Consider the following 281778-nt stretch of genomic DNA (forward strand, 5'->3'; position numbering starts at 1 on the left):
AACAAAAGGGTGAGAGAAAAGGGAGGTGCTATTCTAGAGAGGCTGAACAGGGAAGGCCTCTCTGAGGTGGCATTTAAGCCGAGACCAGAGTGAGGGAGCAAGTCATATGGATCCAGGGGCAGGAACAGGATGGGCAGGGGGGGATGGCTCGTGCAAAGGCCCTGAGGCAGTATGTGCACCTTGTGTCTGAGGAATGCGGAGGAGGCCAGCGGGTGAGGGGGAGAGTGAGAGGAGATCAGATAAGCAGCCCCAGGCAGGTCAGATCAGGCAGGCCCTGGAGACTGTGAGGAGGTCTTTGGATTATATTCCTAGTGGGGTGGGAAGCCATTGGACAGTTTGGATCAGTAATTTAACACGATCTAATTAACATTTTAAAAGGCTTTCTCTGGCCATTGTGTGGAGAATAGGCTACAGGTAGAGTAGGTGGAAGCAGAGGTAATTAGGAGGCTACTATGACATCCAGACAGGAGAGGAGAGGAGAGCAGCAGTGAAAGTGGCCAGGCGCTGCAGGGCTCTGGGTCTGTCTTGAAGGGAAGGCCTATAGGATTTGCCGGGGGACTGGATGCTGGGTGTGAGAGAGAGGTGTTGAGGACGATTTTAAAGATTCAGGCCTCAGCAACTACAGAGTCGGGAAGTCTGCACACAGGGAGTATCTCCCACCCTGGGGCTGGGTGAGGGGAGAGGGGAGGCCAGAGGTCGGGAAGATGAGGAGGGTACAAGGGAGGCCCAGAAAGAGCAGCCCGAGAAGGAGGCGGGAAGGGGTGTGGGGCGCGGGCGGGGGTGGGGAGAGCAGAGCGCCATCTACAGGCAGAGCGAGGAGTGATCATGGGCATCAGATGCTCCTAGTCAGTCAGGCAAGAAAACTGAGCCTTGGACCTGGCAGCCCAGGTCATCAGTGACCTTGGCAAAGGGACTCCTAACTCCTGATGGGGCAGTGAGGAACAAGCCCGAGGAGTGGGAGGACGGGAGACAGGGACCCCGAACAGCCCCTGTTGCCGAAATATCGGCTTCCCTGTGCACCAAGGCCGAACAGAAGTACGGAGACAGGGATTTTGGAGGAAGAGAGAGATGGCTTTATTTTCTGCCAGGCAGAAGGGAAGACACAGCAGGCTAGTGCCTCAAGAATTGTGCCCTCCCTCCTTGGGAATCAGGGAAGATTCTATATGTGGGGCTTGCAGTGCGGGGTATAAGATAAGGATCAAAGTAATGAAGGTCTTGTATTCTTCTTTTCATTATTTCAAAGCAGTCATGGATGGCATCAGGCCGCCTGGTAACTGGGGTCTGGCACTCTGGTAACTGCATCTGTTTGCCTCTGGTTTATCAGCCGGTGATCCTGTTTCTGAAACGCAGAAACTATAGGGGGTGATTTGTTACCAGTGGTGTACAGAATATGAGTGCCGGTGGTGGGGGCGGTAATAAGGTTAGGGAGTGAGAGGCATGGGATGTAAATCACATAAGAGTTAGGGGTGATGGGTGCCGAATGTAAATAAATTACGTAGTGTCTGGGAGGTTAGCTTTATAAAGTACAAATCTAGTTAACTACCAATTAGTGACAGTTAAACCAAGGAGTGATTAACTCTTTCAGTTTAGGTTTTGTTTCTTCTCTAGCCTGTTCGCTGTTTCCTTTGTTTTCCCTGCTCTCAGAAGAAAGAAAACTCTCACTTCTATTTACATTGCAACACCCCCTTTTGAAGACTTTCGCTGTAAGGGGAGCAGAGACATGGTGTGGCAGCCAGAGGGGATTTAGAACCAGGGAGCTATTACTGCAAACCACCTGGTGGAGTAGGGGAACTGATGATGCAGGAGAGGGGGCGCAGCAGGAGGAAGCCCTGGAGAAGGCGGGAGGGACCTTGGGCCAGGGCAGGAGCGGGGGAGGGTGCTGGTCTCCGTGGGCAGGAGGCCGAGGCTGGAGTCAGGTCGGCAGGGAGTTCACGCCGCCTCCTCACGCTCATCTCTCCGTCGTCGTCTGCTTCCCCTCTCGGTTCTGAGCTGGGACCTGAGTCCATCTGTCCCACGCCCGTCCCGCTCGGGACCCCCACCAGCGCCCAGGTCCCGAGGCCCCTGCCCTGCCGGAGCCTCCGTGGGCGCCTTGGCTCTGTACCCGTCTAGCCCACCTCAGCCTCGCCCTCTCCTGGCGTTTCCTCTCACTGGCCGGCTTGTACCCCTCATCCGGGAAGTAACGTGCAGACTGCGTTTCTGGGACAACTTCCGGTACCTGACTGGACTCTAACCCTTGGAAGACGGGCACTGGTTCCATCTTCCAGGCCCGGAGAGCCTGGGTGGCCACACTGCTGGGTCCCAGAGCCTCCCTCTGTTAGGTGACCTGGCCGCAGGACTTGGGGAGCCAGGGACAGCCTGCCCCACCTGGCCATCCACTCCTCCGGGGCTGTGTCCTGCAGGCAGGGGGCGGGGTGGGGGGAACGCAAGCTCCCACTTCTGGGCACTTCTGGGCACTGGCGTGCAGGCCTCTGTCCCGGGAGCGCGTGAAGAGCCAGGCATCCAAGAAGCAGGAGCTCTGACCATCACCTCTAAGGTTAAGGGCGGGCAGGAAAGCGAGCCTGACGATGGACCCCAGCTCACCCCCTCCACCTGGGCCTCAGACTTCACCAACTTTCGGAAACTGTGGCATGACGTCAGCCTAGCAGCGGGAGAGAAGCCGAATTCTAATCTCCAGTTGGAAGAGTGGAAGCTGCCGACGATGTGTCATTGCCTTGGGAGGTGGGATCTGGGGACGGCAAGTGCCTGAGAAAAATGGGGTTTCAGAGTGGGAACGGTGTGACTTCTGTTCCTGACCTCGGCTTGCCTCACACAGGGCAACACACCTTCACGCCTCTGTTTCTATCATCAAGCAAATAGGAATCTGCTTCTTTCCAGCCAGCTCCCAGTTGATTTTTTTTTCCTTTTTGGCTGCACCGCGCGGCTTGCGGGATCCCAGTTCCCCGACCAGGGATCAAACCCGGGGCCCCCGCGTGGGAGTGCAGAGTCCTAACCACTGGACCTCCAGGGAAGTCCCCTCAGTTGATTTTGAGTGAAGTGGCCGCGGCGTGAAGTGGGGACGAGGCTGGACAGATCTTGTGTCACAATGAGAGGCGCAGAAGCCTAAGGATTGCTCGTTGGTAAGAAATCACCAGTTTATTGAATGAAAAATCCAACATCCTCTTAGTCCCTCCCACCCCGCCCCTCTCTCCGGCTGAGTGAGCAGCACAGCCCCAGGGATGCTCTGGACAGCAGGGCTGAGCCGGGGGAAGGGCTGGAGGAGTTTGGGGGAGGTATGGAGAATGAGAAAAACGCTTTTCAAAATGAAGTTCTGTGCAAAAACTTCTAGAAGGGGTGAGAGGGCCACGGCAAAGCTCCGGAGGCGCTGGCGGGCTGGGAGGGTTGCAGCTGGAGCTCCACCCACGCGCTCTGCGTCTCCGCGAGAAGGCCAAGGCCGATGGTGCGGGCTGAGGGGTTCAGGCCCCCGAGGCCGTGGAGAGAGGGAGGCTTGGCTAGGAGGATGGGGCCTGCCCAGGCCAGGGGTCCAGGTGAGGAGGGGAGGACAGACTGGGTAAAGGAGACGGATGGACACAGGGAGCAGGGAGCCGAAGGGACCGGGGCCACAGACGACACGTTGGACGGGGCTGCCTCCCATCTCTCCGGGTCCAGAGTTGCAGGCAGAGGCGGAGGTGTGCTGGGGGCGTGGGGGAGGAGGCTGGGGAGGAGAGCCACCAACAGGGGGAGACCCAAGGACAGGGACCAGCGCCCAGGTGAGTCACACGGAACCACCGAGAGACTGGCTGTGCGGACAACCAAAGAACCGCTCAGGGACACACGTGGCACCTACAGGGCACCTGGGCGCGGTGAACCCTCGCATGGGCGAGACCACGGAGCCCTCTCCACCCCAGAAACCCACGCGTGGCCTCAGAAATGCTGTCCTGGGGTGAGTGGGCAGGAGGGGTCGTGCCCCATCACCCCACAGCAGTGGGAAGTGGCCTTGGCTCTGGGCCCCACTAGAGGGGGGCCGGCTGAGTGGCATCTGGCAGCTGAGCTTTAGAAAACGAGATCCTGGGGGAGATGGGGGAGGCTGGACCCCCTGCTGTGGGCCAGGACCCTGGGTTTCCTGTTTCCGGGAAGGGAACTGGTGCCACGTGGAGAAAGAGGTTGGAAGTCAGGCGAAGGAAGGCCCGGAGGACTCAGTTCCAGGGACCAGGGTTGGCCGCCAAAAGGCAAAATCAACATGCCTTGGGCCTGGAACGGAGGGAGAGGAGGAAAAGGAGAGAGGGAGGGTGGGGGCTGCCCACGGATGGGACCCAGCATGGCAGGGGGAGGGGGGGTGGGGAGCAGCGTCCCCGGTGGCAGTGTCCTTCAGGACCGGGCCAGGGAGATGCAGGCCCCGGGGCCAGGAAAGGGGACGCTGGGCCTGGGCCTGCTGGCCTCCCCCTGCCTGCAGGCGGTGAGGCTGGTGGCAGTGCCAGGAGGGAGAGGAGCCAGGAGACGGTGCCCTCAGGTGGCCTTGCTGCCACTGAACAGCCCCACTGGAAAGTGCTTGACGTGGGTGGGCCACTGGGCTGCCAGCTGGAAGAACTTGATGTCACTCCACTCGACTCCATCGATAGACACTGGGGGTGACAGGGGAGGCAAGGGGGTGACCGGGGCTGCTAAGGCCATCTTCCCAGGGTGGCTGCGGAGGGCCACGGCCCCCCTGCCCCCCTCCTCCCCCACCCATCCCCCACCCACACCTCTCAGCATGGTCTGCTGCTGCTTGGCAGAGCAGATGAGGCGGCTGATGCCTTCGATGACCTGGCTCTTAGAATCCACCTCCTTTTCTCGAGGCTTCTTGCTCAGGAAGATGGTGGGAACTGGAAAGCAAGCAGGAACCGCCTTGTCACAGCCCCTGAAAAGCGGCCACCACACTCCCCCGTCCACTGCCCTCTCCCCCCAAGGGAAGGGAGGTGAACGGCAGACAGCCGACTCTTCCTCCCCTGCTCCCTGGCTCCGGGCTACGTATCAGGGTCTGCAAGCTCCTGCTCCTCTCCCTGGGCCTCGATATATTCACTGAATAACGAGGACCCAGGGCCAGATGGTCTCCGAGTCCCTTCCAGCTCGAACATTCCGGCAGCCTGTGGGGGAGGGGGTCTGCTGCCCTGTCGGGTGCCTCCTTCCCACCAGCTCGCGCGCCTGCGTGGGGAGGCCGTGCGGCAGGGTTTGTGTGAGCTCAGCCCCGGGACGCCCTAGGCAGGTCTCTGGGTGCCCCGGCAGCTTCTGGCTGCGGGTCTGGCAAGGCCCTGCCCGCCCTCCGGGGGAGCTCTTCCAGAGAGGCATGAAAGGAAAGGCCCAGCTGCTTTGGATGTGCCCAGAGGAGGAAGGCGGGGCCCGGCAGTGAAGGAAGCCCCTTTCTGACGGCTGGGGGGCTGCGAGCGCCCCAGAGTCACCCTGCCAGCTTCTGCAGGCGCAGAGCCAGCTGTGTGGCTTCCCAACGGGGACCGACATTAGCGAGTGACGTCCCCACGGTGGCCTGGTCGTGGCGGTTCCTGCCTCACTTTCCCAGCGCACGGGACCCACTCCCCCGCCACTGCTGGTGCTGAAGCCACCCTCTCCTCTGGGCTGGGCTCCGTTCCCCTGAATTTTTTTTTTTTTTGCGGTACGCGGGCCTCTCACTGTTGTGGCCTCTCCCGTTGCGAAGCACAGGCTCCGGACGCGCAGGCTCAGCGGCCATGGCTCACGGGCCCAGCCGCTCCGCAGCATGTGGGATCCTCCTGGACCGGGGCACGAACCCGTGTCCCCTGCATCGGCAGGCGGACTCTCAACCACTGCGCCACCAGGGAAGCCCCACCCCCGAATTCTTAAAAACAGCCGTGCGGTTTGCTCACGAAGGCTTGGGTGGCCTCCAGGGTTGGGTGCGAGTGCTCCGCTCCGTGGGGCTGCGGCAGGGGGACATGTCCTCCCCTGTCACACCATCCATCCCGGAGGGCGGTGGCCAGAAAGTCTCCCTTCTTGACGGCAGCACAAACTGCCTCAGCCCCTAAGGTGCCGATGCTCTGCAGGTAGGGACCAGTGACTCCCTGGGGACCGAGGTCTCCTCTGTGACAGAAGGAATGGCCTCGTCCCACAAGGTGAGGCGGGACCCCCGCGGGACCCCAGGCTGGATCATATGATACGTGTGCTGCCTTTGTCCTCGTCCACAGTCTCCCAGAAGCACATCCTGTCCCAGCCCCCGAGACAGACGGGGAGGTCTGGTGGCCCTGATGGCCTGTGGCCTCACATGTCACTTACCTTTCTTGTTCTTCTCTTTGGTGACCACGGTCATTGCCATGGTGCCGGAAAGCTGGGCCTCCCCACCGTGGGGCAGGCGGGAAACCTGCACCGAGCGGAAGACGCTCTTGAGGGTGTTCTTGGAGCTGGCGTCCCTCTTGTCACCTTCCCTCCTCCGCTCCCCAGGGTGGCCCAGCCAGTAGTCCACCTGGAGGCCAATCACATCCCCATACGGGCTGCTGGGGCTCCTGGAGAAGGGGCGATGCCGGAGAGCGGGCTCAGTTCCTGACCACAGGGCAGACGGGGTGGAGAGGGCCCCGCCAGGGTCTGGGAGGGGCCGGGGGGAGGCACCCACTAAGTGGCTCCGGGTTCCCTCCAGCCTCACAGCACTGGCTGGTGTGGGAGTGGAGAATCAGGCTGATCTGAGGACACAGCCACGAGAGGGTGAAGACCCGAGTCCGCACGAGGTAAGCGAATAAAAAGTCACACGGGAACGAGGGAAGCAGAGAGGAAGGAAGCTTTACGAAGGGAGAAAGTGCACACACACATACACAAGGCCACACACACACACACGCACACCCCCCCACGAGCAGAGCCGGGGCAGAACCCCCCCAAGCGTGGGAGAGATTAAGTGGGACAGGGGCGGGAGCACCATGGCAGCTCCGGAGCAGCCCCGGGAGAGCTGACGGATGCCGACCTGTGGCTTTCTCCCGTTTATGGCACTTCTAGCTCAGGGATAATTTTAGCTCCAAGGGGAAAAAGAGCTGATGTTTTCTTGAAAGGAGGCGCCAGACACAATAGGTGCAGGCTACAAAAGTCATCTGACGTTTCTTTCTGCCTGGATTCAGTGGTTCCATTAAAAAACCAGCTTAAACTGGATGGGAAAGGAGGTCGGGGTAAGGCTGGCCCCCAGGCACCCAGGAAGCCTGGACCGTGAGGTCACGATGTGACCTGCAGTGGGATTTCCTCCTTTTCACGCACTTCGGCAAGTCAGCGGCAGACCCTCGATGGGAAGCGAAGGGGCAAGACAGGGCGAGGGAGGGTGAGGGCTGGGGTCTGGGCTCCACCCGGAGAACACTTCGTATTCTGTCACTGGGGGTTCTGGAAAAGCCACTGGCCAGGGCCTACCCTCTCTGCTCCATGTGGACCATCACCAGAAGACCAGGAAGGTGAGGGTAGAAGAAAGGGAACGGGGAGGAAGAAGGAGCGGGGGCTCCTCTCAGCCGTTTCCCACCTCGAAGGCTGTTCCCTGAGCCCCGCTGTGGGACTGCCCTCCCGCCTACCCCCGCCCTGGTCAGCTCCCGGAGGCCTCCCTGCCGGCCTGATCTAAACTTTGGATAGTTTACATCCTAAAGAAATTCTCGTCTCCCTTCATAGCCACCCCTCCCTAACTGTTCACAGCACTCTCTCTGTGGCTTTGGCGCTGCTGGGGCCCAGGAGCCTGGGCTCTGGAACAGGGTCCTGCCCATGTCATTGGCCGCGGCAGCCTTTCAGTGATGGACAGACTGAGCGCCTGGAAGGAGGCCGCACCTCCACGTGCCAGGCACTAATGCACGCTCTTATCTCCGCCTCCCAGCAAGACTGATGTGGCTATTTCACCTTTACTTTCACGGAGTTGAAATGAGGCTTAGTAACTTGCCCAAGTGACAAAGATTCTTTGCTTGACCAAACTTTAGTCAGGCTCCTGCACCTCTTCCCGGGCCCACCTGTGCACTTCCTTGGAAAATCCAGTTCTGGCAAGAAGCCCCCGGCCCGCATTTCTGGTCACCCTGGATCTCTGATCGGGCTCCGCACCCTCCACCTTCCCTCAGGAGTGTCGCCAGCAAGGCTCCTGTCAGGTCCGTTTAGCCAGAATCAGACCCCTCCTCACTCCCGATGTTCCTCCTGGTGATTTTCCATCTGCTGCCCCCACGCTGCTCCTGGACTGTAAACCCAGCTGCTCAAGGGTGTGGAGTCAAGTCCCATCCCTCTCTCACTGCAAAATCCCCTCGAGGTGGTCCCGATGCCTATGGCGACTGTTCCCAAAGTGGAGAAAGTCTCTCTTGCTTTAACAAGTGTCACTGAGTGATCTGTTCTTTCACACAAGCTAACACAGTGGACGTAACACAAACCACAAACTGTGACTCAAATCCGGTTGTGTGTGACGCCCACGCCCACACTCCCTCTACCACACTGGGCAGTCCTACAACGAGACACATGCACAGCACTTTACAGGCTACCAAGGGCCTCTCTGCCCTTTGTCTCACTCGACCTTATACCTGTGAGGCAGACAGGACAGACGGGAGCCTACATTTACAGAGCTGTGTGATGACCTGCTTGGCCAGTGACCTAGCTCCCCTGCTCTCGTTCCGTCCCCCCGCCACCGTCCAAGCTCAGTGTCACTGTCCTACATGCTGTGGCAACAGGGAAATCAGTCGGGCTGCTGCCCCGATGGAGGGACGTGGCAGGAAAGACAGGAACCGGCAACAGGCTTACCCCATGACGGCCAGGGCGCTGCTCATGGACGGGGAGGAAGGAGGGGTGGCCATGGCGTCTCGGCTCAGGCCTGAGCTGGAGGGTGGCGACGTGGAGGGCACAGTAAGGCTGACCACGGGTGAGTCATCACCATCGCCTGCCAGCGGGACAGACAGACACAGTTGGGCGGGGGAAACCGTCCTGACCCAGCTGCAGCCTGCTCCCAGCTCCGCCCCGGCCACTGCCTCGCCCCGAGGCTCGAGCTCTGCCTTGGCCTGGGACCCCCTGAGTCTTCGCCCTCTGGCCTGTTCGAATAGGAAGGAGACGGCAAGGCACCACCCTCACCCTGTAGAGGCCAAGGGGCCCCAGGCTCACCTGTAGTGGAAGGAGAGTCTTCGACCAGACCCACCTTCACCACCTGGGAGGGAGAAGAGATGCCGCATTAGATCCTCCTACCAAAGCCGGATGCACTCTGATCAGCTGGAACCAGCGGCCGCCACTGCACACTGTTGGATCGTAGGCTTTAAAACTCTTTGCCAATCCCAAGCAGCCCGGATAGTTAAGAGATATGAAAAAACCCAGTTGCAAACAATAAGTCAGGGGCACAGGAGACCTGCAGCTCTTCTCTGGGGATGTAGGCAAGGCCACCTGCAGGGTGGGAAGCACTTTCGTATCCTGATTTCATTTCTTCTAAGACCACTTGAGCAGGAGGCCGTCGTCTCATGTCAGAGAGAGGGGAGGACTGGGAGAAAGCCTCAGCCTCAGGGTGCGGCGGGGGCTTGGGGGGGTGGTGGCGCGTGTGCTGCACCAGGCCCAGCGAACATGCTGGAACACGCTGACATGCTGGGAGCAGGCCCCTCCTTTCCAGACTTCCTGGAATCTGGAGGAACACCAATGAGGAGGGGGTCCCCAGCACCGCCGTTCCCTCCCCGCAAGGCAATGGTGGGGTCCATTTCCGCTCCCCAGAGAATTTTAGATTCCTCTAAGAGAATTCTGGGAAGGACAGAGGGGGCCCTCCAGTGGCCAGCCAGGGGCACAGCTAGAGACAGACCATGAAGGTCAGGGCTGGGGCCTGAGGTGACAGGTGAATCCCAGCACCCGGCAGAGGCACAGCAGGGCGGGGAGGTCACGGAAGCTGGGCCCCGGGGACGGCAGGGAGCAGGGGTCACACGTGGATCAGAGCACAATGCTGCCATTCACTGAAATTTGTTCCCGATCCTCTACACATCCTGATTTTAATTCCCAGAAAGTAACACATCGATACTCTGAACTTCTGGACACGACTCCTCTCCCCTCGCTCCTCTGGCATTGCACGAGGCTGCCAGCTCCTTTGTTTGTTTTAATTTTTTTTTTTTTTTTGCAGTACGCGGGCCTCTCCCGTTGCGGAGCACAGGCTCCGGACGCGCAGGCTCAGCGGCCATGGCTCACGGGCCCAGCCGCTCTGCGGCATGTGGGATCCTCCTGGACTGGGGCACGAACCCGTGTCCCCTGCATCGGCAGGCGGACTCTCAACCAGTGCGCCACCAGGGAAGCCCTGTTTGAATTTTTAATTTTTTCTATCCCTCTGTCTTGCTGTGAGGCTGGAGTAGGCAGTGACCCCCAGCTCCATGAAGATCCCACAGCTTCACAAAGATGTGGGTCAGACTGCCAGCCTCGGCTACAGGCCACGGCCCCGGGCCTCCGGCGGGGCTGTGGGAGCAGCCCCAGTGGCTAATGATGGGGACTGACTGGACCAGGCAGACAGGAGGCTTTACAGAGGATCTCCCCAGGATCAGGCCTCTCCCAAGATCTCTCGAGATGCCCAGGATCTGGGACGAACAGAGAACAGGGACAGTGAGAGCTGGGCCCCTCACCCGCACACGCCCCATCTCCCCTAGAAGCTGGGAGGATCCTCAGGGAGACTGTAGGAAAAGATACCAGCTGGTTTGGAAGAGAAACTCAATCGTCTCGCAAATGGGAATCAGAGTTCTCAGCCACGCGTCTGTGTCGTGCTTCGGCCCCGGGAGGGCACCGGCTCTGTCCCCTCTGGTCTCCCTCTCTTGGTCGGTCTCTGCCTTGTGGCCTAGCTACTGCCAAATGCAGCAAAGGCCGGTACCACCTGACACCAGAGACACCCAAGAGGTTTTCCTTTTATGTTCAAGATCCGCTCGTGTAGAGACTGCCTTGACTAAGCAGGAGGAAAGAGCCTCTTCCGCTTGGTGTCCACCCGACTCTGAAGGCTACCGAATATCATCTATCATTATCCCCGAGGCAGCTTTCTTTTCCCTGGAGCCTGTAGAACCAACGCCCTGGACATCACTCCCTAGGCCACGGCACCAAGTTCAGCGCCTGGTGTAATCAACACGAGACACCCGTGGTGAGCTGGGGATGGCCCCTGATCGGGAAAGGACACTGAAAGGAACAGCTCGGTGCCTGTCCCAGCCCGGGGCTCCCTCACCTCGGCACTGCTGACACTCGGGGCTGGATCACTCTCTGTCGGGGGCCTGTCCTGTGCCCTGCAGGATGGTTAGCACGTCCCTGGGCTCCACCCATGAGATGCCGGTACCACCCCCGTCCCCAGCTGTGACAGCCAAACTTGTCTCCAGACCAGACACTGCCAGATGTCCCCTGGGGGCAAAATCGCCTCCGGATGGGAACTGCTGCCTAGATGAGTCCTGTGTGTGTGTGTGTGTGTGTGTGTGCGCGCGCACACGTGCACACGTGTGCATGCGCACGCACAGGACAGGAAGGCCAGGAGAATGGGTGGGTGGGGTATGGAGAACAGGGGAGTTGTACTCACGCCAATGAAGGGGATAAACTTCTGATACGAGTCTTCATCAGGGCTGTTGGGAGAGACAGGAAAGCTTTACAGTTGGGGGGTGAGACTTCGTGCAGAGATGGGGACACAAGCCTTCCATGTTTTACTGTGGCTTTAAGGGAGTCCAGACACTACATAACATCTTCCCATGGCGCCTCAAGATGGCGCGAGGAGCCACCAAATGGAGGCAAAAGCTCCGATTCTGCACACTCTACCACTTCTCCCGTGTCTGTACTGAGGGGCGCCCACACGGGTGGAGGCCCGGGCAAGGAAGGGAACGCCTTGGGGGAAGGCAGTAAAAAACACTCTCATGTCCTCTTGAGTTCTCACCAAGGGAAATGGGGTGGGGAGAAGGAAGGTATGACAAAGCGAAGGAGCCCTAAGGTTTATCCGGCCCCACCCGACCCCTCGGTCAACTTACAACTTGTGCCTGCAGGTCAGCATGGCTTCCGCCACGGGCAGCTGGTGTGTCACGCCCGCGCCGCTGACGTACTGCATCACCCGCCCGACCACGTCCAGGTGCTCTGCAGAGAAGCCAAGAGACAAATGCCGACATTTCAGCAGGCGAGCCCGAAAACCCTCTCCGAGAGCCCCCTTCCTGAGTCCCACCAGAAGACCCCAGGAGTTGAGGCAGAGAAAGGGCTCTAAAGACCCGCTGGCTTGAACCTAAGGAATCATGGGGCAAAGAGCCGTCCTCCTATCCGATCTGCGTGCCGTCCTCCCCAGCCTGCCCCTCCCAGGCTCGGCTCGCCCCCGCCTCCATCTCTGCTTGCAGTGACCTTGGAACCACGGCAGCAGCCTGCCCTCCCCGTCCAACGTCTGCCCGGCACCCCCTGCAAGGCCTGTGGGAGCACTGACCACCTCCCGGCCCCGCAGAGCCCAAGCTCGCGCCCATCCCTGCCACCTCTCTGTCTTTCAGGAGCGTTATTCATATTCCCTGCCACCCTCACGGCCCTCATTTCCAGCTGTGCAGAGCAAATGGCAGAGACTAAACACATCCAGAGTGGAAGGGCTGCGCTTAATAGGCCTCCTTTTAATAAGTACTGAAAAAAATGAATACGCCACAGGGAGGAGAAGCAGCACGCCCCCCGCCCCTGGCTCTCCAGAAATCAGGCCACATTCTGTCTCGGTCCCTTACGAGGGGCCGTTACCTGACACCGGGGGCTCTGAGCGGTTGAACAGATCTCTCCAGCCAGAATCAAGGAAGGTACTGCTATACCTACTGTCAACGGAGCCCAAGTACTTGGCCACCGGGTGAGAACCTGGTAGGTCGAAACCAGACAAGGAAAGCTGGTGAGGGGGTGAATAATGACCCAGGCTTCGGTCTCCCTGCCCGTCACTTCCTGGGACCCAGCGCCACCACCCCGCTTCAGGAGTGGGCCCTCCTGAGCCTTTACCGAGGGGAATGATGAGAAAGCGCATGTAGCCCAGCCAGTCGGAGGTCTTGCTGGCCAGCGACTTGACGAAGAAGCGGAGAATGGAGCTCAGGTAGCTCTGGCCGCCCACCGCTGCCACCTTCACCGGCCTCGGCATGGAGGAGTTGCAGTTGCAGCTGGGAAGCAAGAGGAGAGACACGGCCAGGTCAGGTGGGCCTGCATCCTGCTCAGAGGAAGGCCCCAAGCTCAGACTCCACTTGATCTCAACAGCCCACAGGAAAAAAACAAACCAATGAACAAAATAATACAGAGAGAGGCAATAAACCACAGCGCTTTTGCAAAAAGAGAAAAACCCAGGATCAGAGAGGGCAGGGAACTGTCTAGAAGGAAGGCAGAATTGGCCGAGGCTCACGGGGAGACGACTCGGCAGCGCCCTGGGGCTGGCGGTGGGCACGAGCACAGACACCCGGGAACGCCCGCAGCTCTTTCCCACGGAGGGAAGGCCCCGACTCTGGGTAGTCGGAGGGACGGGAGTAAAAGGTCTTGTAAAACCCTGGGCTCTCTCTGCCCGGCCTTCTTCGTCATGGGCTTAAGAAGAGGACGAGGCAACTCAAGGTGTGGCAGGGGACCAGGCGGGGAGGCAGGCGGGCAGGAAGGTGACATTTTCACCCCAACCCTCTGGGGCCAGCCGGGGCATCAGAGCACCGCGGTCTGACGCTGCCCAACCAGGTACCAATTGCGAATTCTTGGCCTGATGAGGCCGGGAGGTTCTCTCACTGCTTAGAAATCAGGGTGGGAGGATGAGGTCAGAGGGAACCCCAAAGGGCAGGAGAAGAGCCGAGCCCTTACTAGCGCTGGATACGGGTGAGCAGGGCAGACAGCACGGCCTGGACCTCCACCGTGGAGCAGGTGCACACGACGGGCTTCCGCTGGTCCTGGAGCAGCTCTGCCACGTACTGTGTGCGGTGGGGGAGGGGAAGGAGCAGGGACACAGGTGAGGCCACGCAGCAGGGGCACTGCCTCCCCACAGGCCAAGAGGGCGGCGAGGCCCAGACCGAGCTGCAGGGCCCCATCCTCTGTCGTTCAGACCACAGCCAGGCAAAGGTCGGGCTTCTGGCAGCCAGCGAGGAGACGGCAGGGCCGGACCCCACGTAGATGGGCTCACGCGGAAATGTGGGAAGACCTAGGGCTTGTTAGGTTCTAACGCGGCCTCTGTCGCCCACACGCGAGGCGGCCCCGGGACCTGACCGGGTGGACGCCGGGAGAGGGAGGGACAGGGGCTGCTGTTGCTCTGCCCCCGCCGAGCGGCCTTCGTGGAGACCAGGGCGCCTCTGGCGTCTCACAGCACTTGGTGCTCCTCGAGGCACCTCCCTTCCGGTATGCTGCCTGAGACACAGGGCCAGGAAGGCAGGCACGACAGGCGATACTGCTGTTTTTTGAAAGCTGAGGAAACCGAGGTACAGAAAATTGGTGATTTAAGCCCCACAGGTGGGAAGACGACAGGACTGGGTCTAGAGTCCAGAACTGTGGGCTAAGTTCAGGGCAGGGGGGTGCCTGAGAAAGGGGGGTGATTTCCTATTTCCCCACACCTTGCCTTTCAAATCTGTCTCTCGCTCCCCAGAATCTCTCCTCCACAGCCCTGCGACCTTCGATGCTTTACCTGGCCCTGCCAATCAGTGGTGCTCACAAGGATGACGTTTTCTGGGAGGGCTGCATCCGACACCAGGATCTGATTCAGTTGGTCATATACCACCTTTCTTGGAATCTACAAGGACACAAGCGTCTGTTGGGCAGTCCCCAGGGAGCTTGAGGGGAGGGCTGAGAATTCCTGGGGCAGGGGTACTCAGAGAACAGCTACCAGGGACTTGTGTGGGAGACCCGGGATCCCACCGGCCCCGGGGAGCATAAGGGGAAGGAGGGGGATCAAGAACAGGCAAAGCGAGGCCTCAGAACACAGGCTGGGGCGCCAGGAGCACAGCTGGCCATCCTGCCAGAGCAGGAAGGGCCCCGAAGGGCAATGAAGCAGGGCAGCGGGAGGGGAGGAGGAAGACGACAGCAAGCAGGTGCTCACAGGATGGAAAACGAGGGCAGCGACGGGGAGAGAACTAATGAGAGCAGCAAGGAGGCTGTGTGGGGGGCGCCCTGGCACAGGGAACAAAGGTATTTCAGGAACAGTGATTAACTAGAAGGACAACACCTCGCCCCAGGCACCGGGCTATTCTAGTCCCGGGTTCATTTTCAGCTATAAGAGCGTCAGCTCAGGAAGCCACATGGACACAAACTTCCCTTCCAATGATATGTATCGGGGAAATGAACAGGCCTGCCATTGACCCCAGGAGAGCAGGAGGTCTGTCGGGGGAGAATCCTTCCCCCGGAGACTGACCGTCAGAGGGAACAGGACTCCCGAGGGCCAGTTCCTTCTGCGCCTGCCCCAGCCTCTCTTAGGTCTTTCAATCAAAACATTTTTTTTTTCCCCTCTCACTGTTGTGGTCTCTCCCGTTGCGGAGCACAGGCTCCGGATGCACAGGCTCAGCGGCCATGGCTCACGGGCCCAGCCGCTCCGCAGCATGTGGGATCCTCCCGGACCGGGGCACGAACCCGCGTCCCCTACATCGGCAGGCGGACGCTCAACCACTGCGCCACCAGGGAAGCCCAATCAAAACATTTAAATACTGTTGACGTGCCAGCTTGAAACCACTGTAATTGGCCCACAGCAGCACTAAGGGTATCAGAGCTCAGAGCAGACGTCCCGTGAGAGCCGAGGGCTGCTGTCCCTAGAACCGCGGTCCCCGCACAGTCTCCACTAAGGTCTGATGGGGGCAGAACAAGCCAGAGTCTCCTGCTCCGTCCCCCGCTCCCCACCAACTCCTCAGCAGTGGCAAATAACAAGCATGCTAGACTTCCCCCTTTAGGTCTGTCTTCGAGACTTTATTCAGAGCCGTTCAAAGTACTCCCCGCTCCTCTTCACCCGACCGCCCGAGGAGACAACGGAGACAACGGAACAGAGACCAAGGTCCAGGGGCGCCCGACAGGCGGGGGTACCTGCGTGCTGTGGCCCAGGTCCGGGGACCGCTCGCTGTCGGAGCTGTTGGTTCTCTCGCTCAGGGGCTTGGAGAGCTGCCGCTCCTTCAGGGGAGTGCTCCTCTTCTGCCGGGGGGTGTGCACGCCGTCCACTTTGCTGCCACAGACGTGGAAGGAGGCGGTTAGACAGCCCCCTGACCCAGAGCCACGGCCTGCCCCCTCCTCCTGAGGCCCCTCCTGCTGGGCTTCCCTCGTTCTACCCGATGCTTTAGGAGCGTCTTCAAACCCTGAGTACCTGGGAGAGGCAGAGCCCTGGAGGTCCGTTTTACTGGACTTCATCGGAGTTTTGACTTTCTCTGGCACAACCAGACTTGCGCTCATGTCTCCAAACATGTCCTGGTCAGTGATTTCCTGCCACGGAGGAAAGGAAGCAGTGAGGGTTACTTCCCCTCGGTGATCATGGGAGCCTCATGGTTCCTGCCAGGGCCCATGACCGTCATGAGAAAGTCAGTCCCTTGCTCTCTTTTCCGGGAAGCACAGGGTTCTACAACTCCTACCCCACCCGACGAGGACACCATGACTGTTTAATTTAGCTGAGTGCACCCGCTGTACCGCGCACCATCTCCTGCTATTCAATCTGTACCCTACATTTATGAACTGACAGCCCACAAACCTGGGCTGATGATCTAGCTTCTCTAGGTGGGAAGGAGAGTGTTTCACTCAGGAAGTGACATGACTGGAACTTCATTAAAAAAAATTTTTTTTTATTTATTTATTTTTGGCTGCGTTGGGTCTTTGGTGCTGCGTGCGGGCTTTCTCTAGTTGTGGCGAGTGGGGGCTACTCTTTGCTGCGGTATGCGGGCTTCTCATTGTGGTGGCTTCTCTTGTTGTGGAGCAGGGGCTCTAGGCGCACGGGCTTCAGTAGTTGTGGCTTGCGGGCTCAGTAGCTGTGGCACACGGGGCTTAGTTGCTCCGCGGCGTGTGGGATCTTCCCGGACCGGGGCTCGAACCTGTGTCCCTTGCATTGGCAGGTGGATTTTCAACCACTGCGCCACCAGGGAAGCCCCTAGAACTTCATTTTGAAACGACCGCTGTGCAGTATGGGCCAAAGTGGAAGACAGGTTACTCGGATTACGGGTGAACTACAGTAATGTCGAATCCAACCTAAGGCCTTGTCAGACACCAGATCCTTAATGCAGCATTATTTACTATAGGAAACATAAGCCTGAAACAATTCCTCCTCGGACTCCATTCAGCTAGCAGCTCCCACTGTGAGGCGGATGCGCAGCACACCCCCAGATGGTATTTGGTCAAGTTCTCTGTTCCCTCCCATCTGCTGGGCCTGGCCTCCAGTCCCACCGGCTGAACTGTGGCAGAACCTGCGGGCCCAGCTCAGATGCCCTCCCCCCAGGTGGATGGCTCTGTCCTTCCCGGGCCCCACAGAGCCTCTGCGCCAGGTGTGCCCCGGCTGGCTTTCCTCCCGGAGGTGGATCCATGGTGTTCTCATCTTTTAACCTTCAGTGCTCAACACGTGTATGTGTGTGGAATTTCAACCTGTGTGTAATTAAATTGGGCACCCCAGCCGATCCGTCCCATGCACCCCTGAGCAGCTCCAACATCTCTTAGCGGAAGGAGCTGACTAGTAATCACTTGGAGACTTAATGCTGTGGGCTGTCTGGCCATTGTAAAAGCAACCTGGAGGAAGGGATGGTTTTTCGGGGGAAGATACTGGTCATCGTATCTGAGAAGTAAACGAGGGTGACAGATAGTGAGAAATTATCGAAATTAGCGCTTGATCAGATCTAACTAAAGGGCAGAATGGGGACATTTCTAGTTTGCTAGTTTGGGGAAGAGCGTTATATTCCACGGGTAAGGATTCTGGGAGGAAGGGCACGCAGTACATTCACAAGTCCACAGAGTTAGGCCAAAGTTTCAGGGCAATCATCAGGATCTTTTTGCCTTTATTTCTAAAGGTACCAGAGACTATTTTAAACAGCTGGAACAGGAGCCCGAACCATACATACCAGAGTGTCTGTTTCAGTCAAGCTGTCATCTTGATTTTTAATCCAAGCAGATTTGACTTTTTCTAAAGCAGCCAATTCCATCTGCAAAAGTTATAATAATTAGTCATCATCAATCCAGATAACCACCACTCTAACTTGTTTTCTAGGTCCCTTGGAAGCTCAAAATAATTTCACTTAATCTGATGACCTCACAAAATCTTTGGGACTTTCATCTTACAAGGAGCATATTTTTGTGAAAACTGGGCTTCAGAAAGGTCAGTTATTTTGTGATCATTAAATTAATAACACAGCGAGATGCGGAACCCAGAAATTCTGACTCTCACAAGATGTCACCAGGAAAGAGAAGCTCAACATTCAGATGGCATGGCTGTGGGATGCGTCAGTCTTAACCCTGGATTCGGTAAACACCCTTGCCCAGGAGGGGCACACAGGGCCTCTTCTGCTGTCAGAGTTGCTAAGAAGAAAGGGGAATCTCAGAGTTCACGTCTTTGATTTCGAGACTAAAGACATCCATGGTAGCCAAATGCTTTTTGCTTGGTAGAAATATCTGGAAAACCCTCAAACAGAATATACTAAGCCATTTAGGTGTGAAATAATTCTCCCTTTGTCCCCAACTTTTATTAGCATTTCTCATAAATATTAAAAATGTACTTTGCAGATACAGATACATAACCAGATTTCTCACACTTGCTAATGCTGCTTCTGGCTGTGCAGACACCAATGTCAAAATCATAAGCAGTTGCGGGTTGTGGGTCTTAGCTATGGGGAAGGTCCTGGCCTCAGTGGGTCTCTGGTTCTTGTGGGGAACCAAGGAATCAGAAAGGATCAAGGATATCCCACCTCCTCCCAATGACCCAAAGCCTTTTCTCTGAGTAAATAACAGAGTACAGAGAAATGGCCCAATAAGCTCAAGGGGCCACTCAGCAAACTAATGAACAAGGACCACAAAAGTAGGCCCACGTCATACGCTAAACCAGGGTTTCTCCACGTGGGCACCGCCGACATCTGGGGCGGGTCTTTCTTTGCTCAGGGGCATCTTGTGCAGGATTTGAGCTGCATCCCTGCCTCCACCCACTAGATGCCAGGAGCAGCCCCTTATCCCCCTTCACCCCCGCTGTGAGAAACAGAAATGTCTCTAGTCCTTGCCAAATGTCCCTTGGGAGGCAAAATCACCCTTGGTTGAGGACGACTGCTCTGAGCCGTCTGCAAAACTAACCTAACACACTTTATCCAGACCCTGTGACCCCTGAGGGGGAGACGGTTTGGCTCAGAGCCACGCACAGCAGGTTGCCTCCAGATGGCACCGCTAGCTCATTTACACGTTGTCTGTATGAATAACCGGTGTTAACAGAGTCCACACTCCCAGAGAACTCTTCATCAGACTTAAGACTGAAGACGGTTTCACTCAATTTGGGATCTCAGCATGACAAATGAATTAAACACGTTTTAAAGAGGAGGAATCGGGGCGATAACACCATCCTACTGGAAGGCTCTCAGGCAGCAGCCCTGTGGTCCAGCCCTCCGACAGCAGAGCGGTGTTTCACGGCACAGCGCTGTGCTGAGATGTGCTGAGCGCTCTAAGGTGGACTCGGGGTGGGGCACCTGCGGGCTGTGCACTGACTCTTCTGGATGTTTTAGTCAGTCCCACCGGGAGCAAACTCCCGACTCTCCCAGTTCTTCTTCCTGCTTCTATAAATACTTTAGGCTTTTCTCACCCCAGCAGCGCAGTAGCTGTGTTGCCTAACTGTGTGGCTCCGAGGCAGATGTGGCGGTGCAAGGCGCTGTGCCTGGGGGCGACGCTGGCTGCTGCTGCAGGGGGTGCACGTGCTTGTGTGTGTGTGCGCGCACGTGGAGGGGGCAGAGTGCGGTGGCACTTTAGGCTCGCAAGTTTACGAAGTACTGGTCCCTAGCACCATTAGTTACAGTGCTGTGGAATTAGCAACTTTTAGCAGCAGGCAGTCCTGGCGGAAAGTCTCCATCTCTTGGCCGCCCCTACTGAAGCGCTGTCGGGACCTGCTGTTATCAGCCCCAAGAACCAAATTATGTTGCTACTGTGTGCACAAGTCTTGGGAAAACTCAACAGCTGTAATAATTTGTATCAGCAGAAATTCCTTCTGGTTCTAGTGATAAAACTGAACCCTCTGAAATTTGGGGAACAAAAAGGAAGGTTAAGAAAAATAAATGCATAGCAATGCTAGGAAATCAGGGAAGAGAGGACAAAAGCTGGGCAGCATGTGCATGCCTGCCCGTGGATGCACCATCCCCGTATGTTTTCCCTAATACGTTTAGAAGTTCTCTGTGTAAGAGCTCAGCCTCGCTCTGTAGTTTCCAAAGTGTCTTTCATACTAAAGGATTCCAAAGTTCCACACCCACATCAAGACATATGGGGCTCTTCAAAATAGAAATATCGCAGAGAACCAGCAAAGTCTGAAATCTGGCCCAGGGAACCAGAATTTGAAGAACTCACTAAAAAGACATCTAGATTCTATCAATTTCAGGAGTCCAGAGCTGGAATGGCTCTCAGGGTCTATAATAACAACGGCAAAGCAGCTTACATTTACTGATGCTTCCCATGCCGTAAATCAATCCAACCATCAATCAAGCGCCATGCTGGAGGCTTTAGCTGCCTTTTCCCACTGGATCTTCACACTGCCTTGTAAGGCATGTCCTTTTTACATGCAATTTGTAGATGAGAACACGAAGTCTGGGTAACTGCCCAGATCACACAGTCAGTGCAGTGCAGTGCAGTGGAGTCAAGATTCAAACCCAGAAGTCTGACTCCAGAGCATGTGCTCTCAAACCAGCCCTACCCTGCCCCAAAGAAATGTTTGGCTTGAACAGGGATCCTTAGGCCATCACACTGTAAAGACTGATACTCCATTGACTTTTGAGCTAACTGGGCTCCTGGGCCAACACCTTTACTTCACAAGTAAGGCACCTGAGGCCCAGAGCATCAAGGTGATTTTTCTCTTTAAATTTTATAAGCCATGCAGCTGAGACTAAATGTAGAACCTACAAATTCTATCAACCCAGAAACAGCTTCATTAGTAGAAAGTAGTTTCTCTTACTGATTTAGTAACGACGATCCCTAAAATTTATTGAGCGGTCACCTTATGTTAGGTGTCACGCTTAGCATTTCTGGGGCATTAATCTCATTTAAAATTTGATTGCATTGTGTTACAGTAGGGCCCTTGTTTTGCATTCCTAGGACACCGTAAGACAGTCCTCCCCTGGCCAGGTCCCAGGTTTCTCTCTAGAAGAGTCATCCCTTATATTTATACTCGCTATGGAATCGGGCTCCAGTGGCCAATGATCTGTCCACGTGGACAGTGATGATTCAGCAGGGCCATCCAGCAGCCCCCTTGTGAGAAAGAGCAGCCCCAAGCCACATCCTGAGCAGAACTAGTCAAGTAAGGCCTCCTCAGCCCCAGATCATAGGAACCTGGGCTGGAAAGGCTGAGAGTGCCCGGTGTGCAAGTGGCGGGCCTGAGGTTTCTCTGGGGAGGGATTCTCGGTGGGGGCTGCCATTTCCCATCCCACATTTACTCGCTAAGGCCACGTGGTGCCGCTGTTCTAGGGCCGGATCACCCTGCTGCGCCTTCAGCAGGGAGAGGGATTACGTGGACGACAGCGCCACCTGGTGGCAGCAGGCAGTCCATGCGCTTCCGCAGACACCTGGGACCGGCGGCAGGCAGCCCTTCCATAGACAGTGCTTTCTTTTCAGGGGATGGAGAGCCTCACAGGCCTCAGGTCGTTTCCTCACAATTAATACCTACGCGCAGGGTGAGTTCTGTATTCCCTCTGTTAAAGCGGCAAGAGCAGGAGGACTTAAAGGATTCAGTTTTTTTGATCTACAGAGAAGACACTGGGCTTTCAAAGCAAACCGAAAACTGCACTAAAATCAGGCACGTCATCCTGCCTTTGGTCATAAACAAGGGGGAGGGCAGCTTCCTAGGGCCCGAGGCAGGTACAGCATCAACCCGGGCCTCTGCCCCTGCTCCACTGCTGGGGAGAGCCTTCCCAAAGAGCGACAGAGCGTGGTCCTGGGGTGATGCGGGGCTCTGGGGTGTGCAGTAGACAGCTCCTTTTCCCTCTGGCTTGCCAGGCTAAATGGAAACCAGCCCACCGAGTTCTAAATTCTTTGACGGCACTGCCCACTTTCTGAACAAAACCCATGTAATTTCTCCTGGACAGACCTTGGGGCCTTCCTGCCCCTTTGCATCCACCCTCTCCCCAGCCTGGATGCAGAATCGCCACCACTGGCCGGGTGCCACACTCCCAGCTACCACATGACGGGCGTTGAGGAAGAGGTCTTGAGGCACTGCGTGTTCCGGGAGGGAAGGCGCCAGGTCATGGCGGGAACAGACCATAAAGAACACCCGCCTGGCCACAGCAATATCCTCAGAGCACTAGAGCCCAGCAGGACTGAGATGACAACTGAGGCTGAAACAAGATGAGATGGCCCGCAGGTCCCAAATGAGCCAGGAGCAGAGGGCCCAGTGTTAAGCCCTGACTCTCCCCTCGTCCCACTCCCGCACCCCACAGCCATTGGTCTTGCTCACAGGGCTGGTGGTGTCTTTGCCGAGGCTGCCCTTGCTGTTGAGGCTGCCAATCTCCGTCTGTGAGCTGGACTGCGACATCCCCTCAAAGAAGGGCCTGTGGCAAAGAAGCACAGCCAGGGTCAGTGGCCGCCAGGGCCCAGAACAGCAGCTCACAGCCAGCCAGGCAGAGCTGGTGTTCAAGAAAGATCGACAACCCGGGCTTCGAGGATGCAGGCGAGGAAGGACACAGCCGAGGCTGGACCAGTAGGGACCTGGACCGAAGGACTTCAGGAGAGTCCTATCGGGGCTTTTGTCGGTTAGAGGCTAAAGCAGCGAGCTTTATCCAGACGGCAGGCGGTTCAGAAGGGGTGAGGAACCGAGATTCCCGGGTAATGGTGTGGGGTGGGGGGTGAGGGAGGGGAGTCTAGGAGATTGCCATGGCCTAGAGAGACAGTGTGACAGAGGGGGTGCGGGCCTCACTTGAGCTTGGGCTTTGGCGTGCTGAGGATGCTCTCTGTCTCCTCCATCTCGGGACCACTGTCGCTGGGATTGTACATCTCCAGACTGTCATACAGCTCGTCCAAGTCTTCTTCCACTTCTCGTATCTGTTCTCGGGATACGTGTTCCAGCCCAAAGCCCACCTGTGGGAGAAAACAAAACCTTGGAGTCTGGGGCTACCCCTATTAACGACATGGCAGACAGGAAACTCCTTCCTCCTGGGCAGGCCCCACTGGCGTCCCTACGCAGTCCCCTGAAGGGACGTGCCATAGTTTCACGCTCATCAGGGTGGTCTTGGTGTCCTTTCTGTGATTTGATCCTGAGAGCAGGGACGTGGTGAGGCCACCGTCCCCTCTCAGAGCCTCCCTAGTGCTCCCCACGCCGGGTACCGGCGTCAGGAAGAAGAGTGGGGCTGAGACGGTACTTCTCCCGAGGAACAGGCGCAGGGAAACCCAGACGCCTGGGGCCCTGGCGGGCTCGTGCTGGCCTCCTCTAGAGCCCGCAGGGGACAAATCTCCATCCCTGTCTCAGTCCACTGAGAAGAGAGCCCATGAAAACTGGCTCCAGGCCTGCCAGAGCCCAGGGAAGGCACTGCTTCTCTCAGCGGCCAGTTCCTGACGCTGTGGAGGAGGCTCCCACCTCACAGGCTGCTTCTCACGATGTTCCCCTCGGGGCAGGAGGGAAAACTGAACAATAGCAACTGGATATGTGCTGGACACCCCACACCCGAAAGCTGGGCAGAAGCATGTGCCCCTGCTTCGAGTACCATGGAACCTTGGGTGCTACATGTAAATCTTTCCTTCTCTTTTCAAGTAGCGGAAAGCCCTCCTTTAGCTACCCCCTCACATGGGGTTCCTGGAATCTGGACTCCAGATTGTGCGCCAGGAACAAGGGTGAAACTCCGGGAATTCTACTCACCATCCAGCTCGGGAGTAAGGGGTCGTACCTCGTCTGAAACTTTAAACCGCTTCAGGAGGGCCACAAACTTCTGTTTGATGTTAGGTTGCTGTAGGGACAAAGCCACAGTAGTCCTCAGCCAGCAGCCCCCTGTGGACGGCGATCACTTCCAGTCGGCAGAGTGATCGAGGGCCCGCCTTGGTGAAGAACCGGGGCCACACCCCCAGCCCAGTAACTGCCCATGGTCACCTCCCGCTCATCCCTTTCTCTAGAACTTCAGAACCACGGTGAGAGCCACCTGTATACACACCGGTTCCTCAAACTCGACGTTTCCAAAACGGAGCTCACCCTCTGCTCTGTGCATTCCCCCTCCTGGTCACCCAGGCACCGAGGAGTCACCGAATCTGAACCCGGAGTCTCCCCTGACCCCCAGCCCAGGGCTGCTGACTCCTACCCTCTTGTCCACCCAAACCCCACCGCTTCCGTCCGGCCTCCTTCCTCACTCCTCTCTGGGGCCACCAACCGCCCTCAACTAGCTCCTCCCACCCCACTTCCAGTCTCATTCCCTCCAGAGTCCACTGTGACTGTTCCACATGCAGATCTCACCTTGTCACTCCCCAGATGAAAGGCCTTCACTGGCCCCAGAGCCTCAAGAACTTGGGTGTCACCCTGTGTCTGCTGAGGGCTGGCTCTGCCTGACCCTGGCCTCACCCACCACCCAACTCCTCACACCCCACTTAGGTGGGAACTAATGGCTGACGACTTGGCACCCCTCTGGGCCATTTACATGGTAACTTCTGCCTTGACTAAACATCGTCCCCAGATCCGCTTGGCACAGTTCTGTTTACTCTTAGAAAACCCATCTCCTGGCATCTTGCCCACGAAGCTGTCCTGCTCAGAGCCGGTCACTTTCCCCCTAGGGCCATCGCTGCCCCTGATGCAGAGCTCGTCTGGCGCCTGCCCTACGGGTTTACGGTCACTTGTGTAGACGGGTCTGTGTCACTGGACACTGTGAGCTCCCTGACGGCATGGGCCGGGCCTTCCTTATCTCTATGTGTCCAACCCCAGGCACAGCGACTAGCTTGTGGCCCTCGGCACCTCCTGACTGGATGACAGACTCACTGCCTGGGGATGGGGGAGACTAACTTGTAGGTGAGACTGAGCTGGGACTTCAAGAAAGGGCGGGGCTCCCCAAGGTGGAAGGGCACCCACAGCAGAGGAGGAGCGGGAGCCACAGTGACCAAGACGCAGAAGACGGTTCAGAGAACGCCGAGTCAATTAACATGTCTAGAACAAAGTGCTCTTGGTAGAGAGAGAAGGATTCATGTGCACGGGAGACAGGAATGAAAGGACAATTACTCTGGAAATCTGATTGGAAAGTGCCTGCAGTTAACACAAAAAATAATAACACCTTTCGGGGAGTGGGCGTCAAAGGAGCACTGAGCTCTGGTCGTATAACCGGTGAAGCTACGGAGGCGACCACAGGAAGAGGCGATTTATACAGCTCCAGGGGGCACCTTTGGGAAGAAAACGGGGCCTCTTTGTGGTTACAGCACAGGAAAAAGAAAAACTTAGCAGGAGGAGCCACAACAGAGAGCGACCTCCAGCCTCTGCCTGATATCAGAGCACAGTGGGGGCTGGAGGCCAGGATGGGCCTTACCCGGCCTAGGAGCAACTATCGAGGATTAGAAGCCTGAGGACCATGAAACAGTTCAAACGCGCTCTAGTCATCATCCAGTGGGGGAATCAAGGCCTCAGCCTTGAGGATTTATCATACATTGAAGCCCAGGGATACCCAAGGATGCCTGGTGAGAGGACAGTGTGTTTCGCAGTGGACCAGGCTCAGATACGACATGTTCGGAAGGTCTGGCCTCCACTTATTTCACTCCTGAAGGTGACGGGAATCTCTGCTCTCGGGGTCCCTGGGCTGCTCTGTGCTAGAGAGAATGAGGATGCCTCTGGGGACAAATGAAACTGTGAACTTCTCTTCCAAAAAGCTCCTGGCACTTTTGACTCCCCCGCACTCTGGCACGGGAACCCCAGAAGAGGTCAAAGTTAACCTAGAAATTCAGGTATTAAGCATCTCAGTCCAGGACTCTAATTTCACCAAAAGTAGTGACCCCTGAGGAGTTCGCGTGCAGGAGACGCAATCCAAAGGCCTCTGGTCTCTTAAGGTTCTGGATCCATTAAGGCAGGCACTGTATCAAGCCCACAGTTCCAAGCACTAGCCTACTATTTCTGGGTAAGTTCAACAAATGATTCCAAATGGAGATGCTCCTAGAGAGGACTGGACTTGTCTATGCAGTGGACAGTACGAAACCTGAAGTAATCACCTGGAGAAGGGAGGGAGGGTATCTGAGGGGTTCTGCTCCCCAAGGAAGCATCTGTTCCAAAGTCTACAACGTTTCTCAACCTTTCTTCTATCCTAAGATAACCTGAAGAATATAACACGCTCCTATCAGTAACGCCGGTTCTCTGCAACAGTGATGCTTAATTAGCTGGTGGTGGAGGTGGAGGTACCGAGGGGTGTATCACAGCCTTGAGGGCATGGCCCTGTGCAGATGTTAAAAAGCCCCCAGGGGGCTTCCCTGGTGGCACAGTGGTTGAGAGTCCGCCTGCCGATGCAGGGGACACGGGTTCGTGCCCCGGTCTGGGAAGATCCCACATGCTGTGGAGCGGCTGGGCCCGTGAGCCATGGCCGCGGAGGCTGTGCTCCGCAACGGGAGAGGCCACAACAGTGAGAGGCCTGCGTACAGCAAAAAAAAAAAAAAAAAAAAGCCCCCAGGAAGTCTGAATCCACCACTCCCATCCTACCCCCAGATTGAAAATCTCTGCTAAAACATTCCCCGGACCTTGGAGGCTCACCCTTGTGATGGCAGACGTTGAGGTTAGTTTCCTCCGGGTCTTCTTTACTTTCCGAAGATCCTCATCTTCATAGAACAGGTCCTAAGTGGGTAGGGGGATGGAATGAGGTTGGGAAACCCTAGGAGGGTCTGTAACTGCTTCTCGGCCGCTTTATTGAGGGGCTGTGGAAAGTTACCTGCCCGTGTAGTGGATCATCACTGCCTTCCTGTTCTGATGAGAAACTCTCCTCCTCTTCCTCAGAATAATTGTCAATATCAGGAGAACGGTCTGGAAACAGACACCTTAATAAGATGACCTCGCAGGGGGAAGATCTGGTCTAAGAGGCTCTGGCTGGCTGGAACCATGCTCTCCTCAAGTGGAAACGCAGCTGGGGTGGAGGAGAGCGCCCCGACCCCCCCTTTCATTTCCAGGGAGCTCTCAGCCCCTCTTTCCTAGCAACGTGTTAGGCTGTCCTGGGATAGAGATCAGCTGATGGGGAGGGCTTCCCACCACCGCACACGTCCTACCAGACAGCTTGGATTTGATTCCTTCGTGGTCAATGGGCTGGCTGGACAGGGAGTAGATCTTTATTTCTGCCACAGGCACGGAGACATCCTTCACGTTGCTGTGCAGGCCAAGTACCAGGGCGCCTTCGTTCGGGTGCTGCATCACCTATGAGCACGGGGCGGCCACGGACACACCTCGCTATGGACAGTGCCGCAGGGCAGCCCGTTTTCACAAATCCCAACGGACAGGCGAGCCACTGGGAACGGCGTTCTGCTAACACATTTTCTTTTTCACTATCTTCCAGATTCACGCCTACTGTTCTCCTATTGCCTGTCTCACTTTACCTTTTTTTTTTTTTTTTTCCTTTTTGGCTGTGCCACGCGGCTTGTGAGATCTTAGTTCCTCCGCCAGGGATTGAACCAGGGCCCACGCAGTGAAAGTGCGGAGTCCCAACCACTGGACCGCCAGGGAAGTCCCCAGTCTCACTTTAAAACTACTTCCAGAAGTGTCAGCCACGGGTCGGGCCACGTGCTTAGAGATAAAAATCAAGGCCTGAGATTGAAAATGACTGCTTATCTCTAGGACTGCATTTTAGTTTAGGTCTTTCACAGAGAGACTAGCTCTCAAGGCTGCATGAGGCCGGCCTGCAGACCGTGGCCACCTGTACCAGGCCACCTGTGCCTGGCAATAAGGGCTTGACACAGCTGGCAAAACGTGCCATCCACAAACTTCACTCCCCGCAGGCCCTCTTTCTGATACAAAACATGAAGAGGAGAGAAACATGGGCTGGGACTATCTCATCTTTTACTATGGCCACAAAATTTTTCTTACTTAATGTTCTAAAATACAGAAATAGGTTTTAAAATTGATTTGTGGCCCCTTTCCTCTTCCCCTTGGTCAGGGCTGAGAAGATTCACCAGGCACAAATGAGCAAACATACTGAGAAGGGAATTAAAAACATGAAAAGGAGAAAGGCTAGAGGAACCCCAAAGGTGCTGATTGGAACTGACTGGAATGTGAGCTCATGATCAGATAGATACAGATGTGGAAATAGACATGATATGTATGTATATACATGTGCATATGCATATGTATACATGTATTTCCTAGCCCCGTCTGCTGAGAGGGAGGAGAAGCAATGATACCCCAATTGGGAAAATGAGCACCTCTAGCATCTAGATCTTGGTTTCTAAATACCATTCTTTGCTAAAAGGAACCAGGGCTCTTTGGAGGATCAGTTCATCCTGAGGCTGGGTCAGGGAAAATACATGATGAGCCTGTAATATTTTGTACCAGAAAGTAAAGAAGCATGTAAAGAACGATGAGGCATATAAAAAAGGATATAGGAATCAGCTTGAAGAGGCTCTTACTGGCCAAATTCGAGATAATTTGAGCAACAAAATAAATAATGATAGTAGCAGACTAAACCCTGCTGAATTAAACAGGAATCCACAGATCCATAACTGACACAAAGAAATGAATCAATCAGTAAATGGGGAAGAAGGGAAAGCTGTATCTTACAGCAGACGGCCAACTAATAAATAGAGAAGGAACGGTGGGATTGGAAATTCACTGTCTGGCAAACATCAAAGTAATGACTGATTCCGGCAAGAATCATTAATAGAGGCTAAAACTACTTGGTGAAGATATGAGGGGAAAAGAGACTGTTATATAGTCTCAAAATATCTCCTCCCCATAAAATGTTTTTTTTTCATTGGTAAGAACAAAATATGTATTAATTAACTTTATACTGGAAATCCTGGCACACACCATCTTAAATTAACCAAGCGATAAGAGTTAGCCTCACCAGTAACGGAACAAATCAACACTGAGTGCTGCGTGCATTACTGCTGCAGTAATTCTGCCAAAAGCGCAGAAGCTGAATGTAAATCTTCAGAAAACATCAGACAAATCTGAACTGAGGCACATTCAATAAAGAGCCTGGGGCTTCCCTGGTGGCGCAGTGGTTGAGAGTCCGCCTGCCGATGCACGGGTTCGTGCCCCGGTCTGGGAAGATCCCACATGCCACGGAGCAGCTGGGCCTGTAAGCCATGGCCGCTGAGCCTGCGCGTCCGGAGCCTGTGCTCCCCAACGGGAGAGGCCACAACAGTGGGAGGCCCACGTACCGCAAAAAAAAAAAAAAAAAAAAAGAGCCTGTACTCTTAAAAAATGTCAAGGGCATGAAAGACAAAGAAAATCCAAGGGACTGCAGGTCGAGGGAGACAAATGAGACAAGAGCTAAGTGCAGCCCATAATCCCAGATGAAACCCTGGGCCTGCAAAGGACATCCCTGAGTCGCTTGGCATGACCTGGGTGGGGACTGCGGGTTAGAGGGCAACCCTGTGTCGGTGCTCATGTCCTGATCTTCATGGTAGACCCAGTACGTATTAACTATGTGTGATGGGGCACCAGCTTACTTTTGGTGGTTCAGAAAAGAAAACAACTGCGTAACGTGTATGTAGGAGACAATAATAAGGCAGATGTGTTAACACTGATGAATCTGAGTGAAGGGTAGATGGGAATTCTTTATACTATTCTTACAACTTTTCTCTAAGTTTGACATTTTTTTAAAAGTTAAAGAAAAAACTTTTCATGAGGGAGAAAGTTCTCGATAAAAAGAAGTGCGTCCTGAATTTCCAATAAAAGAATTAATTTGTAACACAGAACACCCAAAACACCCAAACAGCAGGCTGGGAAAATCACTGGCTGGGCTGGTGTCTCTCGTAGGCTCCGAAAGGCTGACTGTCCAGAGGCCGCCCTCTCTCACCTCTGCCATGTTGATGAGCCCCACGGCCAGGGTCTTATAGCCCAGGATGGTCCGGTTCTTGTAACGCTTTCTCCTCTGCAACATGATCTGCAGCTTGTTGGCATCTCGCTTCAGGAAATGAGGGTACTGCCGAGCACAAAACAGAGCCGAGCACAGTTAATCAGCAACTGGGTCCTCGGTGGGTCTTGGTGCTGCGAGAGGACGTGCCACCTTCCTGTGCTTCACTGGCTCCCAGCTGCACGAGGGGGTGATGGAGCGAGGGGAGCGCCTGGCTTCCACTCCGCAGCGGGGTGGTCCACACACGCTCAGAAAACAGCCTCCTCCCTTGCCAGATAATCGGGTGTCCGTGCACTGCAACCTGGGGTACTGGCATTATGTGGAGAGACAGACATACTGGGACGGATAAGGAGGAGAAGGGAAGGGATGGAGGTTGCAGTATGGGGGCAAAACAAGACTGAAGCATCCGCCTCTGCTGGGGGGCATGGCGTGGATTACCAAGGAGAGGAGACGGGGCCGAGTGCGGTGGGATGGTGGGGTTAACAGCTCTGTCTGAGGAAAAGGGGAAGAAGAATGAGAGGCAAAGCATTACACACAGGATGGATAAACAACAAGGTCCCCCCGTAGAGCACAGGGAACTATATTCAATAGCCTGTGATAAACCATGATGGAAAAGAATATGAAAAAGAATGCATACACACACACACACACATATATATATATGTATAACTGAATCACTTTGCTGTACAGGAGAAATTAACACATTTTATTTTATTTTTTAGTGCTTTTCATTTATTTATTTATTTACTTCACATCTTTATTGGAGTATAAATGCTTTACAATGTTGTGTTAGTTTCTGCTGTACAACAAAGTGAATCAGCTATACATATACATATATCCCCATATCCCCTCCCTCTTGAGCCTCCCTCCCACCCTCCCTATCCCATCCCTCTAGGTCGTCACAAAGCACCGAGCTGATCTCCTTGTGCTATGCAGCAGCTTAACACAACATTTTAAATCAACTATACTGCAATTTAAAAAAACAGGGTTTCCCTGGTGGCGCAGTGGTTGAGAGTCTGCCTGCCGATGCAGGGGACACGGGTTCGTGCCCCGGTCTGGGAAGATCCCACGTGCCGCGGAGCGGCTGGGCCCATGAGCCACGGCCGCTGAGCCTGCGCATCCGGAGCCTGTGCTCCGCAACGGGAGAGGCCACAACAGTGAGAGGCCCGCGTACCGCAAAAACAAAAACAAAAAACCAAAGAACGATTTGTGGTGTACTTTTCAGCAGCCCATCTGGGTCTTGGCGCCCTTGCTGTGGCTGTCTGGGTGATCTCTCTGGTCCTCCAGGCCGGCCACAGAAGCTCTAGGTGACTTTAAATCACTGGGCTATGGCTGTTCTCAGATAAAACAGTCTCCAGATTAGAGGACTGTTCGGGATTGGGCTAGACATGGCATATTAATGACCTACGACTGAGCAGGTTCCCACCTGCAGGGAGAAGGTTAACTGGAGCTCCGTTTCCACCAACCCACTGGCTGGAAGGATGATCTCGTTGGAGCGAAGAATCCTTTTTGAACCCTGAAACCAAGAAAAAATAGGTCAAAGCTGTATCACCAAAAATCAGACCAAAAGAAATACTGTTTGCACACAACATCTAAACTCTACAAAGATTCTTACCAGTTCAAGTATTCCACCAGTCTTTTTGTTGTACTTGATCAAAATCAAGCCACTACCACAGATATGATTTTACATGTATTATGCTGTCCGTTTGCAAAGGGTTTTCACATGAAATGATTTGTTATTGCATCTCCCACCGCGCCTGAGGGAGAGGCAGCGGCGTCGCACCCCGAGGCGTGGCAGTTCTCCCCACGCACCTCAGCCGCCCTCCTCCCATCTGACACTTCGGCCTCCCATCTGACACTGGGCATTTCCACATGCTGTTTTCTCTTCTTGGATATTCTTTCATGCTTCTGTACACAGCTAACCAACTCACCTTCCCAGTCTCAGTTGGATATAATTTTTTTTCCAGGGACTCTTCCTTTTAGCGCGGCTCCCCCCACCCCCGCTTCCCGTGCCGTGCTCCCCGGCACTCCCGCTCCGCCAAACCTAACGCTGGGTTAAACACCATAGTGTTTTTAGCTCTTAAAAATAAAGTTGGGCTTCCCTGGTGGCACAGTGGTTGAGAGTCCGCCTTCCGATGCAGGGGACACGGGTTCGTGCCCCAGTCCGGGAAGATCCCACATGCCACAGAGCGGCTGGGCCTGTGAGCCATGGCCGCTGAGCCTGCGCGTCCTGAGCCTGTGCTCTGCAACGGGAGAGGCCTCAACAGTGAGGGGCCCGCGTTCAGCAAAAAAAAAAAATAATAAAGTTGGGTTAAACTGTTCCTCAATGTAAAAAGAGATCAGCAGGAGAGCCTGAGGAATGCCCGTATATTTATAAAAATTACTTTAGGGCTTCCCTGGTGGCGCAGTGGTTGAGAGTCCGCCTGCCGATGCAGGGGACACGGGTTTGTGCCCCGGTCCGGGAGGATCCCACAGGCCGCGGAGCGGCTGGGCCCGTGAGCCATGGCCGCTGAGCCTGCGCGTCTGGAGCCTGTGCTCCGCAACGGGAGAGGCCACAGCAGTGAGAGGCCCGCGTACCGCAAAAAAAAAAAAAAAGACTACTTAAAAAAAATTGAGTTTAACACAGTGAAGTGCCCCGATCTCCAGTATACAGATCGATGAGTTAGTAAATGTATATACCCGTGTAACCCACATCTCTATCAAGATGTAGAGCATTGGTATTACTATGGAAAAATCCCTTGTGATGCCTCCCAGTCAATCCTGCACTCCTGTCTCAGAGGAAAGCACTGTTCTGAGTTCTTTCACCATAGGTCAGTTTTTCCTGTTCTAAAATTCCATATAAATGGAATCATACAGTGTGTACTATTCTGGTCGGGCTTCTTTTGTCCAACATTTATAATGTGTCTGAGGTTCGTACAGGTTGTTGAGTGTATCGAAAGCTTGTTCCTTTTTACTGCTGAGCAGAATTCTGTCCCATGAATGTACACGTGTGATTTCCGTTCACCTGTCACTTAACACTTCACATTTGGGGTGTTTCTAGTTTGGGACTATTATGGCTAAAGCTGCCATTCTTGTACAAGTCATCCACACAAGTGGATGTGTCTTCTTTTTCTTGGGCGGACACCTAGGAGAGGAATGGCTGGGTCTTAGGGTAGACACATATGTAGCTTCATGAGAAACCGCCAGACTGATTTCCAAAGTGTTAGTACCACTTTCCACCTGCAGCTGCATCTGGCGTGGTCTGTCCTGGACGCATGGATTCTACTGGCCACGTGCAGAGAGGTCCATCACTGTGGCTGCAATTTGCATCTCCCTGAGGACTCAGCCCATGCAGTGCCTTCTCAGCTGTTTATTGGTTAGCTGTAAATCTCCATTTATGACATGACTGATCAAACTTCTTTGTTTTGTTTATCTTGTTATTCGCACATAAATTTTTTATTTATACAAGAAATTGTCAGATATATGCACCGTAAATATTTTCTTGCCTATTCATTTTCTTAATAGTATCTTTTGATGAAGTATTTAATTCTGATCTGGTCAACTTTATTATTTTTTTTTCTTTTATGGTTAATGCATTCTGGGTCTTAGCTAAGAAATCTTTCCCTATTCCAAGTAATGAAGTTATTCTGCCGTATTAGAGTAGATATTCCACTCTGTTTTCCTTTAGGAATGAAAAAAATTTAGTTTTAACTTTTAGGTTTCTTATCCATTTCTAATTTTTGCTTTTATGAAATACAGATTTTGTATAATGAAGGAAGGAAAATCTCCTAAGTGTAGTATTACCCAATGCTTTTAACATTAGAATAGCATTATATTATGCCAGTGAAAAATAAGAAAGGAAGCTCTGCCTCATGCATTAGATAATGCTTTTTGTAACCTCTATTACGAACAAGAGTCTTGGCAAAGTTTTCACCTGAATTTATATAGGCTCTTAGGATTTAAGAAGTCTCTGGACAATGAGTCTCAGAAATGCTGAGAATCGAAAATGTGGTTTATATATAGTAGTGGTTTTCAACCAAGGGTAGGAGACATTTGGCAAAATTTAGAGACATTTTTGATTGTTACAGCTGGGGTATGTGCGTGCGTGCGTGCGTGATATTTCTAGAGCGTAGAGGCCGGGGCTGCTGCCGACCGGCCTACGAGGCACAGCACAGCCCCACAGCACTGCTGAGAAACCCTGCACAGCTGAAACATGCTCCGCCCTGAGGACACTGCTTCCTGGGCTGACTGCTGGGCTTGGGGGTGGGGCAGGGTCCTCCTTGTTCCTTGTCAGCAGCTCCAGAACATTCTCCCTTCCACCTCCCCCAAACTCCCGCTTTGAGTGGATGCCCCTAGTCTAGCCTCTCTTCCTGGCTGTGGCTCTTGTCTGTACCTGCCAGCATCCCTGCTCATTTCTTGACTTTAGCTCCTCACGCCCTGTTCTTTCCCCAGCACTACTCCCGCTGTAACTCTTCATGATTTCTTTTTTTTTTTTTAACGATAATATAACTTACTGATGAAAGCATCCTTGTCTAAATTTCTTTATTTCTTTATTTTTTGGCTGCATTGGGTCTTCGTTGCTGCGCATGGGCTTTCTCTAGTTATGGTGAGCGGGGGCTACTCTTCATTGCGGTGCGTGGGCTTCTCATTGCGGTGGTTTCTCTTGTTGCGGAGCATGGGCTCTAGGCACGCGGACTTCAGTAGTTGTGGTACGTGGGCTCAGTAGTTGTGGCTCACGGGCTCTAGAGCACAGGCTCAGTAGTTGTGGCGCACGGGCTTAGTTGCTCCGTGCCATGTGGGATCTTCCTGGACCAGGGCTCGAACCCGTGTCCCCTGCATTGGCAGGTGGATTCTTAACCACTGCGCCACCAGGGAAGTCCCTCTTCGTGATTTCGACACGTGTGCTTTCCAATGTCCTGGCCCCTAAACCCCGTGGTTTCCCTCTCCCAGTGGTCTTGTCCTCACCCTTGTCTGAGCCCCTCACCCACGTGGTCACACTCTGGGCCTTATGGCTACTGATAATGACGACCAAAGCCTCATCTCAGTGTCATGCACCCCACTCTCTGATCTCCACTTCCCAACTTTCCAGCTCATTCTCGCTTGTTTGTCAACAGCAATAATCCCTTGAACCCACCAGGCGTGTGATCCACTGATCCCCCCACCATGTTTCACTCCTCATGCCCTCGGTCCCCTCTTTCCTCCTCACTCGGCTTAAATGCTCCCGTCAGTCTGGACGAGCGGTCCCTGCACACGCCCTAGCGCCTCTGCCCACTGCTGTTCTCTGCACTCACTTGGTCCATTACAACCCTGTACAAATCCAGCTGCCCCAGCCGAACATGCCTGGAGAGAATCATACAATCTGCTAACTGTTCTGACTTTGACTTCATGACCCCAAACGTGATGTGGGCCTGCAGGGCTGCCCGGCGATCACTGCATTTTCCCAAGTCCGGGCACCAGCCCCTTCACTCCACGAGATGACCTCCCGTTCTTCTTCACACCCCAATGCCTCCTCACCCCTTCCCTCACTCTAAGCGAATAACCTTGATTCCTACCTTGCCGAGAAAATGGAAGCGATAAGAAAAGAACGCCCACCACACTTAGCTCCTTGCCCAGTCTGTATGCCCACAGCTTCCTCCCCTCCGGTTACACGGACGGGCTCCCGGCCCCCACCCGATGTCAGCCGCTCCATCCCTCCATCCCTGCTCACGGACTCAGGGAGGCTCTTCTAACCATTCTCTCCTCTCCTATACAATCAACTTCCGTCTCTCTTCTGGATCATTTCCATTAGCAAACAGGCTAATGTTTTTTCTCTCATTAAAAAAAATATCCCCTCTTGTCTCCCTACGTGCCCTGCCGGCTGCACCCCACATCTCACCTCCCCTTTATAGCAAACTCCTCAAGAGCTGTCTACTTTTTTTTTTTTTTTGCGGTACGGGGGCCTCTCACTGTTGTGGCCTCTCCCGTTGCGGAGCACAGGCTCCGGACGCGCAGGCTCAGCGGCCATGGCTCACGGGCCCAGCCGCTCTGCGGCATGTGGGATCTTCCCGGACCGGGGCACGAACCCGTGTCCCCTGCATCAGCAGGTGGACTCTCAACCACTGCGCCACCAGGGAAGCCCAAGAGCTGTCTACTTTTGCTCTTGAAGACTTCTCTCATTGTCTCGTAACTCCGCCACGACTTCCACTGACAGGGTCTCCGATAACCTCCATGAGGAGGACTCCTCTTTGTTTGCCTCCAGCAGCTCTCCCTTCATGTGGCCTCCTGGACACCTCACTCTCCTGGATTTCCTCTCACCCTCAGTTGCTCTTTCCTGGTCTCCGTGTCAGGTCCTTCCTCTCCTCCGTGACATCCTAGTCTTGGGGAGCCTGTGGCCTCAGTCCTTAGACCTGTTCTCTTCTCTGTAACGGCTCCCTCCGCTCCTGGGCAGCTCATCCACCTTATGGTCTCAGATACGCTGATGATTTCCCAAACTGTTTCTCTCCCCCAGACCTCTCTCCTGAACTCTAAACTCACATATTCAACTGTCTATTCACTGTCTCCCCTCGCATGTGTAACAGCCGCCTCAAATACCATGTGATAGGCTGAATTTTGGATATTTCCCCCCAAACCTGCCTTCCCCAGTCTTCCCCATCTCACTTAATGGCGTTTCCACCCTTCTAGTCCCTGAGGCCAAAGCTCTGGTGCTGCCCTCATCTCCTGCCAGAATCACTGTCAGAGCCTCTTAGCTGGGCTTCTTGATTCCTCTTTCCCACCTACAGTCTGTCTTCTATAGCCAGAACGACCCCATCACCTCCCTGTTCAAAACCCTCCAATTCACACAGAATGAAAGCCAGAGACCTTGCCATTACTGCGCACACGCTTCCCCCTACCTGTCTGACCTCATCTCCTCCTCCTCACACTCCCCTCCAGCCTGACTGCCGCCCCACCGCCTCTCTGCCCTGCCAGACTTAAACCTGCCAGCACGTTCCTGCCTCAGGGCCTTGCCTTGGTTTCTCCCTCTGCCTGCAGTGTTCTTCCTCCCGATATTTGCACAGCTTCCTCCCTCACCTCCTTCAAAGTCTTTGAATGAAAGTCATCTTCTCAGTGAGGCCACTCCTGACCACCACATACGATGTGTAACTTCCTCCACCCCAGGGCATGGCATGCTCCATCCTCTTCACCGTATTTAATTGATTTGACATCCCCCCCGCCACCCCACCCCCTGCTGGGACATATCACCTTCCAACAGCAGCGGCCCTCACTGTTTGAACTCTCACTATCCAGATATATGCTATAAATACCTGTAAACATTTCTGTCCCAAACGCATTATCTGAATTGCAAACTTGTGAACGTGAACTTGCGCATGCGGGTAACAGGATGTAGCTGCAGTGCAGCCACAGGATCATGGCCAGCTCATGCGCTTTTGAAGCATGGCACAGTACTGTTCTCATCTTTGCCAACCTTCTCCAAAGATTTAGCCCTTCATGGGTCCCAGTATTTGCTTCTTCCAGGTGCCAGGCACTACCAACTTGAGTCCAATTTCAAAATTACCTTTTTAAAAATTAATTAATTAATTAATTAATGTTTATCGTCTCTTTCCTTCCACTACAATGATTAATCTTAAACTTTTCAGTCTCAAGATCTTTTTAGACTCTTAAAAATTATTGAGGACCCCAAATAGCTCTTGTTTATGTACATGTATCTTTCAATACTTACCACACTAAGAATTTAAACTGAGATATTAAAAATATGTATTAATTCATTTAAAAATAACTGTGATGAACCTATTGTGTGTTTACATAAAAATATTTTTTATGAAAAATATCTTCTCTAAAGCAAAAACAGTTTATTAAGAAGAGGGCATCGTTTTTTAATGTATATAACAGCTTTATTAGAATATAATTCAAATACTACACAATCTGCCCATTTAAAGTGTGCAATTCCATGGCTTTTAGTACATTCAGAGTTGTGCAACCAGGAACACAATCAATTTTACAACATTTTCACCACCCAAAAAAGGAACCCCGTACTCATTAGCTGTCTGTCGCTCTGCCAACCTTCCCATCCCTCTAGCCCTAGGCAGCCTCTAATTTAACTTTCTGACTCTATGGATTTGTCTATACTGGACATTTCATAAAATGGAATCATATAATATGTGGTCTTTTGTGACTGGCTTCTTTCATTTAGTATGTTTTCAAGGTTCATCAATATTGTAGCATGAATGTACTTTATTCTTTCTTTAAAAAAAATTAATTAATTAGGTTGCGTTGGGTCTTAGTTGCAGCATGTGAGCTCCTTAGTTGTGGCAGGCAGGCTCCTTAGTTGCGGATCACAGCCTCCTTAGTTGTGGCATGAGAACTCTTAGTTGCTGCATGCGTGTGGGATCTAGTTCCCGGACCAGGGATTGAACCCAGGCCCCCTGCACTGGGAGCAAGGAGTCTTAACCACTGCGCCACCAGGGAAGTCCCTGTACTTTATTCTTTTTTATTGCCAAGTAATACTCCATTGTATGGATATATCACATTTTATTTATTCTTTCATCAATTAATGGGCTTGGGTTGTTTCCACTTTTCAGCCATTATGCTGCCATGAACATTTGTGTGCAAAGTTTTGTGTGGACATGTTTTCATCTCACTTGGGTAACATTTAGGAGTGGAACTGCTAGGTCATATGGTAACTCTGTGTTTAACCTTTTGAGGAACTGCCAGACTGTTTTCCACAGTGTCTGCACCACTGTACACACCTAACAGCTGTGTATGAGGCAGATGGTATACTTTTACACTTTTGTGAATCTCTTTGACATCTGGCTTAATAAAAGACAACCAGGTTCTCATATCCATTTCTGTAACCAATCTGTTAACAAAATATTGTTTTGGTTGAGTATATTAAAAAAATCCAGACTGAGAGAGATACGAAGTTAGAAAAAGGAAGAACATTTTAACAGCCTTTTCAAATAATGGTGGACTATTTTTCTTTGATAGTATACCAAAACTCTACAAGTGGTAGTCTCTTAAAGGTTAGTCGCAAAGTAGAGCCTGAAACCATATCAATAAGGTTTTATAGTCTGTTATATATTAAAATCCAGTCAATTAACAGAAAAAGGATATCACTGGAAAAACTGGGAAATTTGAATAAAGTCTGTAATTTAGTTAATAGCGTTGTACCAATGATAATTTCTTAGTTTTGATGAATGCCATGGTTAAGAAAGATGTTAACACTGGGAGAAGCTGCGTGAGGGGTATATGGGAACTCTATGTACTACTCTTGCACCTCTTCTGTAACTTTAAATTTATTTCTAAACAAAAATTAAAAAATAAAATCCAATCCATTGACCTGTTTTGTTCTTTGAATGGATCTTTACCCAGCACAATTTTGTGACCTCATGCATTGGTCATTTGGAAAATACTGGTTCACTGAGTTACGCGAATCTTTCAAATGTTACTCATTACACAATATAAAAAATCACGACAGTTACTATCACCACAGACCTTTTTAGGAAAGTCTTTAAGAACTGGGAAGCTGGGACTTCCTGCTGGCGCAGTGGTTAAGAATCCGCCTGCCAGTGCAGGGGACACGGGTTCGAGCCCTGGTCCGGGGAGATCCCACATGCCTCAGAGTAACTAAGCCCATGAGCCACAACTACTGAGCCTGCGCTCTAGAGCCTGTGAGCCACAGCTCCTGAGCCCACGTGCCACAACTACTGAAGCCCATGTGCCTAAAGCCCGTGCTGTGCAACAAGAGAAGCTACCACAATGAGAAGCCCGTGCACTGCAACGAAGAGTAGCCCCTGCTCACTGCAACTAGAGAAAGCCCGCGCAGCCATGAAGACCCAATGCCGCCATAAATAAACAAACAAACAAATAAATAAATAAAAAGAACTGGGAAGCTGTTAAGCTTACAGTGACAAAGACAAGTTTTCCAAAATTCTGGTTTTCACTTGAAAGCTCAAATGTCATTTATTATTGGCCTAAAATATTCTCAGTTGTTTCCCTCAAAGTGGGAAACCGTTCATTTTCTGAACGGGCTTACTCTATTCATTTTCAAGAAAGTATCTTCCAAATACCTGAGTCTGAATAACCAGTTTGTCTGTAAGCCCCTCTTTCAAGTACAAATGGTGTTCCATGAAAAAGCAGCTACGTCAATGCACAGCTCAGTTGTATGAGGACTTGTCCTCGAGACAACGGTAGCCTCCTCTGTGAAGCAGGAGCGCTGTACGTGCATTTCCGTCTCATCACACAGACTATTAAAAAGATGTATATTCCAAGGTTGAGACAAAATAAATTAACAGTTTTTACTGCTTCTCCAAGGACATTCTTAAGCAAAACTGGCTTTTCATCTCTTCCTTCTGGTTTGCGATGGTAGGCAATACAATGACTACTGACCTTCTGGTGCAGCTGCCCTGACTTGCACTAAGGGCCAGCCAGCCATTTTTACCAGCCATTGCTCTTGTAACTTCAATGCAAATGTCAACGTGGTGAAAAGGGCAAGTAAAGCCACAGTATTATCATGAAAACAGTTTGGATCTTACGTATCCCCTGAGAGGGTCTTAGGGAGCCCAGGCTCTGCAGACCTCATTTTGAGAACTGCTGCTCTATCAGCACGTAAAGGGCCTTAAAGGCAAGGGTTTGGGTGCGTTTTGTTCGCTGCTGAATCCCCTGTGCCTAGAACACTTGGCCTATAACAGGTGCTCAATAAATATTTATTAGATAAATGTGTAAATGAATAAATAAGTGACTGGATAAAGGGATGTGATAACATCTGTAATTATTTTCAGCTGCTTGGAAGTCAAGCAATAAAAAATTTAGGATATTTGTAGCTTTTGGATATAATTTAAAATTTTACAGAATGCTAAATATTTAATCAGGAAGTAAAAGGCATTATTTCTTTTGGCAAAGGCATTTAACTGCAGGGATGCAAAAGCAGCAAGGAACTTTCAAAACTGTACCAACAGTGTTTGCACTGGAAAGCAACTGCTTTTAGCTATGCAAATAACTCCCGAAAACTGGAACACTGCCCGTGACCTAGAAACAGGTGCGAAATCGGGAAAGGAGGAAAAGACACCGCAAGTTTCCACTCGCCCATCATGGTCCCACACTTGTTTTTTCAACCCACAGTGTCTGGAAACGTTTCACAGAATCGAGAGGAATTATGCACAAAGATGAACAGGGAGCCTGAATATAAGGGACACACAGGAAATCATAAGGAGTAATTAAAGAGTTTCAAGTTTTGAGGACTAAATTAACATAATGTATTTATCTCAGAAAGAGAACTGAGGACCTCAGTGTATGGTTCACATACTGCTGAAATGCTACAGACGTGGGTTTTAGTGAAGCCAAGAAACTGCTGCACAACAAACAGGTGAGCCAGTAATCAAAAGTTCTGGTTAGTAGTGAGTTTCCTTACAGCTCACTATTTTTCCATGAAATAGAACTCAGTAAATACACCATTCTTAAGCTGAAGGCTTCCATCGTTTAATGGTTCCAGAGGCATTTCAGACTCTCAGTAAGCTTTAGGGATCGTCATTAAAAGGGACTGATCAGTTAAGGAAGCCCTGGTGTCGGAGTTTAATGTCTACATACGTTACTGGCTCTCTGGTTTCTAGTCCCACTTCTGCCACCTGGTATCACCTGGCAACAGGTAAATTCCTTGACCTTTCTGGAGTTCAGTTTCTCCTGAAACTGAAATTCCGAATGCTTAGAATATGAATGTTTGTGAAATGGGTCCCTTGGAGATACTGAGGTAATTTCAAGGAATTAAATGTGGGGATGACTCAGAAGACAAAACACCCCAGTAAATTTTAAACTGTCAAGTCTGAAGTAATAACCTACAAGTTTCTTCCACCCTATAGAAAACTGCCAAAGCTGCTTCCCCAGCCCGTATACCTCCTTATACCCAGAAATCCCAGGAATAAGACCAAAACCTACACAAGCCACCTTAGTAACTTCTGAATTTCTAGCCACCCTAGTAACTTCTGAATTTCTAGATCCAGAAGCATGAACTTCTGGATCTTCATGCTAATCCTGTTAGACAGGCAGGGCAGGGAGAGCCACTTTTATCCTTCAGACAAAGAAACTAAGGTTTAAAGCGACTGAGTGCTTTAACTAAGATGCAGAACTGGACCCAGTAGGTCGCATGAGCTCAATCGTCTTCCCACTATTGCACCTGCTTTGCTGAGTGAAGGACGAGAGAGCTGCATCTCTGAAGCTCCCTACCAGCATCTCTGAAGCCCCGACAGTGGGCACAAGGTTATCTAGCTTCCTTGGGTTCTGAACAAACAATCCTGTTCAACTCACCTGTAGCTTCACAGCGATGACCACTGAGTTAAGGTCTTTGTCCATTTCTTTTAGCATGACAAGTTTCTTCAGGGTCAAGCTGAACAGCCTAGAAAAATTTCGAGAAAGAAGATCGAGTCAAATGTAAGGAACTTATGAGAAAAGTGACAGACAATCTGTTGAGGAAATGCTGCTTTACCTAAAGGAAGAATGTTAGAATGCTGTTTACTGTGTCTACCATCAGTAAGACAGCAGTGTAGCATCCCTCTTATTTAACTTTTGTACTTGGTTAAGTGTCAAAAAGGTACATTATTCCATGAATGTCTGTGGATGTCCCTTTATCTCCAGCCAAAACCAAGATGCCTTTTCACTCATAATATGTGGGAGCAGTTTCTGGGAGTGGGGAGTAGACCAGGGAGGGGGCATCAGCGTTTATTTTGCTTGCCCAGCTTCAGTTCCACCTTATGTCTAAGCATACCTGAAACATTTACAGATGTAAATCTGTAGCAACAAAGAGAAAATCCACACAAACAAAACAGAAACCATTTGGCAGGAAATGCTTTAAATGACCACAATTTCGATTTCAGCCAAACTTTGCTTCAAACATGCAGAAAATCTTCAGTGCCACAATGAGGAAATTCCCCTTAATTAAAAGCAATGGGACTGTGCCTCACTCTGGAGTCTTGGCATCTCTAATGTGACTCGACCTTGGCCTCCCAAGGCAGGGCTACCCTGGACTTCTAGGAGGAGCCGGGAGGGAAACTGCAGATGATGCCTTTCTGCTTCTGGTTTGAGTGGTTCAAGTCCTTAAAACATCCTTTTCCGTGGTGAGGTTCTGGAGGATGGCAAGTTGTAGGTGGGATGCTGCCGACCCGAGTCAGGTCCTGAGACCCCGACTCGGTCTGGGGCTCATTTTCCCCGTTTCGCATCGGTCTCACCTCTGGGCCTCCTCCTTACTCTCTAAGCTCCAGTCGCCTCGAATTCATTTCTGCTCCTCGTGTGCCCACTCTCTCACCTCTGGGCCTTCTTCCAAAGGGCAGGGCCCAGTACAGCTGCTCGGCAAATATTTGTTAATGAAGTTTAACACTTTCTTAAAACAGCCTCTAGCTAAAACCAGGTGAACAAGAATACATGTTGAAGAAATTCAAGTAATTCATGAAAAAAGGGGGACAAATCCAGATCAACAGAACTGAATTCTAATTTTGAATTCACCTCACCCCAAACACTTGCTAAGATCTGCTAACACGAAGCAAATAAAACTCTTTCTTTCCTTTTTTTTTTTTTTTTTTTTTTGCGGTACGCGGGCCTCTCACTGTTGTGGCCTCTCCCATTGCGGAGCACAGGCTCCGGACACGCAGGCTCAGCGGCCATGGCTCATGGGCCCAGCCGCTCCACGGCATGTGGGATCTTCCCGGACCAGGGCACGAACCCGTGTCCCCTGCATCGGCAGGCGGACTCTCAACCACTGCGCCACCAGGGAAGCCCTGTTTTACATTTTAATAGGATTCTTTTAGCTGTTCTATTAGGACAGAATGGAGGGACGCAAAGGGAAAAGGGGAAAAGGGGAAAAGGTTGAGAGTTAGAAAGCAACTGCAGTAGTGCAAGCAACAGACGGCAGAGGTTTGGAGGGTAGGGGCAGTGGAGGTGGTTTGAATTCTGGATATATTGTTGAAGATACAAGCTTTTGGGCCTGAACATCTGGAAAGATGGGGTTATCATTAACTGAGATGGGGAAAACTCTGGGCAAAGCAGGTTTTGGGAGTTTAAGATTGAGAGTTCAATTTTGGACATTTTAAATTTGAGATGTCTAGTAGAGATGTTGAGCAGAGAGTTAAGATACACAAGTCTGCCTGTGGGCTGGGAACATCAAGACGGAAGTGCGGCATAAAGATGGAATTTAAAATCATGAGGATGAGTGAGTACACAGAGAAGAGGACCAGGATTGAGCCCAAGAGTATTTCAACATTAAGACAGAGAGATGAAGAGGATGAACTAGCAAAGGATATGAAGAAGAATTAACCAGTGAGGCAGGGGGAATATCAAATGAATGCGATATTCTAGAAGCCAAGAGGGAATGGTCAGCTGTATCACTTGCTGCTGATGGGTCAAGAGGGGCACTGAAAACTGATCACTGAATTTAGCGATATGGAAGCCACTGAGGACCTTAACAAGGGCGGTTTCACTGGAAGAGTGAAAACGAAAGCCTAACTGGAATAAATTTAAGAGTATGGGAGGAAAGGAACTGGGAGACAGCAAATCTGTTTCAATCTTAGCTCTATCCCCGTATCCTGACTGTAAACTTCCTGTCTAACAAAAATATAGTGCAAGCCACATTTGTAATTTAAATTTCTCCTGATAGCCATATTTTTAACAAAGTAAAAACAAAGGTGAAATTAACTTTAGTCATATATTTTATTTAACTCAATATATCCAAAATATTATAAACAATATATTAAAATTATCAATATATGTAAAAAGAATAATATACCTCGACCAAGTAGGTTTTATCTCAGGAATGCAGGGCTTCCCTGGTGGCACAGTGGTTAAGACTCTGCGCTCCCAATGCAGGGGGCCTGGGTTTGATCCCTGGTCAGGGAACTAGATCCCACATGCATGCCGCAACTAAGAGTTTGCATGCTGTAACTAAGGAGCCCACCTGCTGCAACTAAGACTCAGTGCAACCAAATAAATCAAGAAAAAAAAAAAGGTATGTAAGATTGGAATTTATTTTCAGATGATGTGATTATCTATATAGAAAATTTGATGTAATTTTCAAAAAATATTAGAATAATAAGTGAGTTTAGAAAAGTTGCAGGAAACAAGATCAATATAATCAATATACAAAAATCAATGGTATTTCTATATACTAGCAACAAATAATTAGAAATTGAAACTTGAAAAAATACAATTTACAACTGCATCCAAAAAAATGACATATACAGGGATAAATCTGACAAATAACGTACAAGACCTACACACTGAAAATTATAAAACATTGTTGAGAGAAATTAAAGACCTAAATAGAGAGACATACATTTTTTGAGTTGGATACCCATATTAAAAAAATGGAATTTCAATTCATACCTTAAATTGTCTACAGAAATTAATTCAAAATGGACTACAAATCTAAATGTAAAACATAAAATTATAAAACTTCTAAGGAAAAAACACAGGAAAAATATTTGGAACCTTGGGTTAGGCAAAGATTCCTTAGACATGACACCAAAGAACAATCCCTAAAAGAAAAAAATGAGAAAATTGTAAAAAAATTTAAAAATAAATTAAAAAATAAAAAAATAATTAAAAAATGAGAAAAGTGGACTTTGTCAAAATGAATTTGAAAGATGCTATTAAGAGAATGAAAAGACAAGCCATAGAGTTGGATAAAATACTTGCAAATCACCTTAACAGATTTGTGTCTAGAATACGTAGAGAATTCTCAAATTTTGATGTTAGGAAAACAAACATCCCAGTGAAAAAAATGGGCACATGTTTTGATCAAACACTTCACCAAAGAAGGTATACAGAAGGCAAGACATATGAAGAGATGCTCAACCTTACCAGTCATTAGGAAAATGCAAATTACAAACACAATGAGAGACCACGACCTTCCTGCTTGAAAATCTAAATTTAAAAGACTGGTCATTACTCACTGTTGGTGAGGATGTAGAGCAACTGAAACTCACACTGTGGACCGTAATGTAAAATGTACAGTCACTCTGGAAAACAGTTCAGCAGTTTCTTAAAAAGTTATACTGACACCTGCCATATGATCCAGTCATTCCACTCCTGTGTATTTACCCAAGAGAAAAGGAAATATATATTCCCATACAAAGAACTGTACCTGGATGTTCACAGCAGCTTTATTTGAAATAGCCCCAAACTAGAAACAACCTAAATGTCCAACAACAGATAAATGGATAAACAAACTGGTATATCCATACAATGGAATATTACTTAACAATAAAAAGGGATGAACTACTGATGCACATGACACGAATGAACTCAAAATAATTCTGAGTGAAAGAAGCCAAAAAAGAGGTACAAAGTATTCTAGAAAATGCAAAGCTTTAGTGACAGAAGGCAGACCTGTGGTTACCTTAGGATGGGGACGGGGTGGTGGTGTACAGAAAAGCATTAACTAGCAGGCCCAAGAAAAGGCCTGCTTACAGGATGGGCCCTTGCCTGACACCTGGTATTTGGATATTGGGAGGGCTTCCAGAACTGGTTAAGAGTGGCTCTCTGTTCCTGAACTGTTTTTTACAAATGATGTGGTTTATGCTGAATACATGTTGCCCTCTGGGAGTCTGGAATTTTGGTATGTGCTAGGAAGAGGGTACCCAACTAGCCAGCCCCCAGTAAGAATCTGGGCAGTACGTCTCTAAGGAGTTTCCCTGGTAAGAACATTTCATATGCGTTATCACAATCCAGTGCTGGAAGAATTATGTCCTGTGTGCCTCCAATGGGGAAGGACTCTTGGAATCTTGCACCTGGTTTCCTCTAGACTTTATTCATGCACTTTCCCCCCTGACTTGGCTTTTGTATCCTGTAACTGAAATAAATCATAGCTGTGACTACAACTATATACTGAATCCTGTGAGTTCTCCTAAGAATCCTCAAACCTGGACTTCCCTGGTGCCGCAATGGTTAAGAATCCGCCTGCCAATGCAGGGGATACGGGTTCAAGCCCTGGTCCGGGAAGATCCCACATGCCGTGGAGCAACTAAGCCCGTGCGCCACAACTACTGAGCCTGTGCTCTAGAGTCCGCGAGCCACAACTACCGAAGCCCCCATGCCTAGAGCCCGTGCTCCGCAACAACAGAAACCACCACAATGAGAAGCCCGCGCACCGCAACGAAGAGTAGCCCCCACTCGCCGCAACTAGAGAAAGCCTGTGCACAGCAACAAAGACCCAATGCAGCCAAAAATTTTAATTAATTAAAAAAAAAAAAAGAATCAGTGATCTTGGGGACCCCTGACATAGAGGGGGCGGGAGGAGCAATTACAAAGGGTACATTTGGAGTGATGGATATGTTCATGATCTTCATTGTGGTGATGGTTTCAGTGTATTTGTGTCAAAAGTTGTCAAATTATACACTTTAAATACGTGCAGTTTACTGTATATCAAGTATACTTCAATAAAGCTGTTTTTAAATTTTATTTATATTTTATTTATTTATTTTTGCCTGCATTGGGCTTTCGTTGCTGTGCACGGGCTTTCCCTAGTTGCGGTGAGCGGGGGCTACTCTTTATTGTGGCGTGCGGGCTTCTCCTTGCAGTGGCTTCTCTTGTTGCTGAGCACGGGCACTAGGTGCGCAGGCTCAGTAGTTGTGGCTCGCGGGCTCTAAAGCGCAGGCTCAGTAGTTGTGGTGCACGGGCTTATTTGCTCCGCGGCATGTGGGATCTTCCTGGATCAGTGATTGAAACCGTGTCCCCTGCATTGGCAGGAGGATTCTTTTTTTTTTTTGCGGTATGCGGGCCTCTCACTGTTGTGGCCTCTCCCGTTGCGGAGCACAGGCTCCGGACGCGCAGGCTCAGTGGCCATGGCCCACGGGCCCAGCCGCTCTGCAGCATGCGGGATCCCCCCAGACCGGGGCATGAACCCGTGTCCCCTGCATTGGCAGGCGGACTCTCAACCACTGCGCCACCAGGGAAGCCCGGCAGGAGGATTCTTAACCACTGCACCACCAGGGAAGTCCAAAGCTGTTTTGTTTTAAAAGGAAGGTTCTACCCAGTGTGCTAGAGTCTGCTAACTGCCTACCCAACATCTATCTTCCCCTTCCTACTTAATAACAGAGCACCAGTTTTTAGCTGAGCATGTTGCTTCCTGAAATAAAAGACCATGCTTTCCAGCTTCCTTTGCAGCTAGGTGAGAACACGTGACTGAAATCTGGCCAATGTGTAAGTGGATGTATTAGGTAGGACATGTGGGAAGATTTTTTTTTAAGGGAGCTCACTCACGTGACAGGACCCTTTTTTGTCCTTTCTCCTTCTTCTGGTCTGTGATGCAGGCTGATGGCCTGAGCTCCGGCAGCTAACTTGGACCATGAGGAAACTGTGATAATTCAATTCATGTGTCAGGAACGTCAGTTAGAAAGAGAGGAGCCAGGATCCCTGACGACACCATGGGAGCTGCTCTATCAGCCCTGGACTGTTCACCTCTGGATTTTTTATTTTTTATATGAGAAAGCAATAAGCCGCTATCTTATATAAATCTTTTCTTATTTTTTGTTATATGCAGGTAAACCTATTCTTTTTTTTAAATTAATTAATTTATTTTGGCTGCGTTGGGTCTTTGTTGCTGTGTGCGGGCTTTCTCTAATTGCGGCAAGTGGGCTTCTCTTGCTGCGGAGCACAGGCTCCAGGCACACGGGCTTCAGTAGTTGTGGCATGCAGGCTCAGTAGTTGTGACTCGTAGGCTCTAGAGTGCAGGCTCAGTAGTTGTGGCACACGGGCTTAGCTGCTCCGCGGCATGTGGGATCTTCCCGGACCAGGGCTCGAACACGTGTCCCCTGCATTGGCAGGCGGATTCTTAACCACTGCACCACCAGGGAAGTCCCAGTAAACCTATTATTAATATATGGGAATAGATTCCCAAGATGTTAGGACTTTAGTCACCAGCTCCCAGATACTTTTAAGAAAACCAGCTGAATTATTCCTAGAGTCCATTTTAATGGGTGATGCCCTATGAGGAAATCCCGACTCCCATCCTTATGGAAGGAAAGGAAGATTTCTCAAAAGTTGAAGGAAAAAAAAGATTCTTTCCATGATCCCTAAAAGAACCAAATCCCTCGTCTTCTGCACTTCAGAGAGCTAACTAGGAAACTCCACAGTACAGAGGGTTGGAAGCAGGTCCCACAGCACCACTTAGAAATATGGGAGCTGAATGAAGACCCCTCTGTACCCCACCCTCCTACCCACCTCCTCATCTGGGGGTTAGGTGGGAGGGCAGTTCTAGATAAAAATCCTTAATCAAAGGGGGTTTCAAATCGAAGGTATGGCTGGGGTTCCCCAGCTAGTCCACCTCCGGAACGTCAGTGAAAAGCCAGACAGAGAAAGGCACGCCTCTAGGTACTAGAACTCAAAGAAATCAATGGTTTAAAGTAAAACAATATCACAAGGATGGCTGGAATCCAAAGGACTTATAAAGGAGGATCCTGGGTTATTCAGCTCAAAGATAATCTTGCTCTCTGCAAAGGAATTTTGAAAATATATTGATAACAGGACTTGTTTACTGTCATTTTTAAAGACTCCACTGGAAATCTTAGTTAAGTCCCTTATTAAACATCAAATCATGGCCCCCTGATTACTCAAGGTGGTCCTTCCTTCTGCATCTTGATCTTTTCCTGATCCCACCCCTTATTTCCTCGTTAGGTAACCCTGGTGACCCCTTTGCCTCAGTTTTCTCACATAAAATGAAGAAAACCCTTTCTACTTAATAACACTGTGATCCGGATTAACTGAGAGACTGAAAGGCAGCACAGGGCCTGGCATATGGTGAGATGCAGTAAATGCTACACTTGGACCCATCAGCATTACCATCGTCATCATCATCATCACTCTTACTTGTTTACTGTTTAAGCCTGTGTTTGGTTAGCTCTTCTATGGGATCAACTTCCTTCCAATAAGAACAGTGAGGCAACTGCCCTTGTAAAGAGGAGGGAGCTCCTGGTCTCCACCCTCATCCCCTGCACTGAGCCATTTCTCTCCCACTTCACTGGCACTCGAGCCCTCGTGGAGAACATCCTCACTGCGATCACCCACCCGAAGGATGAAGTCAGAGGAACACTGACGGCATCTAGAATTGGGTTAAAGACTTTCTCTTTGCCCAGCAAGATCTCCAGCAACCATTTACTGTACATCTTCTCTCAACTTCAGCTCTATGCTAGAAGATGTGAGGTACACAGAAACATGAGGCATAATCTCTGCTTTTGAGCAGTTTGTGAGAGGATGGGAATTAAGTATATTGAACAATTTGTCAACAAATGTAACAGTGCATACATAATACAAGTACTAAATTACATAAAAGAAGATCACGAGTAATTGAGCTGTGCCTTCAGTGAGGACATATTATTTGAGCCCAAGTAAATTCTCTCAAGAAATTGTTTTCTTTAGATCCTATTAGATTAAATCTGAAAGAATAAAAATAAAGCTTGATAACTAGGTAGAAAATGGAAAAAAAATATAATAAGGATCTTTTGAAACCTTCTAAATTATTCTAGTTTGTGTTTTGCTGTAAGATAAAAGAGAAACAGTCTTAAGTGCTACCTACAAATGATCTCCAATCTGCACTTAACAGTTGTTTCAAACTTATCCCCAAGCAAACCAGAACTAGAGGGGCTCACCAGGAGAGAAACAGTCTCATATTCCATCCCCGGCCCCCATCCCCATTCTGATAGGGTATCAGTGAACAATGAAGTGGCCATATTTTAGACAGAAAAGGGGGAAGAAAGGAGAAACAAAGATCTGGATGAAATAAAAAACTGAAGAGCTAGTCTCTGAACCAAACCGACAGTCCTCTTGGGACCAGAGCAGATAAATGCTGGACCAGAAGCCAAGTGACCTGGATCATTCTTTTGTCCCAACAAGAAATGGCTGTGTCACGTGAGCAAGTCTCGCTTTTCTCCCCTGCAGTTCTTTAATCCTAAAATGGGAAGAGTGAGCTCTGCCTTCCCCCTACAACAGCATTTATCAGGATAAAGTGCAAATCAATAGAAAAAAATTATGGGAAAGGCTTTTCTTTGTGACAGTAACTCCATTTCTAAAACTGTCTCCATTTTAACAGGGCGCCTGTAGAAGTCTGCATGAGCTTCAATAACAATAACGTGAAAGGTAAATTTCTGAGCAGTGTATTTTACTGCTTACAAAGTTACTTGACTATGTAGATATTGAAATTATTACTTCACGTGAAATAGCGTCATTTTCACTGTGAAACAATTAACTAAGGCATTTTTATTTTAAAATGAGTAGCCCTAAAGCAGATTTTTAAAAAGTAAAGCGACTGGGGCTTCCCTGGTGGCGCAGTGGTTGAGAGTCCGCCTGCCGATGCAGGGACGCGGGTTCGTGCCCCGGTCCGGGAGGATCCCGCATGCCGCGGAGCGGCTGGGCCCGTGAGCCACGGCCGCTGAGCCTGCGCGTCTGGAGCCTGTGCTCCGCAATGGGAGAGGCCACAACAGTGAGAGACCCGCGTACCGCAAAAAAAAAAAAAAGTAAAGCGACTAAATTATCATCCGGAAAGGCACAACTTGGAAGCGATGGGCTGAATGAGATGCAGAGGAGAGTGGATTTTCCAGTGAATGGATAAGAGGAGAAAAGATTTCCTGTTTTTAACTGTCTCGCAAGAAATCAGATGGCACTAGGCATTGTTCAAATGGAGAAACACCAGAGAATGAGAAAAACTTAGACCCAAACAAGAAACAGAACCCAGGAAGATGCTTAGACACGTTTTATTCCCCAGCCATCAGATGTGACTCTACGAAGCAGAGGAATGTAAGGTTATGAATAAATCCCTAATTTTCAGCTACTCAGCATATGTTTATCTTTGGAGTATAAATGCCAATCACTTGCACATACCAACAAGATTTATAACATTTTCCCCTCTTTCTACAAAGTTCTTGATGATAGTCTTCTGGATAGGAAAACAGGCCTCGAATGTGTGGGGAGGTGTGGAGGGGGCTTGCCTATTAAAATCAGACAGGAAAATTTTCAGGTCTGCAGCCCCTTAGTAAGACAGAGAGACTGAAGTGTACGTTCTCTCATCTATAAAATAGAACTGCCGTGTGAACTAGCAAATGGGAAAGCACCTAGCACAGAGCCTGGCACATCAGAAGCGCTCAAAAGGGGTACATGCCGTCAGCATCGGACAAGTCCTAGTCACTTAAATTACTGTCCCTCATTGTGACAACCCCTTAATCCATGTGTTTCAGTGATAGAGGTAGAGGGCATGTGTGGGAAGGACAAAAACAAACAAATAAAAACCCTCTAGGGTGCAGCCAAAAATAACAGGGGCAAGAACCAATAAAATATATGAAAACAAAAATATATCATATCCAAGGAGACTCCCAAGGCACGCATGGTTGAATATCAGGAACTTAGAAATACATGTTATCACATTAATAAGCTTAAAAAATACAATGATTTTATTAGATGCTGAAAAGGGATTTGATCAAATTCAACATGCATTCCTAATTTAAAAAGACCCTTGGGAAAAGAACAATAGAAAAATACCTCCTTAACATGAACTTTAAACATATATACTTTCCATATAGTCAGCATCAGGATTGAAGGTGAGAGAGCAGAGCATTCCTTCTGAAGACAGTAACAACATATAGGCCTGTCTCTGCTACTTATATAAAACTGGTCTTAAAAGCTGGCTGAGGGGCTTCCCTGGTGGTGCAGTGGTTGAGAGTCTGCCTGCCGATGCAGGGGATACGGGTTCGTGCCCTGGTCTGGGAAGATCCCACATGCCGCGGAGTGGCTGGGCCCGTGAGCCATGGCTGCTGAGCCTGCGTGTCCGGAGCCTGTGCTCCGCAATGGGAGAGGCCACAACAGTGAGAGGCCCGCGTACCGCAAAAAAAAAAAAAAAAAAAAAGCTGGCTGAAGAAGTAATTAGAAATAAATGATATAGAAGTAAGGAGGAGACAAAACTATCCCATCTGCAGGTGTGTGACTGTGTACTAGAACTCAAGAGAATCAACCAAAAAGCTAGCGGAGTCATTAAGAAAATATCAAAATAAATATATAAAAATCAAACGTTTGCTTAATGCGGATGCTAACCAATAATTAAATATAATTGGAGGAACTTCCCTGGTGGCATAGAATGCAGGGGACACGGGTTCCATCCCTGATCCGGGAAGATCCCACATGCCGCGGAGCAACTGGGCCCGTGCGCCACAACTACTGAGCCCATGTGCCTATTTCCCGTGCTCTGCAATGAGAAGCCACCGCAATGAGAAGCCTGTGCACTGCAACGAAGAGTAGCCCCGGCTAGCTGCAACTAGAGAAAGCCTGGGGCAGCAACGAAGACCCAATGCAGCCAAAAATAAGTTAATTAATCAAAAATAATAATAAATATAATTGGAAAGTAGGTAGAGATGCTTGCTGCAGTATTCAAGGAGGAAATGATTTCCTAATTAACTTCAAAATGCTTCAGAAAAAAATAAATAGGACAAAAATTTTAAAATTGCTCAAGGTAGGAGATTAATATATATGGGGCTGCACTAAACTCCTCTCTCTTCTTTTCTGTAGGTTTTTTAAATTTCATAGTAACAAAAAGAAAGAAAGAAAGAAAGAAATGAAGAAAAGAAAAATGCCAAGAAACTTCTTGGGACAAAGAATAATGAAGGGAGCTTGATCCAATAGGATATTAACATGTATTCTAAAGCCAAAGTAATGAAAATTCCTTGGTATTGAGAAAAGAATAAACAAAGAGATCAATGGAAGAGAACAGAGTCCAAAATTAGACCCAAGTATAAATAGGAATTTACTGTATGCAAGAAATAGATGAATTACTCAATTAATAAATAGTACTGGAAAACTGGCTAGCTATCTGAACAAAAACAGTGACGGATCCCTATCTTATTCCTTACACCAAAGTAAATTTCAGCTGGATTAAAGATTTAAATAGAAAAAAGAAAGAAAGCCGTAAAAGTAGCAGAAGAAAATATGGACAATTAAAAAACTAATCTTCTGGTGGGGAAAGGCTTTCTAAGCATCACACCGAATCAGACCCATAAAGGAACTGACTGATACACATAAAAATAAAAAACTTCTATATAGCAAAATCAATAATAAAAAAGAAATCTGAATGTACCAAAAAAGATTTAAAGATTTTAATAACTACAATGAAAAATATTTGTGATATGATAAAATGTCAAATCCTTAATATGCAAAGAGTTATTACAAATCAACAGAAAAAACAAATACCTCAAAATAAAAATTGGCAAAGAATATTAACAGGCAATTCACAAAGGAAGAAAAAGGAGTGGTGGAAAAAACATAAACAGATATTTAATTTTACTACTAATCAGATAAATACAAATATCAACCATACTGAAAAAATGAGAGTGACAAGACCCAGGGTTGTGAGAATATGGGAAAAAGGCACTCTAATGTACCGCTGGCAGGAATGAAACCTATTAGCAATTTTCAGTTTTTAGAGAGCAGTTTCATAATAAGTATTAAAATTTTAATATGCATACCTTTTGAAAGTATAATCCCATTTTTAGAAATTTATATAAGAAGATAAATAGAGCAGTAAACATAGGGAACCGAATAATAAATATTATATTTATATAAAAAGCAATGTATAGTTACTATAAGGGATGATGTAGATCTATACATATTAAATTGAGAAAACGTAATATAATAATTATGGTATAATTCCATTTTTGTTAAATCTCTCACATTTAGTTTTCACACAAATGGAAGATTGTTCAAACAAATTCTGACAGTGGTCATTGCTGGGCAGTGGGATTCTACCTTATTCTTATTTTCTTCTTTAAGTTTTTTGGTATTGGTTACATTTTTAAAATATCTATTTTTCTTACCAAAAAATATATTTATATTTTAGGAGAAAGATTTTTTAATAGTGATAATTATTAAAACTAGGTGACAGGTACATGGGGGATCACCATACTATTTTTCCTAGTTTTGAAAATCCATAAATTAAAAAATAAACAATTTGAGTAAAAGAAACAGGCTGAACAGAAATCAGAGGGCCATACAACAGGCACATGAAAAGATGCTCAACATCGCTAATCATCAGGGAAATGCAAATCAAAACCACAATGAGATATCACCTCACACCTGTCAGAATGACCATCAACAAAAAGAACACAAATAAAAATGGTGAGGATGTGGAGGGAAGTGAACCCTCGTGCACTGCTGGTGGGGATGTAAATTGGTGCAGCCACTGTGGAAAACAGAATGGAAGTTTCTCAAAAAACTAAAAATAGAACTACCATAGGACCCAGCAATTCCACTCCTGGGTATATATCCAAAAAACCCCCAAAATACTAACTTGAAAAGATACATGCATCCCAATATTCATAACAGCATTATTTACAATTGCCAAGATACGGAAGCAACCTAAGTGTCCAACAACAGATGAATGGAAAAGATGCGGTATATATATATATATATATATATATATATATATATATATATACACACACACACACACACACACACACACACACAATAGAATACTACTCAGCCATAAAAAAGAGTGAAACTTTTGCCGTCTGCAGCAACATGGATGGACTTGGAGTGTACTATGCTAAGTGAAATAAGCCAGACAGAGAAAAACAAATACCATATGATATCACTTATATGTGGCATCTAAAATATACGACAAACTAGTGAATATAACAAAAAAGAAGCAGATTCACAGATACAGAGAACAAACTAGTGGTTACCAGTGGGGAGAGGAGAGGGGTGGGGGCAATATAGGGGTAGGGGATTAAGAGGTACAAACAATTAGGTATGAAATAAGCTACAAGCATATATTGTACAACATGGGGAATATAGCTAGTATTTTACAACAACTGTACATGGAGTATAACCTTTAAAAATTGTGAATCACCATATTGTACACCCGTAACTTATATAACATTGTACATTAACTATACTTCAATAAAAAAGAAATCAGAGGGCTATAATCAATCACTAAAAGGTACTTATTTAAAAAGTATCGGGACTCCCCTGGTGATGCAGTGGTTAAGAATCCGCCTGCCAATGCAGGGGACACAGGTTCGAGCCCTGGTCAGGGAAGATCCCACATGCCGCGGAGCAACTAAGCCTGTGTGCCACAACTACTGAGCCTGTGCTCTAGAGCCCGCGAGCCACAACTACTGAGCCCGCGTGCCGCAACTACTGAAGCCCGCACACCTAGAGCCCGTGCTCCACAACAAGAGAAGCCACCGCAATAAGAAACCCATGCACCGCAACGAAGAGTAGCCCCTGCTCGCCACAACTAGAGAAAGCCCACGTGCAGCAACAGACCCAAAGCAGCCAAAAATAAATAAAATAAAATAAATAATTTTAAAGATTAAAAAAAAAAGTATCTATGGCTTAAATGAGGAAAAAAAATCTATAAAACTAATTCTAAGCCCACTCATATAAGGGTAAAGATTAAACAAAGTAGATTAGAATCCCAGAACACTGGTACTGAATACACTATTTCCATTTTACAGGCTCAAAGAGATGAGACATAAAAAATAGAAACCTCTTCAGCCAAATACATTCCCTCCAATTAGAATGGGTATAGATGCTAAATGCTGAATATTATATCAAACCAAAACAAATACATGTTCTCCCCTGCAAAAGTGCGACGTTTAACGGCTACTTAAAGAAATCAAGGAGAAGCCTAAACCATGTTTTAAATCTCAAATATTTCCCTCACATGTTAAAATTATTGCTCAAATAAAAATATGTAATGAGAATGGTCAATTTGACTCCGTAATGAGTATTTTAACAAAAAACATTTTATCTCACTTTACAAGGAAGAATGAAACTTGAATTACAGCTGAAAAATACTAGATAGGCACTTAACAGGAAAGGAAAGCAGATAGCTAATAAACATATAAAAAGATGCCCAAACCAATCAGTAATAAGGAAAATTCAGATCAAACCACAGGGAGATACTATTTCACTTCCACTGGAGGAGCAAAAATTATAAATCTGACAACATCAGGTGATGTGATTACGGTGATCAGAACAATTAAACACTGCTGGTGGGAGGGCAGCTTGGTCTATCCACTTTTGCAAAGAGTTTGGCTTTACAAAGCAAAGGCAGAGAACACACACACCCTGGGGCTCAGTCTGTGAACACACCCTAGGGCAGTAGTTCTCTAAGTATGGTCTGGAACCCTCAGAATCCTTTCAAGAGGTATGCAAGGCCAAAACTATTTTCAAAATAATTCCAAGACGTTATTTCCTCTTTCACTCTCATTCTCTCCCAAATATGCAGTGTTTTCCACTCATGTGTGACACTGTAACAAATCGAATGCAGAAGCAGACAGGAGAAGTCAGTGGTTTTCTATTAAGACAGTAAAGAGATTTGAAAAAAATGTAAAACCATGCCATATTTCTCATTAATTTTGTGGTTTTGGAAACCACAGTTTTTCTTTCAGAAAAATGTTAATTTTTATTTTATTATTTTAATTTTAAAATCATTGTTTTTTAAAAAAGTTAATAAGTAAACATTTTAAACATTTCTATTCTAATTTGTAGTACAGTGAATATTAATAGATATAACCCACCAGGAGACATGCACAAAAATGTCTTTAGTATGACTATTTGCGACTCCCCCCTGCAAAAACCCCAAACAAAAAAAGATCAAACAAAAAACTCATTAACACCACAAATGTCTATCAACATACATGCATACACAGTAATACAATGGAATACTACTTACACATCCATGGAAATGAATGAATTACAGATATACACAACAGTAAGAAAACAGAATACACCCAATGTGAATCTATGTACATAAAGCTCAAAACACAACACTAAATAATACACTGTTTAGGAAGACAAATATTCAAGCGAATGATAAAAACAGTTACGTACTGAGGATAGCAGTTACCTCTGAAGGGGAGGGAAAAGGATGAGAAAAAAGAGGGATATATAAGGAACTCGGTGACTAAATTCTTTTTCTTAAATTGGGTAGTAGGTTCTTGGGTGTTTGTTGTAAAGTGATTCTTTATATATTTATATAGTATACCTCTTCTAAATATTCTTAAATATCTACTCAATATTTAGTAAAATACTCAATATCTAATAAGAACAACTAGAGATCACACTGGTTCGAGACTCTGGAAAAGATGAGGCAGATCTAAAGACTAAAAATGGAGAGTAAATTCACTAAATTTTTCTTAAGCATCCGCCATGTACTACTATGATAATTTTTGAGGGAATACAAAATACACAAAATCCCCACCCTTAAGAAGTTCACAGGAAGAGAGGCTGGACTTCCACTTCATAGAAGAATGGAGAAGCTGCAGCAGATCAGCACTCCTGCCAAGAAAAATGAAAAAAGCTGGCTAAAATACAGGAACGGTCTACTTTAAAGTAGTAGAGGGCTCCCCTGGTGGCAGAGTGGTTAAGAATCCGCCTGCCAATGCAGGGGACACAGGTTCCAGCCCTGGTCCGGGAAGATCCCACATGCCACGGAGCAACTAAGCCCGTGTGCCACAACTACTGAGCCTGCATGCCACAACTACTGAAGCCCACGTGCCTAGAGCCTGTGCTCTGCAACAAGAGAAGCCACCGCAATGAGAAGCCCGCGCACCGCAGCGAAGAGTAGCCCCCACTCACCGCAACTAGAGAAAGCCCGCGCGCAGCAACAAAGACCCAACGCAGCCATAAATAAGTAAATAAAATAAATTTATTTTAAAAAAAGTAATAGGGAGAAAACCTTTAACAAATAAAAAAATAAAGTAGTAGAGAGTTTCTGGAGGGGCCAAGAGAAGAGAATCTTGAGAAGAGAGCTGACTTTTGCAGTAAATTACAGATTCTGAATATGGGCAGGAGGCAGAGAATCTGGGCTTTGTGTCAGATACGAGCAAAATGGTGGCTTCATGCACACTGCCAGTTTTTCTCTGAGGATGTTTGCTGAATACTGATAGTGTATGAGGCAGTAAAAACCTAAGCAAAAATCTCCTGAAAAGCAGTTTTGTTAGACTAAGAATGTGGTCTCTAGGGAAGAGGGTCCTGAGAACACATGAGGTCTCAGTGGGAAACCCAGGAGGGCTGGGGGGAACCAGAGGTTAGAAAGTCTGAGCCTCACCAGAACTGCAAATTCAACTTCCATCTAGCACAGCCTCTGACTAGATTAAGGTGATCAGCCAAGCAGAGGGAAAAGTGAGCCCTGACTGGAGGAAAATATCATCATCTGGAGCTCCTACATTTTTTTTTTTTATATACAATGCCTGGCATTACTAAACATGGCAAAAGACAGGACCATACAATTGAAAACTAAGGGGGGAAAAAAAAGACTGATATAGAGACCCAAAGATGACCCAGATGTTAGGAGTTAGCTGGAAAGCACCTAAAAATAACAATAATTAATCTGGTTTAAAAAACAAACAGGAACAACAAAAAAAGAAAACACAAACAGGAGAAAAGATGAAAAAAGGAGACGAAAAGATGGAAAATTTTACCAGAGAATTGGAGACCTATACATAAGGACCTATACAGAGACAACTTATCAGTTACATATTTCCTCCAATCATTAGACTTGTATATTCAACTGCTTTCTGGCTGGCAGTTAGTTCTACTTGGAAGTATCAATGGTATCTCAAATTCAACACGTTCAAAACCAAACTTTCCAAAGTAAACTTTGTCCTTTTCACTGTTCACAATCCATTCTATTAAGCAAACAAGAAACCTAGGAGTAACCTACGACAGACGGCTCTCTCTCCCTTGCCTTCATATCCAAACCATTATCAAGTGTTGTCAACGATACCTCCGAAAGGGCTTTCAAATCCATTTCTTTCTATTATCACCAATCCCAACCTAGTCTAAGACTCCATAACCTACTTCTGCAACAGCCTCCTAACCAATCTACCTACACTCTTGTTTCCCTTCAATTTGTTCTTTACCTTGTGGTTAGAGATCTTTTTGAACCAGCAGCCTGATCATGTCTGGTACCCCTCAGCCTCAGTTAATATGTCTCCAAGCTAGGCTCAGTGAGGACAGTGACAACATCTATTTTAGCTATTTTATCTGACCACAGCAATCCAAGCACCTAACAGAGTGTCCAGCACACAGTAGGCACTCAGTGAAAATACTGTTGAACAAGTAAACATACTTTCTACAATTGTGCCCTTGAAAAATGAGTGGGAATTTCTATACAGACTACTTGATTATTCATGAACCCATTTCACCAAGCAGTGTCAATTCCAGGCAAACAAGAAAATAGGATAAGTAAAGTCTCTTAGTGGCTGACTTTAGAATAAAGAACACATTAATTGGTCTTAGGTTAAAGGTGCCACAGTCAGACATAAGTATCGGGTTCTTTTATTCTAGATGAGTTGGTACCAGTGCAAAAAGGGTTAAAAACATTTTTTAGAAAACTGTCAGGTGGAAACTCTGGTTTTTTTCCACTCCACTTTAAATTCACGGAGATTAGGCACTAAATGGGAGCTGACATTTGCCTCTGGTTAGTAATATTCTCTAACAAGCACACACCATGGCCTCTGGCCATTAGAATTGATGGAGAGTTTGTAACATGGAAAACAGATCTGACGAAATTATACAAAATGTCATCAGTGTGACAATGAAATGGTAAATATGAAATAAAAGAAAACAGAAAAGTTAGATCTGAAATATAATGAACATCTAGGAGAAATAGAGAAATTAGGGGAGGGACATTATTCAAAGAGATAATAGCAAGGAATTCTCCAGAATTTTCCAAAGCCACCCATCCTCAGATTTGGAAAGTCCAACAAATCCGAAGGAGGGTAAATAAAAATGAATCCACACTCAGACATATTACTGTAAATCTGCAGAACACACCAAAGACAAGAAGACTTAAAAGCTCCTGTAGAAAAAAAGACAAATAAGAAACAATCAGACTGACAACTGACTTAAAAAAAATCAGTTTTATTGAGGTTTAATTTACATGTTACATAGTTCACCTATTTTAAGCCCACAATTCAATGATTTTTAGTAAATTTACCAGATGGTGCAGCCACAATACAGTTTTAGAATGTTTCCATCAACAAAATGATCCCTTGCTGCCCATTTACATTCAATCCCTGTTCCCCACCACCCCAAGAAACCAATCCATTCTCAGTCTCTACAGATTTGTCTTTTCTGGACATTTCATATAAATGGAAATACACAATATGTGTCTGGCTTCTATAAAGCTGTACATAAAGGATATACACCTAGCATAATGATTTTGAGGTTTATCCATTTGTTGCATGTATCAATATTTTATTTATTCATTTTTTATTACCGAATAATCATCTATTATAAATATGATACATATATATATTTGGGTTGTTTACACTTTTTAGTTACTATGAATAACAATGTTACGAACATCCACGTATCAGTCTTTGTGTGGACCCATGTTTTCATTTCTCTTGGGTATATACTACCAGTGGAATTGCTGGGTCATATGGTAATTTTATATTTAGCTTTTTTTTTTTTTTTTTTTTTTTGCGGTATGCGGGCCTCTCACTGTTGGGGCCTCTCCCGTTGCGGAACATAGGCTCCGGACGCGCAGGCTCAGCGGCCATGACTCACGGGCCAAGCCGCTCCGCGGCATGTGGGATCTTCCCGGACCGGGGCACGAACCCCTGCCCCCTGCATCCGCAGGCGGATGTTCAACCACTGCGCCATCAGGGAAGCCCTATATTTAGCTTTTTAAGAAACTGCCAAACTATTTTCCGAAGTGGCTGTGCCATTATACATTCCCACCAGCAACGTATGAAGTTCCTGTTTCTCCACATGCTCACAAACATTCATTTTAATTAAATGTTAATTAAAACATTTTCAGATAACAAAACCTGAGAGTTTACTACCAAGAATTTATGAGAGTTTATGTGTATTACTTTTATCTACTGCTAAATAACAATACAAATGACTATAAATAACACACATTTATTATCTCACACTCTCTGTGTGTTAGAAATTCAGAAGCAGCTGAGCTGAGTGGTCCTGGCTCAAGGTCTCTCAGGAGGTTTCAGTCAGGATGTTGGCCGAGGCTGCAATCATCCTGACCAGGACGGCAGGGTCTGTTTTCTTTCCAGGTGGTTCACTCACAAGTACTGGCTGTCGGTTGACAAGTGGCCTCAGTTCCTCTCCCAGGGCTGATTGATAACCTCTGGACATGGGAGCTGGCTTCCTCGCAGAGTGAGTGGTCCAAGAAAGAGCAAGGCAAAGGTGCAACGTATTTTATGTCCTAGCCTCAGACGTCACACTCCATCATTTCCACGATATCCTAATGGTTACACAGGTCAGCCTTGTTCAGTGTGGGAGGGATACTAAGTGTGAATCCCAGAGAGGGTGAATCACTGGGGCGCCTTAGAGGCTGGCTTGAGCATTAATATGCCTTCTTAAGGCTATACTATAAAAATAAGAAAATGGTCCTAGAAGATCAAGGTCAAGGATAGAAAAAGAAATGATGGACAAAGAAAATCATAAAAATGTGGGTATATTTAAACAAACTGCTAATATGAAACAAGAATGACTATGTCTAATTTACCCACAGTAAATATTATAGCATGCATGGTAAGAGGAACTGCCTGAAGTCAGAGAATGTTTTTAAGGTCCCTGAATTGTTTCAGAGGAAAATGGAAACTAACTAACTTAAACTCTTAGGTATTCACTTTCAAACTTTGAGAGCAATCATCAAGAAACTGAAAATTGAATGCCTATCTTTCAAATTGGTAGTTTAAATGGAATGTGAGAGGAAAAAAACCCAACTTAACCAATTCAAAGGAAACAGAGGAAAAAGGTTAAAAAAAGGAAACACTGGAAAAAGAATCATAATAGAAATCAGAAATATTCAGAAAATATTCAGAACCAAAAATTAACTAAAACATTGTATATCAAAACTTTGTTATGCCACTAAAGAGGTTCTTAGAGGAAATTTTATCTTATTGCTGTTTTTTAGAGGAAACAACAGTCTTAAGTGGCTATATTAGAAAAGAAGAAATGTTGAAATAAATGAATTAAGCAGCCAGTAAGAAGAAAAAAAAAAAAAAAGCAAACCAACCAACCAAACAACAACAAAAAAAAACAGCCAAATAAACCCAAAAAATCTCAAAGTAAGAAAATGATGAGGATAAAGCAAATTTCATAAAATAGAAAATAAATATATATGACTTAGTAGACTAATAAAATTTAGAAACCTACAATTGTTTTTTTTTTTTTTTTTTTTTTTTTGCGGTACGCGGGCGTCTCACTGTTGTGGCCTCTCCCGTTGTGGAGCACAGGCTCCGGATGCGCAGGCTCAGCGGCCATGGCTCACGGGCCCAGCCGCTCCGCGGCATATGGGATCCTCCCAGACCGGGGCACAAACCCGTATCCCCTGCATCGGCAGGCGGACTCTCAACCACTGCGCCACCAGGGAGGCCCTGGAATTGTTTTTTAAACGGACATACTCCAGACAAAGCAGAGATTTACTACAGTATGCCACAAAACACTTTTATTCAAATAAAGTTGAAAACTTAGATGAAAAAGGCAGATTCCTAAAAAATACAATGTAACAGAAATGACTAAGGAAGCTAGAGAAAAGCTGAATGGCTGTATAACCATTAAAGGCATTGAGCAGTAATTTAAACTCTTCTGAAAAAGAAAACACCAGGTCCAGATAATTTTTAGAGGCAAATTCTATCAAATATTCAAGGAAGAGATAATATTAAGTTTACACACATTTTTCCAGAGGATCAAGAAGAGGAAACACTTTCCAATCCATTTCATAAGATTTACATATCCTTAGTACCCAAGAAAGTAAAATTAAAGGCCAATCTCATTTACGATCAAAAATGCAAAATTTCAAAACAAAATATTAGCAAACTAAACCTAACAATGTATTAAAAAATGCATCATGACCCATTTGTACAGGAATGCAAGGATGCCTTAACATTAGAAAACCTAATGCAACTTTCCATTAACAGATGCAAGGACAAGATATATGATCATAAAGGACAAAATATATGATTATATCAATATGATCATATCATATTAAGCATTTGGGAAAGTAAACGTCCATTCATGATAAATGCTCTTAGCAACCTTGGAATAGAAAAATCTTCCTTGACATAAAGGGTATATACCAAAAATCTACAGCAAAAATCTTAATGGTAAAGCATTAGAACCTTCTCTTTAAAACCAAGAATAACACACAGTGTCCACCATTCCCACTTCCATTCAAGGTTATGTTGTCATGACCCTAGCCAGCCCAGGGAGAAAACCAAAAAACACATAAAAATACATGGATTAAAATGGAAAAAACAGGGGCCCCCCTGGTGGTGCAGTGGTTAAGAATCCACATGCTAATGCAGGGGACATGGGTTTGAGCCCTGGTCCGGGAAGATCCAACATTCCGTGGAGCAGCTAAGCCCGTGCGCCACAACTACTGAGCCTGCTCCCTAGAGCCCGTGAGCCACAACTACTGAACCTGCGTGCCACAACTACTGAAGCCTGCGTGCCTAGAGCCCGTGCTCTGCAACAAGAGAAGCCACTGCAAAGAGAAGCCCATGTACCGCAATGAAGAGTAGCCCCCGCTTGCTGCAACTAGAGAAGGCCCAGGTGCAGCAATGAAGACCCAATGCAGTCAAAGATAAACAAACAAACAAACAAATAAACAACTAAATAAATATTTTAAAAAAATTTTTAATGGAAGAAACAAAACTCATTATTTGCAGGTTGATATGATTTGGGAAATCCAGAAGATTTCTCATTATTAGGATTGATGAGAGTTTAACCAGGTTGCTAGATTTCTGAAAATCAGTTGCATTTCTAAACACCAGCAACAAAGAAATAAAACGTAATTTTTAAAAAGATACTATTTGCAGGGCTTCCCTGGTGGCGCAGTGGTTGAGAGTCCACCTGCCGATGCACGGGACACGGGTTCGTGCCCCGGTGCGGGAAGATCCCACATGCCGCGGAGAGGCTGGGCCCGTGAGCCATGGCCACTGAGCCTGCACATCCGGAGCCTGTGCTCCGCAACGGGAGAGGCCACAACAGTGAGAGGCCCATGTACCGCACACACAAAAAAAAAAAAGATACTATTTGCAAAGCAACAAAAATTAGACATCTGAGATAAAACAGAGTAATAGCAAAAGCTAACAACTGAGCTAATAGCTGAGCATTGTGTCTCCTTATGAAATAGAAACTCTTATTAGCCCTGTTTTACAGAGGAGGAAACTGAGGCACAGATAGGTTGATTTATCCAAGATCACACAATTAGTAAGCAGCCACGTGAAGGGTTAAACCCAGGCAGTATGGTCCTGGAGCCTTTGTTCTTAGCACCCCTCCAAGCTGCCTCCCTCTCTGCAAGATGGGCAAGGCCTCTACGTAGTTGTAGGCTACGTTGACCATGCACAAATATTGTTGTGAGATATTAAACAAGTAAAAGAGATGCCATGTTCATGTATAAGGGAAACTCCACTATCAAGATCTCAATTCACCCTCCAAACTGTTATACAAAATTAATATGACACTGATCAAAATTCCAATAGGATTTTCCATAGATGCTAATTCTAAAATTTAAAAGGAAGAGGACCAAAAAAAACAACAACACTCTTGAAGAAGAGAAATGAGGTGGGTAAATTAGCCTATCAGATATCCAGGTTTATTGTAAAGCAGTATTAGTTGAGGTAGTATGGTATTAGTGAAGGAACAGAAAGGTAGACCAATGGAACAGACCAGAGTGCCCAGAAACAATTTCACAATTGTACAGAAATTTGATAGAAGAAAAAGGCAGTATTTCAATAATTGGGAAAAGAAAAAACTATGAAATGGAAAAAAAAATCAGATCCACACCTCACACCATATATAAAAATAATCTCCAAGTGGATTAAATACTTAAATGTGAAACACGAAATTGTAGGAGAAATATGAGACAATATCTTTCATACTCTGAAGGACGGATTTCTCAAACAAGACACTGAAAACATTGAGAAATTCAATTATAGTAAAATTAGGAATTTCTGTTCATCAGGAGATACCATAAAGAGAGTTAAAACACAAATCATGAACTTGGAGAAGATATCTGAGATTCATAATACTGAAAAAGGGTCTAGAATATATAGAACTCCTATAGTTCAAAATTATCATTTTACGCTCACAAAATAGGCAAAACTCAATGTGGGTGAAGATGTGAGGCGACAGGAATTCATATGCTGCTAGTGGGAGTTTCAACTGGTACAATCACTCAGGAAACTATCGGGTATCATCTTATGAAGCCAAACATGAGTGAAACCCATGATCTAGCACTTTCACTCCTGGAGAAACTCCTGCCCTGTGTACCAGGAGCCACGTCACTGGCTATGTGACCTTGGGTAAGCCACTTCATCTTCCTATGCCCCTGTTTCCTCATCTGTAAAATGAGGATTATAATACCAACTCACAGAGTTGTTGTCAGGATTCATATACATAAAAGCACTGAGAAAAGTGCCTGGCCCATCATAAGTTCGCTATAAGCTAGCTGGGCTTTGGGTGGATGGACTGTGGTACTGTTTACTGAGATGAGGGAGTTGGGGGGAAGTTTTAGGGTGAATAGGGCAGAAAAGTCAGGACATTCTTAAGTTTGAGATAGCTTGAATATCCAAGTGGAAACAATAACTAGACAGCTGGCTATATGAGTCTTGAGCTCAAGGGAAAAATTAGGCTAGAGATATGGATTTAGGAGTCCTGGCATAAAGATGATATATAAAGCAATGGGAATGGCTGAGATCTTCCAGAGGAATGTTCAAATAAGAAAGAAGGTCAAGGATGGAATCCTTGGCGTTCCGACGCATAAAAGTCTGGCAAGGAGAAAGGTCCAGTAAAGGGGACAGAGAAGCTGCCAGTGAAGTAGGAAAACGATGTGCCTGCATGAACCTAGGGAAGAAAGCGCTTAAGAAGATGTGTCAAACGCTGCTGAGAAGCAGAGTAAGCTGAGGAGAGAAAACTAATCACTGGATTTAGCAAAATGGAGAATACTGGTGACCACATCAGTCATTGCAGTGGAGTAGTAAAAACAAAAGCTTGAAGTATCCCTTCTCCTGAGAACTATAAGCAGTTGTAGATGGAGGTGAGGATGGAGGAGAAAATTTTGAGCTGGAGAAAGAGCAACATGGTACAGAAGGAGGAACTTGGTCTCCATACTGACCAGTGTGTGAGTCTAACAATTCACATTTTCTAGCATTCAGCTGCTTGGGAAAATGTTGGGACCAAGTGGTCTCATCTAAGGTCCCCTGTGGTTCTCAAGAGTTCCCCTGGAAAAAGAGAAAATAAGTTTTATCTGAGAATGTGGGGAAGAGAGGTGACTGGAGACCTGAAATGGAATAAGTCAATCAAATAGAAAAGATTTATTTTAAAGTAGCTCTGGTTTCACTCTAGAATTATATACAGGAAAAATGATATAGCACACAAGTGCCCAGAAAGTTTCAGTTGTGTCCTGCCATATCATTATCCCAGGATCATTGTACTATTTTTGAAATCACACAGATGAGGAGCTGATCTGAATTTCCTCTGTAATAAGCCTTGACCAATAAAGTGAATAACACACAAGAAAGAAATCTTTAACTCTGTAAAGTTCAAAAGAAGCACAGTAACAGCAGGAGGCTGAAACCAGAGATCCCTGCTCTTATCCCCAGTTATGGAGGTGTCACAGCCATTCAGATGCTGCAGCTTCACACGATCTGAAGAGCCAGGAAGGAAACACCCAACTGCTAGCGTGGCTCCTTCCCTTTCTCATGTGCCTTCTCTTTCCTTTATTCCCCTCTCCCAACATTCAGCCTCTGACAGATTCTTACAATGTTTAAACAAACAAAATAAGAAAACTGTGTAATCTGGATTCAAGGTGGCTTTCTCTACAGAGATAATTAACATTTTAAAAAGTAGGTCATGTTGGGGGCTGAAACAGCTTGCCATTTTACCTTCAAATATATATATATTTTAAATACTGTATAACCAGCTGGCTTCTTTTTTTCCAGAGATAATTCCATCTTTCTCTAATCTCTCTTATCTATCCCACCTCAAGGCAGGACCCACATTTGGCTCCAGAAACAAACAGCTGCTCTTAGAGGTGAGGTAACAGGAAAATCCTTAGGCATTCTTGATAAAGGACTTCACAGAGAGGAACTACCATTATCTTAGAGTTTGAAACCATAGAGCTTCAAATAAGAATATTCCACATGTCATAGTTTTCTATTCACAGAGCTACCACCTTGAAAAGAATGCTGGCATTTGAATGAGCATAATAACTGAAGCACACATTTTAGACCTAAGATCAGAATTTAGCTTTGGATCAGAAATGCTAGAAGCAATAAACTAAAAAATAAATAAGCCTGGTCTCAAAGCAATTACAAATGTTGAGTGGGACTGAGATACTGGGATAAGAAGACAATCAGGTCAGACTTTACCAACAACTATTTTCAAAGGAAGAACTGTAATCAATTTTCTGTATTAATAAGAAATAAAATTAAGTTGTGAGTATCTTTTTTTAGTACTTTTTAAATTATTCTCTAATGGCAAATTTAATGGCTATGCTTATGTTTACCTGATTCAGTCTCTCCTCTCTCTCTCCAATTCTACAAATAAAAAGGGTCATTTTACATAGAGAACAGATTTGTGGTTGCCAAGGGGTGTGGGGGTGGTTGAATTGGGAGTCTGGGATTAGCAGATGCAAACTGTTATATAGAGAATGGATAAACAACATGGTCCTACTGTACAGCAGAGGGAACTATAATCGATATCCTGTGATAAATCATAATGGAAAAGAACATGAAAAAGAATGTGTATACATATATGTATAACAATCACTTTGCCATACAGTAGGAATTAACACAACATTGTAAATCAACTATACTTCAATAAAGTAATTTTTTTTTAAAAGGGTCATTTTGGGACTTCCCTGGTGGTACAGTGGTTAAGACTCTGCGCTCCCAATGTAGGGGGCCCAGGTTTGATCCCTGGTCAGGGAACTAGATCCCACATGCATGCCACAACTAAGAGTTTTCATGCCACAACTAAGGAGCTGGTGGGCTGCAACTAAGGAGTCTGTGAGCCGCAACTAAGGAGCCTGGCTGCCGCAACTAAGACCCGGCACAACCAAATAAATAAATAAATAAATAAATAAATAAAAATGGGTCGGGCTTCCCTTGTGGCGCAGTGGTTGAGAGTCCGCCTGCCGATGCAGGGGACACGGGTTCGTGCCCCGGTCCGGGAAGATCCCACATGCCACAGAGCGGCTAGGCCCGTGAGGCATGGCCACTGAGCCTGCGCGTCCGGAGCCTGACGTGAGAGGCCACAACAGTGAGAGGCCCGTGTACCACAAAAAAATAAAAAATAAAAAATAAAATAAAAATGGGTCATTTGATAATGCCTTTCAGGATTGTTTACATCTAAAATGATATATTTGACTCCTCCCATCCCAAATTTACTCCCTGTAAAATTTTAAGATACAAAAGATGCACAAGTCTTAGAAAATGTACTTTTGTGTGTTTGCATAAAATAATTTTCCCTGACAACTTCCAATATGTCTTACTTTCATTTGTGATTGTATTACTTTCCTAGGGCTGACATAAATTACCACAAACTTGATGACTTAAAACAACAGAAATCTATTCTCTCATAGTTCTAACATCCAGAAGTCCAAAATCAAGGTGTCAGTGGAGCTGCATTGCCTCTGAAGTCTAGGGGAGAATCCTTCCTTACCTCTTACAGCTCCTGGTGGCTGCTGGCAGTCTCTGGCATGCCTTGGCTTGTAGACACATCACTTCAATCTCTGCCTCTTGTCTTCACATAACCTTCTCCCTTGTGTCTGTCTCTCCTGTTTCTGTGTCTCAAATCTCCCTCTCCTTTCTAAGGAGACCAGTTATCAGACTAAGGGTCTACCCTAAATTTAGGATGATCTAATCTTGAGATCCTTAATTACAGCTGCAAGACCCTCTCTCCAAATAAGGCCACATTCACGGGTACTGGGGGTTAGCACACTGATGTATCTTTTCCGGGGGCCACCATTCAACGCACGACATAGACCACTATCCATCTGGCTGAGCTCCAAAAATAAAGCATGTTTGCCTCTCATGCTACTTGTCATATTCTGCCAAGAATCCAACCTGACTTGGGAAAAGCTATTATTGATAGGAAGTCAAGAGCGAATCCCTTGATACTGTGAATACTCACTTCCTAAGTTATCTATTTTTAAGAATCACCTTTTTTCTTAAATTTATTTATTTTTGGCTGCGTTGGGTCTTCATTGCTGCACCCGGACTTTCTCTAGTTGTGGGGAGTGGGGGCCACTCTTCGCTGCGGTGCACGAGCCCCCCACTGCGGTGGCTTCTCCTGCTGTGGAGCATGGGCTCTAGGCGTGCGGGCCTCAGTAGTTGCGGCACACGGGCTCAGTAGTTGTGGCTCACGGGCTCCAGAGCGCAGGCTCAGCAGCTGCGGCGCATGGGCTCAGCTGCTCCGCAGCACGTGGGATCCTCCCGGACCAGGGCTCGAACCCGTGTCCCCCGCAATGGCAGGCGGAATCCCAACCACTGCACCACCAGGGAAGTCCCAGTTATCTATTTTTAAATCCAAATAAGTGTTCTCCTGTGGAAAGAAAATGTAGCCTATCGAATCTCCACTTTCTTATCTGGCTGAGCTTTCAAGTGGGAATTTATTCATTGGCCTAGTGAAATTAGATTAATAGGATCATTTTATTATCACTACTACCCACAGTATAGACATTCCTATTTATCTTTTTTTTCTTTTAACTTTTTATTTTTGAAAATTCGGTCACATAGCTTTTTTTTGAATTTTTGAATTTTATGTTTTTATACAGCAAGTTCTTATTAGTCATCCATTTTATACACATCAGTGTATACATGTCAATTCCAATCTCCCAATTCAACACACCCCCCCCCACCCGCAGCTGCTTTCTGGCCTTGGTGTCCATACGTTTGTTCTCTACATCTGTGTCTCAATTTCTGCCCTGCAAACTGGTTCATCTGTACCATTTTTCTAGGTTCCACATATATGCGTTAATATACGATATTTTTCTCTTTCTGACTTACTTCACTCTGTATGACAGTCTCTAGATTCATCCACATCTCTACAAATGACCCAATTTTGTTCCTTTTCATGGCTGAGTAATCCTCCATTGTACATATGTACCACATCTTCATTATCCATTCGTCTGTCGATGGGCATTTAGGTTGCTTCCATGACCTGGCTATTTTAGTGCTGCAATGAACACTGGGGTGCATGTGTCTTTTTTTTAAATTAATTAATTAATTAATTAATTAATTTATGGCTGTGTTGGGTCGTTTCTGTGCGTGGGCTTTCTCTAGTTGTGGCGAGAGGGGGCCACTCTTCATCACGGTGCACGGGCCTCTCACTGTCGCGGCCTCTCTTGTTGCGGAGCACAAGCTCCAGACACGCAGGCTCAGTAGTTGTGGCTCATGGGCCTAGTTGCTCCGTGGCATGTGGGATCTTCCCAGACCAGGGCTCGAACCCGTGTCCCCTGCATTGGCAGGCAGAGTCTCAACCACTGCGCCACCAGGGAAGCCCGCATGTGTCTTTTTGAATTATGGTTTTCTCTGGGTATATGCCCAGTAGTGGGATTGCTGGGTCATATGGTAATTCTATTTTTAGATTTTTAAGAAACCTCTGTACTGGTCTCCATAGTGGCTGTTATCAATTTACATTCCCACCAACAGTGCAAGAGGGTTCCCTTTTCTCCACACCCTCTCCAGCATTTGTTGCTTGCAGATTTTCTGATGATACCCATTCTAACTGGTGTGAGGTGATACCTCATTGTAGTTTTGATTTGCATTTCTCTAATTAGTGATGTTGAGCAGCTTTTCATGTGCTTCTTGGCCATCTGTATGTCCTCTTTGGAGAAATGTCTATTTAGGTCTTCTGCCCATTTTTAGATTGGGTTGTTTGTTTTTTTTAATATTGAGCTGCATGAGCTGTTTATATATTTTGGAGATTAATCCTTTGTCCATTGATTCATTTGCAAATATTTTCTCCCATTCTGAGGGTTGTCTTTTCGTCTTGTTTATAGTTTCCTTTGCTTTGCAAAAGTTTTTAAGTTTCATTAGGTCCCATTTGTTTATTTGTGTTTTTATTTCCATTACTCTAGGAGGTGGATCAAAAAAGATCTTGCTGTGATTTATGTCAAAGAGTGTTCTTCCTATGTTTTCCTCTAAGAGTTTTATAGTGTCTGGTCTTACATTTAGGTCTCTAATCCATTTTGAGTTTATTTTTGTGTGTGGTGTTAGGGAGTGTTCTAATTTCATTCTTTTACATGTAGTTGTCCAGTTTTCCAAGCACCACTTATTGAAGAGACTATCTTTTCTCCATTGTATAGCCTTGCCTCCTTAGTCATAGATTAGTTGACCATAGGTGTGTGGGTTTATCGCTGGGCTTTCTGTCCTGTTTCATTGATCTATGTTTCTGTTTTTGTGCCAGTACCATATTGTCTTGATTACTGTAGCTTTGTACTATAGTCTGAAGTCAGGGAGTCTGATTCCTCCAGCTCCGTTTTTTTCCCTCAAGACTGCTTTGGCTATTTGGGGTCTTTTGTGTTTCCATACAAATTTTAAGATTTTTTTGTTCTAGTTCTGTAAAAAATGCCACTGGTAATTTGATAGGGATTGCACTGAATCTGTAGATTGCTTTGGGTAGTATAGTCATTTTCACAATATTGATTCTTCCAATCCAAGAACATGGTATATCTCTCCATCTGTTTGTGGCACCTTTGATTTCTTTCATCACTGTCTTATAGTTTTCTGAGTACAGGTCTTTTACCTCCTTAGGTAGGTTTATTCCTAGGTATTTTATTTTTTTTGTTGCAATGGTAAATGGGATTGTTTCCTTAATTTCTCTTTCTGATCTTTTGTTGTTAGTGTATAGGAATGCAAGAGATTTCTGTACATTAATTTTGTATCCTGCAACTTTACCAAATTCATTGATTAGTTCTAGTAGTTTTCTGGTGGCATCTTTAGGATTCTCTATATATAGTATCATGTCATCTGCAAACAGTGACAGTTTTACTTCTTCTTTTCCAATTTGGATTCCTTTTATTTCTTTTTCTTCTCTGATTGCCATAGCTAGGACTTCCAAAACTATGCTGAATAACAGTGGTGAGAGTGGACACCCTTGTCTTGTTCCTGATCTTAGAGGAAATGCTTTCAGTTTTCACCATTGAGAATGATGTTTGCTGTGGGTTTGTCATATATGGCCTTTATAATGTTGAGGTAGTTTCCCTCTATGCCCACTTTTTGGAGAGCTTGTATCATAAATGGGTGTTGAATTTTGTCAAAAGCTTTTTCTGCATCTATTGAGATGATCATATGGTTTTTATTCTTCAATTTGTTAATATGGTGTATCACACTGACTGATTTGCATATACTGAAGAATCCTTGCATCCCTGGGATAAATCCCACTTGATCATGGTGTATGATCCTTTTAATGTGTTGTTGGATTCTATTTGCTAGTATCTTGTTGAGGATTTTTGCATCTATATTCATCAGTGATATTGGTCTGTAATTTTCTTTTTCTGTAGTATCTTTGTCTGGTTTTGGTATCAGGGTGATGGTGGCCTCATAGAATGAGTTTGGGAGTGTTCCTTCCTCTGCAGTTTTTGGGAAGAGTTTGAGAGGGATGGGTGTTAGCTCTTCTCTAAACGGTTGATAGAATTCACCTGTGAAGCCATCTGGTCCTGGACTTTTGTTTGTTGGAAGATTTTTAATCACAGTTTCAATTTCATTACTTGTGATTGGTCTGTTCATATTTTCTATTTCTTCCTGGTTCAGTCTTGGAAAGTTATACCTTTCTAAGAATTTGTCCATTTCTTCCAGGTTGTCCATTTTTTTGCACAGAGTTGCTTGTAGTAAGTAGTCTCTTAGGATGCTTTGTATTTTTGCAGTGTCTGTTGTAACTTCTCCTTTTTCATTTCTAATTTTAGAAATTTTTGATTTGAGTCCTCTCCCTTTTTCTTGATGAGTCTGGCCAATGGTTTATCAATTTCGCTTATCTTCTCAAAGAACCAGCTTTTACTTTAATTGATCTTTGCTATTGTTTTCTTTCTTTATATTTATTTCTGCTCTGATCTTTATGTTTCCTTTCCTTCTGCTAACTTTGGGTTTTGTTTGTTCTTCTTTCCCTAGTTCCTTTAGGTGTAAGGTTAGATTGTTTATTTGAGATTTTTCTTGTTTCTTGAGGTAGGCTCGCATAGCCACAAACTTCCCTCTTAGAACTGCTTTTGCTGCATTCCATAGGTTTTCGATAGTCATGTTTTCATTATCATTTGTCTCTAGGTATTTTTTGATTTCCTCTTTGATTTCTTCAGTGATCTCTTGGTTATTTAATAATGTATTGTTTAGCCTCCATGTGTTTGTGTTTTTTACGTTTTTTTCCCCTGTAATTGATTTCTAATCTGATAGCGTTGTGGTCAGCAAAGATGCTTGATATGATTTCAATTTTCTTAAATTTACCAAGACTTGATTTGTGACCCAAGATGTGATCTATCCTGGAGAACGTTCCGTGCACTTAAGAAGAAAGTGTAGTCTTCTGTTTTTGGATGGAATGTCCTATAAATAGCAATTAAATCTATGTGGCCTATTGTGTCATTTAAAGCTTGTGTTTCCTTATTAATATTCTGTTGGATGATCTGTCCATTGGTGTAAGTGAGGTGTTAAAGTCCCCCCACTATTATTGTGTTACTGTCACTTTCCTCTTTTATAGCTGTTAGCAGTTGCCTTATGCATTGAGGTGCTCCTATGTTGGGTGCATATATGTTTATAATTGTTATATCTTCTTCTTGGATTGATCCCTTGATCATTATGTAGTGTCCTTCCTTGTCTCTTGTAACATTCTTTATTTTATTTTATTTTATTTTATTATTATTTTTTTCTTTTTTTGTGGTATGCGGGCCTCTCACTGTTGTGGCCTCTCCCGTTGCGGAGCACAGGCTCCGGACACGCAGGCTCAGCGGCCACGGCTCACGGGCCCAGCCGCTCCGCGGCATATGGGATCCTCCCAGACCGGGGCACGAACCCGTATCCCCTGCATCGGCAGGCGGACTCTCAACCACTGTGCCACCAGGGAGGCCCAACATTCTTTATTTTAAAGTCTATTTTATCTGATATGAGTATTGCTACTCCAGCTTTGATTTTCACTTGCATGGAATATCTTTTTCCATCCCCTCACTTTCAGTCTGTATGTGTCCCTAGGTCTGAAGTGGGTGCCTTGTAGACAGCATATATATGGGTCTTGTTTTTGTATCCATTCAGCGAGCCTATGTCTTTTGGTTGGAGCATTTAATCCATTCACGTTTAAGGTAATTATCGATATGTATGTTCCTATTACCATTTTCTTAATTGTTTTGGGGTTGTTTTTGTAGGTCCTTTTCTTCTCTTGTGTTTCCCACTTAGAGAAGATCCTTTAGCATTTGTTGTAGAGCTGGTTTGGTGGTGCTGAATTCTCTTAGCTTTTGCTTGTCTGTAAAGTTTCTGATTTCTCCATCAAATTTGAATGAGATCCTTGCCGGTAGATTAATCTTGGTTGCAGGTTCTTCCCTTTCATCACTTTAAGTATATCATGCCACTCTCTTCTGGCTTGTAGAGTTTCTGCTGAGAAATCAGCTGTTAACCTTACAGGAGTTCCCTTGTATGTTATTTGTTGTTTTTCCCTTGCTGCTTTTAATAATTTTTCTTTAATTTTTGTCAATTTGATTACTATGTGTCTCAGCGTGTTTGTCCTTGGGTTTATCCTGCATGGGACTCTCTGCACTTCCTGGACTTGGGTGGCCACTTCCTTTCCCATGTTAGGGAAGTTTTCCGCTATAATCTCTTCAAATATTTTCTCAGGTCCTTCCTCTCTCTCTTCTCCTTCTGGGACCCCTATAATGCGAATGTTGTTGCATTTAATGTTGTCCCAGAGGTCTCTCAGGCTGTCTTCATTTCTTTTCATTCTTTTTTCTTTATTCTGTTCTGCAGCAGTGAATTCCACCATTCTGTCTTCCAGGTCACTTATCCGTTCTTCTGCCTCAGTTATTATTCTGCTATTGATTCCTTCTAGTGTATTTCTCATTTCAGTTATTGTGTTGTTCATCTCTGTTTGTTCTTTAATTCTTCTAGATCTTTGTTAAACATTTTTTGCATGTTCTCGATCTTTGCCTCCATTCTTTTTCTGAGGTCCTGGATCATCTTCACTATCGTTATTCTGAATTCTTTTTCTGGAAGGTTGCCTATCTCCACTTCATTTAGTTGTTTTTCTGGGGTTTTATTTTGTTCCGTCGTCTGGTACATAGCCCTCTGCCTTTTCATCTTGTCTATCTTTCTGTGAATGTGGTTTTTGTTCCACAGGCTGCAGGACTGTAGTTCTTCTTGCTTCTACTGTCTGCCCTCTGGTGGATGAGGTTTGTGTAAGTTTCCTGATGGGAGGGACTGGTGGTGGGTAGAGCTGGCTGTTGCTTTGGTGGGCAGAGCTCAGTAAAACTTTAATCCCCTTGTCTGCGGATAGGGGGAGCTGGGTTCCCTCCCACCTGGTTGTTTGGCCTGAAGCAACCCAACACTCGAGCCTACCCAGGCTCTTTGGCAGGGCTAATGGAGGACACTGGGAGGGCTCACACCAAGGAGTACTTCCCAGAATTTCTGCTGTCAGTGTCCTTGTCGTCACAGTGAGACACAGCCACCCCCTGCCTCTGCTGGAGATCCTCCAACACCAGCAGGTAGGTCTGGTTCAGTTTCCTATGGGTTCACTGCTCCTTCCCGAGTCCCAATGTGCACATTACTTTGTGTGTGCCCTCCAAGAGTGGAGTCTCTGTTTCCCCCAGTCCTGTCGAAGTCCTGCAATCAAATCCCACTAGCCTTCAAAGTCTGATTCTCTAGGAATTCCTCCTCCCGTTGCCAGACCCCCAGGTTGGGAAGCCTGACATGGGGCACAGAACCTTCACTCCAGTGGGTGGACTTCCGTGGTATAAGTGTTCTCCAGTTTGTAAGTCACCCACCCAGCAGTTACGGGATTTGATTTTATTGTGATTGCGCCCCTCCTACCATCTCACTGTGGCTTCCCCTTTGTCTTTGGATGTGGGGTATCTTTTTTGGTGAGTTCCAGTGTCTTCCTGTTGATGATTGTTCAGCACTTAGTTGTGATTCTGGTGTTCTCACAAGAGGGAGTAGGTCACATAGCTTTTAAATTCAGAACTGCATCAAAGAGGGTGATACAGTTAAAGATCAAAATAGTCAAAGGAAACAAAATGGTTTGGTGAACAGCAAAGGATGGGATGTGTGGAAGGCTAAGATGGCCTATGATGCTTAAGAAATGCCATTCTCAAGGGCTTTGTTGATGGGTGAGCAAGAAAGTAGATGTGGCTAATGCAATTTTGCACTAATATTCCAAGTGATTATGCATTGGTTTTGTTTACACATGTATACATTTTTTTAAAATATTCTTTTCCACTGTGGTTTATCCCAGGAAATTGGATATAGTTCCCTGTGCTATAGAGTAGGACCTTGTTGTGTATCCATTCTAAATGTAATTGTTGGGCTTCACTCATGGCGCAGTGGTTAAGAATCCGCCTGCCAATGCAGGGGACACAGGTTCGAACTGTGGTCCGGGAAGATCCCACGTGCCTCAGAGTAACTAAGCCCGTGTGCCACAACTACTGAGCCTGTGCTCTAGAGCCCACAAGCCATAACTACTGAGCCCACATGCCACAGCTACTGAGTCCTGTGCACCTAGAGCCCGTGCTCTGCAAAGAGAGCCACCACAACGAGAAGCCCCTGCACCGCAACGAAGAGGAGCCCCCGACTGCCACAACTAGAGGAAGCCCGCACGCAGCAACAAAGACACAACGCAGCCAAAAATAAAACAAATAAGATAAATAAACTTATAAAAAAATAAAAAATAAAATAATAGTCATATGTCTTTTAGAGAAATTAGAGAAGAAAAAAATACAGTCTTTTACATTCACCATATTACTTCCCGTTTCTAGTGCTCTTCATCTCTTCCTGTAGATGTGAGTTACTATCTGCCAGTTCCCTTCATTCCAAAAACTTCCTTTAGTGTAAGTCTCCTGGCAACAAATTTTGTTTTTGTTTTTCTGGAAATGTCTTTACCCCTCATTTTTGAAAGACAGTTTATCTGGATATTGAGGTTTTAGTTAATAGTTTTTTTTCCTTCAGTATTTGAATATATTGTTCCAGTGTCTTCTGGCCTCCGTTGTTTCTGATAAGTTAGCCATATTTGTAACATTGATCCTTTGTATGTAATGTGTCATTTTTCTCTGTTTTCAAGATTTTCTTTTATCTTTGGTTTCAGCCGTTTGGCTATGATGTACCTACAAGTGCTTTTCTTTGTGTTTATTCTGCTTAAAGTTCATTGAATTTCTTGGATCTGTAAATCAGTGTTTTCTATCAAATTTACAAAGTTTGGGGCTATTAATTTCTTCAGATTTTATTTTCTGTCCATTTTTCCCCTCTCCTTCTGGGACTTCAATTACAGCTATATCAGACTACTTCATATTGTCCTATAAGCCTCTGAGGCTCTGTTCCCTTTTCTTAAATATTGTTTCCCCTCTTTTTTGACCTGGGTAATTTCTATTGCTCTGTTTCCAAGTGCAGATTATTTTGTCTGTAATTTCAAAATTGTTGAGCACATCTAGTGAATTTTGATGTTACTTTCATTTCAGCCCTAAAATTTCCATTTTTTTCATAGTTTCCATTTCTTTGTTGCAATTCCTCTGTTCACTTATTTTTCCTTTAATTCTCTGATATTTTCTTATAATTCTTTGATCATATGTATAACTGGTTTGAATGAAGTCTTTGCCTACAAAATCCAACATGTGTACCCACTAAGACACTCAGAAGCAGCTTCTATTAATTGCTTTTTTTTCCTGAGTATGAGTTACACTTTCCTGTTTCTTTATATATCTAGTAATTGTAGGCTGAAAGCTAGACAATGTATATAAGATCTTGTAGCAATTCTGGACTCTGCTGTGTCCTTCTAAGGATTGTTGGTTTTTTTTTTATTCTAGTAGGCAGTTAACTTGCCCAGATTCAAACCACATATTGGTCTTCTCCTGGTATGCAGCAGCTGATAAACCTGCTCAGTTCTTACAGCTTCTAGGTACTACTTTTTCAGACTGGCTCCCTGGGGTCTCCCCTGTACCTGTGTAATTTGGCAGACAGCCAAAGACCTGGGCAGCTTATACTCAGATTTGAGGGCTCACACTCTGCGATTTTTGTGTTTTTGTAATTTCCCTCTAATTTTCTAGCTGCTCTGCCAGTCTCAGGGTCTGTCTTCTGACACCCCAAGCCAGTAAGACTCCAGTTTTCTCCTGCCTGAGCTGTGTAGTTTAGGAATTAACTCATCTTAAGGAAAAAAAAAAAAAAAAGGCATCAAATTTACAGATCTCAGCTCGTATAGGTTTGTCTTTCAAGGACTGGTTCCTTCTTGCCTCTACTTGTTTGTTTGTTTTTTGTTTTTCTGGGTCCCTTGGTGTCTCTCTTGCACATTTGGAATTTAACAATTGTAATGGTTAATTTTATGTGTCCACTCGACTGGGTTAGGGGGTGTCCAGATAGCTGGTGAAACATTATTTCTGGGTGTGTCTGAGGGTATTTCTGGAACAGATTAGCACTTAAATTGGTGAACTGAGTAAAGCAGGTGGCCCTCCCCAGTGTGGGTGGGTATCATTCAATCCACTGAGGGCCTTAAATAGAACAAAAAGGTGGACGAAGGGCAAATTTGTTTTCTCTCTCTGCTTGAGCTGAAACATCCATCTTCTCCTGCCCCCAGACATCAGCACTCCTGGCTCTTGGGCTCTTAGACTCAATTCGGGACTTATACCATCAGCCCTCTGAACTCAGATTGAATTACACTGCCAGCTCTCCTGAGTCTCCAACTTGTGGACTGCAGATCGTGGGACTTCTGTCTCCATAACCACGTGAGTCAATTCCATAATAAATCTCCTCCTATATAGCTATATATCTATATATCTATCTATCCTCTAGGTTCTGTTTCTCTGGAGAATCCCGACTAATAGAGCAGTCAACAAGGGATTTGGGCAGTATTTTTACTCAGATGTTGGGCCTCACCCTTTTTGCAGTTCTCTCTTGCTTCCAGGGTTTCCCCGTATGTTTCCTCTACCCTCCATCCCTGACCTCCCTTCTCTGTCACCTCTCACCTGTAAGGCTGTTTTCCACTGTCACTTCATCCACTGTAGCTATCATGGGGACTGAAGCACACCTTTAGGCAAAAACCCCCACAAACTTGCAGGTCTTGCTCCTTCCAATTACAATTTTTTCTCCTCCAGCTTCTGTCTGCTTTTGGGTGCTTTTAGTAGTTTCTTTTATTTTGTCCAGATTTTCTAATTATTATCTGTGGGAGGGCTTGAGCAACCACTTCACTCTACCTCCTCTACTGGAAATTTCCTAATCCAACTGAGAATAATTTACAACTCAATATACTTTTTAGATTTTTTTTAAACTAACACCTTACCTTTAAAAAGCATAGCGCTATACAAAATATTTATAAGTAATAAAAGTTTTAAAATAATGAACAACAATCTCACTGGTAAAGACCTAATTGTCTTTAGAAAATTTAAGTCAAGGGCCTCCCTGGTGGCGCAGTGGTTAAGAGTCCGCCTGCCGATGCAGGGGATACGGGTTCGTGCCCCGGTCTGGGAGGATCCCATATGCCGCGGAGCGGCTGGGCCCGTGAGCCATGGCCGCTGGGCCTGCGCATCCGGAGCCTGTGCTCCGCAACGGGAGAGGCCACAACAGTGAGAGGTCTGCATACCGCAAAAAAAAAAAAAAAAGAAAGAAAATTTAAGTCAAGCAGTCCATGTGTTGCATGTAATAAAGTCAAAGGCAGAAAAGGCTTGGGGCTGTTCTTCCTATTTTAATGAAGAGGAAACATAAAGTGAAAAAAAAAGAAAAAGAAAAGCCCAGGGCTCAAATTAAAGAAGCTAGCAACTAGAATTCTGATTCTAGAAAATGAATCTTTTTCCTGCCTAGGAGTCACCACAACTCAGTCTGTTCTACATTTAGCAAATGAAGGACATGGGAAAAATAAAGCTCTTCTTTTGTTTTGGTTTTGTTTTGCTTTATTTTGATCGTCTCAATGGTTATTTTGGGGGGAGGAGAAAGAATGTGGGCTGAATAACTGTTCAACATTTACTGTACTGGATTCCAACTGCTGTATGGAATAATGAGATTGTATATGTCTCAAAGTATAAATATTTACAGATGGTCTGCTATAAGCAATGCATATATGTAATAGGAACACAGAAATGGGATGGAAGAAAAGTGAATAATGTGAATAAGATCAGTTTTGCTCCCAAAGATTTTTATGATGTACTAAATAGACATGTAAAGAAAAACAAAACAAAAACAGAAGAGGAGAAACACAGGAGGTGGAAGGGAGGTAGACAGTTAAGTGCTGCTTATAAACTAAGTACCTGATTTAGTAAATCTCACAACTCCAAATCACAGTTAGTGTTATGCTATGAGTTACTTCTGTCTGTGTGTGTATGTTTACGAAGTATTACCGATACACTGTAGAAAAAATATTTAGTTTATTTTGGAAATATATAGCAAAGTGAAAGAAACATCCCTATAAACCTCCAAGGAGGATCACTGTTAAAAATCCAAGGGAAAAAAAAATGTGTGTATGTGTGTCCACCAACCTTTGAGCATATACTTCTGTGCTTCTTTTGCGCTCTCTTTTTAACCAAATCCTGTTGTTCATACTTTACAACTTACGTTAAGTGGACACCCTTCCTTGTAAGTAATTTTCCTGGACTAAATCTGCAGAATCTGTCTTCTCCGTGATGTGCAGCCATGATGTTTCTACTCAGGTGCTTTCTTTTCTTTCAGTTCTTGTTTCTGTTTTTAGACCTGACTTCCTAGGGGTTGCCCCTGTGTCTACAAGGTTTAGTGATCAGCCAATGATTGGTTAAAGGTTGTGCTCACACATCTGGAGCCAGCGAGACTTCCAACCTCTGCACATTGATTTGTGTAGGGTTAAGAACGCACAGTTCAGGTCTGCCCCAACTGTGACTTTCTCCCAGGGCCTCCTGCATCTCCTCTGTACATCCATTCAGCTGCCCAGCCGACCAGGGCTGTGTGGTTAGCTTGGGACCCGTCTAGTCTTACATGTGTGCACGGCTTCCAGTCGGTCAGGAATGTGTGGAGAGTTTTTCAAGCCTGTCTGTGGCTGTCATTTCTAGGACCTCTGCTAAGGTTCTGGCTAGTCCACAGTCTGTTGTTTGACCCAAGTGGGGCAGCTAGTTAGGCTACCAGAGCTGCCTGTTTGCTTGCCACCGAGATCATAACTTTTACTGACAATGCCAGTGGGCATGGGCTTTTCACCGTCTGCTCCAAATCAAGTGCGTTTCCTCTGGCAGCCAGTTGCTAGCTTTTACGGTCTGCCCAAACCCACCACCCCCACGATGGAACGACTACATTAATGGGTTGGGGGTGGCAGGGAGTAGTCCCAGGCTAAGAACATCAAAAACTCCCACTGTCCTTATCTGAAGTTCAGCAGTTTCTTATGGACAAATGCTTCTCAATTTGCTGTTGGCATGTGTGCTCTTTCCTCAGACCTGAAATGGTTGTTTTTGACAACTTTGTCCAGTTTATCACTGTTTTTTGAGGAGAGATTTGCAGACTTCCTCACTCCACTCACCAAAGCCCTGCCTCTGTCCTCAGCTACTTATAAATCTTCTTTCACCTTCAGTGTACCACTCGGCCACATGACATAACACCACATTATAAGTCAAATACGGGATCATAAAGGAAAGTGAGCATCCTTCATGCCCAGCTGTCTTCCTATGCCATTACAAAGAAGGAGCAAAATATAACGTTTTTAAAGATGGCTCTACAACTCTACCTGGTCTAAAAGTAAACCAAATGCCTGTGTTTCCCTCAAGTCTTATCTAGGTTCCAGGAGCAGGTTTCACCTTGACTCTTTTATGGAAGAAAGTTGCTTGGCTACTTTTTGTTTTCCTTCCCTGTAAGTCACACATTCTCTCTATTGGCTGGCATCTCAAGTCACCCGGCTCCTGAGAGCTGGTTACCAGATCTCTAGTGAAGGCAGACTGCCCTGATAGCCTTCTGTGTTTATTTGTACCAGTAACAAACCTGGGATTTATTTTCCCTCACTCTAATAAACCTTGTTTCCTTCTTCAATGTGATACAGTTTCTTTTTGTAATAGAAACGGCTCTTATTGCTGTATCTTACCCTATTGAAACTGCAAACTATCACGTGGCTTGATCTGGTCATTTAGCAAACAGGTATTATTGTTACTAACTGTTTGCCTGTTCTTTTTCTTAGAACCCAACTCAAGAAAAAACTAAATAGGGGGCTTCCCTGGTGGCGCAGTGGTTGAGAGTCCGCCTGCCGATGCAGGGGACACGGGTTCGTGCCCTGGTCCGGGAAGATCCCACATGCCGCGGAGCGGCTGGACCTGTGAGCCATGGCCCCTGAGCCTGCACGTCCGGAGCCTGTGCTCCGCAACGGGAGAGGCCACAACAGTGAGAGGCCCGTGTACCGCAAAAACAAAACAAAACAAAACAAAACAAAAAAACGAAATAGGGACTTCCCTGGAAGTCCAGTGGTTGACTCCGTGCTTCCAATGCAGGGGGTGCAGGTTCGACTCCTGGTCAGGGAACTAAGATCCCACATACCACAGGGCACGGCCAAATAAATAAATTACTTAATTAATAAAAAAGGAACAGTTGAATACATTAAAAAAAAGAAAAAGCTAAATACAGTCAGTTATCAGTCAGAGGCAGACAGGAATCAAAGTTCAAGAATTTCTGATTCTTAGTTCTACAGTTACGCGCCTCCCAAAACTAAAGCATTCTTCCATATTGTTGCTGCGTTGACAATGAGTTTGTGAAAGAGCGTTTACTCCACACGACCCACCCTCAAGTAACTGCAAATGGCGTCTGTAACTTCTTAAAATGCTTTTTCCTCACAAAAGTCTTCAGCAGTACATGGCTTCCCAGACTGAGCATTATATGTTAAATCAGGGCAAACATAATGGCAAAGGGAATTTCTCACTCATTGCTTCTCTTGGGTTGGTGGTACCACGTGACAGGCTGATGCAAGAGAGAAGAGCAGTCACTGGCCTGACCAGATCCAATCCAGCTGAGGACACGCAGTGAGGGCATCAGCAGTGAGATGACCACACGCCCACTGCCCCTCACACTTAGCGGCTGCTCCAGGATGTTATAGCCTCACCAACGTGGGAGTGAGGAATACGCCACCCGAGGAAGGTGGAAATGCTGCAGATCCTGTCTCCTCCAGACAGCAAGAGGTTTTAAATAATCCACACGGCGTCCCTGGAAGTCAGCAGTCCATTACAACTGGAGTTAACTGATAAGGTGGGGTGGATTACAAGAAGGTAATTCAATTGCAAGACTCTTGACAACACCATAATCTAATACTGCTCGGGAGGGAAATCACTCCTTTTGTTTGGCATTTTCATTAACAGAACCACCTGACTGCAGTTTAAAAAGCTGCATCAGGAAGAACAGCCTCTCATACGGTCTTTAAAAAAAAAAAAAACTTATTTATTTGGTTGCACCGGGTGTTAATTGCAGCAGGCGGGCTCCTTAATTGCAGCACGTGGGCTCCTTAGTTGCAACTCGCAGGCTCCTTAGTTGTTGCATGCTAACTCTTAGTTGTGGCATGCATGTGGGATCTAGGTCCCTGACCAGGGATCGAACCCAGGCCCCCTGCATTGGGAATGTGGAGTCTTATCCACTGTGCCACCAGGAAAGTCCCTCTCATACCGTCTTTACTGGACAGAATGACCTGACCCACCTATAAATAACAGAATTTCTAGTCAAGCCATACAGCTGGAGTCAATGTAGGCTAAACTGTGGTTTGTGAGTCACTCTGTGTTCTCAGTGATGGCATTCCAGACACAAATACCATTTATGGATCTGGGGTTTTTCCAGTGAAGGTGGCTAACATGTAAGGGGACGGAATGTAAAAACCCTGGACATCATTCAGATCAACGCAGTCTCAGGGCTGTTCTAACAGGAAAAGCAGTGTTAGACGGCAGCTGACTCGAAACCTCCCCTGCTCTTTCTCTTCATGAGTTCCATTCCCATCTGGTTTAAACTAACAGCTCTGAATTATAGAAAGCGTCAGGTTTACATCTGACAGAAATTATCCACTTCCTCTTTTTTCATAAGATGCTGATTCGTAAGAGATGAGCACATTCTACCTGGGTTACAGAAAAACAATCCCTCACTCTTTCTCTCTCTATATATGTATATATATATACACATATATGTATATATATATACACATATATACGCACACACATATATACATGTATATATATACACACATATATGTCTTATATATATACACATACACACAGTGTTAATAACATTAGGGGTGAGAAAATACTTTCCAAATCCACCAAAAGAGAACTGAAAGGTATAAAAATAATAATATTGCATTAAATATATAAAAAGTTCAAGATAAATACATTTCAAGGCTTTCTAAAATGGAATAACATTGCTGCATAAGACAATATGTATAATGTACATAAAATAATGAATGTGATGAACGTATTCTTTGCAGCATTGTTTATAACAGCAAGAAAGGGGAAACAATTTAAGCTTCTTTCCTTGTTTCCTGAAGTGAAAGCCATGAAGAACTCCTCCAGACATTCCTAACCAAAACCCTCTCATACTTTAGAAAGAAGTTAAGAACTTAACTAGAGGCCAGTCAAAACTCTCCCTGTTTTTGTGTTCTGTAGCTGTAGCTTAGAAGCTTCGGCATCACTTCAGAGCCTGTTAAAATGCAGAATCCCAGGTCCTACCCCAGACCCACTAGATCAGAATCTGCATTTTAACGAGACACCCAGGAGATCTGTATACACATTAACGTTTGAGATGCACCGGCCGATAGCACATTTTCAATTAAGCTTTTAATACCATGTAAGAGCTTGATTTTGAGCTCGTGTTACAAGAGTCATCAATACAGAGGTGAAGGCTGGTTTCGTCAAATTCAAGGAGGCTTTTTTCGTCTGTGTTTTGGCACCACCTGAGCAACCACTGTCAGTATTTGGGGCTCAGCACATCAGACATGCTAAGGGCAAATGGTTCCATGATGTTCTCAGGTTGTAAGCATTAGTGTCACAACGGGATTTATTTAAGAAATTAATCCTAGAAGTCGGAACTTCTAAATGTCTGTTTCAGTGCTTCTCAAACGTTGGTGCACCTGGAAATCACAGGGGGAACTTGTTTGCAAAGGAAGATAGCAAGGTCTCACCTCTCAGGAGTCCTATTAGTTCATCAGTAGTGACTCTAACAATTCTAAGAAACATGGCATCAGGGCTGGGATTAGAAGGCACCTAGGGCACAAAATTTAAGGAAGTACTTATTCTCAGGTTTACCCAAGTGCAAGATTGCCACCTGAGCAAACTTGAGAGTGCCTCCTTAAATGGGGCATCCAGGGCATCTCGCTGGACTCCCCCTGGCCTCCGTCCTGTATAGGGTGAGTCCGTGGCCCAGCAGCACCAGCATGGTCTGGAGCCTTGTTAGAAATACAGAATCTTGGCCCAACTCCAGACCTACTGTATCAGAATCTGCAGATTATCAAGATTCTCAGGTTATTCCTACGCATATTAAAATTTGAGAAACAGTGAAAATAAGGGATGCCCAAATAAAGTCTTGCAACAGATAGTAAAATCCTAAGCTCTAACACATCATGTTGCATCTCTGATATAGGAAAGTGAGCAGTGGCTTTCCACTGATGTTCACAGGACAGCCCTACACTGACCAATATTTTTGTCACTCTTTTTGTTTGTTTGTTTTTTTTTTTTTTGCTGTACGCGGGCCTCTCACTGCTGTGGCCTCTCCCGTTGCGGAGCACAGGCTCCGGACACACAGGCTCCGCGGCCATGGCTCGCGGGCCCAGCCGCTCCGCGGCATGTGGGATCCTCCGGGATCGGGGCACGAACCCGTGTCCCCTGCATCGGCAGGCGGACTCTCAACAACTGCGCCACCAGGGAAGCCCTATTTTTGTCACTCTTTTAATCAACGGCCTGGATAATGACAGAAAAGAGATGTTTATTAACCTGCAGGGGGCTCAAAGCAAGAGGCTGCTAGTGCAAGAAGTAAGAATCAGGCCATCTTGACAGGCCAGATGACAGGCTGAACACTGAACTATAATAAGTATATAAAAAGTTTGACATTTCAGCTAAAAATTTTAATAACGAAGGTATAAAATGTGTGATGATTTGCCTGGCAGCAAAACATATGAAAAATCCTGGGAATAAGTCCAAAAGTATATTGTGAACTTAATACAATGGCATTTCAAATCAGTGGGAGAAAAATGAATCATTTAATAAATGGTATTGGAGTAACTGGGTGGCTAACTGGAAAAATAAATAAATTTGAACCTCTAACTCACATCTTATATCAAAATAAATTCCAGAAGGATTAAAGATTTAAACATAAAAACAAATCCATTAAAGTATGAGAGGAAAATATTTTAAAAATAACCTCAAAGTAGGTGAGGTCTTTCTAAGCATGAACAAAATCCAAAGGATATAAAATCCAGGGGCTGTTTTTAAAAAGTTGATACATTTTATTACATTAAGAAAAAAATCTGCATGGTAAACACCACTGTAAACAAAACCTGAAGAAAAATGACAACAGGTAGGAGAAATTTTACAACTCATATCAAAGACATAGGGCTATTTTCTTTAATGTACAAAGACTCCCAAAATCATCAAGAAAAAAGCCCAATACACCAAAGAGAAAGCTCAGCCTGGAGAGACTAAGGAGGCTGAGAGCTGTCCTCCAATAGCTGAAGGGCATTCTTGTGGAAGAGTGAAAACACTGAGTCATGTGTTGCTATAAATGGCTAAATCGGGATTGACAGTGGAAATTCCCATGAGTTAAATGTCAGCTGAACATACAGAAGAACTTTCTAAGAATTAGGCCAAGGCTAACTGGCCAAATTTTAGGAAATTTTTGGAAGGGAGGACCACATAAGATGGGAAACTAAGCAACATGATCTCTGAGGTTCCGTCAAACTCTGAAATTATGCAATTCTATCCCACAGATTACATCACCTCTGGAAAAGTTCATAGCACAAAATCAAATAACGTTAGGTTCTCACAACTCCAAAAAGATTGGAAACCCTGGTGCTTATCACTCGTAACTCTTCATTATAAGTACAATGTTCTCTGGGGGAAGGGGGACAGTGGGGAAGATATAAATGATTTGCTGACCCCTGACTCCATACTCAGGAGTATTTTGAGGGTTTTATGGTGGGGGGGGGTTGGGCAAGCCTTCTTCATTCATTGCTCCTGCTCCTTCATTACTAAAAGCGAAAGAAGGGTTTTAAAAGAGAGTGAATTAGGGTTGGAGAGTTAAGTATGAGGTCTCACTAGTGTGGTTCTTTGTCGTATAAAACCCGTAACCCATAACCCATGAGAGATACATCGACGTCAAGGTCACTTTCACTATAGTCTGATTATGAGCTAAAAAGCACAAACAAATATGGTAGAAAAATTCAGCTTACAAACAGGATATAAACCAGCAGTGAGTTTTGCAAGTCAACTGGGTAGAATCTGAAACGGCACTAAAAATGTGGAGAGCCGGAGAGAAGGAGAGCTAAGAGGAGGCGGGTCCCTCGGCCAGCCTGTCAGTGCATGCACGGTGAACCCACAAAGTACCTGAGATATTGAGCATGGGCATCTTTTCCAAGTAGAAAATACCACTGGAATACTAGCAATTTATAAGGTAAAATAAAATGGAAGAACTGTTTTATTTACTTTGAATTCTAATACTTAAGACAAAGCAAATTTAGTTGAAGAAGGCTGAGAGGGTGAACAAAAATCTGTTAAGGTTCTGAAGGGAGCTCCTAATGTATCTCTCAAGAGCTCCAGAAGTTGGCTTTCACTTCAAAATCTGGTGCTGCTTTTTGCCTTAATAAGGACATGCCACTGAGTGCTTTTTAGCCGTGATGGGGGAAAGATTTTAGTTCAAAAGTATAATGAAAAGATCCTCACGGCTCCCTCAGAAGCAGGCCCAGTAGTCCTGGCCCACCTGGCTCCCTCTGCTGATGGCTAGTCCTTCTGTCTAAGGCAGGATACAAGGGCCTCAAAGCCCTATCCCTTTCCACCTTTGACATGAGGGTTGAATGCTGTGTATCAAGGCTTTTTGTTCATTTTGTTCTGAAATTAAAGTATGCAAAAAAAAAGTATAATGAAAAGAATGAGTGAGGACAAGAAATAAGATGCTTTTGAGGTAAGAGAGCACTAAATAAGAAGCCCAAAGAAGAGGCAAGAAGGCTTATCTGAAGCATAATTATCTAAAATGTAAGATAGAATAAAAGTGCGTATAGGAGGGCTTCCCTGGTGGCACAGTGGTTAAGAATCCGCCTGCCAATGCAGGGAACACGGGTTTGAGCCCTGGTCTAGGAAGATCCCACATGCCGCGGGGCAATTGGGCCCATGAGCCACAACTACTGAGCCTGTGCGTCTGGAGCCTGTGCTCCTCAACAAGAGAGGCCGCGACAGTGAGAGGCCCGCACACTGCGATGAAGAGTGGCCCTCGCTCGCTGCAACTAGAGAAAGCCCTTGCACAGAAATGAAGACCCAATACAGCCAAAAATAAATAAATTAAAATAAATAAATTTTTTTTAAAAAGTGCGTATAGGGGTAGGGAGAGAATCCCCCGGGAAGGTGGGAAAAGAGGAAGATGACACCGTGGCCAAGTTTCTCTACAGGCCATCAGGGGGCACCATCAGCCAGGACAACTCAGCTGCTCCAGGTGGGAGAGACATCTCTAACAGGACTTCCGATAGTTGTAGCATATTCCCAAACTGGAAAACTATATTAATCTATCAAGCTTTAGAAATGCTTTCATAGCCAGGTAATCAAGAAAAAAATTAAAACAAACAAAACCAGTTACCTGCCATCTGTTTCTGTATTTGCTTATCCAAATCAGAAAGGGCAATGACAGTGTCATTTGGTATCCAGAAGGAAGGCAGGCCAGGGAAAGCTGGAGAAATTTCTTCAAGGAGCTCCTGATGCTCTGAACCCTGAACCATCCCGGGGCAGCACACAGCGTGCTGAGGCCCCTCAGACCCAGGCTGTGGTGCAGGGGAATTAAGCGGAATAGGGATTTCAGTGGGGGGCAAGGGTGAGAGGCCTGGAGCAGTGACCTCAAGGATAGATATGTTTCACGGATATGTTAAAGCTAGCTTTTCACATCTCTGAGAAATGCAAAAAAACATGGGGTATATTTCACAGGCAGCTGAAAAAGTAGGAAGTTAAATGTCTCGCTCGGTATCACACTTAACCAGGACAAAGATTACTGGTATAACTGTTTGGTCCAGTTTTTTTTTTTTTCCGTTAGATGCCAGAGATTCACAATTTTTTTCTTAAAAAAGGCAGAAAGTATTGCTTTAAGATACATTTAACAAAAAGGTCTGCTAAATATCTGAGCCTGGATAACACATACAAGCAAATTTGTCCCTTCGGGAGCTACTTTGTGTAGTCCTCATCCCTCAAACCTGCTGGCAGGCAAAATCTTTCCAAGACGTCTCTTGACCTATATTACTTTATATTATAAACCATGAGACATACTGGCTGTTCCGATGATCTGTACTGGGGTTGACAGCATCCTTAACCCTAAGAGCCAGTCAACAGTGAGACCTCCAGCAGCCACGAGAGAAGCCAAAGAGGAGGCCGAGAGGAAAGAAGGCTGAGGGTTCGTGCAGAGAGGAGAGAAGAGAGTATAAAAATGGAGAACATAGGGCTTCCCTGGTGGCGCAGTGGTTGAGAGTCCGCCTGCCGATGCAGGGGACGCGGGTTCGTGCCCCGATCCCGGAAGATCCCACATGCCGCGGAGCGGCTGGGCCCGCGAGCCATGGCCGCGGAGCCTGTGTGTCCGGAGCCTGTGCTCCGCAACGGGAGAGGCCACAGCAGTGAGAGGCCCGCGTACAGCAAAAAAAAAAAAAAAAAAAAAAAAAAATGGAGAACATAGAAAACGGACAGAAAGGGCAAAAGCTGGTTTAGTAGTTTAGACTACACAGAGTGCCCCCAAATTGTCTTTAGGTGATGTCCCTGGGTACTGACTGCTTTGCCCTGCTCCCTCAGTGGAATAGGAATAATTATTCATCTGTGCAATTTTAATAATATTGGCTTAAAACTTATATAACATAACTAAATGTTAGAAATATCTTTTTCTTTTTTTTTTCTTTTTAGTTCCCCGACCAGGGATTGAACCTGGGCCCTCGGCAGTGAAAGCTCAGAATCTTAACCACTGACTGCCAGGGAATTCCTTAGAAATATCATTTTTATATCAGACACTTGGTGTTTAGGAGCTGGCCCAGAGAAGGGAATGAGCTTTCAGAATTCAGGGAGGCAGCTTTGCTTTGAGACAGAGGGTAGGGGGCACACACTGCCAGGTGCCTGCTAGGTGTTCTCATGTAATTTCATTTATTCCTCACGAAACACCAATAAGATACATGTTATCTCCATTCTATATATGACAGAACACACCTAGGGAAGACAAGTGACTCGCCCAAGGCCTCAAAACCAGTAAGTGGTAGAGCCAGATCCTCATCGAGCCTCTAAAATGACAGCTGCCTTCCTCTCACTGAGAAGCAAAGAGCAACTCCTCCAGCCGGAAGCACATGGGCCATTTACGACTCTGCAAGAGACGCTGCCTCGAAAGCCTATTCATTCATTCAAAACAGATGTCCTAACTGCCACCATATCTAGAGCATAGCTGTAAATACCAATACAACCGTGAAGGAGAGACTCGGTGCCCTACTCTTGTAAAGCTAGCTGAAAAGCAGGGTGAGGTAGTGATGCAATGAATATATACAACAGACAAATAACACGACATGGAAGAGTAACAATGACTACCAAAAACATGACACAGACAGGAGAATGGGGCAAGGGTCCTAATTCAGACTGAGTGGTTAAGAAAGGCTGCACTGAGGGGGTAACATAAAGCTGAGAACTGAAAGACAAGAACCAGCCATGCAAATAGCTAGCAGCAGAACATTCCAGGTCACATGCAAATGCCCCGAGGAAGAAACAGGCTCAGTATGCAACAAAAAATAGACCTGTTTGGCTGCAGCAGAACAAGAGATGGGGTTAGATGGATGCACAAGGATAGGTCATGTTGGTCCTAAGGCTAAGGTAAACAGAGTTTGCATTTTATTCTGTGATTGGAAATGATCAGAGGTTTTTCTAAGCAGGGAAGTGACACCCTCTGACTGGTGTTTGTGAAAGGTTCCTCTGGCTGCTGATGAACTGGGGGGAGGCTACACTGAAAGCAGGGAGGCCAGCGGGAAGGTCACCGTCAGCCTCCAGAGGACAGATGATGGCGATGTGGTTTAGGGCAGCAGAGGATGGAGCTGAAAAGACAGCGACAGATTTGTGCTCTATTCTGGAGTTAGAATGTTTAGGACTTGCTGATGGATTGGCTGTGGGGGAACATGAAAAAGGAAAGAAGCAAAGAGGCCTCCTAGGTTGCTGGCTTAAGCAAAAGGGTGGATGGTGGTACCCTTTTACTTAGATGAATAAAGACTGGGAGAGATTTTTTTTTTTAATGGGAAAGGGATAAAATAAAGAGATCTGTTTTAGCAATGTTAAGTCTGAGATATCTATTAGATATTCAGATGGATCTATGAGGTAGGCAGCGGGTATACAAATTTAGAGATGCAACAATCAAACTGAAGATGCAAATTTAAGAGACACATGTAAACCTAATGTGTTTCTTCTAATTAGAAGAAAATATAGGGTAATTTCTTAGTGACCTGAGAATGGGAAAAGATTTCTTAAGATATCAAAAAGCACAAATTTTTTTTTTTTTTTTTTTTTTTTTTTTGCAGTACGCGGGCCTCTCACTGTTGTGGCCTCCCCCGTTGTGGAGCACAGGCTCCGGACGCGCAGGCCCAGCGGCCATGGCTCACGGGCCCAGCCGCTCCGCGGCATGTGAGATCTTCCTGGACTGGCACGAACCCGTGTCCCCTGCATCGGCAGGCGGACTCTCAACCACTGCGCCACCAGGGAAGACCTGCACAAATCTTTATACTTGGAAAAACCAAAGGAAATGACATACTAAAACGTAGGATTTCTCAGGAATTCCCTGGCGGTCCAGTGGTTAGGACTCAGCACTTCCACTGCAGGGGGCCCGGGTTCAATCCCTGGTTGGGGAACTAAGATCCCGTAAGCCGCGAGGCATGGCCAAAAATAATAATAATAAAATAAAACATAAAATGAAAGATTTCTGCTGAATAAAGGACACTATGAGCAAAGTTAACAGATGGGTAAGGCCAGGAGATGACAGCTGCAACATTTATAACTGATTTAGGATTAATATCTAGACCATATAAGGAACTTCACTGGAAAAATGGGAAAAGGATAAGACCAGGTAATCCATAAAAGGAAAATCCAAAGACTAGTATACACAGAGATTCTCGTTCTCACTAACAATCAGGAATTAAAACAAAATAACACGCTACATTCGCCAAACTGACAAAAGTCTGAAAGTCAGATACTGCGTGCTGCACTTTGTGGTGGGAATATAATGAGAGCAGTCATGCCACACCTAGTGAAATTAAATGTGAGTATACTCTGGGATCTAACAATTAGACTTGTTGGTATTTAGCTGGAGAAACTCTTGCTCAAGTCCCTAAGAAGATACATGTGAGGATTTCCATCAGAACACTTGTTTTGGTGCAGGGAGCTGGAGAACAAACTAGGCGTCCATCACTAGGGGAAATAGATAAATAATATGCGGTAGATGCTAGTGATAAAATACAATAAAGGAGCTAAACGCAATATAGAAATGCAACAACATGGACAGAATTTAAAAATGTAGTTTTAAATGAAAAAAGGATCAAAATGAGAAGTATGACATAATATTATTTAATATAAATTTACAAAACAAATCATACAAGGATACAAACATATCCAAGGATAAATACTGAACACATTACATTATAGAAGGAGTTAACGGGAATGGAAGAGACGGAAAATGACAATAATGAGAAATAATAACATGAGAGGGGTCTTGCAATGTCAGTACAATGTTCAGCTCTGCACTTGAGATCTAAAAGGAAAAACAACAAATTTTACAGGGCAAAAGGAATGTTCATCGGTTCCAACTGTCTTTCCCAAACTGGCTGACATTCTGTCAGTTGACTCATCTGACTTAACAGGAGATTAAGGGAGCTGGAAGAGAGGACGGCAGGCACCAGGGCACAGTGCAAATGGAGCCCTGCTGTATCCTGCACCCACCTTTATCACCACAGCATTCATCACACCGCTGCAACTACATGCATCCACGACGAGCTTCCCACCCTGAGCGTTAGATCGCATTCACCCTCATAAACCCAGGACTCAGCACAGTGGCTGCTGCAAAGAATAGATTCAGTCAGTGCTGACTGGCTGACCTCTTTGTTGCTTGGTAGACTGGATGAAAAATAAACCAAAATTAGAACTCAACCGAACCTTCTTGACTGTTATAATGTAGCTAAATGAATGTTCAATTAATGCTCACTGGCTATGGCTAGATGTCCCTCCCAGCATCATTTATTCTAGCATCAAAAGGCATGTCCATTTGGATGACAGACACATGAACAAACATATCACAGAATTCAAGTCGACTTTATGGCTGCAAGGAAACTCAGAGATGCTACAGCAAAATCAGAAATGCAAACGATAAAAGTTCATTTTAAGTGGGGGAAAAAAAGAGATGCAGCACAAGTCGGATGATTCCTGTTCCTGGCAGTGCTAGGTAGCATTAACCTCTGAAATGACCATTTGACCCTATATGTACAAAACGGGAAAACACTTCTTATCCATTTTTAATAGACTTTTAAGTCAGCTTGATTACAGTATAATTTATGTACAATAAAATGCACCCATTTTATTTATTTATTTATTTTTGGCCATGCTTGCGAAATCTTAGTTCCCCAACCAGGGATCGAACCCAGGCCCCCTGCAGTGGAAGCGCTGAGTCCTAACCACTGGACCACCAGGGAATTCCCAAAACGCACCAATTTTTTTTTCAGCGCACCTTTTTATGTTAAAAAAAATTTTTTTAACATCTTTATTGGAGTATAATTGCTTTACAATGGTGTGTTAGTTTCTGCTTTATAACAAAGTGAATCAGCTATACATATACATATATCTCCATATCTCCTCCCTCTTGCGTCTCCCTCCCACCCTCCCTTATCCCACCCCTCTAGGTGGTCACAAAGCACCAAGCTGATCTCCCTGTGCTATGTGGCTCCTTCCCACTAGCTATCTATTTTACATTTGGTAGCGTATATAAGTCCATGTCACTCTCTCACTTCATTCCAGCTTACCCTTCCCCCTCCCCGTGTCCTGAAGTCCATTCTCTACGTCTGCATCTTTATTCCTGTCCCGCCCCTAGGTTCTTCATAACTTTTTTTTTAAGATTCCATATATATGTGTTAGCATAGGGTACTTGTTTTTCTGACTTACTTCACTCTGTATGACAGACTCTAGGTCCATCCACCTCACTACAAATAACTCAATTTCATTTCTTTTTATGGCTGAGTAATATTCCATTGTATATATGTGCCACATCTTTATCGATTCATCTGTCGATGGACACTTAGGTTGCTTCCATGTCCTGGCTATTGTAAACAGTGCTGCAATGAACATTGTGGTACATGTTGCTTTTTGAATTATGGTTTTTTCAGGGTATATGTCCAGTAGTAGGATTGCTGGGTCAGACGGTAGTTCTAATTTTAGTTTTTTTTTTTTTTGTTACGCGGGCCTCTCACTGTTGTGGCCTCTCCCCTTGCGGAGCACAGGCTCCGGACGCACAGGCTCAGCGGCCATGGCTCACGGGCCCAGCCGCTCCGCGGCATGTGGGATCTTCCCGGACCGGGGCACGAACTCGTGTCCCCTGCATTGGCAGGCGGACTCTCAACCACTGCGCCACCAGGGAAGCCCTAATTTTAGTTTTTTAAGGAACTTCCATACTGTTCACAATAGTGGCTGTATCAATTTACATTCCCACCAACAGTGCAAGAGGGTTCCCTTTTCTCCACACCCTCTCCAGCATTTACTGTTTGTAGATTTTTTGATGATGGCCATTCTGACCAGTGTGAGGTGATATCTCATTGTAGTTTTGATGTGCATTTCTCTAATGATTAGTGATGCTGAGCATCTTTTCATGTGTCTGTTGGCAATCTGTGTATCTTCTTTGGAGAAATGTCTATCTAGGTCTTCTGCCCATTTTTGGATTGGGTTGTTCGTTTTTCTGATATTGAGCTGCATGAGCTCCTTGTATATCTTGGAGATTAATCCTTTGTCTGTTGCTTCGTTTGCAAATATTTTCTCCCATTCTGAGGGTTGTCTTTTTGTCTTTTTTATGGTTTCCTTTGCTGTGCAAAAGCTTTTAAGTTTCATTAGGTCCCATTTGTTTGTGTTTTTATTTCCATTTCTCTAGGAGGTGGGTCAAAAAGGGTCTTGCTGTGATTTATGTCATAGAGTGTTCTGCCTGTGTTTTCCTTTAAGAGTTTTATAGGGTCTGGCCTTACATTTAGGTCTTTAATCCATTTTGAGTTTATTTTTGTATATGGTGTTAGGAAGTGTTCTAATTTCATTCTTTTACATGTAGCTGTCCAGTTTTCCCATCACCACTTATTGAAGAGGCTGTCATTTCTCCATTGTACATGCTTGCCTCCTTTATCAAAGATAAGGTGACCACATGTGCATGGGTTTATCTCTGCCTGGGCTTTCCATTCTGTTCCATTGATCTATATTTTAATATAGATCAACATAGTTTTTGTGCCAGTACCATACTGTCTTGATTACTGTAGCTTTTTAGTATAGTCTGAAGTCAGGAAGCCTGATTCCTCTAGCTCCATTTTTCTTTCTCAAGGTTGCTTTGGCTATTTGGGGTCTTTTGTGTTTCCATACAAATTGTGCAATTTTTTGTTCTAGTTCTGTGAAAAATGCCATTGGTAGTTTGATATGGATTGCACTGAATCTGTAGATTGCTTTGGGTAGTATAGTCATTTTCACAATGTTGATTCTTCCAATCCAAGAACATAGTGTATCTCTCCATCTGTTTGTATCACCTTTAATTTCTTTCATCAGTGTCTTATAGTTTTCTGCATAGAAGTCTTTTGTCTCCTTAGGTAGGTTTATTCCTAGGTATTTTATTCTTTTTGTTGCAGTGGTAAATGGGAGTGTTTCCTTAATTTCTCTTTCAGATTTTTCATCATTAGTGTATAGGAATGCAAGAGATTTCTGTGCATTGATTTTGTATCCTGCTACTCTACCAAATTCATTGATTAGCTCTAGTAGCTTTCTGGTAGCATCTTTAGGATTCTCTATATATAGTATCATGTCATCTGCAAACAGTGACAGTTTTACTTCTTCTTTTCCAATTTGGATTCCTTTTATTTCTTTTTCTTCTCTGATTGCTGTGGCTAAAACTTCCAAAACTATGTTGAATAACGGTGATGAGAGTGGGCAACCTTGTCTTGTTCCTGATCTTAGAGGAAATGGTTTCAGTTTTTCACCATTGAGAACGATGTTGGCTGTGGGTTTGTCGTATATGGCCTTTATTATGTTGAGGTAGTTCCCTCTATGCCTACTTTCTGGAGAGCTTTTATTGTAAATAGGTGTTGAATTTTGTCAAAAGCTTTTTCTGCATCTACTGAGATTATCACATGGTTTTTATCCTTCAATTTGTTAATATGGTGTATCACATTGATTGATTTGCTTATATTGAAGAATCCTTGCATTCCTGGGATAAACCCCACTTGATCATGGTGTATGACCCTTTTAATGTGCTGTTGGATTCTGTTTGCTAGTATTCTGCTGAGGATTTTTGCATCTATATTCTTCAGAGATATTGGCCTGTAGTTTTCTTGTCTTATGACATCTTCGTCTGGTTTTGGTATCAGGGTGATGGTGGCCTCATGGAATGAGTTTGGGAGTGTTCCCCCCTCTGCTAGATTTTGGAAGAGTTTGAGAAGGATAGGTGTTAGCTCTTCTCTAAATGTTTGACAGAATTCACCTGTGAAGCCATCTGGTCCTGGGCTTTTGTTTGTTGGAAGATTTTTAATCACAGTTTCAATTTCAGTGCTTGTGATGGGTCTGTTTATATTTTCTATGTCTTCCTGGTTCAGTCTCAGAAGGTTGTGCTTTTCAAAGAATTTGTCCATTTCTTCCAGGTTGTCCATTTTATTGGCATCTAGTTGCTTGTAGTAATCTCTCATGATCCTTTGTATTTCTGCAGTGTCAGTTGTTACTTCTCCTTTTTCATTTCTAATTCTGTTGATTTGAGTTTTCTCCATTTTTCTTGATGAGTCTAATGGTTTATCAATTTTGTTTATCTTCTCAAAGAACCAGCTTTTAGTTTTATTGATCTTTGCTACTGCTTCCTTCATTTCTTTTTCATTTATTTCTGATTTGATCTTTATGATTTCTTTCCTTCTGCTAACTTTGGGGGTTTTTTGTTCTTCTTTCTCTAACTGCTTTAGGTGTAAGGTTAGGTTGTTTGAGATTTTTCTTGTTTCTTGATGTAGGGTTGTATTGCTATAAACTTCCCTCTTAGAACTGCTTTTGCTGCATCCCATAGGTTTTGGGTCATCGTGTTTTCATTGTCATTTGTTTCTAGGTATTTTTTGCCTTCCTCTTTGATTTCTTCAGTGGTCTCTTGGCTATTTAGTAGCGTATTGTTTTTTTTTTTTTTTTTTTTTTTTTGCTGTATGCGGGCCTCTCACTGCTGTGGCCTCTCCCGTTGAGGAGCACAGGCTCCGCGGCCATGGCTCGCAGGCCCAGCCGCTCCGCGGCACGTGGGATCCTCCTGGATCGGGGCACGAACCCGTGTCCCCTGCATCGGCAGGCGGACTCTCAACCACCGCGCCACCAGGGAAGCCCAGTAGCGTATTGTTTAGCCTCCATGTGTTTGTATTTTTTACAGTTTTTTTCCTGTAATTGATATCTAGTCTCATAGCATTGTGGTCGGAAAAGATACTTGATACGATTTCAATTTTCTTAAATTTACCAAGGCTTGATTGTGACCCAAGATATGGTCTATCTATCTTGGAGAATGTTCCATGAGCACTTGAGAAGAAAGTGTATTCTGTTGTTTTCGGATGGAATGTCCTGTAAATACCAATTAAGTCCATCTTGTTTAATGTGTCATTTAAAGCTTATGTTTCCTTATTTATTTTCATTTTGGATGATCTGTCCATTGGAGAAAGTGGGGTGTTAAAGTCCCCTACTATGATTGTGTTACTGTCAGTTTCCCCTTTTATGGCTGTTAGCATTTGCCTTATGTATTGAGGCACTCCTATGTTGGATGCATAAATACTTATAATTGTTATATCTTCTTCTTGGATTGATCCCTTGATCATTATGTAGTGTCCTTCTTTGTCTCTTGTAATAGTCTTTATTTTAAAGTCTATTTTGTCTGATATGAGAATTGCTACTCCAGCCTTCTTTTGATTTCCATTTGCATGGAATATCTTTTTCCATCCCCTCACTTTCAGTCTGTATGTGTCCTTAGGTCTGAATGAAGTGGGTCTCTTGTAGACAGTGTATACACGGGTCTTGTTTTTGTATGCATCCCGCCAGCCTGTGTCTTTTGGTTGGAGCATTTAATCCATTTACTTTTAAGGTAATTATCGATATGTATGTTCCTATTACCATTTTCTCAATTGTCTTGGGTTTGTTATTGTAGGCCTTTTCCTTCTCTTGTGTTTCCTGCCTAGAGAAGTTCCTTTAGCATTTGTTGTAAAGCTGGTTTGGTGGTGCTGAATTCTCTTAACTTTTGCTTATCTGTAAAGGTTTTAATTTCTCCATAGAATCTGAATGAGATCCTTGCTGGGTAGAGTAATCTTGGTTGTAGGTTTTTCCCTTTCATCACTAAGTACGTCCTGCCTGCACCCATTTTTAAATGAACAGTTTGATGAGTTTAAATGAATGCAGCTACCACTACAATCGAGATGTAGAATATTTCCATCACCTCAAAAGTTCCCTCATGCTCCTATGCAATCAGTCCACCCCTCCACCCTGGCTCCAGGCAACCACTGATTGCCCTCTGTCAAGATACCCATCTTTATATTTTTTCTAATATAAAAAAAGGTTCACTTAAAATTTGGAAAATTTAAAAAACACACACACACACACATACACACACACACACAGTAGAAGAGTATAATGAAAGTGATTTACCGAACACTCAGCTTCAATGATTTTTAATGCATGACCAATCCTGTCTCATCTATACTCCTGCCCACGCCCCTGCATGGATTATTTTGAAGAAAATCCCAGACATTATTTCTCTTCATGTGTAAATACTTCAGTACATATCTCTGAAGGATATTCTTTTAAAACATATACAAAAAACCATTTTCAACGTTTAAAATAATTAAAAATAAGCTTCTTAATACCATGAAATAATCAATCAGTACCTGCATTTCTCAGATTGCCTCACATTTTTGCCTTCATTATGTTTGTCTGAATCAGATCCATATATTACTATTGGTTCATTCATCTCTTAAGTCCCTTTTTATCTACAGGTGTCCCCTCCATCTTTTCTTTCCCCCCTTGTAATTTATTTGTTGAAGAAACTAGTTTGTCCTATAAAGCACCTGCAGTTTAGAATTTGCTGACTGCTTCCCTAAAAAACATTTACCAAGTTTCTGTCCCTTGTGTTCCCTATAAATTTGTAATAAGATCTAGAAGTTGTAACAAATTCAGGTTCTGTTATAGCTGGCAAGGCTACATTATGGGCGGTATCGTGGACCTCTATCAGGAGACACATATCATGTTCCATATTCTCTTTGTCTCACGTTTTGAAAACCATAGTCTTTTCCTCAACTAATTGAAAAGAAAAGCATTTATGATAGTTTATAAGATTCATATAATCTAGAAAAGTGTAGAAGTATAGGACATTGACCCCCATTTTAACAGACTGATTCTGGACTGTGGTGTTGCTACAAAGGAAAAATAGGCTTTGAGTCACTGTCTCAGATGGTTCCATCCATCGTATCCATGTATCTCTTACTTGAAGTCACACACTGAACACACGCTGCCACGTCCGTCTTCTGCGCACGTCTTATCTCCGAGAGGAGAGGTGCAGTCTTAGGCCTCTCCTCCACCCTCAACACTGGCTCTGCACACAGGTATCACCCAGGCAAGAGTGACCGCCATACGCTTCTCCACTGAGGAAAGGCCCTTCTCTATCCCTGACGAGGTCCAGCCTCCTTCATCAGCTCTTTACAACCTTCCTCCAGAGCCAGTGACATCCAGATTTTACCAACCAGAAAACAGAGGTGCAGAGAAGAAGTATGAAGAGTGAATCGGTGGAAGGTTACCATGAGAAATCACAGATCACTGGTTGTTCGGAGAAACCTGCTGAGTTGCATGTGTTTCTACTCTAATGCCTCCTCCTTCCCTTCAGGGAGATGCGTGAGTCTAAACAATCTGAGTCTCTGACGGAAAGGGCTGTGGATGCTGTTTACACAAGGAACCAGAGGGCCCGGTAAAGTGACCTTCCTGCTCTCTTTGGCAGGGCAAGTCCCTGCTTGACAAGAACTAAGTTATCACAAAAGAGAATACGAATCAGTTAAATTAAAGAGGTAACCTGGGACATTTGGGATGGGGAAGAGGAAAGCAAGTGTACATTCCAACCTCACCCAAGTCCAGGGGAGAGGCCCACTGTTACTGAGCCATGCGCAGGAAGTTAGAGTCGCTGGCAGGACGACTGGGGCCTCTCTCTTTTTCCCACTCTGATAAACCCTCAGCCACCTGCAGCACGATGTTGCACTAACAGCTACAGGGCCCTCCACTGCCAGCCACCTCCTACTCATCTCCGTGCTTGGCTGGTTCTTACTGCCTCCAGAAGTAAAAGTTAGAGTATGATCATTATTATGCCAGTAACTACTGCCTGGTAACATAAGTTCCAGAAGCACGGGCCTCTGCTTACAAACAGCATAACCTTCAGTACAAAAGCATCGAGTTCTCCCTCATCCTAGCCTCCACCTCTGGACAAGCACAGATTAAATTAAGAATTCTCAAAATTCCCAATGGTGTCAAACACATTTAAAGCTGCCGGGTCAAAGATCCATTTTTGCAGCAGACAACCACAAAGGATTTCAGTGTTACATACAGTGGAAATGATTGCAAGAAATTCTAAATATGGACAGACCAGTAATTTAAATTCTTTTTCTAATGGCTAATACTTCCTTTCCAGTTCAATATCTGATTCTAAGTCAGGCTCCAATTAAGGAAAGCAAGACCCAGTTTTCTGGTTCCACTGGGATTTACTTGTTCAGGGATTACCTGGCTGCATGTCCTGAGTCTGTTTCCAGTCAGTGCTCTGCTGGGAACCCTGTGGTGACTAACAAACGTGTTTCAGGAGAAGGAAACACCCTGATTACTAGCAGTCCAGGGCAAAGTAAAGCCCAAACAAGGAACTCTCACTCCTGGCCTGGTGCTTTCCCCTGCAGGCCACTACTGCTGTGTCAAACCAGCCGGCTGTGTGAAGCTGGTAAATCAACCTACCTAGGTTTTGATTTCCTTTCTTCTAGCAGCTTCACTCATAATAGCCAAAACAACCCAGAAGTCCACCGATAAAGAGACAGACAAGGAAAAACAACGGCCCCTCTTCCTCAGCTGGATATTCTGGTGTCTATCTGTAACACCTGGAATGGCGACAGACCACCTGAGACCACGGGAGCAGCCAGGACAAGCCAGTGTTCTGGGGATGGCAGGGCAGGAAGAAGAAAAATGAACGTGGCTCCCCAGCTGCTGAATTAACCAGCTTTGGAGTCACCCTACCTCCAGACTTCTTGTTATCTGAAATACTGCCTGTGTGTTTAAGTCACTGAGTTGGCTCTTCTGTTTTTCTTGAAGGTAAAAGCATTCCAACCGATGACACTTATTGACCTAAAAGGCTGGGCACACCATTAGCTGCGTGCAGCAATGAAAGGCAGAACTGGATCTCTATAATTAAAACAAACAAACAAGAAAGCAAAACGAAATACCCCATTCTTGTCATTAAAACATGAGAAAGGCTTTGGGACAGGTAAAGAGCAAGGTTACGAGGAAAAATACAGTAAGTGAATCCACACGTTTAACAATTCAATAAATAAACTTGGACCCGGAAACTGGCCTGTATGAACTGATTGTGCTTCATTTCAGAAATATTTATTAGAAGACGATGACTTTACATACAGTACTTATGTGTGCAACAGTCCTCTGAGAATAGTCACACTATTCCTATTTTACAAATGAGAGAACTGAAGCACAGAGAAGCTAAGTAACTGGCCAAAGTCACCCCATCCATGCACTTTTCTCCACCTGGAACTCTCCCCTTTCTGCCCTTTGCTAACTCCTACACATCTTCCAGGTTCCAACTTGCATAAACATCACTTCCGGGACTTCCCTGGTAGCGCAGTGGTTAAGAATCCGTCTGCCAATGCAGGCGACATGGGTTCAATCCCTGGTCCGGGAAGATCCCACATGCCACGGAGCAACTAAGCCCGTGCGCCACAACTACTGAGCCCTCATGCCACAACTACTGAAGCCTGCGAAGCCACCACAATGAGAAGGCCACTCACCGCAATGAAGAGTAGCCCCCGCTCAACTAGAGAAAGTCCGCGTGCAGCAACGGAGACCCAATGCGGCCATAAATAAATAAATTTATAAAACAAAACAAAACAAAACAGAAACATCACTTCCTTAGAAGAAGGCTTCTTTGATGTGTCCAGACAAGGTCTAAAGCTCCTGTTACACTCCACTGCATGCAATGCTCTACTGAAGCACTGTGTGTACTCACGATTATGTAAATATTTGTCTTCCCCAAATGTACAGGATGTACATGCCCTGGGAACAGCTCTTTCTTGTCCACCGCCACACGGCATTTCCAAAGCTGAGCAGAACACCTTGCCCGTAAGAGGCTCACAGTCTGAGAGACTGCAAATGAACAGTCCCTTCCAACACAATGCGGGAGGTGGACAGAGGTGTGCACAGGGCTCTATGGAAGCACGCACAAGACAGTGCGTCAGGGGGAGGCTTCATGGAGGAGAATCCCCCAAACAGAGCCCTGAAGGACAAGGAAGTTGGGAGGAAAAGAACTGAGGACAAGGGTGTCCTAGGGGGACAGAGCATTAGGTATATCTTTAGAGAAGAAAGCAGCCATGGAATTTTAGGGGAACTACAAGCTCACTATGGCTGGAGTCTGAGATCAGACAGAGATAAATGAAGCTTGAGAGACAGCAAGATTCAGTTCGATATTCAGAGATATCAATACGTTGTAAAGATCCCTAAAATAATCCAATAACAATGGATATGATGGAAGCGCTCACTGTACATCAGGCACCACGCTAAGTACCTCATATGTATAATTTCATCTTCACAACCACCCTGAGCATTATTACTCCCACGAGGAGGTAAGATCACACACAGCTAGCAAATGGCAAAGCCAGGCTCTGAACCGCAACTGTATTACATGACTCCAAAGCCTGTGCTCTTAACCACAGTCTAATCCTTGTCTAGCTCACTGTGCACTGACATGATCTTATATAGATGTATGTAATTCAAATAATTATCTTGATCCTACTAGGAAAGCTGGCTATTTAAGGAATCCATATCTTTTTCATTAAGCGAATCATAAACACAAATATTTCATACATTTAGATTGTTTAAAATAAAGTATATAATTAGGGTTCAATAGACTTTTTTTTTTTTTTTTTTTGGCTGTGTTGGGTCTTCGCTGCTGCACGCGGGCTCTTCTCTAGTTGCGGCGAGCAGGGGTCACTCTTCACTACAGTGCGCGGGCTTCTCATTGCGGTGGCTTCTCTTGTTGCAGAGCACAGGCTCTAGGCGTGCGGGCTTCAGTAGTTGTGGTGCGCGGGCTCCAGAGCACAGGCTCAGTAGCTGTGGCACACAGGCCCAAATGCTCCGCAGCACGTGGGATCATCCTGGACCAGGGCTCGAACTTGTGTCCCCTGCATTGGCAGGCAGATTCTTAACCACAGTGCCACCAGGGAAGCCCTTTTCAATAGACTTTTTAAAATGAAGATCAAATGAAAATTATTCAGAGACAGAAAATGCAGTGTCTTGACTGATACTCCAATACTGTCTCTAGAATTACGTTACCTCTAAACCATCAAAAATTATGCTAAGCAAACACTAGAACTTCTAAGTCGCCTCATCAAAACTAACCTTCCTAAGGAGAATTAAACTTATTAATTAAACATCTCAATCAATTATTGAGAATGGGTGGAAAGAAAAGAAAGTAGCTAAGACAGAGGAAAGATGATATAACACATGAAATCTCTTTTCCTCACTATCATTTGCTTTAAGCATAGAAATTGTCACTGAATGTGTTTACAAGGCAAGACAAACAGTCTATGTGCCAATTCCAGTTAAAACATGAGCAGAAATTTTATCAGTTAGGGAAAGTCTTGGTTCAAAGAACTCAGTTTTTTCGGAAGCCGTTCAGCAAAAATGCAAATGTACTAAGTCACAGTTGATGGGCTATTAATAAATCATTAAAACAAACTGCTGGGAGATCTTTGCTTTTTTAAATGTCTCATAATGTACAGTAAGAGTTCACAGACTGACAATAATTATAATTATACCAGATTAAACATTTATTAGTGCCAGAAGTTTTAAGAACAAGTGCTCACTTCATTCTTACAGCCTCACTTTCGGCTGAGCTAACAAAGGCACAGAGAGTTTAGATCAATTGCTCAAGGTCACCTAGGTAGGAAGTGACAGAGCCAGGATGTACACACAGGTCTGTCTGACGCCAAAGTGCATGCTCCTTCCACCAAGCAGCATCATCTCTACTGGGCTGAAAGGTGCCTAGAGATTATCTGGTTTATTCACCAATCAACCCTATCATTTAAAGAGACCTGTAGGGAGGGTAAAGGACTTTCCTTAGGTCCTATGGCTAGTTTACAGCACAACTGGAAGTGAACCCCAGATTTCCTACTCTGAGGCAAGCACAGTCTGTAATCATTTTGACTCATACCAGATCCTTTCTTTTTGAGAAATATTAAAAATTTCCCCATAAAACAGACAAAATAAGAATGATATATGTAAATGCCTGTCACTGTGCCTTGAGCTATGGATGCATCATGTTTTCGTGGGAGACAGGACAAGAGACGCCTCAAACATTTCCTGTACATTACTTGCAACCAGCTAACAGAAGATAACAGGATTTCATGCATTCCTTTCCACCACCATCATTTTTGCAGCCTCCTGCCTTTCAGTAGGGCATTAAAAGCACGTTAGTGAGGAGAAAAAGCAGCCACAGACAATACACAAATGAGCCTGGTGATGTTCCAATAAAGTTTAATATTTGGACTCAAAAATTTGAATTTCATATAATTTTCACATGTCATGAACTATTATTCTTGATTTTCCCCAACTACTTAAAAAGCTACAGGTTTCAGGCTATAGAAAAACAGGTAGTGGGCCAGAGGGCATATGCTGACCCCGCATTAAAACAAAGAAGTAAAAGGCAGAAGTGATCAAAGGAAAAGCAGTTTGCAACAAAGCAAGGCTACGGCCTTTTTCTTGACTCAGTTCTGGAGTCACTGATTCAGGAGGCCTCCTGGGCCATCCCCCACTCCCACTTGGGGGAGGTGTCCCACTTTTGTATTCTTACTGAAACTTGGGTCTATCTCTATCCTAACACTTACCATAATATATTCAATCAATCATTCGTATATGTTTTTGTTTGTTTTTAAATCTGTATTCCTAGCTGATGCGGATGTTCAAAAATAGCGGGGGTAAGGGTGATAAGGAAAATTAAAAAGGAAAATAAAAAAGGAATAAGCTCAGAAATTCTTATCTTTATACAGACACTAGATATCAGCACAAAGTCTTGACAGTGGTTCCATGACATACACCTAAGGAGCTAGATCAGTGGTTCAGCTACTTTTTGTATCTGTTAAATAATCTTTGTTGTTTATGCCCTATAAATATGCACCAACCCCTCCATCTATTCTCCATACTTATACCTCCCTCAAGCCAGGCATCTGACTAACTTGTTTAGACTAATCTGCATGAAAAAGATCCAAGCATAAATTTAAAATGACCACTGAGTCTCCAGAAAGGCTCGGGGTACCCTGGGGGTCTGCAGAACACAAATGGAAAAGCTACTGTCCTATAACACTAGCCTCAAAAACGGACGATAGGGCTTCCCTGGTGGCGCAGTGGTTGAGAGTCCGCCTGCCGATGCAGGGGACACGGGTTCGTGCCCCGGTCTGGGAAGATCCCACATGCCGCGGAGCGGCCGGGCCCGTGAGCCATGGCCGCTGAGCCTGCGCGTCCGGAGCCTGTGCTCCGCAACGGGTGAGGCTACAACAGTGAGAGGCCCGCATACCGCAAAAAAAAAAACAAGAAAAAAACCGATGGCTTCAAATCGTTTGAAGAAAACCTGAAAAGCCACAATTACCAGATATAACGTGAAAATCAACATGGAAAAGTCTACCTCATCATTATCACATAAAGCATAAAAGAGAAATAAACATATTTCAATCACACATGGTCGGGTGGATGATCCTGTACTGCTGGGTCATTAATCTTCTCTGTGCCGGAGGTCCCTCTGGCAGTCCGGAGAAGCCAGCAGATCCCTGCTCAGGACAATGTTTTCGAATACATAAGATAGTATGCGTAGTTTAAAAAAGGAAACCAGTTATAATAATTAGCCCACACTACCTCCCCCGACACTTCCTGTCTCCTTTCCCTGCTTTATTTTTTCTGCTTAGCGTTTGTCACTATCTAACACGCTATGCATATTTTACTTCTGTTCTCTTATTTAGTAGATGTCTTCCCAACTAGAACCTTGTTCCCATGAGGGCAGAGAAGTTTATCTATTTTGCTTACCACTCCATTTCCAAAACCTACAAAATGCCTGGCAGCTAACAGATGCCCAATAAATATATTCTGAATTAGTAAATAAACCTCTTGTCTCCTACGAGCTATTACTCTCAGAGGAATCACAGGCAGTTCTACTAGAATCTGTCTTCCTTAAGCAAGATAATACACAAGGCTTCATGTTTACTAACTTCTTAGTAGTGCTAGAAACCTTTTATAAAGGCAACTTCATGCCTCCAAGATAAACTCAACATCTACTGACTGAGGGCGAAGAAGGGAGGTGAGGTAGAGAACTCAAATGCCTCCAGGATAGTCAGTGAACAAAATCCATGGGCCAGGTCTCCTGCTTATTAACTCTCCCTTCACTTTACCCTTTGCCCTCTGAAGCTTTTGTTGCGCTGCCTTCCGTCTCTTTCCCACTGAAGGTATCTAGCTGCACGCTAACGATAAGAGACAACTCATTCACAACAAATAGCCACACTCTCCTTGGCAACAAGGTTCTAGGGTTTCCAGCTTCTTGCCAAGGCAACTCTTAAATAGAGGAAAAAAGTTTTTAATTCATCTTATTCACAGTAAATTAAAAGGTTAACAAGAATGTAAACCCTCAGACACGACAGGCTGCCTATGCTGTTTGTCTCACAAAGTCCAAAGAGGAAGGAAGCTCAGAGCCAAGACAACTCAAAGCTCCAGAGAAATGTCATAATTTCTACCAACTGCAACGCCTTCATGCTGCAGTGTGATAACAGATTGGAAAGGCAAACCAGAAAAAGAAAGGTGGGGAGGGAAGATGAGGTTAACAACAAGGTCAGTTAATATGACAGAAACGGTGTCCTGAGACTGTTTCATAACTAGGCAGCAGTCAAAACCTCACCGGAAGGCAGTCTGGGCCCCTCTTGGGTGGTCACGCAAACGTCAGCCTGTTCCCCAACCCCAGCGCTGGCGCAAAAGCAGAGCGGAGGAAATGCGCTTGTATCATGAGGGTTTTGAGACACTCAAACCCATGTGCTTAAAATACAACCTCCTAAATCCCCTTAAACATCAGAATTATCCATATATGTGTATCTTCCTACATACAGGGCAAGAAAACGGGAAGAGACAGGGGTTTTTGTGGGTGTTTTTAATATTTCAAGTGCTAATAAACCAGCAACAGCTGGTCAATGACAGCAAGTTCCACGGCAATGATGTGTATTAACGGGATTTCAAGTTGGAAAAAAAAGGGAGACAAAAACATTTTTCACGTAGGCTTGACTCCAGCTCAATGGGAAAATATTAACCTAGAGCAACCATTATAACCAACTGCTGACTTCCTGTATTGTCCTAGTTCTGATCCTTAGAGATGTATGCTTCTTTTGAACTAGCCAGATAAAAACTGTAATACAATTTTGTAACTACTGTTGCTCTATAAACACACCTTAAAAGAAAGCATGGAAGACACAATGATAAATAAAACCCACAAGCACAGAGAACTTATATTCAACCTTTTCTTTCAAAGTAAAGGTCTTCAAACAGTGTCGTTCCAACTTTACAATATCAGTGAGGTATTTCTCACCCCAATAAGCTTAGAAAATGTAGTATGGATAAGTACATAACTGAATAAGAAAGAAAGGAAAAACCTTAAAAACACAAATTATTTATATTAGTCTAAATTCAATTGACTGTTAAAGTGAAAATCAGAAACAAACTAAATATCCACCTAGTGGGATTAGTTAAATAAACTGTGTTTTGTCAATTCTATGGAATAGTACACAGCCATGAAAAAGAATGAGAGAGACCTCCAAGTACGAAATGGAAAAATCTCCAAGACACCTTTGTTACAGGAAAAGAGCAAACTGAACAACTCATAGTGATTCTGCTTATGTAAAACATTTACGTGAACCTGTACACATATTGTACTTAAATACTTGGGAAAAAGATCTAGAAGAATATATGCCAAATTCTTAATAACTATTTCAACTGGGGGAGGGTGAGAGAAGAGGGGGAGTTTGGAGAAATTTTCACATCATTCACATATCGCTTGTATATTAAAAAAAACTTAATAACAGAAAAGGGAAGAAAGGGAATTCCCTGGCAGTCCAGTGGTTAGGACTCCATGCTTTCACTGCCAAGGGCCTGGGTTCAATCTCTGGTCAGGGAACTAAGATTCCACAAGCCAAGGGGTGTGCCCCCAAAAAAGAAAAAAGAAATCCAACTAGCCTTGATGGCAAATTCCAACAGCATATCTGAAAATAACCAACAGCACTACAATTAAAAAGATACTTTGCCAACTAGAGATAGAGGACAAGAGACCAAAGGATGCTGGTACTGATTCATGAACTGGAATGCCAGCATGTCTAGGATGAGTCGGCAGGTGACCAGGGGATCTTGAAATTTAAAAGTCATCTGCCCAAGAAACAGGCAGGTAAACAAGACGAGAAATCCAAACTGCTCTTAAATGCAGGCACCACAAGTTTTTTTCATCAACTCTATTGAGATATAGTCTACATATAATAAAATGGACCCATTTAAATTTTATGTTTCAATACATTTTGACAAATCTATATACCTGTGTGATTGCCACCATATTGAAGATATAAAACATTTCCAAAACCCTAAAGGTTTTCTTGTGTCCCATTCCAGTCAATCCACTCCCACCCTGGGTTAACTACTTTTCTGTCACTCCAGATTAGATCTGTCTTTTCTAGAATTTCGTAGAAATGAAAGGATAAGTAATGCTCTTTTGTGTCTGGCTTCCTTTCACTCAGCATGATGTTTCCAAGGTTCACCCATGTTGTACCACGTATCAGTACTTCACTCCTTTTTATGGCCAAATAATATTCTACTGTACAGACCACAATTTATTTATCCACTCATTTGTTGATGGACATTTGGGTTGTTTCCAGTTTTGAATTATTATGACTAAATCTGTGATGAACATGCAAGGCACCAGAAGCTTTTCATTCCTTTCATTTTCTACCTCAGCACTGTCCATATACTCTCAGCTCAACATAAGTCCTATTCTTACATTGGCCCTATGTGCAATGGCAAAAGCAATCGCTTATTCAACAAACATATATTAAGGACCTACTGTTTGCCAAGGACTGTTCAGGCACCAGGGACACAGTAATGAATAAGACAGTATAATCCCTCTTCTGTAAAACTTAGAATCTTTTTTGAGGGGAGGGACTGCAGAAGGGGAGATATACAAAAATAAAAGAAAATTTCAGAGAGGATACAAAATAGAAAAAGTTAAAAGTAACATATTCAGAAAGTGGCTAGAAGCATGGGTGTCTAATTCAGATCCGGCAGCCAGGGAAGGCCTATCTGAGCTGAGATCTGAATGACACCAAGGAGACGGCCTTGTGACTATCTAAGATCAAAGCATCCCAGGCAAAGAGAACTGCAAGTGCAAAGGCCCTAAGGACAGACTGAACTTCTCCTCATCTAGGAGCAGCAGAAAGGCCAGTGTGATAGAAATGTAGTGAACGAGGGACTGACTTCCCTGGCAGTCCAGTGGTAAAAAATCCACTTTCCAATGGACACGGGTTCAATCCCTGGTTGGGGAATTAAGATCCCACATGCCTCGGGGCAACTAAGCCCACGCACCACAACTACTGAGCCCGTGTGCTGCAAACTACAGAGCCCACACACCCTGGAGCCTGCGTGCCACAACTAGAGAGAGAAAAACCCACATGCCACAATTAGAGAGAAGTCCATGTGCCACCACGAAAGATCCCGTGTGCTGCAACCAAGACCTGACACAGCCAAATAAATAAATAAATAATTTAAAAAAAAATAATCATAACAATTAAAAAAAAAAAGAAAGAAATGTAGTGAATGAGGGTAAAAGATGAGGCTGGAGACGCAGGCGGAGGCCAAGACAAATAATCTTATGGGCCAAGAAGTCTGGGTTTTACTGGAGTCTATTAAGCAGGGGAGTAAAATAATCAGATTTGCATTTTAAAAACATCACCCTGGCTGTGTAGAGAAGAATTGTAAAGGCAAAGAGGAGAAGCAGATTTGTTAGGTAGCTACTGCATGATGCAGGTGGTGATGGCTTGGACAACAGGGAAAGCAAAGAAAAGAGAAGAGCTGGGGATGATTTCAAGATATCTTAAAAGTAGAATCAATAGCTCTTGCTAATGGATTAGATGTAGTAGGAATAAAAAAGAAGAATCTAGGATACTTTCTAGGTGTTTGGCTTGGGCAACTAGGTTGATGGTAGTACCATTTACTGACATGCGGAAAATTGGAGGAAAAAGAGGTTTGGACTTGTGGGGAGAATCTAGTCTAGTCTAGCGTATTCTGCACATCTACAAGGTGTTTTCTTTGCTCTCCCTGTAGTCCAAGCCATCGCCACCAGAACAAAGTTGTGATGCTGATTAAACGTCCAAATGCAGATGTCAAATAGGCACTTGGATATATGAGTTTGAAGGTAAGACGAGAAGTCAGTGCTGGATGTGAATTGATAGTATTAGAGAATAGTATCTGAAACTGAGAAACAGATTATAAAATTGTGCTTCTGAAAATATTCTGACATATACCTCAGTGCGCCTGGATCACACCAGATGAATCGGACTCCAAGAACAATTTTACTGCGATTTGGGGGTGAGGGGGTAGGGAGGGATGAATTTTATATTTGAATGCACACACATAAAGACTAAAATGCTGGATTTACACAATTGTTCATGATTAAACATAAGATTTCAAAGCCATTTTGTGTTTGTGGCTGGCAGCCTTTGGACTATACCACAAGACACCTAGTGTGATACATCTTCATGTATCTCTTGGGAGTATTTCAGGAAAAAAGTTGGACAAGTATCAGAATACACAACAATCAGTTAGCAAAAATGTAACATAGGGACTAGAGCCCAGGGCCTGAGGCTGTGGGGCTCACAAGAAGGCAGAGCAGCACAGCTGTTAGGACGTGGACTTCAGAGCCCACGGGCCTCGGTTCACATCCACCTGTGCTGCTCATTAACTGTGGAGGCACAGGATCACTGCAGGGGTTAAATGACAGAATACAGACAAGGCGCTTAAGCATAGCCCCTGGTTAAACACTAGCCCCAATATTTTCTCTCTACAGAGTCTCACTGCATAATAAGATCTACAAGACATAAGTATCGAAAGAAAATAATATAAGTTACATATGAAAAATGCTAAATGTGGTTGGTAGGATTGGTCGGGAAAGCACTGAAATCTGGGCTGAAGAAGATTGATACAGGAACCACACACGCTGTTGGTGGGAATGTAAAATGGTGCAGCCAGTATGGAAAACAGTATGGGGATTCCTAAAAAAATTAAAACTAGAACTACCATATTATCTAGCAATTCTACTTCTGTGTATTTATCCAAAGAATATGAAAACATTAATTCAAAAAGCTACATGTACCCCCATGTCCACTGCAGCATCATTTATAACAGCCAAGATATGGAAACAACCTAAGTGCCCATCAATAGATGAATGGATAAAGAAGTTGTGGTATATATATATATACAATTCCATATTTGCAATGGAATATTATTCAGCCATAAGAAAAGATGAGGGCTTCCCTGGTGGTGCAGTGGTTAGGAATCCGCCTGCCAATGCAGGGGACGTGGGTTTGAGTCCTGGTCCAGGAAGATCCCACATGCCGCGGAGCAGCTGAGCCTGTGTGCCACAACTACTGAGCCTGCGCTCTGGAGCCTGTGCTCTGCAACGGCGGGGACCACTGCGGTGGGAAGCCCACGCACCGCAACGAAGAGTGGCTCCCACTCTCCGCAACTGGAGGGGGCCTGCGCACAGCAGCGAGGACCCAATGCAGCCAAAAATAAAATAAATTAAATAAATTAATTTAAAAAAAAGAAGAAAAGAAAAGATGAAATCTCGCCATTTGCAACAGCATAGACGGACCTTGAGGAAATTATGCTAAGTGAAATAAGTCAGATGGAAAAAGACAAATACCATATGATTTCACTCATATGTGGAATATGCAAAGCAAACAAAGTAAATGAACAACCAAATCAAACAAAAACAAATACGTAGATACAGAGAACAAAGTGGTGGTTACCACTGGGGAAGGGGTGGGGGAAGGGTGAAACGGGTAAAGGGGGTCAACTGTACAGCGACAGATGGAAACCAAATTTTGGGTGGTGAGCACGCTGTAGTGTATACAGAAGTAGAAATATGGTGTTGTACACACGAAACTTATATAAAGTTATACACCAATGTTACCTTAATTAAAAAAATTTTTTTTAAGATACAGGAAGACCAGAAGGCTTTCAGCTTTGATTTCTTTTTTTTCTTTTTTTTTTAAATTTCTTTTTATTTTTATCTCAGGGGGAATAAATAAAGGAAAGAAGGTAAAACCAATGTGGAGAGGACAAGAACTACCATTTACTGAGAACTTGCTGAGAACTCTTGCCTGTCAGCACTTTTCAAAAAAACTTCGAGATGCAACTCACATGCACTATACAATTCATCCACTTAGGTGTACGATTCAGTTGTTGTCACTGCATTCACAGAACTGTGCAACTATCACCACAATCCGTTTTAGTACCTTTTCATCATCCCCAAAAAGAAACCCCATACCCATTAGGAGTCACTCCCCATTTTCTTTCAACCCCACAAGCCCTAGGCAATCACTAATCTGCCTTCTGTCTCTATGGATTTTCCTATTCTGGACATTTCATATAAATACAATCATACAGCATGTGATAGGCTTCTTTCCCTTAGCACAATGTTTTCAAAGTTCACCCATGCTGTAGAATGAATCAGTACTTCATACTTTTATTGCCAAAAAATATTCTACTGTAAGGATATACCACATTTTATTCATCCACCCATCACTGATGGACAGGTGGGTTGTTTCTACTTTTTAGCTACTATGAGTAACGCTGCTATGAACCTTCATGTACAAGTTTTTGTATGGACATGTGTTTTCACTTCTTTTAGGTATCTATCCAGGAGTAGAATTGCTGGGTCTTATGGTTAAACTGTTTAATCTTTTGAGGAACTGCCAGACTTTTCCAGTCAATACAGTAAGCTCCAAGTATTCAAAAGGCAGTAACTAACTACCTGACTAACATCTTGGAGCACCTGAAGTTACTACCACTTCTCATACTTTAAAATTGTTTAATGATTTTTAAGTTGGTGGTAAAGAGTCTGTAGGAAAAAGTAAACATGTAGGAGATAGCAGATTAAAAGGCTAGAAAAAGAGAACACTATACCTTCGTTTCCTCCTTGAAAACACTGAAAAGCTTCATGGGACAAACTAGATACAAAAGCCAAAATTATAGTTCCTTATGAGAAATGAGAAAGAGGTGCTTAATATCAACTAAGTGCATCCGTGTATGAGGATGAGTGTGTGCGAATGGGAAAGCTATAGCCCAAGTGAAATCTTTTGCCAACTCTTGCCTCCTCTTGGAGTCACGTTGGCAAGACTTTCTTCTGCATCTTACCTCCTCTCTCACTGTCCAACAGCAAATAAACATACTGTCTCTCAACCATGTCAGTCAAATAACTTTGATTCATGTTCCAAAACAGCCTCATTACCAAACAGTCAGAAAATTTACACTTTCAATAAATATTACAGGGCTTCCCTGGTGGCGCAGTGGTTGAGAATCCGCCTGCCAATGCAGGGGACACGGGTTCGAGCCCTGGTCTGGGAAGATCCCACATGCCACGGAGCAACTAGGCCCGTGAGCCACAACTACTGAGCCTGCGCGTCTGGAGCCTGTGCTCTGCAACAAGGGAGGCCGCGACAGTGAGAGGCCCGCGCACCGCGATGAAGAGTGGCCCCCACTTGCCACAACTAGAGAAAGCCCTTGCACAGAAACGAAGATCCAATGCAGCCAAAAATAAATAAATTAATTAATTAAATTTAAAAAATATTTAAAAAAATAAAATAAAATAAATATTACAATTGCCTGAGGCAGTATCATCTTGCAACAAGATTGTCCTTCTAGAGCTCCGTGGTCCAATAGGGTTATAACCACTGACCACATGTGGTTGCTGAGCACTTAAAAGGAAGCTAGTTCGACTAAGAAATGACATTTAAATTTTTTATTGAACTTGAATGAATTTAAATTTAAAAACGGAAGCAGTGGAAATTCTTTTACATTGATCACACTTGCTTTAGATACAGTGGGTTAAATAAAATACATAATTAATTTCACCTGTTTCTCTTCCCTATTTTCATGTGGCTATTAGAAAATTTTAAAGTACAGTCTCTGTGAATATACTAAAAACAGTGGATTGCACACTTTAAGTAAGTGAATTGTATGGTATGTGCATCCCATCTCAATAAAGCTGTTTTTTAAAAAAATTCATGTGCAGCTCACACTGTATTTCTACTTGACAGTGACAGTTTCTCCATTTATGAAGGTACCATGAGTCAGTTATAGTAATACTGAGAAAGAAAATCACATTTATTTCCTGTTTGTATAATAGCCTTTGTGATAGACCTATTTACAAAACAAGGCCAGTAAAATTCTAAAGCTAATAAAAAAGAGAATCATCTACTGAAGAAATTAACTTCACTAATTACAACCGACAGCTATCAGAGTATCAGAAAATATTCCATGTGAGGATGGAAAAGGAAAATGGGTTACAGGGACCAAAAGAAGTATGTGAAGGCCAGGGCTATGGTCAAGAGGACCAAGAAAGTTCCACAACAACTATCACCTAGTAAATGTTCAACAAATGTCAGGTAGAGGGACAGAACAACAGATGGATGAATGAACAAGCCAAATTGGAACAGAAAGATAAAAGGAAAGGATAATAGGAAAGAAAAAAGATTTTTTTTTAAAAAAAAGCCTTTCTTTAAAAGCCTCCACTACACAATTATAAAAGCTACTAAAAATAAGTTCAACTTATGGATCAGCACGTCACCTGTCTGGGGAAGTTTACAACCCAAGGACTAGAAACATCATATACAAAGACTTGGGAACAGAACCAACAGAAAAGAGAAGGACCACAAATAATATCTATTAGACTGAGTACTTTATGGAGTGTGCTGTGAGGTAAAGCCATGCCATCAAAATCAGGAGCGCCATCAAAATCAGGAGCTGTCTGGTAGGAGCTTTGGTAGTTTATCACAGGGTCATAAAGCAATAAGGCAAGTAGTAAGTGCTTTTTGATTATTTCAAGACCATAAAGCATTAATGAGACTGAGGCAGGAGAAGGCTGCTCCCTCGATGTCCATGCTGTGAGAGAAATCAGTTACACTCTCATAAACGTGCCTGGGCACAGGCAGGAGAGCCAGTTCAGTTTAAAATGTATGGCAAGGGCCTCCCTGGTGGCGCAAGTGGTTGAGAGTCCGCCTGCCGATGCAGGGGATACGGGTTCGTGCCCCGGTCTGGGAGGATCCCATATGCCGCGGAGCGGCTGGGCCCGTGAGCCATGGCCGCTGAGCCTGCGCGTCCGGAGCCTGCGCGTCCGGAGCCTGTGCTCCGCAACGGGGGAGGCCACAACAGTGAGAGGCCCGCATACCGCAAAAAAAAAAAAAAAAAAAAAAAAAAATGTATGGCAAGCAAAACAAACTTAATGTTATGTATATCCCCCTGAGAAGGAAAAAGAAATGTTGGCTTACTATGTGTGGAACTCTCAGGAGTCATAACTGATCAAATCACTTGTACCATTTATATGGTAAGAACTTCACAAAATGCTGCATCAGTAATTGCAATTTTATGAACAGAGCATTAATGTTGGCTGACAATTTCTTTTAGCATTTATTAATGGCAAACAGTAGGCTCTGATGGGAACAGTTTTCACTTAGCATCAGGAACTGCCTCTGCAGAAAGCTAAGACACGAGAACAGAGAACTAAATGTTCAACTCAACTTGTTAAGGAAAAGTAATAAGAAAAAAAAATCAGTAACTTTCTATAGAGAATGAGAAGAAAAGTCATGGATTGTTAAAATAAAAGGGAAAAATGTTGGGCGGGGGTCAGGGTTGGGGAGAGGGGCTGGAGGACTAAAGCAAGGGGAAGACAAGGAAGAGGGTTTAGGCTAGAGGTGGAAGGAACTGCCTTCCTGTTGCTGTATATGTGTATTATTACCGTATTAGTACACTATATGCTATGGATATATTTATTGACAGATCTGCAAGAATATTACACAGTCTCCTCAAGTATGCTTTCCTTGACACATAGATGCACCCTCACAGTACTCGTCACCCTTGTCTGTCTCCTCTGCTGAGCCGTGGGCTTCATGATGGCAGGGTACAGGATATCCCCTGCATCCAGCATGCATTTTGGAACATGGTTAGCTCTCAATAAATGCCAGCTAAAATACTAATGAAGGCCATGCCACCTGTGTGCTATCTCAGCTGAAGCATAATGTTATCTGTTCCAGTAAAAGAGATGACACTTACGGACTGAACTGTGTCTCCTCTCCCCAACTCCCACCCCCAATTCATATATTGAAGCCCTAACCTCCAATGTGACTGTGTTTTGAGACAGGGCCTTTAGGGAAGTAATTAAAGTTAAATGAGGTCATAAGGGTGGGGCTCTAATCCAATAGGACTGGTGTCCTTATAAGAAGAGTAAGAGATACGGAAGATCTCTCTCTCTAAGTGTACACAGAAGAAAGGCCATGTGAAGGTGGCTATCTACAAGTCAGGAAGAAAGGTCTCACCAGAAACCAACTCTGACAGCACCTTGATCTTGGACTTCCAGTCTCCAGAACTGCGAGAAAATAAATGTCTGTTGTTTAAGCTACTCGGTCTGTGGTATTTTGTTATGGCAGCCCGAGCTGACTGATACTCAAACTAGAAAATGAATGTTCCACTGGTCTCATTGACAGTTGTGAAGATGTACAGGGGGAAGCTCCTCAGTAGCAGATTATGAGATGGAGCCACATGCAAGGACATCAAGGCAAGGTCAGTACTAGTCCTTCAAAGCTAAGATTAGATTTCTCATAAATGGGTAGACTAGGATAGGGCATGCAAGATACCAGAGCCAGCTAGCTAAGGCAGATTCAAGAGTCATACACTATAAGCTAGACTATTACATGTCTTGCATTTTCTGTACTCATTTCTCCATTGTTCTTAACACTCAAAACGTTTCCTTGGGGACATCACTGGTGGTCCAGTGGGTAAGACTCTGTGCTCCCAATGCAGGGGGCCTGGGTTCGATCCCTGGTCAGGGAACTAGATCTCGCATGCATGCCGCAACTAAGACCTGGTGCAGCCAAAAATAAAAATAAAAAAATAGATAAATAAATAAATAAAATGAACACCCCCTAATTAAAACAAAAACAAAAACATTTCCTTGAACTCTCCAGCCTATCTCAGTTACGCCAAAGCAGAACCAAGAGATGTTTTCACCTTTGCTCATTAAAGGGGAACAGAGTATCCCTGGGGTCAAGGGGGTATGGTAGTAACAATCACATAAGTAAGATTCCAAGTGGAAAGTGAAAGTCAGTGTCCCAATCACTGTAAATATTCAACAAATATTTACCAAGCACTTACTATACAGCTGACCCTAATCTAACCACTAGGGATGCAACAGTGAACCAAACCAGCAAAAATCCTTGTCCTCACAGAGCGCCCATTCTAGTTAAGAGCAGGGAGGAGACAGTAAACAACAAACATAATATATAAGAAAATTATATAGTGTGTTAGAGGTTGACAACTGCTATGGACAAAAAGAAGCAGGAACGACATGGGGGAAGGAGGGCTTGGGGCAGACTTCACTGGGAAGGTGACTCTTGAGTAAACACTTAGAAGAAGAACGAGAATGAACCATGTATCTACCGGCAGAGGCAGTGCAAAGAGGCAGGTCATGTGACATTTTCAAGGAAGCACAAGAGGCCCACTGTGAATGGAGTGACCTACGAGGAAGTGGCAGGCGGTCAGATTAGTAAGAGGGGGCAGACAGCCATATCACACAGGCTCTTGTAGACCACTGGAAGGACTCTGGGTTTTACCTTGAATTAACTAAGATACTTTATCATCTTCCCATTTGCTAAACCTGAGAGGTAATATTCCCTTAAAGAGCAGGCTGAAATCGTGGGATCTTTCTGTATTTTGTTTTGCAGTGCAGAATTCCAGGCCCTGACAAGACACTCAGACGAAGCCTAGAGGCAATGGCTGGAACACCAACTATATATAACCTAGAAACGTAGTTAGGTAGAACAAACACAAATACCTATTTAAATAAAACGACTATAAACTCACCACATCCTTGGAAGATGTATAGCGAACAACAATTTTGCACATAGAGGAACTGAGGTACAAAGAAAAGATTTATCCATGTTTTTAAAGGCAGCCTAAAAGTGAAATGGGAAGAAAACCACGTGACTGCTCCAAATGACTGCATCCCCGAGAAAATGCTGCCTTTCTATGGAAAAAAGAAAAGCCAGGCAGAACGTGCATCTCAGAATAAGAGGAAGGGGGAAGTACTGCTTTGAGAAAACGCAAACATAAGACATTCTCACCCAGACCACTCCTTCCCACCATGCCTGTTCATGTTCCATTTCAAATAAAAGGGCTTTTGTCTAAATGTAAGCTTACATATAAACCCAAATCAGGCTCTAACCAAGAATGCTTACAGGCATGTCCTGCTGGGAAGTATACTGTAGCAGTTTACCATGGGATAAAGTGAACCATTCACCCATAATGCCCACCAACCTTTCCAATACTAACTCTAATTTCTGATTATTGCGTTATTTGTGACCCAAGCTAAAGGTTATATTTCTGGACATGGAGCAGAGGTACGTGTATGGGGCGGGCGGAGAGGCACAGAAAAATTATATATTTTAAAAATCATTACTGAAAATATGAGAAAACAACAGTATTAAAGAAAACTCTGGAGAGAAAAACCACCCAAAAAATCCACTGTCTTAAAACAATGATTTCATTTTTTCATTATCTTCTAGCCTTTGCCCATATTCATATATATTTTAGAGAGGCAGTGTGCATAAGATTTTGACCCATTATAAAACATGTTCCCACATTTCTACGATCTTCACAATTACTAATTTTAGTTGCTGCTTAACACTCCATTGTATTGATGAACATGTCTCTAAACTTTGTTGGGGGAAAATTATAATGGATTTACATAATAGCATCATTGTCACCTAAAAATACATCGTTCTTATCCCCCAAGAAGCTCCAAATGTGTCTAATGCAGAAGAGGAGCAGAAACACTAATGCACTGACTTGTTTACTCAATAATTGTTTACTGAGTGCCTGCTAAGTGTCTGGCGCTAATCCAGGCCCTGGGGATAGAGTAGTGAACAAAATATGAAAAATTCCCTGACTAGGGCTTCCCTGGTGGCGCAGTGGTTGAGAGTCCGCCTGCCGATGCAGGGGACACGGGTTCGTGCCCCGGTCCGGGAAGATCCCATGTGCCGCGGAGCGGCTGGGCCCATGAGCCATGGCCGCTGAGCCTGCGCGTCCAGAGCCTGTGCTCCGCAACGGGAGAGGCCACAGCAGTGAGAAGCCCGCGTACCACAAAAAAAAAAAAGAAAAAAAATCCCTGACTAGCGGGAGAGAAAGACAATAAATAAGGTAACAGGCAAACAGGCAGAGAAATTCTTAGAGAAACTTGCTTCCTCAGGCTACAGAGTGAATGATCAAGACAGGACAAAGCAAACCCCCAGCCTTCTCACTTGTATACGTCACAAACTCGGCTGCTCCTCACCAGCACATTCAACACAGCCTTCTGACAGCACTAAACCCAGGACCCAGTTTCCTCTGGATCAGGGGTCAGCAAACTTTTTCTATAAAGGGCTAGACAGTAAATATCTGGGGCTTCACAGGTCACAGGGTATCTGTCGCAATCACTCAACTCTGCCTCTGCAGGGCGAGAGCAGCTGTAGACAATGTGTGCACAAATGGATGTGGCTGTGTGCCCGAAAACTACTTACAAACACTGGCTGACAGTAGGACTCGGTCTGCTGACCCTTTTCTATACGGCTCGAAACGATCACTCAAACACCGTTAACCAGAAACAGAGGGAAGAGACACCTGCTGTCTGCAATGCGACAATTCCATTGAGTTTTCCTCCACAATGACTCATATCTGCCATTTCCTTTCCACTTCCATTGCCGCAGCCCTAAACCAGTCTTGTAACCCCTGTCACTTACCCACATTTCCCTCAACCTGAATTCTCTTCCTCCCACTATTAAATCTTCTCTCTGTGAAGTCCAGCTCAACTGACTGTAAGTAGTTAATATTAAGGACTTAATTATTTTAGGTGGGATAAAGGTATCGCTGTTATATACTCTTAAAACGTGCCCTTACCTCTTAGAGATATATGTTGAAATTATTATAGAAGAAATCCTATGACATCTGGGATTTGCTTCAATTATCTGGGAGTGAAAGTCGGGGTAGGAGGTAGGGGGATACAGATGCAACAATCAGCTGATAATGAAGCTGGGTGATGAGGTCCCGGGGATTCATTACACATTTTCTCTACTTTGGTATATTTTTGAAATTGAAAAAGGTACTAACAAACATGGAAAAGGGTAGGGCTGGAGAGAACCTTGAGGTATTATACTGGAAATGAAGGTGTTAGTATGAACTCCTGGGTCTTTTACAGTTTAAAAAAAAACATATGGTTTCTCTACAGAAATAGAGAGTGTGTGTGTGTTTTTGGCGGCGGGGGCGGGTATGTGCTATAGATACATACTGACATTTCCAGGCTCTGTTTTCTTTTTTCTTTTTTAATAAATTTATTTATTTTATTTATTTATTTTTGGCTGCATTGGGTCTTTGTTGCTGCACGCGGGCTTTCTCTAGTTGTGACGAGCAGGGGCTACTCTTTGTTGCAGTGCGCGGGCTTCTCGTTGCAGTGGTTTCTCTTGTTGCGGAGCACGGGCTCTAGGTGCGCGAGCTTCAGTAGTTTAGCACGCAGGCTCAGTGGTTGTGGCTCACGGGCTCTAGAGTGCAGGCTCAGTAGTTGTGGCACATGGGCTTAGTTGCTCCACGGCATGTGGGATCTTCCCAGACCAGGGCTCTAACCCATGTCTCCTGCATTGGCAGGCGGATTCTTAACCACTGCGTCACCAGGGAAGCCCCAGGCTCTGTTTTCTGAGAGCACCTAGAAGTAATGACATCCTGTAACAATGAGCACAACAAACCTCCAATCTTGGCTTCTAGGTACCATCCTCCACTAAAAGAACCAGGACTCTTTAGAGAAATGGCTGATTCCAGGGCCAGGGCAGAGAAAACACAAGATAAGCCTGGAACATCTTGTTCTAGAAAATTAGAAGTGTTCCAAGAATGCAAAGAACATATAAAAGGGAAACAGCTCGGAAGAGCTCTCACTGACCAAATCTGGAGTACTTTGAGCATCAAAATTAATAATAACACTAGTAAATTACAACACAATGAATAAATCACAAATCCGTAACTCCATACTGAAAGGAAGAAAAGGAGCAAGGGAGGAAGGGAGGAAGGAGATGATAAAGGCTCATCTTTACAATAGAACAATTTATAAATGTAGAAGGAATAATGGAAACAAAAAAAAATCACCATTTGGCAAACACATAGTGCTTGCTGATTTAGGGAAGACACTAATGCTGGTAAGTTCGAAGTGTGATGAGGAACAGAATACTGGCATAATCTCAAACTGTCTCCACACAAAATACTCATCAGTTACAAAAAGAAAAGCAATGACTTTACACTGCAGAAAAGTAGAGATACGTCACAGACACCAACATGACCAGATGATCAAGGTTAACATCACTGGTAATGTGACTGGTTAACACCATGTGTTCCTTGATCTGATATACTGAGAACATTCACAGCATCATTTCTGTGATAATTCTGGCAAGAAATCACAACCTGGTCAACAAGGAAATATTAATAGATTCAGCTTGAAGATCATCCTACTGAACATACAACGAGCTGAGGACATGAATGACAGGAAAAGACTAAGAGGTTATCCCAGGTTGGAGGACACGAAAAGACATAACAGAGGACTTCCCTGGTGGCGCAGTGGGTAAGACTCCACGCTGCTAATGCAGGGGGCCTGGGTTCAATCGCTGGTCAGGGAACTAGATCCCACAGGCATGCCGCAACTAAGAGTTCGCATGCCACAACTAAGGAGCCAGCAAGCTGCAACTAAGGAGCCCGCCTGCCACAACTAAGACCCAGAGCAATGAAATAAATAAATTAAAAAAAATATTAAAAAAGAAAAAAGAAAAGACATGACAGCTAAATCCAATGCATGCTCCTTGTTGGGATCCTGGAGCAAAACCAAAAGGAGGTATTGCTGGGCAGATGGCAAAATGTGACTGGGGTCTATGGATTGGAGAAAAGGGTTTTATCAATGCTAATTACCTGACTTAGAGGCCGTGTACTAGTTATTTAGGAGTGCACTTGATTCGGGGGAGTATTTGGGGGTGGTAGGGCATCATGTACATAACTTGGTCTCAAATGGCTCAGAAAAACTAATTTAGAGAAAGCTAGCATAGTAGAATAAATGTGGAAAAATGTAAAAAGTTTGGGAACATGGGTGAGGTAAGAGGGATGTGGGAGTTCCTCCCAGTCACAGACTGGAAGAAAAGAATATATATCAGACACACACACACACACAGTCACATGCACAGACCTACATCTGAAAGGACTTATCTGTAATATATAAAGAACTGCTACAAATAAATTATTAAAATTTATAAAACAATTTATAAAACAGGCAAGGCTTGAATAGATACTTCACAAAGGAAGATATCCAAATGGCCAATCAGCAGATATTCAATGTCATTAGTAATTAGGGAAATGCAAATTAAAACCACAAGGAGTGAACGTTTCATACCCATTCAAATGGCTAAAATTAAAAAGGCTGACAAAATTAAATGTTGGTGGAAATGTGGAGCAACAGGACCTTTTGTATACTGTTGGTGTTAGTTATCTACTGCTGCACAACAATATTACCACAAACTTAGCAGCTTACAACAACACATGTTAATCATCTCCCAGTTTAAGTGGGTTAGAAGCCCAGGCATGGCTGGGCTGGATCCTCCACAAGGTTCCAATTAAGGTGTCGACTGGGGCTGTGGTCTCATGTGCGGCTTGAGTTGGGTAGGATCCGTGTCCAAGCTCACCTCCTTGTTGGCAGCATTCAGTTCTTCGTGGGCTACTGGACCGAGGGCCACATTTCCTGCTGGCTGTGGACTTGAAGCCGCCCCAGCTCCCTGCCACACGGCCCTCTCCATAGGCAGCTCACGGCATGGTAACTTGTTTCTCCAAAGCCAGCAAGGGAGTGTCCTCACAGGGTGGGCACTACAGTCTGATGCAACATAATCACGTACATCCCATCACCTCTGCCATTTTCTGTTAGGAAGGAGCAAGTCACAGGTCCCGCCCACACTCAAAGGGAGGGGATTACACTAAAGCTTAAATACGAAGGGACAGGGATCATGGGGGCCACCTTAGAATCTGCCACAGAAAGTGAGAATGTAAACTGACACAGCCACCTTATAAAGTTAAGCATAGAGACATCCTGGTGGTCCAGTGGTAAAGAATCCGTCTTGCAATGCGGGGACGCGGGTTTGATCCCTGGTCAGGGAAATAAGATCCCACCTGCCCGCAGGGCGACTAAGCCCTCGTGCCACAAACTACAGAGCCCACGCGCCCTGGAGCCTGTGTGCCACAACTAGAGAAGAGAAAACCCGCATGCCACAACTAGAGAGAAGCCCGCGCACCACAATGAGAAAAAATCCCACATGCCTCAACGAAGATCCCGCATGCTGCAACTAAGAACTGACACAGCCAAAAATAAAAATAAATTAAATAAATAATATAAAAAATAAAGTTAAGCATAAACCTACACTAAGTCCTACCATTCCAATCCTACATATTTACCCCCAAAGAAACGAAAATGTAAGTCCACAAAAGGCTTGTACAAGAGCATTCATAGCAGACTTATAAAGAAAAGCCCAAAACTGTACACAACCCATATGTCCATCAGCAGGAGAATAGATTTAAAAATTGTAGTATTTGTTGGCAATAAAAAAGAATGAACCACTAACACACACAACATGGATGAATCTGGCAAAAGAAGGTCAACACAAGAATATATATGATTCCATTTATATGAGGCTCAAGAACAGACGAACATAATCTAGACCATATAAACCAGAACAGTAACTGCCTATGACAGGTGGGGAATGACTGGAAGTGACAAAAACATTCTTGATTAAGGTGTTGGTTACATGAATGTATATGTTTGTCAAAACTCATCCAACTGGGCCTCCCTGGTGGCGCAAGTGGTTAAGAGTCCGCCTGCCGATGCAGGGGATACGGGTTCGTGCCCCGGTCTGGGAGGATCCCATATGCCGCGGAGCGGCTGGGCCCGTGAGCCATGGCCGCTGGGCCTGCGCATCCGGAGCCTGTGCTCCACAACGGGAGAGGCCACAACAGTGAGAGGCCCACATACCGCAAAAAGAAAAAAAAAAAAAAAAAAAACTCATCCAACTATAACCCCAAGATCTGTGCATTTCACTGCATTCAAATTTTACCTCAATTAAAAAAATGTTTAAGTGCATATTAACAGACAATGAAAAAAGTGTAGCACAGTAGTTAAGAGCATAGATCCTGAGGCCAGACTGCTAGGGTCCGAACTCTGGCAATGCAGCTTTCTTCAGCGAGTTACCTAACCCCTTTGCACATCTCTACCTATCTGATAATTAAATGAATTAACTCGTGGACAGCAATTAGAGCAGCACCTAGTACATATTATGTATTCAGTTAACATTAGCTATTAATCAAACAAAACTAAAAAGATGATTATGAATGCTTGGAAAAACTAAAAATTGGCCAGGAGAGGAAAATCATAGTTGGCCACACGGCTCAGCAGTGACTTGACTTTTCTACGGTCACAATAATAAAAGTCATAATAATAAAAGAATAATAATATAACCAAAATTACAATTTTATTGGGAGAATGAGGTGATGGTGAAAAAGCCAAACAATCTTCCACATTTGGAATTCACCAGATACTATCCAAAGATTGTTTTTGAAAGGAGTCTTGTAGAACTACTTGACTCTTTAAAATATATGTACAACTTTGACTAGAAATAAATACAACAACAAGGGGAAGGAAACTATTAAGGGGAAGTGGACTAGTAAAAAAAATAAAACCAGGTTGGAAAATAATCAAATGTTGAAACTTCAAATGAAACCAAAATGCAGTTCAAACGAGCATCAGTCTGTATGAGAAGGTGCGTTCCAGAGGTAACACTAACTACGGAGACTTAGTTACGGGAGGGGGTGAGGAGATCACATTGTAATTCAGTTTCATACGAGTATTAAGTATATTCCATGTTAAAACTGCAGAGACAGTATCCTTCCTCTCTCACAGCTTACATTCCAAAATCTTATCACCTTTTCATCCAGTAACAGGCCAGGGATTTCTCAATCCACTGGCTGGAAGGCCAGGGTTATAGTGAATTAATATGAATGAGAATTTAATTATAATAATGTAACACCTGTATTCACATGGAAACTTTCACTGAGGAACATAAAATTTGCTTAAATTTTACCAGAATCCTCAAAGCATTTCTAAGCAGTAAGATGACGAAGGAAATGGAAAGTGAGTGGTTTGCCTACTTTCATGTTGAAAACCAGAATTTGAATTAAGACATAGGAATCCCAACAGAGTAGTGCTCTTGTTGCCTTCCTATAAACACACAGCTTTTAAAAAGCAGACACCACTTTCCATGAATAAGTTATCTCTAAAGTGACCAAACTCAAAGAACCCCAGACTAGGCAGATCCATACCGTTTAGGAGACTTCATCTTGGTAATTCTGCCTACAGCTCCAGCAAAAACTGAAGTTAGCAAACTCACAGACTGACTCAATGGCTTTTCTATAGTACTCTAAGACTTAAGACGGTACCTATAAATTATTTCATCTGTTCTTCCCAACAACCCTGGGTAGTCAGCTGGACAGCCTTTCTTATTTCTTTCCATTCTGATGAGATGGAGGCTCAAAAGGTAACCAACCCCAAATCACAGTTTTTGTTTAAGGAAGGATTAAACTCTTCTGGCTCCAAGTCCAGTGTTCAATCCACTCTACCAGTCCATCTGTGCAAACAGAAGTCTGTGAAGATCAACCATTTGCTAGTTTTTAAGGTCTAGATGAGGGATGACAACATTTGAAATTGCTGGTTTACTTTAGGTCTCTTCCTAAAACAAACAAAAAGCCAAACACACTGGAAGATACTCAAGCACACTTACATCATGGACTATCATAACTGGAATATAATGGTGGTGCTAACGCCTCCAGGGGGCTTTCTGGATTGTCACAGTGACTAGAGACTTCACTGACATTCAGTGGTGGAAAAAACAAGAAAGCCAGATCTCCTACAACCCACAATTCCTTTGAGTCCCGCACAATTAAGAAATGACTAGCTTCCTGCACAATTTCCAACATTCACGTAAGTGGAAACGCTCTGACCAGGGGCAGAACCAGGTCTTGTAGGGCCTAAAGCTTTTATAAGCTGGAGGGTCCTCTATAGGAGAAGCATACAAAATTACACTTACAAAATTAGGTCTAGGATTTTAAACTATCAAATATATAAGAATACATCTAAAGAAAGATTTACAATACCTCTATGCTAAAAGTGCAATATCAGTGAAAGAAGATCTAAATAAATGGAGGGACATAACACATCCATGGACTGAAAGACCTGATACTTTAAAGACTTCAGTTCTCTCCATATTAATCCAGAGTCAATGCAATCCTAATAAAATTCTCAAAAAACTTTTAAGGAAATTGAAAAATTGATTCTAAAATTTTTAAGGAAATGAAAGAGCAGGGCTTCCCTGGTGGTGCAGTGGTTGAGAGTCCGCCTGCCGATGCAGGGGACACGGGTTCATGCCCCAGTCCTGGAAGATCCCACATGCCATGGAGCGGCTAGGCCTGTGAGCCATGGCCGCTGAGCCTGCGCTCCGCTACGGGAGAGGCCACAACAGTGAGAGGCCCGCGTACAGCAAAAAAAAAAAAAAAAAAGAAATGAAAGAGCAAAGACAAGTCAAGGCAATCATGAAAGCACAAAGTTGAAGACTTAACACCAGGTAATAGGACTATTATAAAGATAAAGGAAAGATCAAGGTGTAGAGCAGGGGGAACACTGGCACAAGCATGGACAACCTGACCAACGGTACAGACAGAAAGTCTAAAAATAGACCCACATGTAAAATGTCATGTGGTTTACAATCAAGGTGACGTGCAGAGCAGTGGAAAAAGATGATCTTTTTTTTTTTTTAGTTTTGTTCTGTTTTATTTTCAATTTTAGTCTAATGTATATACAATAAAATTCACCTATTTTGAGAGTACAGTTTTATGAGTTTTGACAAATGGCGTAAGCACCATCACAATCAAAACACAGAACATTTATTTCCATCAAAAAAGACGATCTTGGGCTCCCCTGGTGGCCCAGTGGTTGAGAGTCCGCCTGCCGATGCAGGGGACACGGATTCGTGCCCCGGTCCGGGAGGATCCCGCATGCCGCGGAGCGGCTGGGCCCGTGAGCCATGGCCGCTGAGCCTGCACGTCCAGAGCCTGTGCTCCACAACGGGAGAGGCCACAGCAGTGAGAGGCCCGTGTACCGCAAAAAAAAAAAAAATCTTTTAAGTAAATGGTACAGGGGTAATGGAAGATCCATGTGGGGGGAATGTATCTTAACCCTCCATTCCACACACAAATATCAATTCCAGATGGACTACAGATCTAAATGTGAAAGAAAAATAATACAGCTTGAGAAGAAAATATTAGAGAACCTCTTCATGATCTTGAATGGACTAAGATTTCTTAAACAGGACATAAAAGACACTAAATATAAAGGGGGAAATGGATAAACTGGACAGATTTAAAAATTTGTGTTCAACAAACAACACCATTGAAAGAGTAAAAAGGAAGCCCACAGAGTATGAGAAGATATTTGGAAGAAAAAGAACTCCTACAATTTAATGAAAACAGACAACCCAATAGAAAAACTACCTGAACAGACAATTCATAAAAGAGGATACCGGACGGCTGGTAAGCTTATGAAAAGGTTCCCAACATCATGAGGGAAATGCAGATTAACACCACTGGAGCAGCCACTTTACCTCCACTCAGAATAACTGAAACGCAAAAGACAATCCCAACTGATGGTAGCGATCTGACCCAAGTGGAACTCTCACACAACCCAGCAACTGCACTCCTGGCTGTCCTCTCAAGAGAAACGAAATGAACTGTACGAGAGTGCTTATGACCTCCGACAGACGGGTGAGAACGTCCACGGCAGCCCTATTCACAATATGGGAAATCTCCTATATGACCACCGCCAGCCCAGTGATTAAATAACTTGTGATACATGCGCACATGGAACACCGTACAGCAACAAGAATATATGAGCTGCAACCATATGCAACAACATGGCTGATTCACACAAACATCGTGTTGAGCAAAAGAAGTCAGATACGAGAGTATACACGGTATGAAGTACCGAAGCAGGCAGAGCTAACTTACGCTCTTACACGTTAGGATGCTAGGCATCTTTGGTGGGGGCAGAGGCAGTGATTAGAAGCAGACAAGGTAACGTTTTGGGGTGTCGGTAATGTGTTGTTTCCTGATATGGGTGCTAGTTTTGTTCAGTTTGTAAAAAGTCATCAATTGTACTTATTATATGTGTCCTTTGCTAAGTACTATATATTATACTTTTTGAATAAAAAGTTTTAAAAAAAAAGTTAGGTATAGGGCCACGGAAGTAGCCTGAAACTCAAGTTTCATTAGCTCCATAATAAATTTGCTTTGAATTTAAGGCAAATAAAGGACCTTGAAACTTAAGTTTCATTAGTTTCCTAATAAATTTGCCTTGGTCTCGCCAGACACAAAGGTTATGTAAATAAAAAGCAGCTTATAATGTTCTAAGCCTAGATTTAAATAGATTTTACATAGAAACTTAATTGATTTTTTCACCAATCAATATACACTGGATTTTCCAGGAATGTAACTAATGTAACTACAGTAAACAGAGAAAAGACTATATTTTGTTTTGTGTAGAATTTGACGAAGATTTATCCACCATTTTAGAAAACTGTATCACCGATGGCACTGCCACATATCATGAGGCACCCATGCAGTACACCTGTATCAATCTCTATCTATGGGAGCCATATCCACAGAGATAAGGCGATGTGTACCTGCAAGCACCTGACAGCTGTGGTTTCTAATGTGCTGTGAACACTTACACACGTCTTCTGAGAATTTACATATAGAAACACATATTGCATCACAAACAGCTTTCCTTTTATTTTTCCTTTATATTGCAGTTAAGACATTGTAGACATGCTGGTAAATCTGATTATCCGGGAATTGCATTTCAGGATAGAGAAGGGGCCATAAAATCTGATAGTTTTGAGAACCAGTTACAAACCATCAGTCTATCTAATAACTGTAAAGAGAATTCTAATTCTTGAATTTGGTAACTGCTCTTTTATGCTACTCACATTATCCAAATCACAAGTAACATATTTATCTAAAATGTTTTTGAAAAAAAGAAAAGAAAAACCCAGCTACCATTTTCAAGAGCAATTACCTAAATATATCTATTATAAATTTTACCTAGGCCTGGTGAGCAGGACAAGAGGGAAATTAGAGTTCAAACTACAAGATCTAATGGAGCCCTTTTCCTTTTAAGTCAGTAAGATCCAGCTTGGCATTCACAAGCAAAGGGTTCCATTATTTTTCTGTTCTCTTTCAAAAATAGCTCCACCTTCAAGATTACACAAATTAGATCATTCTGCAGCAGGAGTCCTCCTTATAGAGCAGCTCCTAGGAAGCACAGACAGGCTGTCTGCTGTAGCAAACCAGTCATTTAAAAAAAAAAAAAAAAAACAGATGTTTTTTATTTTTCAGTTCCACTGGGTTAGTGACAAAGGGTAGGTGCTATGGCTGTTAATGGCCTCTACAATAGAGCTTCCTCACCAAAAGCCATCAAATAGGTAAAGACCACAGAGGAGATATCAGACCAAACAAATATGACAGCAGAATAATTAGGGACGTTGAGACTCTGCTGCTCCAACACCTTCACCATGGCCTACAGCATAAAAAGAATTTATCTAGATTTTTAACACAATCAGTTGCCAACCTATGGATTATTCCATCGCCCAGTAAATCCCCAAGGAAATTTATTCCCAGTTAATCACAAATGGCAAAAATAGAGACAAACAGCCTTCCTCAAGAGCTTTGAAGAGTTCTGTTACACAGATCTCATTCTCATATAACGTCACTTATGATAAAGAGATGACAGTCACTATCATTTTTTTAGTGAAAAACAGAAAACTGACACAAGGAGGTTAAATGAAATCTTGAAGTCGTCCTTGAATCCTTTTCTTTTGTCATATCCCAAATGTAATCCATAAGCAAATCCTTTAGGCTTGAAAAGACTATACCCGACTCTGATGACTTCTCATCTTCTCTACCACCCTGCCGAAGGCAACATCAGCTCCCAGTACATCATCTTCATACTCCTAACTGGACTCCCTGCTTTCACCCTTGCCCTTCTCTATGGGCTACGCTACACACAGGGACCAGTGGTTATTTTAATACGTAAGGCATTACCATGCCTCTTCTCTGGCTCGAAATCCCCAATGGCTTCCTCATCTCACTCAAGGTCAAAGCCGGAGTCCTACACTGGCCTACGAGATCTGGTCCCTTCACTTCTCTGACTTTCTCTCCCACTACTCTCCACCTTGTTCACTTGGCTCCAGTCCACTGGCCTCCCGGGTGTTCCTGGAACCTACTAGTACTTACTGTTCCCTCTAATGACTTGCCTAAGTGTGTGCTGCACATGATGACTCACCTTCTCTGTGGTCTTCTAAACTACCTTATTTAAAACAGTAACACTCTCTGCCTCACATATACCCCTTTCCCGCTTTAATTTTCCCCATCTGACATACCCTACCACTTGCTCACTCATTTGTTTATTGCCTGCTGCCCCCTCTGCCCCTAGAAGGTAACCTCCAGGAGAGCTTGATTTTGCCTGTCTTAGTAAGCACTCTCTCCTCGGTGTCTAAAATGGTGACTAGGCATACGGTTTCTGTGCGGGGAGTACCTGCCAACTACATGAAGTTACTATTAGGGAGAGGAGGACTCACAGAGACTTATGCAAACCCACGTGGTGAGGTAAAGCCAGATAAGAAACCAGATTCTAGAGCCAAAGCATTTTTGGCACGTGGTTTTAAAGAGATGATAGCAACTTGCTGACTTTTTTCCTCCAGATATATTATAAGAATAGGAGGAAATACCTGAATGAGCATCAAACAAAACAAAGCAAAACAAAACAAAACCCAAACCCAAACAGAGCCATCATCACAAACGTTCTATAAAACGTTCTCTTAAATGGACTCCAATCAGACGACGCCTCAGCACACGGAGACATGGCACTCATTTATCAGTGAGGCTGCCTGAGAATGAGGCCCTTCTGGAACATAAGCAAACACATTGCTGGCCTAAGTCCAAAGCACACCAAACTAATCCTACGCCAAATCTTAGTTCAGGTCATGTCCCATTTCCAACCCAAGCATTTGTTTTCCCAGTGAGATGACACTTTCCTTTTCCTCCACGGAGAGAAAAGTCAACCAAAGAGATTAATGGGCAATGTTTAATAACATTTTAGCTGCTCCTTTTCATAAGTTTTTTTTTAAAAAGGAAAGATAGAGGGGATTATCCACAAGTAATAAAAACAAAGGGATAATGATATCATATACAGTTAATGAACAATTCTCCCCGTTCAAGATAAGGGCATAAACAAGTTATTGCACATCTTGGTGGCAGAGTGGAAATACAATTAAATCCATTAATAGCCACAGAGCTTTTATGTTCCCAGAGGACGCTGGTTTCCAGAGCTGCTTATTCATTTTCATTCACAGCAAAAACAGTACATGGCATGGATGACTGAATGCTGTAGTCTACTTTCCACATATTTTAATTTTGAGGAGACAATTTTATTAAACAACAGACTTAGGGTAGATTACGCTGCCACATTCTATTGGATACGACCTGAAAGTGCGAAACAAAAACCTACTTGCAGAGGCTATGTAAATGATGACTAATGTAAATCAGGCCTACAAATACTATACCCTCATATTCATAGTTTTACTGCCATTACCCAAAGATGTTAAGGTAATGATTTCTATGAATATAGATGCTCAAACATTTTACAAATATTTTGTTTCTCTGCATAACAAATCAACAAGGCCAAAAAAGGTATCCCCACTTGTAAAAAAAATCAGGAGAAAAAGTGACTTGCCCAGAGGTAATCAAAACAGAGTTAACTAAGCACTAGATATAGGGCTTCACTTACTAATCCATAACAGTAATAGAAGATTAAATAGTTTAATAGAAGATTAAACCCTCACCCTCAACTCACCAGCAAGCCTACCTCTAGAGCACAAACTGGACCAAGAGGTGAGCAAAACAGCCCCGCTGTGGCTCTCACGCTCTCAGATTACACTGCCCATTACTCTCAGCCTCATATTCAGAGCCCATTCCTTCTTAACTTATTTGACTATATGATTCTTCAGCTCATGGAATATTAGAAGCAACAAAGCAGAAAGGAGGCATATTGATAGCAACAGGGAGAAAAGAAGACAAAAACAAAACTAAAAAAGCAAACATACGACTTTAAAAACAGTTACGCACCACGTACCAGTCCACACTCTTCATTTCAAGCCCTGATGTTCGCCATGAGGGTCCCATTCATTATGACCATCCACACTTGAGAAGCGGTAAATCTGTGTTTTATATATTCTCAAGGAAGAACCAGAAACACATAAATATATTTGTGGGTTTCTAACCAAAATGGGAAGATAAAAAGTCTTGGTGCTTATTAAAGGAGAAAACTGACAGGTATACAAAGATCCAAATGTTTCACAATAGGCCTTAAATGTATTATCAGGTTCTCCTACAAAAGTAGAATACAGTTTTTCTATAGTTTGAGACATAAAAAGGAAAGCTTAAGGAGAAAAGAGAAAAAGATCAACTCCGTTTAAATCCTGATTTTCCTAGGAGTCGCTCAGCTTTTACTGCTGATAAATGGCTAGCTGTAAACCGGTTTAGTTGTTCTTCTGGCTGCCAAAGCAGAGCTAAAGAAGTCAGCAGGTAGAATAGGGAAGCTGTCAAGTCAAGTTGGCTCAAAACAAAGTTGTGGTTTGCAGGCCGGGCCTGAACCATCTCTTCCGTTCATATAAGCTGGCAGGATGTAGAAACAGGATCCCGACCCAGCCACTGCTTCAGAGAACCAAAATATTTTCCTTTGACTTTCTAGTCTATTAAGCTTGGGGTTTGGCAGGGATCTGTGGCCAAAGTGAACCCAAGACCTTGTAATGGTCCCCCTGAGGAAATCAGAATATAAACAAGGTTGCCCTGATTCTAGACAGAAAGCAGTTTTTCGAGGGGTGTGGGGGAGAGACAGAGAAGCTAGGCTGGCAATAAAGACAGCAAGAGTAATAGTAACATTTTTAAGTGTTTTCTATGTGCCACATAAGCACTTAACGTGTATTAATCTCATTTAATCCTCATAATAAATGAACAGTAGGGGCAATTACTATGCCCATTTTACAAGATGAGAAAAATGAAGCATTAGAGAGGTTAAGTAATTTGCCCAAGTCACTCAAACAGTAAAAACAGAGTCAGGATTAAAATCCTGGCTAACTGGCTCCAGAACTGACACCTGTAGCCACTGCTACGAAGCCTCTCACTGTCTACAATTTGGTAATAAAGCAGCATTCTGTAATCCCAACATTACAAAGTATAAAGCATTAAATATTATTTGTCAACCATGAGAACCAGACAGATCTCAGGGGACACCAAGTTTTTTTTTTTTAATTAATTAATTTATTTTATTTTTGGCTGCGCTGGGTGTTCATTGCTGTGCGTGGGCTTTCTCTAGTTGCACCGAGCAGGGGGCTTCTCTTGTTGCGGAGCACAGGCTCTAGGCACGCGGGCTTCAGTAGTTGTGGCGCACGGGCTCTAGAGCACAAGCTCAGTAGTTGTGGCGCACGGGCTTAGTTGCTCCACGGCACGTGGGATCTTCCCAGACCAGGGCTCAAACCTGTGTCCCCTGCTCTGGCAAGCGGATTCTTAACCACTTCACCACCAGGGAAGCCCTCCACCTACTTCTAAACTGGGGAGCCCTGCAGAACTGCCTTCACCTCCCCAGGTCTCGACTTCCCTTCCTGCGGAGCTGCTGTGCACACAGCAAACGCTCAGCAGTCTGGTTCACCTCACCCAGGCATCAGCCCAAACAGCACCTCACCAGAGGCCTTCTCTGACCACACTACCCAACCCTCTCAAGTCCGCACTCCGATTTGTTTTTCATCATGGCACTACTCACCACCTGACTATTCACTATAGACCTAATTACGTGTTTATTATCTGTCTCCCTCCACAAGAATGTTCACTCTAGGGGAGAATGGGCTTCGTCAACCAGTTTGCTGCTGGTTCCCCAGCACCTGGAGCAGTATTTGGCATATAGCATTACTCAAAAAATATTTGTTGAATGAAAGAACTGTGTAGGATAGATTTTCATTCAATAAACTTTACAAATAAACAGGCACTGTTCGTTGACCAATGTATCCATTAAGCACCTATAAAGTAACTACTATGTAAAGTAATGAACAGGATTTATTTCAGATGAAGGTAACTGGTGTGAAGAAGATTTATAAACTCCCAGGATGGAATGGGCAGATGAGAGAAGCTTTCCAAGGTAGCAGGTCAGCTGAGACCTGAATGAGACCCAGGAGCCAGCCACACGATGATCTGGGGACACAGCATTCCGGGTAGAGGCAACAGCAAGTGCAAAAGCCCAAAGGCAGGGTGACCGCGCCCGGGCCCAGCTTGCCCAGAGCCAGGTGAGCATGGGGAGAATGGCAGCAACGAGGTGGAAGCCACGGGAAGAGTCCCACCCCGAAGTATCTCCTAAGTCATAAAAAGGGTTTTACTCTAAGTGTGATGAAAAGTTATTTGATAGGGTCTCTTATCTTCACCCAACAGAACGTATACTTTATGAGATCAAGGATTTTGTTTGTGGCCCATGCCGGCTGGCCTACAAGCATCTGCTAAATGAATGAACTGGGAAGATTATGAACAGGGGAGTGACATGATCTGATTTTCATTTTAACATATCACTCTGAACTGCTACTAGTGGTTACCTTCTGGGAGGAGATCAGGGTCACAGAGGATGGGTAGAATTACACATGAGGGAGTGCGATGTGCTTTCCAGGCACCATAAATCACAGACATGGGAGGAAGAAGCTACTATCTAACCCCTGAAGCCATTTGGTGTTTCTAAACAACAGACAGGAAAAGGTCCGGGAGGAGGGACCAAATAAATGACAACTGATGTCCTAAGCCTTTTGTGTTCTCCTCAACTGTTATAAAAACAAAAACAAACAAAAAAAAACACTACAAAGAATCTCTGTCTCGTTTATAAAAAAAGGAACAAAAGGAAGCTCAAAGCCAGATACACACACACACACACACAGAGTTTTGGAGAAAAACTGTAAAGAAAAAACACCTTCCTACATCTAAGCACAATAACCAGGCTAAATTTCCTCAGGGACAATTAACATTCCACTTACCACATCCAAACTGTTACCTGGGGGGAGTCTTGCTCAGAACACTGCTCTGAGAGGCAGACTGCCGTTCGGAGGAGTCTGCAGACTAAGAAGACAGGAGGAGATGCTGTAACAGGAACCAAGTTTTAAAACATCACTCCTTTCACGCCTACCTATACCTGCACCAGGTCACTAAAAAAACATACAGGGTAAACCACTCACAGTGTAACTGCTAAGAGGTCTGTCACAGTTCTAAAAAAATTTTTTGCCAAAATAGGCTCTGGATATTACGTAGTGCCTCTGTTTACAGAACGAACTGAAAGTGCTGAAAGGATGAATGAAACACAGGTTCATCTGGGAGTCGTGGAGGATCATTACTTCCAAGGAGAAAAGAGGAAGAACAGTACTCGGGGTCAGAAAAATTGGTGAAGCTAGAACTCAACTCAGATATTCTGACCTTTAATGTATTTAAAAACTTTACAATCTTAAAGAAGCTACATGGGACTTTCCTGGCGGTCCAGTGGTTAAGACTCAGCGCACCCAATGCAGGGAGCGCGGGTTCGATCCCTGGTCAGGGAACTAAGATCCCGCATGCAGCACGGTGTGGCCAAAAATAAAAAATAAAAATAAAATAAAAGAAGCTACATGAACATCAAATAACTAATGTGCCTCTATCAATGCCCCCTCCTCACCTGTGCCTCACCATCCACACACCATGAGGTGGGCAACAGGCTAGAGCATTCTCCAGTCACCATTTTTGCTATCAATAAAGATGAACAAGCAACTCTAGAACCAAGAAAGGAAGGTGAGTGGAGTGAAACCTCAGCTCCCCCCAATGTCTTCATCCATTCAATAAATCCTATTTTTTTACATCTTTATAGCGATATAAAATTTGTAAGGTTCCCTCCTTTGAGGTACGTATACAACCGAGAAGAGTTGATACGCATCTTTAAATATATATATATATATTTTAATATTTACTCATTTATTTGGTTGCACTGGGTCTTAGTTGCAGCAGGTGGGATGCATGTGAGATCTAGTTCCCTGACCAGGGATCGAACCCAGGCTCCCTGCATTGGGAGGGTAGAGTCTTAACCACTGCGCCACCAGGGAAGTCCCTAAATATATATTTTTTAAAACAACATTTACTGGTCTTTTCTGTAATACATGTCTGTTACAGAAAGTCTGGAAATCACCAAAAAATACACAAGGACAAAAATTAGTGTCACACATAATCCTACCATCCAAAACCATTTTGGAGTTAACGCCTCCAGACAGTTTTCTCTATAGATATTGACTAAGACCTAAAATTGTGAGAAACGAATGACAGGGAAGCACCAGGAAGCTAATTCCCTCCAGGAGGAAGTGAACAGACTAGAAGGTAACAACACTTAAAGGGGGAAAACTAACAAAAGAAAACTAATGGGCCCTTGGAATAGCGAAGAAAGGGGACATTTTAAAATAACCTGGAAGAGGACAGACTGAGTACTCAGTCTAATTAAACAAATAAGGAGGCTTCCCTGGTGGCGCAGTTGTTGAGAGTCCGCCTGACAATGCAGGGGACACGGGTTTGTGCCCCGGTCCGGGAAGATCCCACGTGCCGCGGAGCGGCTGGGCCCGTGAGCCATGGCCGCTGAGCCTGTGCGTCCGGAGCCTGTGCTCCGCAATGGGAGAGGCCACAACAGTGAGAGGCCCGCGTACCGCAAAAAAAAAAACAAATAAGGAGAAGCCATAAATATTAATACCAGAAATGCCCACACTTAGGCAATGTTCTCTCTAAAACAGTGTTATCTAACAGAACTTTCTGTGGTCCTGGAAATGTTCTAGATCTGCCCTGTCCAATATGGCAGCCACCAGCCACACGTGACTGGTGTGAAATGAAATGTGGCCAGTGCAACTAAGGAAGAGAATTTTAAATTTCATTCAATTTTAATTAATATTCAAACAGTCACATGTGGCTAGTGGCTACCGTATTGAACAGCAGAGCTTTAAAAGATGAAATAAAAAAAATAAAAATAAATAAAAAATAAAAGATGAAATAGCCTATGATCTTAAGACATAATTGAACGTCAAACAAAATGTTTTAAGTAACTGTTATCTAGAAGATATAAAAGCTCAGCAACAATACATCATCATTTACTGGCCTTCTCTACTGCGCTACCCAAGGTAGAGGCCAGGCACGTGTCTGCCTAAGCAGCTCCCTAAGCTGTGACTACAGCTATTCTCTGGTTTGTAATAACATAAAAGGGAAAGCAGGTCCAGCAGGCTTTCTAATCAGATAACTGCCCTGTGAATGACTCCAGAGTTGGTGCCCAGGCACACACATTGGTTCCCTAAAGTCCTCTTTAGTTATGCTGGTTATTCCTTTAATTAGGCCTGGAGAAAGGAGGACTGCGTCAGGGCTCGCCAATCTAGAACCAAACCGTCTTGCTCAATTCCAGCCCAGTGGGCTCTGAAAGACATTTTAAGGCCAACTTCAAACTCTGTCTTTTCTCAAGAGCCCTTAATACCACTCCAAACTCACACTGGAAAAAGACCAACTCTTGCAATCATTCCCACAGCTTCCCTGGATTCCCAAAGTACTCCCAGAATGTGACACCACAGGTCCAAGCCAAGCCAACTCCAAATCTCAGAGGACCCACTGAGCCTTCAAGTCCCGGCCAAAACAGGACAAGCCTCCTGGGGTGAAGCAGTGAAAAGACACAGCCCAAACACTTTCTGGCTTGCACCTCCCCGGTGCACACAGAGACGGCACCAACCTTAATAACAGTGGCAGCTTATTGGCTCAGCTAAGAAATTGGAAATGTAGCTTAAAAGGAAATCACATAACCACTAATGTGTCCAAAAGATCTGTAAATCAATACGTGTAAGACAGACTCTGTGAAAGTCATTCTCTTTCTGACTTAAGGAATCTGAGCTTCCACAGGGACGGTGGATTGTATTACTCCGATAGAGAGCATATTCTATTACAACACGCACAATGTGAAATTCAAATCTTCTAAGATACAAATATGCTTCCAAGACTTTTTTTTTTTGCGGTATGCGGGTCTCTCGCTGTTGTGGCCTCTCGCGTTGCGGAGCACAGGCTCCAGACGCGCAGGCTTAGCGGCCATGGCTCACGGGCCCAGCCGCTCCGCGGCACGTGGGATCTTCCTGGACCGGGGCACGAACCCGTGTCCCCTGCATCGGCAGGCGGACTCTCAACCACTGCGCCACCAGGGGAGCCCTGCTTCCAAGACTTTTAACCCTAGGGAAATAAAAGAAAGTTCAACAGCTCTCTCTTATTTGATCAATTACATTTACCTTATATCTATCATTTAAGAAGTACTTTCTCCTGTGGATCTATAGGTCCTATTTTATATTTATTTCACCCACATTTTGGAATGGATAGTAAGTAAAAGTATTCCCAATCAATGGATGAAAACGCTAAGGTGTGGGAGAGTTTGCCCTAGCACACAGGAAGCACATACAGCAATACATCCTGGCTTGCCCAGTGCTTTCATGGTTAGAGGGGTAACTGGCCTCAAGTGCCTTCATGAAATTAACACTTCTATTGCAGGACAGTCACACAAACTTGGCCATGGTCACCTCCCCCTTTTTTTCCCAAATGTGGTCTAAAGGAGAAATGTGACTGATAACCACTGAACTCCTTCCCTAAGCACAGAGGTAAGGATACCCAAATGTGCTCTGTACTCAAAGACAAATGTGATACAGTTAGTGGGTGATACAGCAGAGCACATTTTGTCTCCTGTCAGTTTTACACCCCTGAGGAAATTTTGTACACTTAGGAAATGGAATAATTTTTCAGTCTCTCCTACTTAAGCAACTCAAAAAGAGAAAAGAACATCAGGGGAAATGTCACCATACAAAGACCAAAGAGAAAGGGTCAATGATACTCTAAAACCCTGCCTTTAACGTCAAGCATCTTGCCACCTGGTACTTACGACAGCGCCACACCACTGTCCATACTCTGGACCACAGACCAGGGAGCACTCCTTAGTGTGGAGGGAAAACAGCATCGACTTCCAAAGCTGTGAATTTCATAATGGAACTGTAACAGACCTACCTGCTGGTGACAGAATCTCAACAGCCAACTGTATTTCACAATGATTACCTCTGGGGAGTGAGAAGAGACACAGGGCTGGGGCTTTCCTTTACCATTTCCATCTTTCTGTACTGCCTGAATTTCTAATCATGGACGTGTATTGATCTTTTTTTTTTTTTTTTTTTTTTTGCGGTATGCGGGCCTCTCACTGTTGTGGCCTCCCCCGTTGCGGAGCACAGGCTCCGGACGCGCAGGCTCCGGACGCGCAGGCTCAGCGGCCACGGCCCACGGGCCCAGCCGCTCCGCGGCATATGGGATCCTCCCAGACCGGGGCACGAACCCGTATCCCCTGCATCGGCAGGCGGACTCTCAACCACTTGCGCCACCAGGGAGGCCCTGATCTTTTTATTTTAAGCCATAGGGATGTAATGTACAGCATAGGAATATGGTCAATAATACTGTAATAACTTTGTGTGGGGACAGATGGTTACTAGACTTATCGTGGTGATCATTTCATAATGTATGCAAATGTCAAATCAAATGCAAATTAAACCAACATAATATTGTATGTCAATTATATTTCAGTTAAATTATATTTCAGTTAAAATTTTGAAATTCCTTGTGAGAATAAAAATCTACTATCAGGAAAAAAAAACATCTTTTTATTTTAAAAAAATGCTGGTAAAAATGGCAATGAAAAGAACAATTTAGTTATTTTAAAGCCAACTATAGGTGCGCTCTTCATTCATAAAAAGTAAAAAAAAAAATACTATGGATTCTGAGAGAATTTAGTAGCTGTTAAGACAGAGCAGAGTACATACCTGAGAAACAACAACTATATTTAAGCATCTAATAAAGGAAAAAGTTTTTTTTTCCAAAAGTAAATTATATTTCTACAGGGATCAACAAAAGGAGCATGACCTTCCTAACACTCGACTTTTCAACTCGCTTCTCTGCACTAGGAAGAGGATGACAATTTCACAAGACGGAACCCCAGGACATTTTATACATATCCAACCTTAGATCATACAATCATGCGTGCATTTCTCAAGTGCATATAAATCATACATTTGGGTCTCATTTGAGTTACACAAGACAAGAATGTTAATCCTAGACGATATTCAGCGTGCTGTATACAGAGTGCTCGCTGCCAATACATTCCAGACAATGTGAACAAGCATACCAAGGAGACCTCAAATTAACTGGATGACTCTAATCACTGGAAGGGCCAATAGCAGGCCATTTTCTCCCCACAGGGTGTTATTTTCCATCCTGCAGATAAAACAGCCTGCTCCAAAGAGCACAAGTGTTCCACAAAGAGCTGGGAGGCACAAGGGTGCCGGTTAAAAAAAAAGTCAGAGCAGGACAGCTGACAATCCCAAAGATTGGTTGGTAGACATGACAGACCTGCATGCTCCCTGCAGGTGAAAACAACAAGACAGTCTAAGGCTCTCACACCAAGTCAACGTAACAATTACTGATTTGATCAGGATGCCTGGCTGTTTCTTTGGCTAATAATTTATTGTGTGGACCTTTCAGTGACCAATAGGGACAGACTGGAAATCAACAGCAGTCAGGGATTTTATTTATCCCCCTCGGTTGCACAGCAGCTTCTTGCCAGTAGGCTCATGCCTTTCTGATCTAACAAGCTAGAGAAGGCAGCTGTCCAAATGTCACCAGTCAAACAGTGATAGAGGTGACGGAAGAACAGGCAAGCATGCATTACTAACACTGGACCCATGGAGGAAAGGACCCAGTGCTTTTATGTTTGAAAGAAGTAGCTGAGAATACTTCAACTATAGATGGGCCTGTACAGAAAGAGAAAGGCAGGCCTGCTTAGGACCAAGAGAGGAAAACCACCACATACTACACTCCCAGTGGCGTCTGGTGTGTGTTAGGGTACTGGCCAAACCTAACTAAACTAATGTGGCTCCTCATTACCCTGAAGAAAGGACAGAGAAAAAAGAAAGTATAAATTAGTGAAGTGAACGCTGAAACACAAGGGACACGAAGAGTAGAGGGGGGCTAATGGAAAACAAGTCAGCATTATCTAAAAATGTTCCAGACGTATATCTCTCAAACAGCAATTCCACCCCTACGTATAAAGACATCCTAAAGAAACTTCTGCAAGGAGCACCAAGAGTCCTGGACAAAAATATTTACAGCATTATTGTTTGTATTAACAAACAGGAAATGACCCAAATGTTCATCAAAAGCTTTATGATATATTCATACAATGAAATTCTACCCATTAGTGAAAATATTTAGAGCCACCATACAACACTGATGATTCTCACGAACTTAACGTTGAGTTTAAACACACACACACACACACACACACACACACAAATAGGCCACAGAACACATACAGTATGATAGCATTTATATAAACTTCCAAAAACATCCACAACTAAAAAACATAGCTTAGAGATGCACATATGTCAGTAAAACTAATTTTATAAGACAGGGAGATGATAGACACACAATTCAGAATAATGTTTACCTTTGTAGGGGGAAGAAGGGGATGTGACCAGGAAGTGGCACCCCGAGAGCTTCAACACAACTGTAATGCTCTTTCTCAAGCTGAGTCAAGTACAGAGATGTACTTCTTGTCATTTTTATTTACAATCCTTTCCAGGACATATATAATTCTGCATGCATGAAACAATTCAAAATAAAGGGGGAGGCATGGAGAAAAATAAAGAGTTGAAGATGGAACCAGACAATGCTCCCCAACCCCACTTACACGTCCATCTGCCCAAGACAGGGCTGACAGAGTAAGGAGCCAGCCAGACTCCAAGACAACAGAATCAACTCAGTTTACAAGTGACAAAAAAGACCACCTCCAGGCACTTCTCTGGGCTTCCTGGGTGAAACCAGCTTCACGGTGTCTATTCAAGGAGTAAACTGTAGGATGTTGCACACTGTGCCCAAAGAGTTTGAGAAAGACTGCCTTGCCAATATAGAAACAGAAAATATCCCAAACTCAGGTATATTTTACCAATGGAAGGAAAGTCCCCAGATGGTTCCAACAGACAGAGGAATGGACTGAATTTAGGAACAGGCAGTAATTTTATGTAGCCCTGCAGGGCTAGAAGTTGTGACCAGTTACTGGGCGGGGGGGGGGTGAGGAGGGAGGAGAGGATGAAAAATACACTTGAAGACACATTAAATAGGACTTTTACAAGACGTAGAGGCCGGGACAGAATGTGTGTATTTGAAGTACAAATGAACATGTGTGTTGAAGACAAACTAGAAGCGCCAAGGGTTACTATACCGGCTTTACCTGGCAGAAGGTGACAACCGAGTTTGACACGTGCCAAGTATACTGGGAAATAATAATATCTAAAGAGATCCATACCACATCTATGTAACATATGTACAGCCCACGGGAGCTGGCAAGGCCGGGAGGAGTCTGTGACTTTCACGGGGAAACTGACAGGAAGGCCGGATTCGGTCAGATCAACAAGAGGAGGCCCAGGGCTGAGAGTCCAGAAGGCCCAGCTCAGGGAGGGGAAGAGGGTGGCCCCGGCCCCAGACAGAAGGTGGGGATGCCAGGAGAGGGCGGGGTCCCCTCGGGAGGAGTCCCGGGAGGCCGGGCAGGAGCCAGGCCCGGCGGCAAAGCAGCCAAAGGGAATCTAGGGTCGGGGTGCCCCCTTGGGCGATGGGACGGGGAGGAAGGCGGGGGCCTGTCACAGACCCGGCTGGGCGACCCCCGAGGGCCCGGTCCCCCCCACCCGCCGCTCACCTGGGCACACAGCTGGACGAGCTCCGGTCCACCTCCCAGGTGGCGTACAGGTTCATCTGCACGGGGGCGGGGGTGCGGCCTGGCCCCGGGCCGCCGGGAGTCGCAGAGCCCGAGGCCACCGCGACGGCCATGGAGGTGGAGGTGGACGAGGACGAGGAGGAGGCGGCCGCCGCCGAGGTGGATGAGGACGACGAGGTGGCCTGGGCCAGCTTGGGGGGCGTCGGCTGCTGCGGCAGCTGCTGCGGCGGTGGCTGCTGAGGCGGAGACTGGGCGACCCCAGAGCCCCGCTGGCCACTGCCGCCCCCGGCGCCTCCGGGACCACCGCCTGCCCCTCCACGTTCCGCCATGGCCCGGCCGGGGGCAGGGAGGCACGGGGGTTACGGGAATCAGGCGACGCCGAGCGGACGCCGAGGCTTCTCCGGCGGTCGCGGCGGCGGCGGGGGCTCGACTCGTCTGCTCAGCCCGCCCGCCAGAGCGCGCGAGCGAGAGACTGCACGCACGCGCGGGGCCTCGCGGCGCGCGGTCCTCGCGCTCGCCCGCCGCTGCCAGTTGCGACTCGCGCCGCCAAAGCCCTAGGTGGGCGTGCCCGGGGAGGGGGCGGGGAGGCCTGGCCCGCGCCCGCCCTACCCAGCGCCGAGGGGCGGGGCCGGGGCCGCGCTCGCGCTTGCGCTCGCGCCCCGGGCGGGCCTGTGGGCGTGCGCGCCCCTGGCTCTTCAGGAGAGGGTTCAGCGATTGGCGCCCTCGGCCGGATCATCTCAAGTTCGCGGCCTGGTGGCAGCCAGCTGTCCCCCCTCCACTCTCGCGTCGCTCTTTTCACGGCGGCGGCGGCAGCCGAGCCAGCGGAAACCTCGCTTTTCCGGGGCGCGGCCCCGGACCGGAGGGGGCTACCGCGGGAGCGCGCCTCGGCTCTCGCGGGTCTGTGGACCAGAGGCCCAACCCGCTGCCCACCCAAGCCCGCTTTCCGACCTCCGCCCTGGCCCCCGCCCTGCGGCCCCGGGGCTTCTTCGCCGTCACGGCCAGCGGAGGGAGCGATGGAGACCCAGCGGCCGACTGGGCGCCTGTGGGCCCGGCAGTTTCCGCCCCGCTTCTCCCCAGTGTGGGCAAGGGCTCAAGGACCTAGAGTTCAGAAGGCCTTTGGCACGGGTGAATCTGAAGTTAAGCCCTGACCCATCTGGAGCCAACCACCTATTTTCTGCCCCTAATGTCCCCCTCCCACAAAGAACCATCACAGTCCCAAGCCATCTCAACCCTCAATTTCTTCTACTTGGGATGTTTTTCTGCTTCGTCACTTACTAAATTTCTAAAATCCTACTCCTCCCGAGGCCTTACTCAACTGCCTCATCCTCCCTGGAGTCACCCACACTCCCGGCTCCAGAAACCATCTCGAAGCCTCCTGCATGCAGGCACCCCAGATGGTGGACTTGGACCAGCATCAGTGGTACGGCAGCAATATGTGACTTCCCTCCCCAGTGCTTGGCAAATGCCTGTTGGAACCATTGGTCCAACGTAGTCTAGCCTGTCAGAAAGACCTCCCAGGACAGGGGGACTAGAACCTGGAAAGCAGCCCCCGCCCAGCAAAACCTGGAGACTGGTTGATGAAACCACCCAGGGGCTCACATGGACTCAGGACAACCTATACAGACTGAGCTGTGCTGTCTCCCACGTAATGACTTGGACTCTTGGCCGCAAGGTCTATTAGGAAGGCCTGACCTGGCCTACTTCCCAAGCCCACTGTACTTCCTCGGCCCAGCCAGGGCGGCTAAGCTGGCTATTTTTAGTCCCCAAGGACACACCAGTAAGGTCAAACCAGACCTGGAGGTCCTTCCCCCAGAGCCTTCCTACAAAAGCAGGCAGTGGTAAAACACACAATCTCAGTGTGGCTTTAGCTTCATCACCAGTCTCAACTGCAACATCTGATCCAAGTGCCTGCCCCCAGCCACTGGAGCAACTTCAGGTTGTAGAAAATGGCTGTTTCCATTCTTTTGCAGGAGGGGACTAAAACAAGATGAAGGAGGACCAGCAGTGTTACATATTCATCTCTTTCCTTGGGAAACAGCTTTATTTACAAAACAGGTCTAAAATAAGAACATGAAATAACAAGCCCCTGGGAAGAGCAGGAGAGCTGGCTCTTGGGGACCCATATGTGAAGAAGCCCAGGTGTCCAGGCAAAGGGCCGAAAGGAGGACCAGGTGTGGGAGGGGACCTAAAATTTGAACTCCTTGTATTTCTTGCTGCCCCCACGGCTGTCCTGGGGCTGAGCTTTCCGTTTCTTTTGCTGCAGGAGAGAAAGAAACAGGTTACAACAGGTTAAACAACCGGCTGATCCCCAAAACAAAGGGTGGGCAGCCTGACAGAGCCACATACATCTGTGGAAAAAGTACTGAAACTGGAATTCTCAGATTGGATGAGTTCCCTCCCCTTCCTGTGCCTGTTTCATCATTCTTAAAGAGGGCAGCCCACTGGAGGATTCCTAGGTTCCCAACCCCAAGGAAGCTCAGGGCAGCAGGCACTGACTGCGTCCTCCCTCCTCTCACCACTAGAGGACACCAGCCCACTGAGAAAGGCGGCCCTGGTCCCTGGCTCTCACGAAGCCGGCTCCGTTGTGTGCGCCCACCTTCTGCTTGGCCGCGTGCTCGGCCACCATGTCACTGAAGTCTTCCTTCTCCACTTGTGCCTGCTGCTCCCGCACGTGCTCCTCATACTTCTGGGTCATGGCCATGGGATCCAGCTCCAACTCTTCGGGTGCCAGGGCCACTTCCACACCTTGCAGCTCAGGGGCTGGGCCCTTCCGGCTCATAACCTGGAAAAGGAATCAGAGCCTTGTCATCTCCAAAGGGAAGCTCAGAAGCCCTAGCTCCTGCCCCCCTTCCCAGCCCCCAAAAGCGGTATCCTCCAAGTGCTCACCGTGGACATGTCATAGATGTGGGTTGATCCCATCATGGCCCCCCCAACAGTGGCCGTTCTCTTCTCTGGCAACACGGTGAACAGCTGAGGCGTCTCACTTCTGCAAAGGACGAGGGGGTCAAGCCCAAAAAGCAAAGGATAAAAGGGTCTCCAGGAGGGACAGCAAAAGGAGTAAGGGCAGCATCCCCACCGAGCTCCCCAGCGAGGTTCCAAGATACCCAAGGGAAAAATTCTGCCCAAGCTGCCTCTGCAAGTCATGGAGACCCATGGGAGGAAGAAGTGCCACCTATTTCAAGAATGCTACTTGAAATACAACAGCAAATCTACCAATACCAACCCAGACCATGACTTCATCCCCACCCCTCCCCCTGGAAGAGGTGAAAATCTATTCTCACAAAGCAGCCAGAAAGAAAAACTGAATTCACATCCTGTCACTCCTTTGCTCAAAACCCTTTGAGGTGGTTGAGAGTCCGCCTGCCGATGCAGGGGATACGGGTTCGTGCCCCGGTCTGGGAGGATCCCATATGCCGCGGAGCGGCTGGGCCCATGAGCCATGGCCGCTGGGCCTGCGCGTCCGGAGCCTGTGCTCCGCAACGGGAGAGGCCACAACAGGGAGAGGCCCGCATACCGCAAAAAAAAAAAAAAAAAAAAAACCCTTTGAGGCTTCTGATCATTGTTTGAATAAACCCAAACTCTTTACCATGACCTATAGGGTTCATCATCTGGTCCCGTACTTAATCCCTGCTCACTACAGTCTAGCCCCAATACCCTTCTTTCTTTTTCTTCCTCAAAACTTGAGACTTCTGCTTCTGGATAAGGAGTAATAGGGGCCAGATTGACCCTCCCACTGAAACTATCAAAAAATGGGCAAAATATATGAAACAGTGGTTTTCAAGTCACTGGACACGAAGCAACAAAGGACAGTGATTCCTGAGAGACAGGAAACAAATGAGGTGATTCCTTCAATTGTCCATCCTACTGCACTGAGAGTTTCCAGGCTACAGAATAAAGAGGGGAACTCCTGTAGAGCCCAGAGGACTCTAGGAGTTGAAGGGGTGAAGCTGAAAGTGCAGGGAGACTAAGGCGACTAGAGATCACAGGACAGAGAACTGGAGAAGAGAAAGCAGCACAGAGACTCGAGAACTCAAGAGACCTACAGAGAATCCCCTCAAGTTCTCAGGTGAGTACTGTGTGGGAGGAGACTACCAAGGCCAGGGAAAGAACCACCCGGAAGCATTAGTGGTATCATACGTGCCTGCTCTTCACACGGGACTGGGAATAGTACCTCGTCCCACTAGCCAGACTGAAAAACCTCCTGATTAACAGGATACTGGATAGAGTATAGGGTCTTGTGCCTCACTAGTGAAGAGGACTGAGCACTGCTTCAGTCCTGCCTAATGAACCTGAAAAGCAAGACCTGAAAGAATCAAACTGTTTCCAAGTACCTTAACTGTAACCTTGAACAAAACTAAAGCAGATTTATAGGACTATGAAAGTATTCTGGACCTGACAAGGTACATTTCACAAAGTCTGGCATCCAATCAAAAATTACCAGGCATGCAAAGAAGCATGAAAATACAATCTTCAATGAGGAAAACAATCAATCCACTTAAATCAACACAGAACTGGCACAGATGTTAGCATTAGCAGGCAAGTACATTAAAATGTTATTATAATTGGATTCCATATGTTCAGAAGTCAAATAAGAGACACAGGAAATATAAAAAGACCCAAATTGTACTTCTAGAGATGAAAACTACACTGGATGGGATTAATGTCAGATTAGAAATAGTGGAAAAAATATTAGCAAACTTGAAGACATAGGAACAGAAAACTTCTAAAATAAAATAAAAAGAGAAATGAGAAATTTTTTAAATGAACAGAGCATCAGTGAGCTGTAGGTCAACTTCAAGAAATCTAATAGATGTATAATTGGAGTTCCCAAAGGAGAGGAGAAAGAGAAGGGAACAGAAAAAAATATTTGGAGAAGTAATGGCCAGAATTTTTCCAAAATTAATAAAAACTATAAAGGCACAGATTCCAGATGCTTAACAAACCCCAAGTAAAGAAACACAAAGATGGGACTTCCCTGGCAGTCCAGTGGTTAGGACTTGCCACTTTCACTGCTTTCACTCCTGGCTTTCACAAGGTTGGGGAACTAAGATCCTGCAAGCCATGCAGCATGGCCAGAAAAAGAAGGAAAAAAAACCCACCAAACCATTTTAAAAAAAGAAAGAAATACAAAGAAAACTACACTAACATGCTGTACTACACTGCATGTCATAATCTGTTCAAAACAGTGATAAAAAGAAAATCTTAAAAGCAGCCAGAGAAAAATGGCACAAATGCACAGAGGAACAAAGGAAGGATGATGACAGATTTCCTGTCAGAAATGATGCAAGAAAGAAGACACTGAATCAACATCTTTAAAGTAATGAAAGAAAAAAACACTGTCAACCTAGAATCCTGTATCTTTCAAAAAGGAAGGCTACTACATGGTTATTATTTTTGTTTAAATGGTCAATTATCTTTTAGAGAGATTTAAATAATAAGAATTGTCTATTATAATCTCCAGTGTTCTTTTACTTGCTCCTACAGTTCTTTCTGCCCCAGCTCTCAGCCCAAATACCTCTTCCTCCATAAGCCTTCCCAAAGGCCTCCCCACCACCCAAATCCCTCTACATCCTATTACTCAGTTTCCTTTGCTACACGTCTTATCCACATCTGAAGTTATCTTGTTCTCTGATCACTTATTTACCTCGCCTGACTTTTTCACTGCAGATGTCCCAGTGCCTAGAGCAGTGCCTGGCACAGAGCTAGTGTTCAATAATTGTTTAAAAAGGAAAAGGCGGGGCAGGGGGGCCGGGAGACAAAAGTCAGCCAGTCCACCTAGAGGCTGAAAATCCTCCCCTCTCAGCCCTCCCTGGTTCCCTCACCCATCCATCGCCTCCTCAATCTTCTTCTTCCTCAGTTCAATGAGTTCAGGGGTCTCCATTCCAGCTGGCACTGATGAGAACCCTCCAGGAGTGATGAGGCCACTGTGAAGAGAGGAACAAGCTCTGGAGTAAAGACAAGGCCCCCAAAGACAGACATACCACTTCAGAGAGGCAGACTCTCTGCTTCCCCCACCTGTCTGCAGGGGTAATGAAGCCCGTCTCATCTGGCTTATCTTCATCACTTTCTTCCTCTTCCTCTTCTTCTGAAGACTCTTCATCAGATGGCTCCAGCTCCCCCCAAGGGGTCCGATCAATCTCTTCTTCCTCAGTCTTGGTCTGAAAGACACCACTCATTCATTCAACAAATGTTTACTATATACCTATTATGTGTCAGGCAGTTATAAACAGAGGGCTATGAGAGTAAACAAAAAGACAATAATCCCTACCCACAGAGAGCTCATATGCTAGTGGGGAGCTTGCATTACATCTCAGGAAAACATATGTCCCTTTTTCAGACTTTGAAACTTCAGAACACACAGCTCTGAAACTTCAGAACACACAGCTCTCTGCTAATGAAGCTATAAACCAACTATCTCTGAACTTCATGACCTTAACTAAGACCAAGCTTGCCAGCCATGGCCCATACCTGAAATTCAGCAGCATTGGTTCCAAACACATCCCCGTAGAGGGGTTTCCCGGTCTCATCTACTGGGGGTTTGCCCCAGCCACCAGCATGGTACCCAAAGGAACAGCTCTGCAAGACAGGAAAAGCAAGTCAGTTCCACTCCTATGCTCCAAAAGAAACACTGAAGCCCTAAAGAAAAGTCATGCTCCAAAGTACTAACTCCAAAGAACTAACACCTGGGAACTCTGGAGATTATGATTTCAGAGAAGAATTAAATCTTATAAAGCATTACAAAGCAAAAGTAGTAAACAACAAAAATCTGGAGGTAATAGGATGGGGAGATGGCAGCAGAACGCATGCTAATAATTTCAGCCTTTGTGGCAGAGTCCATGCTATCTGAAACTGAAACATACACTTTAAAAAACATGACTCCAACTTCTTACTGATTTTTCCTAACTTTGGTAAGCTTTTAGAATCTATTACTCTTAAGGGACAGAAATTTTTATCTGAAGTTTAACAATTACTTCTTTTTCACTTTAATAAATCTTTCTTTAAAAAATTTTTTTAAATAAAAATAAGTTCAATGCCATTCCTGAGATAAAATTATATCTGTCTATCTCTCTGATAATATCAGAGAGATTATCTGGAAACACATTCACCAGATACTAAATTTGGTTATTTCTGAGTGGTGAAATGTGGGTGATGATGTCTTCATCTTTGTACTTGTCAATTCTGATTGACCACTTTATGACAAGCATCTCAGATTTTTTTTTAAAACAAAAACCATTACTCCTTTAAAAAAAAAAAAAAAAAAAAAAAAGGACACGCGGTAGAATGAGAAAAGGGAAAAGAAAATCATCCTCTAGTTAAAAAGTAGAGCCGGGGCTTCCCTGGTGGCGCAGTGGTTGAGAGTCCGCCTGCTGATGCAGGGGACACGGGTTCGTGCCCCGGTCCAGGAAGATCCCACATGCCGCGGAGCGGCTGGGCCCGTGAGCCATGGCCGCTGAGCCTGCGCGTCCGGAGCCTGCGCGTCCGGAGCCTGTGCTCCACAACGGGAGATGCCACAACAGTGAGAGGCCCGCGTACCGCAAAAAAAAAAAAAGTAGAGCCAGCTAAGAATGAAAGAAAGGACAGTGCTCACCTCGGGGATAGGCGAGTTCAGCCCAGGGATTTTCAGGTTGGGGTACGACGGGGGTGGTCCATATCGCTGCATGGCAATCAGCCACGGGGGAGGGACCTTGTGGGCATTCTGCAGGAAAAAGAGGACAGGATACCATCTGCCCAACCCTATCCCTTTGTCTCTCTCCTGCCCCAATTCCCAACCCCTTCTCTGCTTTCCCAGTCAGATAACTGGCACTCACTGGTCCTACTGGCATCCCCAAGGAAATCCTCAGCTCATCAGACAGATCTCCTGGCTTCTTCTCCTTCAGTCGTGTCTCAAACTCCTTCCCCTGAGGAAAAAGCCAAGCATGCTGTATTGTGGACACCAGACACACGCTGGGAGGTCAATTGCAAGAGGACATGAGAACAAAGACGAGATGTCCGAATCCACATCAGACACAAAGTCCCACTGAGGGCTACCCAGTTCCCACTCTGATTCTCATCACTTCTTTCCCTGGCTAGAGTAGGGAAAGGAATAAAGGCCAGGAAGTAGGGAGAAAGGCAAGACTCCCAGTGCAGTCACTAACCCGCTATGAGAACGTGGCCAAATCTAAGGACAGGCTTTCTCATCTGCTAAATGAGGACGTTCGAGAAGATGATCTCCAAGGTCCTTCCACTTCAAAAATTGCATGGTATCATGGTGATTAATTATTTCAAGCATCAGAAAAAAAAATACGTTTCTCCTACCCTCAATACTAAACGTTTCCTAAAAGCATCTGCCCTTTGCCCCTCTGTTCCTGAACCACCCACAATAAACAGTGACCACCTCAAAGACATAGTCTGCATCTCTTTCAGAAAACCACCTCATTCCAAACTCTAAGGCTGAGGAGAGGGGCCCTGTACCCATTTCCAGCTTCCAAACCCCTTTTGACCCAGAGTTACACAGCCATGACCAAAGGCCCAGCCTGGCCTCCCCACCCCCTCCCGGACCTCATAGTACAGGTCCCCATGGATGGTCAGCTTTGGCTTGGTCTGCCACTTGAAGAAGGCATCATGCAGTTTCTGGTAGTCAATGTCGATCTTCCCCATCTTGGGCCGAACCTTCTCGCGCATTTTTGACTTCATGGTTTTCTGTTCTTCCTGTGGAGAATGGCAGAAGACACACCATAAAAGGTATTCACCAAGTTCAACTCTTGGCAGGTCTAAATCCCCACTCCCAAAAGAGACAGAGTGAAGCCTCATTTGCCTCATTCCTAAAGTCACCAAAATCCTTCCTGCTCAAGCCCCTCAAAATTACATGATCCACGCTGAACAAAATAGATGTAACATATGAAATCAGCCTCAGCTATCTAGGTCAAATATTTTTTAAGCCATCTGATCAAGAGACTGAGCTCATCAGTTGCCTCTGCAGAGAGCTAGGTGACTAGAATCTAACTGGGAGGCAGTTTTCACCATGCGCTTTGGTACCTCCTGAATTTCTGCACTACATGCAACTATTACCTAATGAGAGTGTTTAATTAAAAATTTTAAATTCAAGAAGTTACACAACCACCATACATTTCTAGCCACAAGTACATCAGGTTCACACATGGGGCAGAGAACTACAGATGCAGCAACCTGCAGAGGGAAGAGTCACCGTATGCAAATGAGAGAGCCGGCAACGTGCAGGCAGGGGGACAAGGAGACAAAGGGGCAAACCGAACCACACAGAACCGGAAGTCTCAGCGGGGGCAAGAGAGCGAGCTCTGAGCATACAGGTGAGGTCTGCCTTTCGTGAGATGTCCTTCCCCTCCTGCCCTCCCCGCCATGTGTGACATGCAGTGCTGACTTCTAAACTGAAGAATAAATAATCAGACAATTAATGTGTAGGTGGGTTTTGGGAGCCAGCTGCAATTTTGAAGCCGGTTGCTGCTAAGGATGTGGATCCCCCAGGGCAGATCTGAACCCCAGCCAGGCCCTCACCTTCTCCTGCAGGGCCTCCCGCATCTCCTGGATGCCCGTGCGTTTGATGAAGTCGGGTAGCTCGAAGGGGGGCTTCTCAATGCCTCGTTTGCCCTGCAGGTACTTGCGCTTAAAACACCAGTGGCGAGGCACGGGCACAGAATTCCGAGTGGCCTTGAGGTGAACCAAGAGCTTGGGGTCCTGCGCAGTCACGTCATGCATCTCTACAACGTCGGGCCGAGCCACAAGCTGGAAAACACAGCAGCATCCCTCTGGAAAGCCTGAACTTCTCAATCTAAAGCTTGCTTGCTTTCTCTTCCTCAAAGGGCCCGTCCCGGGCCTCCTTCAAAGCCCTCCTCCCCACCCCAAGAGCAAACCCCCTGTGGGGTTCTGGGAGCTCCTCCTGTGCTCTCCCAGCTGGGCTCCAGGCCCTGATGGAGCGTCTCAGCTCTCACCTGCTTGAGTTCAGCCACAGTGAAGCGATTCATTCGGCGCAGCTTCTTCTTGGACAGCTTGGGGGCTTCTGGCTTCTTTTCCTAGAACAGGACATTTTTTTTCTTTTTCTTGGCCTCGCTGCACGGCTTGCAGGATCTTACTTCCCCAACATGGGATCGAACCCGTGCCCCCTGCAGTGCAAGTGTGGAGTCCTAACCACTGGACCACCAGGGAAGTCTCAGAACAATCATCTCTTGTGAGCAGGATTCTGAGGTGTGAATCAGACCGCCCAGCTTACCCTGAAACTAAAGCCACCAAAGGACTGCTCCCCTGCAAGAGTTCACCATGGTCCCTCGCTGGACGCATCTCAGCTACTCGTCCCCAGAGTCCTTGTTTCCCCAACAGGAGAGCGTGGGCCTCACCTGTTCGTCATCACTGGTGTCGTCGTCGCTGTCCTTGTGCTCCTCCTCAAAGCCCTTCTTCTTGGGGGCCGCAGAGTTCTCCAGTTTGTCAAGTTTCTCTGGCTCCTTCTCCTTCTCCTTCTTCACGTCATCAGTGAGCTGAGGAGGCAGACAGCATGGAAACCCCAGCCCTGGGCCCCTCCCCGGTTCCTGAACCTGGCACTGAAGAGGTGCCCTCCTCACCCCGCCTGCCCCGTCCCTGCCCCACGCTGCAGGCTCTGCCCCTGCCGGGTGTGCTCCTCCTCGTACCTTGAAAGCCTCAAAAATCCTCTTGAAGAAGATGAAGTTGGGCTCGTAAATTTCAGGCTCTTCAGTCACGTACTCAATTTCCACATCAGCTGCTGGGGAGTCAGAGCCACGGGAGCGGCTTGGCTCTTTGTCTCGGTCCCCAGAGCTCTCAGATGATGCCCCCCGCACCCGCTGGGGCTTTTTCTTCTTCTTTCGGTTCCGGCGCTTCCGGTTTTTCTGCCAAAACGTGGAGAACCAACTGGGTCAGGGAATCCAAGCACCATGCTTGCCTCCCAACCCCTAACCTCACCCCATTTCCCCAAGTGACTGAGAAAAGAGGCCTTGACGTCAGACCACAAAGTTCTACCCCTCTCAAGCTGTGTGCCTCTGAGTACATTACTGCATCTCTCAGAACCTCAGTTATTTCAGCTCTAAAATGGAAGCATGCATCATACCCAGAACTCAAAGGATTTAGTCAATTGAGTAAAAAATACCTGTAAGATACTTTGGACAAAGAACTGGCACGAGACAGCGGCTACTGCTTATTGAACACTTAGAATAGGAGTCATTTTAGGGCCCAAACCCTCTCTCTGACATCCCCTCCAGACCCAGCTCCATCCGTTACCTCTTTTTTAGATATGGACACTGTGTCCTCCTCAGTCTCTGACGCCGAGTGGCCCAGGGATGAGCGAGTATCTGTCTCCATTTCCTCTTCCTCTGTAAGGGAGGAAGGAGGCCATCAGTCTCTTCACGGTAACCCCTCTTTACCAAGAGCCAGTTTCTCTCTCAAATCCTCCTCGGGGGAGGGAGGAGGGAAGCAAACTTGGCTTCAGCTCTGCAGGTTCTGTCCCTGCAGCCCTCGGGACACGGTGACACGCTCACCCTGCTGAGAGTTCATCTCTTCCTGGCGGCTTTCCTTTAGCTGCAGGATCTTTTCCAAAGCCTGGGGGATCTTGGGGCCCACAGAGGGGTCATCCATCTGCCAGAGACAACCCAGGCAGAGGGGGTGATCACGGTGCCCTTTTTCCTCCGACTCCTACCTCTTGTACTCGAAAGCCTGCTGGCCAGGTGTTGGGAACAGCAGATAGGGGACAACACCAACTGAATTCAACCATCCCTCAGCATCCCTCAAAGTGAAGCCCAGAACCCTACCCCAGAAACGTCTCCCAGACCCTACTTCCTGCCCTACCTAAGTATGTTTTAAGTAAATATGGCTCCCCCCACCCCCAGAAGTTCTCCCATCTTCTCTGGAATCCTTCTCAAAAAATCCAGAAACAGTCCCCTTCTAAAACACACTCTCCTGTCCCTCAGAGGAAATCAGCAATCTCACCTCTCTGTTCTCATCTCCAGGAGGTGGTGGGGGACCACGAGGCCGAGGAACAGGGGCCCCCATAGGCAGGACAGTGGGAGTGGGACCCACTGGAGCAGCCACTGAGAGGAGAAAAAACAAAATCTCAAGTCAGAAAAGACAAATCACACATTTTAAAAATTACCTTCCTTGGGGCTTCCCTGGCAGCTCAGTGGTTGGGAATCCGCCTGCCAATGCAGGGGACACGGGTTCGAGCCCTGGTCCAGGAAGATCCCACATGCCGCGGAGCAAGTAAGCCTGTGTGCCACAACTACTGAGCCTGTGCACTAGAGCCCGCGAACCACAACTACTGAGCCCACATGCCACAACTACTGAAGCCCACGTGCCTAGAGCCCATGCTCCACAACAAAGAGAAACTAACGCAATGAGAAGCCTGCGCACCGCAAAGAAGAGTAGCCCCTGCTCGCCGCAACTAGAGAAAGCCCGTGCGCGTCAATGAAGGCCCAATGCAGCCAAAAATAAAATAAAATTTTTTAAAAAGAATGATTTGAAAAAAAAATTAAAAAATAAAAATTACCTTCCTTGCTTCAAAGTCAGGGTAATGGTTACCCTTGGGAGAGGGGGTGGCTAGAAGGGTGCAGGGCTTCTAGGGTGCTGGTAGTTTTGGTTCTTGGTCCAAGTGCTAGTTGTATGGATGTATTCAGTTTGTGAAAATTCACTGAACTGTACACTTAAGATATGTGCACTTTTTTAACGTGATATATACTGAAGTTAAAAACTGTCATCATCTTCCTTGCCCTTCCCTTCCATTTCCACGGTCTTACCTCGAGGACCCAGAGGAGTGCGAACACCAATTTGGCCCATGTCTTGTGGGGGCCGAGGGACTGGCGTGCCCATCTTGGCAATCTCCTGCTGCCGTTCCTGCTCCAGTAACACAGCTGCCTACGAGAGGGAAGTAGGAGTTGGAGGCACCGCTTTGGAAATCTGTTGGGCAGGCAGCCCCTGGCAAATGCAGCCTTTCAGCCAGGTAACTGGCCCAAGGAGAACTGATTAATCAGGTACCACCCGTGTTCTGACATCCTTGCCACACCCACACTTCCAGGCTATTGATCCAAGTGAAGGAGCCCTCTCACCACAAAAGAAAACCCCTGGAGATGAAACCAATAAAAACCCTGGGAAACTTCTGGTTCCTAACAGAGAATTTAATACTTAATAAACACTACCTTCTGTTTTTTAACAAGATTTTTCTTCCCCAAGAGATTAAGTTATTTCTAAGGAACACTGAATTCTTTTCTTGTACCTACCCCTCAAGGTCTAGCACAATCGGGGCAAAGACAGTACTCTGTAAATACTTCCATATTTGTTGCTGTTAATGCTTATTTTCTAATACTCCTGAGTAACCTATGGGGTAACAACTGATATAATGCATCTCTGTGGCTGAATGTCTCATGTATCATTCCCTGACTCAGAGCCATCACGTTTAAACTAAATCTGATACAAATGACTAAATTAGCCCAGAGTTCTCTCCAATGTACCTCAAATGATATCATGTAAGACTAGTAGGGGTCAGGAAACCTTTTCTGTAATGGGCCAGTCAGTAAACATTTTAGCCTTTTCAGACTGTCTGTACAGACTCTGTTGTGTATTCTCCATTTGTTTGGTTTTTTTTAACGATCCTTCAAAAATATAAAAACCATTCTTACATCACAGGCCATACAAAAACAGGCTGTACTCCACAGTTTACCAACCCTTGGGCTACATGAAAGAGAGAATTATTTGGGAGCTACTGGAACTTAGATGAGGATGAGGTAACCTCCATGGAAAACTTTTTTTTTTTTTTTTTTTTTTGTGTGTGGCCATACCATGCGGCTTGCAGGATCTTAGTTCCCTCACCAGGGATCAAACCCAGGCCCCCAGCAGTGGAAGCACAGAGTCCTAACCACTGGACTGCCAGGGAATTCCCTCCATGGAAAACTTGAATGGTACTTCTCGTTTTAGACACTAAGCACTAGAAGTGACAGACAACGAATTGGACCCTGAGGTCAAAGGTTAGGACGAGGGAGGCATTACCCGCTTCTGCTGCTCCAAAAGTTCATGTTCCTTCAGTGAATGATCTCCCTGCTTAAAAAAGAAAACAAGCTCATATCGGCACCGATACCCCACAGGCCAGTCTGCCACAACTCTGCTTCCTGGCATCCTCTTCCAGCCTAGGGCCCAAGTCTTTGGTTCAGACCTTCCCAGAAGTTTTGGCCCCAGGATTCGGCTCTCTCTGAGGCTCCACTCCCCTTTCGGGACCCTGATGGGACCCAGGCTCAGGCTGCCACCTGCCCTACCTGCTTGGCACGCTCCTCCTGCTGCATCAGCAACGCCGCCTGCTGCTGCGCCAGCTTTAGCCGGTCTTCCTCTGACAGCTCGATCCCCCGGAGAGGAGGAGGGGGCCCCAGGTTTGGTGGGCGGGGTCCAACTGCCATAGGAAAGCCAAGGCCAAGGCCGGGTGGGGGTGGTGGGGGTGGCGGAGGAGGTTGCAGAGGAGGGAGTCCCATGGGGGGAGGTGGCATGGGGATCCCAGAGAGCTGTGGGGAAAATAAGACTGTTAACTAGGCAGCATTTATCTAACTGCAGACATTTGCTGGGGGAACTGCTAGAAGCCAGGTGCTGGGATGTGAAGTCAAATGACGCATAATTCTTGCACTCAGGAAAAGAATACTCTACAGCAATATCAAGGATATCGAGAATACTCTATAGCAATGTTAACTCTGGGGCACCAACTAATGGACGCTATCAACTCGCTCTCCAGAAAAATATCACGAACACAGACTTTGCATACAATTTCACGAGATTCAGGGACACCTCAAAAGGCCATCTAAGAACTTCTCATCCCACACATAGAAGTCCCTGGACCCCAAGTCAGAGCCCCTGCTCTAAAGAAAGAGAGTCAAATCCTGGATCAGAGAAGACATGGAAGTTGAGCGGAGTTGGAGCCAGTGTGCCCCCAAGGACTCACTAAATATAGAGAGTATGAAATCAAATCAGGGAGTAAGCCCTAGTTTCTCACTGGATAACATGGCAACTGTGTGCTGGGAGGGCAGAGAAGAGGGTGATTCCGTTCCACTGGGGGAGGAGTAACTCAGGCTTCCGGACATTTAAACTGAATCTTAAATAACATGCAGTATTTGGAGGACCTGACACCGAGCAAAGAGGCAAGGATCAGGACCAAGGGAGAACTGAAGAGTTCCCAATTCTGTCATCACAGTACCTCCCTGCCCAATCGGCTAGTTGCATCCCCCCCGTACATTCCATGTGAGAGGATGGGCTACTGTGAGTAGAAACGGATCTTATCAAGCCGGACAACCTACTTACCTGAGCTGACATAGGAGGGGGAGCAGCTTTGTCCCCATCTTCACCTCTCAGAACGGGCCGATTCAGGACGATGCCAGTCTGAGAAAGAGAAGGACTCTGAGTCAGCCCAAAAGGGGCTCTTCCACTGAACAACATTCGCTCTGTTCAACAAAATTTACCCAGCGCCTGTCTGCCGGAGCTCGGACGGGGCTCTTAGGAGGACCGATATATCTGAGCAGGCAAGAAGAGGCAAAAAGAGCAAGACCCCACTTGCTGTACCGAGATACGTTAAGAACGAAGACCGAGTTGTGAGGGATCATTAATGCCTCCTCGAAAAGCTCGGCCTACCCTGATGTCCCGCCACCAACACTTACCTGGCGGGTGTAGGTCTGCAGCCGCTCCACCAGCTCCTCGCGACTCCCTGCTGGGCAAAGCACAGGATCAATGGGGTAGGTCAGGCGGAGCAGGCCCAAGTCAGGCCCCCGCGGCCAGCCTCCACCCCCGCCCCCGAGTCTCCGGGGTAACCAGCTCCGCTTCCCCGCAGGCCTGCACTTTCCCGCTCTTGACCTCCCGTGCTCCTCACCCTGGATCGGAGCTCCGATCTCTGCTAATTTGGCCTGAAGCTCCTGGGCAGCCCAGGCACCATAGTGCCCAGGGGGCGGCGGCGGCGGCAGCTGCAACTCTCCTTTAGGGGGCTCGGGATGCTCGGCCGCCATCTTAGCCGCAGGAAGGCGCGCGACCAACCCGGAAGCTCGGGCCAGCCTCCCAGCCCACTCCCGGAACTTCCGGCAGCGTTCGAGGGTTGTTAGTTTCCGATTAGGGCCCACCCCGTGCCGTTCTCCAATGGTCCTAAGCGGCCTGGTCGCGAAGCCTTCTGGGAGTTGTAGTGCGCAGGTCACGGTCTCTGCGGGTCAAAAGCCGGGAGGGGAGGACGGTGGCCGGGCACGGCCCCGGGAACACTGGGGGCCGGAGCCGGGGCGGGGCTGCGGGGAAAGATGGACCTGCCTGGAGAGCGTGCTTTCAGCGTCTCACCGGCCGCAGCACTGACCTCCCGCCTTGCGGCCCGACTCCCTGGTCGGGCGTGAGAGGCCCGGACGCTTACGTTCCGGGGGGACTCGTTCCCCCGGCGGCCGCGCGCTGTGGGCGCCAAGCGGGAGGTTGCAGCCGATGCCTGTGATAAAACAGTGTCTGATTGTCTGCCCGCCCACCCCCGGCCCAGGCATGGATGAATGGGCTGAAAGGGGATCGGGGCCGGGAGCGAAGTGGGCCCTCCCGGCTGAGCTCCAGCTGCCGACCTGGGGGAAGGGCCACACTAAAGCCCCTTTTTCCACCTTCCTGGCCGGCTCAAATGTCATCTCCTCTAAGCTGTCTCCCGCCTTTCCTGCCCTGGAGTGCCCATAACACGTCGGAACCTCCACCATTTGTTCTGAATTCTTTCTTGCCCTTTCTCCGCACTTCCAACCCCAAGACAGGAGTTTTTACTGGCTCGCAGTACTTGGCGTTAAGGAGGCGTTCAATAGATTATTACTGGGAAAAAAAGAAAAAAAGCAAATGTAACAGTCTTTCTGGCTACAGGATTTGGGTCTTTTTTAGTCTTGAAAATAACTCAGGGGATTCCCTGGCTGTCCAGTGACTAGGACTCAGCGCTTTCACTGCGGGGCCGGGGTTCCATCCCTGGTCAGGGAACTAACACCGACCCCACAGGCCTCACGCGCAGCCAAAAAAAAATAAAGAAAGAAAATAAACTCAGGACCTTTTCTTCCCTCATCCCCACCAGCCTACCATTGCAGCTGACCCTGTCTGCTGCTCCCCTACCCCACCAGCGGCCTGTGCCCCTGAGGGAGGGATGGGCGGGTGCCCCCTGCTTGCCCACCTTCTACTTCTCCCTGTCCTGACCAGTCAATTCAGTTAACCTTCCCCCCTCTGCCACTAGCTGTGAGGTCCCTCTCCCATTCTAGCTCTGCTCTCTGACAGCCAGGCTCCCATCCTGTGTGAGTGTGTGTGTGTTGGGTGAGAGAGCTGGGAACCTCAGAATGGTCTCCCTTGCCCCTGACACCCACATCTTTGAGATCTTCTCTCTAGCATGCTCTATTTCACCAACCACCCCCAACAGAGGAGTAGCTAGGAGCAGGGAAAAAAGAATGGGATGTCAGGTCCAGGGAAGGTGAGATTTAGGAGAGACAAAGAAAAGGACTGGGCCAGGAAGGTTGCTCACATCCTAACCCAGGCTAGGAAATTCTCTTTGCTCCCACCCAAACCTGGACCCTTCCCCTTTTCATCACTACCACCATCCCAGTCTCCTGACACTCCCAGAGGAGAAGCCAAACCCAGAAGGGACAGAAGAAAGAACAGCAGTGCCCTCCCCTCCAGCTTGTCGGCCCACTCAGACAGCACCATTCCTGACCCAAAGGAAGTGTCTTTCTGCTCCCTGTAACTGGAGAGCCACTGCAGGTCATCTGAGGCCAAAGGCCCCAAAGCATGTGTATGTGCTAGGGAAGAGGTTGGGGGTCTCTGAGGCAGGATAAACTAAGGGCCGATGGGTGAGGGTGCAATGTAGCCAGGGCCAGAAAAGGACAGGCCAAATGGGGCCTCATTTTCTCCCAACAGCCCTGGGACCCAGGCAGGATATGACCCTCCTCCAGTTGTGCGGAAGGGAAGACGGAGGGGCAGAGAGACACTGATGTCCCCAAGGGGCCAAACTGGGACCACGAGCAGTTCTCTTGACTCTGAGAGTCCCCATTCCCTTCTCCTTAACAAGGACCCTCACACGATACCTATCTGTGTGGGTCTAGAATGGAATCCAGTCCCTTCCTGCCCATACCAGGCAAGGTCCCAGCTTTGGGTGGCTACCCCAGCTCCGGGATCCTTGCCATACCAGGCCAAGAAGGCAGGAGAAAGCAGGGGTTCATGAGAACCACATAACTAAATGTGGGGCTGGGGCTCTTGGTGTCTGGTACGACTTTGGGAGCTGCTGCTGCTCGGCTCCCAGGTGGCTGGAGCTAAGGACAAAGAAGGCAGTAGAAAATTCAGGATCCTCACACAGAGTTCACACAGAGCCTTCACGTGTATCGTCTCTGCAGCCTGAGAACAGCTCCAAGAACAGCTCCCTATTGTAGAGCTGGAAGCATCCAGGCCCAGGAAGTTGCCTCTTGACTCTGGAACTTAAGTTCAACCCGAGTTGAACTTGGGTTCTCTGATTCCCAGCACACAAGTGCCTAGGCAGGGGTCCCAGGCCCACTACAGTTCTGGCCAAGAGTGAGCGGATCTGGACTCCCGGGTCAGCAGCAGGAGCTGGAAAGGAAAGGGTCCCTAGGGGTGTGAGGACAGATGGGACCAGACCCCCGGCTGGAGGGTATTTCTCTGCTGGAGGTGGAAAGAGGAGAAGGGGGTGGGGGGAAACCATGTAGGTACTTGTACATGTACCTGTGTCTCTAACTCTCCCAGGGCCTACCCCGCCCAAGGGTGACCAGTGGGGCCCAGAAATGCTCAGCAAAGCCGGAGTTATCCAGATACCGTCCAGGCCTCAGTTTCCCCTTCTGTAGAGTGAGGGCAAGCAGCTGGCCACCTTGGTGTCCAGACTCTGCAAGGCTGCCCAGGGAAGATGCCCGCATGCGAAGACGCCACTCGGAAAGTGTTCTCGGGGAGCCTGCGAGTCAGGGCTGCCCCCTCCCCTTCCCACTCCTCTTCCCCTCCCCCTCCCCTGCTCGCCGGCCCCCGCCCCCGCCCCGCCTCCGCCTCCGGTGTGCGATGGGGGGCGGGCGGCGGGCGGCGGGCGGCGGGCAGAGCCAAGAGCGGCGGAGCTGAGCCGACGCTGCCACCTGATCCCATCCAGGCGCGGAGAGGCGAGCGACCAGCACTCTGCTCGCAGGGCCCCCAGCGCCCTCGGACCCTCAGCGGATTTCGCGGCCAAGGTTGGGAGGTAGCGGCGACCACCCTCAACCCGGGTCAAAGCAGAGCTCGCTCAGCGTGAGTACTGCAGCGGGACGGCCTGGGGCTGAAGGCGCGGGGGTGGACCGGGCTAGGATGGGGGATGCCGGCTGGGCGGGAGGGTGCCGTGGGGGCCAGTCCCCGAAGAGCATGAGGAGGCGGGCTCTTGGCCCCCTGCAGAGCAGGAGAGGACGCGGGTGAGAGAGCGAATCTGGCCTATCCCTTATGGGGACCAGATCCCAGTGACCGATCCCTGGGGGAGGCTGAGATGCAATTGAGGGAATGGGGGCTGGGGGGGTGGGGTGGGCAGTAATAATGGAGAGAGGAGGATGAAGGGAATTCAGAGGCAGGGATGATGTGGGGGTGGATGACAGGGAGAGGGGACTGGAGGGGGGGGCTGACCTGGCGCAGGCCGGGAGGTGGGGGGGAAGAAAGGAAGGAAAAGTGGAAGGTTGAAAAATATTTGATCTCCTGGGCCACTAATTTGCAGCCCACTCAGCCCTTGGCCCTTTCCTCTTTAGTGCACTGGGCAGTTGCCCTATACAGTGGGCTGTGCCATCCTCAGGTAAGGATAGAGTCTCCAGGTCATCCGACGGTCAGATGCGGGTGGTCCAGGCCAGGGTGCCCCCCCTCCTCCAAAGGCACTAATATCAGCCCTAGAGCTTACAGGGAGAGAGCAAAGGGCTTATGTGGGAGTGGGTGGGCATCCAGGCCGGTTTTCAAAGCTTTGGCTAGCTAAACCATTTCTTCTTTGGTTCCCTGGAGAAAGGAAAGCAATTTGCAAAACCAGGCAGCAGCCTGAGGTTGATTGTTCTGACTAAAATTAGCACGGATGTTCTGATGAGGCTGGGCACCCTGACTTGTCTCGGACGACTGAGGGGAAACTCTGTCTCCACAGAGAAGGCACAGGGGACGCCAGGGAGTAGTCTGAAACACGTGAGGGGCAGGAGCCAGGGCTGTTGCTCTAAATTCTGGCCCCAGCAGACTGCCGCCCACCCCACACCGCCCCGGAGGTTACAAAGAGAAACCCAGCCCCAGGTGGCCCCCTTCCTGGGTGCCAGTGACCTGACTCCACCTCCAGAATAGGCATCGCGGAGTGAACTTGCCAAGGGAAGGGAGCAGCACCCTCTCTCGGGACCTGGAATGTTTAGCCTGGCCGAGTGCCCACCCAGAGGAGACAGGGTTACTGCTTTGAAATACCTGAAGGTCCGTCATGGAGAAAAAACGGTTCGTGTGGTGTAGCAGGGCAGCACTAGCGACCATGAGAGTGGAGGGTGGAAGCGGACAAGGAGAGGAGGGTGCCACCAGTGGCAGGCTGATCCCAGCTGTCCCGGAAAGAACTTTCGAACAGCCAAGGCTGCTCAGAAACGGACCAGGCTGTATCTGAAGGCGGTGAGCATCCAGTCATTGACCGAGAACGCGCAGAAGCTGGTGCCCACCTTGGAAGGCTGGTGTCCAGGGAATTCTTGTGGTGATGATACCCTGTACCCAGTGGGCCTCAGACTGGGGTCTGGCTGGCTGCCCAGGGCTAAGCCATGGAGGGGAGTGGGATGGAGGGGGCTACCAAGCACCCCATCACCCTTCTCTATATGGCCTGGTTGAAGCGTCTCCCAGGGAAAGTCCCACTGCAGCTCTCTCCAGGCTTGACCTCTCCTTGGCTGACCCAGAGTCCACTGAAAAATAGGGTGGTTTCAGTGACTTGAGCAAAGATGGGAATAGGCTGGCCCTCCACTTGGCCTCCTTGGGAAACTCCTGCCTGGTCACCAAGTCCTCTAGGCAAGATAAGTGACAGGCAAAGAAGGTGTGCATCCTGAGAGGGCCTTGGCTCTGACTCCCTCCTGCCGGCAGCCTCACTTAGGCAGCGCCAACCCTCCTCTGCCCTAGCCATCCTTGAAGACAGAGGGACCTTAGCTTGGTTGCCCTCTGTGGCTGGACCTTTCATACCCCTTGGCTCGGGGAGGATTAAGGCTATCTGCAGGGGTGGAGGAAACCAGGTGATGGGAACTGGAGAGAAGGGAAAGGCGTAACCAGTACACCTTTCCACCCAAACAGGTTTAAATGTAATCCAGGATTAATTGGGGGAAGGGGGGGCTAAAGGAGGATTGGAAGCCAAGTGCAGGGGCCTAGGGGAAGGTCATGGTCAAAAGAGTTTTAACATTACCTCAACCCTCCTGGGACTGAGGTGTCCTAGTTCCACACACATGCACGTGCCCATAAGGTTCCAGGCTCCCCCTCCCCTTTGGAGAGGGGTGTGTGCGAGGATGAAGCCAAACCTGGACCTGGAGACTGAGGCTGCTGAGAGAGAGAGGGCCCACCCTAACTGGGGGGCAGGCATTGCTACTGAAGTTGACTTTCCCCTGGAGCTGCCCTTGAGCCAAGACATTCATGTGGGGACGGGTGACTGGCCAGAAACCAGGCCCTTCTCCTGCCTCTCACTGCTGAGTAGCTGGGATAGAGGCCCACCTCTCCTGAAGAGTCTCAGCAGGGCAAGCTCTGTATTCCCCTCCCCCCTCCCTTGGCCAGGCACCTCTCACTGCAATCGTCTGATGAGGTGGCCAGGGTTTCAGGTGTCTGGGGATGGAATCCAGATAGGGTTCCAGGATTTCAAGTCCTCCTTTCTTTCCCTCGTGGATTTATTGGTCTTGGGCCCTCGGGGCTCAGAAGCATGCAAAATTGCCAGAGTCCAGGGCAGGGATGGGGAAATCAGTTCTCTGTAGAAGCAGCACACATACTGTCTGAGGGCATGGACTTTGGAGCCAGAAGGAACAGATCTGAATCCAGATTCTGCTAATACCAGCTGCATGACCACGGACAAGTGACATCATCTCTTACAGCCTCAGTTTCCTTGTCTGTGAAATGGGAATAATACCTATGTTAGGCTTGCAGCGAGGATTAAATGGGATTAAGTGTGTGGTAGTATAATATGTAGAGAAAGCCTCTTCCTCATGTCAAGAGACTCAAGAAGGTGAAGACCTGGTCAGTGTTTCTGAGGAGCTCAGTGTCTGGGGAGTCAAGACCAACCGCTGGCTGAAGCAATGAGGCAAGGAATCCTAGAGGAGAGGAAACCCCGAACTGAGACTTCTGTGCCCCGAGCCAAGTGCTGGTGCTAAGGCACATCTACTGGGGAGACAGACACAAATGGCCATGAGACAAAGACAATTAAGGGCAGGCAGAAAAGCAGAGACAGGGCTCAAGGAAGGGAGTGGCTACAGCCTGAAGGGCTGGCCGGACCCCAGAGCGTGTAATTCCACCCAAGACTAAGTTATCTGGAGCAGTGTGGAGATAGGGTCATGGTAACAGGAGGTAGGAATCTGATCTTCCCTGGCCTCTCTGCTCACCCCACCCTTTGCAGCTCTCCTTTGCAGCAGTCCTGTTGGGGCTCGGAGCCCATCTCCTCTGCCTGCTACAAACCTGTTTGCCTCCTTCTCCTGCCAGGCCTCACAGGAACACTGGCCCTGCTACCAGAGCCCCAAGAGCCCCCATGAGTGCCGGCGAAGGGAGTCCTGGATAGTGAGGCCCTGGCTGGTCCAGGGGTGGATACCCCATCATGCCACCCATCCTCCAGCGCCTGCAGCAGGCCACCAAGATGAGCCGCAGGAAAATCCTGCTGCTGGTGCTAGGATGCAGCACCTTAAGCCTCCTCATCCACCAGGGGGCGCAGCTCAGCTGGTAAGGGGGCGGGGCCTCGGTGACGGGGCGGGGCCCTGGAGTTGGGTTCCTCTAGAAGTCAGCTGCCTGGTTAGCCTTAGCTGACGGGAGCTCTCCTTCGTTCTTAAAGCTGCCAGAAGAGTCCGTCTTCTGATGGGCTTTGCTCCTTCCCTCTGTTCTGAAAGTGCTTTCCATACATTCTCTTTAGATTCACACAACCTCCCTAGGTAGGGACTTCACTGAAAGGGCTGAGTGAGTAATCTGGGATTCTATTCCAGCTCGAGTCTTCCCTCGGCATCTCCTTCTGAGTGCCTTCCTGTCGGAAGGCAGAGATGGTGAATAATATTCTCCAAAGTGAGAAGGAACTTTAAGACCAAAAAATGAAGTGGGCGACTCCATAAACTGCAACTATGAAGTTTATTGTGGGTAACTTACATACAGGCAGGAAGGAACGACTGGACGGTCGATCCAGAGGCATTCGCCACGGCACCGAAAGGGGTACAGGGGGATTTAAAGGGGCCAGAGCTAAAAACAGAATCTGACTATTAAGGAGAAGCACATCCGCGTGGATGGGAAGGACGGGGTTCCTCCCCGCCCCCGGGGGGGTGGGTCTCACGGCCATTAACCATCTGCATCAGCAAAAGGCACTCTTGCAGCTTTCACATGGGATGAAGGCAAGTGTAAAGGTTGGCAGGGAACTTATCGGGCTTGGACGCACCCCCTGTGCGTAGGCTAAAGCTCAGTTTCGCAGAAAGGGGAGGGGGTAGGACTGTGGCCCTACGATGGAGCTGACAAGATGGAGACAATGTGCTTCAGCCACACACTCCCAGAGAACTGCAAACAACTTCTCACTACTGTTGTGCTGGCCAAGCCTCCTCACTTCTCTGAGCCCATTTGCTCATCTATAAAATGGGAATGATGTATGTGTGACCCAGCCAGTCACCCTGATACAGGATACCATGTGATGACTAGTAGCAACCCTGACCCAGTGAATCCTTGCACCCCCTTAGGGCCTCAATTTTGCCATTTGCTACATGGTCTGCCCATGAGAACAGTGTGAATGGGCCCTGGCCCTCTTGCCAGATGATTTGCTGGTCTTCAGGAGCATCCATGTAGACGTTATCCTGAACCCAAACCAGCCACTGATAGGAAGTCTCAATGGTGTTCTCAAAGCTGCTTAGAGTTGTCCTTGTTACATGACGCTTAGGATGGCAGAAAAGAAACAGAAGATTGACTCAAAGTCTGAAGGGAACTCACAGGTCACCTGTAATCCCGAAGGCCCTTGTTTCAGGAATGAGGAAACAGAAATTAAAGCTTCATGAAGGCTAGGATTATTATGTTTTTTATACTATCATAGTTCTTGAGCCTAGAACGGTGCCTGGCACATAGCAGATGCTTAAAAAACTACTACTTGAATAAATGAATGAGGTTCCAGAGGACTTAATAGAATCACATAACAACAGGTTGCTTCAAAGCCCATGCCACTCACCTACAATGTGAGGAGCCAGTGGAAAGAAGACAGAGAGCAAGAGGATTTGGTGACTTAATCTGAGTTGCCAGACTTATAGAAATGATTTTTCTCCTTCTGTTCCTCAGTTTGTACATCTGTGAAGTGGAATTCCTCAAGGATCTCCAAGGGCCTTTGTCCTTGTGTTATCTTTTATGTGTAACGAAGTTACCTCAAAACTTAGCAGCTAAAAACATTAAACATTTATTATCTCACTCCTGTGGGTCAGGAACCCAGGTGTGCCCTAGCTGCATACCTCTGGCTCAAGGTCTTTCACGGAGTTGCAATCAAGTTGGCTGCTGGGGATGCAGTCTCATCTGAAGCCTTGATTGGAAGGGCTCCACTTATAAGCCCATTCAAGTGGTTGGTGGGGGAGCCTTCAGCTCTTCAAGCAGGCTGCTGGACTGAGGGCCTGGTTCCCTGGGGACTGTTCCCACCTGGTACCTCCTCGTCCCCTGCATGAGCTGCCCTAGAGAGAGTGAAAGATACCAAGTCAGAAAACATTATATTTTTATAATGTAATCTCACAAGTGACATCCCACTATTTCTGCCCTGTTCTACTCCCTAAGAGGCATCAATAAGTCCCACTCATATTCAAGAGAAGGGAAACACACAAGAGCGTGAACGCCAGGAGATCAGCAGGGATCACTGGGGGTCATCTCAGAGGCTGCCTACCATGCGCCTCTACTGTTCTGTGGGTAAAGCCCGGGATGGGCCCTGGCCCATCCCCACCATCCTTGGGGAGAGGCAGGGTCAAGCCGCACCCTTCTGACGCCCTCCTCCCTGCACACCCCCTGAACCCTGCAGGTACCCCAAGCTGTTCCCTCAGAGCTGCCCGCCTCTGCAGGACTCTCCGCCGCGCCCCAAGCACATGACCGTAGCCTTTCTGAAGACGCACAAGACTGCGGGCACTACAGTGCAGAACATCCTGTTCCGCTTCGCCGAGCGCCACAACCTGACCGTGGCCCTGCCGCACCCGAGCTGCGAGCACCAGTTCTGCTACCCGCGCAACTTCTCGGCGCACTTCGTGCACCCGGCCACGCGGCCGCCGCACATGCTGGCCAGCCACCTGCGCTTCGACCGCGCGGAGCTGCAGCGCCTCATGCCCCCGGGCACCGTCTACGTCACCATCCTGCGCGAGCCGGCCGCCATGTTCGAGTCGCTCTTCAGCTACTACAACCAGTACTGCCCCGCCTTCCGGCGCGTGCCCAACGCGTCGCTCGAGGCCTTCCTGAGCGCGCCCGAGGCCTACTACCGCGCAGGCGAGCACTTCGCCATGTTCGCGCACAACACGCTGGCCTACGACCTGGGCGGTGACAACGAGCGCAGCCCGCGCGACGACGCCGCCTACCTGGCCGGCCTCATCCGCCAGGTGGAGGAGGTCTTCTCGCTTGTCATGATCGCCGAGTACTTCGACGAGTCGCTCGTGCTGCTGCGGCGCCTGCTGGCTTGGGACCTGGACGACGTGCTCTACGCCAGGCTCAACGCGCGCGCCGCCAGCTCGCGCCTCGCCGCCATCCCCGCGGCTCTCGCGAGGGCCGCGCGCGCCTGGAACGCGCTCGACGCCGGCCTCTACGACCACTTCAACGCCACCTTCTGGCGCCGCGTGGCGCTCGCCGGCCGCGCCTGCGTGGAGCGCGAGGCGCGCGAGCTGCGCGAGGCCCGAGAGCGCCTGCTGCGGCGCTGCTTTGGTGACGAGCCTGTGCTGCGGCCTGCGGCGCAGATCCGCACCAAGCAGCTGCAGCCCTGGCAGCCCAGCCGCAAGGTGGACATCATGGGCTACGACCTGCCCAGCGGCCGCGCCGGCCCGGCCACCGAGGCCTGCCTCAAGCTGGCCATGCCCGAGGTGCAGTACTCGAGCTACCTGCTGCGCAAGCAGAAGCGCCGAGGTGGCGTGCGCCCCCGGCCCGAACCGGTCCTGGACAATCCCCCTCCTCGGCCCATCCGGGCGCTGCCCCGGGGCCACTGAGCTCTGGATGGGAGTCTGGACCCTGCCCTGCCCACCAGGATCTTGCCTAGGGCTGCCTCCAGGTCCCACCCCATCGGGCCCCTTTCTCCCGAGAGGGGCTGCAGCAGTACTTGAGGGCGCATCTCCCCGTCTGAGCCCACCTCCTGAGGGGGAGCTGAACCCCGCCTTCGAGGAGGGTGCTGATAGGCCCGAACGAGCCCCGGGCCACCCTCTCCTCCGTCCTAACTGGTTGGTGGCTTTGCCAAGAGGTCTGAGACCCGTGCAGAACCGCCCACCCTGCCTTTTTATGGGGATTGAGGACCCCCACCTGTCTTCCCCAAGTGGATGAGCCCATGCCACAGAAAGGGGCTGAGCCCTGGGGAAGGCTGCGCTGCCTGTCAGCCTCCCCGGCTCTTGCTCTTCCTGCCAGGGGTCAGAGGCCCCCCCACACTGTCCGTCTTCCAGGTTCCACCCTTCCCGCAGACCTAAGCTGCTCCCAGACCCCCAGAGCCCAGAGTTCTTGGGTTGAGCTTTTTGTTTGGTTGGTTTTCCTTGTTTTTAATAAAATATTTTAAAATATACAGATTGTATGTCACTCATTAAAAGCCAGATTCCCCACGTTTGAGAATGAGGCAGATGCCCAAGAATAGGTGTGGCTGTTACCATGAGGATGGGGGCCCAGTGAAACCGAGCAGGACCCTGTGGGGCTCCTGGCACAGAAGCCTTTCCGTGTCCCCCATTACTTGTTTGTAGGGGATGCAGACTCCCGTCTCCATGAACTTCCCTGAGTTCCAAAGGGCAGATTCGAACAGTTGCTAATCAGGGAAGGGAGGGGATGCAGAGACAAAGGAGGAGCCGCCAAGAACAATAGTGGAGCCTTGGGGCAGGGTCCTGGTTCGCCTCAAGGGACACACATAATATCTTTTGAGCTTTATAGAACTAAAACCCCCAATAAATGGAAGACGTCAGCATTCTTCATTCCAGAGAAGACTGCCTGAGGCTAGAAGTAACCAGAGAAGCTCATCAAGAGATGACCTGAGACCAGATTAAAGGAGTGCAGGCCCTGCACACACACTAATCAGCAACCCCGCCCTTGAATCATTGCTCTAAAACTCCTTACCAAATCCTCCCAGGTGGGACACAGTTTTCGAGGGCAGGAGCCTGCTGTGTCCCCCTTTGCCTGGCAAAGCAATAAAGTTATTCTTTCCTACTTCCCCCAAAACTCTGTCTCCAAGATTCGATTAGGCACCGGTGTACGGAGGCTGCGTTTTCGGTATCACCAGGCTCAATCACTGCCCTTCCCAGAGGCTCACAACACTCATCAAGCCCTTGATTGACTGGGTTCACCAGACTGGCCACCCCAGCCCTACTCACTTCTCTTTGAGAAGATCTAAATCATTCCTTTTCATTCATTTCAGCACCATGTATTGAGCATCGTCCCCCTAACTTAGGGACACAGGGGAACAAGGCAGATAGGACTGACAACCCCTCCTTGGGCAGAGCAGAGGCTGGAAGGAGGATCGTTTCAGGTCAGGAGAGGCTTAACTCAGGACTTTATCTCCCTTTTGAGTCACTGACTTCACCACTGGTCTTCCTTCCCCACAAGAAGACAACATGGACTCAGATGAGGACCACTCCCTGCCTCCAATGTCCTTTAGCACAGTAATACACCCAGCACTTTCAAATGAAACCTCCGTTAAGACCAGCAGAGAATCAGGACTTTTTCTGTTACTTTCTTCAGTGCTACATTGACACATCTGGACAAGAAATAAAAACAATAGCTAACATGGTATAGTATGTGCCAGCTGCTGTTGAAGGGCTTCACATGTATTAATTAATGAGATAGGTACCATTTTATGGATGACGGAATTGAAACTGGGAGAGGTTAAGTGATGCTCAGGGTCACACAGCTAGAGTTTGAACCCAGACAGATAGTTCCTAAGTGCTCTCACACTGCCACTAGAATAAAGAAGTTCCCACTCCCCAGGCTAGGCTGATGCCCAGGATCTTTCCCAAAAGAATGATAAGTGAAGAAACCAAGACACTGCGGTCAGCTCCTCTTCATTTTATCTTTCACAGAGACAATCGTTGGCCTGGTTAGGCAATGGAGATTGCAAGGTTTAGTTGGCAGATTACATGACTCTCCCTGGGCTTGAAAACACAGCACTTTTTACAGTGGCACTCTGGAAAAAGCAAAAGACAATAATTAGAGACCTGCAAAGACATAATTAGGTTTCTGGTGTTAAGCAGCTTTAAAGAATTGTACTAGACTCAAAGTCATCTAACCAAAAACAAGCAGACAAACATGCTGTGGCCCTCAGGCCAAGAAGATGTCTGTCCACTACTGTCCCCCGCCCCTGCTCCCCCCAGCCCTAGCATCTGGTCATACCTTTGCCAGGAACATCCTGCACCGTGCCCTGTATCCTCCTGGAAAACTCATACATGCCTTTAAGGTTTGCCTTGATAGGCCTCTCCTGCCTTCCCTCATCCTCAGGTAGGTGGGCCTCTTTTATAGACCTTGCCCCACTTCAGCAAAGAGCACAACTCCGGACTCAGAAAAATCTGGATTCAGGGACTAACTGGAATCATCTGGAATTATCAAGCCATAGAAGAGGGTTTCTCTGTTTGAGGTAGGAGCAAGGGCAGACCCTAAGCAGACACTGAATCAAAGATTAGCCTTCAGTGGCTGAGACTCTGGTCTGAATATCTCCAGCTTCAACCACAACCCATAGGAACAGGCCCCAGCCCCTGCGACTCCAGTGCCCTGCAGAGAGCCTCCTTCCATCTGTGCCCTTTGTACATGTCTCCTCCTTGAGAAGCTCACACTCAGGTCTGGGACAGATGTGTAAGCAGCAACCTGGGTGACAGTGACTTGATGGAAGCAACTACCTCCATCAGTGCTTTGGAATTCAAACCCTGGCTCTGCTACCTACTGGTTACATGACCTTGGTCTTAGCATTTGAGCCTCACTTTCCTCATCTGTGAAATGAACCCTCCGGAGCTTTGTGAACAGTAGTTGAGATAAGGCACTTAGCACGGTGCCCGACACGTGGAAATGTCCCCAAAGTGGCCGCTCTGGAGTCGTCAGGGCTCCTTTGGGACAGACACCCTTCACGCTGTAGATGTTGGCACATCTATTCCAAGAGTTTTCCAGCAGATAGGAGAAAGCACTTTGAGGTAAGGGTGCCTTTTTGCTCAAAGGCACTGTATGGACGAGCAGCAGCTTTGACTTTTGTGATTATAGAAGGATGTGCAAAGCATGTGGATGTTGCCAAAAAGTCGGCCTCTGTGCATCTGTGCCTAATAAAATCTTGGAGACAGAGTTTTGGGTGAAGTAGAAAAGAATAGCTTTATTGCTTTACCAGGCAAAGGGGACACAGTGGTCTCCTGCCTCAAAAAATGTGTATCCCTTGGGCTTCCCTAGTGGCACAGTGGTTAAGAATCCGCCTGCCAGTGCAGGGGACATGGATTCGAGCCCTGGTCCAGAAAGATCCCACATGCCTTGGAGCAACTAAGCCCGTGTGGCACAACTACCGAGCCTGCGCTCTAGAGCCCGAGAGCCACAGCTACTGAGCCTGAGTGCCGCAACTACTGAAGCCCACGTGCCTAGAGCCTGTGCTCTGCAGCAAGAGAAGACACTGCAATGAGAAGCCCGAGCACCGCAATGAAGAGTAGCCCCCGCTCACCACAACTAACAACAAAGAATAGCCCCCGCTTGCCACAACTAGAGAAAGCCCATGCACAGCACCGAAGACCCAACGCAGCCAAAAATATATAAATAAATAAAATTTATATATATATAAAAAAGAAAACTGTGTGTCCCAACCCGGGAGGATTTGGTAAGGAGTTTTATAGCAACGGTTAAAGGGGGGAGGGGTTGCTGATAAGATTAGTGTGTGTGCAGGCCCTGCCCTCCTTTACTCTGGTCTCAGGTAATCTCTCTCTCTCTTTTTAAAAAATAAATTTATTTATTTATTTATTGGCCGTGTTGGGTCTTCCTTGCTGTGTGTGGGTTTTCTCTAGTTGCGGTGAGTGGGGCTACTCTTTGTTGCCGTGCGCGGGCTTCTCATTGCGGTGGCTTCGCTGGTTGCAGAGCACGGGCTCTAGGCGCACGGGCTTCAGTAGTTGCAGCACGCAGCCTCAGTAGTTGTGGCTCTCGGGCTCTAGAGCGCAGGCTCAGTAGTTGTGGCTCACGGGCTTAGTTGCTCCGCGGCATGTGGGATCTTCCCGGACCAGGGCTTGAGCTCGTGTCCCCTGCAATGGCAGGCAGATTCTTAACCACTGTGCCACCAGGGAAGCCCTCAGGTAATCTCTTGATGAGCTTCTCTGGTTCCTTGAATCTGGTCTCAGGTGGTCTTCTCTGGAATGAAGAATGCTGACTGCATTTGTTGGAGGTTTTAGTTCTGTAAAGAGCTCAAATAAATTGTTACCTGTGTCCCTTGAGGCGGAACCAGGACCCTGCCCCGAGGCTCCACTACTGTTCTTGGTGGCTCCTCCCTTGTCTCTGCATCCCCTCCCTTCCCTGATTAGCAACTGTTCGAATCGGCCCTTTGGAACTCAGGGAAGGTCATGGAGGCTGGAGTCTGTTCCCTACAACAAGAAATGGGGGACACGGAAAGGCTTCTGTGCCAGGAGCCCCACAGGGTCCTGCTCAGTTTCATGGGGAACAGAGGAGGACAGGAGTGTCTGCCTGAGCCATCTGGGGAGGCGCCCTGGAGAAGGTGATAGGGATAGAGTAGGAGGGACTGTAGATAGACAGGGAACTTTAGGGGGCTTTGGGAGACCACCGTAAGTTAATGATCACTGAGGAAAGCAATGGGAAAATCCTGAAACAACGTGGGCTTGCTTGATTCACGAAGCAGAGCAAGGTGCTTAGCAACAACACTAAGCAATAGAGGCACAAATCATGCCTCAAGACAATAAAACAATAGTAGAAAAATAATGCCTACATCCTGCCCAGTGATGGCAACAAGATAATGACCTCTAGGGCATACTCTCTGCACACATAAAAAACAATAATTTAGGGAAAGGTGACATTTCAAAGTGAAAGACCCTCCTTACACTGAGACCTGAAATAATTTTTCCATAGTGCCATGACAGTCCCAGATGGGCCATATAGGGTCAAAAAAAAAAAAAAACCCACCTGACATGTCGGAGGAGTTAATGACGGAAGACTCAAAGGAGAACAAGGAAGAAGGTGGTCTTCTCCCCCACCTTTTCCTTTGATTATAAAAATGTAACCCACTAAGTACTTGGGGCAGTGCAGCGGATGCTCACCTGCCTGCCTCACAAGCTTCCTATTCTAATTAATCACTTCTTATCTATCACTTTGCCTCTCACTGAATTCTTTCTGTGCTGAGACATAAAGAACCCGAGCCCCTTGGAGCTCCCTGAGGCATCACCTAGCAGTTTCAAAGCTGAGAACAGGGACACGGAAGGGTGCTCCAGGTAGAGAATGCTGGGCTACCTGTGTGGGGAGAAGCATGCCAGTGCCTGGTTAGGAAAGGCCTTGAATCTCAGGCTTAGAAGTCTGGCTTGTTCTGCACCGGACACTGGAGTAAATGGAATGGCCAGAGATGACCAGCAGGGGGTGCTGGGCTGTCCCCAGAGGGGAGGGAGTCACCGTCTCAACCCATCTATAGCCCATTCCTGGCACAGCAGTGCACCAGGTAGGGAGCTCTGTTGTAGATGATGGAGCCACTGAGGGAAGCAGGAGAAAGGCCTTTAATAAACTGCAGGTGCTGCAGGGAGAAGGCACGGTAAGGAGGGAGGTGGCACCAGCTAACATTTATTGAGCACTTGCTACGTGCTGGGCGCTTTTCTCCATGCTTTCTGCATTTTAACTTATGTGCTTCTTAACAACAACCCTGTGAGGTAGGTGCTATTCTTATCTTCTTTTCACAGAAGGGGAAACTGAGGTACAAAAAGGTGATGTGCCCAGGCTCACCCACACACTGAGGGAGAGCCTGAGCAAGGACCAAAACCAGAACGCAGGCTCCTTGTTAAAGAGCCTCTTTATAAAAGCCCCTGAGAGCAGCTCGAGTGGGAGGGAGGGGCAGGGAGACACTTTGGGTGTCGGAGGTGAGGAAGGCAGGGATCTGCCAGTGCAATTGGCTGGCAGCTTCTGGGGCTGTGCAAGAGGAGTGGAGAGGCGCTGCAGGACAAGAGACCCTGAGAAGAGGGGACAGCCCCCCCAGGCCATCCAGAGAAGGGGATGCAGGGCAGAAGGGGAGGTGATGGGGGGACTGAGCTGGGCTCTTCTGACCCAGCCAGGCCTCAGGAATCTGGCTGGCCATCGTCTCCTTCCCAGGAGTCCCCCAGCACCCTCCAGCGGGCCGAGGACAGGACAGGAACAGCGTCCTCCACCGCCCTCTCAAACTGCACCCCGATCTCATGGGATTTTCACAAAAGCCAGGCAACAGGAGAGCAGGAGTCAGACCCTAATCCCCCACTACGAATGGGGAGACTGAGTCCCCGAGAAGGAATGGGGCTCAGAGGCGGCCTGGAGCCAGGGCAGAGGCAGGAGTGGGGACACTCCCATGAGTGTCCGGCCACCAGAGCCCCAGGAGGCGAGGTCCTGGGTCCTCTTTCCCACCTTTGCCTCCAGCCCAAGGTTCCCCTTCTGAGTGTTCCTGAGATCATCACACCACTATGTGCAAACCGAACACTCATCTTCTGCCAAACCAGCTCCTTCTCCAGTGCTCTCAGTTTCAGGGACTGGCGCCCCAGTTCCTGAGGATGCTCAAGCCCCAATCCTTGATGTCCCCTTCATGTGTCCCTCACCCTTTCCCCAGCACCACCTATCCGTCGTTGCATCCTGTAGATCCAGGCGCCTGAATAACTGGCATCAACCCACTTCTCTTCCCCAACATCTCCTGTAGTCCCAGCCATCAGAGTTTCTCTGCTGGTTATGCCAACAGCTTCCTAACTGACCCACCAGCCTCAGGATCCCCACAGCAAACAGACTCCTCTCTGTGTGCAAGCATCCTTCTTAGAGCCATCTGATCTGATCTCATCACTGTTTGAAATGCAACCCCCCTTACCAGCCCACAAGGCCCAGCCTGGTCTGACCCTCCCAAAACCTTTCACCTGCATCTCCCATTGCCCCTCTATCCTCACCCCCCATCTCGCTCCAGTCACTCTGGATTACACACCATTCCCTGAATGCAGTGCTATGCCAGGTCTGGCTCTTACTGGCTCTAGAATGCTGAATTTTGCCAGCTGGTTGTTGAACACAATTAAATTATATTAAAAATTAAATTAAAAATTTAGGGCTTCCCTGGTGGCGCAGTGGTTGAGAGTCCGCCTGCCGATGCAGGGGACATGGGTTCGTGCCCCGGTCCGGGAAGATCCCACATGCCGCAGAGCAGCTGGGCCCGTGAGCCATGGCCGCTGAGCCTGCGCATCCGGAGCCTGTGCTCTGCAACGGGAGAGGCCACAGCAGTGAGAGGCCCGCGTACCGCAAAAAAAAAAAAAAAAAAATTAATTAGATTACATAAACTTACTGTTAAATAAATAATATTAAGAACAAAGGTAATAAATGCTCACAACTCATTACTTCCTAATTCATTTACTAGATTTTACTATTATTTCTTCTCTTAAGGTTATGTAGGTCTATTGTATCTGCCTGGTGGAAATCCTAGAGAATAGGATGCTCCTTATTGTCCATTTCTTCCAAACAGTGTGCAGCGACGTTACATTGGTAGCATGAAATCAGCCATGGTGCAAGTAGCTACACTGCAAATCAACAAACACTATAAATCAGATCGATTTATTGTTTTGTTAACTGTCTAGACCAGGAATAAGCAAACTACAAGCCAAATCTGGCCCACCACCTGTTTGTGTAAATAAAGTTTTATTGGAACCCAGCCACACCTATTCTTTTCCTTATTGTTCTGTGGCTGTTTCTGCACTACAATAGCAGAGTTGAGTCATTGCAATAGAGACTGTGTGGCCCTGAAAGCCTAAAACATTTACGTCTTGGTCCTTCATGGAAAAAGTCTGTTACTCATTAACAAAACCAAAAAATAGCAACCAAAATTCACATCAGAACTACACATGGAGAGATAGGTGTCAAACGCTTCCCAGCACACAACTGCCTGAAGGTGCCAGGACAATTCACACCTCTGTTCTTGGCACATGATCTTCTCTTTGCCCATAGTGCCTTTTCTTTTCTGATCCACCTGTAAAGTTCCTCACCATTCTTCAAAATGTCCATTTTCCCATGCTCCTGTATTAGTTAGCAATGTGTTGTGTAACAAACCACCCCAAAATCTAATGGCTTTTAAAAATGCATTCTATGGGGGCCTCCCTGGTGGCGCAGTGGTTGGGAGTCCGCCTGCCGATGCAGGGGATACGGGTTCATGCCCCGGTCTGGGAGGATCCCATATGCTGCGGAGCGGCTGGGCCCGTGGGCCATGGCCGCTGAGCCTGCACAACCGGAGCCTGTGCTCCGCAACGGGAGAGGCCACAACAGTGAGAGGCCCGCGTACCGCAAAAAAAAAAAAAAATGCATTCTATGGACTTCCCTGGTGGTACAGTGGTTAAGAATCCACCTGCCAATGCAGGGAACACGGGCTCGAGCCCTGGTCCGGGAAGATCCCACATGCCATGGAGCAACTAAGCCCGTGCACCACAGCTACTGAGCCTGAGCTCTAGAGCCCGTGAGCCACAACTACTGAAGCCTGCATGCCACAACTACTGAAGCCGCGTGCCTAAAGCCCATGCTCTGCAACAAGAGAAGCCACCGCAGTAAGAAGCCCACACACTGCAAAGAAGAGTAGCCCCCACTCAATGCAATTAGAGAAAGCCTGCACACAGTAACAAAGACCCAACGCAGCCATTAATTAATTAATTAATTAATTATAAAAAATAAATAAAAATGCATTGTTTCTCATTAGAGTATGGGTCGTCTGGGTGGTTCTGCTGATCTGGGCTGGGCTTGACTGATCTCAGCTGTGCTCACTCTCGGTGCAGGATCAACTGCAGGGTGGGGAGAGGCTAGCTAGTCTGTGATGACCTCAGCCCATATGACTCAGCTATGCTCCATATGGTCTCTCTTATCTTCAGCAGAGGAGACTGGGCTTGTTCTCATCGCCCAAGTGCGGGTCCAAGAGAACAACGAAAAATGCGCAAGCTCTTTTGAGGCTTTCAAGAGACACTCCATCACTTCTGCCCTATTTCATTAGCCAAACCTGTTCAGATTTAAGGGGTGGGAAAGTCGACGTTTCAAAGTCACATTTCATGGGGCATTATGGATAGAAGCAGGAGAGAACTGGGGTTATTTTTACGTTCAGTCTATCATACTACCTTCCACTCTTTCTTCAAGCGAAGGAGCTTACTCCTGATTCTGTTTTCATCCAGCACTCCTAAGAAGCAAAGCAAAACCCAGACTGTCATAAGCACTTTGTTACAATAAGGAAGATACCGGAAACATTGATTTATTTACCTTTGTGCACAAAGGGACAAGAGACAAGAGTTGTAAGTTTCTTTAGACACAGAAAATGGCAATTGTGGTTTTTTCTGTTTTTTTTTTTTTTTTTTTTTTTTTTTTTTGCGGTACGCGGGCCTCTCACTGTTGTGGCCTCTCTCATTGCGGAGCACAGGCTCCAGATGCGCAGGCTCAGCGGCCATGGCTCACGGGCCCAGCTGCTCCGCGGCATGTGGGATCTTCCCGGACCGGGGCATGAACCCGTGTCCCCTGCATCGGCAGGCGGACTCTCAACCACTGCGTCACCAGGGAAGCCCCAATTTGTGTATTTTTTAAGCTACTGGGGAATTCCCTGGTGGTCCAGTGGTTACGACTCTGTGCTTTCACTGCTGAGGATGTTCAATCCCTGGTGGGAGGAACTAAGATCCCACAAGCCATGTGGCACAAAAAAACCCCCAAAAAACCCCCCCACCACCAATAACAAAAAAACCACTAAAAAAATAAAGTTACTATATCAGCCAGGATTTAATCAGAGAAACAAAATTACTGGGAGTGATTATAGGCAGTAAAGATGTATCATATGGATAAGACCCTACATAATTGTGAGGGCTGATCATATAAGACTGCCGTCTTTGTTTCTGGTGCTGGAGCTAAAAGATGGCAGGCAGACAGCTGGAATGAATGTGATGTGAGGTGAGGGAGGCAAGAATGAACTTGCACCTGTGAGAATAAGCTAGTATACACAGGATGGACCAGAACCTGTATCAGTCTCTCACTGCATCTAAGCTTCCAACTTTAATGAAGCAGATGACCCACAGGAGAAGCTGGCACTCCACCAGGGAGCTAAACATGCACCGGAAACAAGAGTAGCAGAGGCTGGAGGAGCTGTGGACCCAGGTACTGCTCCATGCCAAAAAGGTGAGCTAGTGGGCTTCCCTGGTGGCACAGTGGTTGAGAGTCCGCTTGCTGATGCAGGGGACGCGGGTTCGTGCCCCGGTCCGGGAAGATCCCACATGCCGCGGAGCGGCTGGGCCCGTGAGCCATGGCCACTGAGCCTGTGCGTCCGGAGCCTGTGCTCCGCAACGGGAGAGGCCACAACAGTGAGAGGCCCGCGTACTGCAAAAAAAAAAAAAAAAAAAAGGCGAGCTAGCAAATGAGGGTCACTGTGAGGGAGATGCAACTGCTTCTGGTGCCCCTGCACCAACCTTCCTAGTGGAAAAAGGATACAACTCCTGTTTCACTTCTAATTCCCAAGTCTTACACAAAATGTCACTCGTGGCCCACACTAAAGAGAACTATGCAGAGAAGAGAATTCTGGGAAGCAGTTCCAGCTTAGCTAAAATGACACTACAAATTCACTGCAGCTTCAGATGTTAATTTGAATATTATTACCCATGGAGACCAGTTAGCACTAAAGGCCTTTAGACATGAAAGGTCACATTCCTGAGGCCTTCAGATTCACGCTGTGGTTAGTTCTGCCATTCCAGAATTGATTGTGAGATTAGTACTCAGAAGCTGGCAGACTCTCACGTTGCTTCCCTTCCCCTGTAGTGTGGACAATTATGGTAAAAGGACCAAGCGGAAACCTCTGGAATTGTCTCCCCACCCCTGCCAAGTTATAAATCAAGTGATACAACAACCTGAAGAAACTGCAGAGATTAGTGCCACCTTTAGGGGTTTGAGAGATGCAAAAGTGGTGATTCCAGGCATATCCCCTTCTTATTTGCAGGTGAAAAAGCAAGCTTAGTGATGTGGCAATACCAATCACAGCTGCAGTTCTAGATTTGAAATCTTTATTGGAGAAACTCCGTATAAACCCCAGCAACTGTTATGTGGCTATTGAACTAGTAAATGCTTTCTCTTACATTCCCATGAATATGGGAATTTACACATAGCAAGGATAACAGTATACCTTTACTGTCTTGTCCCTGGATTATGCCATCCTCCAGCAAACTGCAAGGTCCAAAGGGACATTGATAGTCTTGACAACACAGAGAATACCATCTTGACACACTCAATTGAAGCCACTATGCTAACTGGACACTATGATCAGGAAACAGCAAGCACCTTAGGTGCCTTAAACATATGTGTGCCAGAGAGCTGGAGATGAACCCCGTGGAAGTTCAAATTGCCTGCCACATCAGGAAAGTTTCCAGGGGTCCAGAGGTCTGGGGAATGTTGCATGTCTCTTCTAAAGTGAGAGACAGGGACTTCACTGGCAGTCCAGTGCTTAAGACTCCTTGCTTCCCCTGCAGGGGGCGTGTGTTCGATCCCTGGTCAGGGAACTAGGATCCCACATGCCGCATGGTGCGACCAAAATAAATAAATAAATAAATAAAATGTAAAAAATAAATAAAGTGAGAGGCAAGTTGCTGCTGCTTAACACTATACGTCACAAAGAAAGGAGCAACGTACGGTGTGCCTTTTGGATTTTGGAACCAACGTAGGTCCCACTGGGGCAAACTGTTTTGACTCATTTTCTGGGTAACCTGTAAATCTGACAATGTTCGATCTGGATCTAAAAAAAGCTCTTCAAAAGTCCAGCCTATGGTGCAAGCTGCCCTACCACTTGGACATTATGTCTAGTAGATCCAGGTGCCTGACTTAGGTGTCAGCCAAAGATGCCATGTGGCATCTCTAGCAAGCCCCAATAGGAGGATCACAGCTAAGACCCATGGAATTTTTGTCGTGCTATCCTCTGCCAATGACTATTCTATCCTCTCAAAAGCAGCCTCTGGCTTGCTACTGGGCCTTGGTGAAGACTGAATGACTGATTTGTGGAACACCTAGTGATTATCAGACTCACATGTTCATCATAAACTGGGTGTTATCTGACCCACAGAATCATGAAATTGGATTTTCACAGTTGCATCCCATTAAAAATTGAAGTGGTATATATGATACTGGGGGGAAGGTGTAAATTAGCAGTTTGGGATTAACAAGTACACGCTAATACATATAAAAGAGGTAATCAACATGGACCTCCTGTATAGCAAGGGAGGTCTGATCTAGAAGACACAAATGAATTACATGAGCAGGTGCTTCAGCCTACCGTGATGTCTGTTTCTAATGCTTCACCTCCTTTCCCTCTGTTTACACTCAAAGGCTTCAAGAGGAGGAGGAAAAAGGACAGGCCTGATTTATGGAAGACTTTGCACAGGAAGCCAGTGACAGCCAGAAGTGGACAGTTGCTGCATGACAGCCCCATTCAGAGTTGGCCCTGAAAGACGGTGGTGAAGAAAAATCCTCCCAGTGGGCAGAACTTTGGGCAATACATATATTATCCACTTTGTGTGGAAGGAAAGAGGGGCTAAGGTGCAGATTTATATGGACTCTTGAGCAATATCTGATGTGCTGGCCATTTACAGAGACTTGGAAAGAACACAACTGGGAACTTGATGACATGATGGTCTAGGGAAGAGGTCTGTGGATGGCTTCTTAAAATACTCACAAAATGGGAAGTTATTCATGTCCCATGTAAATGCAATGTAAGGTAATCAGTGCAGGAGTCCTCACTAATTGGATGAGATGACCCATTCTATAGATTCAGCCAGCCTCTTTCCCCAACTAAATTGGTGCTTTCTCAATGGACCTATCACAAAGTGGGAAGCCACCAGATTTCTATATGTCTGTATAGGAGATGTCTTTGTTCTTCATCCAGGTTTTCACACAGTTTTTTTTTTAATTAAGAAAAAATTTATTGTGGTAAAATATTCATTAACATAAAATTTGCCATTTTAACCATTTTTAATGTACAATTCAGGGGCACTGAGTACACTTACACTGTTGTGTAACACTCACCACGTCCATCTCCAGAACTTTTCATCATCCCAAACTGAGACTCTGCACCCGTTAAACAATAACTTTCCATCATCCCCTTCCCACAGCCTCTGGTAACCGCTATTTAACCTTCTGTGTCTATAAATGTGCCTATTCTGGGTACCTCATTTAAGTGGAACCATATGGTATTTGTTCTTTTGTGTCTGGCTTATTTCTCTTAGCATAGTGTCTTCAGGGCTCATCCATGTTGTAGTATGTTGTCAGTAGTTCCTTCCTTTTAAGGCTGAATAATATTCCATTTTATCTATGGACCACATTTGGCTTATCTCTCCATCTGTCCATGGACATTTGGGTTGTTTCCACCTCTTGGCTGTTGTGGATAATGCTGTTACAAACAGGGGTGTATGAATACCTGTTTGAATCCCTGCTTTCAATTATTTTGGTGCATACCCAGAAGTGGACTTGCTGGATCATAATCACAGGGGTTTTTTTGGTTTGGGGGAGTGGTTTGGCCACACACGCCATACCACGTGGCTTGCAGGATCTTAGTTCCTTGACCAGGGATGGAACCCGCACCCTCAGCAGTGAGAGTGTGGAGTCTTAACCACTGGACTGCCAGGGAATTCCCCATAATCACAGTTTTTTTTTTTTTTTTTTTTTAATTTTTTTTGTCTGCATTGGGTCTTCATTGCTGTGCGTGGGCTTTCTCTAGTTGCAGCGAGTGGGGGCTACTCTTCGTTGTGGTGCGCGGGCTTCTCATTGCGGTGGTTTCTCTTGTTGCGGAGCATGGGCTCTAGGCGCGTGGGATTCAGTAGTCGTGGCACGTGGGCTCAGTAGTTGTGGCTCGTGGGCTGTAGAGCGCAGGCTCAGTAGTTGTGGCACACGGGCTTAGTTGCTCCATGGCATGTGGGATCTTCCCGGACCAGGGCTTGAGCTCGTGTTCCCTGCATTGGCAGGTGGATTCTTAACCACTGTGCCACCAGGGAAGCCCAGTCACAGTTTTTTAAACATGCTCAAGTTAAATCTTTGTTTCATCAAGTTAACCATTTTGCAGCATCATTCGTTTTTTCATCTCCAAGAGTTTGTGACACCTGTACCTCCCTGTAAGGAAAGTAGTGTGTGTGGCAACAACAGGTTTTTGTTTGTTGGGTTTTGGTTGGTTTTGTTTTTTTTTCTTTTTCTTTTTTCTTTTTTTTTTTTTTTTGGTCACGCCATGGGGCATTCAGGATCTTCCCCAACCAGGGATCGAACCTGTACCCCCGCCTGTAGTGGAAGCATGAAGTCTTAACCACTGGACCGCTGGGGAAGTCCTGGTTTTGTTTTTTTTATAACAGCAGTGAAAACTCTTATGGAGCCAACTTTTGATGGAAACACCATCAGTTCAAATGCCAAGACAGTTCTTCCAAGACAGACCTTTTGCTTCTAGATATGAAGAAAATATTCATCATATCTTGGCTGTTTCTATGTAAAAGCTGTTTGCCGCAGAAAAGAAAAAAGTCTTGATTACCAGCATCATTTACAAATCTTAGAAGTGGTATAACATGGCATTTATCAGTGAAATCTGTTGACTCATCAGCCTGGATAAAGAATCTGTTGTTTTTCAGCTAATTACCAAGAAAAAAAAAAAAAGGTCTTCAGCATCATGTGACATAAATATGTTGTGTTGTCACTCTCTCTGAGAGTAGAACACTTACACTCTTTTGTTGAGCATCTTGCGCTAACACGTCACTCGTATAATTTTACATGCCAGCATTATTGGGTTCTTTTTCTGGACAATTGGTCTGTTACAAATAACTTACTCTTTGAGCCTTTGTACTAAATGTAGCCTATAAAAGCCTTACCCTGTTTGTTTTGAGATACGATAGGTTAAAAATTAGCACATTTATTTGTCAAATGGCTGTAATTTGTAGTTTAGTTCTCTTCAATTTTCCTGAAGCCATTGCGACACTTGTAAATTGTAATTCTTCATCGCTAACGCTACCAGATTTGTCCACAGTCCTAAGATCCTCCTCTTTCACTTCACACCTGATGATAAAACAGCATCACGCAGAATCGCTAGACACATTTGTAAAACACAAACGCTAATAAGACATACAATAGAAGGGCATCATAAATAACTAAACAGGAAACTTGCAACAAGATATGTAATCATGCTGAAATTCACTTCTAACCTGCATAATTCATGTTTTACAGTGTTCGCATCAACAGCAAAGTGGCAGGGAGGCCGCTACGTCGAGGCAAAAATGATTTCCTTCGAAGAAAAATTTCCTCTGATTTTCTATCACACCAGAAAGAGTGTTTGTGCCCCTAAGTCAGTCATCCGCGCCTAAGGGGAGGTGGAAGGAGGTAACCAGGAGGGCAAGGCTGAGGTCACCGTCTTTACCACCTCCTGTCCGGACAATACTGTGTTCACACATTATCGACAGACTTCCTGATCTCACGCTGAAAACTGAGCAAGGCCCCACCCAATGAGCACTGCAGACGGGGGCTGAACAACCTTTCACAAATGGTTTCCGAGGCTGCTCGATTACTGTCCATCACTGAAAGCGCTGGCATCACACAGCACATGAGTTTCAAAAATAATGCTGAGGTTTTTTTTTCTCATCACAAGACAGAATCCGTAAACTAGAAAGATCTCAAGGCTAATTCCGTGGTTTTGCAGAACGCAGAAATCTCTGCCCTAGAATATCGATCCTGTCTGTTGATCCACGCTCTAGCCTATAGGAACAGTGGGAAACAGAGGTTCCCGGCCCAGTGCCTTAAATCCAAGACCCGGAAGTTCTCACATTACTTCTGCTCTCACCCTTTGGCCACGCCTAGATGCAAGACACACTGGGAAATGTCATCTCTAGCTGGGAGGCCATTTGCCAGGAAGAGGAGGAGAATGGATTTGTGGAACAATTAGTAGTCCTATCACAAACTTTTGCCTTGTCTGCTACTGGCAACAGACACTGAGCCCTTTGAGGGCTTTCATCACTGGGAACCTGGTACCCAATGCTGCTATGGACTTGGCTGTGACCAAGCACTCAGGAAGCAGCTGTAGTCAAACGAGGGACCTGAAAGCTTCCAGAAGAGCTGCACCGAGCATGAATGAGTTCTGGAGGATTTCAGCAGGAAGACAGGACAGCATGGTGGGGAAGAAGTTTGGAGTTAGTGCTGACTTTAAGTTCTTATTTATTGAGCAGCTCATTTATACTCTTTGAGCCACAGTACCTTCCTCTGTAAAATGGGGGTAAATAATATCCATCCTGTGAGGTTATTGTGAGGATTATATTAAAAGTGCATACAAACCCATAGAATATACAACACCAAGAGTGAATCCTAATGTAAACTATGGAATCTGGAGGATGGTGCTGTGTCATTGTAGGTTCATCAATTGTAATAAACGTACCACTTTGGTTGGAATGTTAATAATGTGGGAGACTATGCATGTGGTCGGGGCAAAGGCATATGGGAAATCTCTGTACCTTCCCCTCAATTTTCCTGTGAACCTTACATTGCTTTAAATGAAGTCTTGTGGGCTTCCCTGGTGGCGCAGAGGTTAGGAATCTGCCTGCCAACGCAGAAGACACGAGTTCGAGCCCTGGTCCGGGAAGATCCCACATGCCGTGGAGCAGCTAAGCCCGTGAGCCACAACTACTGAGCCTGCTCTCTAGAGCTCACGTGCCACAACTACTGAAGCCCGTGTGCCTAGAGCCCGTGCTCCCCAACAAGAGAAGCCACCGCAATGAGAAGCCCGTGCACCACAACGAAGAGTAGCCCCCACTCGCCGCAACTAGAGAAAAGCCCGCGCACAGCAACAAAGACTCAATGCAGCCATAAATAAATAAATAGATTTAAAAAGAAAAATAAGTTCTTAAAGTAGGTCCTCAGTAAATAATGCCTGATGGTTTTATTTTAGTAATAACCCAAGAGAGGGATTTCCTCTTCAACCCTGTCAATGATGAAGGAGAGAATAATGATACCAATTAACATTTATTGTGCTGTAAGTATAAGTTTTACATATCTTAACTTTTTTGATCCTTTGAGGTAGGTGTTATTATCCCCATTTTACAGAGGAAGAAACTGAGGCATAGGAAGATTGAGCAGCTAGGTCAAGGTCACACACCTACTTACAGTGGAGTTGGGCAGTTTGAACCTTAGAGCCAGTTGGTATCTAGGTACAACTGGGGACTGGACCATTTGGCTTCTTAAAGTTTTTTCCAGTAACAGAGATAAAGTTGCTAAAGCAACTGCTGGGGCCTATGGTGTCACCCTGGAATTCTCTGTCCAGCTTTCCCATTGACATGCTGGGTCACCTTGGGCCAGTCCCTTCCCCTTTCTTGACCTCAGTTTCGTCCTTTTACATTGAGGAAGTTAGACACACTAATCCTTGATTCTGGACTGTAGCCCAGGAGGAGGCATTTTGGAATTAGGCCTGCTAAGGGGCCTGTTTGTGACATCATAGAGGGGAGAATTCCATGAGAAGTCTGGCTTTCCTAGAAGCCCCAGTGCCACGGCTTAGGTGAGAAAGGCAATCCAGGAAGGGCTCTTAGGCCCACATCTTGAGCTTTCCTCATTCCAGGGTTCACAGCATAGTCATGGATCAACCCTCGATGGCTGAAAAGGCTCAAAGTGAGGCAGACACTGATGACTTGGATGTGTTCTCTCACCCCAGCTCACCAACCACACACCACAGGCCAGGCCATGGTGGAGTCCACCGCCATCACCAAAGGGTGTCCCGTCCCCATGGTGAGTCCCACCATCATGGCATATCCCCTCATCGTGGTGGATCTCAAGACTTCCATGACAATGCCTTCTCCCGCCATTCCCACCGCTCCCCCAACCATGGTGAGGCCCACCACTCCTCATGCCTCTTCCCGGATACTTCCCGTGGCACTTTCATCTCCTACCATTCCTATGGTGAGGACAACTTTGATGATGAGTACCACCACGGTAGCAGGAGACATCATGGGAGGCCCCACCAACACAGGGAGCCCTACCACCATGGGGGCCTCAACCAACATAGAGAGTCCTACCACCATGACGAGCACCTCCACGGCCACCGTGACGAGCCCCAGCACAGAGAGCACCAGCACGGTGCACATCCTCATGATTACCTCCACCGAGAGCACCGCTATGGGGAGTACCATCACGGTAGCTCACTACTCTTCTCTGGCCCATACACGTCCCACAGCGTGGCCTCACCCTCCCTCAGCTCTGCCTATTCTTGTCAAGTAGCCCCCCAACCTAGCAAGCCAGACAGACAGAGCTCGGCCTTCAGCCTGGCTCGTTCCCTGAACACAGTGCACTCACACCCTGCCCAGACCTCCAGCAAAGTCCATCCTCAGGGCTCCTCCTCTACAACCTCGGAAAGCTGGCCCGAAGAAGACGAGCAGATTCAGAAGCGCAAAAGTGAGTCTTGGCTTGCCCCGCACCCCCCAACTCCAGCTGCCTGGCCCAGATTCCAGACCTGAGTCAGGCCATGCACGTCCTTCTGCAGATCACGAGGCCTGCTCTCACCTGCAGGTGTATTCCATTGTCTATTTGCTCGCCTGACTGTTCATCATCCAAGCTTTTATTCCTGGAATTAGGCACTTCTCCAGACTGTCAGTTGCTGGTTCATGCAGTCCCTGCTTTATTCATTCGCATGTTCACTTCTAGAACATTTCCTCTTCTCTAGTATGAAAGCTGGGGGTGATCACTTATACAACCAATCCCAGACTACCCAGCGAGAGGGGTCTATCATCCGTATCAGAACGTTTACCACTGTGGATTCTGTTTGTCCATGTTTCCCCCACTGAACTGTGAACTTCTTGAGGCCAGAGGCTGGAACCAGTGCCTGAATGAGGGCCTGGTTAGAGGGCAGGGAGGGACTTGGGCTGTTAACATATGATCCCCCAAACTTGGCCCCTGGTAGTTCCGTAAACACGGCATCAGCCTCACAAACAAGCAGTGAGGGATGAGCGTCTAATTGTTTGTGGGCAGAAAAGGCAGCCAACAGGGGGAGATGTTTCAGCAGAATCTTGGAGGGAGAGGGAGAGTTTACCAAGAGGATGGGATGGCGAGGAGGATGGGGTCTTCCGTGTGTAAGTTGCCATGTGACTTAAAGAAAAGCATGGAGGTGTAGGAGCGTGAGCTCAAGCAGACCTCAAATCCCAAGCAAGCTGGCATCTGTCGGGGAAGGGGTCACGCCTGTGGCTCCTATACCAGAGCAAGACCAGCATGGAGGTACCTGAGTGAGCTCGTGGCAGGCAGGTCTGGGAGGGAGGCCGGATCCCCGTGGCCCCTTCCCCCATGGGCTTGGCTTTCTGGCCCTTTTACAGCTGGCCGAGCCCCACGAACCCACAAGAAGCGGCACACTGCGGACCTCTTCTATTTGTTGTGGGAACAATTAAGCCACCTCATTTGGGGCCTTTCGAGAATGCTCAGGAAACTGACTGACTCCCTGGCCTTTGAAGCCTTTGTCGTCTTCATCGTCTGCCTCAACACCATCATGCTCGTGGCCCAGACCTTCGCTGAAGTCGAGGTCCGGGGTGGTAAGAGCCAGGGAGCCCTGTTCACATGGAGAAGGCCACCGATGTTGTCCCAAGCCTCCCGTGGGCCGGATCAAGTGCCGGGTGACTTATATCGCTTATCCCATTTGATCCTCACCCTGGGAAGTAAGCGGCATTGCCCAGCAGTAGAGTGAGGCTCAGAGAGTTTTGCTGAAGTCAACCAACCCGCTACAGACAGAAAAGCCCAATAAATTTGAGGTTTGCTGTTTTGGACTATAGCCACCAGGTGGCGCATCAGCTCTAAGTATGCTGCTTTGCGGGAAGGAGGCCGAGAACCCAGGTCGGCTGGAAGGGCCCGGAGACTGTGCAAGCAGGAGGCCCTGGAGGGATGAGGGTGGGAAACCTGGGAAGATGGTCCCTAAAACCCTGGGGAGCAGAGTGAAGGTAAGGACCTTCCACAGGGCCCATAAACTAAGGAGAGAAGAAGAAGAGTGATGTTTCTTGCAAGCTGTTTCAGGCTCCATTCTAAGCCCTTTACTATGTGAAAAGCATTTTTTTTGTGTGTGTGTGGTACGCGGGCCTCTCACTGTTGTGGCATCTCCCGTTGCGGAGCACAGGCTCCGGATGCGCAGGCTCAGTGGCCATGGCTCACGGGCCCAGCCGCTCCGCGGCATGTGGGATCTTCCTGGACCGGGGCACGAACCTGTGACCCCTGCATCGGCAGGCGGACTCTCAACCACTGCACCACCAGGGAAGCCCGTGAAAAGAATTTAATGCTTGTGAAAATTCTATCAGGCAGACTGTTATTATCACCATTTTACAGGCAAGAAGAGTGAGTCACAGAGCAGTTAAGACACACAGCCATTGGGCAGAGTCAGGTTCTCCCTAAATGGCTGAGTGTGAGGTTCCAATGGAGAGGAGGAAGGAGGGGCTGGGTTGCTGGGGAGACCCCTGAGTGAGACCCCCCCTCCCCCGTGTCCCCCACAGAGTGGTACTTCATGGCCTTGGACTCCATCTTCCTCTGCACCTACGTGGTGGAAGCTGTGCTCAAAATCATTGCTCTGGGCCTCAAGTATTTTTTGGACCCCTGGAACAACCTGGGTGGGTAGGGATGGGGCGTGTGTGTGTGTGTGCGTGTGTGTGTGTGTGTGTGTGTGTGTGTAGTGGGAGCTCCTGAACTGCGCAGGGGTGACAGGAGCAGGGGGTGTTGGCCCTGGGAGGTCTGTGAGCCTGGGCAGGAGCCCATTACACCCAGGTGCCCCTATTTCTGTAGATTTCTTCATCATGGTCATGGCTGTGCTGGACTTCATGCTCATGCAGGTCAACTCTTCCTCCATGCGCGTGGTCTACAACCAAAGCATCTTCCGCATCTTCAAGGTCTTCAAGAGCCTGCGAGCCTTACGAGCTATCCGGGTCCTGCGGAGGCTCAGGTCAGCGGACCCACAGCTGCCCACAAGGAGGCTGCAGACTCCAGCCTGCTCTTCCTGCCATCCACTAGGATCAATCTCTTTATTTTCCAGAGAGGGTCTGGGACAGCCCCCGCCCCAAGTCACTAGCAAATCAGGGACCTCCCACCCCTGTAATCAGCAGCCTGAAATCTGTAATCACTTCCGGCTGCTAGACACAGATCCCCACCCCACTGACTCAGCCTCTGTCTCAACCTCTGCCCACAGCTTCCTGACCAGCCTCCAGGAAGTGACTGGGACCCTGGCCCAGTCCTTGCCGTCCATCACCGCCATCCTCATCCTCATGTTCACCTGTCTCTGTATCCTGTGCCACGGGGGCTGGGGTGGGAGAGTGTGGTGCTGCGATGGACGGAGTTTGGTGGGGGACCAGGAACTGGGGGTGGCGGGGAGAGAGGAAGAAGGGGAGAGAGGACCCTGTGAGCCTGGTTTGGTCCTCAACAGCCAGTCCTGTTCTCTGTGGTGCTCCGGGCACTGTTCTGCTACTCTGACCCCAAGCGCTTCCAGAACATCTTCACCACCATCTTCACCCTCTTCACCTTGCTCACCCTGGACGACTGGTCCCTCATCTACCTGGACAGCCGAGCCCAGGGTAGGGCAGGCCTCAGGCTGGGTGGAGGGCAGGGGCTGGCTGAGTGGGCAGACCCTGAGGGCTCAGTTATCCCATCTGCAAAGTGGGGCTTCTGAGGCTTGCTGGCAGGGGTGTGGTGAGGACCGGCAAGGAACTCACGGCTCAAACGACCCCCTCTCTCCCAGGCGCCTGGTACATCATCCCCATTCTCATGATATATATCATCATTCAATGCTTCATCTTCCTCAAGTAAGGCCCCCATGCCTGTGCTCCCCGGCTTCCCTTCCCGCAGCCTAACCCCGGGGCATCCCCTCCCCTCCCCTCTCACCATGGTTCTGCCACGATGAACCCAGAGGAGGGTTCAGGGCCTCCCCTCCAGCCTCCTCCTGTCTCCCACTCCAGCCTGGTGATTGCTGTCCTGGTGGATAACTTCCAGATGGCCCTGCTCAGAGGCCTGGAGAAAGTGAAGCAGGAGGTAGTGAGGGAGTGGGGCAGGGGGACGAATCAGGAAGACACGGGGAGGGGGACACAGAAGCTGGAGGGAAGGAAGGAAGGTGCTCCAGGGACGGGCAGACATGGGACTCTGGCGGAACTGAGGCCTCTTCTTCGCAGAAGGCCTCCCAGATCCATGAGAAGCTACTGGATGACTCACTGACAGAGTTCATCGAAGCAGGTACCAGCAGCCCGCTTCTTCCCGGGCAGGCACAGAGCTCCAGGCTCAGCTTTATTTATTTATTTATTTATCTATTTATCTATCTACCTATTTATTTATTTATTTTTGGCCACGCTGCGAGGCTAGAGAGATCTTAGTTCTGCAACCAGGGGTCAAACTTAGGCCCCGGCAGTGAAAGCGCCAAGTCCTAACCACTGGACCGACTGCCAGGGAATTCCTGACGCCCAGCTTTAGAGTCTTAGAACCTGACACTCAGGGGAACTTTCAGAGCTTAGAACTTTGGTCCAAAAAGCTCCACGACTATCAATTAAACTGATAGTCAATTCTTGAAAGACCCATTTGCAAAACAACTAATTAGCCAAATTATGATTCACCAAACGTTCGTTTCTGTCAATAACTTACAAAGTTTATAGCAGTTGGTCTTATATGAGGTGGCTTCAACTGTCTTTGAGGCTTTTGTCAAGGTGTTATACCCACTTGTCCAGAGTCACTCAAAGTGTCTATAAAAATTGAGAGTCTATAAAAACGAAGTTTTCTGTACATGTTCATCTTTACACACCTGACTTTCTGGGTAAATAGATTTTGAGCCAATTGCTTTGCCTCCTGCTTAAAGACCTTCAGAACTTTAGAATCTGAGCTCCAGAATCCCACTCTTAGGATCATCAACACCAGAGGACTAAGGGCCCTCAGGGGTCACCTGGACCCCCACCTGCCCTCTCCATCATGCACACTCAGTGCAGAAAAGCTTATGCAAAAAGAAAAATTAACTGTCTTAAATTATTAGCAACTTGAGAGTGCATGGGCTTTCAGGAATGGCTGGATCCAGGACCCAATGGTGGTTGAGATTTGGTCTCCTTCCAGTTCTCTGCTCTGTGGCTCTCTGTGTGGTTTTGTGCTTAGGGTGCTCTTCCTTTGTGGTGGGAAAGTGACCACCTGCAACTCTAGTCCCAAATCCTCACAGTTTAAGTATCCCAAGCTCTCCCAGCAGGGGTCCTCTTCTCCCAATGGTTCGAACAATGTCCCAGAAATGAATCTCCTTGGCTCAGGTTGCTCACCTGCCTATTTCTGAACCAATCGCTATAGCTGAAAGGATAGGCTCTTCTGCTTGGCCAGGCTTGAGTCACATGTCCTTAGAGCTGGGGAGTGGGGTCAACCCCAGCTAGGCAACGTGCACAGAAAGGGGTGGGAGTGGTTCCCCAGGAAAATTGGGAGACTTTTACCAGAAGAAGAGGGAGCGCATGCTGGATGGGCAAACAAGCAAACACAACACACTCCATGCCCGGAGAAACAATCTCTTTGAGGTCATCCTGGACCAAACCCCTTTTAGCTCCTGTTTGACTATCTCCTCCCCCTTCTCTCAATCCAGGCAGCGTCTTGACTTCCCCCTTCTTTCCCTACATCCAGAGCCTAAAGAGGTGATAAGTGGACACACTATACAGAAGCAATTCATTGAGAAAAAATTTGGAGGCATGACTGAGAAGTAAGGAGATGCAAAGGGAGGGGAGGGCTCAGGTCTAAGGGGAGAGGTCCGGGGGCCAGAGCGGTGGGCCGCCATGGGAAAGGGGCATTGCCCGCCTCTCTGGAAGAGCGGTAGAGCCCTAAGGCTTATGTAGAGCCTGTGGATGGGATGTGGAGGCCTTGAGTGGCTTCTGCTCACTCAGAGTCACCTGGTACCACCAAGAGAATCCCACCAGCAGCACCTGAAGGGCCACGAGAGCCCCTCAGAGGCCGAGGGCCCGGGGCAGGGGCAGCAGACAGAGGCTGCAGGAGCAGGGACTCTGCTCATCTTTTTGCTCCGGAAGCATCCCTGATCCTTGCTCTGGGCCAGGTTCTGCGAGGACTCCAGTGGCCCAAAGAGGACACAGACTAGCACCTGCCCGTGAGGGCCCCCCCTCTAAAGACCTTGGTGGGGCCACGTAGGTTGGGTGGACTCCAGCTGGCTTCAGGGATGAGGAGGGTGGGTTGGGAAACAGCTTGGTAAAGGCCTGGGAGGCAGATGTCAACGCGAGTGGCCGGCTGGGCCAAGACAGCTGGGGACTCGTGGCTGTGCTCATGGCCAGGGGTCCTTGGCACAGACTCCTGCGCCCTGGCTCTCAGGCCTGGCTCCCCAGAGAACCAGCCTGACTGCTGGCACCTTCCAGGCTCTTCTTGGCCACCGACAGAGCTTGAGCGCCAAGCCCTCCATGATCATGGCCCCGCCCCACACCTCCAGCACACCCTGGCTTTACGTACAGCACAGCACATACTTCTCCACCTTCAGGCCTTTGCCCACACTGTTCTCTCTGCCTGGAATGTTCTCTGGCTGCCAACACCAGGCTCAGGTGATCAAGAGCTGGAAAAGCTGAGATCCAGTTCTTCTCGTTTCATCTCCCGGCTGCCCTCCACGTTCCAGATCCTGGTACCTTGGCCCGGGCTCCTCTGTGGTGCTTTCCCTGGGGGTTTCTCGGCCTCTAAACTCTTCTCCACTGGCCCACCTCCTCCTCCACTGAGAGTGGTCTTTGTTTTTGTTGTTTTGTTTGTTTGTTTGAATCTTTTTTTTCTTCCTTCTTCTTTTTAATGATTTAGAGACTGATCTTTGTTAAAAGTAGTTTTGGCTTTCCCTGCCTTCCCCGAGTTTACAACCCTACAAGGCCTCCTGTCTCCCTTAGCTTAAGGTCTGGGCACCCTGCTTTGACCTCCCCTGGATGTCTTCACCCTGAATTCATCCGTCCTGAGGCCCACCCCGGCCCCCAGTACACTCCCTGCTGCTCACAGACCTTGGCGCACCAGAAACCCGGTCTGAGCTCAGCAAACCCTCAAGTGTCTTTCAAGCTCAGCTCAGTGATGCTTCCTCCAGAAGCCTTTCCTGATCCCCAGTACTTGGGTGAGGTTTTCCTCCTCTGGGCCCCTCAGTGCCCTCTGTTTATACTTATCACAAGTGTAAACACCCTTGGTTTGCTTTCCTGGCTCTGCCACAGACTGAGCTTCTTAAGGGCAGGGGCTGTTTCTTATTCGTTTCTATGTTCTCAGAGCACTGTGCAGTGTTCATTGATTTCAGGGTTATATGATGGCTGGATTGATAAGACAGGCTGGCAGTGAAGGAGTTAGTGAATGGGTAGTGGATGGGGCTGGGGGTTTAGGTGGGAGGCTGACTGTGAAGGGGTGGGGGGCGGGGCCGGGGAAGGGCAGGTGGATGGAGGGATAGGTGAGTGAGGGAAAGGGCGGGGCGGCCCCACAGGGTGAGGAATGGCTAGATAGACGGGTGGGTATGCGGGTAGGTGGTTGAGTGGGTGCAGGAATCAGCGTGGGGTAGCTTGGACGCCTGGAGGCATGGGCGGTTTGGAGGTAAACAGTTTAATCGTCAGAACCCTCTGTGGTACTGGCAGCTGGTGGCAGCAGGGGCGCGGATATGTGGAAAAGGAAATATACCATGGAGGGCCACCCACAGAGAAGTGGCGCCCGTGGCTGGAAATGGAGGCATGGGGTGCTGTGAGTGGGGGGAGAAGGGGGCTCTGGGGGCTGAGATGGCCCAGCCTTGCCTCCCCCCCAACCCTGCCCTCAGGCAGCGGAAGCTCCTGTTCCACTTCCTGCAGCTGGTGTCCGGGGTGGAGCATTACCAGCAGAAATTCCGCTCCCAGGCAGCTGTCCTCGATGAGATTGTGGACACCGCGTTTGAGGTGAACCAGGCAGGACCTGGGAGGAGCCAGATGGAGGGGGAGGGCACTGGAAGGCCGGGCCTCGGGGGCTTTGCCTGGAAGCCGCCCGAGTAACAGTGGTGTGGGCCTCCGGGAGGCAGAGGGCCGGTGCCATCACCTCCCACCCGACCCCGCAGGCTGGAGAAGAGGACTTCAGGAAGTGATCCCCAGAGTGGCAGCCCGAGTCCAGACTTCAGCCTCTGGCAGGCTCTCCCCCGGGTCGGGCCAAGTCCCCATCTCTGCTGGAAAGATCACTGGGCCTGCAGGGCTGGGCCCCAACAGTGTTTTAAAACCCCAGGTGGCTCCGAGTCCTCACTGGCTGGGCCAAGCCACAAGGGAACCTGTGGGCCTGCACACATGTGCATTCTCGAGCATGTGTGTGCGAGTGTTTCAGGTGAAAGGCTCTGTCCTTGGATCCCTCCCTGCCCCACTGGGGCCTGGCATCCTGGCCTGGCAGGGCCTTAACAGCAGCCAGTTGGGTGACGTGGAAAGTGGGCCAGGCTCAGTGCTGGAGGGAGAGGGAGCGGTCACCCTGCTTTGGGGAGGGAGGCCCGTCTGGCCCAGGAGACAGGAGAAAAAGAACAGGCTGGGACAGCCCATGGCTGTCAGGGCCTGAGGGACCAGGATGCTCCAGAAACGAGGTCTCAGAGCCCAGGCCTACCAGCACCATCAGCATCCAGCATAAGGGTGCCAACTCGATGGGGACAGCCTAAGCTCAGAAGGCAGAGGTCACCGCCATACCCTGCCCTGCCTGAGGTCAGGCTAAAGAGCCTCAGTGAGGGGAGGGAGGGTGGAGGCTGCTCAAGTCCTTGTGGCCTCGGGGTGGGGGGCGGGGTGTGTGTGGAGTGGGCAAGCCTCTTTTAGAGGAAAGCAAGGGATGAGTTCCCCTGCTTTCAGCCTGAGCCTGGGCAGGATGCCCAAGATGGCGGCGGGGCACTGGGCACTGCGTCAAGCTGGAGCCCAGCCAGAGGGAGGCCTCCCACCAGATGGGAGACCCACCTCAGCTCTAGCAGAGCGAAGCTGGAGGGAATCGGGGACGGAACCCGGGAGTGGGAGCTGAGAGGTGACACAGTTTTGCCAGCCACCCCCCAACCTCCACTGCGGACCAGACAGTGGTGACGTCTCCGGGCCCTTGGACAGAAGCAGCGCGTCTCCTCCCTGGCCCGGCCGAGGGTGCGGGCTGGCCCAGGGCCCGGGCATCGACTGTGCAGAGGAAATGCCATCTGGGATTGGGCACAGATTCCGGGGGTGGAGAGGCCACCGGCCTCACCTCACCCCACCACCTCACACACTGATTCAACAAGCATCTCCTGCCACTTCTCACCCCGTGGCAGCCACGCAGGAGGCTCCTGCTCAGTGGCACATGGGAGATCTTCCAGCGGCAGCCCCACCGCAGGCCCCCAGGCTGTCTGCGCTGCCATACCCGACAGGCTCGACCCGCTGGGAGGCTGGAAGTTTTCCCTCCACCCCTCACTCCTGTCACACTCAGCCCCTCAAGCTTCCAGGTGGGAGTCAGTTCATTTGCCATCTCCCCATCCCCACCCCATACGGCCTCCCAGGGCTCTAGAGGGCAGGGCCCGGGAGCTGGGGCTGTTCCTCATTAAGTGCCAGGATCAGCAGGGAGGCGTGAGCAGGCGTGAGGCCTGACCGGCTGGGCCACAGGGTGCTCTCCACAGCCACCCTGTCCAGCTGCCCGCGCCTAGGGATGCCCACACCTCATGCTCCCACGGGATCTGCTTCCTGCCCGTCCTGTCTCAGGCACGGGTGTGTGTCTGTGCATCTGAGAAACAGCTCCGGCTGGGGCAGGTGTGTCCCTGGGGCTGTGTTTTGGGGTGTATTCTCCAGGTTATCCTCGGGATGGGGGTGTTGCTTCTGTGTGTGTGTGTCTGTGTTTCCGGTTTGCTAGGTTATGTGTGTCTTTTTCTGGACAAATGTGTGGTGTCTGGGAGCAATCTGAGGGTGCATGGTGGGTTTATGTGTGTGTCTGTTTGGCGTCTTGAGAAGTTCTGGATGTGTGTGCATGTGTAGTGAGCGTTAATTCCAGCCACAGATTCAGGTGCGCAAAAAATGTTCCATCTCTTCTTTAAATGACATTGAATTGCATCTGTCCCCTTATCCCTTCTATGGACAGTGGATTTTACCTCGGTCCCCTTGGCGCTCCCTGCCAGCCCCTTGCAGGCGTCTTGCTTAGGACAAAGCACTGGGGAGTCCTTCTGGCATGTGGTCTACAGTGTCCAGCCTTCGTGGTCTCTTGGCCTGCAGAGGCTCTGCCATGTCTGGGCCACATGCTGGTATAAGAATCTCACAGGCTGAGAGCTCAGTGTCCTGGGGCCAGGCTGGCTAAAACTCCCATGCGCCACTCTGAGTCATCCTGGCAACTGAGAGGAAGCAGAACTCAGGTGCGGCTCAGAGTCTTCACTGGCTCCCGTCCCGTTACAGTCTTGGGGCATCATCCCTCTCCTGTGACTGTGTCTCCGAACCCATAACTCTGCCAATATCGGGAGTCTCTGGAGGTTCGTTCCTCTACGTCCATGATGCGGGGGTGTTCGGGGGACCCCAAATTTGGGAGCTGAACTTTGCACCCTTAGCACCGTCTGGGCTGAGACAGCAGAAGCTCAGCTGTGGGTGGTGTGGGCACCCTGTCAGCTGGAGGGGGGTGTTGGGAGCTGCCGAGAGTGGGACTGGGGAACGGGAGAGGGACGAAGAGTGAGGCACTCAGAAGAGACCAGTGCAAGAAGCAGAGCTCGCAATTTATTGCCACAGATCTGGTCCAGGGACCTGACATGCCCTCCCCCGATGCGCTCGCTCCTGCCCAGACCCGCCCGCTCCCTCCCTCCCCCAAGCCCACAGGGGTCTACTACAGGGTCACACAGTCGTGCTTTAGAAGTTGGGAGGAGTTCTGCCAGGGAACCATAAGGATCTCAAAGTCACAGCGCAGCTTCTGCAAATAGATCATGAGGAAAGGAGGGGTGAGCCCAGGCCCCAGGCCGCCTGCTGCCAGCAGTCAGCCCTGTGCCTGCGGTGCCCGGGATGCAAGAAGGAACATGAGATGCCCAGATCTTTCCAGCCCAGCCCCTCACTCCAGGGGAAGCCCCAGTCTGCTCCTCTCTGCACCCTCACACTAGTCTCAAGGCTGAGTCATCCAGAAGGCAGGGACAGGTTCAGCCAGACATCAGCTCAGCCAGCCAGACCAATTCAAGCTGTACAACCTGAGGGCCCGGCTGCTGGCCGCTGGCTGAGCTGATTCCTGGCTGGGGGCAGGGCTGTTACCTCCTGCTGCACCCCTGCGGCCAGGGGGCAGGTGGTGAGGTCTATGTGGTCTCCAGCCATGGCGTTCTTCCGGCAGGCCGTGCTCCCCATCTCCACGGTCAGGTAGTACTTGATGCCCGCCACCAACTGAGGCAGAGGTGGGGGCAGGTCAGGGGTGCCGGGGGACAACCTTTGACCTGGACCTCTCACCTCCCTCCGTTTGCTCCCATCTCCCATCACCTTCCCTAGGACACTGCCTTTGGGATTCAGGTCTGGGAGGCGGGGAGAGGAAGGGCGGGGAGGGGGTGGCAGGCAGTTCTGGTGCAGAGCCCTGGGGAGAGGGGCAGAGCCTGGGCCACGCAGGAGGCTGAGACCCAAGTCCACACAACTGCCCCATCTCCCTCACACACACCCCCAACTCGCCCATCCCGGCAGGGACTAGTGTGAGGCTAGTGAGGTAGCCGTGCGAATTCAGGGTTGGATCTTATTCGAAATTTAGATATTCTGTTCCGCAAGAAGTTTGGGCATTAATTGGATCTTGAAAAAAATGCCATGCTGATTACTCTTGTGTCGCCCTCTCCATCTGCGGCCCGGTTGGGGCCGCGCTCGCCTCCCGGCCCCGCCCCGCCCCGCCGGCCGGGCGCACCTGGCTCCGCGCCCGGAGGATGGTGGTGTCGCGGAAGTAGTAGATGCTGTTGCTGCCCATGTTGTAGCTGGCCATGGCCGCCTGCGTCGCCTTCCGCACCTGCGGGTCGTTGGGCGACAGGTCCTGCCGCTCTCCGACCTCGCGATCCCCCGGCCGGGCCCGGGCGTCGCGGGGCAGCGCCAGGAGGCAGAGCGCGAGCAGGGCCAGGCCCAGCGTCAGCAGGGGGTTCGGACGCGCCATGCTGCAGACGTCGATGTGCAGCCGCGGCCCGCGCCGCTTTTACGGGCTCCGCGGCCCCGCCCGGCCCCGCCCAGCCCCGCCCGCCGCGTGCCTCCACCGGCAGGGAGGGATCGCCGGGCCTGGGCAAGGCCGCCTTCCGGGCGCCGAGGGGGGACAGCGGACAGCCCCGAGCACACCTGTGTATCACGACGCTGCGTGCCCTCCAGGCACACCTAGTCCGGTGAGGGAAAGGGCAAGGACAGCCCCCAGCAACAAGTGCCACCAGTGGGACAGTTCACAGAGGCCCATCACGTGTGAAATACCAACAACAGCTACCTGCAAGCTCTTAACTGTCTCCACTGTGTAGCCTTGGAGAAGTTACTTAACTCTCACGGCCTCAGTTTTCTCCTCTGTGAAACGGGTTGCTGTGAGGATTCGATAAGTAAAGGGCTTAGGGGAGGCCAGGAGCTGTATAAACAGCAGGTAAGTAGGAGACGTTACTGCGCCGAGCGGGGCACTGTTTAACCCTCACAACCAGCATGATGTGGGGATCAGTAATGTTTCCACTTTACAGGGAACAACTGATTTTGCCCAAGGCCACCGACTGGTAAAGAGTAAACGGTGACACTGGCTTTTGAGCCCCAGCAGTCTAACCCAAAGCTGTGCTCTCAAGCCAGACTGAACCCAAAGGATGAGAACTGGCCAGAAGGAGGTGTGTGGATGGTCCCAGCTCTGCCATTTACTGCCCGAGGGACTTCCAGCAAGTCCCTGGACCTCTGGGAGCCTCAGTGTCCTCATCTGAAGAAATGTGACAACCCTTGTCTTCTAAGGTTGTGCTGACAGTAATGGCCCGAGACTGGGTCACCCATAGGTAAACTGGGCCTGTGCTGGGGGTACCAGCAACATAGGGCTATGATGTTGTTTGGAATAATCTGACAATTAACCTATAAAAAACAGCACTGAAGTAGTCAACAAGGGAAAAGTCTGGCTTTTGTTGGAATTTTTTAGAATTAGTATTTTAGAGTTCACGGTCGTTTGTACTTTTAATCACTTGTTGCCAGGGGGAGGTGGGGCTTTTTGCTCCTGGGACACAAAGATCTTATTAGTGCTTAGGGCCTCCAAGGATCTTACCTGGGGTTTGGGACAGGCTGTGGTTTTCAGTACCCAACAAAGTGTTGGTGCTTAATAAGTGGTAGCTATGATTGTGATGAATATTATGAGAAAGCATCCAGCATCCCCCCGCCGCCCCCACCAATTCTCGGCCTCTCAGAATCCCAGGGCCAGGAAAGGCACTGATTTCTCCCAGGGAGACCAGGACCAGTGTGGTCACTGCCCAGTCCAGCTACTACCCCACCCCCTCAGCCCAGCTGTGAAAAACAACCTTTGGATGCCAAGGGACAGTCTCAAGTTTGTTGTGGGCTCAGGTGTCTGCCTTAAAGGGACAGACCCATTTGTGTGAGAGCTGGCAAGAGCTTGGCTTGATGAGGAGGCCAAGGTCAGGGAGGAGCCCAACCCGAGAGAAGCTGGGAGTGGGGGAGTAAGAGGCCCAAGCCCACAGCCCAGGGGAGAGGTGGAGAGGCAGCCCCAAGGGGCCAAGAGTCTCCTCGGGTTCTCCCGGATCTGCTCTCCTGTTACTTGGAACTCAGCTGTGGCCACACTTAAACTCCAACAGCTCCCTGGGAAATAAGCCAAGGCCCAGTCTCTGACTCACCAAGGGCCAGTGGGTCCCCAGCTCACTTGCTCCTACTCTACCTGTTATTCCTTTGTGCTGACACCAGCAAATCTTTTGCATGCCAACCTAACAATTTGCAAAGACTTTTCACCCACTGGTCTGTTCTCGTAAGCACCCTGAGTTAGTAAGCATCATCCTCATTTTGCAGATGAAGAAAGTTAATCAGAGAGGTCAGGACGCTTGTCTAAGGTCACTCACTCAGCTAGAAGTGGTGTCCTGGTGAGAAAAGAGGGATGGGGAAGGGAAATTAACCATTATTGGGCTCCTGATATGAGCCAAGCCTTGCACCAGGGACTCAACATATGCTCTCTCTCATCCTCATAACAGCTCTGCAGAAGCACTGATTATTACTTCTTTATACAAGGAGGAAATGCAAGGTCAAAGGGGAAGGGTCAGTGGTAGGGGCTGGGGGGCAACCATGTGCCAGCATCCTAATGTGTGAGTTCTGGACCGCTCCACAGGGATATGAGGTCTGCTGTGCAGAGGGAGGCTCCCTGGGGGTGCGGGTGCCCCGGGAAGGGTTTTCCCAGGGCTGGGTCTCATCTGGAAAAGAGTCTTAGCCTGGACTCCATTCATGCTTAGTCTGGACCACTCTGGCTTCCAGGAGGCCTGGGCCAGGTTTGAGCTCGGATGGGCCATCCCCACTGGCCACAGGACACGGCTTTCAGTTTTGCTGTGACCCAGACATCCCAACCCAGGTTGCCCATGGCACCCCTCTCTTGTCCCTGGATGATGGGTCTTGCTGACCAGGGTGGGCCCTCGATATCCCCTTCACCCCGGGATCATGTCACCCCAGGCCTTCACGCTGCTCCCAGAACCCTCTTCCTTGAACCTTGGGCTGGGCTGCAGTTATTCCCTGCCCAGGGCTCATCTCCCCTTTCTTGATGTATCACGTCCTGGAAAAGGGGCTGTGTGGCAAGGAAAGCTGCGACCTGACCGTGATTAAAGCTGCCCTCTGGGGAGGAGCTCTCCCAAGTGCCCTGGGTTTCGCGTTCATTAGCTGGTTGAATCTTCACAAACGTGCACCAGCTGACAGAGGAGGAGACTGAGGCTCAGAGCAGTGAAGCAACTTGTTCCAGGTCGCACGGAAGGAACTGAGCACAGAGCCAGGCCTGGTGGGCTCTTTCAAGCTACCACCCATCAAGGCCAGAAGTGACAGTAGAGAGAGCCCTGGGTCCCTGCAGGGAGGAGGCAACATGGAAGGGGGTTGCACGTACTCCACACCTTCTGGGCTGCCACTGGGGCAGGTGGCGAGGTGAGTCTTGGGCTTGGGTTTGCCCTGTAGCCTACTTCCTCCCCAGGGGCAGCAGGACCCCTTCAGGACCCCGGAGTGCATGGGTTGGGTCCACCTCAAGCTTTGGGGCAGATCTGAGAACTCATGATAGACTGGCTCAGGGCGTCAAGCTCTGGCTTGGGTGCAGCAGGGAGGGTGAACACCGGGTCAATATTTGCTGACTTCCAGGCCCACCCATGTCTCCGGCCAGGCACATCCTGTCAGGCAATGTGGGCTGACATCTAGATAACCCACCTCCTACCCACCCCCACCCAGGTCTGCTTTTTCCAACGTCCTTTGTCCTGCTGGCCGAGGCGGGGCTGGGTCTCTGAGAGGCTGCTGTCACAAGGAACATTCCAGATGCCATTGGTCTCCTACGGCTCCAGGACTGATGCAGGAAGTTGGGTGCGATGCATGAAGAAGACCAGATTGAGGGTTCGGGGCCCACCAACCTGTCACAGATACTGCCTGGGCCCGACAGTGAGGCGAGAAGGCAGGCTGAATTCAGCCCCTTCACAGACAAAGCCTGTGCATGAGGCAGGGAAGCCTGTCCCGCAGGGCTCCGCGGGGTGGCCCCCAGCAACCAGCAGGGACAGGAGCCACAGGAAGGGTGTCGTGGAAGAGGAGGGAGTCTCCATTACCTCACAGAGTGCCAGTAACCATGTGGCAGTACCAAGGCTGAGCAGGGAGAGGCCGTGGCCCTGCCCAGCCCCTGCCTAAGCACAGCAGGCCTGTGTGACAGCATCACAGCACATGGGTCAAGGCTGAGGGGACCCCAAGGTGACCCTGGACCCAACGGGAGCAACATCAGAGACACAGTACGGCCTGAAACTCCAGGGACAGCCCACATTACCACCTCAGTCTGGTCTTCAGACTGGCACCCTCCCAAGCAGCAGCCTGTTAACACAAGCTGGGCCCAGCTCCGGCCACCTTGTGCCCTTCCAGGGGGGCTTCTCACACTTCCCAGACCCAGGCTCGCACTGAACCTTCATCTCTACTAATAACCATCATACTTTCTGAGTAATCACCTAATTGCTCTATCCTCAGGTCTTTATTCTTGGTTTCCCTTTTATCTTTCTTCTACTGCACTGAGACATAGCTAACGTGCAGAGAAGTACACAGAACGTATCTGATCACCACCACACAGGTCAAAAAGTGGAAACTGCCACTTCCAGCCCCAAGTGCTCCCAGGCATTACACCTGCCTCCCTCCCCCAAAGGCAATCACTCCCAACTTCTTTACCATTGACTTTTGCAATAAGCATTTTTTTTCCCTCTAGTTTTACCACCCATGGAGATCCCTACATAGGGATCCAGCTGGGGGCCCTTATATACAAAGCTGCTGTGAACAGTTGCTCAAGTGCTGGTGCAGGTGTGCGTGTCCTCAGTCACAACCCTGGGAGCGGAATTGCCGGCTCACAGGGTGGGTCTTCAGTTTTACTGGCAAACACCCTTTTCCCCAACTGTTCATACCAATTTACACTCCCACCAGCTGGATATCTGTTCCTGTTGCTCCACTTCCTCATCAGCACTTGGTATCGTCTGACTTAAAATTATACGTGAGCGTATAATGGCATCGTGTTTGCATTTCTGACTACGAATGTGATTGAACACCTTCTAACAGGCTTATTCACCACTTGGGTATTCCTCTGTGGCTGCCTTCCACGTCTTTTACCCATTATCCTGTTGTGTTGTCTGCTTTTTCTTGACTGCAGCTCTGAACGTGCTCTAGAGAGTCCTTTTGTTGTCGACGTTGTGTTGCAAATGTTTCCAACCGTGGGTTAGACTCCTCACTCGCTTTATGGTATCTTTCGATGACGAGTTTGTATAATGGAGTTGAATTTATCAAGTTTTTCTTAATCTTCCCCTACCCTGAGATCATGAAAATCTTCTCATATTATCCCAATGTTTGTATTTATTACCTGTCATTTCTCTCCTCACCAGACTGTAAGCCCTCTAAGGATAAACAAAGCTGCTGTGAACATTCGCTGAGGTGCCGGTGCAGGTGTGCTGGTGTCCCGAACAATTCCAGCACTGCATCTGATCCTTACAGCATCACTTTCCAGGAGGGGAAACTGAGTCTCAGAGAGGCCAAGCGCCATGACCAAGAACACAGGGCTCTCAGGTTTCTATATTATGTTTTGAGGACCAGTCTTCCTCACCCGTAGAAGAGGAAACAGTCACTTGTTATTGTGAAAGAAACAAGTGTTTGCAAAGATCTTAGCTCTGGACCTAATTCATACTAAATCTTCCCAACAAAATAAAGACGAAAATATACCAGATAAAAGTGTATCTCACTCAAGCCCCTACCCCAGTTGTGATGCTCACACTCTTTCTGCCTCCCTAAGAGAACAGGGCAGACTGCAAGAGCCCTGCCCACTCCTCCCAGAGGCCAGGAGAGCACAGGACAGTTGGCAGGTAAACCTTCACCCACATCCCGGCCACCCTTTTCCTAGTAGCTCTGACTGCCACTGACTTTTCCACCAGGTGCTACCTAGCCCAGCTGTTGACCACATGGACATGTGGCTCCCAGGAAGGGATCAATCCACACTCTCTCCCACATTACTAAAGGATTGAGACACGCCAAGGCACCTGCCCAAGGCCCGTGTGGCCAGAATGGCTGCCCTCCAAAGTGGGAAGGAAGCTGCCAGTTTCGATCTGCACTGATAAGGAGGAGGGCGGCAAACCTGGTCACTCCTTGAGGAAAGGCCAGTCCCAGCCCGCCTGCTTCTCATATACAAAGCCCAGTCATGAAGGCCACTGACTTTATTGATTTAAAAAATTTTACAAGGACAGTGACTGTTCTGCCAGAAAGAGGGCCAAATGGCATAAAACAGACCAGAGTTGGGGGCAGGGGGGCGGGGACAGGACCAGGAATCACTCAGAAAAGCTGGTAACTGCTGTCACGAAACTGGCAGGGAAAGGAGAAGGGGGATGCATGCAAGGATAAGAATTCCAAAAAAGTTGAAATGGTGAGGGGAGAGAACTCCCAAAAGACCCTGGAGTACATGGGAGGTGCGTACGACAACCGCAATCTTTTCCTTTGTAGAGGACGGGGGAGGAGTCCTCACTTGGCTGCAAACTCTGGAGACTCAGTGCTGGGGCTCGGGGTCGGGGGCTCCCCAGAGAGCATCACAAGAACGCGTCGCACCACTCTCGAAGGCACCCGAAGCAGTCCCGGGACTGCTTGGCGTTCGCGCCACACGTGTCCTTCAGCCATTCCCGGAAAAGGTCTTCATCTTTCTTTAGCACCAGAAACTGACCGAGGACCACATAGGCCTGCAAGACGGGCAAAGCAAAAGGCGGGCTGCTGAGCGCTCTGTGGGACTAAGAACAAGAAGGCCACTTCCATGCCGCTCCCGGCACAGTAGCCCAGGAGACGGGGCAGGCTCCAGCCTGCGGGATCTGCAGATCTCACACCACCGCCCATCCCCAACAGGTACACGCACTCTCCTCACTCCCCAGCTGCGGGGAAGCACTGTAGTCGGCCACCCCCGGCCCTCCCCGGCTGCACGCAGCCACCCCACACCTTGTCAAAGCCCCTTTCCTCCAGCTTCTTGCCCAGGACTTCGCCAATTCCGGCCAGGCTTCCCACTGGCTTTTCCCCCATGGGCTCTGCCACGAAGTCTCGGTGCTTTTGGGAGGTTGTCATCTTGATCAGGCTTAATCTGGGAATCCTAAGAAAAGGGAGGTTACGGCTAAAAACCCGGGAACTCTCGAAAGCCCACTGGCAATCTCACAGTAAGAGAGAGCTAGAGCATCCGTTAGGAAGGCTTTCTCGATTTCCCCCAGTTTACATATGAGAAAACAGATCCAAGAAGAGTCTTTTCCTCACTGTTCAAGAGAAAGGTCTCTGCCACTCCCTGCGGGAGATGCGTTTTGGTACCTCCCCACAGGAAAAACTATCCTGTCCTAACAGGTGGCCCACGCAGGACAAAGGGCGTCCGTCAGTACCCAGGGCCCATCCTAAAGCTGTCACTGCTCTGTGACCTTGGCTGGGCAAAAGCGGCACTGACCCAGCCTGGAACGACCACCTGGTCTGAAAAGCAAATGAAGGGCTCTCCCACCCGCCCCACAGGCTGCTCACAGAGCGAAGGCGTAGCGGGAGCGCACACACCCGCTCAGCCAGCCCTCAAGCTCCGCTCAGCCAGCCCTCAAGTTCCGCTCAGCCAGCCCCTCAAGCTCCACGCCGCCAGCCCACTCCGCGTCCCACGCCGCCGGGCCCGCCCCAAACGTGCCGCGCCCCGCCCCCTCCCCGTGCCGCGGCCGAGCCCTCTCAGAGGGCACGTCCGAGAGCGCATCCTCTGGCCCGTCGCAGCACTTGCGGCCCCTCCCCTCCCCCTCCTCCCCGCGCCTCCTCCGACCTCCAGCCCGGGCCTTGCTCCGCGGCTCGCACTCACCCACAGCTCCGGTTCCCGAAACGGCTTCTCCCGCCACCCGGCTGCTCCCGCCGATCCCTCAACCCACTAGAACTTTCTTCCACTTCCGCTTCCGGGTCGCTTCAAGGGCCGCCTTAAAAAAAAAAATCTACATTGGGCACTTCTAGCCGCTTAGAATCACCGAGTTGAGGCACCACCCCCCCCCCCGCCCCCGGACCTCGAGGGCGCCCTTAGTAGGCGCTCCTTTCTGGTTGCTTCGCGGGAGGCCGGGCTGCCTTCTGTGGTCTCGCTTCTCGGGAAGCATTTCCGGTCTCAGGGAGCAGAAGTCTGTGATAAGAAAACTTTATTTCTCTGCTGCCCGGCATCCGGAACTTAAAGGACTTAGCCTTGGCCGACCTGATGGTGGGAAGAGTTAGAGGGACGGACAAGGAGAGAGGTGTGGCCGGGAGACTTCCGGGAGAGCGCCGGAAGTACGGTGTTCTACTCAGGATAACCCACGCCGTCCTCCTCGCCGTCGGGCTTGCAAGAGTCTGACGGGAACCGGAGGCGCCGGAGACCTGAGTCCAAGACGACTCCACTGTCGTGACCGCCGGCAAGTCCTTTTTCTGGGCTTTCATTGGCTCAGCTGCGAAGTGAGTCGTGGACGAGCCGATCTCAGCGTCCAGCCTGGAGAGCGGGGTCTTTCAGGAAGCGCCTGTGGGATTCGAGGGCCAGAGAGTAAGTATGGGGCTTTCTCTCTGAGCGTTTTTCCTCCGGAATAGGGAGGCAGGAGGGCAGGGGGCGGCAGCTAGGGATGACACATCGGAGTTTCCTTTGGAAGCCATCAGTCTCCTGAGTACGCATTAGTCCTTGTTTATTCAGTACCCAAGTCAGAAACAGTAGACGTCGAAGACCAAGCCAGCCTACCCTGACCTTTAATTAACTCGTTCCTGACTTGGATTCTCCTAACTTGTTTGTGTCTGTACTGTGTTGAGAGATTGAGCATCTGTGTTGTGTGGTTGTGCTGCACCTGGGATGTACAAGCATGTTGAGGAAGAAATGGTTTATCTCACTCCTTCCTCAAGTGGTTGCCAGAATGATTTATTTTTCTGGAACACGTATTTAGTTTTTGTGGTTATGTCAGTACTTAAGAACAATACAAGTTTTTTTACGTGCCTTACACTGTGCTAAGCGTTTTGCTTGCGATTATTTTGTTTTAATAACCGTGCTCTGAGTTAGCTACTGCTTTTCTCTGAGGTCTAGAGAAATTGAACAGCCAGGAAATAACCAAGGTAGGATTTGAATCCAAGCAATTGGATTTCAGAGCTCATGTTCTTAACCAGGACACTGTGTCACTCCTCAGTAAAAGGCCTCTCCCCATCTTCAGAACAGTCGTGCATTCTGAGCCTGCCATCCAAGAAACTCAGGAGGAGGAGTTGATAGTCTCTGCGTCCCTCACCGCCCTGGGATAGGACCCAACATGTCTCAGGCCACCAAGAGGAAGCATGTGGTGAAGGAGGTGCTGGGGGAGCACATGGTGCCTTCCGAACAGCAGCAGATCGTGAGGGTAAGTGACACTGGGGACCAGCTGCTCTGCCCCCGCCCCCACTCCTGTTGGGCCCCTGGGGTGGGGGCAGGGTGCACCACAGCTCAGTGGGTGTTGGAACTGGCTGATGAGGCTGACTGGTAATTGGTCTCTCCTGGACCAGGTACTCAGGACCCCAGGGAACAATCTGCATGAGGTGGAGACAGCCGAGGGGCAGCACTTCCTGGTGAGCATGCCCTCCAAATACCGCAAGAACATCTGGATCAAGAGAGGTGAGAGAGGCAGCCCTTTTGGAGACAGAACCGTTTCCTATGGCCTCAGCTTCCGCCACCGCAAGCAGGACTGATTGTGCTTTTTCTCCTCTTTACCTGCAGGAGACTTTCTCATCGTTGACCCTATTGAAGAGGGAGAGAAGGTGAAGGCCGAGATCTCCTTTGTGCTCTGCAAAGACCACGTGCGCTCTCTGCAGAAGGAGGGGCTCTGGTAGGTTGGTCCCCTTGGTCACTGGCTGCCCTACTTCTCTGGAGGATTTACTTCCTAGTTGTGGAATTAGGGGAGGGAAGATCATGGCATCTCAGGCAGGAACAGCTGGAAACAGCTTTTTTGCTGAGGAGTTTCTCTGTCCTTTCTGACTTCGGCTTTTCTCTTGGCACAGGCCTGAGGCCTTCTCCGAAGTGGCTGAGAAACACAACAACCAGAACAGGTGAGGCACAAGTCCTGGGATAGGGAAGACAGAAAATGGGGCTTCAGGCCTTGGTACCTTGAGGGGAAATAGAACCTTCTTTCATTCTTACATAGGGTCCCTGGTGAGAGCTTCTAAATTTGTGGTTAAAAGTATGGTTTAAAAGTCAGATCCCCTGGGTTAAAGTTCCGGCTTTGCGAGTTATAACTGAGTGACTTTAAGCAGATTAACCTATAAAATGGGAGCTTTGTAAGGGTTAAAGAGACTAACGCTTGTAAAATTGCTGAGCATAGTACCTGGTAAGCAATGCGGGTTCATTGAGTGTTGGTTGTAGTAGAATCATTATTATTAAAATCAGTAGCTCTAGCAAGTTTTTGAGGTGGGGGTGAGGAGGAGGTAGTTTCTTGCCGCTTTTTCTTGGCCAAGTTTCCTGTGATTCTGTCTGTGTCTGACTCGCTGAGCCCTGACTGCTTGGCCATATGGTCCTCCTTTTTGTGAGGCTTCTTGGTTTTCCCAGAAGGCCTTGGGCTAACTGTCCTTTCCCCCCGCCCCGATGCAGACAGGCTCAGCCAGAACTCCCAGCTGAGCCACAGTCGTCTGGAGAAGAGTCCAGCTCCGAAGGTGATGCTGACCTTTTTGTTAACACCAACCGCAGACAGTGTCATGAGAGTGAGGAGGAGAGTGAAGAAGAGGAGACAGCCTGAGACCCCGGGACCAGTCCTTGGCTCCTCTGAGCTCGGACATGGCCAGGAGCCTCTGTGGATCTTTCCCCCTGGATGGGGACAAGGCAGGGCCCTTCTCTGAACTGACTTTCTGACATAGGAGAATTAAACCCCTGGTGGGTGGTGACTTACGCTGGTGTCGGAGTGGCTCTTTGGAGGAAGGAGGGACATGTGGTAAAGTTAAAAACTGCTCCTAGGTGGTGGCCTCATGGGCAGGTGGGCCGAATGGGCAGGAAATGGGAAATGGCCGGAATCTCTCCTGGTTTCCCCCTCTCTCGTCTGGCACATGGTAGGTGCCAGGCCCTGTGTGCTTGCTTGCATGTAGTCAGTAACTGGGAGCATTCCCACTTCATTGCCTGCTTGCAGTTAGTACTGATTCAGGCATTCAGGATCACAGTGGGATTTGGTGCCCATCTGCCTCTAAGAGACCCTCAGGATGAATTTCATAGTGCCTCGTAAGCTGTTCTCCCTGCCTTTGTAGTCACTTGTGACTGCAGGAGCGCCCACCTGCATGCTGCTGTGTACATCCCCTGGTTGGTGGCCTCCTCATGGCTACTCAGACCATCACTCCTCAGCCCTCGTGCAAACCACGTCATCCCACTTCTCCTTGGAAGCTTTTTACCTCTGACTGTACGTTCTCTTCATTGCTGGCATTCACCTTTTAGTCACTGCTCAGACGTTGAAGTTTACCTCCTGGCTTAGAGTCTTCTACCCTTGCTTCCATCATTGTTTTTCTACATCCCATGGATGGGCCCGTTCAATGCTGTGGCCACCTAGGTCCTTGATGTCCCCATCACTAATGCTCTTGTCTTCTGTGTCAGGCCTGTTGCCTATATCTGTAGTCACTCTCTGGACCCCTGACGTCACTAGAAATTGCAACGCCATTTGAACTAAAAAACCTGTACAATCACCGCCTCCAGGCCTCCTTGCTCAACTACCACCCCTCCCGCCCCCCACAGAAATTCTTTATCTTCATCATCCAGCCCTGCCACATTCTCACCGTCATTCTCCTATCTTCACTTCCTTCCCTGTGCAGCATCAATTCCGTGGTCTACACCCTGTACTCCCTTTCTCCCTCCATCGTGTTCATCTAGTAAAACCTAACCCTGGGTCAACCCAGTCATTCACCTCTGTGCCTGTACGCAAGTAACTGTTAGAGAAAACAGCCAACCTGGTTCATTAGTTTTACCTTAAATTCGTAATTACAAACCTCAGATGGCCACGCAACACTGCCTGGCAGATCTACCCTGGGATGTCGTATTAGAAAACTTTTTTTTTTTAACCAAATGCCTCTTATCCTGCTAGTTACAGGCTGCAGCTCATTCTTCATTAAGAAGTAGTAACCATTGGAGGGAACTCTTACCTCTCTGTTACCAGCCCTACAACTGTGCTCATGGGTCTTCCTGTCATTTTACTGCCCATTGTAATCCAGTGGGACTTAAGCCTTTCCTCTCGTGCTTTGGGGCGTGTCTGTCTTTGCTTAAGGAGTTTTTGTGAGTTTTGGTTTCTGTCATCCTCTGTACTGGGTATGTTAGCATCACAGGTGCTGTACAATCTCCCATCTGAAAAACAACCAGAAAAACAACCTGTCACTGATTCCACATCCTGTCCGGCTACCACTTCATTTACCTGCTCCTCATTCACTCTTACGCTTGCTTAGTGTAGTCTTAAATACATACATACACGTGTGTGTATGCTTATGTGTGTATATACGCACATATAGAAACGTAAGTATATACATTCATGTGCAAAAACTTAACCATGTAAGTTGAAGATGTGAGCGTATTTTTAACTCATCTGAAGTTTATTTTTGTATGGAAGATGGCTAACTTTTTTTCCCTAAAGGGCTAGCCACTTGTCCCTATACCATTGATTGAGTGGTTCATTCTTCGCTCACTGGTTCAAAATACCTTTTTCAAAATAAATGAAATTCCTGCATATATATGGATCTCTTTGGAATCTGGCCCACTGATTGTGTGTGCACACGCCATATTTTATAGCATGATTGATAACTCCGCCCTCACCCTTGCCCCATCGTTCCTTGGAATTTTCTTGTTTTCTTTTACATAAAAACTTCAGGATGAACTGGTCATTGCATTTAAAAGTTCTGTTGTAATTTTCATTGGCGTGGTTTTAAATCTCATAGTTTCATTTGGAGAGGAGTGATACTTAATGGTTGTTTTTGATCTTCCTATACGGAAATGAGTTATGTGTGCTCTTTTATAAGATGTTATCTTCTGGGAACTCCCTGGTGGTCCAGTGGTTAGGACTCCACGCTCCCACTGCAGGGGGCACTGGTTTATCCCTAGTTGGGGAACTAAGATCCTGCAAGCCATGCGGCCAAAAAAAAAAAAAAAAATTTTGTCTTCATATGGGTCTAGTTCAATGTAGTCTTAAGAATTTTAGAGCTATTTGTTGTTATGAATGGGTTCTTTTGAAATTACATTTCCAACCATCACTGGCAGGTAGGAAAGCTGTCCATCTCTGTGTGCCCACCTGTTTATCTAACTGAATTCTCATTAGTTCTGCGAGTTCTTCAGTTGATTCTCTTGGCTTTCTGGATAGAGTGTCAAATCATATTCTACCAGCGGCAGTTTCATCCTGTCCTTTACACTCATTTCTTTTCCTTGTGAATTGTGGAGGCCAGGACTTCCAGTATAATGTTGAATGGCACCCTTGTTTGTTCCTCTTTTAGTGAGAATTGTTCTCATGTTTCATCATGAAATATTATTCTTGCTTTGGGTTTCTGGTTGATAAACTTCATTAGGCTGAAGATGCTTCCTTCTGTACCCAGCTTACTGAGTGTTTTTTTCCTTTATTCAACAGTGATGAATTTTGATATTTATGAGATAGTCAAAAGGTTTTTTTTTTATTATTGCACTGATTTACATGATTAGGTTTCCTGGTGTTGAACCATTCTTGAATTCTGATGTAAACTCTGCTTAGTTATATATTTATTTATTTAGGATTTTTGTGTCTATCCTTGGGCCAATTTCAATTTTTATTTTAATGATCTCTTTGTCCCATTTTGGCAACAGCATTATGCTAGCCTTGTAGAATGGGTTTGGAGACATTTAATCTTTTTCTTTGGACTGGAGTAATTTATAGAAAAGGAGTTGTTTTGGGACTTCCCTGGTGGCACAGTGGTTAAGAATCCTCCTGCCAGTGCAGGGGACACAGGTTTGATCCCTGGTCCAGGAAGATCCCACATGCCGCGGAGCAACTAAGCCCACGCGCCACAACTACTGAGCCTGTGCTCTAGAGCCCACGTGCCGCAACTACTGAGCCCTCGTGCCACAGCTACTGAAGACCACGGGCCTAGAGCCCGTGCTTCGCAACAAGAGAAGCCCCTGCAATGAGAAGCGTGCATACCACAACGAAGAGTAGCCCTGGCTCGCCACAACTAGAGAAAGCTTGTGTGCAGGAATGAAGACCCAATCTAGCCAAAAATAAATTTATTTTTAAAAAAAAAATTTTTTAAAGGAGTTGTTTCTTCAGGGTTTGATTGAATTTTAATTATAAAATCTGTGCTTGATTCCTTTTTTAAGGGTAGATCTTTGACTGCCTTGTAATTTTTCTGTGGCATTTTATTCAAGTTTTCTATCCTTGGGTCAATTTAAGTAATTTATATTTTTTTAGAATTCTGTGTTTTGTGTATATTTAAGCCTCTTTTGGCAAAACATGCGTACTATTTGTATCATTTGGGACTGTCTTACTTAAAAGTGACAAAAGTCTAATTCAAACCAGCAGAAGCAAACAAGGGCTCATTGGTCTGCAGTCTCAGGGTACAGCTTTAGGCAGAGCTGACCTAGGCCAGCATGATTTCATCAGGGCTCTCATTTTGGATTGTCTGTGCTCCTCGTGGTTGAGCAATCCCTTTTTCCCTATAGGTTTTTTCTTCAGGAAGCTCCAGTTTGCACTTGGTCCTGACAGACAAAGAGTTACTTCTTCAGGATCCATGAACTTCAGGGAAAACCGACTGGTCTTGCTCTGGTCACTTGCCCTCTCCTGGCAACCACTCTGGCCAGGGCTGAGTAGGGGGAATAAGGAGAGGCGAGATGAACCTCCCTGATCCATATGACATGCGTTTCCCAGGGAATAGAGAGGTTCTTTTACCCAAAAAGGGGGCAAGGGGTGAGAGCAGATAAAACAACAAACATTTGTGGTTTTTGTTTTGGGAGGTTTTTTTTGGCCATACTGTGCAGCTTGTGGGATATTAGTTCCCCAACCAGGGATTGAACCCCGGGGTAGTGAGAGCGCCCTGGAGTCCTAACCACTGGACTGCCAGGGAATTCCCTGTTTCCCACTTTTTCGGGTGTATTTGTGTGATTTGGTGGTGGGGGGGATTGTATCTAAGCTTGGCCTTCTGTTTTTCTCCAGCCCTCAGTGATTCTGTGATCTACCTAATAACCTCTTTTTTCTTCCTAACACCTTTTAATATCGACTTCTCCCTCTCTTATCAGCCATTTAACTCCTGGGGGTCATACCTAGGAATTCTGATGGAGGTAGAATCCTTGTATTGTGCATACTGTTCCCCTTTGTCATTCTCCAAAGTTGAATTCCACCTCTATTCTCCCAGCTTAGTAGTGGAGTCCAACCATGTATGAATAGATCTTCCCGAATGAGCTGGCGTTCAGGAGCCCTCCTTCCCCAATGCCATGGCCAGTCCATGTGATCTGTTGCCTATTAGTACCGACCCCTGCTGCAGTTAGGTTTGAGACTTGTGGCCCGTCAGACTCCGCACATCTATCACTTTACAACCAACCTTTACAGCCAAGTCATGTCCATCAGAGCCCCCCCATGCAGCCCAGCTTGCTTTCCTCCCTTGTCATCCAGCCACCCATATATGTGTGCCAAGGAGCACCCATGGCACTCTGAGCTAGCCGCATGGTTTTTCTCCTGTAATATGTAAACGTGGTGAGATATCTCGACACAGTTTCTCATGTTAAGACATCCTTGCATTCCTGGAATAAAATAGCCATGATACATTTTTCACTGTATTGCTGGATTTGGTTTTCTGATGTTTGGGAGGATTTTGGCATCCAGGTTCATAAGTGAGATGGTTTAAGCTTTTCCTTTCCTGTGTTGCCCTTGTTGTCTGGGTGGTTTTTTGTTTTGTTTTATCAAGGTTATGCCAGCCTCATAAAATGAATTGGAGAATGTTCTCTCTCATTACTAGTGTTTGTGTAAGATTGGGATTTTACACTTCTAAAATTTTTGGTAAAACTTACTGTAAAACCACCTGTGCCTGGCATTTTTGCGGTAGTTTTTTTTTTTTTTTTTTTTTTTTTTTTTTTTTTTTTGCGGTACGCGGGCCTCTCACTGTTGTGGCCTCTCCCGTTGCGGAGCACAGGCTCCGGACGCACAGGCTCAGCGGCCATGGCTTACGAGCCCAGCCGCTCCGCGGCATGTGGGATCTTCCCGGACCGGGGCACGAACCGATATCCCCTGCATTGGCAGGCGGACTCTCTACCACTGCGCCACCAGGGAAGCCCCTTGTGGTAGGTTTTTAACTCTAGATTTTTGTTGAGTATAGGATTGCTCAGGTTTCTGTTCTTGAGTCAGTGATATTTTCAAGAAAAAATATTTTCGTATTTTATCTATGGCACAAAGTTATTTGTAGAATTGCCTTATGTTCATAATCTTGACTGTATCCAAAGTTATATCCCCTTTTTTATATCTAATATTATTTGTTTGTGCTTTTTCTTTTTTAATCTTGTCGATCTTGGCAGAAGTTCATTTATTACTCTCTTCAGGGCACTGGCTTTTTTGTTATCATTCCTCATTGTTAGTTTTTTTCTATTTCATTAATTTCTGCTCTTACCATATTTCTCCTTATACTGCCTTTGGGTTTATTCTGTGGTTCTTTTTCTAATCCTTTTGATTTTGTCCTTAACTCATTGATTTTCAGCTTTACCTCCTCCCTCCCCCCAAAACTAGTTAGGGAATTTTCAAATCTGAAGAAAAAGTAAAATAATTATAAAATAAGTACCTGTGTACCCTTCAACAGGGTCACTAATTTATAACATTTTGTCACATTCTACTTTTCTGTACATACAAAAGACATAGGTTTTGCATTTAGTTGTTAGATTTCTTTAGCCTCTTAATTTAGAATAGACTTCTTAACATTTTTTTGGTTTATTTTTCATAAAATAGACTTTTTAACAAGTTCAGGCCAGTTTTCTTATAAAAAATGTCCTGGGTTTGGATTTGTGTGATTATTTTTGTATGCTTAGATTTGAGTTAAACAATTTTAGCGAAAATAACCTAGAGCTGATGTGCTCTGACCACATCACCAGGTACAGAGATGACGTTCATCTATTGCAGATCACAAGGCATGTGATACAGGATGTCCAACTACTGGTGATGCTAATTTTGATCACCTGGTTAAAGGGATGGCTTCTAGGTCATTTTCTTATGAAGGTATTATTTTCCCTTTGTAATTAGGTAATCTGTGGGACAGTCTTACCTTTTAAGGCTAAAATTTCCCTTAATGCAGATCTATAAGTATTTGTATTTTTTAAATTGTGTTGAAATACACATAAAATTTACCATCTTAACCATTTTTAAGTGTGCAGTTCAGTAGTGTTAAGTACATTGACACTGTTGTGCAACCAACCTCCAGAAGTTTTTCACACCCGTTAACAACTCCCCGTTTGCCCTTCCTCCAGTCCCTGACAACCAAAATATTATTGTACCTTCTGTTTCTTTTGTTTTGTTTTGTTTTTGGCTGCACCACGTGGCTTGCAGGATCTTAGCTCCCTGACCAGGGATTGAACCCGGCCCCTCGGCAGTGAGAGCACGAAGTCCTAACCACTGGCCCGCCAGGGAATTCCCTTCTTTGTGTCTCTGTGAGTTTGACTAGATACATCAGATAAGTGGGCTCATTCAATAGTTGCCTTTTTGTGACTGCCTTTATTTCACTTTGTATAATATTCTCAAGATTTATCCATGTCGTAGCATATGCCATAATTTCCTTCCTTTTTAAGACTGAATGATATTCCATTGTTTGTATGTACCACATTTTTTTTATCCAAGAGTTGGTGGACTCTTGGATTCTTTCCACCTTTTACCTGTTGTGACTAATGCTCTTATGAACATGGATGTACAGATATCTCTGAAACCTTGCTTTCAATTCTTCTGGATATATACCCAGAAGTGGAATTGCTGGATCACATGGCTATTTTTAATTTTTTAAGGACCCACCGCCATACTGTTTTCCATGGTGGCTGCACCAGTTTGCATTCCCCACCATCAGTGCACAGGGGTTCAAGTTTCTTCACTTCCTTGCCAATGCATTACTTTTTATTTGTTTGTTTGCTAGTAGCCATCCTGATAGGTGTGAAATACCTAGTATTTTAATTATACTTTAGTTTCGAGTGTTTTTAAATTTCCATCATGATGCCTTTTTTGGTCCATAAACTTTTTTATTTTTTTTATAAATTTATTTATTTATTCTTGGCTGTGTTGGGTCTTTGTTGCTGTGCGCGGGCTTTCTCTAGTTGTGGCGAGTGGAGGCTGCTCTTTGTTGTGGTGCGCAGGCTTCTCATTGCGGTGGCTTGTCCTGTTGCAGAGCACGGGCTATAGGTGCGCGAGCTTCACTAGTTGTGGCTTGCGGGCTCTGGAGTGCAGGCTCAGTAGTTGTGGAGCGTGGGCTTAGTTGCTCTGCGGCATGTGGGATTTTCCCAGAACAGGGCTTGAACCCAGTGTCCCCTGCATTGGCAGTTGGATTCTTAACCACTGCGTCACCAGGGAAGCCTCGCATTGGTCCATAAATTATTGTATTTAAATATTTCATTGGTTATTTTTAATGACAGCACCTTCAAATTTACCACCACAAAAGTGAGGACTTGACAATAACCCAAGCTACCATATGCCTCCACCCTCCCATCCTACCCCTCACCCATCCCATTTTCTGTTCTCCCACCCAAGGTAACTGTCTTCTAGATTTTTGTGTTTTTTTTTATTATTATTTATTTATTTTTGCCACACCACGCTTCATTCAGGATCTTAGTTCCCCAACCAGGGATCGAACCTGTGCCCCTTGCAGTGGAAGCACAGAATCGTAACCACTGGATCGCCAAGGAAGTCCCCATTGTAAAGCTATTTTTAACTTTAAGAAAAGGATAACACACTGAATGTTATATTTTGGGGCTGATTTTTTTCATTTAATATTACATTAGTATGTTTCTCCTATTGCTAAATAATTCTGTAGTTCTTTTGTTTTGACTGTTTATATTATTTCCTGTGGGACTATATCAAGTTTATCCATTCACTTTTCTGATGGTTTGTGGGTTTTTCCCGTATTTTCGCTGTTCTAAACGTTCTTGTGTGTGTCTTTGTACGTGTGGGAGGGTTTCTCATGAGACAATTCCTAAGCGTGGAATTTCTGTGTCACAGCTTCAGATGCTTCCCAAAGTGGTTGCACTGTTTGACATTCACCAACTGTGGAGACTTAGAGTGGATTTAATGACCTCGTCCTATAATCTGTTGGTTTTTCCTTAAGCCATTTTGAGGTTGTGTTAAGTGCAACATGTTTAAATCTGCTATCTCTTTCTGTGAGTGGAACCCTTTTTCATGGAGTGACTCTTTCCATCCCTACAGATGCCTCTTATCTTAGTTTATTTCATCTCATGTTAGTGTAGCTACCCCAGATTTCTTCTGGTTAGTATTTTTGCCTGATAAATTGTCTTCCTATTTTTTTTCCAATTTTATTGAGAAATAATTGACATACATCACTAAGTTTAAGACGTACAGCATGATGGTTTGATTTACGTATATTGTGAAATAATTACCACAATGGGTTCAGCTAATACCCATCTTCCCATATAGAAACTAAAAAGAAAAAGGGAAAAATTTTTTCCTAGTAATGAGAACTCTTAGGATTTCCTCCTTCAACAGCTTTCCCCTATATCTATCCTACAGCAGTTAGCTCTAGTCACCGTGTTGTACTTTACATCCCTAGTACTTTTTCTTTTTCAATTAAAAAAAATCTTATTTTTTGTCTGTGTTGGATCTTTCTTGCTGCGTGCGGGCTTTCGCTGGTTGTGGCGTGTGGGCTTCTTATTGCGGTGGCTTCTCTTGTGGCAGAGCACAGGCTCTAGGCGGGCAGGCTTCAGTAGTTGTGGCTCACGGGCTGTAGAGCGCAGGCTCGGTAGTTGTGGCACATGGGCTTAGTTGCTCTGCGGCATGTGGGATCTTCCCAGACCAGGGATCAAACCCATGTACCCTGCATTGCCAGGTGGATTCTTAACCACCTAGTACTTTTATAACTGGAAGTTTGTTCCTTTCGACCACCTTCCTCCAATTTCCCTTCCTCTCACCCCTATCTTACATTCTTTTACTTTGAATCTTTGCGTGTCTTCATGTCCTAGGTGTATCTGGATTCTTAAAAATAGAAGCATGATTTTTCTTTTAACTGATAATGTTTATTAACTCATTTTAATAATTGGTGTATTGGTCATAAAAATGAACAATCCAGTTAAAAATGGGCAGAAGACCTAAATAGATATTTTACCAATTAAGACATACAGATGGCCAAGAGGCACACGAAAAGATGCTCAACATCACTAATTATTAGAGAAATGCAAATCAAAACTACAATGAGGTATCATCTCACGCCAGTCAGAATGGCCATTATCAAAAAATCTAGAAACAATAAATGCTGGAAAGGGTGTGGTGAAAAGGGAACCCTCCTGCACTGTTGGTGGGAATGTAAATTGATACAACCACTATGGAAAACAGTATGGAGGTTCCTTAAAAAACTAAAAATAGGGCTTCCCTGGTGGCGCAGTTGTTGAGAGTCCTCCTGCTGATGCAGGGGACACGGGTTCGTGCCCCGGTCCGGGAAGATCCCACATGCCGCTGAGCGGCTGGGCCCGTGAGCCATGGCCGCTGAGCCTGCGCATCCGGAGCCTGTGCTCCGCAACGGGAGAGGCCACAACAGTGAGAGGCCCACGTACCGAAAAAAAAAAAAAAAAAACCTAAAAATAGAACTACCATATGATCCAGCAATCCCACTACTGGGCATATACCCTGAGAAAACCGTAATTCAAAGAGACATGTACCACAGTGTTCACTGCAGCACTATTTACAATAGCCAGGACACGGAACCAACCTAAATGTCCATCGACAGATGAATGGATAAAGAAGATGTGGCACATATATACAGTGGAATATTACTCAGCCATAAAAAGAAATGAAATTGAGTTATCTGTAGTGAGGTGGATGGACCTAGAGTCTGTCATACAGAGTGAAGTCAGAAAGAGAAAAACAAATACTGTATCCTAATGCATATATATGGAATCTTAAAAAAATGGTACTGATGAACCTAGTTGCAGGGCAGGAATAAAGAGGTAGACATAGGAGAATGGACTTGAGGACGTGGGGTGGGATGGGGAAGCTGGGGCAAAGTGAGAGTAGCATTGACATATATACACTACCGAATGTGAAATAGTTGGCTGGTGGGAAGCAGCAGCATAGCGCAGGGAGATCAGCTCAGTGCTTTGCGATGACCTAGAGGGGTGGGATAGGGAGGGTGGGAAGGAGGCTCAAGATGGAGGGGATATGGGGACATGTGTATGCATATGGCTGATTCTCTTCATGTTGTGCAACAGAAACTAACACAGTATTGTGAAGCAATTATACTCCAATAAAGATCTATTAAAAAAATAATTGGGGGGCTTCCCTGATGGCGCAGTGGTTGAGAATCCACCTGCCAATGCAGGGGACACAGGTTCGATCCCTGGTCCGGGAAGATCCCACATGCTGCAGAGCAACTAAGCCTGTGAGCCACAACTACTGAAGCCCGTGTGCCTAGAGCCCGTGCTCTGCAATGAGAAGTCCGCGCAGTGCAACAAAGAGTAGCCCCCAATCGCCGCAACTAGAGAAGCCTGTGCGCAGCAGCGAAGACTCAACACAGCCATAAATAAATAAATAAATAAATAAATTTTAAAGAATAAAATAATTGGTATATTGGGACCTATCTGTCTAATTTGAATGACAGTTTGGATGGATATAAAATTCTAGATTCTAAATGCTTTTCCTTATATTTAGAAAACACTGCTTCATTGTTTTCTTGCAGCCAGTTTTGCTACTGAAAAATCTGATGTCAGTCTGATTCTGCTTCCTTTGTATGTGATACACTTTTTCTCTGTGTAAGCTTTATCTCTGACATTCTTAAAGTTCTATGTGATATATATATGAGTTATTCCTTTTTTCTCCTTTTGGCACACTGAACTTTTTTGGTCCAGTGTGCTTCCATGTTTGTATTATTCCAGGAAATTTGTGTCCATTATTTCTTCAAACATTTTCTCCCTCCATGTGTATATGTCTCTCTAGAATTCCTATATGATTCAGATGTTAGCACCTTTACTTCTTATTTTAACTTTTATTTATTTATTTTTGGCTGTGTTGGGTCTTCATTGCTGCACGTGGGTTTCCTCTAGTTGAGGCAAGAGGGGGCTGCTCTCCGTTCTGGTGTGCAGGCTTCTCACTGCGGTGGCTTCTCTTGTTGCGGAGCACGGGCTCTAGGCCCGCGGGCTTCAGTAGTTGTGGCTTGTGGGCTCTAGAGTGCAGGCTCAGTAGTTGTGGCACACGGGCTTAAGTTGCTCCGCGGCACGTGGAATCTTCCCGGACCAGGGCTTGAACCCATGGCCACTGCATTGGCAGGTGGATTCTTAACCACTGTGCCACCAGGGAAGCCCCAGCACCTTTACTTCTGTCTTCCATATCTCTAACCTTTTTTTTACATTTTTAAAATGTAAAAAAAACCTTCTTTGAAGATTCTCTCAATCTGGTCTTCTAATTGACTGATTCCTAAACTGTATCCCTTCTATTGTGTATCCTGTCTATTGTGGGTGGGGTTTTTTTTGTTACTATTATTTTTTTTTTGCGGTACGCGGGCCTCTCACTGTTGTGGCCTCTCCCGTTGCGGAGTACAGGCTCCGGACGCGCAGGCTCAGCGGCCATGGCTCACGGGCCTAGCCGCTCCGTGGCATGTGGGATCTTCCCAGACCGGGGCACGAACCTGTGTCCCCTGCATCGGCAGGCAGACTCTCAACCACTGCGCCATCAGGGAAGGCCTATTGTGTTCTTTATTTCAGCTCAAGATGAGTTCTCTAGCAGGTTTAAACTACAAGTGACCATACTGGAATTTTCCTTTGTAGAGAACTCTGGGATGCAGTGTCTAATACACTTTAGCAATAGCCCCCTGGAGGAGTGAGTAGACCAGGCTTCAAGGCCACTGAAATTTGGCCAGCACGCACATGTCTATCACGTGCTGAGAGGATATGCGTGGGATTCTGGAGTGTGCACTGCTCAGCAGCAGGAAGAAGTTCACAAATGCAAAAGCCCTGGGGCCAATAAGTACTGGAGGAATATAATTTCCAAAGCTGAGACGAATTCCATGGGGCTGAGTGTCAGGGCCCCTGCACACTGGTCTTGTCTGGTGACCCAGTTTAAAGACTTTAAATGTGGAACATGCTGCCTTCAATGTACAAAGAAGCCAAATTTGTGTAGGGCCTCTTTGTAGTTTGAGGAAAAGGACAGCAATTTGTCCTTAGTAGTTGCCCAGATATCCCCTTAGGAAATTGCTTGGGTTGCAGGACCCTGGATTTTGTCTTCATTCAAGGCCCAACCAAGTCTGCTTACCTGTGTCTGAGGAGCACGTAAAGCAGCGTAGGCAGTTTCCTCAGTAGGAACCACTCTCGGAGTATCATCGATGTGAGGGAAAGTCGGGACGCCAACAGTGGCTCATGTGCTCACGTGTGATGCATTTATGTCATACTTGGGGGAATCCAGAATCCCTATGGAATGTGTCAAGGCCCATTGCGCACCTTGCCTGGTGACATAGAGGAATAAACCGTTAGCAGTGCCCAAGGCTGTCTCCCAAGTGGCAGCAATTTCTTCAGTTATTGTTACCATAGAATCTGGTGATGCTAAAATATCCACTTCATTAGGTAACCTTTGCTCGTTCACAGTGAGGTGCCAAGCACCCGAAACCCTTGTTTCTAGCCAGCGCAGCTTGCTAAGCATGGAGGCAACACTGTGTATCACTCCGTTTTCATGAATTCTTGGATGAGAAGAGTACTCCTTTTCTTCCTGGGGTTTGAACGGCATGGCCTTGGCCAAAGTGAGAGGGGTGTAATCAGTTCCTGGCTCCACATTGTCAACGTTCATAGAAGCTGCCAGCAGGGTCACAATAAGCATGTCCACCGGTAAGTCAGCGCTTGCCCTGGGCTGCAGCAGCCCAAACGGTCCACTCCGATGATACAATCCAGTAACACAGTAGCAGTCTCAGTCCAAGCATAGGGTGCTAGGGCCCCAAGAGCAACTGTGACTGGTTGGCCACTGGTAACAAGTTCCACGACCCAAGAGGGGAGTTCACTTACCCAGGCGTTAGTCTCTCAGCCCTCAGCACACAGACTGGAGTATGTGCCCAAGAGCACTTGGAGAGTGGTGTGGAGCTCCCCTAGTCCTCTTCCAGTTCTAAAGGACCCAAACCAGGGTGCGGAGGAACTCATACAGCAGTATCTGCCCCGACTGATCCGTCTCACACACAGCTTTGCGGGAGGGGGCCTCTGCAGGGAGATCCTCCCCTTTTTCAGTTTCCCTTTCTATCGAAGGCTGACAAATCAGACACATTTTGGGACCCCTCTTGTCTCCCCCCACCCCCGCAGGGGAGCATATATTGATACAGAGGGCAATTTTGCTTTTCTTAGTGTCCCCAGAGCAGGTGTACAGAGGAGGGAAAGGGCAGGGGTCTGAGGAAGGGCAGGTAGCGTGGTCTCACTGGGCAGGGGCATGTTAAGTCTGGCAGGTACAGGCCTGGAGTGCCAACCTAGGGGGTTTTGATGGGAGTCACCTGAGTTGGCAGGACCTGGTGTGTCAGGAGTCAGAGAGGGGGATGGGTGTCGCAGGAAGGGCTGGGACCCGCCAGAGTGAAGACCCCGAGTGAGGCTGACTCCGACTACCCAGGGCGTTAGGGCCTCGGAGAAATGGCCCTGGGGGAGTGACTTTGGCTCTCACCTCGGCCCTGTGAGCGAGGACAGCCATCTCCATCCTATACCAAGATGAAGACATTCAGAGCAGCAGAATATGGGAGTTTATCGCCAACAGACAGAACTTCTAGAAGACGAACTTCAGAAAAAAATGAAAATGACTCCAGAGGAGAGATCTGAGAGGCAAGAAGCCATGAGGAACAAGTTCATTAAAGATGATGATGTCTGACTAGGGGGTGGTTCTTAGAAAGCAAGATAAGGTCCTGGAGAATAAAAACACCTAAGAATAGGGACTTGCTTGGCGGTCCAGTGGTTAGGACTCTGCGCCTGCATTATAGGTGGCACCAGTTCCATCCCTGGTTGGGGACTAAGATCCCAAAAGCCATGCGGCCAAAAATAAAACCAAAAAACAAAAAAAAACCCATGTAAGGATAGAGAGGGAGCAATCATAATGAAAGGGTTCTAAAGGCCTTGTATAGTTTGAAGGGAGATAGATCTATTGACCAAGTTTAGACTTTAATACACACGTTGAAACATTAAGGGTAATCTCCGAAAGAATAGGAAGAGTGGGTAACTTCCAAGCCAGTAAGAAGAAAAGGTGTTAAAAACTCAATCACTCAAAAAGAAAGCAAAGGAGAAAAACAACAGCAACAGGGCAAAGTATTACTTGTATAGAACAGAAACTACTCTGTTTAAGCAGAAAAGGGATTTTCTAGACCATTTTAGGTGACTCATTGTGATGGTTAATTTCGTGTGTCAACTTAACCGGGCTCAGGGATTCCCAGATGGCTAGTAAAACGTTCCTTCTGGTGTGTGTGTGAGGGTGTTTCTGGAAATTAGCATTTGGAGCAGTAGACTGGGTACAGAAGGCCCCCTTGCCAATGCAGGTGGGCCTCACGCATTGCACCCCAAGAGCCTGAGGAGGACGGTGGGGAGGGAGGGCGAGTTTGCTCTGTTTGAGCTGGGACACCCGTCTCCTCCTCACTCCTCAGGCCTTCAGACTCAGACTGAGACTCACACCACCGGCTTTCCTGGGTCTCTAGCTCGCAGATGGCGTATCGGGGGCTTCTCATAATCACGTGAGCCAGTTCCTATAATAAACCTCCTCATATGTGTGTGCATATCCTAATGGTTGTTTTTCTGGAGAACTCTGATACACTCACAGAATCCCAGGGGGTCAGAGAACAAATCTCAGAAGGGTGCCTGAACTGGCAGGGCCCTACCTGGGCCTCCAGGATAAGAACTGGGGAGGTTTCATCAGGCAGCCCTGGGGAGGGGGAGGGGAGAAGGCAGGGGACCCTGCTGCTTCCCAGTCCTGCGGGGAAACAACAGAACTGGACCATGAGCTGACAAGAGCCACAGCCTGGGTGTGGCTGCTGGGGCTTGAAGGGGTTCAGTGGACCTGGGCCGGGTGTGGGCACAGCTCAGAGGGAGAAGGACCACAAGTGAGGAGGGGGCCCATCCTGCCCGTTTCACTTGCAGGCCACACCCACTTCAGATAATCGGCTTTTGGGCCGAGGTTCCCATCACCAGGCCCAGAAGAAAGGGCCTTCTTGGGGGCTGCCCAGGGAATGAAGCGGCATGGAGTGGCGAAGGGGTCCTGGGCAGGCCTTTATGCCTTGGTGAGGGTGCCACGTGGGCCAGTGGCAGAGAGGCAGATGTATGGGCTTCTGTAAATTAAAGCTGGGCTCTCTGAGCCCCTTTGAAGGCCCTGTGTCACATGGAAGGGCATGGACTCCCCCCATCCCCTTCACATCTGGTGGTGTCCTTGCTCGATGGCTGCTCACCCATCAGACCCTCCCGGGCCCAGGCAGCCGGTCTGGCCCTGCTCCTTATCCTCAGGCCCAGCAGCCCTGATGCTCAGGAAACATTTGCTGAAGTAATGAAAGGATGAACGCTCTTAACTCTGCTTTACACCAGCCCTGGAAGTCTGAGATGAAACACAGACTCAGTGGTAATTCGCCCGAGGTCAGACAGCTTGTAAATGGAAAAGGAGTCCAGGTGAGTTAGTGCCCCAGCCGGCTCGCCCCCAGGCCCTGGCTAAGACCTCAGTGACCCTCACACCAGCCTGTGCATAGGCATCACTGCCTGCAGTTCCTGAGGGGGGAAGTGTTGCTGGCAGGGCCCCACCTTCTCCCTGGGTTCTGCCTGCACCGGGGGCTCAGGCCTCAAAAGATTTGGTGGCCCCCAGCCCCTCCCACCTCCAGGGAGCTGAACTGACGCCTTGCTGCTTCCCAGCCCCCGGCAGGGGCAAGCACAGCCTGGGGAGGGGACTAGCCAGCATGCATTAGGGCCGGGCAGGGCAACCACGGGGTCTGGGGACCAGAGGCCACAGGATGTCTCAGAGAGGAAGCAGACGGCCAAGCAGGGAGGCTTCCTGGAGAGGCCCCTGCGAGTCCCTGGAAGCCCCTCCTAGCCCCTGGTGCACTATTTACTGTCTCCTCAGTCACAGAGTCAGTGTTGGGAGGCATCCTGGGCGAAACCTGGTCAATTTGACCCTGGTCCACCGTTGCTTTAGGCCTTGGTCGTTTCTGGCTCTGATGATGACGGCCTCCTAACAGGCTGCAGAGCGTATGGTGTGAGCTTCGACAACAGCTCGTCCAGAGCTGGTGCTATGCCACCAGGGACACTGGTCTGCCCGTTCATAACACTGGACGTGCCTCAGAGGCTTCCGGGAGAAATGGACCGAGATTCCCTAAATCCCAGATCTGGGCTAGACATCCCACGGGGACCCTCCGTGAGGAAGCAGCCCAGATGAAAATTAAATCAGAATCAGACCTCAAAACGAGATGAGCACAAGAAAGCACGAGGGGCTGGTGCTTGGTGGGTCTGCCACGCAAAAACTGTCATCAAAGGCAACGTGTTAAGCAACTGTATTTTTGTCCCTTGCTTACATTTCTCTCACCCTAAGGTTATCCACTCTTTTCGTTTCATTAAAAAGAAAAAATCCGTGAAGCGTCTGGAATGCATCCGGGTGTACATCGGGGTGGGCGCTGGTTTGGTCGGACTCCCATGGGAGCCAGCTGTCACCTTTCCCTTGATTCAGGCTCTTGCTCGACCCTCACAGAATTCTTCCCTGCTTAACTGGACGCGGCTCCCAGGAGGCGCTCCGAGGAACTCTCAGCCTCTCGCTCCACACACACCAAGGTGGTACAGGATCACGGAGCAGCCTCGGGTAGCACCTCCGCCCTGCACTGCCCCCAGTCCCTGACCCGCCCGTCCTGGCCGCGGAGGGCAGTACCACTTGTGGCTCTGGAGGCTGGGAGAGACCAGAGTGACTGAGCCTCTAAAACACCTTCCACTTCTTACCCAAAAGCTAGCCCTGCACAGGATAAGGCACGGCCTTCAACAGACGGCCAGGACCCATGGAACCACACCGAGGCAGCCAGGGGAGGGGCGCAAGAAAATGAACCAGCTGGCTTCTCTTTAGCTGGCTGGGGCCCAGGGTGGGCTGGAGAACCACCTTAGAGGATCCAGGCTAGCTTTCTCCCTGCATCTCCGTTCAGTTATTTGTGTCACCTACGACCAGGTCTCACCTGGCAGAGGCCATCACTCTAAGCTACCTCTGAGGGGTCTTGCTCACCTTCGCACTGCAGGTGAATGAACGAATGAGTTCATTTAATTGTCACAAGACATCCTATGAAGCAGAGGTATCTTGATGGTACAAATGGCAGAATTAAAGCCCAGAAAGGTTCAGTGGCTTGCCTGAGGTCACAAAGGTGATGACGGAGCCTGAGGGCAGTGTCGCCGATGCTCCTCCACCTGCCCTCCACCCAGGTCTAACCCTGGAATCTGCACCATGACCAGGGGGGGAAAAAATAAGGAGGGAACTTTATTTAACATTAAAGTCGGGAGGGGATCAGAAGGGAGGTCGGCTTCACTTGGTAATGGTGTTCCTGCGGAGAGAAGAGGGGTGTGAGGCTGCACAGCTGCGCGCCTCCCCGGCCCCACGCGTGCACCACGAGGCCCTGTGCCCGCCCCGCCTCCCCACTCACGCGTTCATGCTCTTGCCACTGCCGCTGAGCACGATGTACGGTGTCTTCTGGGCCTTCTGCTTCTCCTGGAGCAAAGCCACGGTGCCCAGGGGCGTGTCGCTGGAGCTCATCTTCTTCAGGAGCTGCAGGGGCAGGGCCGGTCAACACGGGTGGGAGCGGGCCTCGGCCTCAGCCGCCCGCCACGCGTCCCGAGGCCCCCGCCGCGACCCCTTGGGCACCCACCGCCTCCTCGTCCAGCTTCTTCATCCGCCGCTCCGTCTTCATCTTGCCCGAGCCCTTCCCGTGGAAGCGGTGGGACAGCTGCCGGAAAGCCTGCGATGGGGGGCAGGACCGTGTTGGAGCCGCCCAAGCCACACAGGGCAGGGGAGGGGCAGCGGCTCACCCAACCCAGCGCTAGGCCCAGGGTGGGGCGGGGTGGCTGGGAGGGGATGGGAGAAGGCCAGCAGCCCCAGCACCCTCTGGGGCCCCCAGCAGAGTGGGAGGGATGGACTTCGTCGGGGCACCGGGGCTGGGGCTGGAGCAAGGGGCAGCACACCCAGGGAGCGTGTGGGGAAGAGCGCTGGCGGGTGGAAGACAAAGAAAAGGCGGGAGAGTCGGCCGCCCCGCGAGGGCCACCGGCGGTGAGAGTGAGGGGTCAGGCCGGCAAAGGCACCCTCCCGCCAGGCCTGCGAGGGGGACCACCGTGCCTTCCAGAGACACAGACACCACCAGCCCAGACCCCGGGGTGCGGCTCTGCCTCGCGGCCCTGCCTCAGAGGCCCCGCTCACCTCCTTGGGAGTGAGTTTCCGGCCCGTCTCGTCCACGTACTCGATCTTGACGTCAGGCTTGTAGCCGTCCTTCTCCTTGAAGTCCTGGGTGAAGCCTCGGTACTCCTCCCGCCGGCTGTACTTGTCATCGATGGCCCTGCCCGAGACGGACGGGGATTCAGTGTGAGCCGCTGCCCCACCCCGGCCCGGGCTCCAGGCAGCGCGGCCCTGGCTGGCGCCCCACTCACATCTTGTCCTCGATGCAGTACACAGCTGACGGCAGGGACTTGTTGGGCGCCTTCACCCGGGCCACCTTCTGCACCGTTGTCTCCAGCAGCCCTGAGGACAGGGGTTATGAGACTCCAGGCTGCCCAGCACCCGCCAACAGCACGGGGCCACTGGGAGACCCTCAGAACTGTGCTGTGGGAGTGGACGGACATCAGGCCCATTGTGTAGACGGAGGAAACGGAGACAGGAGTCAGGTCCTTGTCAGGGGCCACTGGCCAAGTAAAAGGCAGAGCTGGGATCCTAATGCCAAGGCCTCTGTGCCACAGCCTGGACTGTTTCAGCTCCCCACACTCCCCCCAGAGGAGACACCGAGCCTCAAAGGATGCTTTGCAGGGGAATATGTGAGCATGGGCATTGAAAACGGGGTGATGCAGCACAGGAAGGCCAGCCGCTACTATGACTGCCCCGGAAGCAGGGTGCAGGGGAAGGAGTGGTTCACGCATCAGAAACGAGGAAGAGGCAGCAGAGGGGACCAGGGGAAGCCGCACCAGCACCTGCCTCACCTGCCCTTCCCGCCACAGCACCCAGGCCCCAGCAAGGCTGCCCCGAGCCCCTTACCTTTGTTCTGACACAGGAGCAGGGCAGCTGCCAGCCCTCTATTCACGATGGGCTCCTCGTCCAGGATGGTGGTGGAGGAGGCGGAGAACTGGGGGTGGCACAGAATGATGGGGGTGGTAAGCGGGCCACACGGGCTCTTCTGACCCTCCAACCCAAGTCACCCCCCACTGGACTGTGGACCTTTCTATGCACCAGGCCCTGCACGACAAGACGTCTCATTTAATCCACAATAACCCCGTGAGGTTTATACACTCCATTTATGCATGAGGAGGCCAAGGCTCTGAGACATGGAGGCCCCACGGCTAGGAAGGCACAGAGCTGGGCCTCCAGCCCAGCTCCTGACCCAGAGGCAGCGGGGTCTCCGCTCTGTGTCCTCCCGGCCCCGCTCCTCCCTGTCCTCACATCTTGCTGCTGCTTCTCCTCATCCAGGTTGACTGTGCTCCAGCCAATGTTCTCCTCCCCGTCGGATTCAGAGCCGCCGTTGGCCGATCGCTCCTCGTCCCGTTCAAAGTCCTAGAGGACAGATCAGGCTCAGCCCAGGCGGCCCAGGCTTCAGCCGGCCTGTCCCACCTGAGCACTGGGGCTCAGCACTGAGGACCGGCAGGGCCGACGCTGCTGCCCCCAGAGCAGGGCAGGCCAGGGGAGCGTGTGGGTGCTGGGCTGCCGAGGACCCACCATGAGCTCTTCCTGCTCCTCCCGGTTGCCGGCCAGCCCGTAGGTGGGGATCTCCCCCAGCGTGCGGCAGAACTCGGACGTGGCGTTGAACACGATGGTCCCCTTCCGCTCCGGATCCTCCTCCTCCTCCCAGCCCCGCTGGCGACACTCCAGCCTCCTGACGATCTCCACCACCTGAGGGAGGGAGTGGCTGTGGGCAAACCCGGAAGTTTCTGGGGTGGGGCCACAGAGACACAGGACCCCAAGACCCTCCCTGGTGGCAGTCCGACAAGACATTCCCACTGCCCACGGCAGACCAGACCGGTCTCTACTCCTCCCTGACCCCCGATCTGCTCTGCGCTCCGCACCGATCTCACCGGCTCGCTTCCCTCCTCCAAAGTCGTCAATGGCTCCCCACTGCCCTTTGAATTAATATCCAAAATCCCACACGGCCCTTCATGACGGGGCCTGGACCGACCCTTCTCCAGAGCCCCTCAGCTCACTCCTGCAGCCTCACACGCACGCCTTCGTCTAGGGCCTCGCCCGCCACTCCTCTGCCACCCGCTCTTCACCTGAGAAACTCCAGTTTTAGGAATCGGCGTAAACATCCCTCCTCCCAGAACCCCATCCCTGAGGCTGCAGGCTAGATGCTCTGTGGACCTTCCACCTGCTTCTGGCACTGAATCCACCACCCACCCACCCTGCCTGCCCTCCCATCACAGCAGACGCCCGGCCCTGCTCCCACCTCAGGCCACCTTACCTGGCACAGCTCCGAGGGCCCTCAGAACTCTGCTCCTGACACTACCCCCCTCTTGACTGCACTCAGTGTCCCCTCTATTGTGTCATTCCCACAAGCACACAGGGATGACCTAGGATCTCCCCTCTTTTATTTTTGGCTGCGCATGTGGGATCTTAGTTCCCCGACCAGGAATCGAACCCAAGTCCCCCGCAGTGGAAGCATGGAGTCTTAACCCCTGGACCGCCAGGGAAGTCGCTCTCCCCTCTTTTAAAAACTCCTCCTTGGACTTCCCTGGTGACGCAGTGGTTAAGAATCCGCCTGCGAATGCAGGGGACACGGGTTCGAACCCTGGTCTGGGAAGATCCCACGTGCTGCGGGGCAACTAAGCCCGTGTGCCACAACTACTAAACCTGCACTCTAGAGCCCACGAGCCACAACTACTGAGCCCCCGCGAGGGCCACCGGTGGTGAGAGTGAGGGGTCAGGCCGGCAAAGGCACCCTCCTGCCAGGCCTGCGAGGGGGACCACTGTGCCTGCCAGAGACACAGACACCACCGGCCCCCGGCCCAGACCCCGGGGTGCGGCTCTGCCTCGCGGCCCCGCCTCAGAGGCCCCGTTCACCTCAACCAGAACAATAGCCCCCGCTCGCCACAACCAGAGAAAGCCTGCGCGCAACAAAAACCCAACACAGCCAAAAATAAGTTAGAAAAAAAACAACTCCTCCTTCAGTACCGCAGCCCTCCTGCTCTGCCCCCGACAGCAAACTCCTCCGAGAAGTTTCTAGCCTCCATGTCCACTTTTGCAACCTTTTTCCTTCCATTTTATTATGTTACATTTTTAAATGAATGTCATCCTATACATAAAAGGGTTATTTATAACACATGTGTATTTTTAAAAATAACCACCACCAAACAAACACCCATGTCCCCATCACCTGGCTGAGAAGCATCATTAACCCCAAGTGTCTCTTCCCCACATATCTGTGGTCATGATTCACTGGCTTTCCTTTATAGTTTTACCACATAAAGACCTATCCACGAACAGTCTGTTATTTTGTTGTGCTTTTTTTTTCTCTTTTTTTTTTTTTTTTGGTGGTACGCGGGCCTCTCACTGCTATGGCCTCTCCCGTTGCGGAGCACAGGCTCCGGACGTGCAGGCTCAGCGGCCATGGCTCACGGGTCCAGCCGCTCCGCGGCATGTGGGATCTTCCCGGACCGGGGCACGAACCCGTGTCCCCTGCATCGGCAGGCGGACTCTCAACCTCTGCGCCACCAGGGAAGCCCTTGTTGTGCATTTTTCAAACATTACGCAGTCTGAATCGTACTGTATGATTCCACTATGACTTGTTTTTATATATATGTGTGTATATATATATATATATATATATATATATATATATATGTATTTTAAGGTTAATCTTGACACGAGCAGCTATAGTTCATTAGCTTTTAACTACAGAATCATATTCCGTGACATGATCATACCTCCATTGAGTTATCTAGTGCACCAAGGATGTTCTTTTTCTGTTACCACGAGTAACGCAGCTGAAGCAATCTGATGCAAGCATTTCTCTGGGGCACACGTGAGAGTGCGGGCCGCTGAGCCGCACGGAACACACTCACTTTCATTCTGCAAGGTTCGTCAGTGTCTTCCCACTGATTAGACTCGTTTACACGTCCATGAAAAGTGTGGCTAAGAATTCTGGCTGCTCCACACCCTCACTGACACTTGATGTTGTCAGACTGACATTTTTGCCAAATGATGCAGGTGTGATACAGTCTGTCATTGTTTCAGCTCACCTTTCCTTTATCACTACTGAGGCTGGGCCTCGCGGGGTATTTTAGTGGCCACCTATCCTTCTAATTCTCTGAATGCCATTCTGTATATGGACAAATATCTTCTCCTTTTGGCCTCTCTTTTTACATTCCTTATGATGTCGTTTTTCTTCTTTCCTGGCCACGTGTTGAGGCATGCGGGATCTTAGTTCCCCGACGAGGGATGGAACCCATGCCCCCTGCAGTGGAAGCACAGAGTCTTAACCACTGGACGCCAAGGAATTCTCCTTCATAATGTATTTTAAATAAAACTAAGTTTTAAAATTAAAATTAAGGGGCCTCCCTGGTGGTACAGTGGTTAAGAATCCAGCTGCCAATGCAAGGGACATGGGTTCGAGCCCTGATCTGGGAAGATCCCACATGCCACGGAGCAACTAAGCCCGTGCGCCACAACTACTGAGCCTGTGCTCTAGAGTCCATGAGCCACAACTACTGAGCCCACAAGCCACAGCTACTGAGTCCGCGTGCCACAACTACTGAAGCCCACGCGCCTAGAGCCCGTGCTCCGCAACAAGAGAAGCCACCACAATGAGAAGCCCACGCACCACAACAAAGAGCAGCCACTGCTCACCACAACTAGAAAAAGCCCACGTGCACCAAAAAGACCCAATGCGGCCAACAATAAATAAGTGAATTTTTTTAAAAAATTAAAAATTTTAATTTCTAAGTAAAATGTTTGTTTTCTTCTTCATAGTTTATGCTTTACATTTATATTGTAAGAAATCTTTCTCTTGAAATAATCCAGTCACATAAAAACAAATACTCTATGACTCTACTTATAGGAGGTCCCTAGAGGAGTCAAGGTCATAGAGACAGACAGTGGAATGGTGGTTGCCAGAAGCTGGGGGGAGGGGAGAATGGGGAGTTAGTGTTTAATGGGGACAGAGTTTTAGCTTTACAAGGTGAAGAGAGTTATGGGGATGGATGGCGGTGACGGCTGCACACAAGGTGAATATACTTAATACCACAGACTATACACCTAAAAATGGGTAAGACGGTAAATCTTATGTGTATTTTAACACAATAAAGAAAAGAAAGAAGAATCTCTACCACGAAGTCATAAACGTAATTTTTTTACTTTGGCCTCAATATTAAGTTTTTACTTTTAAGTTCTTAATCTAAGTGAATTTGCATAAGGTGTGAAGTACAAACCCACTTTCACATTTTTCCAAATAGGTAACTGATTGTCCCACCACCACTTATTGAGCTGAGCACCTTTCACACTGGGACACCACGTGTCCTAGCTCAGGAGTCTGTTTCTGGGTCCCTGTATTCAATCTCAGCCCATTAGTCCACACTTATGCCAGTATCATGCTGCTTCAATTACAACTTTCTGAAAAGACTTGATACCTGTTACAGCAAATCCCACCACGTTATTATTCCAAAGCGTCTTGGCTATTTTGGTCCCTTTGATCTTCCGTGTAAATTTTAGAATCACCTTGCCAGCTTCCACAAAAATCTCTATTGGGATTTCTGTTGGAACAGCATTTAATCTCTAAATTAATTTGAGGAGATAGACATCTTTACAATATTAGTGGTATCCATTAACATGGCTGTTACGGACTGAAATGTGTCCCCCCAAAATTTGTATGTTGAAGCCCTCATCCCCAGTGTGGCTGTATTTGGAGACAGGGCCTTTAAGGAGATAATAAAGGTCAAATGAGGTCATAAGGGTAGGCCCTAATCCAATAGGCTAGTGTCCTTGTAAGAAGGAAAGATGTCAGGGAGTAACACACAAAGGCCATGTGAGGACACAGTGAGAAGATGGCCATCGCCAACGCAAGGAAAGAGGCCTGAAGAGAAAGCAAACCTGCCAACACCTTGATCTTGGACTTCCAGCCTCCAGAAGTGTTAGAATAAATTGTTGTTGTTTAAGCCACCCGGCCCATAGTATTCTGTTATGGTAGCCCTCGGTAACTAAAACAACACGTCTCGTTTAATGCTTTTCGAAAATGGAGTATAATTTTCCCCATATAGATCTTACAAATCATTCCTTTTTATTTTGTTGCTATGCTGATTACTCCTTTCCCACATTGCCTTCTCTTGCTTATCCACGTTACTTCACCATCTGTATTGCTTTCATAAATGGTGTCTTTTTTTAAAACTACATTTTCTACCTATTGCTGGCGTACAGAAACACAATCAACATTCATCTATCAATCTTGTGACCAGCAACCTTGTTAAAGCCTGCATGATCTGGTCCCCATTTCCCACCACCCCACAGAGCTGACCTTAAGATGGGAGCATCAGTGACCTCCATGCTGCCCGATCCCAAGGTCAGTTCCCATCCTCCTGATATCCAAACTCTCCGGAGCATGCGCCACAGCTGCTCACACCCTTCCACTCCAGACCTTTCTTCACGTGGCTTCCAGGACGGCACCCTCTCCTCTTTACCCTCCTCGCTTGGAGCCCTACGGTCTCTTCCTTATCTATACTCTCTCTCCCGGTGATTCCATCCAGTCCTCTGGTTTTAAATCCCAGCTACACAGACTTCCATGCTTTTATCTCTCATCTCAGCCTCTCCCCTGAAGTTCAAAGTCATATATCCAACTACCTATTCAATATCAATCACCTCCAATAAGGAGGCACCTCAAAGCTAACTAAACCAAAAGGAAACACTTGCCTTTCTTCCCCACTCCTGTTCCTCCCCTAGGCTTCCCCATCTCAGTAAATGGCCCAGCCAGTAGAAAACCCAATCGAGATTAATCCCACTGGGCCACATAACCTTTACAGTCCTTTCAGCCGTAGACTCTGGGACACTAGCACATAATTTCTAAATATTAACGCTATTCCGCATTAACTATGAAAGAGAAAAACTTCCCTCAACTCGCGCCCCCTTCAGCTACTGCCCCATTTCCCCGTCCTCATTAGAGTGGGGTTGGGCAAACTGGGGCCCACCGCCTGTCCTCGTAAAGCAAGCTGTATTGGCACGCAGCCATGCCCACTGGCTACACTGGCAGAGCAGGCAGAGCAGCTGCTGCCAAGATCTAAGCCTCAGACGTTTACTCTCTGGCCCTTTAACAAAAAGCGCTCACGCTCCTGCGGCTGAGGAATCATCCCAAGCTGCTGCCCTCACCTCCTTGAGTCCCATCTCTCCTCAATCCTCTAGAAGCTACTGTCTCTGCCAGGGCACTGTCTCCACTGGTGCCAAATCTGACCTGCCCCTCAGCAGTGTTAGATGACACCGCCCTCCCTCTCCTCGAAACCCATCCTCGGCTTCAGGGAGGCCTCACTCTTGTGGCTCCCCTCCTACACTACCCCACACGGTAGGCACCCCAGGTTTGCTGCTGCAGCCTCTGTCTCCAGCCCCACTTTCTCCCTCAGTGGGAGGTGCAGGGTTACAAGTGTGGGCTCTGGAGTCAAGCTGTGCAAATCCCAGCTCGGCCACTTACCAGTCATGTAACCTTGGGCAACTTGCCTAATGCCTCTGTGCCTCAGTTTCCTCATCTGTAAAATGGAGATAACAGAAACTTCCTCATAGGGTGTTGCTGTGAGAATTCAACGAAGCAGCACATAAAGCACTTAAGCAGTGCCCGGCACGTGTCAGTGCCCCGTGAGGGTCAGCGGTGACCACGGCCTCAAGGCCCCGCTGACCTCTCCGTCTCAGCTCACACCACCGGCCCTTCACTCTGCTCCAGCCTACCTGGTCCTCCAACATTCTAAGGTCATCTATCCAAAGGACATCTGCTGTCCCCAGGGCCCGAACGTCTGTCTACGCGACCTCCACACTGAATCTGCGCAAGATCGCCTCCTGTGTCATTTCAGTCTCAGCTCAAATGTCACCACTTGAAAGGTCTTCCCCGAACACCCGAACCAAGAGACCAACCCTCCGGTGACTCCTGTCTGGTCTGCTCAGCTCTAGTCACTATCAGAAGTTACTGTTTGCTCGTGTTCACAAGCTCACCACCACTTCTGCCTCCGTGAAAGGCACAGGGGCCCTTGGCTGTCCTGTTCTCCAATGACTCCCCAGCCCTGGGACAATGCCTCACACACAGTAAGGCATACAGTACACACTCCAGAAGGAAGGAAGGGAGGGAAAGATCCAACCACTAAAGCATCCCCTAGTGAAAACGCTGCAGAAACCTAGAAATCTACCAGTAACACCACATGAAACAAAAAAGAGGACGCAAATCGAAATGCAGGTGCTACCTACGATGGCGCGGGAGCACGTGCTCCTCAGGACAGGCCACCACAGACACACCTGTCACCGAAGGGCCCAGCACCCGCCCACGCCTCAGGAGCCCCCCTACCTTCTCACCGCTGTCGCGCAGCTGTTGTAGCTGCCGCAGGCGGCGCCCCTTCTCCAGCTGCTTCTGCAGCTCCAGCTCCGCCTCATCCTCCTCCAGCACCTCGGGTGACCCCGACCACGGTGCCCTGCCCTCCTCTGGTGGAAACACGGGAGACGCCGGCTCAGATCACTTCCAGGGGCCCTGGGCTCCCGTCCCTGCTTTTCCACCCCTGCCCCCAACTCCCCCTCTGCCCTGCCACCCCCCGAAACGGGCTGGCTGGGCCCTCACCCTCATCGCTGATGTCCATGTTCTCCACGCGGGTGTCATCTGACTGCAAGAGCTGAGACACAGGCTCCTTCTCCCCCTCCTCCTGGGCCTCCTCGTCTGCCTGAGGCACTCGGCGCCGACCCCGGCCCCGCAGTCTGTGTGGAGAGGCCTCTGTGTGAGCCCTGGCCCCGGGGCTGGCTCAGCGCCAACACCGACCCCTGTCCCCATGCCCACCTGGAACCGAAGTCCTCATCTTGAGTCTGGTCCCCAAGGGGCAGCAGGTCATCAGGCTGTATTACCACCTCCTTCTCCTTCTTGCGGATCTTCTTCACTCTCCGCTTGGTCTTTTTAAAGGTCACCTGAAGGGGAGAGAGGAAAAGAGAAACGTGAAGGCCGGGGTGGCAGTGGGGGGAAGGCAGGCAGCACAAGCCCACGAGAGTGAATGCTGCCTTAGCGTTACTCTGCGCCGGCTGTGGTCCTACGTAGTTCATGTACGTGGGCGAGACATGAGGTGTGGGTGATTATCCTCCCGCCTGTGAGATGAGGAAAACCGAGGCACAGAGAGATTATGTATCTTGCCCAAAGTCACCTAGCTCCTAAGCAGGAGAGCCGGGACTGTGAATCCCAGGAGTGTGGCTCCAGAGTCTTGCTCATAACCACAGAGCCAAGCAACCTACTGAGCCAGCGGTCTACCTGCGAATTCACACAGCCATCCCAAAGGCGACAGCCACGCGCAGCTGTAAAATGACCGCTTACCAGATCACCACCAATCCTTTTATCAGCCCCCGAGAGCTGGCTCGCGCCATCCCCACTTCAGATGGGGCGCGTGGTACTTACATCGCTCGCCGCAGGCACAGGCTGGCTAAGCGGCAGGGCCTGAACATCAGCTCAGGGCCACCCGCTCACGGCCCTTGTTCTGCCTACACCAACTGCCTGCCCACAGCTCCTCCTCGGGGCTGCCAATTACTGCGCATCCACAGGCACCAAGCACCACGCGATCACCCGATCCCCCTCCTTAGCTCACTCTGGCAGCCTGTGACCTCCGAGGGGAGGGAGGGTCACCACCCTAGTCACAAGCGCGGGTGGAGGCCTCGGGGCTCACCATCTCCTCGGGCGTGAGGTACTCGGAGGCGAGCCGGGGCCCGGCTGCGCTCAGGGACTGAGCCTGCAGCCGCAGCTTGGCCCGGATCTCTTCCAGCTCCCGTTCCCGGAGGCCATCGGCCACGCCGCCCTGCTCCAGACGGAAGGACTGCAGCCGCTCGCCCTCGAGCTCCTCATCGTACTTGGACAGGACAGAGCGGGGTTTTTGCTGCAAGACAAGAAGTACAGGTTAGGACCCATCCCGGCTCCTGAAAAGCCACAGAGCCACCGTCTCCGCCCAGAGCCCACGCTGCCGGCCTGCCTGTGCCAAGTCATCCACACTCTCGTCCTCTGCGTATGGCAGGTAGTCAGGCTTCTTCTTGCGCAGCTCCACGTTTTTCTCTGCCCGCTCCTTATCCAGCAGGTTCACGTTCACCAGCACATCCTCCTCCTCCTGCAGCACTCCTGGAGCCAGGGCGGAAGCAGCGGCCGGTCACGCTCGCCCTCAACTCAGCAGTGCCTGTGGCCCCAGCCAGAGCACCCCAGTTCAACACACCTTTGTCCTTGAGGGTGAGGATGAGCGTCTCCCCCTCTTGGAAGGAGTCAATGGCATGCTCCACGGTGAGGCCCTGCAGGTCCCGGGCACTGTACAGGTCCTAGAAGGGAGGCAGACGGTCCAGCCGGGTCAGGAGCCCAACCCACCAAGCCCTGGGATCCCAGCACCAAGGACAGCACGCCCCGCCCCCCCACCCCCACCCCAGGCTCAACCCCACCGCCACCCCCCAGCTGCTGCAGCTTCACCTGCCGCCTCTGCCCGAACTCCTCCTCCACCAGGGTGCTGACACCAAACTCTTGGTCCATCTCCTCCAGCAGCTTGGCCTATGGGATAGGGAGGAGTGGGTGACCTCTGACCTCAGGCTGCTCAGGATCAGAAGATGCAGGGCCTTCCTAAACATGAGTGCAAAAAGCACAGGAACTGCGGGCAAGCTGCTGAGAATCCAGCGCAGGCAGTACTGACCACTCCTACCGCTCCGAGCCCAGCCTCATCTCCCCAGGGTCCATGTTCTGCCTCACCAGCCGGTCAGGCCACCAGAAGCACTGAACGACACCCCAGCTCCCAGCACCTCACCCTCCTCTCTGCCAAGTCCTTCTCCTTCTGGAGCTGCCGGGTCCTCTCGATCCAAGCTGCAGTGTCATCCAGCCAGGGGTCATCCTCCCCCAGGGCCTTTATCTTCCTGAAGAGGGAAGACAGTGATGCTCCAGGAGCCAGCTCCTGCTCCCCCACCCCGACTCCAGAGCTGCTTGGTGCCTCCTCGGGCCCTCCCCGTACCTGCCCGGTTGGGACCCTCACCCCAGTTTTTGGTTCAGGAGGCGCTTTTCTTTGGCAGCCGCCAGCTTCTCTCGTAGCTCTTCTCGCTGTCGCAAGGCCATGGGATTGATGACATCGGCGGTCACGGGCTCCTCCTTGGTGCCCGCCTCTGGAAGGGAGGCCCAGGCGTGAGGCTATGCCTGCCCAAGGCTGGTGGGGAGAGGAGGGAGCCACTCACGCTGCCCCCGTCCAGCTCAGGCGGCCAGAGGGGCCAGGGGTGGGGGAAGAATCCATGCCTCCCTACTCCCACGGGACCCCACCCTCCCATGTCTCCCCACAGCACAACGGGAACCTCCATGCCTTCCAGAGCCCCTCTGACCATACTTCAAAAACAAAACAAAACGCAAAAACCAGCACCTGCACAGCCCAGATCCGTCTGCAGGAACTGTGCACATCTCTCGGGCCATCCAATGCTACCTCACAGGCAGACTGAGGATGCGACGCCAACTGCTCAAACTACAAGAAGCAGCTGAGTCCCAGATCCGCCACACAACAGCAAGGAGGGCCCCGCGCCCACTGCCAGCACACACACAGGACCGCTGAATGGTGCTGAACCTGTGCCCACTTTCTTCAAAGGCCCCTTCAGATGGCCTCTCTCCTTGGCCCCAAATGCCCTCCCTTCCCCCATCCTCAGCCCCACACTCACCTTTCTTGACGGCATTGACCTCCAAGGGTTTCAGCCCCAACTTTGCCCGGAGTTTACTGAGGGCAAGAGATACAAGTGTTAGGAGCTGTCAAAGAAAGAGCAGCACCGAATGCATTTCTGGACAGACGAGGTGAAAACATGAGGGGACTGAGTGGTCCTAAGGGTCCCAAACCTAGGGCCTGACCCAGCACTGGGAAGAGCACTGGCCTCCCAATCAGGTGGAAGGCCTGGCCTGCCTCTAACCAGTGAAATGCCATCCTTCCTCTTGGGTCTTAAGTGCCCACTTCTGTAACTCAAATGGTTGGCTAAGATGATTTATGTGGCAACTTCCAACTTCAATCAGAACGTGTTACTGTGCGAAAGCCACCCGAAACAGCTGCCCCTGAAACTGCTTGTAAGAAAACACAGAAACATAAAGGAGACAGTACTTACTTGGTCTCCTCGATGCTGAGTGACGAGGCATCACCTGAGCTGGCTTTGGAGCTGGCAGCTGGAACAAGAAGCAGCAAGGCTCAGGAACTGAACACAGGGCCTGCAGCCACAGCCCTGGCTCCAGCTGCAGGGCCGAAGATGAGAGGCCCTCACCAGCACCTGGGCCTGCTTCCTCCTCCCCGGGAGCTCCTTCTACCTGAGTTCCAGGCTCTGAGAATGCCACCTGTCCACACACCTTCCTTTCCTGATCCAAAAGGTCCAGCTTTCTACGTCCTTCACTTTGCCGCCTCTTCACTTTTGTACATTCTGTATTTTCAACCTGCACTGCCCTCTCTGGCCTCACCCTGATTAACAAAATCCTATCCGAATGCAACAATGAAATGCCACTTCCTTCGTGGAGTCCTGTTCGATTATTGATCAGCATGAACTGCTCTCCCCTGCACTGCATAGCACGGTCAGTCATTTCTGGGTCCGTTTCTCCTCACAGGGCAGGAACCACCTTGGCAGCGTAACTGTGTCCTCTGTGTAATTCGTGCAATCAAGAAACACACTTATTGGTGCCTGTTCTATGATGATATCGTGGTCACAGAGATAAAGGGGCATTTCGGACCTCCTCCACCCACCTCACAAACAGCAAATAACTTCACCGAACACCAGAGACAGCAGCCAGACTCCATCAGGTGGAGCTGCCCCAACCAGCTGCCACCACGTGCTCATCCTTCCGGCAGGCCCACCTCACAAGCTACCTCTTTCCCTCTTTCCCTTTTATCCCACCTGGACCCTGAATCCCAACCCTTCCAGGCTCTCTCCAAGGTCACCAGCCTCCTTAATTCGAAATCCCATGGATTCTTTTCAGGTCTGGTTTTCGCCTGATCTCCTGTGGTGTGTGACATTGTTGATCACTCCCACAGATCCCATGACACAAGATTCTACGGTTTTCCTGCTTTGGGGGATAGCCTACCTCCTTTTTCTAGCCTCCTGCTCTGCCTACTACTAAAACACTGGCATTTCTCAGGTTCTACTCCCACAGATCCCATGACACAAGATTCTACGGTTTTCCTGCTTTGGGGGATAGCCTACCTCCTTTTTCTAGCCTCCTGCTCTGCCTACTACTAAAACACTGGCATTTCTCAGGTTCTACTCCCAACCCTGGCTTCTCACTCCTCAGTCTGTCAGGGGACTTCATTTGCCACCTAAACTCTCATGATTCCCAAATTGCTCTATCTGGCCCAAACGCTGGGTTGCTCCATACACATCAAATGCAACACTCTCCAAAAGTGAATTCGTTGTCTCCCTCCAAAAATCTGCTTCTCTTCCAAACTCCTCAAGTTCAGTCGACAGCACTCCCACCCACCTAATCGCTCAAGCCAAAATTCAAGGAGCATCCTCAATTCCTTCTTCTCCTTCCCGTCCTCTTCCAAGTGCTAAGCTCTGTCACGTCCTCCGAAACACCTTTCCAATCTCGTCTCCATCCCACTGCTGCTGCCTTGGTGCTGGCCACCATCAGCCTTCACCTCACCTCCAATCTTCACTGCCCTTGACCCAGTTCTCAACACAATGATCTCTGCAAAATATGAATATGATCAACTCCCTCCTCAGCTCAAATTCATGGCTCCCTTCTACTCTCAAGACAAAGTTCAAATTTCTTAACAGGGCCTATCTCACAGCCTCGTGTCTCTGCTGTGAACTCTACACAACTTGCGCGATACCAGGTTTCTTCTTGCCTCTGCACGTGCTGGCACCACTTCATTCACTAACTCAACACACTTAGGGAGGGCCTGAGATATGCCAATTGAGGAAAACAGAGAAAATTTCTATCCTCACGGAGTTTAACAGAGGAAGACAACCTTTAATCCCAAATAACCACAGGAAGACCCTTTAGAGTACTGACGAAGAGAGCCTGGCGATGCCTCGGCCTGGTGTGCTCGGCCTCCATACCCAGAGCCCACCACCCCCAGACACCCCCGTCGCCCCGCCCCCTGCACAGGCCCCGCCCCTCACCGGCCTCGTAGCCGTCCTCCCGCTTCTCCCGCTTCACCCGCCGCTCGGAGGACTCTGTCAGGCTGCGCTCCCGCCCGTGCGCGCCGCTCCGGGCCTCAGCTTCGGCCCCGCGCCGCCCGCTCCCACGCTCGCTCCCACGCTCTCGGCTTCGCTTCCGTCGTTCGCCGCCGCTGCTGCCGCCGCCGCTGCTCCGGTGCTTGTGTTTTTTGTGCTCCCGGTGCCGAGGCGGCTGCTCGGTGGCGCCCCCGGTGCCGGCCGCTGCCGTGGTCCCGGCCGCCTCCTTCTCCCCACGATGCTTCTTTGACGACCCCATAGTGGTGTGTCCACCCCGAGCTCGGCTGCCACCGAGCCCCGACAACGCAAAATGGGAACACTTCCGGGTCGCCCGACAGCCGGTGTCGTGTTGCTGGAAACCAAGAGCGGCTGCTTCCGTCGCTTGCCTCGGAGCCTGCCCCAAAGGTTCATGGGAAAGCCGGGATCGGAGCCCGACTGCGCAGTCGCGGCCGCCTCGGGCCGTGGGGCAGTCTGAGCAGGTCGCCCAATTGCGCATGCGCGCGTCCGGGTCTGGGGATGACGGCATCCCAGAACTTTAAGGAGCTAGGGGCCGTCTAAGTCAGCATCGCCGACGCAGAAAAGCCCCTCCCCGGCTTCCCTCCGCTTGCACACCCTCAATCACGGGACAATCACTGCCTCACGGACTTTCCGTGGGCAGTGCCCACTGCTCCAATAGGCGTCCTCCTAGTGAACTCCCTGGGGTCGTGGCTCCATCAGGTGTTCAACAACGAGTGTGTTCTCCTCCTGAGATCCCCCCAGCTCCACAGTCCAGCCTCCTCCCCACCCCTACAACTAGTACTGTCTGCAAACGCTGCCTTCCCCCGTTCCTTGGATCGGGTTTTTTAACCTGCGCCCCGTGACTGCTACGGAGGTCGAGATGAACTTCTGCGTGTCTGAGTCCCCTGAAATTGAATGTAAAATTTGGCACGTCCGTGTGTTTGAGCTTTTTTTTTTTTCCCCTTGAGGAGAGGGGCTCTAACCTGAAGTTACTTAAATGTAAAACCTCAGACCACACAATCCCTCCTGACACCCCCGCCTCACAGTTGCTCGTTCTGGCGGCCCGTCTGTTACGGTGTGATCGTGCGCCCCTTTAAAGGTCCGCCCCCCCTCCCCCACAGGACTGGGAGTTCCCGAAGGCGGAAGCCATTCCGTCCTATCCACTCTTGAATTCCAGCACCCAGCATTTTTAGGAGTTGCAGCTCTCGCTCTTGGAGATGCCCCACTCAGTTCCCAGGGCAGAGGCAGAGCCGTGTGTACTGGGAGGGGGCAGCCAGAACAGCCAGAGTTCCTTGTCCTGGGGACAAGCCAAGAGCGCTGCATACCCACCTGCCACCACCTACTCCCAACCTGCAGCCTCTTTCCACTACCACCAGAAATCCCACACTGTATTTTCCACAAAGCATTTAATTTGTATCTCAGGGACTGGACTCTCGGTCTGGGCTTGGGGCGGAGCGCTTGTCAGGCTGGCTGCCAGTGGGTTCTTTCTTTGGGGGACTCTGAGAAGAGTGCTCCATTCTCACTCCCAGTGACCTGTGGCTCCTTAAAGATGAAGACACAGAGGCCATTGGGCTGTGCAGCTCCCCACCCCCATAACCAAGGAGACCTGGGCTGTAGAAGGGGAAAGGCCATCACCACCGATGTTGTGGATTCAAATCTGGCTCCTATGCTGTGTGACCCTGAGCAAGTGACTTCCCCTCCTCAAGCCTCATAACCCCTGCTCTGCACCAAGTTGTTCTAAAGCATAAGGGTATGTGGAGTGACCAGCGTGGCACCAGCCCACAGTGGGGGCTTGATGTGTGGCCGCTCAGGTGGTTGCAGGTTCCCAGACAGGCTCTGCCGCTTATTCATTCCTGTGTCCTTGGACAAGACCCTACCCCTGGGGTCCTTAGTTTCCTCATTGGAAGTGGGGAAAATAACCCTGGCCCCGCATTCCTTGGGTGACATGGAGGACAGCGCCTGGGGAAGGCCCTGCTGACTGTGAAAGCTAGACAGAGTCCTCCAGGCCAGGGGGTGGACGGGGCAGGACTGAATTCACAGTGGATCCATGTGGCTGCCCAAGGAGTCCCCTCGGCCTCTCCCCAGGGCAGGGTGACAGCTGGATGAGGCCCTGCAGGGCAGAGTGCTGGTGACCATGCCCTTTCTCCCCACAGCTGGGCCTCACCTGGGTTTCCTGGGGGTGCCCTCCATATCCCCCTTTCCTGCCTCAGCCAGCAGCTGCTCCTCATCCAGTCCCAGTGCCGACAGCACCTGGGAGAAGCGCCGGGTCACAGTGAGCCGGGCATTGGCCTGAGGAGAGAGAAGCGGGGTTCCTCCCTCACCTGGGCTGCTGAGGACACAGTGAGGCTCTGCTTACCGAGGGGGTCCCAGGGCTTCCAGATGGGCAGCACCCCAGGGGTCCCAACTAAGGGGGCCCACTCCCACCTCATCTCCCTATCCACTCGGCCAGTGGGAAGCTCTGTTCTCGGGGAGCCACATGCTTGCCCAGGTGCTAGCCTCACCTGCATGGCCTGCTGGAACAGGTAGGGCCGGGCCTGCACCCGATGCTGGATAGCTCGCAACTCTGCCTGGTACTCAGCAAAGCGCTGTCGCTCCTGGCGCCTGCGGGGAGACGGGCCTCTGGGCAGCTAACCGTGGACACGAGCCATCCCCACTCCTGAGCCCACTGTCCTCATTAAGAACTTTCTGTTTCTGTCCTCCTGCCTTTAGCTTTACAAAACCATTTAATTTCCATCCTTGCCCTGGATTTCTCCTGAGGTCAGTGGGGCAGGAATCATCTGTCCCATTTTACCCATGACACGCCTGAGGCTCAGGAGGGTCAAGGGACTTGTCCACGGTTGCACAGCTGGGAAGTGAGGGACTGAGCGCTGAACCCAGGTCTGCAGGCGGTGCCAGGCTTGCCCCTCCTCCCAGCCATCCCCAAGGGAGAGGGGCCAGCACTGACTTCTTAGCAACTGGACATGTGCATGCACAGCCCTCCCCTCTCTGCATCCACCCCTGCACCCTCTCACACCATGCCTGTGAGGAGACGCTGTGACTGTTGGCTGTGGCTTTGGGCAAAACCCCAGTCTGGGCTCTGGGTTCAGTTTTCTTCTTTGTGCTATAGCCCGAATGGGACAAGCTTGCCAGCATTCTCTGTGGTTCTTACAAGCCGATAGTTTAGAAAATGGGACAGAGAAACTGAAGAAATGTATTGCAAATGAAAGAACACATCCCAGCATGATCTAGGTTCCACTGGAGAAGCACAATCCCATTTACAAAAACCCAGTCTGTGCGCTTGTTGGAAATCTGTCTGCCCTGCAAGCCGTGCATCCTGGCAGTGAGGGGCTCTCTGGCTACACCACACAGGGGACCGGGCATCCTCTGCGGAGCACACGAGAGAGGCCGAAGGGTGTGGTGGCAGCACCCACAGACAGGATGGGAGGGGAGAGGCGCACAAGACTCCAAAACTCATGCTGGGACTTCTGGCAAGTGTGCTGAGCCCTGTGGAAAACACTGGCTTGCTGGGCCAGGCCCCTTGGCTATGTGCCAGAGAAGGAAACTTCCTTCATTCGAGAAAAAGATGGACTTGAAAACCATGGCCAGGAACAGAAGTCACTGCAAAGAGAAGTCTTCACTGTTCAAGAGGGAATTTTACAGCAGTTACAAGGAGTGGGGAGTGGGGGAAGCATGAGCTGCATTCAGTCCCTGTCTTGCCCGTGAGCTTGTGTACATTTTTCCTTCTTGGTTCTTGATGCTATTTCTGTTAGAATTGAGAGGAAGCCCATGTCTTGGAGCTCTAAGCGAGAAAGGAAGTGATGTCAGTGGATGTCAGCCCTGTCTTAGAATAAAAGTAAGGTACGGAGCTTCCCTACCACAGGGCGATATCTTTTGTGCCCACCCTCCTGGGAAGGGCAGAGTCTCCTGTGAAGCTCAGAGCAAAGTTCACGGGCTGGAAGGGCTGAGACACCCCGTGGGAAATATCCTCTCCCAAGTCGAAAATGAAAGGAGTGCGTTTGGAACACTCCTCTCACTGGCATCTGCCACTGGAGTCTGAGCCTTCCGCTTCCTGCCTTGTGAGAAAACAATGAACTTGAGGGTCGGCAGGGAGAAGGCATCTCCCCGATCACTGGCCAAGGATTCCTTTAAAATACACGCGACCTCTCGAGTCTTGGTTTCCTCATCTGTAAAATTGGCGGTGATAAGGCTGAGCCTCAAAGAGTAGGTGATCAGAACCCCCCTGAGCCCTCAGTGGCCCCATCGCAGGGCAGGAGCCCTGTGGTCTCTCAGCAGCATCCAACTCACCTCGACCTAGCGCTTCTGCCTGGATGAAAGGGCTTCCTTCGTGCCAGCTGCACCCCGTAGGTCCTCAGTGTCAATGGCATTGGTGATCATATTTATTTGAGTTATCTCTTTCCCTAGCTTGGGCTCTGGGGGGAAGATCCTGGTGCACTTTATCTGAAGATTGGGCATTTGAACCCTCCGAGGCAGCACAGCAGGGCAGATGACTGGCTGCCTGGGTTGGAATCCCAGCTTTGCCACTCTGTTGTGACCTTTGACAAATTATTTAAGCTCTTGAAGCCTGACTTTCCTCATCTGTAAAATTATGGGAGTGCTGATGATACCTACTTCACTCGCCTCTTATGAGTCTAAAAAAGATTTGCTTTTAAATATGAATTTGCTTTTTTATGATCAAAATATAGGAAGAAAATGAAACAGATGACTCTTCCCCTGACCACGAACACTGGCTGTTTCCAGGAGCCGGGTCACAGGCACTATTCACATTCTCCATGAACTATTTCTGTAATATTTGAATTTTTATAGTAAGCATGCCTGGCATTTGAAATCAGAAAACAAGATTTGAAAGTGTGATAATGCAAGTAGAACATTTTAAACTTCAGCCTTCGACAGCTGCAGGAATTGTTATTATTAACAAGGTGACCCTGACCCAGCCCCTTCTCCTCCCAGGCCTCAGTGTCTTCATCTGTAAAGCGGCCCGACCTTCCCACCTGGCGGGGAGGATGGCCCTGGAAGCTCAGCCCGTGGGAAGGTGAGGGCAGGTTCCCCTTGGTCCTTTGGTCTTACACCCAGCACCGCCTCCCTGCTCTCTCCCCTCCAGGCCCCGCGCAGCCCCGGGCTCCCTACCTTAGCTCCTCCAGCTTGCGCTGGGCAGCCCCCGGCCCCCGGCTCCCTCTGGGTACGTAGGCTGCCAGGCAGTGAGCCACCCGCTGCTGTAGCTGCTGCTCCCGGGCCCGCCGCAGCTCGGCCTGCTGCTGCTTCTCCTGCTGCTGCTGCTCCCAGGCCCGCAGCCGGTTTCTTGGGTGGGGAGAGGAAAGAAAGAGGGGTGGGAGAAGTCTGCAGGGAACCAGGAGCCTCATGGAGGGCCAGGGGCAGGTAGGGGCGTATGGGGGCCTGGAGGGAGGGACTGCTGCAGCCCAGAGATCCAGGGGCCTGGGGAATGGGGTTTGTTGTGGAAGTTGGACAGGATGCAGGCTGACTCTGGGGGCTCAGCCCTCGAGCCTAGCTCCAGGCCTTTCCCTACCCTTCCTGGAAGCCTCCTGCCTACTCCAGCCAGGGGTGTACCCCAACTCTGACAGTCCTTAGCCTTGTGGAGCTCAGCACACACACCCATGACCTCACCTGTATTGCCAACTTCCCCTTGCAAAGCAGCTCTCCTCGAGGGGAGGGCCCAGATCTTTTTTTCTCTCTGACCCCTATATCTGGTAGGAGCTAGGGTAATGCCTACGGGTTTGAGGGACAGACGGATGAATGGTTGGGAAAAAGAAACAAATGGTGATCAGTGGGTGGATGAAAGGATGAAAGGATGGATGGATGGTGTGGACGGTTGAATAGACGGCACCTAGATCCACCTGGAACATTCTTCCCCCAGATCTGATGGTCAGTTCCTCTGGTCAAAGCTCAGAGAAAATGAGACCTCAGCACCCCATCTACCTCCCAGGGACTTTCTATCTCTAGCTATACATTTTGTTCATTTCTTTATCAGTTATCCTCCTTCCCAAGTAGAATGTGAGCCTCATGAGAGCAGGACTCTTTGTCCTCTTCACCACCAGTGTATCCCCAGCACCTAGCACAGTGCCTAACACAGACAGAAACTCAGTATTGATGAGTTCATGCACAACTGAATCATGGTCAGATAAAGAGATGGACAGATAGACAAATAGAGGGGTAGATGCAGACATACACTCAGCACATGTTTATTGAGCACCAACTATGTGCCAGGTCCTTTTAAGGTGCCAGACGGGGGCCGTGATCAAAAAGATCTGGCACCAGGACTTCCCTGGTGGTCCAGTGATAAAGAATCTGCCTTCCAATGCAGGGGACGTGGGTTAGATCCCTGGTTGGGGAACTAAGATCCCACATGCTGTGGGGAAACTAAGCCCGCGCGCCACAACTACTGAGCCCAGGCGCCTCAAATAGAGAGCCTGTGTGCCACAAACTACAGAGCCCACACGCTCTGGAGCCAGCACGCCACAACTAGAGAGGGAAAACCCGCACTCCACAACTAGAGAGCAGCCCACGCGCCACAATAAAAGATCCCACGTGCCGCAACTAAGACCCAATGCAGCCAAAATATAATAAATAAATAAAATAAATATTAAAAAGAAAAGAGCTGGCACCTTCCATGGAGGAGCCCTCAGTCTGTACAAAGGGATGGACGGACAGCCCAACACCTTACCAAGGAATCTGGGCTTTGTCCTAAGGGCACTGGGAAGCGTGGAAAGATCTCAAGGAAGGATAACAGGATAAGACTTGAAGGGTGCTATCAGGATGCTGAAGAGATTCTCACCTACCACTTCTAACTTGTCACCGAGGCCCACTGAGCCAGCCCCCAAATATCTTTTTAATTAATTAATTAATTGTTTTTCAAATATCTTTTAAATAAATCCCCCTCTCTTTACTCACATGGCCACCTGATCCAAGCCCTCATCAACCCTCACCTAGACACTGTCAACAGCCCCCATCTGTCTCCCCTCTGCTCCCACTGTCTCTCGTTCAAGCCCTAAGTATAGTAACGATCTAACTCTTCTGCCATTGTCGCTGTTTTGCCCATCTGTCTCCTTTTCCAGCCGACCTTGAACTTCTTAGGGCTGAAACCAAGTCTTTTTACCTTTATATCCTGAGGACCCATGAGCAGATACCTCATATATGTTGCATTAATCACTTAGCTAATAAATTAATGAATGGATAGAAGATGGGAAGTGAATGAAAACTGGCTTGTGTCAATAAACAGTTGGCCAAGCAGACAGATATATGCATGGATGGTGGATGGATGGATGGATGGATGGTGGATGGTGGATGGATGGACAGATGATTGGAGGATCAGAAAGACTGGTGAATGGATAAATGAAGGAATGAATGAGAGGATGAATGACTGTCTCCTGAAGAACTAGCTCCTTCTCTAGTCCCTGTGCTTCACTCCCACCCTTCTTCTTCTCCACCTCACCTGGTGGCCTCCTGTCGTTTTTGGAAGGTGCGGTTAGGGAAGTTTGCAAACAGGAAAGTCTCATCAGCTCCCAAGGCATGGGCCTTCCTGCTCCAGCGGGAGGGCTGAACAGCAGCCCGCGATGGCTTCCAGGGCAGCTTTTCGGGACCTGTCCACAGAGGGACAAATCAGGCACTGCCGTCTCTCCTGGCCCCTTGGGCAATCCCTCCCCGCACCTGGAGCGCAGCCCAGCCCAGCCCAGCCAGGTGGCTGGCTCCAGCCCCTCTCCGCACTGTGCGGCTTCGTGGGGGAAGCAGGGCCTTGAGCCCTACACTCACCACAGTCCAAGTCCTGCTGCAGCTGCCTCTGCAGCTTCTCCAGGTTCCACGGCCCCTCCAGCTCCCTGGCCCTTGGCCTCCTCCTCTGTGGTCCTCGGAGGTTGTTGGAGCCAGAGCCGCTCCCCTGGCTCCGCAATTCACTCTCGTCCCAGGCCTCCTCACCAGAATTCTGCCCCTTTCTTTGAGAACTAGCCCTCCTTCTCTGGGGGACCCTGTGCTCCCCCTCCTCAGCCTCGTCTATGGCCTCTGCAAATGGCTCCTCCTCCAAGATCGACCCCCTTCTGGGGAGCTGGGGCGGTTCCCCGGGTCTCAGAGCCCTCTCGGCCTCCTCAGGGCCCAGGCCTTCCGGCTCGGCCTCCTCGGCCTCCGACCCCGATCCTGAGCTCTTCCCAGGCAGCTCCGGCTCTTGGCTCCCCCCTTTGCCAGGAGGGATGGGGATGCAGCTACAGGCCCTGAGCTTCTGTCTCCTCTCCAGATCTGGTGCCTCTGTCTTCCAGCAGAAGCCATGGGCCTCCGGGATGTTGGCCGTGGACTTGCGCCTGGACTTGTGCCGATGGACCGCTGGGGGCAAGGGCAGGGCTTGGTGGCCAGGGGCCGAGGCGGAGCCCGGCTGAAGCGGAGACCGGCCATCTGTGGTGAAGCTCTCCCAGGCCCACTGGAAGGGGAAGGAGGGTTTCCGAGGAGGAGAGGGGACCAGACTGAGGAGGGAGAGGGCAGGGGTCAGGGGTCAGGGTCTGTGCACCGGCCCCCAGTGGAGCCTAGCACCCAGCATCCCCCCGGCCTCTCCACAGATGCTTACTCCTCAGCCTCAGCAGAGCCTTGCCCTTTCTTGTTCCGGCCCCTGAGCCTCCGGTCCTTCTTTGTCGTCTGCCCTGCGCTCTGAGACCTCTGCTGCTGGCCCTGAATTACACCATCACTGCTCCCAAGACTCCCCTGGGCAAAGGCAGGAGAGGAGGCCCAGCTCTGAGCAGCTCCCCCCAGGGGACCCTCCTGTTCTTTTGTTTGTTTGTTTGTTTTATGGCTGTGCCACACAGCATGTGGGATCTTAGTTCCCTGACCAGGGATCGAACCCACACCCCATGCAGTGGAAGCTCGGAGTCTTAACCACTGGACCGCCAGGGAAGTCCCAGGACCCTCCTTTTCTGTCAGGCTGGCCCCTCTGGGCCCTTGTTGCCACTGAAACTGACTGATCATGACCTGAATTATTAATATTAAAATAGCAACCACTGCTATTTACTGAGCACCTACTGGGTGCTCAGGACTTTCAAGTATTAACTCGTTTAACCTTCCCAAGGATCCTATGAGGTAGATATTCGCTATCACCTCTGTCATGCAGATGAGAACACCGGGGCTCAGAGAGGTGAAATCACTTGACTAAGATCACACAGCCGGTAAGTGGAGCCAGGACCTGAATGTGTTGAGTCTGTCGCCAGAGCCCAGATTTGTCACCATTGCATTGTACTGCCTCTGGACTCTGGATAGCTCTTCTGAATGCCCCACAGGGCCCTGGACTTTCTAAGCCAAAGTGGGAAAAACTCATTGTCTTTCCTGAAATCCTGATCCTCCCACAGTGTTGCTGAAGTTGCTCCATCAGAAGCCTGGGAGTCATCCCTGGGCATCATCCTTGTCTTCACCCCACATCCTGCAGGCCTCCCTGTAGTCCCTGCCCGCCTGGGGCCTCCCTGACTCTCACCTGGGCCTCAGCTCCAGTCTCGTGGCTTCTCAAGGGCTTCCCTCAGCCCTGGCCTCCCAACCCCAGAGAGCCAACCTGCCTCTGGGCAGTTGGCTATCCCCCCAAGGGGCCCCCCTCACCTGCTCAGCTTGGGGGATGCTTGAGAGAAGCTTGAGCAGACGTGTGGCCGTCCCTGGAGCCTGCTGTGGTGTGTCTTGCCCTGGTCTCCCTGAGGCGGTCCTGACCAACTGTTGGTGGGCGTTTAGCATATTGGTATCTTGTCCCATCCGCCCCGCCCCACGTCTGCCAACCTTGGAACTGCCTGTTCCACCATCTCTATGGCAACCAGTCCTCAGCCAGTCTCAAGGGCTCTGGCAAAAGCAGGCCAGGAAGGGTATATATAAGGCCTACTTCCTTCTGGAGGGGAGAGTTGGGCAGGATGCTGAGAAAGAATCCAGGCCTGGGAGTCCCGAGATCCAGAGCCAAGGCCTGCCTCTGCTCCGCACTCTGCAAATCCCCTGCCCTTGCTCAGCCTGTGTTTCACCATCTATCTATCAACGGGGTCTCAGGACTCTCCATCTCAAAGGGTCCTCACACCCTATGAAGATGGCAGATGGCGCCTGCCGTGTCCCTCTCCCTCTGCCTGTCTCCTTGCTGCCCCTCAGCCCCTGCTGAGGCCATGTAAGGGGCAAACTAGACCCTCACAACAAGATCTTGTTCAAACCACTTACCCTCCCAGGCCCTGACAGGACAGGAAAGGCCAGGAAGTTGAATACCACGTCCAGGAACAAGGCAGCAGGCAAACCAGAGCACTGAGGAGGCTCTGGAGAGAGAACACGCAGCTCTTATTCCAAACTTCTAAGCATCGCCAAAAAGCCTTGACATGGTAAATCCCCATGAGATGCCCGGAGCTGACCACTATGACCAGGAACATGGTGCCGAGCTGAGGCCCTGGAGACAGAGTAGCGTGGCTTAGCCTCTCACCGGCTCTGTGACCTTGGGCAAGTCACTTCTCCTCTCTGCCAAACTGGAATCAGAGGCCCATTCCGTAGGTTTGTTGCAAGGATTCAATGAAATCACAAAGGCAACACACTTGGTAAATGTTGGTTAAAACTGCTAAAAATGACTGCTGACTGTTGGCAGGCAGCAGAGTACGATGGTCAGGAGTACAGAGGAAAGGGACTTCCCCGCGGTCCAGTGGTTAGGACTCCGCGCTTCCACCGCAGGGGCGCGTGTTTGATCCCTGCTGGGGGAACTAAGATCCCGCAAGCTGCAGGACATGGCCAAAAAACAAAAAAACAAAAAAAACAGAGGAAGGACAGGGGTTGAGATCCCAGCCCCTCCACGTGTCACGTACCTTCTCTGTTCCCTCATGGGCAACGTGGGGCTGGTTATAATAGTGTCTACTTTCTAGGGCTGTGGCAAGGATTAAGTCAGTTAATATATACACACATGCATCATGGAACATTTCCACAGCTCGTCACAACTGCCAGGTAAGAGTTGTTATTAATCAGCCAACAGTGCGGCCCTGGTGAGACTGCTCGTGGAAGTAAACCCCAGCAGATGCCCTATGGGCATGTTTTGCTCAGAGCCTTGTTTCTGTGGACCCCTGTCTGCTTGCAGACTCCATTCCAGTAGCACCTCTGCAATGAGCACATTTCACTGAACAACCTAAATAACGCTCCAGGGGAAGATCTTTTCCATTCAAAATAGGTCAACTCTGCTCTTTCTGGTGGGCTGCCAGCCCCGCCCATCCACCTCCTCTGCTGAATGTCACCCGTGGGACCCCAGGTGGAGGGCAAGTGTGTGGGCTGCTCCATTTTCAGAGAGCAAGTCCCCTCCAGACCCCCACCGAATTGATTTTTTGGACAAACTCAGGGCTACTTCCTTCCTTGGCAGAGGACAGGTCTGGGTTCCTCAGGTCAATATTTTCACGAGGTGTCTACAGACCTTTGCAGCCACACTCACTCCTCAAGTGAGCTCCTCCAGTCTGATAGCCTTAAAAGCCATCTATCACCTTCCAGGTCTGCCCGAGTTTACATATCTCAGCACTGACCTCTCCCACAAAGTCCAGACTCACATCTAACGGCCCATTCGACAGCTCCACTTGGAGGATGAATAAGCATATTAGTTAATTTGACATGTTGAAATTCAGACTTTCTATCTGCCCCATCTCAGTCAAGGCCACATCCATCCTGCCTGCTGCTCACGCCAAAATTCTGGCATCATTGTGGACTCCTCTCTTTCCTTCACACTCCACACCCCAAGCACTAGCAAACCCTGCTGCTGCCGCCTTCAGAATACATGCAGAATCCAGCCACTTCTCCTCTCCACCACCATTAGCTCCCCCAAGCCCCCACCCCTTCTCATCTGGATCACTGCAGTAGCCCCTGTGCCCAGCTTCTGCTCTTGCCCCAAGTCTGTTCTCTACTCAGCAGCCAGAGTGATCCTGTTAAGACCGGAGCCTGTCCTGCCTTTGTTTAAAACCCTCCAATGGATTCCCACCCCCTCTCTTTTTGGCTGCGCCACGCGTCTTGCGGGATCTTAGGTCAACCAGGGATGGACCCCAGGCCCCCTGCAGTGAAAACGCGGACTCCCAACCACTTGACTGCCAAGGAATTCCCGGGATCCCATCTCTTGAGGAGTTAAAGCTGAAGTTCTTACCATGGCCCCATCTACCTGCAGTTCCCACCACAAGCACCTGCTTTGGAACACGGGAGCCCTTGAACTATTGACTTATGCTTGGCCTTTGATGCCAAAACAGACCTGAAACCGTGGACCTTTTTAATGTCTTGTGATTTTGCATGTGTGTGTGTGTAATTTCTCAACAAAAGTGACATCATACATTTTTTGCTTAATAGTATATTACGCTTATCTTTCCATGTCAGTACATACAGAGCTACCTCAGCCTTCACACTGGTTGTCACCATATGTCTGACATGATATACTAAACTCATCTCCTCCTGTCAGACACGCACACAGCTTCTGCTAGCTTCCCTGGGACAGACATTGCAGCAGTGACATCCTTGGAAATGCGCCTTTGCACATGAGGTATTTCTGCAAGATAAGTTCCTTTAAGCAAACTTGCTGGCTGTCAACAATTTAATTTTGATAACGCTTAATCACTGTCCCCAAATGCTCAATCAATATAGATTTCAATCCACTGTGTTTACACCCTCACCAGGTAAACATAGTATAATTTAAAGAAATCTTTGTTGTGCTCACTTCAGCAGCACATATACTAAAATTGGAACGACACAGAGAAGATCAGCATGGACCCTGTACAAGGATGACATGGAAATTTGTGAAGCATTCCATATTAAAAAAAAAATCTTTGTTAATCTCATAGGTGAAAAAATACGAACTCATTGCTATAACTTGCATTCCCTTCATTTTTTGTGAGATTCGTATATTTTCCTGTCTTTATGGGCCATTTGTGCTTCCTCTGTGAATTCCCTGTTCACGTCCTTTGCACATTTCTCTTCTGGTCCTCGGGCACAGGGCGCTGAGTTGATTATGTTCCTTATTTCACAGTGTATGAGAATCACCAATGGATACAAGGTCAGTCTCTTGTTTTGGTTTAGCATTTTTTCTCCTTTATCTTTGCTCTTCATTCCCATCTCACTTAAATATGAATGGATCTGTGAAATATCTAATATCATGTTTATGCATTGGTGGTTTCAGTTTATATAAATGTATTATGCTGTTGACCTCATTTATTTATTTATTTTTTATTTTTTAGCGGTACGTGGGCCTCTCACTGTTGTAGCCTCTACTGCTGCAGGACACAGGCTCCGGACGCGCAGGCTCAGTGGCCTTGGCTCACGGACCCAGCCACTCTGCGGCATGTGGGATCTTCCCGGACTGGGGCACGAACCCGTGTCCCCTGCATCGGCAGGCGGACTCCCAACCACTGCGCCACCAGGGAAGCCCTGTTGACCTCGTTTTTGTTCCTTACTCTTCTCTCTGAACGCCACGTTTTGAGAAGCTGTCTGTTGTTTCTGATTGTTGCCTAACGTTCTGTAGTTTGCTTCCATCATGCTTTACTATGCATTCCCCTGAGGTTGGATGCTAACGTTGCCCCCAACTCCTGTTTCCACACAGGACACTGCAGTCAATGCCCTTGTATATGCCTCTTTGTACATCTGCACGAGAATTTCTGGGGCTTATTTACCAAGGATTGAGAGTGTGGGGTCTTGAAACAAATGTATATCTCTTTTTAGATTGCTTGAAAAAGAAGCTGTACCAGTTTATATGCCTGCAAAAGTGAGAAGGGGTTCTGTTGGCCCACACCCTCACCAAACATCAGTATTCACCTTATGAATTTTTACTCACCTGATGGTTATAAAAGGGTATCTCCCTGGGATAAACCATAATGGAAAAGAATACAAGAAAGAATGCATATATGGGACTTCCCTGGTTGTCTAGTGGTTAAGAATCTGCCTTCCAGGGCTTCCCTGGTGGCGCAGTGGTTGAGAGTCCGCCTGCCGATGCAGGGGACACGGGTTCGTGCCCCGGTCTGGGAAGATCCCACGTGCCACGGAGCGGCTGGGCCCGTGAGCCATGGCCGCTGAGCCTGCGCGTCCGGAGCCTGTGCTGTGCAACGGGAGAGGCCACAGCAGTGAGAGGCCCGCGTACTGCAATAAATAAATAAATAAATACATACATACATACATACATAAAAAGTAGGAAACAACCCAAATGTCCATGGAGGGATGAATGGATAAACAAAATATGGTATATACATTAATAGACTAGTATTCAACCTTAAAAAGAAATTCTAACACATGCTACAACATAGATGAGCCTTGAAGACTTTATGCTAAGTGAAATAAACCAGACACATAAGGATAAATATTGTATGATTCCACTTATACATGATGGCTAGAATAGTCGATGACATAGAGACAGGAAGTAGCACAGTGGTTACCAGGGGCTGTGGGAAGGGGGGAATGGGGAGTTGGTGTTCAATGAGAATAGAGTTTCAGTCTGGGATGATGAAAAAAATTCTGGAAATGGAGAATGGTGATGGTTGCACAATGTGACAGTACTTAATGCCATTGAACTGTTCACTTAAAACTGGTTAAAGAGGGGCTTCCCTGGTGGTGCAGTGGTTGAGAGACCGCCTGCCGATGCAGGGGACATGGGTTCATGCCCCCGTCTGGGAGGATCCCACATGCCGCGGAGGGGCTGGGCCCGTGGGCCATGGCCGCTGAGCCTGCGTGTCCGGAGCCTGTGCTCCGCGACGGGAGAGGCCACAGCAGTGAGAGGCCTGCGTAACGCAAAAAAAAAAAAAAAAAAAAAAAAAAAACTGGTTAAAGGGAATTCCCTGGCGGTCCAGTGGTTAGGACTCCGCGCTTTCACTGGGTCAGGCACACGGGGACCAGGAACTGGGTTTGTTCACAGCCTAAGGCCAGCACCTAGCACAGCCTGGCACTAAGCAGGTGGTCAGCAGATCTCTATAAATATCTCTGTTAACAACCCTTTTATGAGGCCCATTTTATAATAAGTAAACTGAGGCACAGAGAGGTTGGGTTATCTGCTCAAAGCCACAAGGCTGGTGAGGGGCGGTGCTAGAACCAAAATACATACAAGGAGTATGAGCCCAGAGCCCAGACTCCTTGGTGGGGGTGGGGCTCCCTGGAGTTTGGTAGGGAGGCGGATCCTGCCGGGGAGATGGGACCAGGTAAGTGATGAAGTGGGGCCTTTGGAGAAGCAATGGAAGCCCCGGCCCCTACCTCATCTTCTGTTCCCCGCCCGGAAACTGTTTGGCTTCCCTGCTACTTCAGATGTAACTCCAGACAAAGGTGGCGCGCGGGGGAGGGGAACCCACAGACAGAAACAAAACTCAGAGAATTTAGGGGAAGGGGAAAGTGAAACCAACGCCGGGTACAGGGCAGGGGTGGGAGAGAATCAGTGGCTGGAAACAAGGGCAGCACCCCAGCCCCTCACAGGAACAAGGAAGGGTGAGGACTCCAATGGCCAGGGCCCCCGCATACCTGCTGGCTGCTGCTTCCACACACTGGCCTCACCGGCACCCCCCACCCAAACTGGTTGTTTGCACATTTGTTCATCGGAGCAGGTTGACCTTTTTCTTTTTGTCGAGTGAGTGAAGGAAGGAAATACCTATGACCCCAAGAACACTGCAGGGCCACTGTTCACTTGTCCTTACAGGACACTGTCTAGGAGGATCAATTCGTTTGGCCCATTCTGAAGATGACAATTGACAATATTTTTTGGTTTTGCTTTGAACATGGGGTGCATAGACTTAGCCGTTCATCTCCTTGGTTTGAGCACTTCAGGCACCACCAGGGTCCTGAAAAGCCTTCCTTTAAAATGGACTTTCCTCGGGAATTCCTTGGCGGTCCAGTGGTTAGGACTCCGCACTTCCACTGCATGGGGCACAGGTTCGACCCCTGGTCGGGGAACTAAGATCCTGCAAGCCGCGAGGCGTGGCCAAAATAAATACATTAATTAAATAAAATGGACTTTCCCTTTCAGCCCATCCCCAATCCCAGTCTTGCTCCCCACAGCACCCCACTCTTGTGAGTCTAGAGCATGTCCTTCCAGTCTGCCTTCCAGGCATTTATTTCCATCTGTGTCAGTTACAGGTACCATTTATTGAGTGCTTACCATGTGCTAGGCACTGTGCTAAGCACTTTATATATCATGTCTCATTTATTCATCATACGTCCCTGAAAGAGGTGCTATTATTTTTTTATATATATAAATTTATTTATTTTATTTTGGGCTGAGTTGGGTCTTTGTTGCTGCACGTGGGCTTTCTTTAGTTGCAGCGAGTAGGGGCTTCTCAATGCGGTGGCTTCTCTTGTTGCAGAGCACCGGTTCTAGGTGCGTGGGCTTCAGTAGTTGTGGCACGCGGGCTCAGTAGCTGTGGCTCACGGGCTTAGTTGCTCCGCGGCATGTGGGATCTTCGACCAGGGCTTGAACCCGTGTCCCCTGCCTTGGCAGGCAGATTCTTAACCACTGCACCACCAGGGAAGCCCAAGAGGTGCTATTATTGTCGCCACTTTACAGATGAGGAAACTGAAGCACAGAGAGCTTAAGTCACTGGCCCAAGGTCACAGAATAAATGGCAGAAATATACGGCCTTGCTGTGCTTGTCTGTGTTTTGACTTTCCATAAAAACTGCTGTGCTATAGATCTTGTTCTGCATTCTTCTGTTTTTCTGATACGTTGAAGCTTTGTCCACATTGCTACCTGCCATGCAGCACCCCAGTGACACACAGCTTGGTAGCCTGTAATACTTCACCACTTCTAACCATGCCTAGGACATGTCTTTCTCTTTGTGAGAGGTTTTACCCACGAGTGGAACTGCCGGAAGTCACTTAGCTGTCATACTGGCCTTTCAAACATGCCCACTAGTTTATACTCCCACCAGAAGCACCTGACTTCTGTGTACCCACCTCCCCACCAGCCATCAGTTTTATCTGACTTTCTTCCTTTTTTTTTTTTTTTTTTTTTTTGGCGCTTGTGGGATCTGAGTTCGCCGACCAGGGATTGGCCCCGGCATTGGAAGCGTGGAGTCCTAACCACTGGACCGCCAGGGAATTCCCTTACCTGACTTTCTGTTCTTGCCAATCTGACGGGTCTCATGTGGGATCCTGTGTTTTCCTTTGTAGCTTTCTGATTACTGGGGTGGGTGCAGAAATCTTAACCCTTATTCCATTTCTAAAAATAACATTTGAACACACACAAGCACACAAAATAGGAAGGACATGATTTCAGAATAAAGAAAGCTCACTCTGGTGATGGGAGTTGAGGGTCGCCCAGGTCCTGCCCCACTCCCCAGCTACAAGGAGCCCCCGAGAGAGTCCAGAGCTACCTGCCACTCTCACCAAACACTCTGCCCAAGGAGGGGAAGGACCAGGACCCTGTGGAGCACCTGGATCACAGGTGCCATTCCCCTGCTGCAGTGTCTATAGCCTAGAAGAGTGGGAACTTGGTCCCATCCACGTCCTGGAGAGAAGCTTACCACACCCGAGAAGGAATGGGGGGACCTCAGAACTCCACCTCCCCACACTCTGGACCCCTAGGCAGGCCTGTGTACAAGCCCCTGCCCGTCTCTGTGCCAATGAGCAAACTCGGGGCACTCGTCCCACTTCCTGAGCCTCAGTCTCCTCCTCTGTAAAATGGGAGGTGATGAGAACACCTCTCCGAGAGAGTGGACTCAGATACAGCAAGCGCTGGGTCGTGCTGCACTCAGATACACAGCGCTGCAGATCAGTCCACCAGGCCAGTGGGCGGTGGGTGAGGTCACTCCCACCCCTTATCTCTCCCTCCTTCCCCCTCACCTCCTCCTCCAGCCCCTGGGGCCTCCAGGTCTGGCAGCCCCGGGGGCAGGTGTGGGGGAGGAGCCCACACCACTACTTTCTCGCCCTCCACGAAGCTTCTGGGACCCTGAGGGGCCGTCAATGCCAGAAGGACACCCCTCAGCCAAGGTGGGCTGAGTACAGGGCTGGTGCCTCCTGAATTGGGTCCCGGGTGGTGGATGAGGAAGTGGGAGCTGGGGGACACCACAGGGAAAGCTGACCGGATCAAATCTCAATCCTGGCCTTTGCTCTCACTGTCCCCTCTGCTCTTTCCCCACAGATAGCCTGTGGCCTGCACACTCCTCACTTAATAGGGCTTTCTACTGAAATCTCACCTTATCAGTCTCCCCCGAATGCTGCATAGAATGGCTGGGGCCACCCGTACTATCCTGCCTGGGATTCCCCACTCTTTTATTATGCTTCCTTTTCCCCACTCTTTTATTATGCTTCCTTTTCCCCAGTCCACGTTATCGCCTTCTGACATACTATTTACCTTCTTTATTGTCTGTCTCTCCCCATCAGAAACGAACTCCAAGAAACACTTTGTTCGTGTAATCACCACTACCTAGAATAGTATCTGGTGTGCAGTAGGTTCTCAATAGACATGTAGATAAAATTAAGTTTTTAAGTTGTATCATAAAGGTGCGTGTATTGTTAAGTGTGCAGCTTAGTATATTTTTATATATAACCATCACCCAACTCAAGCTATGGAACATTTCCAGAAGGCTTCCCAGTGACCCCCGCCATCAGCCCCCAGCCCAAGGTAATCATTATACTGACTTCCATCACCATCGGTTACTTTCATCTGTCCCTAAACTTTATTTAAATGAATTATGTCATAGCATGTACTCTTTTGTTAGGTTTCTTTTGCACAACATAATGTCTACAAGATTCGCCCCGATACTGCGTGTCACAGTGGTTTGTTCTTTTGTGTTTCTGTTTTATTATATATTATCCTATCATTTATTTATTCATGCTCTTGTTGATCGGATTTGGATTCTTTCCAATTGGGGGTTATGAACATTCTTGTACTTGTCTTTTGGTGGCCTTATGCCTAGGAGTGGCATCGCCGTGTCACACGGAAGCATATGTTGATAGACTCGATGAGAATCTGCAAAAGCGTTCTTTCTTCTTTTTTTTTAATATTTATTCTTTTGGTTGCATGGGGTCTTAATTGCGGCCGGCGGGCTCCTTAGTTGTGGCATGCAAACCCTTAGTTGCGGCATGCATGTGGGATCTAGTTCCCTGACCAGGGATTGAACCCGGGGCCCCCTGCATTGGGAGTGTGAAGTCTTATCCACCATGCCACCAAGGAAGTCCCCCATTTTTTTCCCTCCAAACCGTTTTCTAAGGTGGTTGCACCCACTGCCATTCACCCCAGCAGTGTGAGTTCTGGTGTCGCCACTTCTACCCTAGCATAGGTGGTATCAGATTTTATTTATTTAATAAAAGAGCTTTTTGTTTATTTATCTAATTTATTTATTTTTGTTCCCCACCCAGGGATTGAACCTGGGCCCGCAGCAGTGAGAGTGTGGAATCCTAACCACTGGAGCACCAGGGAATTCCCAGACTTCTTAGTTTCTGTCTTCTGGTGGATGACTGGTATCTCATTTCCCTGCTGGGTGATGATGTTGGGTGCTTAATAAACGTTTGCTGAATGGATCCTTAAATGGGCTGTGGAGAGGGAGTTTTCCACTTGGCAGGGAGAGGTGGGTCCGTACTCTTCACATGAGGGTCACAGCTGATCCCTCTTTCACACACTGGTCACACTTACACCCTGGGGCACAGTCGATGCCGGGCTGAGGCATTCAGGCTCAAGGCTCCCCAGTGGACAGACAATAAAGAATGACAATCATCTGGTTCCCAGGAAGAGCTCTGCAGATGGGGTACTCACAGGCTGCCCCTTCCTGTGCCCAGTGGTACCCAGAGGGCAGGGCAGAGCCACCTTTTCCCATTCCCAGGAGGCACCTAGAGGCCAGGCCCAGCCAGAAGCACTGTCTCTCTGGGGCCCCTGCCCTCTGACTCGGGAGGCCGCACTCCTAACACTCGTCAAAGCCTGGGTCAGGCCCTTCCCAATGGCCCATGAGGTCCTGTGGCAGAAGCTGGCTGGTCACCCAGGTTGGCTAGACCACCTTCCCCAGCCTCCCTCGGGTGGGACACTGTGACAGGTCCAGTGGGAAAGCAAACAGAGGCAATGGGACCACTTCCAGCCCTGGCCCAGGAAAACCTCCGTGGGCTGAGACTCCCTCTTCCACAGTGACTTTGAAAGCCATGAGTTGAGGGTGGTGGGGCCACAAGATGAAAGGAGCCTGGGCCTGGAAGTCCCTCTTGGAGAAGCACGGCCCACTGAGCAGAGAAACCCAGTTATGAACCTTACGTGAGCAAGACATAAATTTCTATTGTATTTCAACCTATACATATTGAGTTTGTTACACTAACCCTTTACCCTAACTAATAGGTATAACTTGTACATAGAGTTTAGTACATATAACTAACACAGGTATTAACTAGGCCCCGTTTTACAGATGAGAGAACTGAGACAGAGGAGCTGAGAACTCGTTCAAGGTTAATAAGTGGAGAAGCCAGGATCTGAATCCGGGACTAACAAGGTTCTACTCGTAAGCACTCTGTCAAGGCTGAGCCAACGGGCTGAGAATGCAGAGACCCAGGGCAGCGGCTCCTGGTGTCTCACTCCCACCTGCACCTCCTGGATGAAGGGAGGCTGCTCCCTGCGCCCCGGCCTCCTCGTCTTCCCCAGCCGTCACCCACCCTCTCCGTGCAAAATCTCACCTTTTGGACAGGTCTCAGCAACGGGCTCCCAGGGTCTCTTTTGTCTCCCACCCACGTGCCTTGCATGGCTCGGCAGGCCTTCGTCTCCGTGGACCCCAGGAGCTCACTCTCCCTGGGACTGCACCCAACTTGCTGCTGGAGAAAACCGCTTGCTCCCTCTCCGGGGCCAATGGGAAGCACCTCCCATTCACAGTCCTTGCCAGCCAGAGCTCTCTTAGTTACAAGTGACAGAAACCCAGCTGGTTTCTAGGGAGAAAAAATTTTTTATTGGCTCACGTGACTAGGAAGTCCAAGGTACACAGGCGTCAGGGTCCAGGTTTTCCGATGTTACCAGAAGATGGTGACTCTGAGCCACCTGGTACTGGTGTGCTGGCTCTGTGCTCAGTCAAAATCACCCTTTGGGGGGGGAAGCAACCTTCAGCACCCACCAGCCTCCGTTCCGCCAGCCTTGCTATCCCAGTGTGGCCACTATCACCCTCACCTGGACTCCTGGGAGGGTTCCCTGCTGCCACCAGAGCCACGGGGAAGCCAGCGGCGATCTTGTCAAAACCCTTTCCCAAGGGTCCCACCTAAAGTCCCAGGGCTCAGGTGTGTTGCCCACCGGGGTCATGACACTGCCTACATACAGTGGCCAGAGCCTGTTTGATTGGCCAGGCTGGCGGTTCCCATGCCTCAACCCCACGGAGTGCAGTCGGCTGCACACACCACAGGCTGAGTAGGGATGTTTCCCCAAAAGGAACCGGGGGCTTTCCTTTCTTACACCTAGAGCAGGAGCAGATGAGAAGCAGACAGGACCCACGTGCCCTCAGGCTCCAGCTGCTCTGGGCCCATCCAGGCCTGCCACGGTGCCTCCTACTTCACAAAGAAGTCGCACGCCACCAGATAAAAACCGAATACCTCAGTCCCCCACCAAAACCTACTCAACCCCTCTCCCCACTTAGGCCGGGGTTGGCTTTGGGCAACCCCACCTCACTCCATCGGTCCCCTCCCATCCCTTCAGCCCCTTCAGTCTGCATTTCTGCCGTCTTAAAAAACAAACCTCCAGGGGCTTCCTTGGTGGCGCAGTGGTTGAGAGTTCGCCTGCCGATGCAGGGGACGCGGGTTCGTGCCCCGGTCCGGGAGGATCCCACATGCCGCGGAGCGGCTGGGCCCGTGAGCCATGGCCGCTGAGCCTGTGCGTCCGGAGCCTGTGCTCCGCAACGGGAGAGGCCACAACAGTGAAAGGCCCGCGTACCGCAAACAAAGAAACAAAAAAACCCTCCAATCCGTTCCTCCGTCCTCACTCTGAGCCACTGCCCTCCCACCTCCCCTCCACGGTTCTGAGAGTTGCTTCCACTCACCTCCAAGTTTCTCACCTCGCTGTCCTGTCCACAACCCCCAAGCCACTGAGGCATTCGACAGCTGAGTTCTCCCTCCTCCCAGACGCCCCTGGGTGGGCAGCGCAGTGGCTCCTGGGGGGCCCTTGGGCTGGTTGCTCTTCAGTCTCCTTTGGTGGTCTGCCCCAGCCCTCCCCTCTCCCCGACTCTCAAGGTTCACACACCTGTCTTTAGTCCCCTATGTCCAAGTGCCCACTCCAAGCCTCTCCTCACCTCTCCTCAGTGGCCTCACAGGCACCCCAAACCCGTCACAGCCAAACTCGAGATCTTGCTAACCCTCTTCTTCCTATGCTCCCCCAGCCCCACCCAAAGAAACCTGAGAGTCCTTGAGGATCCCCTCCCCGATGCAGTCAGTCATCAGCGTCCAGGATTCCCGACAGCACACCACGCCTCCCGCCCGCCTCACCAAGCCACTGCTCCCTGGAGACACACATCTGCCTCATGCCCGTAGCTCCAGGGTCTGCTCAGGGTCACAGCCTGCTCGCTCACAAGCCACCCTTCAAGGCCACCACAACCCCACGTACCTCTGCTCCCACTGCCCCTCCCCACACGCCCTGCAAGGCAACTGGCCCAAGCTCTCGTTTTCAAGACTGTTGCCGTTTCCTGTCCCGCCTGTCCCTTTGCAGCAGCCCAGAGTGAGCAGAATGGTCTCCATTAGACAGACAAGAAGAGGCCACTCACAGAAGAGCAGAAACCTGCCCAGGGTCACACAGCACAATGAGACAGGTTGTCTCCCAGCATGACCGGCACCAGCTGACTCAGGCCCTCCGCCGCTCTTATCCGTCTTCCTTCCATCAGCCCCCGGTCCTGCTCTGGCAGAACCGTGGCCTCCGGCCCCTCCCTTCAGTCAGCTGCTGCCCAGCCCACCACGGCTCCTGGCCCCAGCTCAGCATGGGGAAGGAGGTGGATGGACGGGAAGGAGGCCACAAAGCGCTGGACACAAGCTGGGACAGACACTGGTGTTCCCTTTTATTATTGTTTTATTAATAAATTTAAGAACAGCTCTAACTTCTCTCTTCCCCCCAGAGCAACTAAAACCAACTAAAAGGGGGTGGGGCCTGGGGGGCAGAGGGTGCTAGGAGTCATAATCCTCTTCATCCTCTGCGTCAGGTGCCGAGGGGCCTGGGGGTGCTGGGGGTAGAGGCAGAGTCGAGGTGAAGGGCATGAAGGGTGTCTGGGGGCTGCAGGGCAGAAAGCAGGAAAGGAAGATCAGGCCACACTCTCCGGTGCAGATTCCTGCCCCCTCAGCCCCACCCGGTCCTCCACACAGGCAGCCCCGGAGCCCATCGCCCTCTGTACCAACAGGGAGCCAAGCCCAGAGAGGGGAAGGATCCAGGGCAGGTCACACAGCCCCACCCAGGGGGAGGGGACGTTCTGAGAGCACAGTATTCAGCCTTTAAGTCCTCCTCAGTTCCTCCCCTCCGATCCCTGAAATCTGCTACAACCAAAAGAACCAAGTGGCCAGGGAGGCCAGGAGGGACAAGTCAGCCTTGGGGTCGGCTGGCCCTCTCTTGGAGCCACTGAACTGCTTACCTCTGAAAGTGGACAGGGGGGTGGCTGGCCTGGGGTGGGGCCTGTGGTGTCTCCTCTTCGCCATCAGTATCTGTATCCTCAGACTCATCCTGGGAACAAGGCAGGAATGAGAGATGACCAGAAAGGCATGGGCTCATCACTGGAAAGCAGAAATAGGAGATGGACCTCCGTAGCCCCAATTTACAAGCAAACAAACCAAAACAAAAAGGTGAGGTTGGGACCAGGCCTCCAGCCAGCTTGGCCTGGCCGGATGCAAGGCTGCCCTGCCTGCCCTGCGGGGCAGGACAGAGGGCTGGGGCCTCACTCACCTCCTGCTCTGAGTCCGTGCCCGACAGCTTCTTGTCCTTGCCCTTGCTTCCCATCCCACCATTCTTCCGGTTGCTGCTGCCTGGCTTCCGGCCCCTTCAGGAAGGTATAGTGCATCTGCCCAGAGGTCTCTCCCCTCCTTTGCCACCCCCCAGCCACCCCCAACCCCAGGGGCCTTGGCCTTCCCCACCTGGACCCTGGACCCTGGCTCCCCACCTGCGGGGACCCTTGTCCCCATCCATGTGGTTGTCTTCCCCGTCCCCCTGCATGTCAGGCACAGATGCCACCAGGTCCTTCAAGAAGTCAAACTGCTGCTCCAGCTCAATGCACTGCTTCCTGGAAGAGGTGGGGAGGGGATGGCACTCAGGTGGGGCACAGCCGTCTGCGCCCTCAGCAAGGGGCTCTCTGGATGTCAGGGGAATGGAGCCTGGAAAATTTCAATCCCAACCATCCCCCCCGTTGCTAGAACACTCAACCCTCCTCCCAAGTTCAAACCCACTAGTCTTTGAGGCCTTGCTGATCTCCCAGCACCCCCTACCTCCCGCACTATCAGGGCACAGCCTCCCCTAAGCGTGTGATCTTCTGGAAGAGGACCCCAACCGGGCCCTCCCAGATCAGAGTCACTCACAGGTGGGACGTGGTCATGGTCTTGGCGTTTCGGGACTGGGTCACTTGGCAGGCCTTCTTCAACAGTGACTCCAGGAAAAGCTCGAGAGCCCGAGCTCAGGGGGGTCAAGGAGAACGCCGGGTGGTGTCCCAGGCCACACAAAGCGACCCCGGGCTGCCGGTCTCCCCCACCTCCCTCAACCCGACCAGCCCCCGACAGGATACAGATGATGACAGGCACAGCCGCCGCCACCTTCCCAATCTCTTCATCCGTCTGCATGATCTTCTTGATCCGTGCCTGGGGAGGGGGCAGAGAGCTCGGACCCCGTCGCCTCCGTCCCGGAAAGGGTGCTTAAGTGGGGGCAGAGAAAGGGAGCATCCCAGGAGAAAGGGGGCGGGGGGCACCGACGCTGAGAGGGCACGGAAGGGGGCGGGGCGTCCGGGCCCCCGAACATCGCGATGCGCCCGCCTCCCTAGCCGGGCCTGGGCCGGAGCCTCCCGAGAGCCCGGCCCGCTCCTCCGGGGCCTGGCCACGTGCTCACCGGCGGGAACCGCGCGTTGTACTTCTTCTTCTTGCTCGGCATCTCGGGGCCTCTCTCGCCGCGCCGGGCCCAGCGCCGCCGCCCGCAGCCTCCCGGCCCCCGGGCCTGCTCGTCGCCCGCCCGCCGCGGTTCCCCCGGGTCCTGGTGCCGCCCGCTCCGCCCCCGCCGCTGCCCACAGGGTCCTAGCGCCGCCGGTCAGGACACCGCCCGCAGGGCCGGAGCGCCCTCGCCTTAAAGCCTCCCAGGCGGTGCGCGTCTGTCGCGGACGGGACCGCCACTCCCAGAAGAGCGAACGTTAGCCCCGCCCCCCGCAGGCCCGCCCCTCCTCGCGTTCCCCCACGGCCCCGCCCCCGACTGCCCCGCCCCTTCCCCGGCCCCGCCCTGTGCTGCGCCTGTCTATAAAGTTGTTGTTGAAGCGGCGGGGTGCTAAGATGGCGGCGGCGGCGGCGGCGGCAGCCGTGGCGGGGGTGGGGCGCGGCGGCGGCGGCGGCGCAGAGCCCCGGGAGGAGCGGAGCCGGGCCCGGGGCTGGGCCGGCGCCGAGCGCAGCGAAGGCCGGAGGTGACCCCGGGCGGCGGGAGGGGGTAGGGCGGGGCGGGGGCGCAGCTAGGGCCGTGGGCGCTAATGGCGGCGGGCGTGGCGGGGCGGGAGGCTGGCCCTCCTGCAGGCTCTATCGACCGTGGGTTCGAGTCCGGACACCGCCCCGTTGGCCTCGGATCGGTCACTGCCGTCTCTGGCCTCAGTGTCCTCGTCGTTAAATGGGCTGGATAACGCCCGCCCGGAGGCCTGGCGCCATGGGGCCTGCCGCGGTGCTGCGCGAACGTGTGCTTTGCCTCCCTCCATTAACTCCCGGCGCCCAGGAAAGTTGCCATCCTCTGGCAGGGCCGGGAGGTTCCCACGCCTGAATTCACATTTCGGCGCTGTCACTCACTGCACGTGTGACCTTGGGTGAGTCCCGTCTCTCTGAGTTTCGGTTTCCTCGTCTGTAGGTCAGGGAGAGTGGTAATAACATTAACAACATCTACACAGCTTTTGTTCCACTTCAGGCATTTAATTCTCTACAGCTGTTTGAGACAGGAACAGTTGTTATCCATTGTAAAGATGAGGCAACTGAGGCACAGCGACATTAAGTTTTGCCCAAGGCCACACAGTTAATTCAGTGTCTGGCACCCACTGGGGCCCAGCAAGTTGGGTCTGTCCTGGACCTGCCCTAACTCAGTTCCCTACGGCAGGATGGAGCCAGGTGAGGAGCTGGAGGACGAGGACTCTCCAGGTGGTCGTGAAGATGGCTTCACTGCTGAGCACCTAGCTGCAGAGGCCATGGCAGCTGACATGGACCCCTGGCTGGTGTTTGACGCCCGCACCACACCTGCCACAGAGCTGGATGCCTGGTTGGCCAAGTACCCACCATCCCAAGTTACCCGCTACGGGGACCCTGGCTCGCCCAACTCTGAGCCCGTGGGCTGGATTGCAGCATACGGGCAGGGCTACATCCCCAACTCGGGTGATGTGCAGGGCCTGCAGGCAGCCTGGGAGGCTCTGCAGACCAGCGGGCGGCCCATCACGCCAGGTACCCTGCGCCAGCTGGCCATCACCCACCAGGTGCTCTCTGGCAAATGGCTGATACACCTGGCACCTGGCTTCAAGCTGGACCACGCCTGGGCTGGCATTGCTCGAGCCGTGGTCGAGGGCCGGCTTCAGGTGGCCAAGGTGAGCCCACGGGCCAAGGAGGGTGGGCGGCAGGTCATCTGTGTTTATACAGACGACTTCACGGACCGCTTGGGTGTACTGGAAGCAGATGCAGCCATCCGTGCAGCAGGCATTAAGTGTCTGCTCACCTACAAACCTGACGTCTACACCTACCTGGGCATCTACCGGGCCAACCGCTGGCACCTCTGCCCCACTCTCTATGAGAGCCGTTTCCAGCTGGGGGGCAGTGCCCGTGGTTCCCGTGTGCTGGACCGTGCCAACAATGTGGAACTGACCTAGTGGGGCCAAATGGGGGAGACCACCCTCTGCCGCCCCTGCTAGGGATGGATCCTCCCGTCTGTCTTCCCCCTCCTTGTCCCAAGGAGGCTGAGCATCCCCAGCTCTGAGGACTGGGTCACTCGGGAACTGCCTGCTACGAACCCTTTGAACTTCTGTCCTGTGTTCAGGGCTGACTCAAGTCCCCACTGGCTGGAGGCTCTGGCTCCCTGAGTGCCAGACCCTCAGCCTCTCTCTTCGCTGCTGCGCCCCTTGGTCATCCAGGACCACAGGCTGGGCGTGGACACCAGCAGGAGAGCCTTCCTGGCTGTACCTCCCCCTCCTCCTGCACCCTCCTCTTCCTCCCTCACAGGAGAGAAAACCTAGTGCTTCCAGTCCCTCTCCTTGGGGCCTTCGCAATCCAGGGGGCAGAGGCCCTGCAGGCCTGAGCATGCCATTTTGTTGGGGGTGGGTGGGTGATTGTTCCACTCAGCCCCTGGCAGAGACAGGGGCTGCCAGGGCCATGGATACGGGGCCTGCCCCTCCCTGCCATCTCATAGCCCACACCACCTTCCTCCTTTCCTTGGCTACCTTGTCACATGCCTGCTCCTGGCATTTCAATAAAACCCATCTTGGGTCTGTGTCTTGAGTGTTTTTGAAAACACTGTGTTGGTGGTTACCTGCTTTGGTTGCTGGAGAGAGGCAGGGCCAGGAGAGACTGCCCCTCTGCTCTGACTAGGCCCCCCCAGCTGCCTCCAGTAGTAAGATATGCCTCACAGCCAAGGCTGGGAACCTCTCTGAGAGCCTCTGCAAAGCCGGCACTGTTTCCCCTCCATCCCAAGAATCAGAATCAGTTTCTCAGTGACTTCTCATAAATTCAAAGATTTGGCCCAGCAAAGTCTGAGGGGCTTCTGCTAGCTCAGAGGGTATATTTGTGCCCACTAGAAAAAGGTACCTCCTTGGTCCTGGCAGTTCCAGGCCAGGGCACATGGTCTGGTGAACAGAGGATGCGTTGGGTTTCAGCTGCCTAGGCTGGATATCCTTGTGCAGTGAACCACCTGCACAACCTCAGGGAGCCTTGGAAGACCTCGCGTTTCTACTCATCTCTCCCACCGCCCTGACCATCACAGAGGCCACCGGACTGTTTGCACATCACTTCCATGTGGATTATTTAATTCTCGCAACCTAACAGGAGAAGGTTTGGGCCCAATTTGTGGTCAAGAAAATTGAGGCCAAGAGGGGAGAGAGATCCCTCAGGGTCATGCAGTGAGTTGGGCAGAGTTAAGACTTGCACCCCAGTTCTCCTCAGGCAGAGTGGCGTCCCTGGCCTCACCTGCAGTTAGCTCTTTGCAACCCAGCAGGCACATTCACTCAACATGACCTCCCTGGGCCATAACGCTCAGCTGAGGCTGCTATAGCTTCTGGGAGCTTGGCTCCATAGCCCCCGGCCCCGGCCCTGGCCCTGGGCTTGGTTGGGGCCTCCTGGCAGGGAGCCCCTTGGGACGCTGCTCTCGTGCCGTGCCGGAGCTGACTCAGCCTCCAGCAGCCTCATCAAATTGGAATTTGGAGCAGGGGAGCGGAGATGCCACCAGGCTGACTGGGTGGAAGTAGGTGAGTCATAAGATGCTGGCTCGGCCCCCTCCCCAGCCTCCTCCGCACCCAGGGCTGAGTCCCCTTCGGCCCAGCCTTCGGAAGTTCCCAGGGTTGGATGGTCTCCAGGTCAAAGCCTGGTGCCCCTCAGACTGTCAGTGCCTTGCACTTATCCGAATGGGGCCAAGGCGTGGGAGGATCCTGGCCAGACCCTTGTGTGTCCCACGAAGATGCCCAAGTTGTGTCAACACCACCTGGTGGTTCTTCCATAAGTAGGCATTTCACACACTTAGCGTCTGTCCTCCATTGTCATGGCCCTGCTTTAGCCCCTTCCTCACTCTCTCTCCCAAAACATTGCAACTTGCCTCTTCTGCCCCATTCCCCCTCCCTCCCCCGACTGCCAGCTGTCCTGCAGAGCAGCCTGTGTCCATCTGCTACTCAAAGCCCTTCTGTGGCTCCCCACAGCCTGCAACTTAGAGTCCACTCTCCTGAGCCCGTTATGGCCTAGCCCCCGCCCCCAGCTGCCCCAGCTTCCCTCAGGCGCCCCTTTCTGCCCGTGCTCACCCTGCCAGAGCCAACTGGCTCTCCCTTCACCCCTGGCACGCAGCCCTGGGCCTCAGGCTCTTCTTTCTGCTTGAACACCTGCCTTGCAGCGAGGATTGAGGGGTTACTTATATAACCACTGGATTAATGTCTCTCTCCCGCTGCTGGCCCCTAAGCCACGTGCCCAGACTATGCTCAGTGAAGGCAGGAACAGTGCCTAAATCTCAGCCCTGTCCCCAGAGGGCCTAGCACAGTGTGTGGCCAGAGCAACCTTTTCATAAATTTTTTTTTTCTTCTTCTCTTTTGCGGTACGCGGGCCTCTCACTGTGGTGGCCTCTCCCTTTGCGGAGCACAGGCTCCGGACGCGCAGGCTCAGCGGCCATAGGCTCACGGGCCCAGCCGCTCCGCGGCATGTGGGATCTTCCCGGACGGGGGCACGAACCCGCGTCCCCTGCATCGGCAGGCGGACTCTCAACCACTGCGGCACCAGGGAAGCCCTTCGTAAATTATTGAATGAATGAATGAGTGACTCAAGTCCATCCCCTGCCACTGCCTGCAGCCTCATCTCCTCCACTCCCTGCTTCACTGCTTCTGGGTCCAGAACCATGCGCTGCCTGTGTTTTCCCTGCACACCCGCTGGCCTCCTCACTTCTGTGCCTATTCTCACGCTGTTGCCTCCAACTGGTATACCTGACCCTCACCCGCTTCCCTGGCTGACTCCAGATCTCAGATGCACATGCTCAGGTGTCATCCTCTCAGAGGTCCCCCCTCCCCCCATCCATGCTCACCCCAGGCTCCCGTAACGCACACGCACCTGTGGCTCTCATCTGTGCATCTGAGGCCCCTCAAGGACAGTGGCTGCGCTTTATCCCCCAGCGTGTCCTCAGCATCCAGTATAGGACCTGGCTTAGCATAAGTGCCAAATAAACATGCTTGAATAAATGAGTGACTGAATGAAAGTTGCCCTCTGTCTCTGGGCCTCAGTTTCCTCATTCCATTCATAACAAGAGCAAGGCACTGAGCTAAGTGTGTACCTACGTTATCTAAGCCTCACCCAGCTCTATTATTATTGCCATTTTGCAGAATAGGAAACTGAGACTCAGAGAGGTTCAGTCATTGGTTCAAGGTTACAGAGTTCAATATTTGAATCCCGGTCATTCAGCTCCACAGCACCCAGTGCACTGTTGAGCCCCCACTATATGAAAGTGCTGTGGGGAGGGGGGCTGCTGAGATAATTGAGATCCAGCAAGGACTTAGGATCTGATTTGTAAAGCACACAGGTTCGGCCCTCAGAACCACCTGAGAGAGAGGCTGGGCCAAGACTAAGATTCCCATTTTACTGTTGGAGAAACTGAGGCCCAGAGAGTAGAGAGACTAAGCCTACTAAGCAGGAAGGATCTCCCGGGCCTACAGTGGGGACTGCTCCCCTGCCAGGGCAAGAGCTCCCAAGACACACCCAATCAGGCTGGCAGGGGATTGTGTCCTGTTTGGCTGGCCCGTTCCCATACAGGCATCGGGGAGCAGCCCTGACCCGGGGTGGGCCAGGCTGGTAAACGTGGACAAGCCCCTGTGCCCTGCTCCCTTTTATCAAACCACAGAGGGATGACTGAGCCAGGAAAAGGAGGTCACCCGCACGGCACCCACTCCCGCTCACATGCACCGCGAACCCCCAGCCCCCAGGCAGGGGGCTCCAGAGGGGCTAGCCCGTGAGTGGGGAGAATCTCTACCCACCTCCTGATTCCGGCTGGGGCTAGGGGCTGAATCGGGGAGGACAGGAAACAGCTGAGTCGGGAGAAAGCTTCAGCCAGAGCTTTGGCGAGGTTTGGGGGATTTTCCCAGCAGGGCAACTGCGCCCCACTCCCGCCCACTGGGAGGGGCCCTGGCAGAGACCAGGCTTGGGTCACACAGCTGATTCATCTGAGGAGGGACACTCCCCGTTTCTCTGACGCGCATCCCCCAGGTGCTGAGGAGTAACCTGAGGGCACCTAGCCCAGAAACCCACCTTTCCTTGATTACTGGCCTCCCAGTAGGGCTTGAAAACCCCCCAGGCTGGACAGAGGGACAGAGTTGGGCAGGGTGGAAGGGCATCGGGGCAGCTTCCTAGGGAATAGAGGCAGAGACTGGAACCAGAGTGGCGGCCGGACAAGGGGCACCTCAGGCATTCCCCCCTTACCCATTTTTCAGATGAGAAAACTGAGGCTCAGCAAGAACAAACACACACATGCAGACCTGCTCTGTTCCAGACACTACTCTAAGCAGTTTGTACACATTCACCCCTTTTGGTCCTCACAGCCCTCGTTTTCCTGAGGAGTAAACTGAGCAGAAAGAGGGTAAGTAACAGCCACGGTCAAGGCTGGAAATGCTCCGGAGGCTCTCCACAACTCCCGAACGCTTGTAAACACCCCTGCGGCAGGGTGCTCCCCACCTCCCTGAGCACCTCTGGCCCCAGGGGCCAGAGACCTCCCTGGGGTGAAGTCTGAAGTGGTCTCTGGGGACCCTTTATCCTCACGTCCCAACTCAGGCCCCTGGGAACCCTAGAGGACAGGCAGGTCACCCACGGGACCCTGGCTCCTCCAAGGCTAAAGGGAGAAAGCTGGCTCCTGCAGAAAAAAATCAGCCAAACCCGCAGAGGGCAGGAGAGGGCAGCGAGGCGTTCCCGCCAAAATCTTCCTCTGGAGGGTTTTGACTCCTTTCCAAAGCCCAATCCTTTCCCCGCCCCCCATCCCCACGTCAGAGCCTCCCTTTCCTGTCTGCCTGCCCCCGGCCCTGACACCACACACACTCATGCCCGCACACACAGGCACACACGTGCACACCGAGAGTCCAGCCTCCAGGCCACTGCCCCTCAGCAGGCCGGCCCTGCGCCCCCTGCCCTGGGCCAGGGGCCCGCTGGCTACTCGAGGGGAGCTGAGGGTGTGGCTCCGTGGAGTGTAGCCCAGGGCCCCACGCAGACAACCTCTGCCCATCTGGCTCCCACTCACAAGCGGATGACTCACCCCCTTGCCCCCCATGACTCAGTTTACACGGGTGCCCAGAGGTCCTCCCAGCGAGGGTGGGGCAGTTTATTAGCCCAGCACAGGCCCGCCAGCCTTTCATCCCCGCCCCGGCCCACAGCCAGAGCTGGCACCCGGAGCCTGGAGCCTGGAGGTGGCGGGAAGCCTCAGGTCTGGGAGGGTGAGGCCTCCAGAACTGAGTGACAGTCCCCAACTTCCCTGGGCCTGGGTCTGCAGGGAACAGCAGCTACTCTAAGAAATAAGAGGCCAGGGCTTCCCTGGTGGCGCAGTGGTTGAGAGTCCCCCTGCCGATGCAGGGGACACAGGTTTGTGCCCCGGTCCGGGAAGATCCCACATGCCACGGAGCGGCTGGGCCCGTGAGCCGTGGCCACTGAACCTGCGCGTCCGGAGCCTGTGCTCCGCAAAGGGAGAGGCCACAACAGTGAGAGGCCCACGTACCGCAAAAAAAAAAAAAAAAAGAAAGAAATAAGAGGCCAGGCTGAGCGGGCAGAGCGCCATCAGGGGCACCAACAGCAGAGCCCTCGATGGCCTGCATTCAGAGGAAATGGTCCACATGGCACGAAACATAACAGCAAGAAAACCCTCACTAACGTGTATTGATCGCTGACTGTACCAGTCCCGTGCTAAGTGCCATCCACACCTTACCTCATGTACGGCCCCAATAATCCCCTGAAGAGCGTGTACAATCATTATGATCTTCTTACAAGTGAGGAAACAAGCAGAAAGAAAAGAATGACCCAGGTCCCACAGCCAGGACCCAAACCCAGGCCATCCAATTCCAGAGCTCACGTTGTTATCCCGCCTGCCTCCCTGAGCCGCGCTGGTTGGAAGAGGGATGACGGCCTGGTCTGCCCTGCCCCTTCCCCCAGCGCACCTCTGCTGAAACCTCTGGTTTTAGGGATCACTGTATGTAAACCACTGATCTGCAAGAAGGGAAAACTGAGGCTCCCAGAGGGAAAAAGACTGGCCTGAGGTCCCATAACAAATCAGAGGTGCAGCCAGAGCTGGGACCATGTAGTTAACACTCTCCCCAGTGCCCTGGGGTGGAGAGGTCTGCCCCCGCCCCGACTCCCTGTAACCCTTTAGCCCAGCTCCTTTCCCTCTCTGGAGCCTCATGTGCTCCTCTGCATCATGGGGACAGGACTGCCTTCACAGCAGGGTGGCATGAGGCTCAAAGGACAGCAGAGGGACCAGTGGTCAGTGGCATCTGGGGAATGAGGAGGGTGATACCTAGGCCCTGGAAGCAGCAGCCCAGCCCCTTGTCATCCCACCCCCTTCCTCAGCCCGGGCCCCACCAAATGGCTCCCTCCAACCCCACGGGCCAGAAGACCTTCCCATAAGGGACTCCAGCCTCCTCCTCCCCAGACTCCAGCCTCAGGAAAGTGAGCATAGGTCCCTTCCACGTTCAAACAGCACTCAGGGGTCCTCTTGTCCCCCAGCCCAAGTCAAGCCCCTCACACGGGACTACGGGCCCTGGCTTAGGCCTCACTCAGACCACCCTTCCCATCATGGTCCCAATACACATTCTACCACGTGCCCTGGACAACAGGGAGCCAGGCCTCTCCTCCCCCAACCCCCGGGCCTTTGTAAAGCCTACTGACTCCAAATCCAGAAATATCTCCCCCATCTTCAGATACTCTTCAGCCAGGAAACCTGCATCCTTCCTTCGTGGGCGCTCCTGTAATTCCCCTGGCGCTCTCCAGCTCCTGGCCCCAGCACTCTCTACCTTCCACCAGGGATGTTTTCCTCAGCAGCTGATCACTTTTTTGGGCTGTAAACACCTTGGGGCCAGGACCAAGTCTACCTCCCTACTTCCCTGACTGCTGGTTCCATTCAACTTTAACTCTTGTTAATTCAGGAGAATGGATAAACTTGTCCATCATGCAGTGGGACCAGACTCAGAAATCAAAAGAAGTGAACTACTGCTACCCACAACCTGGATGAATCTCACAGACATAATGGTGAGAAACGGAAACGAGACACAAAAGAGCACACACTGTATGATTCCACTGATGTGAAAATCTAGAAGAGACAAAACTGATCTATGGTGATAGAACCGAGATAAGTGACTTTCTGGGGTAGGGAGGATTGACTGCAAAGGGCCAGGAGAAAATTTTCTGGTGGATGGAAATATTCTATATCTTGACTGGAATGTGCTTACATGAGTGAATACAAATGGTCAAACATAAGACCAGCACATTTTTTAAAATGTAAATTTTACTGAATGTAAAATATACCTCAACGAAGTAGATTTTTGTTTGATGGGGCAGGTCTACATATACTCAGTGGAAGGATTTCCAAGATATAAGAAAACAAAAAAGCAAGGAGCAAAACAGGGTATAGAGCAGGCTAACTTCTGAGTAAAAAGATAGGCAAGAGACTGCATACAATAGAGAGGGAGGCTTTTCACTGTATACCCTTGTGCAGCTTCTGGATCTTGAAGCATGTAAATGTATTACCTAGTTGAAAAACAAATGCAATGAAATATTTAAAAACATAAGGCAAAGTAAAAAATAAAAATCATGTTTTAAAATAATTTTTTCTCTTACATGCACTATATATATATAGTGTTTTGTGTTTGTCTCCCCCAAACAGAAAATCTTTAAAAATTATTCTGAGCAGGTTAAAAAAAAATGTGGGCCTCCCTGGTGGCGCAAGTGGTTGGGAGTCCGCCTGCCGATGCAGGGGATACGGGTTCGTGCCCCGGTCTGGGAGGATCCCATATGCCGCGGAGCGGCTGGGCCCGTGAGCCATGGCCGCTGAGCCTGCGCGTCCGGAGCCTGCGCGTCCGGAGCCTGTGCTCCGCAACGGGGGAGGCCGCAACAGTGAGAGGCCCGCATACTGCAAAAAAAAAAAAAAAAAAAAATGTAATAGCCTGCATAGTGCTATGGGACTCTATTACATGAGAGATTTAACCTAGGTTAAGGACTCATGGGACTTACCTGGTTGCGCAGTGGTTAAGCATCTGCCTGCCAATGCAGGGGACACGGGTTCAAGCCCTGGTCCAGGAAGATCCCACATGCCGTGGAGCAGCTGAGCCCGTGCGCCACAACTACTGAGCCTGCACTCTGCAGCCCGTGAGCCACAGCTACTGAAGTCCGTGCACCGAGACCCCGTGCTCCACAATGAGAAGCCTGCACACCACAATGAAGAGTAGGCCCCGCTCACCGCAACTAGAGAAATCCCGCGTGCAGCAACGAAGACCCAATGCAGCCAAAAATAAATAAATATATAAAAATTAAAAAAAAAAAGGACTCGTGAGGACTCCCCTGGTGGTCCAGTGGTTAAGAATCAAACTTCCAATTCAGGGGACGCGGGTTCAGTCCCTGGTCGGGGGACTAAGATGCCACAGGCCGTGGGGCAACTAAGCCCAAGTGTTGCAACTACTGAGCCTGCACGCAACAACTAGAGAGAAGCCCGCATGCCACAAAGAAGAGCCCGCATGCCACAAAGAAAGAGCCCACGTGCCGCAACTAAAACCCAATGCAGCCAATAAATAAATAAATAAATAAAGGACTCATGGACTCATGGAAGGCCTCCTGAGGAAGTGATGGGGAAACTGAGACCTGCAAGATGAGAGTTACCCAGGCAAGGGGATGAGGGACGGCATTGTGGGCAGAGAGAATAGCCTGTGCAAAGGTGAGAAGCTTGGTCCAGTAGTAAGCCTGGAGCAGAGAGAGTAAGTGGGTGCTGCTGAGGGAGGAGCCTGGGCAGGTGGCCCACACCTGGAAGGGCCTGGGATGCCACGTTAAGGATTCTGGCTGTTTTCAAAGGACAGACCAGTAAGGCAGTGAGGAGCTCAGGCTCTGGAGACTGACTGCTTAGGTTCAAATCCTGGCTCCACAATTTCCTTGCTGTGTGGCTTTCAGCAAGCTGATTAATTTCTCTATGCCTCCATTCCCTAATCTGTAAAATGGGTATAATATTATTATCTGTCTCTACAGGGTTGTTGTGAGGATTAATGAATTACTTTGAACAGTGCTTGGTTCATAAGAGCTACATGAGCGTGAGCCACCTGTGTGACCCTTTTGGCCCTCCAAGTCTCCCAATCAACAGACAACCTAAAAGAACACAGAGTGTATCAAGCATCCTGACCCCACCCCTTCCCAGACCTCAGACCCTCCTGTGTAGCAATTAGAAGCTTGCTGTGGTGGCTCAGAAGGGTCCAAGTCTGAGGGTGAAATGGTCAGAATTGTAAAAGATTCTTCTGTGAACATTGTCAGGATTTTAAAAATTCCTCAGGCTGCTTGTGGGAAGTGAAGGGGAGGGAGCAAGCTGGAGGCTGTGGAGAGTGTCCAGAACAGATGGGAGGGGACTAGGACCAAGGGAAAGAAATCTTTTTGTTGAAGTGAACTGAAATGTCACCTCCAGATGTGGGGAGACTGGAATTCTGACCCACTGCTGGTGGGTTGGAGAACTGTTGGAGAGAATCAAAGCCAAATTTATAGGTACCCTATGACCCACAAATCCATCCCGGGCACATATCCAAGAGAAGTGAGTGCAATTGGCCACCAAAGGACATATCAAGAATGCTCATAAGGGAATTCCCTGGCAGTCCAGTGGTCAGGACTCTGTGCTTCCACTGCAGGAGGCACGGGTTCGATCCCTGCTTGGGGAACTAAGATCCTGCAAGTCACGCGCAGCACAGCCAAAAAAAAAAAAAGTTCACAGCAGCCTTATTCAGAAGAGCCCCAAACTTGGAGAACCCCCATATCATCATCAGAAGAATGTAGAGAGTGATTATGGGATATCTGTGCAATGAAAGGCTACACAGTAATGGGAAAGACCAAGCTACTGCTTTACCCAACAATGTAGACGAATCCCTCAGACATGCTGTGTAAAAGAAGCCAGACCCTGGACTTCCCTGGTGGTCTAGTGGTTAAGGCTCCATGCTTCCAATGCAGGGGGCGCAGGTTCGATCCC

At 48.8% G+C, this 281778-nt stretch overlaps 11 protein-coding genes and 1 non-coding gene across 22 annotated transcripts; 5 read left to right on the forward strand and 7 right to left on the reverse strand.

Annotated features, from left to right (window-relative positions):
- Positions 1-3134: 3134 nt before the first annotated feature.
- Positions 3135-145668, reverse strand: PACS1 (phosphofurin acidic cluster sorting protein 1). 4 transcript variants are annotated; one of them, XM_060103361.1, is made up of 25 exons: positions 145136-145668; positions 42267-42354; positions 31441-31530; positions 30453-30506; positions 29958-30083; positions 27211-27355; positions 26880-26971; positions 26705-26785; positions 23889-23948; positions 22925-23085; positions 22466-22559; positions 17904-17984; positions 16175-16290; positions 15901-16036; positions 14519-14623; positions 13708-13814; positions 12880-13034; positions 12634-12744; positions 11904-12006; positions 11465-11507; positions 9061-9103; positions 8707-8842; positions 6253-6479; positions 4719-4838; positions 3135-4598 (listed from the first exon to the last, which is right to left on the reverse strand). In XM_060103361.1, exons 1-25 carry the CDS (start codon positions 145480-145482, stop codon positions 4483-4485), a joined length of 2937 nt encoding a protein of 978 aa, XP_059959344.1. In that variant the 5' UTR covers positions 145483-145668; the 3' UTR covers positions 3135-4482. The 4 variants fall into 4 exon arrangements, with proteins under 4 accessions (XP_059959344.1, XP_059959343.1, XP_059959346.1 ...); XM_060103360.1 differs by having other exon boundaries at positions 16175-16293; XM_060103363.1 differs by lacking the exon at positions 30453-30506.
- Positions 145669-147160: 1492 nt separating this feature from the next.
- On the reverse strand, positions 147161-161159 carry SF3B2 (splicing factor 3b subunit 2). Of its 4 annotated transcripts, none has more exons than XM_060104476.1 (22): positions 160998-161159; positions 160789-160835; positions 160436-160513; positions 159409-159648; positions 159146-159193; positions 157900-158017; positions 157097-157197; positions 156649-156745; positions 156392-156483; positions 155788-156003; positions 155500-155637; positions 155098-155178; positions 154664-154891; positions 153692-153841; positions 152962-153051; positions 152742-152849; positions 151622-151729; positions 151169-151311; positions 150976-151077; positions 148040-148139; positions 147750-147935; positions 147161-147410 (listed from the first exon to the last, which is right to left on the reverse strand). In XM_060104476.1, exons 1-22 carry the CDS (start codon positions 161128-161130, stop codon positions 147339-147341), a joined length of 2676 nt encoding a protein of 891 aa, XP_059960459.1. In that variant the 5' UTR covers positions 161131-161159; the 3' UTR covers positions 147161-147338. The 4 variants fall into 4 exon arrangements, with proteins under 4 accessions (XP_059960459.1, XP_059960457.1, XP_059960458.1 ...); XM_060104474.1 differs by having other exon boundaries at positions 159146-159196; XM_060104475.1 differs by having other exon boundaries at positions 160789-160838.
- Positions 161160-167888: 6729 nt separating this feature from the next.
- Positions 167889-171465, forward strand: GAL3ST3 (galactose-3-O-sulfotransferase 3). The gene is made up of 2 exons (XM_060105421.1): positions 167889-168010; positions 170304-171465. Exons 1-2 carry the CDS (start codon positions 167889-167891, stop codon positions 171463-171465), a joined length of 1284 nt encoding a protein of 427 aa, XP_059961404.1.
- Positions 171466-189234: 17769 nt separating this feature from the next.
- On the forward strand, positions 189235-197675 carry CATSPER1 (cation channel sperm associated 1). The gene is made up of 12 exons (XM_060105130.1): positions 189235-190048; positions 190960-191172; positions 192118-192231; positions 192404-192560; positions 192804-192895; positions 193042-193185; positions 193350-193413; positions 193567-193639; positions 193780-193837; positions 195242-195317; positions 197379-197493; positions 197649-197675. The coding sequence occupies exons 1-12, from the start codon at positions 189235-189237 to the stop codon at positions 197673-197675; spliced, it is 1947 nt and encodes a 648-aa protein (XP_059961113.1).
- Positions 197676-200336: 2661 nt separating this feature from the next.
- CST6 (cystatin E/M) lies at positions 200337-201701 on the reverse strand. Its single transcript, XM_060104849.1, has 3 exons — positions 201407-201701; positions 200782-200907; positions 200337-200452 (listed from the first exon to the last, which is right to left on the reverse strand). Exons 1-3 carry the CDS (start codon positions 201644-201646, stop codon positions 200369-200371), a joined length of 450 nt encoding a protein of 149 aa, XP_059960832.1. The 5' UTR covers positions 201647-201701; the 3' UTR covers positions 200337-200368.
- Positions 201702-207380: 5679 nt separating this feature from the next.
- Positions 207381-209319, reverse strand: BANF1 (BAF nuclear assembly factor 1). Its single transcript, XM_060104455.1, has 4 exons — positions 209226-209319; positions 209030-209141; positions 208159-208306; positions 207381-207908 (listed from the first exon to the last, which is right to left on the reverse strand). The coding sequence occupies exons 3-4, from the start codon at positions 208279-208281 to the stop codon at positions 207762-207764; spliced, it is 270 nt and encodes an 89-aa protein (XP_059960438.1). The 5' UTR covers positions 208282-208306; positions 209030-209141; positions 209226-209319; the 3' UTR covers positions 207381-207761.
- Positions 209283-213879, forward strand: EIF1AD (eukaryotic translation initiation factor 1A domain containing). Of its 2 annotated transcripts, none has more exons than XM_060104454.1 (6): positions 209283-209725; positions 210351-210554; positions 210697-210805; positions 210908-211016; positions 211189-211236; positions 211775-213879. In XM_060104454.1, the coding sequence occupies exons 2-6, from the start codon at positions 210468-210470 to the stop codon at positions 211917-211919; spliced, it is 498 nt and encodes a 165-aa protein (XP_059960437.1). In that variant the 5' UTR covers positions 209283-209725; positions 210351-210467; the 3' UTR covers positions 211920-213879. The 2 variants fall into 2 exon arrangements, with proteins under 2 accessions (XP_059960437.1, XP_059960436.1); XM_060104453.1 differs by having other exon boundaries at positions 209284-209725; positions 210375-210554.
- Positions 213880-229748: 15869 nt separating this feature from the next.
- SART1 (spliceosome associated factor 1, recruiter of U4/U6.U5 tri-snRNP) lies at positions 229749-245223 on the reverse strand. Its single transcript, XM_060104672.1, has 20 exons — positions 244776-245223; positions 242775-242832; positions 242343-242398; positions 241679-241805; positions 241457-241562; positions 241129-241206; positions 240884-240983; positions 240650-240792; positions 240350-240556; positions 239482-239606; positions 239269-239402; positions 239002-239135; positions 232200-232373; positions 231927-232037; positions 231525-231612; positions 230927-231017; positions 230700-230835; positions 230155-230244; positions 229933-230054; positions 229749-229833 (listed from the first exon to the last, which is right to left on the reverse strand). Exons 1-20 carry the CDS (start codon positions 245086-245088, stop codon positions 229815-229817), a joined length of 2412 nt encoding a protein of 803 aa, XP_059960655.1. The 5' UTR covers positions 245089-245223; the 3' UTR covers positions 229749-229814.
- Positions 245224-246244: 1021 nt separating this feature from the next.
- Positions 246245-254546, reverse strand: TSGA10IP (testis specific 10 interacting protein). Of its 3 annotated transcripts, none has more exons than XM_060104963.1 (8): positions 254400-254546; positions 253387-253520; positions 252588-253285; positions 252271-252418; positions 249951-250121; positions 247328-247427; positions 246991-247115; positions 246245-246368 (listed from the first exon to the last, which is right to left on the reverse strand). In XM_060104963.1, the coding sequence occupies exons 1-8, from the start codon at positions 254544-254546 to the stop codon at positions 246245-246247; spliced, it is 1647 nt and encodes a 548-aa protein (XP_059960946.1). The 3 variants fall into 3 exon arrangements, with proteins under 3 accessions (XP_059960946.1, XP_059960945.1, XP_059960947.1); XM_060104962.1 differs by having other exon boundaries at positions 246991-247172; XM_060104964.1 differs by lacking the exons at positions 252588-253285; positions 253387-253520 and having other exon boundaries at positions 246991-247172; positions 252271-252374.
- Positions 254547-257476: 2930 nt separating this feature from the next.
- Positions 257477-257583, forward strand: LOC132494551 (U6 spliceosomal RNA). The gene has a single exon (XR_009533127.1). It is a non-coding gene; the product is annotated as a U6 spliceosomal RNA (small nuclear RNA).
- Positions 257584-267720: 10137 nt separating this feature from the next.
- DRAP1 (DR1 associated protein 1) lies at positions 267721-270015 on the reverse strand. Its single transcript, XM_060104592.1, has 7 exons — positions 269746-270015; positions 269429-269501; positions 269226-269319; positions 268814-268933; positions 268600-268693; positions 268292-268380; positions 267721-267939 (listed from the first exon to the last, which is right to left on the reverse strand). The coding sequence occupies exons 1-7, from the start codon at positions 269785-269787 to the stop codon at positions 267834-267836; spliced, it is 618 nt and encodes a 205-aa protein (XP_059960575.1). The 5' UTR covers positions 269788-270015; the 3' UTR covers positions 267721-267833.
- Positions 270016-270196: 181 nt separating this feature from the next.
- Positions 270197-272370, forward strand: C7H11orf68 (chromosome 7 C11orf68 homolog). 2 transcript variants are annotated; one of them, XM_060104591.1, is made up of 2 exons: positions 270197-270304; positions 270976-272370. In XM_060104591.1, exon 2 carries the CDS (start codon positions 270977-270979, stop codon positions 271730-271732), a length of 756 nt encoding a protein of 251 aa, XP_059960574.1. In that variant the 5' UTR covers positions 270197-270304; position 270976; the 3' UTR covers positions 271733-272370. The 2 variants fall into 2 exon arrangements, with proteins under 2 accessions (XP_059960574.1, XP_059960573.1); XM_060104590.1 differs by lacking the exon at positions 270197-270304 and adding an exon at positions 270356-270691.
- Positions 272371-281778: the final 9408 nt, after the last annotated feature.

This window comes from Mesoplodon densirostris, chromosome 7, assembly GCF_025265405.1.
Source record: "Mesoplodon densirostris isolate mMesDen1 chromosome 7, mMesDen1 primary haplotype, whole genome shotgun sequence".
NCBI classification, from domain to species: Eukaryota; Metazoa; Chordata; class Mammalia; order Artiodactyla; family Ziphiidae; genus Mesoplodon; species Mesoplodon densirostris.

What these genes read in the sequence shown, in the direction of transcription:
- PACS1 (XM_060103360.1), bottom strand. Translation starts at nt 145,482, where the DNA reads ATGGCGGAACGTGGAGGGGCAGGCGGTGGTCCCGGAGGCGCCGGGGGC. An exon ending in AATCAAATCCAAGCTGTCTG is followed by an intron (nt 26,972 to 27,210) that starts GTAGGACGTGTG and finishes GTCTGTTTCCAG; the next exon opens with ACCGTTCTCCTGATATTGAC. An exon ending in GGTTTAAAGTTTCAGACGAG is followed by an intron (nt 23,086 to 23,888) that starts GTACGACCCCTT and finishes TTTCTCCCACAG; the next exon opens with GTGGGCTTTGGGCTGGAACA.
- SF3B2 (XM_060104473.1), bottom strand. Translation starts at nt 161,130, where the DNA reads ATGGCGGCCGAGCATCCCGAGCCCCCTAAAGGAGAGTTGCAGCTGCCG. An exon ending in ACACCAGTGATGACGAACAG is followed by an intron (nt 155,179 to 155,499) that starts GTGAGGCCCACG and finishes GTCCTGTTCTAG; the next exon opens with GAAAAGAAGCCAGAAGCCCC. An exon ending in ATTGAGGAGGCGATGGATGG is followed by an intron (nt 148,140 to 150,975) that starts GTGAGGGAACCA and finishes CGTCCTTTGCAG; the next exon opens with AAGTGAGACGCCTCAGCTGT.
- GAL3ST3 (XM_060105421.1), top strand. Translation starts at nt 167,889, where the DNA reads ATGCCACCCATCCTCCAGCGCCTGCAGCAGGCCACCAAGATGAGCCGC. An exon ending in CAGGGGGCGCAGCTCAGCTG is followed by an intron (nt 168,011 to 170,303) that starts GTAAGGGGGCGG and finishes TGAACCCTGCAG; the next exon opens with GTACCCCAAGCTGTTCCCTC.
- CATSPER1 (XM_060105130.1), top strand. Translation starts at nt 189,235, where the DNA reads ATGGATCAACCCTCGATGGCTGAAAAGGCTCAAAGTGAGGCAGACACT. An exon ending in GCAGATTCAGAAGCGCAAAA is followed by an intron (nt 190,049 to 190,959) that starts GTGAGTCTTGGC and finishes GCCCTTTTACAG; the next exon opens with CTGGCCGAGCCCCACGAACC. An exon ending in CCTGGACAGCCGAGCCCAGG is followed by an intron (nt 193,186 to 193,349) that starts GTAGGGCAGGCC and finishes CCTCTCTCCCAG; the next exon opens with GCGCCTGGTACATCATCCCC.
- CST6 (XM_060104849.1), bottom strand. Translation starts at nt 201,646, where the DNA reads ATGGCGCGTCCGAACCCCCTGCTGACGCTGGGCCTGGCCCTGCTCGCG. An exon ending in TCCTCCGGGCGCGGAGCCAG is followed by an intron (nt 200,908 to 201,406) that starts GTGCGCCCGGCC and finishes CCTCTGCCTCAG; the next exon opens with TTGGTGGCGGGCATCAAGTA. An exon ending in CCGCAGGGGTGCAGCAGGAG is followed by an intron (nt 200,453 to 200,781) that starts GTAACAGCCCTG and finishes ATCTATTTGCAG; the next exon opens with AAGCTGCGCTGTGACTTTGA.
- BANF1 (XM_060104455.1), bottom strand. Translation starts at nt 208,281, where the DNA reads ATGACAACCTCCCAAAAGCACCGAGACTTCGTGGCAGAGCCCATGGGG. An exon ending in AGGAAAGGGGCTTTGACAAG is followed by an intron (nt 207,909 to 208,158) that starts GTGTGGGGTGGC and finishes CCCGTCTTGCAG; the next exon opens with GCCTATGTGGTCCTCGGTCA.
- EIF1AD (XM_060104454.1), top strand. Translation starts at nt 210,468, where the DNA reads ATGTCTCAGGCCACCAAGAGGAAGCATGTGGTGAAGGAGGTGCTGGGG. An exon ending in AACAGCAGCAGATCGTGAGG is followed by an intron (nt 210,555 to 210,696) that starts GTAAGTGACACT and finishes CTCCTGGACCAG; the next exon opens with GTACTCAGGACCCCAGGGAA. An exon ending in AAACACAACAACCAGAACAG is followed by an intron (nt 211,237 to 211,774) that starts GTGAGGCACAAG and finishes GCCCCGATGCAG; the next exon opens with ACAGGCTCAGCCAGAACTCC.
- SART1 (XM_060104672.1), bottom strand. Translation starts at nt 245,088, where the DNA reads ATGGGGTCGTCAAAGAAGCATCGTGGGGAGAAGGAGGCGGCCGGGACC. An exon ending in GGTCAATGCCGTCAAGAAAG is followed by an intron (nt 241,806 to 242,342) that starts GTGAGTGTGGGG and finishes CCTCCCTTCCAG; the next exon opens with AGGCGGGCACCAAGGAGGAG. An exon ending in TACTGCATCGAGGACAAGAT is followed by an intron (nt 230,836 to 230,926) that starts GTGAGTGGGGCG and finishes CGTCTCGGGCAG; the next exon opens with GGCCATCGATGACAAGTACA.
- TSGA10IP (XM_060104962.1), bottom strand. Translation starts at nt 254,546, where the DNA reads ATGGGACAAGATACCAATATGCTAAACGCCCACCAACAGTTGGTCAGG. An exon ending in CGCAAGCTGGAGGAGCTAAG is followed by an intron (nt 247,428 to 249,950) that starts GTAGGGAGCCCG and finishes GTCTCCCCGCAG; the next exon opens with GCGCCAGGAGCGACAGCGCT. An exon ending in TGTTCCAGCAGGCCATGCAG is followed by an intron (nt 247,173 to 247,327) that starts GTGAGGCTAGCA and finishes CGGTAAGCAGAG; the next exon opens with CCTCACTGTGTCCTCAGCAG.
- DRAP1 (XM_060104592.1), bottom strand. Translation starts at nt 269,787, where the DNA reads ATGCCGAGCAAGAAGAAGAAGTACAACGCGCGGTTCCCGCCG. An exon ending in ACAACGCGCGGTTCCCGCCG is followed by an intron (nt 269,502 to 269,745) that starts GTGAGCACGTGG and finishes CCCCCTCCCCAG; the next exon opens with GCACGGATCAAGAAGATCAT. An exon ending in CCCCCTGTCCACTTTCAGAG is followed by an intron (nt 267,940 to 268,291) that starts GTAAGCAGTTCA and finishes TCTGCCCTGCAG; the next exon opens with CCCCCAGACACCCTTCATGC.
- C7H11orf68 (XM_060104591.1), top strand. Translation starts at nt 270,977, where the DNA reads ATGGAGCCAGGTGAGGAGCTGGAGGACGAGGACTCTCCAGGTGGTCGT.